Raw genomic sequence first — 249,937 nt, 5'->3', positions numbered from 1 at the left:
CTTCAACAATATCGTCACAAGTTGAGCAAGACTTCTGTCACGGTCCAATGCGACAACAAAACGGTCGTGGCATATCTCCGCAACGAAGGCGGCACGAGATCATCTCGACTGATGGACTTAACTTACCAAGTGTTTCGACTGCTAGAGCATCATCAGATACATATAAACATATTTCATATCCCAGGGAGATACAACAATCATGCAGACCATTTGTCCCGTCACAGATTACCACCAGAATGGCATCTTCTTCCCCAGAGCACAGAGATAATATTTGCAAAATACGGACAGCCAGAGATAGACCTGTTCGCTTCCAGCAGAGCGCACGTAGTCCCAGTATACGGAACGATGGATGCGACCGACAGTCAAGCACTAGTTCACGATGCATTCTCGATGACTTGGAATTTCAACCGTGCTTGGATATTCCCACCGCCATTCCTGATACCCAAGGTCCTGGCTCACCTCAACAGGGCGTCCGGAATGTACCTTCTCGTTGTTCCTCGCTGGGAGAAGGTGTTTTGGCGCTCAGACCTCAAGAGTCGAGCTCTAGCAGCTCCATTTACAGTACTCAACCTGGACCGAGTACTGATAGACGCGTCGACAGGACTGCCACCACCTCGAGTACAGGACCTCACACTCGAAGTCTGGATATGTGGGGGTGGACCCCGAGCCTAGATGAATGGGATTGTGACCAAATTAGTCTTCTAAAATCCTCATGGAGACCGTCAACGACAAAGACATACAAAGTGGCGTGGAATCGTTGGGTAAACTGGTGTAAGGCTAATAATGTGACGTCAACAGCTCCAACTGGTTCCGAATTAGCACGTTTTCTCGCAGATTTGTATTTAAAGGAGAAGTTGTCGTATAATACAGCCGGGTTCGATTCCCGGCTGGGGCAGATATTTGTTTAAAGACAGATATTTGTACTCGGGTCTTGGGTGTTGATATTTATATTTAGTATCTATCTATCTATGTATTTGTGTAGATATATCAGCTGTCCGACACCCATAACACAGGTTCTGCCTAGCTTGGGGTCGGATGGCCGTGTGTGAGATGTCCCCACATATTTATTATTATTATTTATTAATACAATTTTACTGCATAAATCGGTCGTATCAACATTGTCAAATATTGATGACTCTGGTAAATTAAGTAACAATGTTTTGGTTAAGCATGTACTCAAGTCAATTTCTTTGAAGAAACCTCCTAAAGGTAAACCACCTATTTGGAATATTGACCAATTAGCTTCATATTTAGAAAATAGAGTAATAAATCATAATAATATGTTCGACGTTTCTAGACAAACAGCTGCCATTCTAATGTTATGTTCAGGTAGACGCATTCACGACTTGTCACTGTTAAGAGTTGATAAAGATCATTGTAAGATATCCTCTAATAGCCTGATATTATGGCCTGACTTTGGATCCAAGACCGATTCCTCAGATCATAGGCAATCAGGATGGAAATTGTTATCAAACGAGAGTAACAAAAACTTGGATCCCGTATATTGGGTCCAGCAAACTATTAAGTTACTGTCAAAAAGCCGCAGTGAGTGCAATAGCTCTAGACTATTTATCACAACTAGAGGTGAAACTCGCCCTGCATCACGCGCAATCATAGCTGGGTGGATAAAGACACTCTTACAAGAAGCTGGCATCCAGGCTACTCCTGGTAGTATCCGGTCCGCAGTTGCCTCGAAAAACTGGCTGGATAACTATCCAATCGAAGATATACTAGCTAGGGGCAATTGGAGGTCTGCAAATACGTTCGCAAAATTCTATAAAAGACAAGTTATGTCTACAACTGTATCAAGTAATAGCATCACTAGATTATTTAATCCAGTCACATAGTATGATTTGTAAATAAAATAACAATATTGTGTATTAGTGTGTGTTTAATACATACAATAATCATTTATACAATGTATACATTCATCAAGCCTAAATTGTAGTTAATTAATAAATTGTTACCTACTTGACACATAATATGTGCCTAAGAAAATGTAATGTTAAGTCTTAAATAATTATATGTGATTATTGTTCACCTAATTATTGATTTCCATGTAATAATTAGCCAGATCATTAGAGAATTTCCGTAATTTCTTATATAAGTATTGCATTCCTCTGAAGAGAAGATATAAAATATTTCTTACACATTACCACATATACCTAATGGGGTTCTGTAAATTGATCACTTACTTATGTACTTATGTATAAGTTCATTTTTGTGTTGAATTATGTTTAAAATATATACTGGTCATACCAATACCATTTTTCATTTCATATACTGCTTAAATATTAATTATTCACATTGGCGTTCTCGTCCGTAATCCATCACCAGGCGATAACAGACACGTCTCAATGGTTTAAGCTTCGAATAACGGTCAAGTAATTAATAGCAGCGTTTTACCTGAAAATAAAACGCTTATTAAATACTTACCTTATTCGAAGCTTAACTATAATTCCTGCCTGGTGTACCATTGATACGCAATTGATCTAGGAATAGGCACTCGCTTGACTCGTCGCGAGCGCCCTGCCGGTGATGTCAAATATGGCTAAACCAAACGACGGAAATGACGTAGAGCTCAAGGGAAAATGCAAGGTAAACTGAAGGGCCTATCTCAATGGTTTAAGCTTCGAATAAGGTAAGTATTTAATAAGCGTTTTATTTTCAGGTAAAACGCTGCTATTAAAGAGAAAAACAAATATACCGACGTGTCATTCAGTTGTGCAAAACTTTCAATAGCCGTACTTAAATAATGTTTAATTTTACTTTAAAAACGTTCGGTCATAGAATAGCTACCTGATAATCTATCTTAACTTACCGTAAACCAACAATAGATGCATAATGGTAGTGGTCATTATCAAACACGTATGAATCACTCGTAGGCGTAAATGACGTAATTTTCAGCACGTATGTAGATACTTCAGAGCAAATAGTCCTTTAAGGCTGCCGGTCCACCAGAGTGTGCAAGGCGTGCGAGATAAAATTGCTGAACAATTCTGTTTATACAATTTCATTGGACGAGCCTCGCATACCCCTCAGCTCTGGTGTACAGGCACCCTTAGGGATACCGATTAATGGAAAAAAATAACTACCATCCCGTTGCAAAGTTAACAATATCTGGCTTCCTAACTATACATTAAACACGTCTGTGGTCTTGCTCGATAGAAACAATTGAACATGGAAAAAGAGTACTTATAAAATAGGTACGTAAATATGTGTGCTTAGGTGTGCTAAACAGGCTGATCAATCATAATAAATTCTTACTTATTGATCGTTGGAATTTGTATTATTCAACCATGTTGTTATGTGTACCTACGCTGGGCTAAGAACCAAGGTAGGTAGACTAGACACTTCATTGATTATATTTTTCTCATGGAACTAAAAAAATGCTAACAAAGCATTCTTCAAGATCCCACTTCACCAAAGAGGTTTTCTTTGCAATTCGTCGAGCAAGAAACATAAAGACGGAATATATTCATGTTGTATGATGCGATCGTATCAAACCAAGGGCTTTTACTCACTAATTTGACAGAAGGACGTAAAACAGAGGGTTGATTCTAACAACAGTCAGCAATGCTATCTTCACTCCGGTTTAGGCGTGTATTGAGGAAGATATCTAACGTAGCCCCTCTCAATATGTTTTTTTAAATCGCTCTGTACTTCTCCTAAAGAACGCCACATCACACTTAGGTTTCGTCGGCTTTTCTAACCCAGACACTGCTATCCGTCCAACTAAAGGTGTCACGCCGCATTTGCTAGTTCGAAATCGATATTTATTAGAAACTTTAAAACTAACCAACCTATCTATAAAATTACTTATGATCTATGATTTTATTTTCTAAAATGACCAATTTTCAAATATTTTCTTTCAGTTTTTCCGTAACGAATAGGATCACTGTTGAGCACATGTAACCCCCGCTTATTGCTACACAGGGCGCGTTCACCCTCACTCGAGTAAACACGCAAAATTATTGACAAAACAATGCGTTCCTTTGGATACTTTGCCTAAAGGGAAATCGCCCTTTTGGTCTGTCGGTTTTTACTGTTTCAATAGAGCCTAGACAAGTGCCACTACTAAAGAGAGTATATTTATGGGAGCATACCTAGCATGAATTTGGTGGTCTGTTCTCAATATCATTGTCAATTTATGGTAAACCTCTATAAATCTATAGCTGAACACAAAAGAGTAGAGATTAATGTTTTTGGAACTAAACAGATTTAAACCTGGCAATAAAAAAAAACTTGTGATTTGTGGTCTGTTTCTATGGTTTGAATGTCAAACTCGCCCTGTTCCTGTATAAACAAATCGAATTTTGCTTAATTTTGGAGTTTTGTGGATTGTTGAGTTTGTTCACGAAGTGAAAATGAATAAAACCATTCGCAGCGAAGCTAGACAGATGATTTACAGCGTTTACCTACGATGTTTGGCGGAGAATGAGGCTGGAGAAGTATTAGTCAATATATACGATGTTTATGAAAGAGCAGCGTTTTATACTGGTGAGTAGGTACTTAATTTCCAACCATTAACATACATTGCTTATATTTCTTGTAAAAAAGTACTATTTTGATGTAATAGAATGCCTTTCAATGTGTATTTGTTATTCTTATAGAGGTTAGAAAATACTAGTGTCAAACGTTACATGACATCAGGGTCTGGGTGCTAATGTTGTTAAAACATCAGGTCTAGATACTTTTTTACTAACCCCCGACTCAAAAAGGGTATCGATAAGTTTTACAGCTGTAGGTGTCTATGTGTGTCGGTCTCTCCGTGTTAGAGTACCTATTGTAAAAATATGTGTAAGAATATGTAAGAGTCGGTATAAATTCCCCAGACATAATAATTTGCAAGTCACTGCTTTTCTGACCAATTAAATCATTTGTTGCCGGAAAATCGGTAAACACAGTTTTAGAAGAATTGCCGGGGAACATTTGAACTTTTTCCTGAGCAAGAAAAAACTGTAATAAAATATTGATGTGTGATACTATCACTTTTCTCCTATAGTAATTACATAATGGGATAACCAACACGTGTTTCAGTGCAAAAAAACATTATGAAATACACAATGAAATAAAAGTTACAGTTGATTTTATTTAATGAAATTCATTCAAGACTGCCCCCCTCTCCCCTACTAATTTCTTCTCTTAACATAAACCTCACCAAAAAGTGGCATTTTATAATTAGTAAATATTTGAAACATTTCTCGTTTTGATTTTTTCTGCTAAAGTATCGTGATACTTTTGTCCGTTTTCTATACTATAATAGTGTGGCCACTTTCTTAGATTGCCACGCCCTCAATTATTCTCTACTCTTTTATGTTCAGCTATATATATCGATTTAATTTTTTCATTGACATAGAAAAACATCTATATATTGCATCTCTATCTATGGATTTATATTTAGTTGTTTGGTATAATTTGTATACTTACTTGATTTTAATAATGTTATTATAGGTACTTACTAGACGCTTTATAGAAATGTGCAGGTAGGTAACTTCATGAAAATTGTTACCTACCCCTATTAATATACCTACCTACTATAATGGACAGATTGCGCCAGAAGCCACAGTCTAGGCCCTCTCAATCCCAAACTCTGAATAAAACACATTTTCGTGGATGTTTTCCCTCTTTTTGTTATACGGGTTATTGCGTGCGATTCTGGTAAATGCTTTGTTCAATATTGTAAGTAATTCTGCCTTTTTACTGTTTTCTCTTTGGAACGATCTAGTCTAATCTACCTATTAAATTATATGGATTTTACATTTAGCAAGTCTAAGTTTAATCTACCTATTAAATTATATGGATTGATACATTCATCGTTTAAATTGAGGCTAGTAATCAGACAGTATAAGTAGCTACTATAGGTACTTACCTACCATAAGAGATATTAAGTATGTTGAACTTAAGTATAGTCCGTTATCAATTAAAAATCTCAAGTATCACGCCAGGTTAAGTAAGGGTGAAGTCTCGGTCAGCAATCACAATATTAAAATGTGAATACAGCTTACCTTTATGGAAGTAAAGTAGAAGTTGTCGAGAGTGCCACCGACGGATCAGTCACCCATAACTTTTGGATTCGGGCAATTAGCTTAAGTGGGCAGCTCTGTAGTTAGAGGATTTATGGGTGTTTAGGGAACCAGGATTATTTGAATAGTAGTAAAATACGGCTACAATGTGTAGGCAAATACAGTCTGGTCTAACGTTAACTTCCTACGACTTTTGGAAATACGCGAAAAAAAATATCATTTGAATTCCTTTGTAGCTAAAATACCTAGTTCCTTTACATTTAGTGCACTAGATAATAAAAAGGGGGCTCTTCTACTACACACATTTTGTAAAACTTACAAGAAAAGATCCAAAACGTATGATATACACTTTGTTAAGTTAATAAAGATTTATTTATTTATAAATCGGAAGCATACCCATGCATAATATGCCTACATATGTGCGTTAGGTAAGTTCCCCCATATACCATATATCAGCTTAATGTATGTCTGAAGGTACATGTAGGTATTCTGAACGCATTTGCATAGGTTACAGCGGCCATTAAAAGTAAATGGTGGCGCTAATGGACCTGACCACGTCGCTACAAGCGACTCTACATTGGACATTTACTTGGTGAATGTTTACTATTCGATTAAAGTAGGCTAGCGGCTAGACCAAGACATCTTATGAGATTCAATGTTTGTAGTTCTTTGATCGACTTGCCTGACATCCCGAACTCACGTTATTAACTAATTAGAAAGGTAAACAAAACATTTTATAATTTTGTGTATACCAAGGCAAGTGAAGTTTTACTAGTTATAAGAAAAGTGTTAACTTATAGATCTTTTCTAATATTCTTTCGGTTAGTATAATTAATAACCGGCGTCTTGCGTTAAAAAAAAGTATAAAATATACCTACGTAGGTGCTTTAGTAGGATAATTTTTATACTTTTTACCCCACGGCAATATTAACAATATACCTCTACCATATACCTAGTTACGTAATTATAAATTAACCATCATTCCATATTGTAGGTAGCCTCCGTTACAATGTAGAACAAAATGGTAGGCATCGCAAGTTTGCAAGTGAAGTCGTAATCTTGCTCTCGAGACACTGATTGCTGGAATCCGTAATTTGCCAGCGTCGTCGCCGAGCCAGCCGTATGTCCGTGAATTTTAAACGTCACTTAGTTATTCTCCTTGGCTGAGAACAATCAGAATGCTTAAATGGCTTGAAAGTCATCCCTGTGTGTGTAGATTTGAGCAACAATGGCGGGTAGGTTAATAGGTTCGGTTAGGTGCACGAAAGGAGCAACATAGAATGAGTAGCGTAGGTGCGTGCGTAGCTAGGTTGAGCGACACCCCCGGGTGTCCACAAAGGACTATGCTTTAGTAGTCACTATTTAGTAGTTAGCCATTTGTGACTGCGATAGCGTAGGTTGAGCCTCTACGACTCTGACTCTTCGTCAACCGACAAGTTTTTATTTTTATTTTGGAGTCAACTAAAGTTTGGATGTTATCCAAGAGTACCTCTAACAAATCTAACAAAATTTGCATGGTGCTTCTGATGCAAAAACCACCACCGCTGACACTGTTTGGAAACCCTGTAAACGTGTATACTTTACTAGCTTTTCCGCGCGGTAATGGCTCGCTGACACACTGCGGCTTTGGGAAACAAATTGTTTTTAATTTTACAACTGAAGGGAAACAGAGGGCGCATTTCTCAAACATTAAGCGTCAATTCACACGTACCACAACCACACCACGTCGCAGCGACATAATGTGGTCAAGCTGTGGTTACGTGTGAATAGTGTGGCAGCGGCTTTTTGCAGTTGCGTTGTGGCAGCGACAAAATGTCGATGTGGTTGTGTTGTCGCTGTCGGTGCGATGTGGTAACCACGTGGTCGTATGTAGTTAATAGGGAGAGGAGGTGGCCGCGGTGCCGACGCTGCGTGGCTGCGTTGCCGACGTGATGTGGTTGCGATGTGGTTGCGATGTGGTCGTATTACACAGGTGGTCGATAACAAAAAGGCAAAATGTCGCACGTGTGAATTGGATTATTCATTTTCAATACAAAATATACGCCCGACCACACGGCGTGGTTGTGGTGTGGTTGTGGCTGTGGTGTGGTTGTGGTACGTCTGAATTGACCCTTAGGTGGAATTTCACCAAACGCTAAACGTATTTAGTAGCCTGTTACACGTCTACGTCTGTCAGTTAGTACAAAATGTATTTAAAATTTGATTTAAATACAATTTTAAATACATTAACGTTTGGTAAAATATGACCCTAAGGGTGAATTCGTCCAAACTTCACTTTACACGAGAATAACTATACCGGAATAAAATTTATACGCGAGTAAATATCTGGGATAAGTACATTTGCATTCTACCAAGTTATACCATGATTAATTGAATGAACGAGGAACGAAACTGCACTACAACTAAAATAAAAATAGCTGCGTTTTCAAAGCATGCAATAGAAATGACATGCCAACTTAGTTTGGATGGATTATAATAGTATGAAATTGTTTATGTTTTAATATTTTAATCGCTGTTGTTATTCTGAGAATTTGCCTTTTAACGTACTTTTGTTTATGTTTTGACGGATGTGTTTAATTGTCATTATGACGGTTTTCTAATCAGCTGATGTGCCGCCGCCATTACAAAATTACTCTCGGATAAGCTCGTTACACGGTCAATTTTGGCAGTATAACTTTTTATTCTTGGGATAAGCTACTTATCTTGTTTTCAGGTTTGGTAGAATGCAAAATCTGCTTACTCCCGAGTAACTGGTAGTTTACTCGTGAGTAAATAGTTACTCGACGTTGGCCGAATCCGCCCTAAGTAATATATTTTCAGTCGTGAAGTATATATTTAAGTATGTTAAATTAAGCTAACAATCGCAGTTCAATGATAGATTGGTATTTGCTTCGGTGAACAGGAAAATACTAATTTTATTGAATAAGTATTTTGCATTCTTTGCATAATTGCCTGCATGTGACTATGATTGAGCTAATGGCGTAGTTGAGGGGATAAGACAGTACTTACCTACTTTGTCTTAAACAATATTTCAGGCCAGTTGGACTCTGTAAATAACTTCATAGGCATAATATACAATATACCTACTTAACTTCGTTTGCGTTACATTTGTATACTCACATTACGTAACACCCTGTATTTGAAAAAAAGACACAGGATGTCTACATACTTTTGGAGAGTGAGCCGATTCTGGGTTTGACTGTATACATTCCCAGTATACAAACAGTTCTACACCGACTGAATATGCGACTGATTTTAAGCTCAAAATGTACGCAGCCTTATATTTCCTTGACTTGAGTTATAAAATTCTTATAGGTAGGTAGATACCTATACCTATCTCGGTTTAACGGTTTATTATAACACCCATTAATCCTGTCATCAAGTAAACAGAAAAATAAAAGAAAGATAATAAATTAATTGTAAATTTATTACCATCTGCGGCGCCGCTGGAGCCATATAAATATTATTATTGCCGCTTTGATTATAAACGTAATGAATTGCGTATGATTTTTGCCATATGTTTGTGTATCCACAAGGTGTGTGGTTTCAGAGTTTGAGAATTCTATAATTTATTAAAGTAAGTAGGTACTAAATTTTCCCGCTTCACACTAAAAGGTTTACCTGTGCAAACCCCGACATAAAAACCACATTATCCTATCTTTAAACACTTTCTGCATTCTTCAAACAACAACTTCAATCCGTTGTACCTACACATCTTTAAGTTTTAAAGATCATTTCAGCATTTGCATATTGTATTTAAAGCGTAACCAAAATCAAACTAGCAACAAAAAAACCAAAACCCATTATCAGCGTGTTGATGACAAACACTAGAGCTGGACCCCTTCAGGGGGTCACTCTATCTATACCTATGACGAAAAACGCAGTAACGGAACGCTGCTGCGCGAGCCACGACTCTCTCGTTGTATTGAAAGCTCTCGATCTTTTATTTTTCGTCAGTATACCTATGTAACCCTAGTAACCCTCCAGGCTATTTTGTATTGAAGGTACCATAAAGGTACTTATACACAGTAGGTAGATGTGGAGTCGAAACGGACGTGGACCTGCTGAGGGTGTAATTATGCACCGCACGCTACTGAAAGAGTTAGCTAGTGAAGGTCGCACTCTTATTGGCATCAGCACCTCGAGATAAATACCAAGCACTTTTTTTTAGTTATAATTACTTAAGAATAGTTATGATTCTTAAGTGTTTTTATGTTTGATAATATTACTTATCTGAAAACTGATTCTTGTATAAATCGATTGTACGGTTGTACCTACTTATTTAAGTATTTATTTTAACCATGAACTATAAAGCTATATGTATTTAGATAAATTTAATCTTACTTTTTACTTTGACGAAGCTTGTTACGCTGACGATCAACTATAACTATAATCATACTTGAAAATAGATAAACTCACCCTTACGATGTAGTATAACGTAGATATCATGTGAAAAAAGCTTCTATTTCTAACGCAATAAAAGCGATCGAGGATTCAATCTGGTGACAGAAATATTTTTAATATCGCCCGACACTGTCGTAGCCTAGTCATCTACTTTTGTGGTCATCTCAGTGTCGGCGAACAAGAAAGCGAAAATCTTCCTTATTCCCTGAAGATAGAGGCCAAGTGAAGTATTTTATGAAATGGTTAACCTTGCCAGTTGACATCGCAAAGAGTAATATCTTTCTTTTCGAGGTTCTCTAGCACCTGTGATAATGGACAATGACCGTATTCTACAAAATTTACGGAATAGGGTATTATTATTAATACTATATTAGGTATAATTGTAACAGTAGAGAATAATAAGTTTAGGAAAATTATTTAATAATGTGTTTCTAGGTAACTATCTATTTAAATTATAATACTTATAATGTAGCATTTTGCGTTACTAAACTTATTTTGTTGAGATGATGATCAACATTGATATACCTAGCTAGTTTTTATTAGCAGTAGGTTGAAAGAATGTCAATTGGTTGACACATTTATCAGGTCACTCGCGGCCACAAGTTAATTGATTACAGTTAAGTAGATATAACTGTTGCTATCTGTAGATGTAGCTACATAATACATTTATTTATGTACAGTCCTACGTGAACACTGAACAGTGACAGGGGATTTTGTCTCTATCAACTCGAACGATGAATACATTGCATTAGGTAAGTAAGTATACCTCTGTACTTATACGGAGACACTGGCTATCGCACGGGGGGTTGTTATTCATATAATTGTTTTAATTGCTTGCTATACCTACATGTAAATATCGAACGAGGGCTATCGTGGAAATGGGAAGTAAATAAGTATAGAACTGCCCCCGAATCAATACTGGCCACCTAACATAAATGTATTATTAAAATTTATAACCACACAAAGGTTCTTCTGACAGCTCCATTCATATTCGTCATATTCGTACATATTTTATAGACGTTTATATTTTCGAATGTCACTCGCAGTTGGGTTGGGGAAATGGAAGTTATTTACAGGAATTCATATGACATTACGAGTATAAATTGGATTAGTAGGTAGGTATCAGGAATAATACTTGTCTAAGGGCTGATTTTTCAATGGTCAGATTTATAAGTGTTATCTGAGGAATAAAATTGTTGCTGTCACATCTTAATGTTTGTATTAGACAATGACAGCAACAATTTTATTCGTCAGATAACACTTATCTGACCATTGGAAAATCAGCCCTAAAGGCAGATTTATCAATAGTTGGTCAGATAATAGTGCCAATGTCAGAAATTACAAAGATTGCCGTAATGAACTTTTTTGACATTAAAAAGTTAGCGTTGTCGTCCGGTCCGGTTAATTACCGGTACCGGACTGATGTTATGTCTATCCAACCCGGTACCCAATAAAATAAGGTACTTACCATGACTGTGCAGTTAAATTTAATAATTGATGAAAGTAGAAACCTTCTTGAATTAGGTACTACAGTTACTCAGGTATATTTTTTCAGCTCAAGCCGTGGCTCTAAGCTACAAGAAAAGGCTTTCAAAAGTTTGAAACTAAAAGCAATCTATAGATTACTTTATTAAACATACACAAGACCTGAAACTGAGTAACTTAGATTATACTTGAAAACTGCATGAAGCGTAGCGATAGAACTGAAAAACATAACCTACAACGGAAGTTAATTATTTATACTGTTATTTTTCTTTTAATTCATGAACTTCAATAAGTACACACTTCTTCTCATTCGGAAAGGGCAGTACGTAAATATACCTACTTTTTTTTAAATTTAAAAAGGCCTGTCAAAGAATATAATGTATAGGAATTTTAGGAAAAACTTGCTAGCGTGTCCAGCTTTAGTTTTGTTAACGACAAGATTACTATAGTTTGATTGCTAAGTAGGTATTGTGATAAAATTATGAAATACAACATCCATCAAAAGTCTATATGCTATTTATTTCTTGAATATTCTCCATAATGATTGATGAAACCTAGAATTGAAAACTAAGTACATTTAACTTTATTACTCATTTAACCATTTCTTAGAACACTTGGCTCCACCTAGGGGCGCCTGCCGCGTATATCATGATATCGTCAAAGTACGCGTTGTAATCAGACAAAGAGCCACTATCCACGACACGACTGACTGTCCCACTTGTTCCAAGTTACCTAACTACTTGTGCCTACCTAAATAATACTTAGGTACATAAGTACTAATTAACGATCGTATTTATAAATAGGTAATACGTATACGTTATACATAATAGTGAGACTTTAAAATCACTCCGCGGCCTACCAAAAACTTATCTCGGAACCAAACTTTTATAGTTTTCGCCAAAATATCAAACCTGTATTAGACCCCCTGGTGACGCGTGGGGGGATAGTAATAAAGTTTCGTAGAAAGCTATGGCAGCCACAACATCCATAACGGCCACAGCCTTGACACTGTCCTACCTGTGTGAGAACAAGACAAGTGTCGATCGTCCATCTGTTCAAACTACACTGTTATTTACCTTTCTATCTATAGTATACTTCAAGGACAAGGCATATTAATCCTAGTAGTGGTCACTGCCAAGCCGCTGTACATTGATTAAATGTGATTCTCACATATTTAAATGAAATTCACGAATACTTAAATCAATTTCTTACATCGTAACCTTGCAACATGAAACCTGGCGGACGATATTGAAATGGCTATCGAGCCACACTGTGATTGATGATATTCGTCTATCCGGCTACTGTGGATCACATCACTACGCCACACAGTCAGTCTTTCAGTCAAATTTAACTCTTAACACATTTAGCTTAAGAATGATATAAATAAGTATATAATTTAGAGAGGTCCTCATTGTATACCGTCAAACTACGCAAAAAATATTGCGGCTTGTCGTTTGACCTATTCTATGCCTGACTTCGATCATTTCCAGCTTACGGTTATGTCGAATCGATATACCTACTTATTGTGATTGTACATTATTTAGGTACTACTTTTTTAAATCACCGTGGGCTATTATTTTTTACTTTTGTAACTAATAATAATAATATAATAATAATAATAATTTATTTCCATAAAATTGCACAGTTATTCACAATTATAAAGGATGTAAGTACATTAATTAAGTAAATATAATATTATGTTACAATACAATTTGTGTTTATTCTACTTCCTAATAAAGGGCAAAGCCCTGTGACTTAGGTTAAGTAGGTAGGTATGCTCTTCCCAATGGTGATCAGTTGGTGATTTACATCCAAAAATTAAATATGATTAAGTATATCAAATTTTTTCAAACGTTTTAGCGGAAAAATTAAAATTTGACATGTTTTCATGACAATTGGTTTAGCATTTCAAAGTTATTTGCGTCAGTGACTATAATTTTCAGGGGTTTTAAACTTCAGTTAAGTATTACACTTTATAACTTAATTGAAGCTTAAACCTTCGGTAATGAATGCAGCTACCTACCTAAATATGTATATTTGAACTAAGTAGGTAGGTTAGTCTTAGTCGCTATTGCCCAGGTCTGTGGTAGATTGAACTTACTGAATGAATACTTTTTACTAAATAAATTAATAGTACTGGCAAATGTAGCCTTAATAGCTTCGTAGTACGGGAAAAATGTTGGCAAAAGATAGTTGAAATGAAACCCTTGTCTAATTCTCAAAGCAAGCCGGCACGTGACTCGAATTGTCCGCATTTTTGTGCTAAAAGTGAAACCGCACGTCTGTTTTTGTGAAACTTATTTCGTTTCCACTTCTTCCTTGCGAAGAGCTAATGATACTTTGTTATACTTCTAACTCGTGCCACCATGGTGATTTATTTCAATGTACGAATTTACAATTTTTTTGTTACTATAGTATAGTATTTTTATTACTATCAGTCAGTAAGTATCTTATCCCTTACACCTGAGAACTTGTCTGATTATTATATTTTAACCTTACCACGTACTTCTAATGCTGAGAGACAAATAATGTGTTTATTAATAAATTGATACGTAGGTGTGTACAATGTTGCGTAGAACATATATTTTTCATGGAACACTTACAGGTAATTTTCCAGGCTTAAGTACTCACAATAACACTTGTGAAACAATAAATGAACCATGTTTTATGTGTTGTAACTAAAAAATAGATGAAATTGATTCTTCTACACAGAACTTAAAAGTGAATGTAATATGGTATACCTACTTATAAGCATATACCTAGGTATACATATATATATATATATATACAAAATTCTCCCACCGGTAATATTTTATTACATTTTCTGAGTAACTTTCCAAGATAAATCCTGACCGACAAACAAATTTGGTGGCTTCAAATCAAATTTATGGACCTTCAGGCTTTACTCCCAATCAAAACTTTTACATGTTAATGTGGGAATGAAGCGAAGTTGTGACTAGGCGGGACTTTCCACACCAGGGCAGCCTGGAACTGAAAAATTCTAAGGAAAAACGGTTATTATATTAATCAGCTATTATTGACATTAAGGTAATGCGTCCATATTCCGAGGTAAATCACAACATTTGAAAGTAAGTAAGAAAAATAAGCATTTGTAACCATCAATATTGATGTGAAATACTGTCTTCTGTAAGAATATACGTTAAATTTTATATTTCTTAACACAGATTCATTGTTTTTCTTTAAATTATTTTTTACCATTATGTCGTTATGATATTCATGAGGCTTTTATAAATTTCAAAACTTATCATCTTATATAATCAAGTGATACTAGCTCACATAATATATTTATTGTCAACACTTCATGTAACCTGACTGGACTAAAAACATATTTCCTCCTATAGTACAGGCTAGACCTAGTTTAGGTGGAATAAAAATTGTATCCAACATATTCTAACCATTACACGTACCTACTTTACTTAAGTTAAGTCTTAAATTGTGTACCTATTAGCGTTTAATAAAAAATTGTTAGTAGGTACCTGCCTATAGATTTCTAATTGTTTTAAATTATGTTAATAACGCAGTATTAAGGTAAATGTAAACTAACATAATTATGTGTAATATGTGTTGCATGTGTTTTTTAAATAAATAAATTTTGAATTTTGAATTTGAATTTTGAATTGATAACACATTTATTATACTTAAAAAAATATAATTTATTACACATGTCGATTTACCCTAATACCGAGGTAGGATTATGGTTTCTTCCATATACCGAGGTAGCCTGTTCCATATTCCGAGTTAGTCCTGTCAGTGGCTCCATGAGTGTGGCCATGAACATAAGGAAATTACAATCGAAAATATCGATATACTTTTTTAACCTTAAAGTACTCCAAATAAATTTAATTATTCTAAATAGTAGTTGAAAATAATGAAAAGTATTAAATACTCTCCATTTATATTGGTTTTCGTGATAATTTCTATTATTTATGTAACATTTTCATAATTCATTATTGCAACTGGTAACATTGGCTAGAAAAAATATTCATAATGCTTCTATGATGTTCTATGGACTTTTCCAAGCGATTAAAAAAAAATAGAGTAGAGATGGGGTAAATTTATGAAATAGTGACAGTAATCGAATATAATCGATTATTGAACTCGAATGATTTAAACATTTTTTACTATAGTTTTTATCTAAGTAAGGTCTAAAATTTTTCCACGATATTTTATGTTCTTACTTAAATGTTTAAAAGTTGATGATACGTAATAAAAGTAGATGTGTAAGGGATGAGGAAAAGTATCGAATACTTACAAAAGCCAAATACCTTATCAGTACTAATTTCCGATGAGTACCTAATGTATTTACCATAAACGAATATGATTATAATAAAAGTATCTACCCAGGACTCGATCCAGCATCGATTATTTTTTCATTCAAGCATAGGTCGGAAGCAAGGAACATTGCACTAGGTACATCTCTATGGCGCATGCGCGGTGGACTGGAGGCGCGCCGGCGCCATGTTCAATTTTCCGCCGAAAAGTTTGCCGCATTTTTGTTAAGTCTTTACATTAGAAAACAAACATCTTTTATTAAATTATTATGTTTGTATTTGCAATATGCAATTGGAAAATCGATAAGGTAAGCTTGTGTGCGAATTATTTTAGGAAATTACGTAAAATGGAAATATTTTTATGTTTTTATCAGTAATTTGGCATCAGTTTAGTTACTAACCTAGGTTTTTTTTCTAGCGTTTTCGTTTCTAAACTCACTAAGTTTTGTGAAAATGGGTACCAACTTATAAGGATAAGCTTAATTCTGTCAACTATCCATACAATTTACCTACTTACTTTATTTTTCAGTGACAACAACGAGAAAATGAAAAGATCAACCAGACCCCTAAACCAAACATGAAATGCAGTATACTTACAGGACATTCATTTATCTGGGAATTCTGGGATAACAATATTACAACGGCCATCAGACCACGAAGTAGAAGAATAATGGAAATAAAATACAGAAATGAAATTAGGCAATTGTGTATATAAGTGTTATAAAAACTCAACCGTCGTGTGTGTTATTTTATTCACCCAAATAAAGTTTTACGTCTACAAATTTCTTTCTTTCTTCTTTTATAAAGAGTAATAAGTAGTATCTAGTAGTAGTTTCGTAAAGTCAGGCATATCTATCCAGACCCCTTTTAAATTTAGGAAGAAAGTCGCTAATTCATCTTGATTTTATGGTTTGATGACGGCATCGGATGACACTGCGAAGGTGTGATGTAGAGTCATATTCCGATTTCCGAGGTACCTACCTATGTAAAATGTCATACTCCATATTAGGGGTTCAGCAAGTATTTTAATAATCCATATTTCGAGTTATCAAATTATCGATTTAGAAACAACATAGACATGTTACTCAAATCATACTTACATAAAATATTGGTAAAAATATGTATCACTTACGTAAATAGCGATAAAATAACACTGTTTTTTATCATTTCAAATATACATACTAAGTTAAGGTTTTCTAGGTAACCATGATTTTTGCGTCAACAATTATCGTGTCATATTAAGATTCCTAGAGGATATTTTGTACCGCCGAATTAGGTTATAAGCTTGTCACGTTCATCATTATTATTATGTAATCAAGCATATACTTCAAATGTTATTATTTGTAAAGTTATAAGCTAAAAATCATGACATAGTATATTTCCTTATACCGAGGGTACCTCGAAGTTAGGAACAACGTATAAAAATCAGGCCATTATACCGAGGTATTTTGTTTTTGAGTTTAAAGGGGTTAAATTAGTTTAAAAAGAGTTAAAATTTAAATTTAATGTAAGTATAAGAATATAATGAACCACATGGCGGCGTCGCCCTAACGGCACATTACATGAGTTTTTAGTAATTTTAGGCAATTTTAAACATATTTACTACATCAAGTAGTTTCAGTTAAAGATAATGAACGATTAAATGTAATTTTAGAGTATCCAACCAAACCCATTAAAATGAGTAATAATCATGAAAATAAATATAACTCGAAATAAGGACGCCATTTTGAATACCGCGAAATATGGACTCTCTACCTTATAAATTATAATACTTGCCTATGTGTAGCCCTATAGGCCTTAGTTTTTCCTCAAAAATGTCCTTTTGTTTGATGAAATTAACAGAAGATATTCTGTAAATTCCAATCTGCCTACTGCAACAAAATACGGCCAGGTGGCCGGTGGGTAGAGCCTTGATGAGGAAGGCTTAGGACAGAGTGTTATGGAGATTCGTGGGAAAAAACCTGAGTTCAGCGGGGTTACTTCTTCTTGTCAAAATACGAAGACTTCCACTCTGGGTGGCTACGGGTTAATGGTATTATGATGACTGTATAATACATACTCGATCTCCTTGACAAGAATACAGGATAGAACCTAGGCCATCGACATCTATCAGCTTGGCCAAATTTATCCAATCATAAATTAAACGTAAAATAGAAATTACGAATAGGTAGATTACTATAATATTTAGTTTTGAAACAGCCTGTAAAATGCAATTTGAAGTTTGAAATGAAATAGATTTGTATTTGCGGCGAACGTGGCGACGACGGCTACGAAAAGTTACAAAATGCAGCTAAATTAGAAAACCGCTCTGTGAAAAGCGTGCAATAATTGTGAATGCGGATGAAGTCAAATTATTATGAATCTAACCAACAAATATTCGACCATTATAACATATACCGCTATGATGAGCCACGTGCGAGCGCACTTAGCTTCAATAAGGAATATTTGTATCATATTGATAACTTAACAGAAATAATTGTAACTAGTAAACGCGTTCGTAACAAAAAATATGCACGTTTACTAAATTGCTGCCATTTTACCGATACGTGATGCGAAACTCGTACGGAAAAGCTATAACTAGTAAGGTATAATTTAATTTGGGTTTTTCATATTTTTGTCAACCACAGAAACCCTGAGAGGATGCTCTTTCTTCCTTCGTCACAGCTTATTAGCAGGTCAAAGAAATGTGTATAAATATAGTATTCTCCCTAAGGCATTGTTGGTCACATATGTGTTTGAGTCTTTGAGTCCATCGGTCGCACTTGCTACGAGTGTTGCTACGAGCGCGCTACGTGACTACGCCGTAGCCGCGTAGCACGCGCGGGACATTCTATTATTTTTTGCCTTTATTAACTAAAAGGTTTGAAGCTTTTACAGAAAGTATTTTCGGACAAAAAATATAGAACTATGCGAGTCAGTACAATATAAAACATGGTTCCGTTTCGAGAAAGTTATTTTCTTATCGATGATGGTTATTGTAGGTACTCTACTGATTTTAGATTTGAAATGTCCATAGGTTCAATTACGATGGGACACCAGTAAATACTCCATAAATACATAAGAGAACACCTTCTATAATAATTATTAACTATTAATAATGATAATGACTATGATAAAAAACACGCTGCCAATTACAAGTATACAATGACAGACACAAACGTAGGTACATACTTAACTACTTTAAAGGTTTATTATAACCTAGCCTTAGGGGGTTGAACTGCTCAGCTAGCAGTCTACTGCGACAAAGCATCCAAACAACTCCACCTGCGGCCATTACACGGCACAGACACAACACAACCCACTTTCATGTGAAATCGTTAAGCGCGCAAGGATGCAACCTCTTTTAACTTTCTTTTTTACTTTTTATAACTTTCTTCTAACCAGCCAGTGGAATAGTTGACGTAGGTCAGGGTGGAGACAGTCGGCGAGTTCATTGCTCCTCGTCACGACATGTTTGGGCGAGCCGTGGCCATGTCCTGATGAGATTGCCATCTTATCTGAACTTCGCTAGTATTCCCCGTTGAGCTACGGACGTACTTTACTGGCTACAAAAGCAATAGCTTCATATACTTAAATCATAAAATAAACAAAACAGAGGTAAATTACATATGATTTCGTTAAAAAACTCTTTAAATTTAAGATATATCCCCCAAATGGAAAAAAATGGCATACACTTTGTTAACAGGAATGTTTGTTGGTAAATTTGTCACTCTGTATTCACGATACACGTAAAGAGCAATTACAATAATTGATTGTGTAGAAGTAGATACACTCCTTCCCCACACATATGTAAGTGAGTAGGCGGTCCTTCTTGACTCGACAAACGGAAAATCGATAGTTTCCACTAAGCGAATCCAATAAAACACCATGGCAGTTTCATGTTTTATCTTTAAATAATGATTTCTGCACTTGAGTCCACGTTATTCTACGTGCATTCTATGTTGAGAAAATAGACAAAGAACATGAGTTATTATATTTTTAATACACGCGCCGCTCGTAGGATAAAGCAAGTAGGTAGCGTTTTTTTCTGGGCAGTGGGGTTGTCCACAAAAGGGGAAGTATAGCTGAAGTATCGTTAATGGCTAAAGATCGTGACCGTGATTCATCTGATGGTATTAGGGATTTGTAGTAAGCGGATCAACGCCTCCTACCAACTACGTACTTCCTACAATTAATGACCTACTTGATTGTACTTCTTAAGCGTGTCGATGACAAACACTAGACCTGGACTAGGCCTTGCCACAGTGCCACAGGATCGGCCAGTCAATTCTGTCAGTCAAGTCAAGTCTGGTGACAGCCCCATGGGTATGCAGGACGTATCATGCCACAAACATAGTTGTGAAACTATCATGGATCTGTAAAACAAAGTCCCAGAAGATGCCATGACAATGAATGCTGCGGCCGTATAATTAATCCAAGTGCAGTCAGCAGCATAAGTAGCTATATACTTATTTTGAAACTTTTCAAACTGCAAAACAATGATGTCGATTCTGAAGGCGGAAATTCTAATTTTAATGCTGTCAAAACCTTAAATTCTTTGTTTAAAATTCGACTCTATTACTGTTCCCTGAATTCTCATTTTATACTAGCATTTTTTTTTGTTTGACAGCGTTAAAATTAGAATTTCTGCCTTCAGAATCGATATCAATAACGTTTTGTTTAGTTGCTAGTTTGACAAGGTACAGTCAGCTGCATAAGTAGCTGTACACTTTTGAACCTTGTCAAACTCACAAACTGCCAATTCATTCATTCAAACAATGACATTTTGTTTAGTTTGTAGTTTGAAAAGGTATAAAAGTGTACTTATGCAGCTGACTGTACATTTATAGTAACGTAGAGATACCTACATTTCTATACATAACTAAATATATGTATGTAGAGCTTGACGGCGCTCTGTAACTAAGTTCGAAATTATATCATTAGTGACGACCCCATGCTTTCGACACCAACAAAGTTAGTAATACCAGTAATACCATATACTAATAACGTAATAAATTATAAGCACGTGCGTCAAAATTACCTTCAGTCGAGTGTTTTTGTGGCTTTTCCATTTTCCTGAAGTAAAAGAGAGTTGTGACGTGCATGTCAAGTAGGCAAACCACAGTAATCATAGCCATTGGTAGATACCTCATTGAAATGATTATAATTTTGACTGATTTACTTGTATTCAGGGTGTGGCGACATTGGTATTGAATGCCGAAAGAGGATAAATTGGTGAGACATTCTACAAAAATTTTGTTTTACGACTTTTGGAACTTTCGTAAAATACCACTCCCATAATAAAAAGTGAAATGACCAACACAGCATTTTATGGAAAAGCAATATGAGTTGAGCGAATTTTCCACTGTTATTGAGCAGGAGTTATTCACAGATTGACTTTTTTTTTCGGTATTCAATCGATAACCTCAATCAACCTAAGATATTTGAAATGATATACCCTTTGGTTTTGTAGTTGCACTAAAATACGTCAGCGATAAACGAATATTTTCAAGTGTTTATAGATCAAACTATTTCCAAAGTGTATAATGTACTAGTTCGATAGCTGTAGTTTCCGCAAACACAGCATCTGAATGGCTATTTCGGTCGCCGCTGGATTGTTTTATAGTTTGTTGGACACACACGTGCCACGTCTCTTGCACATGGTCATCTGAGACTATACATAAATATTGAAACATATTTTTTTAACGGGAATACTAACCAATAGCACGTAGGAAATTCTAGCGATTCTATTTAGTAAGAATGTAAGAGCTTTTTCGTCTGAAGCACCGGAAAATCTATATTTTATAGTAATAGTATTGTATGACACACATCTAAGCTATTAGATACATATCAATTTTATTGTAAGGAAAATGTAATGAAATACGAATATAGAAAGTAATTCTTTCTTGATTGATGGCAGGTAACAAAAGCGTTTATGGAGATACTTACATTTGCTATCTATTCAGATATATCTGTGGGTAGGTACAGTAATCCGATAAGGCGCTTCGTCAAAACATCGATAATGTAGGTACGTCGTCTGTACGCGGGCACGCCATCAATGATGTCAATATTTGTGTGCAAGTTTACTACTTTCAGACTGTTAGAAATGCTAAATATACGTACATCGTACATAGTGATAACATTTTAGAGTGGACCCTGGGCAGGGTGGACACGGCAACAGGGGGCGGATGCGGAAAGATATCAAAAACATGCAAGACCTAGAGTGTCTAATTTAGCAGAAAATAACGAATCTATATCCATAGTCAATTCGTTGGTAATCATGATTTCATTGTGAGCTTCATTATGTACAAAGTACTAAGAACTTTCATAATACATTTAAACTAAAAACAATAAATAAAACTATAAAGGGAACTTCCCCCGACAGTTATTAACGTCCATTGTCACGATGCTTATCGGAAGGCCTGAACACTATACAATTCTAATTTTGGCTAGAGGCCAGCAAAAGTGGTTTCGCTGAACGTTTTGCACGCAAAACTTTCGTGTTTTATGCGCTCTGTGTGTCAGTCCCACGGCCCCAGCGATCCTGAACGCACGTCGATATCGCGCCTTATCCTACAGACACGAAGTTCAGTCTTCGTTCAAAAACGAAGTGCTTGTGTTTGGTGAAAGTTTTAAACGTGTTTTCGAACGACATGTTTGGATTGGGTTCCTGAATGTTGCACTCGTAGACCGTGACTTGTTTTGAATGTGAGTTTGATATTTTTCATCTAAGTTTCCACTGAACTTTTATCTGGCTACTTTCTGCATTCCATAAACTTAATCAAGTAATTACACCAATTAATCTTCGTACGGCGGGTAGTGCTGACTGCTGTATTAAAGAATCCTAATTCTATACATTTTTCGGGAGTAGGATCTCCGAAATACGTCAAATATCCCTATAAAAACACAAATCAATAGTAAGTGCAGCAAAGCTCTGCCTTTCCCTAATATACCCGCGGATAGAGTGGGTAACCCCTTTCGGCTTACTATAATGTCCTCCTAGCCGAATTTCGACCACGACGGCCAATCTCATTTGAGATCAACCATCTACGCAGGAGTAGATTATAGTGCCCAAGTGTGTGCGCAGTACACAGGAGCACTCTCTGTTCCATCACTCTCATAGCCCAATGGGACGGATTGACCGACACGACTGGAGAGAGCTAGGCGCAGAACCGACTGCTTTACATGCCCATCCGACAGCATGGATCGTTTCACTGTTTCGGACATCAGGTGATCAGCCTTACTTAGAACCACAATTTAGAAACACAAATTGATGGTCCCACCTGGGAATCGAACCCGGGACCTCTGGGTCATGAAGCGAAGCTTCTACCACTAGACCACAGAGGCAGTTACTAGTTAGAGCCTTACTATAAAACGTTTGCAACACCCTGTATTTACAGTTCATTAAAAAAGCGGTTAAACTTGCCTGAAGAGGAAGGAAGGTGAGGTTGTCAATAAGACTATCGATGGCGGCACTCGGCGGGCGCGCGAGGGGTTTATTTGCCCACGTCCTCGGCAAGTCAAGAGTCAACACGGGGAGGGCGACGCAAGAACAACTGAAGAACTGGTTCACTGAATATTCTGGCTGCCTGTTGATAACATACATAGGATTACGAATAATTGATTACATTTAAGAATATGATTCTTGCAAGTAAACGGTACCTACTCGTATAATATATAGCATTATCGCGCAAGCTTCCTGTCGCTTCTATTGGGTTTTCCTCGCTGATTCTATGATTCAGATAAGCTGAAACACGAGGATACTGCACACAAATATTTTCTCTATAATATTATTATTTAAAACCGAGTTTTTATTAAATAATTATTTATATATATATGTTTATAAGCGAGTTCATAAGGTTCACTATTAATAGAGGCCTGATGTTATCAGTATATACCCATAAAATACGCAATCTACATAGTATCACTATCTTGTTTTATGGTGAAGTAAACATCTACAGCTAACACTAACCTTTTTGGCTCACAAACACTACCATTTCCACAGCACAGCAAGTTGTATTTCTGTAGTGTTTCCATTAATTAATGGTCAGTTTATTTACGTAGTTCGCTGTAACTGAGCAACAATTAAAATGGCCGGATGGCTGTTAAACAAAGCAATAAAAGTTTCCAGTCGCGGACACAGACAGTGCGGCCACAGGGGAGTCACTAAGGACTCCCGCACACGGGCCACCGGCCACAACCACAAAACGCCGCCACTGGCATATTTCTTGTAATTTTCGTACATTTTATATACAGGGTGTTGCAAAATTGGTATACTAAGCCGAAACCTACATGTGCAGCATGGTATATCTAAGCCCGAAACTGAAATGAGAATTTGGAAATTCGTGAAAAAAAAATAATCAAGGCGTGAGTGTATGTGTATGTGTATTCTGGTAGGTACTAGTGTAGATACAGCTACGATTGTGCTATTTTTGAATGACTTTACTATCAATTTCATATTTTTAAAGACAATATTCACGTTACATAGGTACGTGAATATTGTCTTTAAATTATTAATTAGGTATATAGGATTATCTGTGGGGATTCCGGGATAAAAAAATATCTACTTATACAGCACAAAACAGATATCTGAATTCGTACAGATACGTAAAAAAACAATATTAGGTGGTTATAACACAGAAGCCAGCAGTTAGTTCAATTCTGTCATATTATACTCGTTAGTATGTGCATATTAAATAATGAATCAGTTAAGATACCGGCGGCGTTTGTAATGTCTGTATGTATACTTACTTACCTTTTTGTTCATCATAGTGCGGTTGTTTATTGTAATATATAAGTAAATATTTCTCGTTTGTTTTATTCCACTCATTCGTATTACTCACATCTACATAATTATGTACCTGAAAAGCTCAAACAATAACTTACATTCAGATGCAAATACGATGAGGCCGAGGTAAATGTTAGCTCAATGGCATATAAAATGATGATAATACGAACTATTATTGATGAGAAATACGTGCATTGAGTATACAGGGCTCCCGATCATATGCGACCTGGAAGCGAGTTATCTAAATCATGTACATGGACACTTATGAAGACATTGATAGCAAGTCTGACGGCAGAAATGGTAATTTTAGAGCTGTCAAACTATAAATGTTGTTATAAATAAAAAAAATTACGGGAACACTCATAGGGCCACTTGCAGAAACATATTAAATTTAGATTTAGTGTCAAATCTCGATTTAAGAAACGTCATTCCATATAAAATTTGACACTAAATCGAGATTTAGCACTAAATCTACATTTAGTATGTTGGTGCAAGTGGCCCATAGAGTTGAAGTTTAATTAAATAAATTAAGGTTTTGACAGCTCTAAAATTACAATTTCTGCCTTCAGAATAGCTATCAATTTCTTCATAAGTGTCCCTACATGATTTACACAACTCGACATCACTATACCTGTAGTGAATTTTACTATATGATAGGTAGTTTATGTAAGTAGTAGTAGTAGGTAGATATGATAGGTATTGTACTTTTCCAATCATTTACAATAAGGCATAACCTAATCTTAGTTACAAACCACTGACCATGATCACAAAAGCTGCCCACACTACAGCTAAACCGGTTTTTCATCTATTCACAGATACACATGTAAATAATGTCCTGATAATGTAGAGAAATCACAAAATATAGCAAAGAATTTTATATTAGTTAAAAAGATATTTAAATTCATCAATTAAATTTGTTATGCTTAATTTTTTTAACTTACTAAAGTGAAAGTTCATACGCCACTTGGGAGTCTCCTTCCGTGCACCCCACTAATAGCTGTGTACCTATCTATATCATACGCACAGACCCCGGGAAGTGCTTTCCAATATAGCAGATATTATTATAGCATTAAGCTAATGGTTGAGTTAACGATAATGTCGCCAAGACATAGGGTTACATAACTATATTGTCTATATACGTGTGTATACCTGATGTGTCAGTTATGTTATTGTGTGCGGGTTTACTGATGCGACCATTAGGTTGCTAGTCCACTAGTGCGGAGCGAGGAAGCGGAGCGGTGTGAGACGGAAAAATTGACTCCGTTCATGCAATTTGCGCTCCGCTCATCGGATCGCTCCGCTACCCCGCTCTGCCTATCGGCCTCAGGCTGCCTGTCCCCCAGTGTGGAGCAGAGCGGTGTGTGAGGTAAAAATTGACCAATGAGATTACATAAAAACTCCGCTCATGCAATTTGCGCTCCGCTCATTGGATAAGTTTTGCCCCGCACACCGCTCCGCTACCCCGATCCGCACTGGCGGACAGGCATCCTGAAGCTATGCTAATCGAAAAATATATTATTCTTTGTAAAATATAAGTAGGTACTACCTCAACTACCTGACACTCGTTAATATAGTTTTACACATAATTATGTAGCTACGCCGCGCCGTAGCTGCTACGATGATGCTACGAAGCAGCCGTAGCACATTTGTAGCAGCTTATAAATTTCCACGCAGTACGTTGCATTTGTAGCTTTAAAATGAACATTAACTTTCATAAAATAATTGATTTGTTAACATTTTATTGTTGGTATGTAGGTATTATTGTTTTTTTTAAACTTCTTAAGTACTTACAGGAAAATTTGTTGACTTTACGAATTTGTTATAATACGTTGATAGAACAACAGTTTCAATGACAGTAATCTGTTTGTTTGCTGCTCAATATTTTACTTGGAAAATACATTCTTAGAAAAATCTCAAAAAATATTCCATTTCCACTTGACATGTCGATCAAAATCACTTGAGTGAAGAAAACAAAACACTTTGAAAATTAAGTAATTCCTTATTGTATCATTATTATGATAAAACATGAATATCGATCAGTAGGTATTAATGAATTATTATCAGGCACGTGGCTACGCATTGGGATGAGAATAGAATATAATTATAGAATAGAATAGAATACGTTTATTCACGAGAAACAAGGTATACATAAGTTATTAAATACAGTAAAGTGACAGTCATGTTTCACCGAGTAATCGGTATGTAAAATTATATTGAGTGTGTAGAACATTAAATTTGTGACCTTACTAATATTTCTGGCTCAGCTATTCTTAATTTTTACAGGTTGTGTTGTAGTGAAGTTGAAGTGTAATTTTACTCCACTGTTATTCGTACAGTCCGAGGCAAAAAAATATACTAAAAGGTGCTGCAACCTCATGTGGTTTGCTATCATTTTGCACCTTGAAAGGTAAAAATATAGGTTTTTTTAGTATCAATAATATCATTTTGACAATATATCACCGTATCACCACATGACATGTGATATTATATGCTATTGTACGTTTTCTACACACGTGTGCACAAGTACACGAATATTCTCGACAAATGTACGAAATTGTACCTTGGGTTGGGGTTTGTGTTGTTCAAACGAGATAGCCTAGTGAACCGGAAAACGCCCGTCAAATTCATGTATTTTCATGCAAATATCATTGGACACATCCTGGCAATAGCACGATTTATTAAGTAAGACTATTGACTAACTATTCTTATTTATTTTATTCTAGATAGCTGATCCCGCGCGCTTTGCTTTGCCTTAAAAAGTTTTCCCGTGGGAATTCCGGGATAAAAAGTAGCATATGTTCTTTCCCAGGGTCTAAATCGTATATTTACCAAATTTCATTCAAATCCGTTCAGTAGTTTTGGCGTGAAAGAGTAACAGACAGACATACACAGTTACTTTCGCATTTATAATATTAGTTATGATAGTACATGCACCTAGCTCACTCAAATAAAATAAATATATATATGTTCAGCGTCGTAATAACATTTTGAGATTTTAACCGGCATCCAATCAGGAAAGGGAAGCTGTCCGCTTCACGACGATTTGAAGCTAAACCGAACCAATACTCGCGCGAAAATGAATCGAACTCAACTCAATATCATTTCCGAGACCGCCATTTTCGACAGCTTCCGGCGAATTTGGACTTTCATCGGAAACGGAATTCGTTCATAAATTTTTAATAAAATTCTAGCAAACGGCTAAACTCGTAAATAGTCTACTGCAGGACATGGGCCTCCTCCAAGACTGGAGGGTTATTGTCGTATTCTACGGCCGGTGCGGTTGGAAACTAATCTAACTAATATTTTGGTTGTACTTATAATATCAGTAATTATTAACGACCGATAGGTAATACACAAGGTAAACTAGAGAACGTTGATTATGGAACTCTCACAGCAGCAGCTTTTTAAAATCTTACTACCTAATCGTATTCAATATGTTTTGATATTAATAATGTATTAAAATTATTCAAATCCTCTGTGTTCAAAGATATTAATAATTAAATTCAAATTAAGCTTAAACTGAAATCAATGTGACCACACTCTGTCGGGCGAAACCGCCGGAAATTGAACTATTAATTTAAATAATTTAGCAAATTTAAATCGTTTCATCCGGGTATTTACATTTCTATATCGAAATAGCTTTCTTGGCCTCTGATCCTTCTAGGATTGACGTCGTCTGCATAATTATGCATTTTATGCTTGTAGTTTTTACTAGCCATGGCTGCATCCACAGTAGGCAAACGGTTTGCCAGCGTATGTCGTTTTATCTTGCTGAGTGTTTGCTAGTTTTCAGCGTTAGATCTGCAGTGTAAGACGTGCCTGTTAATGAACTAACACTTTCCCTACTGGGGACGCAGCATCTATGTAAAAAAAATTACCTCTATGACCTCTAGAGACTCTATGGACCGCCTTCATCCAAGCCCTTGGTCCAATAAGTTCCGTGTTTCACTTATAAATTACACATTACAGTTTTTTCCGGCTATCCATACCACAGCTATCGCTTTAACTTGTAAGCTGCCTAAGCGCGTATTCTGCAAGCGATTAGTTATAGTATTATTAATAGGTTGGCCTAGCGTTGGCCAGTGTGTAAATAAGGTATCAGATTCAAAGCGATACTAGCAAAACGGGACAACTGCAGTCCAGGCCGCCGTCGCCGTCGCCGCCGCCGGGCTCACGCGGCGCGCCCCCGCTGCGACATTAACCCTCAAATGGATAAGCGATGGCCACCAGCGGGGCCCGGCGGGAACCAATATTGTGCTGAACGCTAATTGGCAGATAGATTTCTGGGTCATCTGTTTGCGTTAGACAATTGAAGGGTTGGAGAAGACATAAGTAATGTCGTGAAGTTTCTGTGGAGTTTTATAAATATACTAAATTACTTATACTTTTTTTTAATTTGGACTAGAAACACTTAATTGTAGGCATAGAACAACGCGGACTCGGGTGCACTACTCTACGTAGGGTGTACTGTACACTGTACCACAAAGATCACTATTAAATATCACTTTAAAAAATGCCATGCGTGTGCCAAGATACAAGGTTATTACAACTTATAGACAAAGTTATAATAGTTATCCTTTGATGAAAACCATATTACCTACTTCATTAGTGCCAACACAATACAATATAGGTATGTACGAGTATACCCAGGACTCGGAATGAGTAAATCAGTGTCGGGCGGCCCGCTGACGCTGAGCCCGCGATCCCGGATTTGCTCAACGATACAGAAACTCTCGCCAGACTGCTCACGACCGCTTTTGTTTCTCTCTTTTCATTGCTTTGCCGATTTGGTAGATCTCCAAGTAGGTAATTGTGTTTTTTTTACAATACCTACTTACTTACATTACAATGCAATATTTATTTGCATCATTAATTAATTAAAATACCTGCACGAGAACTTATGATTATAACTTACGTAAGTACACAGATCTTTTTATTCCTTTACGACATAAGTAAATATTTTAATTTAAAAACTCGAAGGGTTAGTCATAGTTGACAAGAAATGTAGTATTACAGTATTTAACCCGTTTTTTGAATGAGTACATACACATAGATTAAAGTACAAAACTAGAATCTACATTTGTAGTTTTCCTCACTATAATTGTATTTAAATTCCTCATTTCTAAAGAATTCATTGGTACATGGCAGGATTCGAACCCACGGCCTCACGAATAAGAGCAGAGACCTTATCCGTTTCACAACCAAGTGAACTACGACTCCATACTTACCTAACTATACATACGAAACTAATTAAACTGTAAATTTTGCGAAGAATATAACAAACCATCTGAGTTATCACAATAAAGTGAATGAAGCGAGGCAAAAGTATCATTGCTAGCACCCAGCGTAGGTACCTACCTACCCCTTTATAAATGGACTTTCCTTTAAACTCACTGTAGCAGCACTAATAATAAGAAAAATGAAAGCTTCACGATGAAAAATAACCCCTTTGTAGTCGCGTCACGTCGCGTATCACTGTGTCAATTTGTTGCGTCTGTCTGTCCTCACATCTGTGTATTTGTTTTATACACTGTTGTGTGGAGTGTGTATGTTATATGTGGTGAGTGCACAATCAGGGGTGCCAGGCAATGTATAGGCAGTGTCAGTGGTGCATGCTGGAAAGAGCCTTCTCGAGACTAACTAAGTAGCTAATCCTAACCACGGACGGTTCAGTCCAGCTCAACACGACACCCAACACGATATATTTTGAGAACTTCAAAAAAATAATGTTGAATAAATCCATGTTAATAATCTTAAAACTAAATACCTATAATAACTAGTTAATTTTTATTTCAGTGACAGCAGCGGGCGGCATGGCGGCCTCGGGCGGCGGGGGACCGGGTACGTTTAAGTAGTCTATATTTTTATTATTATTATTTATTAAACTACCCTATTCTCTTCAGAATTGCTTCAGCAGTTGACGAAGTTACAATATACAAGCTGGTCTTGTTATGAATCTATGAATATGCTAACAAAGCTATGTATAAATCGATACTAACGAACTGGACGATGCATTCTATGTTTCTTTTCGTTGAATAACAACTGGTTGGTGACCGGGTACAATAAGTATACCTATACTATACGTAGTACTAGATGATGGGCAAATAACAAAGATTAGAAATAGGTACTTAGTTAAATATATTTTATTATATACGAAACAAAATGGAAAGGGAAAGCAATGTTACACAGTTTATTGAAGCAAGCGGCGAAGTAATATTGTCTAAGGCAGAAGCAGTTAAGAAAAAAACCCTTTAAAATGCAGATTCACTTAGCCGTAAACTTGATACCGGGAAGCTAAGATGGTAATGTCTTTCCAAGTTGAGGCTATTAACTATTTGCTAACTTTTCAGAAACAGCTGCTGGAAACAGGTCGTTTATTAACGAATGCTTTTATTACAATTACCTGTGACGTTTTTTGTAATACGATATGAAATGAAATGAAATAGAATATTTATTTAAGTATACATATGTGACATAGGTACAGGTAACAGGTATACACTATACAGGTTGGAAATATAAGTCGCAGTTTCCACCCTGTCGGTACCTGCTTACTTAAAATACTTACGTTCTGCTCACCGTGGGCAGTACTTGGTTGACAAATCCTAAGTCCTCCTCTAGTGTTGTTACGAGAGCTAAGAAGAAGATCTACAAATATTTTTTATTATGAGTAGTGATATGGATGCGTGGATCGATGTTCCATTGCATAAAATCGTAAAGATGACGTTCGCATCTTCTGATCGTAAACCACAGAAGCCACTTAAAGACGCATATTATTACTCCATACGTGTGATATAATGGGTATGCGAGTTCTCTAGAGGAGACCACTAACAGGTAGAGAGGGACGCGCTCTAGCTTCCTGGACGGATGGCCGTCTTGACGGGTGATAGGATGCCCAAGGGTGAGGACAGAGTGTTGTGAGTTATGACGATCCTTGGTACAGGCCTATCTCCAGCAGTCACTATAGGCTGATTATAATAGAAACTGCTTTTCTTCAATAATCAGTTACGATCACTAAAGCTATCTCGATCACGGATGCTTCATAAAGAGGACAAAAATTCTCACATACTTAATTAATTCAACACCATTGCATTGTTTATAATAGTTGTTTCCGCCTTGTCCGAACTGACCTGGGTAAAAGTACGTACGTAGTAACAATGTCTAATTATAACGTTATTGGAAGTTGTATCGGTATGAATAGTAGGTAATTTAGTAGTACTATTAGATATAGGTACTAATGTGCACAAACAGCTGCGTAGATACAATAACAAGACGTGGCTTTTACGACGCGTTTAAACGTTTTCGTTGGTAAACAGAAAAGTCATAAATATAAAATAAGTTGATCTATTCTAGTAACATTCTTTATTGAACAGAGCTGTCGATATTTGTGAACTTTTGGCATAAGTATATTGGTTAGGGCGCCTTCAAATTAGTCGCTAAGTGTCGCGCGGCTGCAGCGCTGCTGCAGCGCTGCAGCCGCGCTGCTGTCAAAATCCATATAAATTTTGTAATTTAAAAGATGCGCGACTGCAGCGCCGCAGCAGCGCTGCAGTCGCGCGTTAATAATTTATATGGAATTTAGACAGCCGCGCGACACTTAGCGACTAATTTGAAGGCGCCCTTAGTTTCATAATGTCTTTCTAGACAGTGTATACCCATATTGAACACCTGTAAAAATTACTTATGGATGCAATAAAAGATTGAGTATTGAGTATTGAGTACCTATAAGTGTCCATCACTGATGGTTTCATTTATATTATCTCCAACGAGTAGAAAAAAGTATCTAAAATATATTTTGTTACCTAGTGATTGTTTACGAATAAAACTCTACCCTGTTTACTCACTTTTTTACATATACATAATAATATTCAACGTTTCAACCAGATGGAACCTTGTTCTGTTTCATGCCCCCTGATGCAGCTCAGTGGGTGAAACGTCCAGCGAGGGCGTCCCACGCTTCATAGCTCGCTGACTGGCACACGCCGCTCCATGCTTGTTGTCTCGTGGGATCACTCGAGCGAACACTGTGAGGGCTAATCAGATGTATTTAATCAACCACAAAAACAAGGCACATGTAAAACAGTGGTTTAGCGCTGTTGAATACTTTATGCATCTGTCGTACACTTATTAAAATGATTTAAAGAATTTTATATTAAATCCACAACCTGGATTAATAACTAAACCTACCCTATGTAAAGAATGTTATTTTTTTAATAAGTAGGTAGGTAGGTACAGGATGTTGAAAGCAAATTTTCAAAAGTCGTACTACCTAGACCAAAAATTGTTCAGCCAACCGACCTCTTAGTCTCCCTATTTGGCTTACAATCTATACCATTTTTAGACGGGGTATACATATATACCCATCCACATCTACAATGGCATCCAACTTTGTTTGCATGAAGAGCGCTGGCACTAATGTTCTTTTTGTGCCATATTTTACGGGAACAGAAGCTGATTTTCTATTTAGCCCACACGCTTTCCTTGGTTCAATAGAGCTTTTGATTTGTTATTTCTGCATCTAATTAACTCTACATACTTATTGAAATAATAAAAACTGGGTTTCAGAGAAGGCCCTAAACTATGTGTACATATTCATATTCCGTATAATTAATGCACTTACATAACCGTAGAACTAACCGATAACGATCAATGCTAACAATACTACCGGAGCTTCTTAAAACCTATCACGTTTGTTAACCTATCCCAGCTTACTTTTGTGTAAACTTCCATTTATTTGTAGCTGATAACTTTATTCGATGTGGTGATGTAAGTGAGATTTATACATAACATTCCATAGTTGTTGCATCAAAAGCTGCATTTCCTCAGTCAAGCAAGTTGATACGGAAACAGAAACATATTGTATAATTTCCTTTGACAATACCAAGAAGTCTCATGTCCCCTGACAATGCATCTTGTTTGATACACTCCTAGCCGTGGTTGAGAACTGTATGAGATATTATCAACATTTTATGGTATGGCAGAGATCAATTCTTCTTTCATCATCATCTTCATCATACATGCCTTCATTTATTATCTGCTGAAATATTGTAACATTCTTGCTTTGAAGTAGCTGTAACAATAACGTAACAGAATAGAGTTTCATAAAGCCGTGATTGTTTGCGTGCGGCGGCCCGTGGTTGAGGTAGCTCGATTGTACTTCGACTAACAGAATAGTTAGTAAAGGGACTTTGGATAATACATTCTGTCTTAATTAAAGTGCTTTGGATAGTAAGGTAAGTACGCGCAACAAAGCTTTTCCAAAGTTCGAACGAACCTGAAGTATCGGCATCGTTGCGTATAGCCGATAGATAGAATATTCTTTATTTGGACACACATATGAAATAAACTTACCTACATAACTTAAATACTAGTAGGTATGTTAAGTTCTGAAATTACAGGCAATCGGTTAGGTCGCTTTGCAACCAAGGCAACTATAGATGTGTTACTAATACCTACTAAGCAAGGTGGTGCTAATTTCTGGGCATAATCATACCAACTATGGTTTTAATGGCAGAAATTTTACTGATTTCAATTATTTAATTCTATGGGACTAAAAACATGATAATTTAATAAAATAAAATTTCGTTTTGTAATAGCTACATACTGTGAGGTGCGCCTAGTGACCGCTAAAGTAACCTAGCAACAGCCCTACAAAGGGTATCGTACGTTGATTGTATTTGGATGGTGGGTTGTAATTATAGAAAAAAAAACTGTATTAAGTTTGTCTTTGTAAAATTGTATATAATGTGCAATAGAGTGATGATTGTTATTTGTCGGCAGGGCGCGGCCGCCTGGAGACCATGGAGGAGCTGCCCTCGGCCGTCGGGGATGAAGACCCGCATCCTGACACTGTGAGTTGCAACATTTATATACGATTTCGACAATTTATCCAAAGATTATTTAAAGGTAGCATCCTTTAAATTTCCTATAGTATAATATAAACATACTCTATCCACCCGCAACTTTAAACAGGTATGCCATACCTAATTAGGTATTATGCAAAATATGCATAAACTTGCTTAACTCTCGCGACATGCTTACGGTGTAAATAAGCACTACTAATGATAAGTTTCAGCTTCAGTTTAGAAGTTGGTATAAACGCGTGCAACGCCAAGTTAGACTGAATTTGTAGAATTAATCCGCGCGACGTACAACAGATGTATTGAACACTTAAGGAACGACAGTTTCAAATGGGAGTGCACAAAAGATTTGCAGCAGATACTCCAACATCAGTTAAATCTAAAAGCAAAGGCGGTTTGTAAACAACGACTCGTGTTCGTGTCGCACCATGCGCCGGCATGTGGCGGTCCACCCCGCCCCCCCCTCGCTGATGTACTGCGGGCGCCGGAGGGGGGTGGCAGCAGACTGTTTACCAGTGGCTCCGGTGTTCGCTTCGCCATCTATGATCAAATGAAAAGCATTTGATTTCTTTGAAAGTTGCAGACGATCTCGATTCTCGAACAAAAGGCAGCGAGCGAGCCAAATTGACCGTCCGTAGATTTAACTCCTTTGATATTTTATACGCAGGTGTTCAATGTAGATATGGATTCTAAATTGAATCCATACTACCTACATATAGTAAATAATATATAAAACGTTTGCGTTATTACTAATGAATGACAATGGATGATGAACATTAAAGTAGTATATGCAATTGTAACTTCACAAAAAAATACAAATTTTCAAGCGTCTAATCAGGATACTTTACCTGTAAGAACCTAGCGTTATTTTTTGCAGACAGATTTCCACGGCCCAACTCAAACTTATATCGCCTCTTGTTTCACTTGGCTATCAAGAACAACAGCCAAAGTGTCGTTATCTTATTATAGCTTAGAGACTCACACGCTATTCTTGCCTAGACAAACAAAAAGGATCACTTTATTTTTGCACCATTAACTGAAAAAGTTATCTTCCCAAGCCCTATCTTAAGATTGAATCTCCAAATAGGTTTCTTTTTAAAAGGCTCCTTTAGAACCTGAATATCGAATAAATTACAAGTACTTACTAGTTGTAGGCGAAGAGAATCTCATTGATGTAAGTTTAATGCGTGATTTTTAAATGTGTCTCTCCAGATTGCAGTTATCTGCGTAAATTTTTATTTTTCAATTTTGTAGAATAAAACACAATTTTTAGATTGTATATAAAGCCGCATAGTTTCCATGTAATGTCTATGTCTACTACAAGCTTCTACTAAAATTATTGCCGACCCTTGTCAAGCTTTCACTCTGTAATTGTTTTTTCTTCCCCTATATGTACTTTAGTTAGTTTTCAGTTTATAAATTACGACACTTCACTGTTTCAGTAGGAAGAGGGAATAACAGTTATTGTCTGTATTTGAGGTACTATGGAAGTAACACTAGGTTTCCTTTACTCTCAGCGAAATACTAAAAATCGAACATAAATAAAAATCGAACATAAATAAAAATCGAAGATACATGATTTTTCGATGTGGCATGGTTAAAATGACTGCAGTACTTCTTATTCTGGCGCTTGAAATTCAATCTACGGCAATCTATGGCAATAATTTCAATCCCTGTCAGTCGTAACGACTCCCACAAACACTTTAGTGCTACTTAAAAGGTGAATCTCCGCAATTATCTCTGTTACAATGTAAGGTGAGCTCACTCCATCTGATTCTGTGGAATTAATTTTATGGAGGTCATTATTAGCAAACTTAACATAATGTATTTTACGCACAAATTCTCGTTTAGATGAGTGCACTACACCCCGCGGCATTAAGTCTCGAATCTCATTTGATGTGACTCCGGTACATCAGCATAATAAGGTTCATCGCCGTTAGTACTTTCATAAAATTCAAGTAGTGTGTATTTGTAAATTTATTTAAATAAAAAATAAAATAATTTGTACCTACTTATGTAGGAACATGGCTGGCTACAATGTTTACAGTTTTTAATTTGTTCCTGATACTTAATAGTTAAATTGAAATCAGGATAGCTAGATAGATAGATCGCAGTCAATCCTAATCAGGAATATCAGGATTGTAGTTCTTAAGGAGAAGGAAAGAGAAACAAAACATAAAATACACCTGCTTTACTATTATAAATGAATGAGGGTTTTTTATTCCGTGTCAATTTTATAGATAGTTTTAACCTACCCAACTTAATTAAAGTTATTATTACTTTAAAGAAACAAATGACACCAAAATGAAAATTCCAGAGCAGGGTACCGGGCAACAGTCGGTAATAATCGTCAGAAAGAAGAAAAACAGACGGCTGTTTAGACCTACCGAGAGACTCCGGGTTATTATTCAACGTACGCGATAAAGGGTACCGGGGTTCCCCAGGGAGCAGCGAGCCCGAGGTTCCGTAGGCCGGCCATTTATTACTGTTTTATCAGCCATTTGAACCTACCTAACGACATAAATAATAATAATTTTACGGAAGGATGTACCGTGCCTACCAATTATCATATTATCTTCATTAAAAGTAAAGGAAAAACAAAAAAAAACGTGCTGGAACTTTCTGACTCAGTGGGTCATCCTGAACGACTTTTGTTCTACGGCTTCTGTGATTTTCCGAAAAAAACATGTCCCCCAGTAAAAAGTTACGTGACCATCAAGATTTTTATGAAGAAACAACTTTTTTTTCACGAATTACCCAAGTCGTAGAACAAAAGTTGTTCAGATTATCCCTCCGGGACGCCCCCTTTTGGCTTGGTATACCACTTTTGCAAACACCCTGTATCCTAACTAATATTATAAATGCGAAAGTAACTGTGTCTGTCTGTTATACTCTTTCACGCGAAAACTACTGAACGGATTTGAATAAAATTTGGTATACACAGGGTCTAGACCCTGACAAAGAACATAGGCTACCTTTTATGGAAAAACTTTTAAGGTGAATCGAAGATCGCGGAAACAACTAGCATCAAATATTAGTCTTAGCAGTAGGCGAACCCCTTTGTTTGACTCTGAAATTAAAAAGGAATTTACAAAAGACTTATGTATATTTCTCGTGCTTTTATTCCCAAAAGAACGTTTTTTTAATACATCCTGTGCTAATAGGGTCTGAAAAGTTTCAGTTTCGCTAATGTACCTGTCTGTAATAATAATTTAAATAATTTATTTAAAGTTGGTCTCATCGGACGTGCCTCGGGCCCTCGAGTGAGAGGAATATGACTTGGATAAAATATGATTCTGGGTTAGGGAGGTACCTTAGGTTAGGTAATAGGTACCTACGGTATATCGCTGCTTATACTACTCACTCGCATATGCAATATGGTATCTCATTATTATTTTACTTGTACTTTAGTAACAAAGTAAAGTATATATATTTTTTTAATTTCCTTTATAAATTATAAGAATATGCTCTATAATCAAGTAATAGCAGCAAATTATAATTTTATGTTAGAGATCGTTCCCTATAAGTAGTTAGGTTATAATCAGTTTATGTTGCATTGATGTTTAACCCGTATCCTATTTTATGAGCCACTGAAGGCGTCCAATTGCTGATGATTTATTCTGAAGCATCTACCCAGTCGTTAACAGCGAAGATAACAACGCGAAATATTGTTAATTTAACGAGCAATTAACGCCATGTGTTTGATAAATGATGGGTTAATTTATTGCATACAGCAGTCTTGTGACCTGCCACGACACTATGTCTTGAAGGGTTCATTTCATGATTGCATTAAGTGCCGAGCTTATTAATACATATTTTTTTAATTAGCCTGTATGTAGTAAGTCTCAACTAATGGCAGTTAAAAAAGATTTAAATCACCTTTTCATATTTATTTGTCGGTAGGTATATGTGCTAATCCTAAGCTTCCTATCTTGTATTGTCCACATCTCGTTTTACATTCATACAAGTCTTGTAATACAGTGACAGCATGTCAAATACATGCTGTCGATCTGTCGTGCCGGCAAGTCATGCATGTCACTACGTCATAGTCAGCTGTCGCGGACTCGCAGTTGTATCGCATTTCGCTATCGAATTGGCAGGGTAGATACTTTATATATTATTATGCCCTGATTAATCCATATAAGTATACAATATTATGTATGATATGTAAGTAAGTATGTAACATCTTTTCTAGTACTTAGTTCAAATATAATAAACATTCGTTGAAGAAATTACCAGAAAATTATAAAAATTATACATTTATGTACCTAACTTAATTATATACCTAGATATTCTTTTTCTTTAAATTAATCTTGTGTGTAAGAGTTATCTCTACGTTAGAAGATTGGTGCTATACTTTAAAAGATTTTCCAGTCATTTACACCTAGATTAAGTATGGTATTTAAATAAAGATGTATTATTATATTATACAATCCAAACCTAATAATATATCATGTAAAAAATATACATTAACAAGGTAAGTACTACACCAGATATGAGACGTAGAATCAACAAAAACTGCCTATGTGTTTTATCCCTCCTATCTCTATCTGATGCGCGTATGTATTTCTTGTTAATTTCACGAAAGGGTTAGTTTTCAGCGGCTCAGCCTCCAATAGCTCAGTTTCAGGCATCAGTTTCCGGTCAGCGCGCTCGGCTGCTAAATTGACCGCGAAAACTAACATTAAAGGCTTTGCTTCAAAACAAGCCTAGCTCGGCCGCCCGGCTCGGTGTAATTATAGTAAACGCGTTGGTTACAGTTGTTTTTGTGTGTTATATGAAAGTTTCTTATACCTACAGAGTGTTGCAAAAGTGGTATCGTAAGCCGCGGTGGTTACTCAAGGGCTCATCTAAAGCAAATTTTGTTTCGCACAAATTCGCAAAAGAGTATACTACGGAGGAGAACTGTTTTTTGCGTTAATTTTCAAAAGTTACTTATAAATGCCTTTTTGGCTTACACACATACTATGATACTATATATATGGCTAGAGGGCGAATGTAACTTTTTGCGACAGCATGGGGAACTATAATGTGGCAAGTTACTTGGCGACCCTCCTTGCGGGGTGAAAGAAGTGGCGGGGGCGAGGTAGCACGACATGCTACACACGTAGAAAAGTGTGCCCGGATTAATCTCGCGATAGCTTGTAACTATTTCTGACGTAAGTAAAATTTTATTCTATGAGTGTTCCCGTAAATGTCATATTTAGCTTAAAATTTATAGTTTGACAGCATTAAAATTTGGATGTTTACCTTCAGAATATCTACTTACCAATTTGAATTTATTTATGTAAAAGTGTTTTATTTTATAAATCAATTTCCATGTCACTTTCATGTTCACTCTCTGTTTGAACTTGTTCATCGTCGTCGTCATCCTCATCTTCATCATCGTTTTCATTAACTTCAATTATAAATCTAAGACAAAAACCAAAAAACATTATACCTACTTTGAAGTATAATGTACTAGAGTACGCCAGTCATATTAGTTCAGTGTACACCTATAATATTTTATGTTTAATTTACATTAAATTATAAATAAACAATAACATACCTGTCTAATACATCGTCAAATGCTCTATCAGATTTATAATATTCGTCTTAATTTTTTATGACATGGTCGTCACAATTTCTCCACTTTTCAGGCGAATAATTAGAGAAAAGCAACTCAAAGTCTTTTATCTCTTTATATAAGTTAGAGTCAATCGACGTTCTTGCGAGCTCGCCCTTCACGTACCGCCACACAAGTTCAACAGGATTTAATTCCAGGTGGTATGGGGGTAGGCGAAGCACGATATGACCATTTTCTTTCAAAATTTCATCAATTTTGTAATTTTTCTCTGTGTTTTGCTCATTAATTACTTTCATTAAATCACATAAATTTTGGTTGCTTTCCTAGTTACAAGAACTGACAACTGACGCACTGTCATATGGACTCTTCGTCTTTGTTGTTTACTTTTTCGTATCTGACTGCGCAGTACCAACCTTTAGCCGCGTAGCATGACTGATCCGGTACGCTGTTCTACAAGAAGCCCCTATATTGAGACATTATACGATTTGTTGTTTTTAACGTTATTTTGTTGACGAATTATAGATACCTAATAATAATATAATGATAATATTAAAAATGCCTCAACACTCATCCTAAGACTAATGGTCTCAGGATCAATGATCTCATGTGGGTCGCACTCAAATTATGACAGACTATATAAGACATGTGGCCGCCTCGGCTGCGCGGCCGATACTGCCGTAACAATGACATGCAGTGCACGCGTTGCCCTTCACCCCTCCCCCTCCCGCTACCCGCTGTCGTCTTGGGTACCGCGTCCCCTCCGCGTCTGTCACCCCGCAAGGAGGGTCGCCAAGCAACTTGCCAATCTATAGCGGCAGGAAGGCTAACCTAACTAAGGGTGCGTTGCACCATTTAACTTTAACTATTACAAACGTCACATCGTCTGTCAAAGCATCGGTTAAGCGAAAAATTGGTTGCACCATTCAACTATGGTTAAAATGACGTCATAACTTTAACGATAACCATAACCACCCCATGTTGGCCGGTTACTGTTAAAGTTAAAGTCAGGTAGCTGTCAAACCCGTTGTATAACCTCAAAGTAACAGTATTACGTACAAATATTAATATTCAATAATTCTTATCATGTCGCTTCTACGTGAAATAGTGCTTGAAACAAGTTCCTCAGAAATTGAGATTGAGGTGGAGTAAGTACGGAACTTACGAAATATGAAGAGAAAGGTGTACTTTCAGAGAACTGATAGATTCGCAGGTTCCAGGTCTCAAAAATGTGGCTCGTGTGTTGGCTTTAAAACTAGAACCTTTCTTACTGTCTCCAAAGACGAAGTAAGTGCACCTATTATTATGTTGTAGGTGTAATGATCATCTTCACCACCAAATAAGCGTCCACTTCTAGCCATGGGCTCTTCCAAGGAGCGAAACAACACTGTGCCCTCGGCCTTCCTTATCCAGCCACTACCGGCTACCTGCCGGTTGCCGGTCCAGCGCAGCAATCTAATATCAAAGTAACCTACGTAACTCTTTAATTGAATAACCTTGTTTTCAGAAATTTTGCAATCACTCAAATACAGAAATATATCAATGAAAATAAGGACAGAACTAAGAAGAGTGCAGCCCATTATTGTGGCTACGGCATAGCTGCATAATATATTATGTAAACAAAATAGAGACCCTGTGCTGTACCACCAGCTAGGTTTTTTATGATGATTCATCATCTGATGAAGAGGAACCTGTCTATGCAGTTAACAGGAATGATGAGCATAATCGAAGGATGTCAATAAATAATTATTTTAATAGATTACATCGTTAGTTTTTATTTCAACTTGTTAAGAATTAATTAATAAGATAATTAATAATAAAGGCTTCTTTTCTATTCTATTCTCTGGGGGTGTAAGTACCTGCACCTGGCTCTCTCGAATGGAACCTTTGTGCATATCCCCAAGGTCTAAACTGCCTTCCAAAGCTTGGACCATTTCTCCACCACGTTGGTACACTGCGGGTTGGTGGGTTCACATATCTAGATGTGCTAAATCTAGATATGCAGGTTTCCTCACGATATTTTCCTCACCGTAAGAGCGATGGTATACATTGTACTTATGTTAAAAGAACTCATTGGTACATGTCAGCGCCGGGATCGAACCCGCATCTCTGGCGTGAGAAGCGGGCGCTTACCCGACTGAGCTACCACCGCTCTTAATAAAGGCTTATTAGAGTCTACTTTGTCGCGGGTTTTATTGATGATAATCTTTTGGTCAATATTTGGAGGAACAACAGACTTAGTTCCTATGACATGTTGACTTTGAGTGCTTTGACAGAGAATGACGGCTACAATGTACTCTGTGACGGCTTCAGTCCGACAGCTAGATTTGGTATTGCCTTACATAAAAACGTTTCCCACAATAACTTTGGGGATAATTATGTCTCAAACGAAAAGCAACCCTAATAACATTAACAATGACCGACGATTTGATGGTGCAACACGTTACAGTAAAATATTAACTGTAACGACTCTGTCATTGCTAAGTTTAACCTTAACTATTACGATAACCGGGATGTTGATGCAACCCACCCTAAGTATATGAAATTTTCCGTCAGTTCGCGAACCGAACGGCGACTGAATGTGTCCGACATATTTTCATCAATCAATCCACTCGTGCATTAAGCTAAGTTATAGTCAACTAGCGCGTGATTTCTGTTGAACATGGCCCCGTCTCTGAATACACGTGTCTTGTTTTCATTTAAGCAATCTATTACATTTGTAAAAATGGTCGCGTGCCTCCTGAAAGCTGGAATCGACGGAATAAATTAAATATTATTGAGAATTATTCCGCCTTCTACGTCGACGCCATATCTGATTTATCTGAACTGTGTGCCTAAAATACTTGTCAATTTATTATTTAGATATTCATTGAATGTTTTATTTCGATTTGTGTGGATGAAAATAATGACCTAGCTTATGGAATACTAATCAACCTTTACCATATTGCTTGTAACTTAGGTATGCACGAATGTGTTACAAAATCATTAGGATCCAACAGCCACCGTTGTATTAAATAGGTAAGCTAAATAAAGAGCCATTTCATATTTATGTATGTCAATGTGCCTACTTATTCAGTGTCCCAGACTGCGAGTAGGGCACACGAATCCACATACAGATAGATAATGGTATCACTAAACAAACGCATTAGTGTCGTGTCCACTGTTATCTACAGGTGTGTATCGATCTGCATCATAATGGGCTGCCCATACCACAGAATAATAACTAGTCCCATACGAAGCCCACACGGGATTACAAACACTCGAATCCGTTCCCCCGTTCTTTCTGAATAAGAATGAGGAATACAATTAGGTCAGGCTGGGAATAAATCTGGGTGATTTTGTCATAGCTTTTTGTAGTTAGAACCTAGGTATTTATGTACACAACGGGTGTAAGACTGCTGAAGCGGTCAGCTACTTTATTTTGGCAGTATAGTTTAGGTATAAGTATTATATATCATAGAAGTAATAAACTATTTAGTAACTGTGTGATATAAACCTGTAAACCTATGTTTCATACAAATAAACGATTCTATTCTATTCCGCAGAACATGCAATTATGTAACGTTTAATATATTTTGTTATTGAATTTCCCAGATAAAATGTTCCATCACTTGGTCGAACTTTTCAATAATGCATTTAGCAGGTGAAGGTAAACCCTACATAGTAAATATTAATGCTAAAGTACTATATCTATGTATCACGTGAATCTTGGTCTATCTCCCTACGTAGCGCAACTCAGCTATAGTCCAATTCATTAAGCACATGACATGACTTAGGTAGTCATGATTAATTATTAATTTAATTACCCATTAATCAGTCATGATTAGCGTCATCGTCATCATAAAGAAGGCAGCCATTCTTGTGACATAATGCTATTACCTATACTACATTCCCCAAGGACCTCCTTTCATGTTTGTTTTCAGGGAATTCATAGGATTCCAAACTACTTTCAGAGCATGAATGATGAACAAAAAATATATTTTTACAGGTACAAAATCAAGTTGTATAATAATTATTACGTCCCGACAACTTCCGCCTTTGGTTAGGAACCTAAAGTAATTTGTAGGTACTTCAATAATGCAATTAAGTTAACTATCTAAACATTTACATAGGTGGTATTAATTTAGTTACCTACTTCCATTGTGACTTAATTATATTATCTTTTCCATCCATAATTAATTACTTTTGTAATATCTGAAGGTAGGAACAAGCTACATGCTCTAAGCACATCTATATTCCAAAATATGTATACAAAGCCGACGTTATTAAGCACGTAGTACATAAGTTTCGTGGGACTTACACGCATGTTTCTAGTCTATCAAGTCAAAAAGTGTCTGTTTCGCATAAATATTTTGTACAGTACTTCGCGGTAGCTATATTATCCTAGATATTGAACATCTGACAAATCTTCCATTGCTTTCTAATTTTTCACCCAAATGTATGTTTTGACAGTGCTAGAATTTATTAAAATGTATGCCTTCAGTATCGTCCCCACTGATAAACTTTCAGCAGCATTACCGCGAGGCCCCGCTTCAGTTTCCACCACCTGGTTAGCGCACGTTGATCGACTTGGAGACGCGACGGCTCACTGCGTTCAATCACATCATCATCATTAGCATAGCTTTGATTTTGAATCAGCCGTGATCTATTTATTACACGTACAGCCACTCGGATAGTAACGTGATATAATTATGTTGTAACTTACACGCATGTTGTGTCTCCCCCTCTGCTTGCCCTTTTTACAACACCCTGTATTATATGTAAGAGCGTGCCTTCAGCCTGCCATAAACCGTATCCGTGACGATTAAGCATTCATCGGGATCAACAGGAAATATTTGATTAGTTACTTATTAGATAAAACAGATTATGATTACAATTAAGGTTTACAAGAATGTGATGATGGTTTGGAATATTATCAGCTCTTGCTCTGATGAATGAATGTGATGATAAAAGTGAGTTTTATTTAAATACTTACCTAACTATACTCGGTCCATTATATTATTGGTTTCTTGACAGTCGAAATCCCATACATATTTGATGACTGCAAAGGAAAACTAACTTTACTTACCAGACATAAGGAAACGTCAAGAATACAATAATATAGTGGAAGCTCTATAGTTACAATTTGTGACACTTACTTAAAACATTTATTTTCGTAGTAAAATAACATAATCTTTAACGAAAGGTCTAAGTTAATGTTCTACTAAGGAGCAACTTCAAAACAGCTAGGTTTTCTGAAAGTTACGTGCAACAGCTACTAATTTTCATTTCCTTCCCTAGCTCGCAGAGTCAATTCAATAAGGCAACACAATCCTCCAACTTCTCACTGCTTCACTGAAATTGAGTTTAATTAAGTACCTACTGACTTAGATAGAAACAATAACTGAATTTTCAACTTTCAGGAGATAGTAGGTACATACTTACATGATTCTGTAAGGTAGTATGATTGATAATACCTACTAATTTGTGGAGACTGGGAACTGCTCCCAAAGAGCTTTTTATTTTCTATTGTTTGCTGATACTAAGTCAAAAGCCCATAAGTATTTATTTATCCACTTACCAGCTTACATCCAGCTGTAGCTGTTCTTCTTCTTCATCTAGTGCCTCTCCACTACTGGAGTATACTCCTCTCTATTCTTCGCCAAGCGTATCAGCTGTTCTACGCTGGCCACTCCCATTCATTCTCTTATGTTACGGAGCCACGACTTTCTCCTTCCGCCCACACGTCTTTTCCCCTCTACCTTGCTCATCACAATGACCTGAAGAAGTCGGTACCGATCGTGTCTGAGCACATATCCAAGATAGCTGTTGCCGTGGTATATTTGATCCATGCTGCTTGTTCCACCCACCAGGCTGCAGTGGAGGCGTCTCCGCGGGAGGGCGACGGCGACAGCCACGCGCCGGAGGGCGAGCGTCTGCCGGGCGACGGCGCCAGCTGCACCGCGCCCGACGACCAGGTCAGAGCGGGACAGAGAGTGCATGTTGTGTGCGACAGCTGCAGGCGGGACGGCGACGGCGACAGCTGCACCGCGCCCGACGACCAGGCCCTGTAGCACAGGGCACTGTTAAGACGTGACAAGAGTTCTCCGTCGCGCTTGCTCTTGAGGCTGCGCGATGTGAGTGAGCGCGATGCAAAACTCTTGTCACGTCTTAAATGCGCCCCGTACTAGCCCTTCTAGTCATTTGCTTAGTATCTGGGTAAAGACTCCATGTAATTAGTTGTAAGTAGTGAAGGACACAGCTGCACCGCTCCGGACCAGGTTAATTGTGAAGTGTACTGAAAGCGTTGAATACTGACTTATCGAACGAAAGTAGTAACTTAAACTAATATTTCCTACAATATAGTAAAACCACAGCATAAAGAAAACAAGGCTCTTACATTGGCAAGTCCGTGGTGATAATTTCCCCCGATAGATCCATTTATTTTACACATACCTAGCGAGGCAGATTTATTTTCATCTTGTTATTATTTTATCAATATTCTCTTGGGGGTTGTCCGTGATTGTTTTTTATTTTCAATCTTTACAGCTATTATTAACTAGGTACTTTTCTAAATTATTTTGTTTATTATTTGCAGAGAGTCAGTGATGATGATGTTGATACAAGTGCAGAAGCTGGAAACATTATAGATCCTTTTAGAAGTGAAGATGAACCAGGTAGGTTTTGTAACACCTATGTAAACGTGCCTTTATAAATCAGTATCTAGTAGTACCTACGTACTTACCCAAAACTAAATTTTCCAGTTTCGTACGATGGCATGCTGAAGACCGGAAGTTATTACAAAGGCATATACTGGCCTTCCATTACTAATAGTTTTAAGGTAATACATCATTTATTCATCTTTTATATAATAATTATGTACAACAACTATTCACCTATACGCTTACTAACCGAAGTTGCTAAAAAGTTATGAATCTAGGTCCGCTGTTTATGTTCCATGTACCTAAGCACCAGAGATTGTTCTGTCCTAATGGCGCAACATTAATAGGGTATCAGATAGCTGACGATACAAATAGTTGAGGAACTTCGCGAGAGTTTTAGGATTAGGGTTCGACCACGCCCCATTTGTCACTCCGATAGCTACAATCACTACGAGTAGGTTCAGAAAGTTTATATTGTGTATTCTTAACTATCATTATCCCCTTCACCCGATGGTACTTCCATAAAACTCTTTAACTACCGGCCTCAGCATTATTGTATCTTATAAGAAACTCCAAGTTACGAAAGTTCCATACCTGCTGTAATCATTTTCAGTTACATGTATACATAAATCAGATATAACCCGAAATGCTACTCATGTTACTTGATAAAACCGTATTTGTTTGAACCCCAGCTCTTGTTACGAACTGCCTACGTCTACCATCAAAATTTATAGACGTATTTTTCACAAATTGTTGATAAAAACCCTATCCAGTAACGATAATGTATCACAGAGTTATTTCATCATAATGCTAAGAATAGATCTCTGATATGGAGGCTTTATTTTCCCGCCCCGCTCAGCACACACCACACATCTAGGCTAGGCGAGACAATGTTTTTGTGCAGACAGAAAAGTTAATTAATAAAAGTGGTATTCCCTGTAACCCATATATGCCCATAACTAGTTTTTTTATCAAGTTGTTTTACTTTGGGATATGATTAAGATTCAGATTCTAAGTGCAAATATGCAAAAAACTCAAGTGGGTCGTTAGCGACCCTCTGGGCATATATGGCATGCATAGTTCTAACTTTGTACATTGTACATTGACATCCCTTGGGGCTTGAAAACCTGAAATGAGTTCACTACCTAATTTTCCTGGATCCTTTACCTTCTTCTTCGCACATCTCTGAATGCGCAATATTAACATTCTACCTATAGTCTACTTAATTCGGCTATTAATTTCAAAGGTAAAATTAAAAGAATGTTACAATGTTAAGCCTAAAATTTTTGCAATTTTCAGGATGAAAATTTAGAATGTTCGTATCAAAGGTATTCGCAGAGACAAAGGCAGAAATCTCTAATTATGGTGAACGTTGTAGATTTATGTTTAAAGGTGAGTTATTTGCAATGATTTAATCAAGTCTATCGCATTACCAGTTTACATTGTTAAATTAGATTTCAATTGTTTTACAGATATGTTTATCAAAAATTTACGCGCTAACCATGAGAAATAGTGATGGTGAGTACATTATCCTTAGTAGCAATGGTTTTTTAAATAAAAGCGATAAATGTACTAAATTGATGTATTTTCAGAGTGATCAAGTCAAACCACATAGTAAAACTTTTAAAACATACATAACATAACAAACAAACAAACAAGCATAAAAACAAATTACTGAACTCGCAGATTTCTTGTAAGCAATAACGAACCTTATTTCAGTGTTGTTTCCTGAAACATTCTAGACGGCAGAACTTTATCATTGAACTTTCCGAAGTCTATCCAGTGCATAATTTTGGGCAGGACATTGACCTACTTCGAGAAGTTCACTGATTAATTTCCACCGTCACCTTGTGTAATTTAATGGGTTAATTCACACACACACATCATTTGTTTTAAGGATCCGTTTTATCGTATTAAGTGCACTAAAGTAGTCGCCTCGAGTAACCTATCATGTACCTGTTCCTATAACCGTTCCGTGTCGTAGGTAGCCTGCGGCTGACGATTACCTGACTGGTCTATCCTTTCACCGTGGTGGCAAACCAGTCTAGCTAGCTCGCCACTGACGTAAAATCGGATCCTGTAAAACGGATGATGCGTGAATGAACCATCCTCCCCCGTGCAGACTTCCCGATGTACCAGATCGCGTGGACGGTGACGTTCTCGTGCCTCAACGTGGCCGTGTGCCTGCTGGGCTCGTGGCGCTGCTTCGCCAACAACTACCTGCACTGGGCCGCCGCCTGCACCTGGATCCTGCTCATTGGACAAGGTATGTACTTATATTTGTTTATTTAAGTCTTCAAGTATAAGTACAAAATGTCAGTTTAATGCTAAAAGAATTTTCTACCAGCCAACCTACAGGAGGTACAGGATTTTTTATCATCAGCTCGTAATTATCTTCTGTTGGCCCCTCCCAAGAAGCGCAATAACATCTATCTTGATTTGCCGCTGGTGAACTTTTAAACTGTTTAGGTAAACAGAAGAAAAGAGTATCACTTATGTAATCATAATCATATACAGTTATTATGAAACACTTATTGTATGTAGGTATGTGCCTCTCATAGTTTAAAAGCTCCGCTTTCAGAACCGTTAAAATGCGGAGCCTCTCGGTATATCACGTGTGCTTAGACAAGAATATGTGTTAGGAAGTGTACGTGTTACCGCGAAGCCATTCCATATCGAACACATTGAACTTGGCGAAAAGTAAGCAACGTCTCATAACGACATTATTGTCCGATTCTGTGAAAACCATTGTGACGAAACGTAACAAAAGCTGGTTCAATTTAGCCACACGCATTCCACTCACAGCTAAATCGATGGATGAAATAGAAGAGTCTCTCAATTACTTAGTGGAAGATATCTAACAAGGCTTGATTGGTTAATTGAGCCCAATTATCAGTTACACACGTATCTATCTTATTGTTTGGTATAATTTAATTAGTGTCCATTACTCAGTGTTGTACACCACCGCAGGTGCTAATATATGCCCGGCTCCGCTCCGCCTCGGTGTTTGTCTACACAAGAGAGCCTCATTGGTATTTACCTTGCAGTAATGGCTTTTCCTCGTGCTCACCTAATCTCCTTGTAAATTGAAACCTTCATGAAAGAGCGTGGTTTAGCATCTCTATAGCTAACTTATAGTACCTATATCATGTTTCAGTTTCTAATCTTAGAGATAAATATCAACACACATGCACGTGCATGCACTTCAGATATCGATTAAAGTTTTTCGGATGCAAACCTATTAGTATTAGCGAATATTCACGACTCAGGTAACTGCCGAAAGGGTAGCCAGAAGCACGTGATAGGTTTAATATTACTCGATGTTTTCGGTTTAAATAAACATGCTCACGTTTGGACTATGGACTAGAGATTCTCTACATAATAAATCCATACATACAATATGTATGATCATGTTTGTAGTATTCTGTAGAAGTAGTACTCACTCACTCTCGTTCCCAACCCCACAGCGCTCAGCGGGCAAGGCATCGGGTTCCAGGCGCCCGAGCACCAGGTGTGGTACATGCTGTTCATAGTGTTCGTGCCCTACGCCATGCTGCCGCTGTCCCTCGGCTGGTGCATCGTGATTGGATGGCTGAGCTCCGTGTCGCACGTGCTGGCCACCGCCGTGGACATACGGGAGATCATGGACAGACACCCGCAAGCTGTAAGTGTTGGAGCCGGAACATGCAGCTTTTGTAGACGGCTATGAAGTAAATTAAGGCTACTTGTATACCTATGCAGAGAGAACGCTGGTAACTGACATGCGTAGATATTAGTTTCAGACTTTGGTCGAATCAGAGTTGAAAAGCGCAAGAAAAACATACATAGAAGAAGCGGTCGACGCTGGTAACCAATTTTCTCTTTGTAAGTATTCGCTCTAAGGCTGATACAAACCATTATTTTTTTATGTCCATTTGTATCCTCAATAGAATACCTTATCCCTTATCTCCTTGTAACATAGCTACTAAATGAATAACATAATGTAGGTAGGTACATCGCAGTTTATTATATTGTTCATAGCGTTATTTATTTATTTATTAAATACTTTATTGCACAATAATAAAATTATGTACATAGGCGAACTTAATGCTAACAGCATTCTCTTCCAGCTAACCTTGGGTGTTGTGGAGAAAGTTATAGGTAGTGCGAAAGACTGAGAGGAAAGATAATTTTATAAAAATACCTACAAACACTAGAATACACTTACTTGTATATAATACATGTATAATAAATATATACCTATAAGTTACATACATATACAATACATAAACCTAATACATACTATACTTAACTAAAATAATATTTTATATATATATATATATATATATATATATATATAATAATATCATCGTCACACTTACATACTACTTACAACAAAACAAGCGTTATTATAGTGAACTTCCGATTACCTCCAGCGTGCCGCCCGCTCGCGGCTGCGGTTGACTCTGGCACAAAGAAAACTGTTTAACTCAGTAATCACATGTGGTTTTACCCGATTGAACAAATATTAGAGTTTAAATTATTTACTTTAATAACTTTCAATCTGTTGTTCCCTGTTGAAAACTATATTAAGTTAATCAAGATACTTAACTAGTTAATGATCCATAGTAAAGTCACGTGACAAAGTTTATGAGGAAGCCAAATTTACAAAAACTTCTAAGTAAGTAGAACTTAGGTAAATTTAAAAGTTGTTCATAATTAACCACTCATTCAACCATTTTCCATACCTTTTCTGCAACACTGTGTAGAACCCCGAAGGTGCGTCACCTTAACGAAGCTTAGCGTCAATTCACACGTACCACAACCACACCACGTCGCAGCGACATAATGTGGTCAAGCTGTGGTTACGTGTGAATAGTGTGACAGCGGCTTTTTGCAGTTGCGTTGTGGCAGCGACAAAATGTCGATGTGGTTGTGTTGTCGCTGTCGTTGCGATGTGGTAACCACGTGGTCGTATGCATTTAATAGGGAGAGGAGGTGGCCGCTGTGCCGCCGCCGCGTGGCGGCGTTGCCGACGCGATGTGGTCGTATTACACAGGTGGTCGATGACAACGGCAAAATGTGGCACGTGTGAATTGGATTATTCATTTTCAATACAAAATATACGCCCGACCACACGGCGTGGTTGTGGTCTGGTTGTGGCTGTGGTGTGGTTGTGGTACGTCTGAATTGGCCCTTAGGGCGCCTTCAAATTAGTCGCTAAGTGTCGCGCGACTGCAGCGCCGCAGCAGCGCTGCAGCCGCGCTTCTGTCTTAATTCCATATAAATTATTAACGCGCGACTGCAGCGCTGCTGCGGCGCTGCAGTCGCGCATCTTTTAAATTACAAAATTTATATGGATTTTGACAGCAGCGCGGCTGCAGCGCTGCAGTCGCGCGACACTTAGCGACTAATTTGAAGGCGCCCTTAAACGTAGATTGTCTGTAAGAGATGGCTCTTAGCGATAGGTGGCCTAGTGTGCATTGTTTCTAGTCTATAAGTAGTTTTTGTAGATTCATGTGGTGTTCAATAAAGTCATATTCTATTCTTACCCTCACCTGTACCCCCGCAGGCATCCAGCTGCGGCGTGCGCATGCTGGTGGGCAACATGCTGCTGTACAGCGCCGTCAACTTCGCCGGCATGTACGCCAAGTACCTGGCCGACTGGGGGCAGCGCAAGGCCTTTCTCGAGACGCACCGCTCCATGGTCACCCGACAGCGGACCAAGCGCGAGAGCGACAGGCACTGGAGGCTGTTTCAGTCGGGTGAGGTTTACAACGCGTTTATGTGATAGCGAACAGAAGAATTTACGGGAATCATAAGCCATTCTGATCCATCCAATGCTATGCCTAGAAGAGATTTAGTTTGGACTGGTGGACAAGGTGGACAGGGGGCAGCGCAAGGCCTTCCTTGGAGACACACTGGTCCATGGTCACCCGACAGAGGACCAAGCGCGAGAGCGATAGGCACTGGAGGCTGTTTCAGTCGGGTGGGTATGGTTTAATAGGCGTTTAGGTGGCGCAAGGGTCTGGACGGGAATTTTAAAACTTCTGATTGTTTATCCAATGTTATGCCTAAAAGAAGTATAGTTTCGACTGGTGAGGTAAAGTTACCAGTGATTAAAGTAGTTCATGATTATGATATCAGTATAAGTAATTTAAGTGGCTCATCTTCTCGAAGTACCCTTATCCTCTACAATTCTAGACTCACTTACATAGACTTATAAATGTTGAACAAGCAACAACATACCCTCATGGGAATCTGAACGAGAAAGCTAGTCCAGACGTATATCTTCATAAATTCTGAAGATGAGAAAAAGCTCTTTCAAGCTTTTTCGTTTTTACATTAGCACCCACGGGATTATTGTCACGTTATATTAAAAATAACAGGTCTAATAGGTATATGTTGCATATTTCGAACCTACAAATAAATAAGCAACATTTCCTATTCCAACTTTCAATTTACAATATCACTAGGAAATACATAATTTATTTGATACAACGTGCGTCCTTGAAGATTTCTATTTGAGAATTGTGTTTACTTACCTACCAACATTGCACTCGTATTTCACATGCAGAAATACATTTTGCATTTCCTCGCCACATGATTCTGTATTCATACTGACACACTTTACACTCATTCATTATTTATTGCAGTGATACCAGACTTTTTGGCGAAGGAGATTTACAATCACGTGTCCAAAGTGAAGGGAGACTTCCAAGAACAACAATTCAACAATTTCTACATACAAAGACATCAAGATGTTTCAATTTTATTTGCCGATATTAAAGGATTTACAGGTAAAATGTTTACTAAAATATTGACCGACCTGTACCTACCCAGTTGTTTACTATTTTTCAGCACCCACATTTCTAAAAGCGCCTGAAACCTGAAAGTATCAATTTTACTCAACTTTAAGTAAAATTAATGGAGTTTTACTATATATTTTTCAGAACTTTCCAGTAAGTGTAGCGCACAAGAACTAGTCAAACTACTCAACGAACTTTTCGCAAGATTTGATAGATTGGCTTCGGTAAGTACAATACTTACGATATTTTTACTTAGTTATTTTCGCCTTTCTTATTGCTTAGGTACTTTACTATATAATACCGTTCCATTTTCATTTCATAACAAAACTAATTTGGAAGTTAGCCACTCGTTAGGGACTAGGGTACCCGAAATTAAGCTTTCGTTGATAAAGCGGCTAACTATGCCGAGCGACTAACTTTTTGTGTCAACTTTGTCCTAGCCTAGGCTTAGATACTCTTGTTGGACGAAAAAAATATAGTTATGAAACTTATTATGAAGTAATAACGTAAGCTAATAACACCATATTTTCTACGCAGTATTTTTGCGCAACAACTACGTTGGGCGTAATCAAAATCTTATATTACAATGTACAAAATTGATATAGGAAAACCTTTTATAAAATTCAGTTTATGCCTATAAATTAACGGTAGTCAGTTTACATGTCGGTACATAATTGCTACGGTAATAATGGGTTCTATTCAAATTTTGTATTTTTTTTGTCAAAACCTTGACCGTTGTCCCTTAGGAGAACCACTGCCTGCGCATCAAGTTGCTCGGCGACTGCTACTTCTGCGTGTCGGGGCTGCCGGAGCCGCGCGCCGACCACGCTCACTGCTGCGTCAACATGGGGTTGCACATGATCCGCGCCATCCGCGACGTGCGCTACAACGCACAGGTATCAAAAACAATCAACCTCTTTCCCAAGGAGTACCACACCTTTCTATCCTGAGCCTTCTTCTTCCAACCACTATTGATATATGTTTGTAATCTCTACCTGGCGTGTGATGGCGGCATCTATGGCGTCTCATATGAAACTCCATCTATGTAATCACTTGGCCGCACGCTAGTAGAGACACCGTCCCGTCGCCATCCATCCTGCCCCGCCCGCTGTCAGACCGAGCCTTTAGCCGGCTAAATGCCATTTCAGCTTGTCTCAAGACTTTTTTATGTGACGTTCCGTTACCGTTACCCCCAACAACACCCCTGTTCTCACCCACAGGTGGACCTAGACATGCGCATCGGTATCCACAGCGGCGCGGTGCTGTGCGGCGTGCTGGGGCTGCTCAAGTGGCAGTTCGACCTGTGGTCGCAGGACGTCACGCTCGCCAACCACATGGAGAGCGCCGGGTTGCCCGGGTGAGGATTGTAATTCAAGTGTAGCTCAATTATTTGCCAAGGATTAGAACAAATGACCGTAATCATGCTACAATTTTACAACCCAATAAACTCAAACATAACGATCAATAGTATATATAGTCCAGTCAATAAATGAGTCAAAGTGAGGTGTAGAGTGCGTGAGCAGGTAACTAAGCGATTCCTTCAGAAACTTGTTCAGGGGGCTTAGGTTGTTAACATACCAAAAGTCCTGACTCCTAGGTGATGAGCGGGGGGGAGGAGGGGGGGACAAAGGTACGAATTTCTGGTTTTTAGCTTATATCTCGAAAACGGTGCATCGGAGAGAAATATTTTCAACTAATGAAATCAAGTTCTTAAAATTATCTAAAACTTTTATAGTATATGTTTTTTTCTGATTCCTAACCGTTTTCGAGCTATTACCCTCGGAAAAAGTTGAAATTTACAAGAGAAATGTATTCATGTCAAAACATTCATAAACATTGCATCATATTGTCTAAACCTATTCATAAATGAAAAAAAAATTATAGAAAAGAAGTTGTAGATTTTTAAATTCCCTTTTAGAATATATACACATATGCTGGTTAACGTTCAACCCACCTAAAGTTACAGCTATTTTACTCACACTTAAGCTTACTAATTCGGTGAGCTATGTCAGTGACTTTACCAAAATGCAAGTTTAAAATAGCTCTAACTTTAGGCGGGTTGGACATTGACCAGCATATGTAATATATTCTAAAAGGGAATAAAAAATCTAAAACTTCTTTCCTCTTCATTTTTTTCGTTTATGAATAGGTTAAGACAATATGATGCAATGTTTATAATTTTTTTGACATGAATACATTTTTCTTATAAATTTCAACTTTTTCCGAGGGTAATAGCTCGAAAACGGTTAGGAATAAGAAAAAAACATATGATATAAAAGTTTTAGATAATTTTAAGAGCTCCATTTTATTTGTTCATAATATTTGTCTCCGATGCACCGTTTTTGAGATATAAGCAAAAAACCAAAAATTCGTACCTTTATCCCGCCCTCCTCCCCCCCGCTCATCACCTAGGAGTCAGGACTTTTGGTATGTTAACAACCTAAGCCCCCTGAACAAGTTTCTGAAGGAATCGCTTAGTTACCTGCTCACGCACTCTACACCTCATTCCTTGACTGGACTAATATAATAACAGTTTATGTACAGCATATATAAGAAAGCTATTTCTACCTTGTTAAAAAAAAACTGTGAATAAATACCGGAAGCAGAGTCATCGGAGATGGGCTCAGATGCTATGACCGTACGGGCGTATGAAACTATGCCCGTACGTGTTTCTGATTATGTGTGCTATTTTGAGTAGTTGTGGATGTGGGTCGTATCTGTGAATACTGATCATTACAACCTGCTTTAGTACCCTATCATAAAATCAACTTCAATAAAAAACATCTCCCAACTGTTCCAGTCGCGTGCACATCTCAGCTGCGACGCTGGAGTGCCTGGACAATGCGTTCGAGGTGGAACCAGGCGAGGGGGAGACTCGGAACGCGTACCTGCGCGACCAGGGCATCACCACCTACCTGGTGAAGACCACCGAGCTGCCGCGCCGGACTAGGCATAGGTCCAAGCCGAGGTAAGCTACTACGTTCTTTGACATTATGCACCAGTTTCACCATACTCTGTTAGATCATAACAAGGGATTAGTTGTTGACTTTTGACACATCTGTCAAGAATTGAATATAGAGATGACGTATAATTGATGACATTGCAATGTAACAGGGGTGTTAATGATCTAACAGACTATGGTGAAACTAGGCATAAACACACAGCCCGTAAGTAGTCCACCGCAGGATATAAGCCGACTCGACGTGGAAATCTCCATGCTCGGCAGGCGGGTTGGTAGGTATATAGGCAATACGATTGAGGCCTTAAGAAGGCCGAGGACCAATTGATTTGGAGCTTCTTGGAAGATGTCTATGTTAGAAATATCTTTAGATGGTAGATTTTGCCATACCTCTAGAAAGTAACACACATAAGTCAATAATGATATTCCAGCATCCAGCCCCCGACTCAGCCGACAGTGGACACCACCCCGCGGCGCATCAGCAACAGCATCGACGACGAAACCACCACGGACTGGACGCCGGAGCTGCCCTTCCAAAACGTAACATACCATAAACCATAATATTCCATGACTGTATACATTTAACCATTAACCATATCAGTTATAAAGCCCTAGCAAATGCCACAGGCACTTGCTCCACAACCCCAGTTGGTATAATTTGTGGATAATTGCAATAAGTGTGCAATAAAATGTTTAGATAATATGAAACGTTACATTTCAGTACTACACTAGCCACGTTATAGCTAATGGGTTCCTAAACCGTGGACGCGGATTCAGAACGAAAGCAGAAGACATAGAACAAGGTCCAGATAACGACGAAGTGCCAGCACTTGTGGAGGTAAGTCAGTTTGTTCATAGAATACTTGTAGCTGAAACAAAGATCGGAGCTTCGGCTAAAAGCCGAAACTTCTTGTTGTGTCTCGTAGTTACAGATTAATTTAAGATCCCCTAATAACTGTATCACCGCACCATCGACCCGTTACATCACACCGCTTTTCCTTGGAGTCCAATCTCGTATCGATAGTCGCCAATCATTGGCTTATTTCGTCACTCGCTTATGCCGTGCTGCTCGCAGCAAGGATGTGTGTTGATGTTGTACCAGTCTCTAAGATTCTATATTCTATTTTCAGGAAGAAGACATAATAAACCACTCCATAGAAGTGAGCAGCAACCGCGAGATGCGGTGCCGCGAGATGGCGCCGTGGTCGCTGCGGTTCCGACAGCCCTCGCTGGAGCTCAGCTTCACGTGCCTCGAGGAACGCACCTTCAAGTCCAACCTCATGTGCTGCCTCATACTGTGGCTGTTCATTGTTGCCGTGCATTATGTTATTCATTATAAGTGAGTTTTTTAAAGTCTGTACTAGGCTGTAGCCACTCATATTGTCATTCCGAAGGCCTAGCATGGTACGCAAGACGCGCACGCCAAGACGTGACAAAAGTTTTTCGTCGCGCTCACTCACATAGTCACATCGCGCGGCTTCAAGAGCGAGTGCGAAGGAAAACTTTTGCCACGTCCTGACGTGAGCGTCTTGTACCCCGTGCTAGGCCTTCTGAATAATTTTAGCGGTGAGACTTGGCATAATTTGTCGTTTTATGGTAACATGGCTGTTTACCATGAAGATTTCTAAAAAGTTTTCAAAAGTTGTTCGGCTAACAATACAACTCCTGCATCAGTTTGTAGGCAGACTGTCTAGTTGGAAGTTCAAACCGTACCTGGTTTAACAACCTATTAAGGGAATTAACGCTTTGTTAAAGCATGATGGAACACTCGCTTACCTTAACAGTCCGTCAAATAGTGTTAATTATCTAATTGAGTATCGGGAAACTGGGCATAATGCAAATTTGTCGTATTACCCAGCTGCAAGTTCCTGGTGCTGATCCTGCTGTTGATGACGATTCCCCTCGCGCTGTCATTCACCATCATCATGCTGGAGGAGTTCAACGTGAAGCTGCCCAAGCTCAAGATGGTGTCGTCGTGGATCAGCGGCTCGCGCATGCGCCGCAGCGTGCACATTTGCACCTTCATCACTGTCATGTCTATTTCTAGGTGAGTCGTGGTACTGTTACATGGCTGTGAATGGTCGAAACTTATAAGAAATGCAAATCCAGCATAATAAAATGTGTTATGTGACGACGACGACTGTAATCATTTAAGGTGGCTTGCATCAAAATGTTAATCAAAATCTCTTGCTCTGACAGTATAATGTACGAGGAAATAATATATATTTATAATTTAATTTTCAGCACCATAAAACTCTACGTCTGCCCAGACTCCTTCCCAGAAACAGAAGCAACCAGTAACAACACTACAAACAACAACACCACATCCAATGCCACTTTCAGAAAGTCCATAATTCACCTATTCAATACAGAAGAGGCAATAAACGGCGAATGCTACCGCCCTGAATATGTGGTGTTTACGTGGATAATCTGCCTGGTGGCGCTGACTTCGATCCTCAAGTTGTATTACCTGATCAAGACGCTCCTGGCATTTGTGAATGTGGCCATCTACGCTGGCCTGCTGCTTACCTACTATGACGTTTACTACTTCGACTGGCAGGGGGCTAACGCGTAAGTCTACTTATCTTTATTGCATAGGTAGGTACATACTCATATCTGACCAGCAGTTTATCCTCCGCTTTGTCCAATACCTTTATTCGCGCCTTATCAATCTCGCCACTCCATCAGTAGAAGCATTAGCTATACCCAATGTGTCGGGATCCGATTACCGAAGCACGGAAATAGCCTCAAGCAATCTACACAATGACTATAGGTAATATGTATATCCAACCAGCGCTAAGCTTGTCCGACATTTCCACATCCACCATCAACTTGTCAATAATTAATCCTTTATTCCAGAGAGCTGCCATTCTACGTGCAGATGTTAATCCTGATGATAGTATTCCTGGTGATGGTGGTGTACCACGCGCGGCTGATCGAGGTGACGTCACGGCTGGACTTCCTCTGGAAGCTGCAGGCTGAGACCGACCTGCAGGAGATGAAGGAGACGCAGCGCACTAACAGATGTCTGCTCAAGCACATATTGCCCGATCACGTGGTTAACCATTTCTTGTCGAAGGATCGATGTCCTGATGTAAGTGTTTCTCTCTTATCTATGAGGACTATCTCCATCATCTCCTTTCTATTCTATTCTCTGTGGGGGTGTAGGTACCTGCACCTGGCTCTCTTAAGGGAAACCTTTGTGCATATCTGTCCATCATCTCAATAACCTAATAATTATTTTACCACGGCGATAAAACCTAGTCCAGCAACATATATATTCTACATTACCGAACTGAAACGCTAAGAAGAATCTGAAAAGCCAGTAATTCAGTTTTAACCCCATCGAAAGAGAGGGGTAATATAAGTTTGTCAAAATTACACTCATAGCTCCGAAAAGTATTGATTCAGAATGAAAATCAGCAATTTATCTAATTTTCAAATTCGTTATGTTGCGCAGGAGTTGTACTCTCAGTGGCGCGACGAGGTGGGCGTGATGTTCGCGGGCATCCCCAACTTCCACGAGTTCTACAGCGAGCAGAAGGCCGTCGACTGCATGCGCCTTCTCAACGAGATAATTTGTATGTCTAATACATTGTTATGTTTTAATTTATTTCACATCTATAGCCATGCATATTTTTTTAACTACTATGTTTTCTGCGAGTTACTTTCATAATTGACGACTTTGGTTCTATTTATATTTATAGGAGTTTTTTTTTTAAGTTATTTATTCTGTAAAACAAACACACACACACGTAACAAAAAACAAAAACGTCAAAACTGCACAACAGTTTGTTGGCGTGACGCGCTCTAAACATTCAATCTTACAACTAATTTCTTATATAAGTACCTACTTAAATCCCTAACCATAATCTAGATAGATATAGATACAGTGAGTATGTACTCGCATCAACAATCTCCCGCGGAGAAGCCTGAGCCGGCCGAGCGCAGAGGTGAGTCACATGCGCCCGCCCGGCCCATACCTATATTACCTATCCGCAGGCGACCGGGTTAAGTACCTACTCACTGTACCTACAACTTTCACCCGCCACCAGGACCCGAGGTGTGCGGGGTTGCGCAGCCGGAATTACGAGTCCGGCTGTTTGGACCAGGGTACTACGGGCGTCCGGATCTCGAGCCCTCCACTAGCTTGCTAGTGGATCCGGACTTGGGTATGGATTCGTAGTGGCAGTTGGTTAGCTACAGGGGGGGACAACGTTCGTCTGCCCGGTATGCTTGTCACCGGGCGTCTCCCCCGTGCGCAGCTAGTGGCTCAAGTAGCGGTTTAGGACGAGGGCCGTTGATGCGAAAGAGTCACGGGGCACGTGAGTTTCCCTTATAGTTGGTCCTAGGACTGACATCTCCGGTGCTTGACTGGACATCAAGTAGTGCGTGAGGATAGCATGCGCCGGCCGACCCAGCTGAGTAGGCTCCATGGGTAGACATGTAGGTCTGCATGTCGGGAGGTGAGCGCGCATTACAGCTCCGGTACCAGAGTGGAGATCTGGCAAATGGCTTCTCCATTGTCCCTAGTGTGGATCCCAAACACGAGTGCTCCGGATGGAGTACGGGAAGTGAGCGTGCCATCAACAGCTCCGGCACCTGTCTGGACATCAGGGAGGGGGGGTCTCACCACCCCGAGGCGACTCTCCTTGTGAGTACTGTGGCTATACGCTGCAGCGGCTAGATCCACTGCTCCATGGATCCCTGATGTCAGACTGCCGTCTGACTGAAGGTATAGTGCCTGTTGTTTATGACCAAGTCGTCGGGAATGACAGGCACTATAAAATAATACGTAGTTTAGAAAACGGGTATCGTGTACCTACAACTTTAAAAATGCTTTTTTTTAATTTAGATTTTAAACAGGGCAAATTCATTTTTTCAGAGCTAAGCAAAATTGATTGAAAGTGCTTATGATTACATATTTTTGGTGTCATGTAGGTACTCTCTGGTTCTTTCACCATAATAGTTTTTAGCGGTAGGCTGCATTAGCTTTCCTTTTTTTATAGATCTTGTTAAGTATCGGGGACTGATTTTCGTTTTATTTTCGTCACTATAATATGTTTCTAAGGCTATTAAATACCTAACCTTGCTACTGGCCGGCAATATTTTACAAATACCAAATAGTTTATAATAATCCTGTTTACAGTTTTCTTTGGTTTTATTATCTACTAAATATTTAATGATCCGTATCTGTAGCTGTTGTACTAAATCTAAATAAGTTTTAAAAGTCAGCCCATAACAATTTAAGCCATAGCTTAATAATGAGTCTGCGAGCGCATGATAAACAATATACAGGGTGCGCTTATTTAGAACTTTATTTAGATAATAGAATTTACCCAGGATCGATCTTAGCTTATTGCATACTAATATTATATGTGATTTCCAATTGAAATGTTCATAGGACCGTAGATGGCAAATAAGAAAACGGCAGGATAATCATATGTATTCTATGATATAGCTAGGGCTACACGATGAACCAACAATCTTAGATAAGAGTCTAATGTTTGTCGCGTTTCAGTTGACTTTGACAAGCTGCTGAGTCAGGCGCGGTTCAAGAGCATCGAGAAGATCAAGACCATCGCGGCTACTTACATGGCTGCTTCTGGACTCAACCCAGATGACAAGGTGGGCCAAGGCTTTGTAAAAATGACGGAATTCCATTGCCCTCCTCTCGTCGTCGAATACGACGGGAAACCGCTTCAGGCAGGGCTGCTGCAGTAAAAGATGATTTACATGGACAATAATTGTAGACGTTGGCGTCGTGCTCAAATGATAAAACTAGCTGAAGTATGCTTGCCGCACCTATTTTACTACTTTTCATTGCCAGTGCAGTTTATGACCGAGTTGTCTAGAGCTACTGGTCACTATATTATATCAAGTAGTTTAGAAAACGGGTTACGTGCCAGTGCATTAATGGACAACATTTCAAAAAATTAAAGCTGCTATAAATCGAAAACCATTTCGAGATTTAGCTCCAAAGGCCACAAAAAAAATGTTTTTGTATTTTTTGGATATATAATTTTCGAGAAAATCATAAAATAGTAAAAAAGTGCTGATGACGTCATGCATCAGGTGCGATGCATTTTGATGATCAAAGCCTATATAGATTTAAAAACAAAGTAAATGTCACTTTCATTTTTGATTGACATTGACGTTTTATCGTGACGTTGTTGTTTATTTGGGTTATTTTCATTAATTCTGTTCTGACACTTTCTGACTTTTTTTTTATTTATTATTAAGAGATGACCTCTATATAATGTGTCCCAGAGCATGCCACCGCCTACACAGCTGAAAAATGCTTCTGCTTATTTTTTTACATGATAAGTACCTACTTTCCATCATCAGAAATATCAAGGTCATTTGAAAATGACCCATTTGTTGGTTGGCATGTAAACAAAGTTTAAATGTCACTTGTCAGTGTCATTTATGGTTTTTTTCGAGACTCAGGCAATAGACAAAAATAAAAATTGAGCCTAATATGTGACGTCACTTCCTGTTTTAAAATAATTAACTTTAAAGTTAAAAATAACATGCAAAAATTTATGTATATACAAAATAAAAAAATACGGGTCCACTAATTTTCTATAAACTTTCCGAATAACTAATAAAAATATAGTGTAAAGAAAATGAAATGTTGTCCATTGCAGACGCGCCGCCATGCCGCTTAAGGATGCCCATAGCAAACGGCACCAACTGACTAATTAATAATCATCATAATCTAAGGCCTGGGTCTCCTATTTGCGCCGTAGGTCGTGTCCAGCGTCACGCCGTAGGCCGCGTCACGATGCTCACTACATCTACGCGCCAACGTCGGCGTGTGAGGGAGACCGCATCAGTACATTTCTATAGTGAGCATAGTGACGCGGCCTACGGCGTGACGCTGGACGCGACCTGCGGCGTAAAACATAATCAAGATTTCTCTGTCTGCGTGTAGTCGGACGCGGAGGACTGCTCGCACCTGTGCGCGCTGGTGGACTACGCGTTTGCGCTCAGAGACGCACTCGACGACATCAACAAGCACTCCTTCAACAAGTTCCGGCTCAGAGTCGGTGAGTGTTGACAACGTAGTACATATCAGTCAAAATGGGGTACCTACTACCTACTTCCATTATGTAATTTATGAAATATACAATTATACATAACTAGCTGTTCCCGCGAGCTTCACTTCGCCTTAAAAAGTTTTCCCGTGGGAATTCCGGGATAAAAAGTAGCCTGTGTTTTTTCTCAGGCTCTTGACCATATGTAGGTATACCAAATTTCATTCAAATCCGTTCAGTTTTGGCGTGAAAGAGTTACAGACAGACAGACAAACAGACAGACACAGTTACAATTTTAGTTAGGATAAGGAAGGATTAGGATTAGGATGGGGTTCGGTGAGCTCCGGGGAAGGGTATAATAGTTCGATGCAGCTAGGCACGCTGCGTGCAGCTGACATATTAGGCGCGGCTATTTATTAGACATTAATGAAATAAAGTAATTCTCTTAATTCGCAGGCATAAGCTGCGGGCCGCTAGTCGGCGGCGTGATCGGCGCGCGCAAGCCCGTGTACGACATCTGGGGCAACACCGTGAACGAGGCGTCGCGCATGGAGAGCACCGGCGCCATGGACCGCGTGCAAGTCACCAAGTACACCAAGCAGGTGCGTGCCTAGTGCGACATCTGGGGCAACACCGTGAACGAGGCGTCGCGCATGGAGAGCACCGGCGCCATGGACCGAGTGCAAGTCACCAAGTACACCAAGCAGGTGCGTGCCTAGTGCGACATCTGGGGCAACACCGTGAACGAGGCGTCGCGCATGGAGAGCACCGGCGCCATGGACCGCGTGCAAGTCACCAAGTACACCAAGCAGGTGCGTGCCTAGTGCGACATCTGGGGCAACACCGTGAACGAGGCGTCGCGCATGGAGAGCACCGGCGCCATGGACCGAGTGCAAGTCACCAAGTACACCAAGCAGGTGCGTGCCTAGTGCGACATCTGGGGCAACACCGTGAACGAGGCGTCGCGCATGGAGAGCACCGGCGCCATGGACCGCGTGCAAGTCACCAAGTACACCAAGCAGGTGCGTGCCTAGTGCGACATCTGGGGCAACACCGTGAACGAGGCGTCGCGCATGGAGAGCACCGGCGCCATGGACCGCGTGCAAGTCACCAAGTACACCAAGCAGGTGCGTGCCTAGTGCGACATCTGGGGCAACACCGTGAACGAGGCGTCGCGCATGGAGAGCACCGGCGCCATGGACCGCGTGCAAGTCACCAAGTACACCAAGCAGGTGCGTGCCTAGTGCGACATCTGGGGCAACACCGTGAACTAGATCTCACGTCTGATATACGTGGGCATAGACAGCAACTCACTGATGACACCGCTGTACAAATACCATGTGTAATTGGATTTAGGTCATTCCAAACTAAACGCCTCACTTTTATTCTCAGCTACTAGAGCGGCGAGGCTATTCGCTGCAGCCCCGCGGCATGGTGCAAGTGAAAGGCAAGGGACGCATGGAGACATGGTGAGTTGTTTCATTTGACGTACATAGGTCTCGTCCCCACTGCACGGGTTCGGTATCAACGTCGATACCACCATAGCGCCATATTTATGACGTTTATCTACGTCGATAACCGAACGCACTGCAGCGGGGATAGTAGGTACTTTTATTATTTACTAGCTGTTCCCGCGAGCTTCGCTTCGCCTTAAAAAGTTTTCCCGTGGGAATACCGGGATAAAAAGTAGCCTATGTTCTTTCTAAGGGTCTAGACCGTGATCCGTTCAGTAGATTTGGCGTGAAAGAGTTACAGACAGACAGACACAGTTACTTTCGCATTTATAATATTAGTTAGGATTGATTAGTAATTTTCTGCGATATAATACTCAAAGATATAATAAGCAAGCGCGTAACCCTATAACATAACAACACGTCATATATCCCCAGGTGGGTGTCAGGGCGGGCCGCGGTGGCCGCCGAGCCGCCCGCGCCGCCGCTGCCCCCGCGCTCGCTCGCGGCCCTCGTCTACACCATGTTGCAGGCGAGGAAGAGGATCTACACGCATCCCGCGCATAGCACCGCCAGTCAGTACTACATTTTATAGAAAAAATAGCTGGCTCGGCAAACTTTATACCGCCACTTACCCTTCCCTGCCCTTCCCTACCCTAGCCTGCCCTACCCTTCCCTACCCTTCACTACCCTACCCTACCCTTCCCTACCCTTCCCTACCCTACTCTTCCCTACCCCACTCTTCCCTACCCTACCCTACCCTTCCCTCCTTCCCTACCCTACCATTTCCCACCTTTTCCTACCCTTCCCTACCCTTTCCTACCCTTCCCTACCCTTTCCTACCCTTCCCTACCCTTTCCAACCCATCCCTTCCTTTTCCTACCCTTCCCTCCCCTTTACTACCCTCCCCTACCCTACCCCTCTCTACCTCTCCATACCCTACCCCTCACTAATTCTCCATACCCTTCCCTTCCCTACCCTTCCTTCCCTAGCCTTTCCTACCCATCCCTACCCTTCCGTACCCTACCCTACCCTACGCTTCCCTACCCTACGCATCCCTACCCTATCCTACCCTACCTTACCCTACCCTAACCTTCCCTACCCTAGTAATGGGCATTCGGAAATTGGACCAAATGCGAATAGTCCTGGTTTGGGACAGAATGCAAATAGGTGCTTTTCTAACCCCATCCCCGACTTCTCGATTTCTAATACGTATGTAGTTATGTACCTAACTGTTCCAGGCACGGAGCTAGACCGCGGCGGGTCGGTGCGGGGACGGCTGCCTACTCGCAGCGACACCGCGCCCGCCTCCGCGCGCCGCCGCCCTGCCTCCGACAAGCTGCGGCGCGCACGCACCAGGCATCCGCACCATAGGTAATGTACCTACATTGATTGGTCTTCTGCTTCTTTTAGTTTTAGTGCTATTGTCCCCGCTGCACGGGTCCGTCATTGACGTAGATAAACATCAATCTATCGCGATTCTGACTAAATAAGGCGCTGTAGTCGGTGGAACGCGCATTAAACGAGCCTGCGGTCGCTGCACGGGTTCGTTATTAACATCAATAAACACGTTTAATGCGTGTTACACCAATCACAGCGCCGTATTTAGTCCGAATCGCGATATAGTGACGTTTATCTACAACGATAACGCACCCGTGTAGCGGCAGCTGGTCGCCATGAGGCCGTCTGCAATCTGATTACATAATATCCTCGCATGCATAGTAACTTAAATCTAGCTCGTAGCTTAAATCTAGCTCGAAATACAGTTCATAAACCCATTAGATAATAAAATTTTACTTTAATTTCCTCCCCTCAGCATATCCTACAACGAAGCGGAGCCGGGGATCAGGCCGCACGCGAGCAGCCTCGTAGTCCGGCGCGCCGACCCCGCCGTGCCCGCCCCCGGCAGCGTCTCCGCCCCCCACACCCCCACCACCCCGCACTTGCCGCCCCCACACACGCACAAACTGGGCCTAGGAGCGCGCCTCAAAGCCGCCAGCTTCTCCTACAAGACACGACCGCAGGACAAATCACCCAAATTCAAAGAAGACAAAGATAATACGATAACGAATGGCGCCCCTAGGTCTTTTAGATTCAGGTCTGTGACTACTGCGTCATTCTTCCGCAGTAGAAATAAGGAGAAAAGAAAAGAGGATGAAAAAGATGAGACGTCTATTACTACTAAAATGTAAGTTTCTTTGTATGTATCTTGTGGTGTAGATTCGTTTACGAATTGCAAATGTAAAGATCTATTCTTTTTGTAGTCATTTTCATTTACTTATCAGTAAGGGAAATTTAATTTTAAGTATGAAGGATAAAGATTTATTTATTTTTTAAATATATCGATGTGATAATATTAGCGCAAAATGTACCCTTACATAAATTATTATGATCTGACTAGATCGCGATAAATCTAGAAATAAAATGTCGACAGTTTATGACATACCTAATTACTTAGGGCCCCTTGCACCAACAAATTAAATCTAGATTTATTGTCAAATGTCGATTTAAGAAACGTCAGTCCATATAAAATTTGACACTAAATCGAGATTTAACACTAAATCTAGATTTAATATGTTGGTGCAAGTGGCCCTAAATGTATAATTATTACCTTATATGTTTACGTTAATTTAACGTTAATTTTAAGCTTCAAAGGGGGTTAAACGCTATGATGGTCTTCCAAGTGAAGGTAAATTTGCTAAGATATGAGAATCGGACGAGGTTGGGTGAGTTGTATCTTATTCTGACCTCACTGTACTGTTATTAATACCTATTCCTTTAGTATTAATACGTAATTATTTAAATGTTTAGACAATGAAAGAATTAGCTAGTAAGAATTCAATCATGTAAAATTGTTTTACATAGGCAAATTATTAAAATGAATATAATATATACGTTATTTTTACGGGTTCCTTCTAGTATTGCTAATCGATAACAAATCATTTGATTTCATTAAGCAGCCGCCACATTAACATAGAAGTATTGGTGGCGGCTGTGTATAAATATGCCAAAGATAAGTGATCTCCAAGTGCATTTTGATCTGTTAGATTATACTAAGTATTAATGTTAAGTTAGTAGAATTTTATACTAAATGTTAGTTACTAATATTTCCGTCTAAATGTTACCAAAACTAAAATAGCCAAAGAAATATAATGTATTTTTTACTAAATCGAGTTTTCATTTAGTTTTAAGACAGTGGGCCCTATAATACGTAATCAAAGACTTTGGTATTTTGAAATAAAGTATAATATTTTAATTCATTTAAAACTCAGAATTTTATAGCTTAGACAAAAAAAATATATTGCGACATATTTTTTGCAAACATTTAAAAATATTATATTAGCTTTGGAATTTTATTTCACGTCTATGACATTTGTTTTAGTTTAGTCTTAAATAATACGTAGGCACTTGCTGGAATATTACATAATACTTATGTAGCTGTCATTAATAACTAAGATGAGCTCAATCTAGTAGGCTATCTGAGCTACTAGTCAATATGGTACAATAATAAATTATATTTGAAATACATGAAATAAAAGCTGAGATTATAAATAACGTTAGAGGTGCCATGATTGCGAAAAACCACGTTACTTTACAGTCTTTGTTTAAAACAACCACGATTAATCTAATAAAAATACATTCGAATATCAGGCAAGACCCTTATTGCTTCGTTTCAATCTAATACCATTTAACTAAATGCTAGACTAACCAAATATAATTATGTTGAATCTTAAAAAAAGATTTTTCTTCCGAGTTTGTATAATATGCTATTATTATGGCACCAATTTTATTATTTTGGTTGATGCATCATTCACGCTTTTAATTAAAATTAATATCACTTTAAACTTTGCTTTGCGAATGAACCATTGCAGTCTGTAGTGCCTCTGTCCACCTGTCGAAGATAATACGAACGTCAAAAACCGAATCACGAATTAAGTCCGCTTAGCCGTATATGAATAAAAGCAACATGAGATAAGCCGTGTGCACGATTGGCGATATAAGCGATCGAAAGAAGCCGTTTAGAAACTAAGCATAGGACGTGGAATAGACACGCAACGATGCCGAACTTCACCACCGTCGCGACGTTGCCGCTTCGCTATTCACCGTGGTTAGTATTAGCCATGCAAGTGCAGTGTAACAGTAGTGTGGGTACTCACATAGCATACGTGTAGGCGGTGTCGGCGCGGAAGAAGTACACGTGGTTCTTGTACTGCAGCTTGAACACGAACTCTTTGTGCACGCCGTCCTTCTCGCTGGGCGCGCCCACTGTGTACCTGCACAATCACATATTCGTTACATAACGTGTGGCATAAAGGGAAAATTTGATAAATTATTGCTAAAAACTTCGTGGAGTATCCTTCAATTCAGTTGGTTTATGAGCTATCCGTTTGTGTCCACTAAAATATATCATCTCTTTCATCACGACCCATCACACGGCCTTGCAATGAAGAAAGGGTTTAGGCCTAGTCCACCACGCTGGCCTAGTGCGGGTTGGTGGACCGCTACACAGAACTCTTTACCAACGACTTTACCATTTTCCAATGATATTTGCATTTAACAAATACGAAAATGGGTACGCACTGATTGCTATCTCGCTATGTCTCCCTCTCATCGTAGTACTGTATTTTATATACGTACTCCTTCTTAGTGTCACTTACGTAACGTGCGCCATCTTCGTCTTCCTTCTTTATCCGAACACATTATACCTACCCAGTGAGATAACAACCGGTGACTCATTTTCATATAGCTTCTTAATTTGGGCGGCTTATACCCAGTGATATAATAACAACAGGCGACTAACCCGAGCAGCGGCAGCGAGGCGAGCGGCGCGTCGTCCTGCCAGCTCTTGTAGAAGTACAGCGAGAACACGGCGTACACCACCCACAGCTTCTGCCAGCCGTGCGAGTTCTTGAACTTGCGGAGCAGGTAGCCGGACAGTTGAGTCTGTGAGAGGGAGGGTAGCGGAATTAGTAGGAGTGGTGATTGAAATAGTTGACGGGACATTTGTTAAATATAAGGCGTAAATTTGTGTCGCATTCTGTCGTCACCTCGTGGCGAATGTTATAGTGAAATGCTTATGAATAAGTATACCACTATAATTACCTTCATGGCGAGGTGCAGGTGGTCCCTGGTGAGCGAGGCGACGCGGTGCCAGCACACGACGACGTCAACACTGTCGGGTGTGACGCAGTGTACAGTTACCTTCATGGCGAGGTGCAGGTGGTCCCTGGTGAGCGAGGTGACGCGGTGCCAGCACACGACGACGTCAACACTGTCGGGTGTGACGCAGTGTACAGTTACCTTCATGGCGAGGTGCAGGTGGTCCCTGGTGAGCGAGGTGACGCGGTGCCAGCACACGACGACGTCAACACTGTCGGGTGTGACGCAGTGTACAGTTACCTTCATGGCGAGGTGCAGGTGGTCCCTGGTGAGCGAGGTGACGCGGTGCCAGCACACGTGCAGCAGCGCGCCGCCGCTCGCCGCGCACATCGACGACGTCGACGACGATGACGCCAACACTGTTGACAGACATAACACAGGCAGACTTTATAGTCGTTATATAACAGTTATGTTAGTGTATCAATGCAATGCACTGAAGTATGATTTACGCTTCACATAATTATTGTCTAGAAGCTGTAGCATGATGCGCATTCGAGACTTGTCGCGCTTTGCGTACCTACTGCACTCCATCTTTACGCATGCTATAAGTTGGGTACGGACCACGGGCGCCAAGACCGTATCCTGTCAAACGTATTATACCTATTTGGCTGAAAATTCGTAAAGAGGTAGCTAAGAACCAGGAGAAGAACATAAGATACTTTTTATCCTGGAGTTCCCACGGGAACTTTAAACGCGAAGTGGAGCTCGCTAGCAACAGCTAGTTAATAAAAAGTAGGTATATGATACTGACCGACATCTTGCTCGTAGGGCGTGAGCTCTGTGTCCACGGGAGTGTCGGGCGCAAGCTCCACGGCTCTAGCGATGCTCTCTCGCCAACTTTCCAACTCACTCGCGTTACCCGCGCTTATTGTGAGCGACGTTTCTCCTGCAACAAACATATGGGTTATAATAATGATAAATGTCGCTGGCAAACTCATGCATAAAATTCGCAATGCAATTAAATATCCACTTACGAGTATGATGTAAAATTTACGAGAATCGACCAAAATGGCATGCGTCTCCCTCTTAAATATGTAATGAGATTCACTTATTTATTTATTTGAATTGCATTGTATCTCAAAGTAATCATATAATACATATTAAGTTACCGTCCCCAAAACTGAGAATTAGCAATGCGAGCTCGCCACATGACGTCTTCTTCACTTCAATAGACAAACGTATCACAGTTTTGTACCCTAAAATTCCCATAATCACTCACCATCAATAAGAGTGAGACAATTAGTCTCCTCCTGGCGCATAGTGAGCGAGTGTAGCGGCAGCACGAGGTGCGCACGGAACTGAGCGCCGCCCGACGCCTTCGACGCCATTAGGACCATGTCGCTGAACTGAAACAAATACATGAATGTTAAACATTTAGTTATTGGTGACCCCGATGTGATGGATGATTAGTTCAAATGTTTATCCCAGGTTTTATCAAGTAAGTATTTATCATCATCAGCCTATGTCAACCCACTGCAGGGTATAGGCCTCCTCCATGTTATGCCAAGTCCCACGGTCCTGTGCTACACTCATCCAGTTTGGTCCAGTCACTCTCCTAATGTCATCGGTCCAACGGGTCAGCGGTCTACCGACTGATCGCCGTCCCTCCCTTGGCCACCACTCCGACACTGCCTTGGTCCATCTGCCGTCTTCCCGCCTTGCCAGATGCCCTGCCCATCTCCACTTCAGCTTCGTGATCCGTCTCCCAACGTCTTCAACCTTTGTCCTGCGTCGAATTTCTACGTTCGGGATACGGTCCACTAGCGAGATGCCTAGCATGGTGCGCTCCATGGCTCGTTGTGCTACTTTAATTTTGTGCATGCATGTCTTTGTGAGCGTCCATGTTTCGGCACCATAAGTGAGGGTAGGCAGCACACACTGGTTGAAAACCTTGGTCTTCAGGCACTGTGGCAGGCTAGATTTAAAAACATCTGCTAGGTTACCAAAGTAGTGTTGCCCAAATGCAAGAACAAGACGAGACTTAGCCAGTCTTGGTCTTGGTCTTGCGCCAATACACCTGGTCTTGGTCTTGGTCTTGGTCTTGCGCCAATACACCTGGTCTTGGTCTTGGTCTTGCGCTCCCAGTCTTGGTCTTGGTCTTGGTCTTGCAGCAAGAGTCTTGCAAGTCTTGCAATTACCTATTAGTCTATTACTATTTATGAAAGTTTACTTTTTGATTTTAATAGATATTTTTTTATTCGCTATGTTTATGGTATTAGTCGTAATGCGCATAGGTCCAGTTTTTCATTTTCTTTGATACAGTTTATTGCATCTCATAGAATTCCTAAGCGTACTTACCTATACACCGAACTGTTACACCTAACTACTCAGTGAAATAGCGCTCTGCAAGACGCAAGAGTCTTGCAGGCTATGTCTTGTTCTTGCTCAAGTCTTGCACGGTCAGTCTTGGTCTTGGTCTTGCTAAAAATACGCGGTCTTGTTCTTGGTCTTGGTCTTGCAAAAACGCAAGAACAAGACCAAGACTGCAAGACCAAGACTGAATTTGGGCAACACTATACCAAAGGCAGCCCACCCTAGCTGAATTCGTCTAGCGATCTCCTTTGTCTGCGAGTCTTTGTCAAAAGATAAACATTGTCCAAGATATACGTATTTATCCACAACTTCTACTGAGCTGTTGCCTACTGTTATGTTAGGTACGGCTGTAGGACAACTGGTCATGATCTTGGTCTTGGACATGTTCATCTTCAGACCGACGCGCAGAGACGCTACATGCAATTCAAAGTAAGTATTATCAATTAATAAATGTCAAGTGTTACAAACTTGGTATTTAAGTGGTATGAATCGGAGGCATATTTTGAACAATTTATGCCTTTCAACTTTAGAAATTAGACGTCTAGCATTTATTAGATAGAAGTTGCTTGTGAAAACGAAAAATGTGATATAAATTCGCACTTACCAAAAATAGCATTCTCTGTTGAAGACCCTTTGTCGAATGTTTGAATACACAGCCAAGTTTCAGAAATTCTCTATCAGCTACAAGTAATTTGTCATAACCTGGAAATAAAATAATACATAAGTAAACTTAGAACATTGGCTACTCGACCTACTTAACATAGGACCTATACTTACACAGACATTTATGACACTAGATCCCCCAAGTGTACGTACTGTGCGTGTCAAAAGGTTGATCATAATCCTTTTGGTCCGTCCAGATGTCATTATCAGTGTCAAATATAATAATTCCTATACAAATTTCGGCATGTCCGGTTCTCATAGAAATGGGTGCATTTGTGGAATCTAGTCATATAAGTCTGTAGACCTTTACATGTACCAGGTTTACAGGTATTGGACACTGCTGCGCTACACAACGGCTAGAGCTACGGCGACTTTGATATGAACCCTATACCTATGCACACAGAGTGCAGTTCACCTAGTATATCCCTCTGCAGCTGGCACAGCGCGGCGTGGTTCTCGGCGTGGCGCAGCTGTCCGCGCGCGTCCTCCGCCAGCCGCGCCGTCAGCTCAGTAATGTGGACCCTACAGCTATGCACACAGAGTGCAGTTCACCTAGTATATCCCTCTGCAGCTGGCACAGCGCGGCGTGGTTCTCGGCGTGGCGCAGCTGTCCGCGCGCGTCCTCCGCCAGCCGCGCCGTCAGCTCGTGCAGCTGGCAGCTGAGCTTGTTGTCCGCTATTTGTGACAGCTCTGGAACAACACATATAATTTGTGCAATTCGTCTTAGAAAAACTGTACTTCAAGAAGTACAATAGAATCATCAAAACTCTTGACCTAAAAGGCGGTTATCAGCGCATGTTGCATTTATAACAACGGACATCATCGCTCACCAATGTCGTCGATTTTGGCACATCCCACCCGCACCTCACTCTCCGCATCTCCATGGAGATCTAAAAGTGTCTAAAGGCACATAGACAAATATTTTACCAGTAATAAAACTCTTAAAATTGAGCGGCAGCGAGGTTTGTCACTCACTGGCAGCGCGATTTGTCATTCACCAGTATCAAATTGTCACTTGTCACTCACCGGCAGCGCGGCGCGTGTAGAGCAGCAGCGCGTGCAGCGGGCGCAGCAGCAGGCACGCCAGCGGCAGCGGCGCGGCGCAGTCGAAGGCGGCGCACACCGCCCCGGCCGCGGCCGCGCACTCGCCGCGCCGCGCGCTCTCCAGCCGCGCGAGGAGCGCGCCCGCGCGGTGCGTGTACGACGTGTAGGCCTGCGGGAATGAGACAATATTATTTGATGTTAAACGAAGGGTAGCAATAAAACGAGTGACTGTAAATTACAGTTCTAAGTGTCAAAATTAATTAATTTGGGTTATAGAATTACTAAGTGAGCGACTGACTGCGAGTGACGAGAAATCAACAGAACAGCAACTTACAAACATTAATTTGAGTTACTTAAAATACAAAATGAGCAGCTTCATAATATTTGAGCGACCTAATATTTGTTTGAGTGTCAACGTTACGTCCTGCATTTTTTTCAATATTTGGCAAATGTATTTTTTATACTGAGCGGCATTTTATCTTAAATGAAGTGTTTCGAATACAAAAACCATTTTGAAAAATACACTAATGAGCAGAGTATAATGAGCTCACATTTAAAAAATAAAAATAATATGAAATAACTATTTGAAGAAACACTATTCTATTAGTTGAGAAATTTTATTATTGAAATATAAGGGTAATTAAATAAAACAATGTACTCCATAAAAATAAAGTAATATGCATGCATTTATTTCAATAAAATGAACAAAAATTTAAATAAGACGCTTCAGTCAACTAAAAAAAAAACTTGTTATTAATAGGTACTAAGAAACATTGATAGGTATGAGGAGCCCTACTACTCATCGTCACTGGTAAATAAGTGCGGGCTTGGACTTATTGGGCCGGCCTCGTTTTCTTTTTTGTCCAATGGGTATCATTTTGCTTCCAGTGGTGGTGTTGTTAGTTTGAGCCGAATTGATAGGCCCAAAACGTGTTTGCATACATATCTATTGAAGAATTCGGGACAGTCGCACGATCCTTTTTGCCAGTGCATTTAAAAATCTGTAGTTTTCATTAAAAAGCGTATCAAAATAAAAAACATAAGCCCTCAAATAGAATATCAGTATCCAATAATAATTAATAAAGCAGCATACAAAACTTTGCTCAAAGTGAACTTTTTAGTAGTTCGCTAAGTATAACCTCACTTAGAAAAATCGAATATATCTTAATATTGAAGTTGCCCTCTCTGTATTCCAGTCGCTCACTTAGTAATTAAGTCGCTCGGATAAAATTTTAATATCTGAAATGGATTTATCACAGTCCACTTTTTGTAAGCTCGTTCTGGATTTTATTATAAATCAATATTCGTCGTCAGTTTAGTAAATTTTTCGCTTACTCAAATTCATACCGCTCAAGTTATTAAAACAGTATGTCATCATCAGTCGCAAAGTTTTTTTTTGTTCGCTCGTTTTATAATTCCCCTTAAACGAATACATATACCATACAGATTGTATGAAAATTTACTAGAGACCATTTGATAAAACTAAAGGAGATTAGATGGTGTACGCTGTATTTTGTAGTGTATATTGTGTTGAAGCAAAACAAAAAAATAACTTTACTTACATCAGCCGATTTCGATAAATATTCATAAAGTAATTCAGCTATTCGTTTGTACTCTGGCTCTGAATCTTCGTTTTCTCGATTAACTGTAAAAAAAAATACCAATATTTAAAATGTTGCCAGGTTTAGGCGTAATCATGAATGTAACCATATAACCATTTTTTATTTTATTGGTAGGATTATGTTCTTTAGACAGGTTAATAAGCCAGCGAGGCGCGTGGCTACAGGCGCTGTCACTATGTGCACTATACGTACTGTGCGCGCGGTGGGCCTGCTCGAGCGCGGCGAGGAAGGCGCCCTGCGCGAGCGCGAGCGGCTCCAGCGCGAGGCACGGCCGCCCCAGCGCCTCGACTAGCGACGGCTGGCACGTCGCCAGACCGGACACGGATATCGACCACGTCTGTGTGACAAGACATGATGTTAGTGTCAGTGCGTGTCATAAATACAGTCATGGTTTTTTATGTTTTAATTTGTGTGCGTAAATATGCGTTCCAATATCGGATAACAACTTAGACCACGTTCAGGTGACAAGCGCTCCGTAAAACGCCCGTTACCATGTGTACACTATACGCCTGAACGAGCACGTTATTAAAAACGCGCGCTGAGCGCTTGTCATCTGAACCAGGCCTAACGATGCATGGGGCATTATTCATGTAGTTTATCCTTTGTTTGAATGTGATTGGTGATTTGTTAAAATGTGCTAAGCTACTAACCACAGTGACGAGCTGCAAATCCCGCTTGTAGGTGCGCTCGGTCATGAGCAGCTGCTTCGCGATGCAGTACGCCAGGTCGCCGCCGCCGCGCTTCTTGCGATCCACCGTCGCTATGAAGCCTGACGATATGCTGGAATAATACGCATTCTTAGTAACTAGGTACATTAAAAAACAGCCCTGCAATCTTATAATATGATTCATGTAAGCAAAGATTGTCACTGAGTTGAGCGAATATCTGTCGCGGAGCTTTTTCGTTCCGAAAACAGCTGTTCGACGGACATCTTCCCCGGATGTCGGCTAAACGCAGCAATAGCATAAGAGCTCGCAATGTAATGTGAAACGGGTAGTAGCCTTATTGTGTAAATTTGTAAAAGTAAAGTAAAAAGTAAGTAAAGTAAAATCATTTATTTGTTCTAGAATTTGGGTAATGCATTTGTAAAGGTATGTGTTTCTGTAATCACAATACAAATATAGAATATATACAAATATTTACAGTAGTACCTGTTATTATTGAGCCGCGATCTGCTGAGTGTGTCCCCCGTATCGCTCTCTCCTCCGCTGAGCACGTCGATGCTGTGCGTAGACTCCGACACCACTGGACCTTATGAAACAAACAAGCAACAAATAAATCAACAGTTTTTTGGCAGTTTTTATTTCTTCCATTTTAAAAGGGGATTTAGTCCACCCAGAGCAATAAGCGATTGAGAGCTAATGTGACTTGCTAATCTTTTCACCATAGTGACATGTCTAGCATCCAGCAATAACCGCTAACAAGAATACTACCTACGAATTGGACCAATATTACTCACCATTCCCATTATTAACCGCGCTATGATTCACAATACTATTGTCCACATTGCCGTTGAGTTTCCCGTCACAGTTATCGTTCCCTCTCCCGTGCATGGGGGTGGAGGCGCAGAGGGGGGGTGCGGCGCGGTCGGTGCGGGGGGACAGCAGCAGGCTCGCCGACGACACCGTCACGTCCTCGTCCGGAGACGTCGAGTCGCCATCTGCTGGTGAGATGCGGAAGTTATTGGAGGATTGCGGTAGTTTGAGGTTGCAAGCTTTGTGTGTCGCGGAATTCGTGGAAACATGTTGGTTTTCTTTGGACTAAAAAGTTGACTTTTAAATCATAATAAATTGTATAGTTGGTTCAACACAAGATACGTCTACTTGACAAGGGCCTTTTTCAAGAAACATTTAACAAAGGTATGGTTCCATGAGTGACACATTATAACTTTTGGATTAACATTAAGGTGTGTGTAACAGAAAGCAGTGCTTAAAGATAACATTTCCCATGCATTACGTTCTAAGGCAAAAATAAATCTGTAACAAAATATATTAAAAACATAATGTGTAAAATAATAATAATAAATTAACAACATTTAATTTATGAAACAAAACTTAACAATAAGTACAGGAACATAATTTTCACGACACGTATAATATAAAATAAAACTCCTATCATGCTTATGTTGTGGATACGACTTACATGAGATCCTTTGTTTGTTTGCTAAAGGTAAACTAATCAAAACATCAAAATAAAACATTGAATAAAAATCTCGATATAATATTTTAATCGTTTTTATTTTTATTTAACTATCCTCAATCGAACCCGAGGAAGTAAGGTGCGCTGCGGGCAACTCACACTAACATTTACATACATATTCAAAAAGGATTAACATTGAAAACAATAAAATACTGAGGTAAAACTGTGAAGTTGGGGTCAGAAGTGTGAAGCGCGTGTGGGACGCCACACGCGTTTCAGGACAAACTTGTGAGGCTCTGTCCACGATATACCGATGCAGACATAACATACTCGTACATAAGTTATATTTATAAATCACAAGTGTAAATTGTAATAGGTATGTTAGTAGTAGTTTATTCACCTCACATTTCCTTGTGTTCAACGTAAAATTTATAAATACGTTAAATATAACTTTTCATCTTTCACAAACCGTGATCAATGAATGATCTATGCCATTAGTGGCCAACACGTGCAGAGTTATAACAATAGAATTAAATTAATATCATTCAAATTGAAAACGTATCTGTTCCGTTTTTAACCACAGCCATAATATTCAACGGAAGCATCTTACTTAACTTTATGGCAGTAACATATTTGTAATTCACACCAGTGGTGTGGTCAGCTACCGTATCGCTATCTCTTACACCTCTATTTATGCAATCCAAATGCTATTCAATTTAACATACGAATTGAATTTGGTTTGCAAAAAAAACTGAGTTCCAGCTGTTTGAACTATTGGTACGCCATAAGAGACAGTAGATCCGTGTAGCCCTAGTTGGATTCGATTTGTACTTTGACGTGCTTCCGTTGAATACATTTAATCAAACTGCTAGTCAAAACTATACAAAATCCGACCACAACTTCATACAAACACAATTGAATAATCCAACAAATATTACAGTCTATAAGGATTGTAAACTTTCACTCGAAAAAGTCGAAGTACTTACAGTCTAAGTTTCAGTTAATTTATAATAGTAATGTTATTGCACTATGTACGGTTCTCTTGTTAGCTCCGCACTGTCTTTAGTTGATAGGGTCTTGATGTAAACCAAACTTGATTCTTGATAGATTTATTAACTTTCACAGTCGTAATTATATTATAATGATATATTGATATATGCGATCGCACGCTAGCGTGGTGATATGAGTACTGAGTTGAATTACAATAAAGTAAGTAAACGCTGACGCGGCAAACATGTACGGTCGGTTCCGTACATCTTCCCCGGCCAGAAATGATAAGATAAAATAACCTAAGCAAATTATGTTAAGACTTAAAAACTTGAATCTTAATAAAAGTCATGCTACTTAAGTATTTCATTAAACTGAATTTTCACTTATGAAGTCATTAAACTTTTTCAACACTGGGCTAGTAGACTTGTTCTCCCGTCGCCTCTCCAGCATTTCGAATACTGTGTGAGCGCTCTCTTGTCGCGCCACGGTCGTCCTGCTCTGACGAGCCGCCGCCGCCGCCGCCGCCGCCGCCGGGCTCCTTGTCTGAGCACCCTCTCCGTCTGCTCTGGTTGTAGGAGCTCTCTTGCGCCCGCATTGGACTCGTCTTGCCATGTAGATGAGTCCCACCATACCAGCTGCGCCAACGAGTAAGTATATCATAGCGTAGTGGTGGATGTCGTGGTTAGACACGCTGTCTGATATCAGTACTTGTTTACTTTTCAAGTCATTAATTTTGTTCTCAATAACTGATGCCTCCTTTTCCAACTCTTGTTGTGACTCATTTGCTATGTGCAAATGTGGGACAGTTATATTGATCAAATTATTGATAGGCGACATTGTAGGGCTGTGTACTTGAGGCAAAATTCGAACCTCACTTTCATGTGTCTTGTGAGGAGAAATTGTCAGCTCATCTGTTTTGATAATACAGCCATGACCTATATGTATAATGCCCGCTCCAGTCAGCTGATGCGCGGCTACTTGATACTCGCACATTGACCTTATCGCGCACGTCGTGCAACAGAAAAATAGGTATGTGTTGATGGCATGGGTGTCTCTCCACTCGTTCTTGCATATATGTATATTTGCCTTGCATTCTTGATTCTCCGTCTCACATAAGTTCTTGTCGCTCTTCATTTGATATTCTGGCTTCTGACTATGGCAATAGTAATTATTTTTCTGTGCATAACAACCTCTGACGTCATGTTCGCTCATAGGTATAAAGGTGTCTCTCTTCAAGTTCATTGAAATGAAATCTGATATTGGTATGACACTTATGACTTCATCATGTTGTATTTTAGGTATAGGAACAATCTTGAATATCTCATAGCTTTCTCTGCTTATAAGTGGTATTGTAATCTCAAAAATTAGGACTTCTTGCAGCATCCTTGTCTTGATTTTGAGAAGGCTGTAGAGTTGACGTAGATCCGAATGTATATTATCTATCGGTAGTGACACATCTTTAGGCAGTTTGCTTGATATAATGCTTAATTCGCTTGTCAGCTGTTCTGGTGTCAACAGATGCACGTTGAATCGTCCTTGATTTATATCTGTTACTGTTTCTAGTAAAGTTGTTTGTAGGTTTTTTAAGTTCTGGAGTACGTTACTTGCTAAAATAGCTCCAATTGCAAAGTCATTACTGTCTTGATTGGTTTGAACTATATTTTTCATGGAGTGTATTGTTTTTTCTAATGTTGACATGTGTTGATTCATGATTTTGTACTGCTTGTTCATTATGCTTTCTGTGCGTTTTAGAAGGTTATTTTCAGATTCGACTATAGATGTTTGATTTCTCCATAAGTTAACTATGTGTTGCTGATTAGTTTGTAGTAAGCTTATATCTTTCTGATACTGCTCGGCGAATCTCTCGTCTAATACGCCGAATAAGGTGTTAGCGAGATATCCGACCCCGTTTACGATCCCGCGCGTGCCGCGCTGTCTGGCGCTCTTTCTAGCCGCTTGCTGGCCGAATTGATGACTCATTAGGACTTGATTATAGTGCTCTAGTTCGGCGAACCCGTGGTGTAACTGGATAAGTATTGAATCACAGTGAGCTTGATCTCGCAGTGTTATACACGCCGTATCCAATTTGTTAATGTAGTTATTTAATGCCCTGTTGCCTTGCCAATACGGTTCCATTTCATAGTACACAATGAGCTTCCATTCATCTTTGATAAGGGACATGTCGGAGATTTTGTCAAAGTAAAGGCTCTGGTTATCTCTGAACTGCGTGACGTTTACGTAGCTGCTTTGAACACTTGATACGACTGTCATAAATAGCAGAAATGTGGCTATCATTGTAGTGAAGAATGACCTCGGGCTTGTGGAATTTCTTGTTGGGGGCTTCTTCTTTTCGTTTCTTTCTTTTTCTTGATTCACATTTACTGTGTGATTTTGCTCTTGACTTTGGTTGGGGTATGTGACGTCATCGTGTTCGGTAAGTACAGAGAGCTTAATGACTGGCCGCTTGAGGTACCCACTCTTGGTTTTCAAGGTAACCACGCGAACGTAGCCGTCCTTTCCAGGGTGTAGCTCTATCACTCTGCCCATGATCCACTTGCCTGGGAGCAGGTTATCATCGTGAATAAGGACCACGTCATCAATCTTGATATTGCCTTTAGGTTGTCTATTCTTAGACCTTGCTGTTAATTGTGTTAAATACTCAGAACGCCACCGCTTCCAAATATCTTGGTATATTTTTTGGGTTAGATGCCAGCGGGTTCTAAGGTCCTTTTCAGTTTCTATGATTGTCAACACTGGGCCGCTCGAGAGGAAGTGGGACGGTGTCAGGTAATCAAAGTCTTCGGGGTCCTCTGATAGGGGACAGAGGGGTCTTGTGTTCAGACATGCTTCGATCTGAGCTATTATTGTCGCGAGTTCCTCGTAGGTGAGTCGTTGCTCCCCGATGACGCGTTTTAGATGGAACTTGAAACTCTTGACAGCACTTTCCCACAGTCCTCCTGCTGAAGGCCATGATGGTGCGTTGAAGTGGAACTTGATCTCCATATCAGTGATTGCATCTACGCACTCTTGATTGAGCATCTGTTTGAGTTCTTGGTACTCTTCTTGAAGTATGCGACTGGCTCCGACGAAGTTTAAACCGCAGTCGCAGTACAGGTCAGTGGGGGCTCCTCTCTTTGAGGACATTCTGCGAAGACTGGCTATGAATGATGAAGTTGTCATGTCACCCACCAGCTCCAGGTGGACAGCCTTTGTTATCATGCACACAAAAACAGCCACGTAACCCTTTGTGGTTTTCATTCCACGGCCCTTGTTGGCTTTCATCATGATGTGACCCGTAAAGTCAACTCCTGTGTGTTGGAAGGGCCTGGAAGGGTTCACCCTGGCTTCAGGTAAATCTCCCATAATTTGTTGCAGCCTGTTAGGATTGTGCTTTTTACATGATACACATTTTTGTATGTACTTTTTCGTCGTCCTGTTTCCGCTAGGTATCCAGTACCGTTGGCGTGTGAATGCAAGTGTAACTCGAGCCCCGCCGTGATAAGTGAGCTCGTGCGCGTTGTTTATAATTAAGTCGGTAAGCCTGTGATCTTTAGGTATTAGTATTGGATTTATCATTTCGGGGCTTATATGGGCGTTCCTCAGCCTGCCGCCGACTCTTAATATCTCATCCTTGTCTAAAAATGGGTTTAGACTTAGGATCTTGCTTTTTGGTGATATGCCCTTTCCTTGTTTCAGACCCTTGATTTCGTCTTCAAATTCTTGACCTTGAACATGTTTTATGATCATTTTCTTTGCTTCACGTATTTCTAATAGCGTCAGCCATTCTTCCTTAGGCTTTTCTCGTGATAACACTCTTCGTATGCGAGACAGTACACGCACAACTTTTGTAAATGAACTATACTTGTTTAATAGCTCACTTATTAGGGTGCACTGAGTGGTGCTTTGACCTTGAGTGACGACCGAGACTTGTTTTTCTTCCTCTTTAGTCGTGTACAATTCTTGTTTTTCTTGTTTATTTTTATCATACTTTGACAGCCATGCTGGTCCTTGGAACCACAGGGGATGCTCGGCCAATTTAGTCGCTGTGAGACCCCGACTTGCGCAGTCAGCGGGATTTTCCGATGACTTCACGTAGCGCCAGCAGCTTGGTGGCATTATTTCCGTGATATTTCTCACTCTCGTCGAGACGAAGGGTTTCCATCGATCGGGACTTCCTTGTAGCCATCCCAATACAGCCGTGGAGTCGGCCCAGCCGTAAACCTCAACCTTGATGTCTGGGTTTGTTGATAGCACTTGTAAAAGTTTATTCATGAGCTTGGAGAGAAGTAGGGCTCCACTTAGCTCCAGTCTTGGCAGGGACACTTCTTTGTTGGTAGGTACTAGTCTTGATTTTCCGACCACCAATATAGGCCTGTTTTCATCTTGATTTTCAATCTTGCTATAAATAGCGCAGGCATATGCTTTCTGCGACGAGTCACAGAAGCCGTGTAATTCGATCTTACATGTGTCGTCAGTGTTTAACCATCTTGGTATTTTTATTTTATTTATGTTTGATATGTCGCCCTTAATGTTTTCCCACTCCAAACATATGTCATCGGGAAGCTTGTCATCCCAGTTGCATTTCGTTTGCCACACACGTTGAAATAAAAGTTTCAACTTAGTTGATAGTGGGGTCAACCACCCTAACGGGTCAAATAATCTTGATATATCGGACAAGAGGCTTCTCTTAGTGGTTCGTTTTTGTTCAGATTCGGGTATTTTCGATTTGAATGTGAAAACGTCTTCGTTAGGATCCCATATGAGACCGAGTGTTTTTGTTGTCTCAGCTTGTTTGAATGCGTAGGTATTCTGATCTTGTTGGTCTTGTAATTCTTGATAATTGGAGTTCCACTTTCTTAGATTGAGACCTCCTGATTTCATGAGCTTGATAAGATCGTGTTTCAATTGTAAGGCGGTTTCTGATGAATGCGTACCGTAGAGTAAGTCGTCCATGTAGAAATAGTTTTCGACAACTCTTGCTGCTTCTGGGTAGTTCTGTCGCTCATCTTCAGCCAGCTGCTGGAGGGTCATCATCGCGAGGTAGCTGGCAGCCTTCATCCCGTAACTAATGGTTCGGAGTTGGTACTCTCGCAATGATTCATGGGGGCTGTCTCTCCAGATAATCTTTTGCAAAACTTGATCTTCCTCGTGGACCCATATCTGCCTAAACATTTTCTCTATATCAGCAGTGAAGGCCACCTTGTACAGTCTCCACCCCAATATAAGTGACAAGAGGTCTTTTTGTAAGTTAGGGCCCGCGTACATACAGTCATTCAGACTTATTCCGGTTGAGGTGGTTCCAGATGCATTGAAGACCACACGGACTGCAGAAGTGGTGGACTCTTCGCGTACCACACAGTGGTGGGGTAAGTAGTAGTCTGGCTTCATCGTATGGTTACCGGAAGTGCATGGTTTCATATGACCCAAATCTTGATATTGGTGCATGAATGCCTTGTATTCCTTTTCTATGTATTTATCCTTGTTGAATTTTCTTTCCATTTGGAGAAATTGAGCTACAGCCTTGTTTTTTGACTGACCCAACTGATGTATGTTTGATTTTAGGGGTAATCTAACTTGATATTTTCCGTCTTCCAACCTTGTTGTTGTTGACTTGTATAATTCGACGCATTTAATCTCTTCCGCCGAATATGAAGAGTTCTCTGAGATATCTTCAATTTGCCAAAATGATTGAATATCGTCAATATTATTTAGAACGACATTGCATTGCAGAAATTGCACCTTCCCACATAATATCCAGCCGAGCCTTGTTTGTTGTGCAACGGGCGTCATGTTACCGACTTTATAAATACCTTCTTGTATTATGTTTGAATAGACTTCGGCGCCGAGTAAAATATCAATCGGCTTGCTTAAATTGTAATCAGGATCGGCCAATTTCATCTCTTGTGAAAATTCCCATGATGGTTTTTCAAATGAATGGTTCGGTAGGTTTCTTGTTAAACTTTTCATGATATAAACGTCGGTGTCAAACGTGAAATTCTCCGTTAATGAGCTACAGCTGATTGTTATCATTCCAGTGCAGGTGTTGTCCTTGGTGCCAACTCCTGTTATCACACCCTTACACTTGCGGCGTTTCAGACCAAGTAGTTGCGCTGCTCTTTCCGTGATAAGCGATACTTGTGAACCCTGGTCTATAAGGGCCCGTATAGTGTGGTATTGACCATTCAACCCTTGCACCTTGATAAGGGCGGTAGTAAGGAGAACCTCTGGGGTAGTTTGCTGTTGCGCCACATGAGAGGCGCCGCTTCGTTCCTTGTTTTGAGCGTGTGTTGTTGACGAGTCATTTGGTGTCATATTGTTATTCTTCGAATATGCGGCATGTAATATTGTATTATGATATCCGTTGCAATCGCGGCATCTCTTTGTTGAAGTGCAAGGTTTTCCGTGGTGATTGAATAGGCAATTGCAACATAAATTGTTTCTTGTTACGAACTGGCGTTTTTGTGTCGGTGTAAATTCTAAGAATTCCTTGCAAAAATAAATTCCATGTTCCGGGCTGTTACAGACGACACATTTCAACTTGAATATGTTTGAACTTGATGATTGCGCAGTAGCCTTGTTGCTTGAATAATAGCGCTTAAAATTGTTTGGCGGTTTTTCGTATCTGTTTGGTGCGGCCGCACTTGTACTTGGCCTCTGCTGTTCTTGTTTTCGACGAGCAGACTCCATGGTGGTGAACTTGTTCTCCATGAAACTGAGAAAATCACCGATAGATGGTAGTTCTCGGGGGTCGCTCAGGGATTCTAGGTAGTCGCTGTGCGTTTCGGAATCTAACTTCTGCACTAGAAGGTGAACGAGAATAGGGTCCCATGTATCAATGTTCACTCCAAGGTTCTTGATAGCGTTTAGACACTCGGTGGTGACGTCATGTATTCGTTTAATGTGGCTTGACGTGGCTTGCTGCATGACCGGGATATTCATCATGGTGTTCATGTGGGTGGTGAAAATTATTTTCTTGTTGTTGTATCTGTGATTTAATATTTCCCAACTTGTAAGATAATTTTCTGAGCTAATTTGGAGATGTTGGATCATGCGTTCAGCTTCTCCTTTAAGTTTGCTCTTCAGAAATTGAAGTTTTTGGGCATTTGATAAACCTGGGTTGTTGTGAATAGCCTCAGTAAATAAATCTTTAAATGGTATCCACTGTTGAAACGTACCATTAAATATAGGAATGTCGAGTTGTGGAGTGCTTTTCTCCCTGTGGGCCACTGACCATAGCTTGCTGTTAATGGTCTTCTTGATCTGTATATATGTATTTTCATGTTCTGTGAACTTGGCTTCATACTGCTGGTTGGATCCTTCAAGTTCGCTGTCTAACTCCCAGTGAAGGGCGTCTATTGCCATCCAGCGTGTTTGCAGAGTTTTGAGGGAGTCTTCGAATTCCCATTTTTCATTCATGGTTTCCACACAAATGTTCGAGACTGATCTTGTAAATGCTTTAAAATTGCTGAGCTGCTTCTTCAGCAATTCGTCTAGCTTGCTCTTGTTGCCAGAGCTCTTGAGCTCAACTGTTTGTTGGCTTGATGGTTGGCCTGAAGACTTACTTGATATAGCTCCAGGTTGAGTAGAATATTTTGTGCTTGTCTGACCTGGTCCTCCATATTCTGCTTGACTTGGTTGGACGGGCGCAGGCGTAGGCTTGTTTCCTGTAACACTTGACTGTTCTAGCAGCTCCCTGGCATGCAAGTAGAGTTTCTTTGTTTCACCGTAAAAGTCACCGCGGAAGTAATCAATTTCTTGTAGGGGGTAACTTTTTACCAGTTTGGTATGATTGGCTGTGTAATCAGACCAATACAGTTCTAAATTCTCCAGGCGTCTCTTGATATAGTCTGCTGTTTTGCGATCTTGTTTATCCTTCTTGAAATTTATGATAATTTTTCCAATTCCATCTTGTAATTGGGCTTGATTTTGCAGTACTGCTTCCATTTCTTGGTCCATGATTTTACTTGATGAATATATTATGCGATAAAATTCTTACTTCTGAATCTTCGCCTTGATAAACTTGATAGGTACCTTATTGTTTATTGATATATGTATATGCGCTGCTTGATTACGCTGTCTTGATAATTCGACGAAGGACTTGATTCCTTAGCTTGCTGGGTTCATGAAATTCAGTGCTCAATGCGTTCCGCGTGATATGTGCGCACTCTCAATCCAATCGGGGGATCCCGCTGGTGGGAAGCCGACGGAACCGATTCGCTACCACACAAAACTCACTAAGACACCAAAAGTCGCTTTCGAAGGACCATAAAGATGTACGGTTCTCTTGTTAGCTCCGCACTGTCTTTAGTTGATAGGGTCTTGATGTAAACCAAACTTGATTCTTGATAGATTTATTAACTTTCACAGTCGTAATTATATTATAATGATATATTGATATATGCGATCGCACGCTAGCGTGGTGATATGAGTACTGAGTTGAATTACAATAAAGTAAGTAAACGCTGACGCGGCAAACATGTACGGTCGGTTCCGTACACACTAACTATGAAGGAATCCTTCTTACGCTAATATTCTAAATTGCTCCGTGCACACACGACCACATTTATAAGTATATTATATTATTTTCAATTAATTGAACACTAGACAGCCAGTGGGTGCGTTGTTTGTGTAAGAATTTGTGCGTACATAAAGTATCCAAAATCCATAATTATAGTGTGAAGCTCTTTCACTAGCAAGTTTAAATATAGACATTAAATAACTTTATAATGTAGGTTTTACTGTTAAGTAATTGAATAAAATATGTAAGTGATTCATTAAATGAAGAATTTGAAAAATTCACACCACTGGACTGCATTGATAAGTAAATAAGTTAACATTTCAACAGGAGCAACATTTCAATTTAGGCGAAGACAATGGGTACATCATAGGTAACACAAAGTTTAGTACAATTGACTCTGATTCACAATTAAATTTATCAACATAATATTACATTATCGATATTGCTTTACAGTAAAAAAACACAATAATTTAATAATGAACTTGTGGTAGCTCATCATAGGTTAGAACGATAGCATGTTATTTTAGAATTCTTTGGCCTCATTCATTTGGCACGTTTACGATACTATATTATATAACGAGTATACGTATGCTAATCTACATTATGACTCTTTTGAAATACCCACTTGGTTCTGAAATACTTTCATGTTGCAGAACCAAACTTCCAAACTCGTAAATTAATTAAACTATTAAAAAGGACCTTGTCCATCAACTACTGTTTTACTTTCGTTAATTTTAAGCCAATATTTTTTTATATAACTCGATGTTAACAAAAATTTACTACTTAAATATTTAAAAAAAACAAATTAATAACGGTTAATATATTTTTTTTCTATATTAGTTTTGATTTAATCAAAATATTCCCATGTCAAAATTAATCAATAGTGTGGTCAATCACTGATCTGTGACTACAATTACGAGTATTAGAAACATTTTTGGTAACTAGTAATTTTCGATGAAAAATCGACACATCATACATAAACAGCCCAAACACACAATATATTCAAATAAGAATCCAAATATTAGAAACAGTTCCAAATTATTATACTAAAAAGTGGAAAAAATTGAGCAGCTTTGGCACGTTTAGAGATCCCATAATAATAATAGTCTTTGATTTGGATGACAATACTCGATTATTGGAAAATATATTGCAGCTTACTAACAGTATATGAGCGGGTTAATAAATTAACATGGATATAAAAAGTAAATCACAGCCATTATAAATTCAAACTCACTATTACGTGAAACAATAAAGGTTCAATATCGAAATATCAAAATCTAACGACGCGTGACAAACATTTCAAACGGATAACAGTGAATAATTAAACTATAGTAATAACTTAATAGTATCAGGCATAAATTACCCATATTATGTTAAAAAAATAATAACACATACGATATACTAAATATTGTTTATCTACTCTGATTAAAATGCGAAATTACTGTATTTTTAATACTTTGCATAGGTATGAATTGATTAATAATTTTAGTAAATTCAGTACACAGATCACTACACGTAGTACTTTCTAATAAGTCAGTATATTTAGCATACACCTCACAGACAGTCAGAAGGAGGCAAAGTGCACTACAACCTCTCGGACACTAGGGGGATTCGCACTATATTTTATAATATAATAGATTTAGCTAAATGTATTTAATGTGATGTAAATTAGCCTAGTATCGAATAAAAATGCCGATTTAATAATACGTTGCGTAATAATAGATGAAGAAATCGAAACGCAGAGCAGACGACAGAGACGCATACGAGTGCGGTGAACACGCAAAGAAACAAGACGCGAGTGAGGGCGAGCGGCGGCGGCGGCGGCGGCGCTCACTCGTCGTCGGAGCACAGCGGCGGCGGCAGCGACGACACGTCGAAGCGCTGCTCGGGGCTGTCGCTGGACGCCTGCGAGTCCACGTAGTGGCTCGAGTAGAAGCGCTCCACGTTGTTGAGGCTGAAGCGCTGGTCCAGGTCGCGCGGGTACTGCGGGAAGGCGCCGTCCGAGTACTGGTCGGGGAAGGGGCTGCGGCAGCCGGCGCACTCGTCGCGCGCCAGCTCCGAGTCCGAGTAGGCCACGGAGTCGCCGCGCGCCAGCAGGAAGCCGCGCGGCGCCGGCGGCTTGGGCGCGCGCTTGATCGTGTCCACCGGGTACGCGTAGTCGTCCGAGTCGTCGCGGTCGCTCTGTTCGTCGTAGAAGCCTCTAGATTGGCCGGAAGTCTCGCCGAGAGACTTCTGGCTGGAAGACTTTTTCTTGAGGGAGGACTGGCGGCTGCTCTTGTTGGAGTAGGAGGCGCGCGGCGGGCTGTCCTCGGTCACGTAGGCGGGCTCCTGCGAGTCCAGGTAGGGGTGGCGCAGGCGGCCGAGCCGGTCGAACCGCGGGAACCCCATCTCGTCCTCGTCAGCCGACGACCCGAACCCTTGGAACTGCGCAGGAGTTATATTGATTGGAAACTGTGGGGCCTCGTAGTTGGCACTCTTGAATTTTTCGTAATCATTTTGTTCCTCATCCTCCGAATAACTGACAGGATCCTGTAAGTCATAGTGTGGATTGGAATCTTTAGACATTTCTGAGGAGCCCGACTCCACTTCGGGCTGGTAACTATCAGAACACTCCGAGCTCTCTATTCGACGAAGAGAATCATCCACTTCTAAATAAATTGGTTGTGGCTTGTCGCTCTCTGAAGACTGCGATTTGGATGCGTCTTCTTCCAGAACGTCTTGTATTTTGTCCTGACGCCTTCGAGTGCTATTAACTTGCTTCTTTCGCCTGAAAGTTCTCATGCGCTCCCTCGGGTCGCGGATGACATCCAGCGAGCTGTCCGTGTCGTTGCCGCTGGGAGGGCTTTTCATTGATACATTCCTGACTAGTATAGACTTCTTGACAGGCACTTTGAGCGGCTGGATCGGCGGCGACTCGGAACTTAAGCTGCTCGAGTAGTATGGGGAACATCTGGACAGAGGTGTTCGTTCTAACGACCTCTTCTCAGATAACTCTCGGTGTACGGAGGGTATCTCGGGCACCGAAATCATTGGCAAATCGGAAGATGATAAATAATGCTCGTGGAAAGACCAGCTTTTAGGTTTACTGCGAAACTGCTGAGATGTCTTATATTCCTTGATTTGATGTTTCGATAAAGTTTTATCATCGTAGCTAGCATGCTTGGCTAGAGGCTTGTAGTCAGATCTTATGAAATGTGGCATATCTTCTTGGAGAATTTTTGAAAACTCCTGACTTTGGTAACGCTCGCTATGTTTTTCTTCCGCGCTGTAGAGCTGAGACGGCATGTCAATGTCTAGCTCTGGTTGAGCCACTAGATACGGCTGAAAGCCACTATCTTCGCTCTGACAGCGAATTGTAGGTGCAACGCCATATCTGTGACTTTGCTCCTCGTAGCTCATGCTCTTGGGTGGTATCTTCTGATAACGTTCATGAGTTACATCTTGAACTTGCGGAAAACCTTTTAGTCTGTCAAATCTCACCACTCCTCTATTTTGCAGGCTGCTCAGAGAACTTGAACTGGATTTATCAGACTTATCACTGTAGCTTATAGACGATGACTTATCCTGTTTACCGGGGTATCCTGCGCTGAGTCTCAGCACAGGTTCCTTGGGATCTTGTGGCGGAGACGGCACCCTGGCAGCTTCATCATCTTCTTCAATAATGGCGGGAGCCTCGTCGATGATAATAGTGTGATCTGATTTAGTATCGTCAGCCTCCTGCTGATCCTCTCTGGCAGTCGCTATGAGAGTGTGACTTGTACTCGCTGACCAATCCGATATAGATTGTGCCAAAGTTAATGTACTGTCGCTTTTAGTACCGGAGCTACTATCCACTTTCCTGGATATAGTTGTGTCTGAACTGCATAATTTATCATACTTGATGTTCTCATTGCTTTTGTCCAGGCTGCTGCTTTTGGAACTTGGATCTGCTTGTGAACCTAACTTAGGTTTGTGGTCGGATTTTTTTCCTTTGCTTCCTTGGGAAGACGAGTGAACTTTAGCGGTCATGTTGTCTGACTTGTCACTTTTAGTATGTGAGATACTTTCGGAAGCAGAAAGGTTTGCATACTGTCGTACGGTGTTGGTTCCCGTAGACCACTCAGATATGCTCAGACATACAGAAGTATCTTCTGAGTGAGAGCTATGAGTGCATTTCTTAGGCGGGATTCCAATCTTAACAGTACCGTCCAGGTCTGTGCCGAACGAGCTGGTCTCTTCCTCGGAGTGGCTGCTGTGGCTGCACTTCTTGCACGTGCCGGCGCTGCCGGTGCTCAGCTTAGTGACCGCACGCACCGTGTCGTCCGCATTAGTTTGAGACAACATGTCGTCGATAGATGTGTCAGAGTTATTAGATCCGCAAGAGCGACGTACTTTATCAAACTCGGGTGACAATGATTTGCTGTCTGTTCCAAAAACATCGTCAGAGAAAAGATGATCGTCATCAAAAATTGGACTGTGATTTGTAGGTGACTTAGTGGGTTGACTAATTATAACCTTATCTTCCAAATTACTTTTGATAACAAATGATTTGCTTTCAGATCGAGAACAACACGGCGTCATATCACCCATGAGAGCTTTACTAATAGTTCCGCTCAGACAAGACTTATCATAATTGGGTACTACGCCTTTGTTAAGACAGTTGGACTCGTCGTGTTTGTCAAATGGGTCGACCATATACTTGGATTGTTCATATGGTATAACTTTCGGACTTCTTGATGAATCACTGGTAACTTTATCAGATTTAGAATCGGGGACGTGGTCTTTTTCCAGTTCCTCATCATTGTTTAAAGTATCGCTGTCATCATCCGATCCCTGTAAGTGGCCTTTGGAGCTCTCAGATTGAAGAGTTACCTTCGTAGCCTGTTCTGGTTGACTACTCATGTAATAGATATGCACTTTTTCTACTATAGGCACCTCAAGGAGGCTCGATGGTGGTGAAGGCCATTGTTCGAAGTCACTCGACTTCCGTCTAAGTTCCGGGCGATCAGGTTTAGCGGCCGGAGGAGGAAGCTCCGGTAGCGGCCAGTCCTCCGACTCCTGGCTATCGCTTGGTGAAGAATTTTTGGATGGTCCTGACAGAGATGATTTCACTACATCTTTTTTTCTGTCTAATGTTTCATCAATAATTTTGTTTACTTTCTCCACATCTTTTTTTGATTCTGAATACATTTCGCTGATTTTTGTCTGATCTATAGGGATGTCCGGCATTTCAGCTGATGTTCTTCGATCCGTGTCTGAAATATAAGCAACATTGGCATTGCTTGGTGGGTCCGAACTTAGACTTGCTTGGTGATCGCTGGAGTTCAACGACTCTTCGTTAATACTTTCCGAACGTGATATAGCTTTGGTAGAATCTTCGTCGCCACTTGTTTTTTCCGACGCCGTACTTCTTTCAGAAATTCTCGACAATGTACGGCCAAAGTTTTGCCCATAGCCTATAACGACATCAGGAGTAGAAGACGCTGATGACGTTGCCGGATAAATAAAATTGACCGGAAAGTCATTCAGGTCATCTGTAAAATCACCTTCAGTTGAATCTTTAGAAGTATTTGTAGATGACAACGGTGGATGCTTAGAGAATGTCGGAAAGTCGTCGACTACTCTAGGACTATTAAATTCGTATGCATCCTTATTCAAACCTAAGCTTTCATAACCATCATGATCTTGTGGTATCCAAGCTTCTTCGATACTGGTACTGTTTTCACTGCCTGAAGCACCAAAGAATGGTCGCCAAGTCGGCTTCAATTCCTCTCCCCGGCGATATGCTTCCCCTAATGAGCCGGAAGTGGACTCAGTTGTCTCAAAAGAACCCCTAGACTCAACGCTGAGAGAACCTTTCGAGTCCATACTGGATTTAGAAGAACTTTTCTGCTCATCTAATTTCCCTTTCCTCCTGGACGATGAATCATCCACGCTGAGAGAACCCTTGGAAGGGGTTGTCGTAGTTGTCGTTGTGTCCACACTCGATTTCGATGAACTTGATTTCACATCTTTCAGAGTTCTTCGTTTACGTATAAAATCCTTCTCAAATGAAGATGTTATAACATTTCCATCCTCGTCAAAGTCAATAGTGGTATTCTGATCTTCTTGTGAAATTGTTATAGCTATCTTCGTTTTCTTTACAGTATTTTTAGAAATGTCCCTTACATCTGATGTTTTCGATGCATGTGATTGACTGGACTCCGATTCCTCCATAGCACATTTTCCGACTTTATCTAAACCGGTCTTTCTGCTAGTATGCTTTGAAAGTCGTTCAACAGTTTTCTCGATGCTCTCTGAACTGGAATCTGTATCACTTGGACCCTTTTGTGAATCGACTGGTCCCTGTTTTTCTAAGGTCGGTGTTGGCGACTTTCTAGTGCCATATTTCGAAGGGCTCCTCGGACTTTCAATCCTATCCGGTACTGGAGAAGGAGATTTAGAATTAGATTTTGAATGATCGCTGGATAATGTTTGTTGTGTCATTAAACGCTCTTCACCATATTCCATAGACTGTTTTAACTCTTCAAGACATTCTCTATCTTTTTTATTGAGTTTCTCTATATCCTGCGATATACCTAAAGGTCTGGCAATAGAACAACTGACGCTTGATTCGTCGTCTATTGAACTTCCTTTTATATTGGCACTAGATGGACTGGCATCTTTCTCGATACTGGTCCATGAGGTTGACTCAGAACTCCTAGAACGTTCTGCGCTTAGCTTCAGTAGTTCACTGCGTTTAGACTTAGCAGTGAGCAGCAACTTCAGCTCCGGTTTGGGGTCAGTGGGCGACACGTCGGGCGCGCTACCGGAGCTACCTGTGAGCTCTCCTTCCGACCTCTGAGATTTCGATCCACTTGAATCGATAAAAGGCATGCTTTCAACAGTAGGGCTATTCTCCTGTGGAGGTGTTACAATTATTTTATTTTTGTTCTTCCATTTCAGTGTCATGTCAGACCTTGTTGAATCTCTGGTTTTGCTATCTCGGTCTGTATCTGTCTCAGATACTTTTTCATGCTTTAGAAATTCTACTAAACTAGCGGAAGATTCGTCAAATGTACTTTGTGGGTCTAATCCACGTTTTTTGCTCTTTCTGCTAGCATCCGAATCAACATCTAAATTACATTCATCATAATCAGCTGTCCTGAATGTGGAATCTTCACTTCTACCACGTGGAAGTTTACTTTTCTGATCTTTCCTTGATTGATCTTGATCTGACGAATCATCTATGTAAGGAATGGAAATTCCTAGTTTGTTGCTCTCATCTGATAGTTTTAATTCACTTACTTCCGTAACTTCTGTAAGTGACTCTTCTTCACTAGTTAGACGTTGGATTTTGTCGGATTTATTTGAATCTGATAACAAACTATGAACGTCTGGATTACTTTTACTCTCACTGAGCTCAGAGTATTGTCTTTGTTTATTATATATATCAATTTTTCTGCGCTCCATAATAACGGTTTGCGTGTCATTTTCGATCACTGTATGTTGAGAACTAGTCATCCATTCAACCGAAGAGTCATCTTCATATTTATCTCTGTAACTATTAGAAGGTGATATATCTGGTTCTGGTTTTACTTTTTCAGTGGGTTCCTCCTCTTCGACCGTGGGATGAACGTCAACTTTAACAACTTCTTGTTTGAAGTGTTTATCGGTTTCTGACGCAAAGTCACTGGGTGGAGTAACATAGTTTCTGTCCAAGCTTTTTGATTTTATTTTGGCTTCATGATGTCCATCTATTTTACGGTCTAAACTCTTAGATTTGGTTCCAGGTCCTTTATGGTAAACCACTTTCCCTTCGATTTGTTGTTTCATTTCTTGTTTTTTAGATAAAGTTTTAGGTGACTTTTGTAAAGAGTCAATATCATCGTACTTCTCTTCCATTGATCGTGCTGTTCTTTCATCCATACTCTTATTTATTTTATTTTTATCTTCATTTGAGGTCTTCGTGTCTTCAAAGCTTCTACTAATCTTACCAGTTAGGGTGTTGTCTAACTTTTTAGGTGATTTTGCAATAAAAACATGGTCTTCAGCTTTACTAGTGATCTTTGTTTCGATAATAATTTTATCACCTTCGGTTTTAACCAAGATTTTATCCTCAGGTGGTGGGAATGGTGGCAATGTGTCTTTGACAGGACTGATCAAAGTTTTTGTCTGTTTAAGAGCGGCTTCAAATAGCATCTGTTGCTTTTCCTTACGCTTTGCTATTTCAGTGTCACTCTCCTCTGTCGATTTAGTTCTTTCTTTACTTCCAGCACGTTTTATTTCCATTTTCTCCAAAGATTTTGATTTCTCTTTCAAAGCTTTTTTAGCTGACTGTTCAAGTTCTTGACTTTTAGCCCGAGCTAACTCTAGAGGCGGAACTGTTAAGAAATCAGGCCTTTCCTTAAGCGAAGACGGTAATGATTTCTGCGTTTGTAATGCCTTAATTTTAGTGGCATTAGTATCTAATGACCCACCCTTGTTTAGCTTACTCGCAATTTTTGCTTTGTCTTCTCCTGATTTTGGTTTTAAAGTGAGCTTCTTCTTTTCTTTCCTTTTAATTCTTTCAATATCAGGAACTATCTGATCTTCGCTCAAATCAGATAGTTTTCTGATACTTCCTCTTGGAGAGTTCAAGGATGACGTTGGTGATCTCGAAGGTGATTTTGACAACGGTGAACGAGATATAGGGGACCTGTTCAGGGGGGACCTTGATGGAGACTTTGATTGTGATTTTAGTTTCGTCAAGTCATACCTTCGTTTAAAGGACCGCGGTCTGCGTTGTTCTGTTAAGCCTTCGAGTAGTTCTAACTCTTCTGTATCAATAACAACAGATTTTAACTCTTCTGGTTTCCCTTGATCTTCTTCCACTTCATCTATCTTTTCAATAATTTCTCTTTTAGAAGTCTTAGTCTTATCATCATGCAATGCCTTTTCTTCTAATAAAACTCCCTCTTCGTTAGAATCTTCTACAGTATCATCTTTAGAAGAAAACGCATTCATCGGTGGCAATCTGTGCAACTGTATAACTGGAGTATCCAAGCTTTTGGCTCTCCTACTAGCAGTAGGGGAATCTAACATGGCTTTCTGCCTCTGCAATGAGAACACCGAGCCCTCGGACAAATTCAACCTTGCATGAGCAAATAGAATGGGAGTACCACCAGCTTTACGCAAGACTGGTGATATTAAATCTTCCCGTGTTGTTTTCTTTACATCAAGTGTGTCTTTCATATCTTCTTTAGACATATCACTTTTGTCTTCTGAGGGAGCACTTGTAACTTTCAGTATTTCCATGTCGACAATATTTTCATCATCAGATTTTAAAAATTCTATACTTTCAAGTATTGGGGAAGGAATGTTTTCATTGTATTCCCAAGTTGAGCTTTCTTTACTAACTTGCTTAATAGTCTCCGGAATTTTTATAACAACATCGTCTTCAGAACTCGGTATAGAGATTGACCTTTCGGAAATTCGCCTTAGTTCTGTAGCATTTCCTGTTGAAATGTTTTGCATGTGAGCGTGTGACTCAAGAATTTGAGGATTGTACTTAGCTTCTAATTCAATGAGTTTACGGCATTGTGGAGGAGAGCCTTCTATTTCTGTGGAGCTCATTGTCTGGCCTCTGTGCCAAGCACCAGATGTTATTTTATCATACTCGACCTGCAATATAGGTTCTAGATCTTTTCTCGACTGCGGAGGAGAGAATTCTAACTTAGGGGCAGCTTCAGTTGTACCGAACACATCGTCAGAGTCTACACTTTCATCATCTGATGAAAATGAAGTTATTCGTATTTTACTCTTGCCTTTGATTTTTGGCCCGGTAGATTTCTTGCCAGTACCACGACCCTTCATACCTCTCTTCGTTGGTATTTTGTCTGATTTTGACTTGATATCAGCTCGTAACTTTTCAGCAGCCGTCATTGGCTTTTCTTTACCAATAGGCGGTTGAGTAATATTTCGCCCATTGATTGCAAATTTAATATCATGTGGATACTGAGGTTCTTGGCGTAAGCTGTCGCTAGTAGCCGAGTCGCTTTCTATTTGACTCAATTTAGAATTCAGTGTTTCAAGTAAAGCTGGGTCTAGATGAGTAATATCTCGTTTTGGGCTTGGCACATGTTGCATTTGTCCGCTTTTGTCTACCTCTAAAGTTACAGGGTCAATCTTAGATAAATCAATATTTTGCGTAAATAGGAAGTTTTGATTCTCCACATCCAAGAACTTAGAAGCATGTTCCATTTGGATACTAGATCGCGGCGATTTCGGTGATTTTGGAGATTTGGGTGATTTCGGAGACTTCGGTGATTTTGGTGATTTTGGACTTTTCGGTGATTTGGGTGACTTGGGTGAGCGTGGTGACTTCGGATGATCATGGTATTTGCATCTTGGGTGAGCACTAACGACATGACGACCATTTTGTGGAGGCAACATTATAATATCAGGCGGCTGCCTCTTGTCATCTATCGGAGAAGGTGCAGTACCATTCATCACGTGTCTCTTGTGCAAGACATAGGGAATGTCATATCCGTCATCAACAACCTTTTTGTTGTCTTTAAAGCCAGCTTTAAAGGCATCAAACTCTTTGAAATAATTCTTTGGTAAGTCGAAAGGAGGTCGATCACGGGACTGTTCAGTATGCCTCGTAGGTAGATCGAAGTGTGACCGTTTCGTGGCTATTGGTGGCGCGCTTGGTATCTGGCGGAATATGTAATCTTCATCGCTGGATTCAGCTGGAGTTAGATCGATAGACTTTTGGTGCATAAGCATATGCCTTCGTGAGCTCACACTGCTAAATCGAGGCCTATTTGCTAAGCTGTTAGGATCACTCTTGGTTCTCTCGACAGTTGGATGTACATAAGGCACAGCTGTATCTGCAAGCCTACTGCTAGAACTTGTCTCTAAAAGAAGTTTAGGATTGTATTCGTCAAAGTGTGTTTTGGCCATAAGCTCTTCTTTCAAGTTCTCCTTTCTTACAATATGAGTGTGCAATTTACCGCGCATCGATTTGTCGAAGTCTGATTGCAAAATCGAATTTCCAGGCGATAAAGCAGCTGCTTTTCTGTTTTTCGTATATTCAATGCTGTCCATAGCTGGCAATATTCTAACGTGTACATCAGATTCGTTAGAAGATTCTTTTACAAGATGCGAAGTAATGGAATCCTTATTCAGAGAACTCGTAAGTGATTCAATCTTTTCCTTATCGAAGCTGAATACAGTCTCCGAGGAGCGGCGACGTTGATAGCTGTGTATCTTCTGCGCTCTGTTATTATCAACCTCAGTATCGAGCCCAGCAATCTTTTCGGGCCAAATATGCGTCATATGAGGTTGCATCATGTCCTCTTCTTCTGTAGAAAATTCATCCAGCTTCTTTTGAGGACTAGTGTCAGAATATTCATACTGTTCAAATTCCATATTCTGCAAACTGGCAGAATGCATCGGACTGGTGTCTCGGTGGTGCTTGTTGTTGCTCGGGAACGTCGAGTACGGCGTGGGGATGTGGTAGTAGCTCGGAGACATCGCCACGTTGGCTATCAAGTCTTCATGAGACTTATCGAATACAGTTTTTTCTCTATATTCTGGCTTTTCCATACCAATGAACGATGACTGAGTGTCATAGAATTCCTTACCAGAATCTCCACTAGAGGTTGGAGATATAGGATCGAATGGATCAATGTAAGCATTCTGAATGCTAGCGTTGCTGCGCCTCCTAGCCTCCTCTGCCTCATAAATATTCTTTTTGCAGTCATAATAATCTGACTTGGAATCCTGACTGGAGGTCCTAGATCCCGATCGATCGGAACTTTTACTTTTCAAGGTTTCGCGAGACTTCTTGCTATCAGTATGATAGACACTATCACGGGATTTTTTGCTAGATTCGGCACTACTTTTAGATATTTTAGAATCGTAAATGTCACTTTTAGACTCCTGACTCGAAGTTCGAGAGCCGAGTGCTCTTTTAATTTCCTTATAGAAGCTACCGTCCGACCTAACCGACAATTTCTCACGCGGCAAAATACGCGGATCGTCTAAAAGGAAAGGATCGAGTGGAATATCATTATCGCTCTTATATTTAACCCCTACAATGTTGAGGTTGGGCTCGTCGTCGCAGTCGGAGAGTCTGTCGGAGAGCGAGTGGTCGTCGTCGGAGGGCAGGTCGTTGCCGGAGTCGAGCGAGCAGGAGCGCGCGCGCGGCGGCAGCAGCGGGGGGCGGGAGCGCGCGCGCCGCCGCCCCTCCGACTGCTCGTCGTCCGAGCGGTCCACCAGCTCGTAGCTGTCGTGCGACAGGTCGTCCTGCGAGCCGCCCCCGCCGCCGCCGCCGCCGCCGCGGCCCATGCCCGCCTCCGCGCGCACCTCGCTCAGCGCGCCGGGGAAGCTCCACGAGTAGGAGCGCAGCAGCTCGCGCTGCGCGTCCAGCGAGCCCTGCGCGCCGAGCACGAAGGCCAGCGTGCGCGCGTCGTCGTAGCGCGTGACGGGCGAGTCCACGCGCGCGCGGGCGCCGGGCAGCTCGCCCAGCAGCGAGCCGCCGCCGCGCCGCTTGCTGCCGCCCGCCTCGTCGAAGCTGAAGTCGCGCAGGTTGCGGCAGCTGGCGCTGCGCCGCCACACGGGCCGCGCCGGCGCCGCCTCCTCGTCCTCCTCCTCCACCAGCAGCGAGCCGCCCGAGCGGCTGGAGCGCGTCGACGGACACGTCGAGTATATGTTAGACTGGGAGAACTCGTACTCGAGTCGCTCCGAGGACTTCTTAAAGCTGGAAGACTGCTTGGTGAGGACAAAGTCCGGATAAATGCTAGGGGAGTCTCTGACAGCGCTCTGACCTGGGCGCGGCGCAGGCGGCGGGGCACGAGGCGGCGGAGTACGAGCGCGACCGCTGTCCGCAACGCACGTAGTACTCGCTACCTTCCATATACTCTCCGGAGAAGTCTGCAACGAAAATCAACGTCAGTCACCACATCCTCAATAAACAACAGTATATTAAGCTTGTAGAATGATCAGATACTGACCAATGGTGTCATCATCCGATGAGGCGGAGGCGAATCCTCCATACGGTGATGATTGACCTCGGCATGGGTCACTACTTCGGGACCCGGCTGCTGCAATGTGCCATGTTAATGAGTTAATAAGGTGATTTATACAAAGAAAATAAGTATGTGCACCCATTCCAGCTCATTATACACAACAGTTTACAAACGAATAGTAAATAATGTACAACACCGAGTGCGCCGTGCTTCAGGTTTTTGTGCAATAATGCTGTATTTCAGGGGTAACATTAAAGGAAAGGGGTTAATGTGCAATATTTTTTATACGATTCTGATACTGTAACTTATAAATGCAAGCAACGTGGAAATCCAACAACCCAAAACATACATAAACCTTGATGGTTGCTTACTTTCATAAACATAAAATAATGCAGTACATATTAACCAAATAAAATTTAAAGAAATAAGCAAAAGACTGCATGTATTACCACAAAAAGTTTAAACAATGTTTTGTCGGAGTTTAACACAACAGATGCATAAGCTATTTTATAGCGTTTTACATCTATTTTACGTGCCTTGTTTTTGTGGTAAGACTGTCGACAAGATAGAACCACAGAATTGATAAAATATGTTATTTACTTGTAACACAAATAATGTAAAACGAAGTGCCAATGTAAATTATAAACAAGATGCCAATTTATGTTAGAAATGAGTTTTTTAAACACATATTAGAACATTATATCCAATTGTAAATGTCCTTACGTAATGTATTTCGTTGTGGTACATTTTTGTGAGCTGAAAAGAAATTACCGTGCTTAAAAACTGCAGACGAAATAAATGCTTTTCTAATCGGTGACTATAAAAAGCTAACAAATTATTATAGAAATCAAAACGCTACTGTTTTACTGTGTATGATACATGTGACCGTCATTGTTCAAAGATGTCAATGGCCAGAAAAGAAATCTATTTTTAATTATGAAACAATTAATATCAATTTATGGATGAACCAATCACCACAGGCCACTAATAATAATATGCATAGGTTTATGCTATGAAGCATCGCAACTCTTCGTCCTTGGCCTTCCTCATTCAAAGATATATCTCCGTGAAATGTCCGTTTCAGATCCGTTTATCCAGTTTCGTCAGATATCATGTATGTGATTATTGAAAAACCTGCCCTTATCTCGTAAATATCTTAACACTGGAGATTATCTGCGTAGGAATTGAGCTCCTATACCCTGATCGCTACTGAGTGAGAGAGTATCGGAGGAGAGGATCGGCCGAGAATACTGTCTCGCCCCTCTGCTTGGTAGGTGTAACATGGGCTTATAAGGCACAATAGTGTAAAGTTCATGTTCATACCCGTTCCCTGAGCATGGTGCAGGCGGCCTGGTTCGCCTGAGAGCGAGCGGCGGTGGGCCGCGCCGCCGCCTCGCGCGCCTCCGCCCGGCTGTAGCCGCGCATCATCCACGCCGCCTCCACGTAGTGTAATATAGTACATGTTCATACCCGTTCCCTGAGCATGGTGCAGGCGGCCTGGTTCGCCTGAGAGCGAGCGGCGGTGGGCCGCGCCGCCGCCTCGCGCGCCTCCGCCCGGCTGTAGCCGCGCATCATCCACGCCGCCTCCACGTAGTGTAATATAGTACATGTTCATACCCGTTCCCTGAGCATGGTGCAGGCGGCCTGGTTCGCCTGAGAGCGAGCGGCGGTGGGCCGCGCCGCCGCCTCGCGCGCCTCCGCCCGGCTGTAGCCGCGCATCATCCACGCCGCCTCCACGTAGTGTAATATAGTACATGTTCATACCCGTTCCCTGAGCATGGTGCAGGCGGCCTGGTTCGCCTGAGAGCGAGCGGTGGTGGGCCGCGCCGCCGCCTCGCGCGCCTCCGCCCGGCTGTAGCCGCGCATCATCCACGCCGCCTCCACGTAGTGTAATATAGTACATGTTCATACCCGTTCCCTGAGCATGGTGCAGGCGGCCTGGTTCGCCTGAGAGCGAGCGGCGGTGGGCCGCGCCGCCGCCTCGCGCGCCTCCGCCCGGCTGTAGCCGCGCATCATCCACGCCGCCTCCACGTAGTGTAATATAGTACATGTTCATACCCGTTCCCTGAGCATGGTGCAGGCGGCCTGGTTCGCCTGAGAGCGAGCGGCGGTGGCCGCGCCGCCGCCTCGCGCGCCTCCGCCCGGCTGTAGCCGCGCATCATCCACGCCGCCTCCACGTAGTGTAATATAGTACATGTTCATACCCGTTCCCTGAGCATGGTGCAGGCGGCCTGGTTCGCCTGAGAGCGAGCGGCGATGGGCCGCGCCGCCGCCTCGCGCGCCTCCGCCCGGCTGTAGCCGCGCATCATCCACGCCGCCTCCACGTAGTGTGGCTGCGCTGCCCACTCCAGCGAAATCGCTGGAAGAAAGGGGAGGGAGTTAGGCTCGTGTGTTGAAAAAGAAATAACGAAATGGGTATTAAAAATAACTTGTTTATATGCAATTTTATAGCCGAATCAACCGTTATTTTTAGCAGTTCGATGTTCTCAGTTATTGATATTGTAGGGAGAATAAAATTTAACTTCGGTTAGGGAGTTTTGAAGAATATACTAACTTGGATGTGGAGAGTTGTACCACACAATGTGAATATATGGCATAAGGGGATTGCAAAAATGGGAATTAAATGTGTAAAACAGTCCAAATCGTAACGGAAAATATAGAAATTGTGCCTGGGATCCTCTTGGATGAAATATAAACATAGCAAAAGGCACTCCAAGCGTGATCATGCCAGCAAATGCGTAAGTATATCAAATAGTAAATATGATTCAGAAAATCAATAAGATATCAGAAAGAATATTAAATTAACTTGTGGGTGCGAATTAGAATAACATCCGAAGGGTAAGAAGGTATGTTTGTTATTCCAAGCACATTACAGTCACAGTGTTACAGCAGCTGAGTCACAAACCGTTGCGAGCGCCAGAAGAAGTCAAGCAGAGATAAATATTAAATTATTAATGTGCGAAATTCAGGGCAACACAGCGATTCCAAAGAGCGATGGTAAATAATTAGTAGTGCTGGACGTGGGAAACTGATTTCTACACGTAGTTAGACGCTTCGTCGTCAATGTAGCTGATCTGAAGTACATACAGTCATATTCATTACTGTATTTGTACATTATTTCTACATTGGTAATTGACTTGTATCTTTAATTTTCTTTAATCTTTAAACCACTATAGTCCAAATTAACACTGCTTTACCATCGCTCTCAATGCACTATACTTTGGCAATTGAGAGAATGCATTTTGACATTTGCCTATATCTGGTAAGAAAAGTTGGTTTTCCTTTGCAGTCGTCAAATGCTTACGGGATTCGGGATCTCAAATATCAAATACGCATTCTCTCAATGGCCATACTATATCGCTTTGGAACCTCCTCGTTACCACGCACACCAGCACACACACACACACGCACGCGTGTATCACACATACATACCGTCGGAGCCAGGCGGCAGCGGCAGCAGCGGGTGCGCCGACACGCTGGCGTTGACGGGCGCGGCCACGTCGCCGCGCGACGACCGCAGCGAGCGCGAGCCCCGGAACGACGCCGACCTGCGACAACCGGCAGAGGATGGTCACATTAACACCACGGTGGCTAGCTGGTGAGTCTAGTGGGAGGTTTGCTGGCCGTACGAGCAGTGTTAACGCGGATTAGTAAGGCGGGTACGTAGGGCAACGTGTACCAGTAGATGGCGACTCTACCGTGCCATACGAATTTGCCATAAAACTCCGCATGTTGAATGCGAGTTTTACACCCATGGAACGTTGAAAAGTCAAAGCAAAGTATGGGGCCAGACAGGCCTTCATACGTCATCGCTATGTAAATTCGTTTTCAGCTCGTATGGTAAGAAAAACTCCCACTAAGGCCCTTTGTGCTGTGATGCTAATGGAATGTGAGCTTGTGTCGCGAGTCTGTCACTGCTGTTACACGGTTCTAGATACTTCTGAATGGATTTCACGCGAGTTTTAGTTTAACCGGATGTCAGAAATAAATCTGAACTGACTCAAAATTTACCTAAAATCAAATTAATTCGAAACCACACCATCCTCCGACCGTTTGTCTCTTTTGTCAACGAAATACCTTTTGCAAATGTAATTTAGAAGATTTCTTCCGAATAAAGCGACAGTATACGAGTTTAACAGCGCATGCTCGATACTACACCAGTTAAAATCGAAGGCGACACCGAATTTCGGTCAACACAAAATGTAGGTACTGCAATGCAAAGAAATAAAGTTTACATAAAATTAAAGCCTCTTATTTAAATGTATTTTACTGGACAGATTAAAATTTATAAGGATGGACAGGTACTAAGAAGAAATTAGGGATTTTTGCAGAATTTAGTTCTTTGCAATCCAGTACACTAGATATACGACTGCAATAAGTGTCGTCATAAAATCAAAATGGTGTGTTTGACCTATCTTTGATTATACAGAACTATAAGCTGTTTCTCTCTAAAGTTTTTATTTAATTCGTTTAGAGTTCCAATTACTTCATGCACTCGTTAATTTCATATGTGGGTATTTATTTAATTAACTCTTATTTATCCACAAAACGCAACATCAAAAACCAGAAGCACCCAACCCCATGCTAACACTCGCCTTTAGAAAGTAACCATATTTTTATAAAAGTACATTTTAAAGACTTTTAAATTCAACACCTCTGATGATTTTGGATATAATCTACATAGATGTAACCATTATTAATTAGGCATTTCTTAAACTAAGCTACTAAAAGCTACTGCGACCTGCAATAATATCTATAAAGGGATAATCTGCAGTGTTTGCGCATAAAATTATCAATTCTTGTGCATGCATCAAACACCACAAGTTATCCATAGAGATATTTATCGTTTTCCGTAAAGTAAAGACGGAAAAGACAGTTACCAATCTAAAAGAGTCCTAAATCCGCAAATAATAAGCTTTTTTCAGTAAGTATAATTTCGAATGGCACTAAAGCTAAATTTAAAACATGCGACGTTGGCTACATTTGGCGAAGGTTCAGTAATAGTTTGTTTGCATTTACCTCTGGAATGTTTGTCGTTTCACGTAGTTATCTCGGACGTACTCCACTATTTGTTTCTGAGTGCGCCCACTGTATCTGTAAACGAAATAAACTTTTAGAAGAGAATTCGAAAGAAAATGAAACTCTTACCAATGATTATGATACAATCTTAAATTAAATTAATTAAATAGCTTACAGCTCGCTCAAGATTTGTCACGTTGTACGTGAGCTCACCGAATAACGTATCGACAGTATCTTATAAAATAATGGGAACTCAGCTAGCTACCTATGCTGATTGACTAATCCACACCTCACCTCTCATCCCTTTTTCTAATACCTTATAATATGTAAGGATGGGCAGTCACCTAGCTCCCAATAGTAACTGGCTAATCCATTCGTTCGACGCCCTCCTGCCCGCTGGACCGACGACCTTAGGCGGGTAGCCGGTAGTGGCTGGACGAGGACGAGTGTTGTGGACTCCTTGGAACAGGCCATGTCCAGCAGTGGATGATTATTGGCTGAAGATAATAATGAAGATGCGAGCCTCCCTGATTGACTTATCGATTGTACCTCATAAAAAGTATGGACATCCAGGTCAGCTAGCTGCCCTTTACTGATTGGCTAATCCATTCGTTGCTTTCTAAACCTTTCTGTATACAACTACTAGCTGTTCCCGCGAGCTACACGTCGCCTTAAAGTTTTCCCGTAGGAATTCCGCGATAAAAAGTAGCCTATGTTCTTTCTCAGGGTCTGACCATCTGTATACCAAATTTAATTCAAATCTTGTTTTGTTTTGGCGTGAAAGAGTAACAGACAGACAGACAAAGTTACTTCGCATTTATAATATTAGGAGAAACAACATACCTGAACGAGGATCCTCGCGTGATGACGCGGGGCTTGTGGCGGCGCGGGCGCGGCACGCTGCTGCAGCGGAAGAAGCCGTGGTTCTCGACGCACTTCTTCCAGAAGTTCTTGCACTCGTTGCGCCCGTCGAAGAAGAATTCTACCACGTCGCGGTAGTAACTCTGTGAAACAAACAGTTATTGTAATTATTGAACAGAATATCACCCCCACAGAATAGTGTCTCTATAACACATCTCTTATAGCCAAGACGCCAAATTGCTACTTTCATAAAATTAGTATAATTATGAACGGTAGAGTAGATATTATATTAGCGGATTAGCATAACAAGCAAGTATGATGCTGTGCCGTATAGTTGGGCGTGTCTCATAATTATAATTCTGAACAACTTTTCTTTTACGACGTTTGGAAATCCGAGAAAAAATTGAGAAGCAATAAGAAACTTTTTGCTTACTAGGTATATTATGTTTTTTATAACATCGTGTATACTCACATATCCCTCAGGGTGCAATTTAATCAGAAACTTCTTCCGCTTGAAGGAGATCTTGCGTATCTTGGCCCAGCTGAAGGTGTTGATCTTGGTGGTGTGCTGGAACACCACGATGCCCATGTGCGCCACCGCCAGGTTCAGAGGCACGTTCTCGTGGTCCTTGGCCGGGTGCATTTTTATACCTGCACATATTACAGTTGCGTTAACAAGAGGCACGTGTTGATTATGGCGGGGTGCGATTTTATAGCTGCACATATTACACTTAATATGTTGACTAAAGGCTCGCACTAGTGGTTCATGGTGGAGTGCGCTTTTATGCCTGCACATATTACTTATGTTAACTAGAGGCACATTCACGTGGTCTATAGCCGGGTGCATTTTTATACCTGCACATATTACACTTATTTTAACTAGAAGCACATTCTCGTGGTCTATAGCCGGGTGCGTTTTTATACTGCACATATTAAAAATATCAACTAAGTAGTTGTATACATAATATGTCTTCAACATTTGGTGATGACGAAAGTAGCCAGTTGTGGTCTAATAAGGAATACTGAGTTGCATAAAACTTACCGTATAATTCACATCTTCTGGCCGTCTCTAGTAAGTTTAAATCCGCTTCTGCTGGGCTCTGTCCACTGTAAATAAATAGGTCATGTATAAATATCATCATGAGCCATGCAGTTTCACCCCATAACAAGCTTGACATAGTAAGACAACGATAACAACACTAATATGGTTATGTGAATGCACACATCACCATAAAGATAGGCAAGTTAGGATCCTCTACTCAATTTAATATACTAGGTCCGTCCGTTTTAGAGCCATGATGGCAAAACAGATAAAAAACAATGCTGATACTTGACAAGCTTACACAGCTCTTTTCTATGGGATCTGATTCTGCATTTTATACTCAAATTATAAATGATTCATTTCGTCCAGCTGTTAAATGTGTACTATTGCATTGACGCCTATCGCCCATGCACTTTGTAGTTACCGCAACTATATCTACTGTTGTCAGTCAAAGTCATACAAGATATGCCACTTCGAAACAAAACGTTGATAACAGAGATAGTATGGCGTGCGACAGACTGTATTAAACTGTTGCCTTTTCTCTTAAACACAAACTGTATTGGCACAAAAAACTTGCAGTGTTTAACAAGTGTTTTAAACTAAATTTGAATTAAAGATGCGCTAAACATCTGTTAAACAGTGTCTAAGTTTTTGGGGTAAGGTCTAAATAATTATGTTTGTATTTATTGTGTTCCCGGTCAGACGTCACTCACATGTGTTTCTTGTGGTTCTCCATGATGCGGCGCTCGGACTCGGCGTCCTGCCCCGGGAAGAACTTGTAGCCGCTCAGGTACGAGTGGTCCGGGTAGTCTTCAGGAACGAAGTCGCCGCATTCCGCTGAAACAAATGTATTGATTATTAGTTTCGTTGTGTTTTGAAAGGTCTTCAGGAGGGTTTAAAATGTCTATGTTCTCCACCATGGTCTTATTTATTTCTATGCTGACTTTCAATCAAATAGCTTTTACCTTTTCAGTGACAAAGGGTAACTAAGTTGTGTGCTGTTTGTAAATGACAGTATATGTGGATTATGAGTCTCAAGCACGCTATATAGTGCATTTAACCAATTCCACTTCACTTTTGCCATAAACCAGGAGAATTCAAAGTACCCTCCTGAAGCGACGTATCGCCTATTTCTTATACTATACGTCGTCCGTCGGGAGAAACCTGGTCAATCAGCGACTGACAACTAATCTAACCAAAACCTCTCACAACGGTGTCACACCAACTTAAAGAGTACAGACGCAGTACTCACCCTGTATAATATAGCTGGCCATGAGCGCGGCGGTGTTCTCGTTGCACTGTATGGTGGCGTGCGCCAGGTCGCGCTTCACTTGCAGACAGAACAGGTATCTGGTGCACTCACAACTCACCCTGTATAATATAGCTGGCCATGAGCGCGGCGGTGTTCTCGTTGCACTGTATGGTGGCGTGCGCCAGGTCGCGCTTCACTTGAAGACAGAACAGGTATCTGGTGAACTCCTCTTCAAGGCGCGCCGGGTCCGGCGTGTAGAACTTCACGCAGAACCGTAGCGTCGGCTCCAGCATCGAGAGGCCCACTTGCCGGCAGATCGGTTTCTCTATGTCCAGCCAGTACTGTGAGCGGAATGGTTTGTGGTGAGCAATTTGGATTGGAGGTGAATGCTGGTATTTATTAGTGACGGTACCCTAACTGTAAGTGTGGTGCACCGTCATTGACTTCAACTTTATTAGGGCATCTACATCGATCAAGTACCTATCTGCTAGCTATAGATACTTGGCGATAGTATGTAAGTTAAATCAATCACGCAACTCTCTGAATGCAAACTGTTGGTTATAAACAACTACAAAAAACTTCATTGCCATTACAAGTGCATTAGAATTTAAATTACATGAGATCAGGTATCGGATTAAGTGATCACTATAATTTAAGAGTATCGTATAATAATGTTAATCTAATTCTATTCGCATTATTGCTAACTTTCCAAGAGAAACAATCTATTATGTATGTGTGCTGTACGAGAAACTTATCAATTTATGTCCAAGTTCGTAATTACATTAGAGTCCAATCATCCAACTTCCTAAAGTGCCCGAAAGTAATGGATGTAATTCACAACTAAAAAATGGAACCGATTCTAAAGGCTAAGGCTTGCGGAGCGGTGTGCGAGGAAATAACCGCCCAATGAAGCTCCATCCATGACTGGAGTTTTTATGCAATTTCATTGATCGATTTATACCTCACACACCGCTCCGCTACCCTGCTCCGTTCCGGTGGAGAGGCAGCCTTACTCTTGTGCAGTCAGCAATAGAGATTACATGAAGACACCCACGGATGGGTGATATACCTATGGTAGCAGCCTAACACAGTATAGGTACTGACCTTCGTCCCGTTGACGTCCTGGTACTCGAGGCCGAAGTAGTCAGCCTCCAGCAGGTGCAGCTGCTTGCACACCTGCTCGAACAGCACCTTGCCCAGCGCCTTCGACTGCGGGGGAGAATGAACGTTAGTTACTATATGGAAAGAATACAAGCAATGGATACGAAGTAGGGCAGAAGAATTAGTGTACACTTGTGGAGTTCTTCTTAATCTCATTGAGATCAGCCATCTACGCAGTATTGATTGTAGTGCCCAAGTGTGTAAACTCTGTTCCATTAGTCCCTGGGTTATGGGACTAATGGAACAATTAGATGGATTGACCGACACGACTGGAGAGAGCTACATAGTTTCTTCTTCTTAGCGTCTAGGTGATTATGTACACTAGTATGTGACAATGGTGAAAGGATAGGCCAGTCAGATAACCGTCAGTCGCTGACTGCCCAGGGTGCCAGGATCTATTCGTGGATACGCTACCAGCCATAGATAAGAGTTAGGATAGTATTATTTTACGTACACCTTCTATTCTATTCTATATGTACTCACAGTCGCATACATATATGGGAGAGCGATAAAGGGCTCAAACGTAGTTGACACAAGAAACATCCTTCCTAATATTATAAATGCGAAAGTAACTGTGTCTGTCTGTCTGTCTGTCTGTTACTCTTTCACGCCAAAACTACTGAACGGATTTGAATGAAATTTGGTATACATATGGTCTAGACCCTGGGAAAGAACATAGGCTACTTTTTATCCCGGGATTCCCACGAGAAAACTTTTTAAGGCGAAGCGAAGCGCGCGGGAACAGCTATATTTTATAATCAAACAAAATCACTGTACTATTGGAGCACCTATTGCTATTATGATAACTTATCTTATCAAAAAGCCATCGATGGTTCGGATACTTTGATTTGATTGATACAAAATGGTTTATGGTGAAATACAACCAATTCATCATTCATTACTAGTCATTATGACGAATTAGCTATAAAAATCGGTATCTACCACAGTGGCACATGGTAATTAATAACACCTCAATTTATTGATCGGGCTAAAAACAAAAAGTGACAAAATGTTAAGTAATTTAGAAATTGACGCTGATGCAAGATTCATGAGGCGCACAGCCCGTCACTCACACGATTCAGTCCGTAACTAAGCTCTCTGTAATCCTATAATGCACTGATAAATATGTATTGCTTCATCTCTTTCGTGATTAAATTTCTGTCATGCGAGATGTTTCTAATAACAAAATAGGAAGGTACTTAATTGGAATCTAGAAAACTAGAGTTTACCTTACTTTAAACATCGTCTTCGCAGACATTTTGCTCTGAATGGTTACTTTAAATAAGGACACAAACCCACTTAAGATGTAACTTATCTTAAACAATAATCCAACTATGTAGTTCTCCGTGTAAGACGAGGTAAGGCAAAGTTTTCGCATTACAAAGTTATTATGAACTAGCTTTTGCCAACGAGCTTGATATCGTTCGAGTCAATCGCCTTAAAAGTTTTCCTGTGGCGATCCCAGATACAATATAGCCGTACCAGTGTCACCCTAAAAGGTTCTATCTAATACCTACCTACGTGGCATGGCTTCGTCCGTATTCTAAAAATAAAATAAAAACCTAAATAGAAATCGGGCTGCCCCTTTCGGAATAGGTGCAATAAACAGTATTATACATTTATATGTAGAAATACTTATTTTTCACGAAGTTTACAATATTTTTAATTAATAATAGGAGTGAGAGATGACTTCAGAATATCTAATAAAATGTTGCAATGGCCCTCTTTAGATGCCAGACTCTACCCGACAAACAAATCATATAAAATAAAATAAATAAAAATTTGAATCCTGTATCCCAATCTCCTTACAAAAAAGTAGGTAACCCAGTAAGCTAAAAACGTTGTAGCTCGGTTAGCTAGCGAGACAATAAAAAGGCTTATTAAAATTCCTAGTCGCGAGTAAATAAGGAGCAAGTAACGCGCACTCCAGTACACCGTTAAGAAGCCTGTGCCACAAAAATTAGCAAAGCGGTCACGAGGCTCATTTCCATGCGCTTTGTCGACTATGCCGCTGGATGGCCTATTTTAATTTACTGCTAATAACAAATAAAGCTTATTGGTTAAAGTATTGAATAATAGCTTTAGTACCGTAATTGTATTTTTTTAAGGATAGATTCCTTGTTCTTATCGTGACAGCTAAGAAAACATTATTTATGGAAATTGCTTTATTAAATTAAAGTACTGTAAGAATCTCTGCTTCCGCCATCGCCACAAGGATAACTAGTGAAAGAAGATAGAGGCGATATACCTATTATGTAGAGTAAGGTAATAAATAAAGCCACGGCCAAAACCAAACTTGGGTTTGTCCATAGGGACCCAAGAGATCTAACGGAACTCTAAAACTAAATAAACTGTAAAGTAAGTTTGAAAACTAAACCCGTATGTTCAGGGTGAACTTTCACAAACCTACATAAAACTAAGCTTAGTAAACACTAAAGAATTAGGTCTGGGAAATAAGCTTTGAATTCAAAGAGAAGGTATTTTTATCAAAAGCTCCCGGCAAAGTCTTTAGACGAGTGCCAAGAATTTGTCGTAGTTTGGGAGGTTTTAGCGTGAAATTGCCAAGAGAAACTTTGCAAGCCTTTCAAATTCTACAACCGAAATCCTAGCGGTTTACTTTAAGTTAAATTAAAAACGGAATGAAAAAGTTAAACTAAATTCTGAAAAATACGGCTATCATTCAACTACGATCCTATTCACAACACGCATTTAACTCTACATTGTTAGCGACAAGACCCGAATTCCCGTGGCAAGCTGTTTTGTACAAGTTAAAACTGAATCAGGACTTATAACGTGGTACTTTACGACTTCCAGCTACGAGGGTCCTCGGCCGCGGGGGACTCTGCATGCTCCGAGTAGAAAGGAACTCGACGACTTTATGGCCGGGATGAAAAAAGCACGTTTCCTCGCCATTATATACGTACGGAACATACAATACATAGGTACGTTACATATAAATTCCACTGGAAGTCTGAAAGTCCGCACATAAATTTAAAAGTTTATGGCACTAGCTTTTATGATGTGTAGGACTAAATACTTAAATAGCAAATGAGTTGGTAAACATAGGTCTGTGCTCTTTAACAAGAGTAACATAATAGTATAATAAAAGAGAAATAAGACTTATGTGATGTCATCAAGACATACGAGGGCGATACCGAAATGATCGGGAATAGAAAAAAGTACAAAGATATCATAATATTATTTACTTTTATTGTTTTTCAAAGTAGTATCCGTGACATTCAATGCACTTTTTCATTCGATTAAACCAATCATTGAAACAGTAATTCCAGTCTGAAGTGGATACTGTCGAAAACAGCTGATTTGTAAGCTTCGACCGCCTCTTCTGGGCCGCTAAACCGTTGACCACGTAGCATATCTTTAATTCTTGGGAATGTAAAATAATCATTGGGGCTCAGATCAGGGCTATACGGAGGATGGTCCATCAACTCCACGTTTTCCATATTTAAAAACGTTCTTGTTTTGCGAGCGGTATGAGAGCTTGCATTATCGTGGTGAAGGATTATACGACGATTCGGGTTAGTTTTACGAAGTTCTCTTACGACTTCCGGCAAACAAACTGTTGTGTACCAATCAGCAGTAACCGTCCTTTGTTCTTGTAATGGAATCGTAGCCACATGGCCAGTTTTCGATACAAACGAAGCGACCATTTTTTTCGACACGCTGCGTGAGCGAATAACTTTTGTTGGCTTGACCTCACCTTCGAAGACCCAAACTGCCGATTGATGTTTTCTTTCGGGCTCATATGAATAAATCCACGATTCATCACCAGAGACGATATTGTAGACAGCATTTGAACTGCCTCCATTGAACCGTTGCAGAGCAGATCGACACCAATTAACACGAGCCGACTTTTGTTCCTCGGTCAAACGGTGGGGCACCCAGCGCGAAACTAACTTCTTGACACCCAGTTCTTCATGTAAAATGGTTTGAATGGCTGTCATACCAATGCTGAGAGAAGCCCGAATCTGCTCGTACAGTGAAACTATAAAGTCCTGAAATTAAATGAGGGCACTGCTATCTTTCATGTAGCAACCCTATATAGCGAAACATAACTGACTTTGATACTTGAAATTTTGCCTGTTAACTTCCTACCTATTTTTGTATTTTTAAAACAACTTACCATCCACAAAAAAGCTCTTATACAAGCTAGAAGGTGTTAATATGAAGGCTGATAGTGAAACTAATAAATATTTATTTAGATAACGTTATTACAACTGTATAAAAAAACTGGATCTGTAGACAAAGGGCACACATAGTAAAGACATCAATTTCTCTTTTTGGACGGCCAGTTCTGTTTCTTCCAGGAGTTAGAAATATTCCATATTTTGCCCTCTTTGGCACGCTGGTCTGATATAACTATAAAATAAAATAAAAAAATCTTTTTGAGTTATACAATGCTTCCCAAATTCACACAATGTGAATTTAGTAAGTAAACAAACATATATCTTCAAGTATCAAAATGTTAAGGTTTGACTCAACTGAAACCAGATGAAACCTACAATCAGTGGTATGTAAACAATGTTCGACTTGGGCTCTAAACCTATGTTTATTGATAAATGAAGCGTTGGTGTTGGTACTAATAAAAAATGAGATATTACAATTTGTACAATGCTACATACCCGTCGTACACGCTGTACGAGCGTAAACATCCTCCAAATTCGACAAAATGTGTCCAGCTTGATGTTCCGCTAAACATTGTATTAAAACTCGATAAATAACTTCACTAGCTTGACTACGAATATTTTTCTTCATCTTCCTAATTGCAACCAAGCGTAAATTATTGCTTTTATCTAGATTATCCTTATAATTAATAAGAAAATTCAAAAAAACAGCCAACCGCCTATTGACATGAACAATTGTTATGACTTTTATGTTTCTTTTCTAATGGTGCCAGGCTCCTGAAAATTTTAGTTCCTCAAACATTAATTTCAGGACTTTATAGTTTCACTGTATGTCACATGTCTATCTTCTTTTATTAAGGGGATCCCTAAAGCTAAAATGCTTAAGTCGGCTTGATATACTTGATTAGATTGGAAAAACGGTGGCTTCTATCACATTGATAAAAATATATTTTGTAGCAGAGGGTATACTGAACATGTTAGTTGCTTATAAATTGGTGCAGGATTATAATAAGTATGTTAAAAAAAATTGCAAACACACCATGTCTTTTGCCATTTTTTGACTTATTATGAAAAAACCCTCGAAATCAGAGGGCCCATTTTCATGGAATCTTATATGTATGTGTAGGTAATTAAATTCTTAACAAAGTTACCTTAAAGAGTTGGCTTTAATGGACCAGAAGTCAACTTTTTTTGCAAAAAACTAATAAATTCCGGTTTAAAAATGATGACACCGTGACAGATTTCAGATTTCTTCAGTCGTCGCCCTGGTGGCGGCCTGTTAGGAGCGATACCCACGCCATTTTATTTTTTATCAAATATTTCACAAAAACTGATTAAATCAACAAATTATGACTACAAGTATTATATAGTGTTGCCCAAATTCAGTCTTGGTCTTGCAGTCTTGGTCTTGTTCTTGCGTTTTTGCAAGACCAAGACCAAGAACAAGACCGCGTATTTTTAGCAAGACCAAGACCAAGACTGACCGTGCAAGACTTGAGCAAGAACAAGACATAGCCTGCAAGACTCTTGCGTCTTGCAGAGCGCTATTTCACTGAGTAGTTAGGTGTAACAGTTCGGTGTATAGGTAAGTACGCTTAGGAATTCTATGAGATGCAAAAAACTGTATCAAAGAAAATGAAAAACTGGACCTATGCGCATTACGACTAATACCATAAACATAGCGAATAAAAAAATATCTATTAAAATCAAAAATTAAACTTTAATAAATAGTAATAGACTAATAGGTAATTGCAAGACTTGCAAGACTCTTGCTGCAAGACCAAGACCAAGACCAAGACTGGGAGCGCAAGACCAAGACCAAGACCAAGACCAGGTGTATTGGCGCAAGACCAAGACCAAGACCAAGACCAGGTGTATTGGCGCAAGACCAAGACCAAGACTGGCTAAGTCTCGTCTTGTTCTTGCATTTGGGCAACACTAGTATTATAATACATATGCATTTGCTATGGAAAGTTAATTTTCTAATCATTTTAGATGCAGAAAAGCCGAAAATTCTTAGAAAACATTTCGCCTTTTCGATTTGTTTACATTTTTTACTATAGAGTTACAGATGCATAGATAAAGGTAAACATTGCACATAATGACACTTATTAGATTCTCCGAATAAGAACTATACGGTCAATGCAGTATGCCAAAGCGCGAGCCTGTTTATATTCTGAGGGGGAATTTATTTTATTTTAACGGTTGTGTATGGTAGGTAAGCTACACAATATACAGGGTGTTGAAAAGTAAGTTCATAATTTGTTTTATTTGAAACCAAAAACCGTAGTTAATTAAAAATATATATATTTTAAGATGTGGTAGTCTGTACACTACAGGTTGTTAAAAATAAGTAAGTATTTTTAAAAATTGAAGATCTAATATTTACATAATTTTTTAAATCTATTTAACAAGCTTTGCAAAAAAGCGGTTAAGTGCGACTGTATCTCGCCATGAAAAAAATGAAATGTTTACTGTAGCTATGAATTTTATGCGTTACAAGTGGAATAAAATACCGCATAATATTATGTACAACTATGTAAGAGCCTAGTTTTTAAAAAAAAACTCATAAGAAAATATTAAATACACAGGTTTTTTAACCCCTGAAGGAAATAGAGGGGTGTTATAAGTTTAAAGTAAGGGCTGAATTTCTTTTTTAAATTAGGGTGATAGGTAATGTATATTTTTAATGATTTTTTCAAATAGATAAATGTTATACCATTTTTAAATTGCCATAAAATTACCTATAGTTATAGTTATAGAAAAGGGCAGGGCTACCAGTGCCCATTCGCCACTGCAACCTAAAAGATCTATAAATTATGACTCCCCATGCCGAGTCTCACTCTACAGGCCCAGGTCTTTTATAAACCTGATATTACCTATACAGGATGTTGCAAAAAGGGTATACTGTGCCGAAAGGGTTTGACTCAGGGGTTATTCTGAACAACTTTTGTTCTCCAAGTTTTGGAAATTCTCGAAAAATAAATTCGGTCTCTATAGTAAAAAGTCACGTGATCGAATAAGTTTCTATGTAAAAGGTTTTGTTACGTGAATTTTCAAAATTGTAGAAGAAAAGTGGATCAGAATGGCACCTAAATCCACTTTTGGCTAAGCTTTATACCCTTTTTTCAATACCTTGTATAAAATATCGTCAGCGTCACCTTAGATCGTAATCATCGTAACTCCTCGTGACCAAATTTTAGAGGAGACAAAAATACTGTTTTATTTGTAGTTCTAGTTGGCATACTACCCACCTAAAGTTTTTTTTAACTAGCCTAAAAATGATTTGTTTAGACAGTCTATCTTCCTGTTCAACCGCAGCCTGAGTGCCAGTGACTCAATGACTGAAAGGAGGCCATTAGTGCTCCTAAATAAATAAAGCAGGCCTGTAGATTATCTTTCAGTGTACCGACACATCTGATTGCTGTAAGAGCCTGATAAGCTCTTCGAACGAGTCATACCTCTGTGGTGGTACGGTTTCGACCTTTCGGACAGTCAGTTTGGCATCCGAAATGCGGATTCGAATAGTGGGTACAATACTTTGCGTTCGTTCACTGTCGGAGCAGGATAAGAACCACGGGCGAGTTGTTGCGCTGGCTGTTTGCTTAAAAATAGTAACCGCGTTCAACTCTATCCCCTAGAGGGCGAACCTTTAGGGCGGCTCTTGTATACCATCACTTGTCTTCTTATCTGCAGAAAATTGACAGAGGTCATACGTGTCTAACAAGTACATTAAGGATGCGAAAAGAGAGGGTTTGTTTTCACTGAAGAAGTTCAGTTGCGGAGTTCCACAGCGGTAGGTCTTGGACCCCTCTGCTGTGGAACTTGGCATACAACGCGGTCCTGCAAATCAAGCTCGCAAACGGCGTTAGCACAGTGCATTTTTCTAATGTCACACAGGTCGTGAGGTAGGCTGAGAGCCTCCTTCGGGGATGACATCCCAATGATTCATTACGAAAAAATTGCTGCAGCTGTGCTCGCCATGCAGTGCATGGGCTACTTCCGAATCTGGGGGGCTGTTGCAAAGGAGTCCGTTGCCTCTATACGGTACGGGTTCCGTGCGATCTATGATCCTTCCGGGAGCACCTGTCTTGTCAAGTCGAAGAGAATGGCTCGTATTCGACGCAACCTGCAGGACTGGTGGGATTGGTTGGAGGACAGGACAGCAGGAAGCTGCAGCAGCCGTCATGCTGTGATTCGACGCATAGATGCAAAAAAAAGTTGAAAGTAACTTCATGTTAATAAAATATTAGATCTTAATTTAACAACATAACATTGCAAAAAAAAATTAACATTGTTGAGTATGTTATTGTAATTTACTAAAGTAGTAATAAAAACAAAGGCTTATTGCATAGTTTTCGTTCACGTTCGCCTACATTGCACGTTGTATATGAGAATAAAGGGTATAATTACTAAGTTTTCTTGTTTAAAAATCACGGTTTGGGGTTTAGAGGAAAACAAATGGTAAAATGCGGAATACAGTTTTTTTTTTCGAATAAAGAGGAAAACATGTGAATTCAAAAAACGTTTCTATTGACACCAAAGAGTACTTTTCGCCGAGAAAAGTGGAGTTACAATGTTTGCGATCTAAAGTGATGATAGAACTAGAACTTATTTTTTCAGTTCACCTGCTGTTGAGTGAAATCGTAATTAGGTAAATGACTCCTTGACATGAAAATAACTTTTTTTTTATAATCGTTATAACAAAACCGTTTTTTTTAATACAGCAATATTTGTAGGTGTACTTACAGTGAGCAAAAGAGCGCAGCAAGGTGTAAATTTTTTGGTTTTTAAGAAACAAAAATATTATTTCTATCATATCCCAAATACACATAAGTACTTAAAAAAAAAAATACACACTCTCGCCTTGTACTAATGTACTCCCTTGCGGGGGTACTTACATGTTATTATTTTTCTGGTGACCTCCCCATATCCCTTTGCCAGCTACGTAACCTTTTGTGACACCCTGTATATGCAGAGTTCTGCAAACTACTGTTCTGCTTTTGAAACACCAAAAAAAAACAGGTCGTCTAACTAAAAGGTCACGTGACCAAAAAAAAATTATATGAAGAAGCGTTTTTTTCATGAATATAAAAAATTACGTAGGATAAAAGTTTTTCAGAGTGACGCCTGAGTAACGCCCTTTCGGCTAACTATACTTTTTTTATTACACGGGGGCAGAGTTTAATACAACACCCTGAACTATTAAACTCTGATAATATTTTCGCGATTTTTTTACATTCTGATTTCATTTCCTGGCTTAGAAATAACATCAATAACATGCTGCACACGTAGGTTTCGGCATAGTATTAAACCCTTTTTGCAACAACCTGTATAAATATCGGCACGGGTACGACTTTATATATAATTAATTATTAAATATTAAAAATACTTTCAAATAAAAATAAATATTTTCGTATCACAAAACAATATTACTTACTTAGTATATTTTTAACAAAGTGGCATGTCTTCACTTTTATGTTTTCGAGTACTATGTTAAAATTTCATCTCATTGTCCGTAGAACGCCCCGCATACCTCAACCCCCCCTCACTAGATTTGACAGATTCTGATTTTCTTCCAGCTTTAGTGACAGCCTTAACTGGCGTACAGCATCGATGTTATCTTGTGTTACCGCTGTTTTTGGCCGACCAGTAGAAGGGACTGTGGTAGGAGAGGAACGTCCATGGTGAAACTCAGAATACCAACGATATATAGTCGTTTTACTTGGTGCTTCAAGTTTATAAATAGAAACAAGCTCGGCGAGACATTGTTCTTGAGATAAACCTCGACGAAAGTTGTGAAAAATAATTGCACGGAAATGTTCCCGCGTAAGCTCCATTTTTTACACCGACTTGTCAAATTCAAATGGTCAATACTCTTTTATTTTTTACTTTTTTTAAAATTCGAAAATGGAATTATGTTTGAAAAAACACTACATTTGATACACCAAAAAGGTTTCACTCTAATTTATTCCTAAGTATTCTATTCCCGATCTTTTCGGTGTAGCCCTCGTACGCAACCTCCCTAAAACGAGGTCTCATCTTAAAAAGATCATATCGAAACAAAAATAGCAACATAAAACTTCGACGAAAATAACTCGGCAAATCCTTTCTCCTGTCCAACATTCTTGCAAAATGAGCACCGTCATACAAAGTTAAACATTTAGACAAGGGTCCTCATTGAGGCCACATAATCCCGGTATCTCTTCTGAACAGTGCAACAGTTAGCCCGTCAAGCGTGGCGCACACGGTCCGACAGCGATGCACAATGGGGCACAACCAAATGGGGGGTCAATTGATGAGCCGTAACAGGAGGGGACCCTGCGGCCGCCGCTGGCATTGGGTTATAAATATCACGCCGCAGATTGGAAAAGAATGGAGGTGGAAAAGAATGGCGTTGGAAAAATACATCACTTGCGTACGAAATAGTCACCTTCATTTTGTCCGACGATTACGTAATACTATTGATAAATAATTATTCTCCATAACTACATACTGCATAAGTTAAACTTATTGCTAATTTATGTTATTATGAGGGATGAGTTGAGGGAAACAGCTCGTGAGTATTTAATAATAATTAGAATCCAGCAAAAGTTATTCACCATTCAGTCATCTATTCCATCGATCGATATCAAGAATATAAATGTAAAAGTGTGTCTGTTCGGCACAAATATAGAATATGGCAGTGTTATATTTCTGTTAATCGTATAAATTTGGATTTCTCCGAATCGGGAAATGTGCCAAATACTGAATGAAACAACTGCATTGATACATCAAACATGTGTCGGCCGTAAATAACGCTTGTGTCCTGATACCATAGCACACGATGTCGGAGTTAAGCATTTGAATAATGTACATATCTTCACATCATGAGAATCATAAGGAAATTATTGAACATCGCGAACATATAAGGGATTACGCGATTTACAATGCCGGAGACTTACGAGTAATCATAAAATTATGTTTTATGAAAGTATGGTTCGGTCTGTCAGATCGTGGCTTTCCCTTTAATCTTGCAGTGTCCTCACTTGTCTGCATATAGCACATACGAGTACATAAAGGTTGGCGCGTACAGTTGGGTCCATGTGAACACTTGTAGTGGCTCTCCGGCGGGGCTTCACTCGTGTAAGCGACGGCTCAAGAGCGGGATTAGCCGGCGAGAGGGCAGCCTCGGATCCGGGGATCATTGCGAAAAACGGGGTGCTGCGCTAACTACGACTCTATCTCGTTTTATTAGACGTACCGATTGAATGATTGGTATCGTTCGTTAGTTTTTTGTGGAAATAGAGTAACCCTCCAGTGCACAATGGGCGTCGCCGGGGCCGATCTGTCTGCCGCGCCACTCGTCGGATGCCACAAGCCGATAACCGATGCAAAATGATTAATAATAACGTGGTATTTGTAACTCTTTTCGATTTGCGATATTTGTAAATGCCGTTTTTTCGTTTAATAAGAATGTGTTATTTGGTTTAACTTGGTTTGCAATACGAAAGCTTTTGCAAAAGCTATTCTTCGGTTAAAAATGTAGGTATACGTCAACACGTTTCAGCAAGTATAAAAATATAAAGAGTATTATCATCGTGCCAGGATGTTTAAGAAAACTAACGAAACTTTATTGCCAACACTGGCAACTAGACAAAAAAAGTTATGCACATATAAAGTGGGCTAAAAGTTAGAATGGTCGAGACCTAGAAGTAGAATTTTTCATCATGCCATATGTATGTAGCAATGCTTTTAATGCGGAGCGAAGCTTTTACTAGAGAACATAGCAAAAAATAATCTCTTAAAATCTTTCATTATACCCTGAAAACTGTAGCATATTAATTTTGTAAGTAATGTCTTCATCTAGATCTAAATATGTATCTATTATTATGAAGAGATGATATAGGCGAAGATAATAAACGAATTAATTTATAGTAGGTAATGAATTTTCGGCTGTAAGGTTAGGAAGATGCCACACAGGATCAATAGCAGTGGATAAGAGGTAAATAGACTTCATCGTCATCACAGAGGATGCCTGTGATTGGCTGATTTAGATTCTCTGGGCAATATAGTACCCGCGGCATCCCTGAATTAATGCAAGTAGCGTCGTGTGTGGCGAATTGGGTCACAGTTCACAGCAGGAGCCTTTGTACAATCTGTCAATAATGAAACTTCAGCGAGGTTCATAATTAATTAGGCCGCTGTGTGTAACAGATACGGAGAAATAACAAAGAGGAGCTATTCCATCATACATTGTTCTCCCACTATGTAGAAATTATGTATACTGGACAAGTGTTTATAAATAGGCATAGATAACCCAGGGCAGCTTCGGCTAGTTTTCAATTTAAAACCTTTTCCATCGTTTCGAACGATTGCATCCACTGTGATTGGCAATGTGCAGACACGATTCATTGTAGTTTCATCAGATCGAGTACAATGCTCGGGTTATATTGGATTTTTATTCATCTGATGCATCTACTTAATCGCAGAGCACTTTAGATAACTAGAAGTAACAAGCTACATACTCTGTTATTTATGAAAATCGTTATAATTTTGCATATCGCAAGTATAAAGACGGCCGCGCCACACTTCAGCAATATTTACATAAAAGTTACACAATATGTGGCATCGAAAGTACAGACGAAGCTTACAAGTTTTTGGCAAGAGCGCACCGACTGATACATAACATTCCACTTGCCTTGGATATGTACACTTTCCGGTACATCATTGCGGGGCTGCGGGCTCACAGTATTTAGCAATTTCACCTTAAATTCTACTGTACATACAAAAATATTAAAAAGTTAAGTTGACATCAATGTACACTTTTTGTGATCGAGGGATGAAACGAGAGTGACCTATAGCAAGCATATTATTATGTTAGCGTCTTAATATCTAGAAATAATATTAAAACGTGTAGATGTAACTAATAATATTTTAGACTCTAATAAACAGATATATGTAGTAGTACATAACTAACGGTCTCTAAGGGTTACTGGGTTAATAGTTTTGCAGCCCCTTGCTGAAGCTATTAACAAAAACTCTCCCGCTAGATCATAAGCATGTATGCAATAAATATGGCGAGGCAGTAGAGAAGATAGCATCAAGGCAACAGCAAGCAAGTAGGTAGGTACAGGCTGTATCCTCGTTGCTTATCGAGTCGGCTGGCGCGCTGCCAGGCCCACGTGCTCCGGCCAAGCGCATAAGCCGACGGATTTCGGAAATGCCCCCGCTGTAACCTCCGCCTGTAGATGTAGCTACTTTCGTACTTTACTCGATCGCTATGAGGCGCATACCACCAAATATCACAAATTGCAAAATTGATTGTTGGAAATGCCATTATTGAATGGTAAAGTTCCGTAAATTCAGCATTGAAATTGATTTGCAACGCTTTAATAATTAGGTGAACCATGTATGATCATCTCGTCAAATCAAACGATGGCAAAATTACTGACCACTGTAATTTTGGTAAAAGCTTGTGTATTTATTTCCAAGATTCTCCCACGAAAGTTTTGGAAATAATAATACACAGGAGATGCTGCTGTCACCCGCTCATCAATCAATATACACGCCCAAAACGGGCTTCCGGGAAAAGCCACGAAGGGAAGATACCGTATAAAATAACCGTAAAAACATGTTGTTTATTTTCACTTCCTAAAGATGTGTACCGAAACTCATATAATACTTTCAAAATTTCATAATAATTATGTGCAGAATTTCTATCTGTTTAGCAGATACATTTACGTATTTGTTTAATTAAACCCTATAGAAAAACGTAGACTCGAGTGTGATCTTAAAAATAAGCCAGCCACTAATATTGCAAAACAAATGATCCCTTTTTTTTGTTTAAATTAAATACCATTGAAATGCAAATCGACAATTATTATAAATCAATTTTTAACATATAGGTATTTTCTGAAAGTTAGCGTTACAGCACTTTCTGTGTGATAAGTAGTAGAAATATAAAACGATTATATTGCATTAACCTTTTCAGTAGCCGGCGACCCTCTCCGTAGATAGAAAGCGATAAAAATAAAGCGTTTGCCCTAATTGTTTGACCCTTTTCTTCTTTACTTTATCTTTAAAGCTACGAACAAATTTACCTCGATATGGATAATTAAACGTGGCGAAAGGACGGTCCTAAGTATAGGCTTAAGAACTAAAAACATATAAATGTCTAGATAAAAATCTCAACCATCCATATACACTGTGTTCATATTATTATGAATACAAGTTTTAACCGCAGAATCAATACGCTATTTCCCAAGTGAAAACACGAAATGCAAACTTATAACCAAATTGGATTGGTCGGTATTCGGTCTGTCTAAGCAGAAATGTAATGAAACAAATGAACGGTGTGTGCTGAGAGGCGGAGCGTGACATCACCCACAGATCTAGCCGCCCACCTGCCGCTGCCTTGCCAAAATAAGGCTTCGATATTATGTAACTGGGCTGCTAATAAATCATAAAATTTTACCTTGTTTACGTTTTGATAGCAAAGCCATTTAATTTGTGCGATTACAGAGCCTCTGTTCAAAATACATAGTATTCGCTGCGTGGGCATAACGTGGCCGGATTCAATTACAAACGGCTCTTTTTGGTGAAATTCGGCTGGAAATTGGTTCTTCCCTAAGTTGCCGCACAATACATTTTCTTTGCCCTTACTCGGGTAGCCACCGCTACAGCGCGCATCGCGACACTGGGACCGAACTACAACTCTAATAAGCCCTAGGTAGGCATGCTACCAAGATTATTGATGATTATGAATAATAGTCCAAGTAGTATGAGCGCTTAGCCATATTTATAAGAAATATGATGAATTAGTTGTGCCACGAGCCGATACCGTAACCAAAACACCTCAATATATGCCTTTTCATGAATAATGAAGTGGAATACAGCCAGACAGAGTGAAGTCATAAAGTTTTTAGTGCCGACTCTATTGGACATTGAAGCTGTCCGCTCTTACGTCAGCCACTCCGTCTTGTAGGTAAGCATTTTATTAAGCAAAGTTATTCAGGACATAAAACACTATTAGTACTATTATACCTGTTTGTATAACCATGAATTATGTAGCATTAATAATAACTAACGAAGCACTAAGCTTGGTCATTGTCAGTCCTACTCTATACCTAAATCAGTGGCAGCACAGGAAAGACTAAGGATAGTTCAGATAGACACTTCAGTGCTTGGCACTTCTCAGAGTATCATACCTACTGATTGTATGTGAACGTAATATATTGGCAAAATGGACACGAAAAAAAAGTTACGTTTATTAGCTACAGTAATTAATCATACAGTGAAAATGAAATAACCATTAGTGTTATTTCATTTTCACTCCCGTTGATAAAAACTACATCTCATGTATCGTTTTGTAAATAACGTTACCTTATCCGAATTCTTTCAATGATAATGATAAGCCTATTTACACTTTCACTTCAGCCTTACGTGTTGCAAGGTATCTTTTATATTTGTACCAAATTCTATTCATTATACATAACTTGAATATTGTGTAAAACGGGTTTTGTCTATAATTATAGTTTTTATTATATACTTTTAAAAATTGAATTTAGAAAGAGACAACCAAAATTGTCGCGTACATTGACCTGCCTTCAGTTATTTTTTCAGGACAATACTCCACTGTAGTGGTATGTGAGTGCGACGTGCTTGTTTGTTTTATATGCAGCGCATGCAACGTCTGAAACTGCACGCTTATGCGCCCGGGGCCCGAGGGAGGGTGTGTCTGGAGATGGCTTAAAAATTTAATAAAACGTGCCTTCCACCTTGACACAAAAAAGAAAAACTATAAAACGGGCAAAACAGATTTTGCCACTAAGAACAAGAAGTTTAAGTTACTAGTGAATTGAAGGAACCCACCATTACTATAAATTTATAACTATGAGAAGAACAACTAAAACACATGTTAGTTTCACGAAAAGTTCTCAGAAGAAAAAAATCTCGGGACAGACTCCATTACGCTCAGTTTTGTTATCAGCTCGCGTCGGTATGGCCAGTCCTGGGATCCTAGGATTTAGCGAGGAGATGGCTAGCTTAGGGACAACAACTACATATTTTATTCGAGGGACGCTTACAAAATACTAAGTTTATATATGTTGACACAAAGCGCACGACGGGTTACCATTACTAGGGCTCAAACTTTAAGTTGGTTTCAGTTTAACCTAATTACTAGATACAGAGTTACAAACTGAGTAGAAACAACAAAAAATATGCACTCAATGGAAGCGATTTCAATATAAATTGGCAACTAGGAAACATTGTAGAGTAGTAGTAATAATTTTCCGCAAAATTTTTACGTGAACAGACAAATATGGCTGTCGAGCCGCGGCGCTATAATTAATAGTCAGCTGGACAGAACGATGACGTGGCGGTTTTAAAGGGCAGTGACGCTTTGATAATCATTGTTATATCGTAGCGCGGGTCGGATGCTATTTCTGACATTGTATTGTGAAGGGAAATTATTATTTTCACATAATTAAATTCCTGACTCTTATATTATAGCTATTTCAAAAAATATTTTGTACAAGGCCGAAAAACTACTTACTTTAATTTAAGGCTATAGCTAAGGCCTTCAGAAACATGAGCATGGAACAGTCAAGTAGGCCCTATGAGGCCGTATGATACACTACAGGGTTGTCTCTATTCCAACTGATGCCTCACTAAGGGCATCCACCACTTGCAAGGGAGAAGATCCCTTAGTTCGATTGTATGTTGAGTTTCGTATTCGCACTATCGCTCAGGAGTCGCCGACATGCCCTGCCCTTCTACCTTCACAATATAAGCACACAGTACATACCTGTATCTGGAACATGGAGATGGTGTCGTCGAGCATCTGCACGCGCAGTGCCAGCATCTTGCCGCCCTTCTTGGGGGTGGCGGGGGGGGTGCGCGCGCCGCCGCCCGCGCCGTCCACCCCCGCCGGCGTGCTCGCCGAGTGGTGCATGCGACCTGCCGAGGACATGAGGTTACTTGCTGCAGTTACTGCTATTGTCTGGTCAACAGGGTACTTGGTGGTATTGTCTGGCCACCAGGGTGGAGGAGGCAGCGGAGCGGTGCTAGGGCTAAAGGCTTTGTCAAACAGGACGCGTTACTAGCGCGCGTCAGAGCGCTGGCGATGGCGCTCTGTTTGACGTATTTTACCATAGTAGTACAACACATCGTGGTCATAGCGCGGCGTCAAGTTAGCGCTCTGACGCGCGCTTGTAAGGCTCGGGTCTCCTATTTACGCCGTAGTTCGCGTCCAGCGTCACGCCGTAGGCCGCGTCACGATGCTCACTATAGAAATGTACTGATGCGGTCTCCCTCACACGCCGACGTTGGCGCGTAGATGTAGTGAGCATCGTGACGCGGCCTACGGCGAGACGCTGGACGCGATCTACGGCGCGTAATAGGAGACCCGGGCCTAACTCGTCCTGTTTAACGAAGCCCTAATGAAATGGCAAGAAGAAAGTTTTTATGCAATTTCATTGGTCCTCTTTCATCCCCATGCTCGGGTTGACATGATGGTATGCTGTCACATGGTAAAGGCCACGGGTTCACGACATGGTATATCGCTACGCAGATAACGTGGAAAGGTGACGACACATAAGAAGATAGGTCTTATTACCTCAAGTTTACGCCCACAAACTCTGTTGCCCATTACTATGGCAGGCACACCGCAAAATGAGACTATATTAACTTTCAAAATGGGGGTAGATTTAAAATTTACGTAATTGTGAAAAATCGTGCGGTCAGGTTCCGCTTCCGCTGAAATACTTTCACATAAATAGACTCCAATAATATTTGCAACGCATTGTTGATCAATTAAACATTATCACGAAAACACATAAATTCCAAACAAAAGATCTCAGTAATACATTCCAAGCAAAATTATGAATAAAGAGACACTCATGCATTTATTACATGAAAAGTCACAGGGTTGGTGGCGGTAATTAGCGCGCCCTGATTGGCAATTCCAAAGCACTCCGCAAGCTGGGTCACCGACCTACGAACTACTGCTGCATACATATTAACTTGTGCATACTGGCACCCAGCTTCTTAACTTACTTATGTAGTATATTGTGAGGTAGATTAAAATATCTGGGTCACTGGGGCCCAGTTGGAAAATACCTTCATCAATTCTTTCTATCATTAGCTCAACATTGCAATCGAAAAAAATGAATCCCAGAGCTAGGTTTTAGTAATAATTGCAGGATATACAGGTTTATTAACTTTAAAAAATTTGGTGAACTGAAATTGGTAATAATTTCACAATTATGTAGTGCACAGAAATTTTGTAAGTCAAAATTAGTCTAATTAATAGATTCTATTCTATTCACTGAGGGGTGTAACTGCACTTGGCTCTTTCTAATTGAACCTTTATGCATATCCCCTAGATTTAAACTCTATTCCTCAGCTTGCACCATTCCCCATCATTCTGGTCCACTACGGGTTGGTGGGTTGCACATCTAGATATATGTCCTAAATCTAGATTATACAGGTTGATCATAATGTTATACTTCATAGTAAGAATGATTCTATACTAACTCTAAGCCTAGGCATATGCTGGGACACAGGTGGCACAGGGCAAAGCAGATTTTATAATGCAGGTAAGACAGACATAGTCCAGCATGAGCGTACATGCAAGAGCAGGAAAGACAATCTGTTGTGTGCTGTGTTGTGCAGCCAGTGTTGCATCAAACGCCCAGGCTAACTCATTGGTACAGAAAGGGGCACCATTTGTACATGAATCTCTACTAATGTAAGAAGCCGCACAACATTTTCTGAAAGCATAAAGGGATCTACTGAGGGCCACATGAACATACCTGGTGCAGTGTGATATCCAATAGTGGACAGGTGTCCGGTGGAGTTGCAGCTGCCCGGTGGTAACTCAGAGTCCATCATTTTAGTATTTTTTCACCACTCACTGCATTTAAATACTGCTCACTCAAGCACTGAGCCATTGTTGATCTTACACAGTTCATTTAATGTCTTTTTAAACACTTTTCACTTTGTGGGTAACTTAAAAATCTGAAACAAAAAATATGCTATTTAACCAGATACCCTACAATTTCAGTAACTGATGGTAGATGTAAGATGATATGGGTAGGTATATCAGAAGATCTAATCATCATTAGCTGCATCTAGGGGATCAGATGCATCATATTTCTTATGGTTCTTCTTAGATATCAGAGATATACACTTACTCAGCTTATCTTATTTTATGTAATTAAGGTTATAGCTTGCCAATGTACTAGAATATCAGACTAGATAACTAGTTAATAAAAACATTGAATGATTATTGATAATTGCACTTACTAAAGCATTTTCACAGTTGTATCATATTTTATGCAGCATTATCTAAATAGGTCCTATTCTAATTAGATTGGCTCTGCATGGAAATTAATCTATCACAAGAACTCACTAACAGCTTTTATGTAAATGGTTCAGTTTTCACAAGCTCTAAAATTTATAATAAGAAATTTACAATGAAGATGGGTCTAAATAATTTTACCTTCACATTATTCACAACACAGCCTAATTTCAGAACATAGCAGTTAAATTTATGCAACATAACGAAAATAACAATAATAAGAAACGATGGGCCACAGTAAGCTCACAATTGGTGTAAAACGAAGTGACTGCACATGAAATCCAGGACCGGTGCGCCCTACTTTATATCTTTGGACATAAATAGTTAGCTACGATGCAATAACCAGAAAATAGGTCAACGGGAGGTGTGCCCGGCCTCCCCGCGGGACAGCCTCCGCCGGCCGAGGCGCGCCAGAATCTAATAAGAACCCTCTGCAAATTTTATCACATCTCGCATCTAAGGGGACTCCCTTTCAACAAATAATTAAAATCTCAAACTACTCTTAATTTCATAGTTTACGTTTACAGCACATAGGTATAAATACACAAAAGCAATTTACTACGAAATTATATCTTGCCTTACTTTCTCACCCTCCTACAGGAAGGAGAGTGGCTCTGACAGTACGCGAACGAAGCCCCCAACTCCGTAATATCAACCACCACAAATTCAGTCATTGATCAAAATCAGTTTCGTAAAACACTAGCACGACAAAAACGTTCAAAATTATGTTTATTCAGGATACAGATTTAATAAAAAGTTCAAACGAAAATATCCACTGATAAGTTTAATTTACAAAATTGGTTTTATTTGATTGGGAAAAATCGGATTCACGCACCCTCCGCCATATTTATTTACCTACTAGTTTTTTTTTTATTACATCTAATCTCAGACCAACTGGTCTACTCTGTGAACGCACAATTTGCATTTTCACGTGTTCCGAACGCACGTGACTCGCGCACGAAGGGTTCCGTGCCTCCGTACAATACAGACGGACGAACGACGTACGGACAGACGATGACGACGACACGATGACACGGATGAATAACCCGTTTTTACCCTTTGAGGAACGAAACCCCAAAAAGGTCAAATTGTCAGTGACAGTTTATTCTAGCTAAATCTTAAACTTTGTTATTTTTACGTAGATAACATGCTACGCTTCATTTGAATACCTGGAATGGAACCCCACTTGGCTATTCGTATTTGCGTAAAAACGCAAATGCCAAAACGATTGCAGAATTTGCCTACATTTTTAGTATTTGGCAAATGCAGCAAACATCAAATAAGTAACAAATACAAATAGCCAAGTGGGGTTCCAGTTCCAGCATCAGACAATACTTTTATTTGCGATGTTAAAGATCTCAGAATAAAAAAGATCTCTCGCTTCCTCGTTCTATTTCTTTTTAGTACGGAACTCTTCTTGCGTCCAACTTTTTGTGTATGGATCAGAATGTTCCGAACGTAGAGCATTAACTTTTTAACCTCGGAATAATAACTGTCTTGATTTTCTCTACACGCAACACAGAGTACTTTTACAGAAATGTCAATCAATTTCATCTCAACTCAACTGTCAAATATTGTTTTGTATTGGATTTCGTTTGTTGTGATTACGTGCGACAATAAATGTTTTATTGACTGTATTAGCTCTCAGTAGTTAAATATGTGATTAGAGATTTAATACCAGAACAAAGTGTACGGCTAAACAATGGAGACTACTCCATTACTGACTAGACCCAAGAAGAAATCATTGTGGTCAAGGTAGCAAATTGATCCTGTCCTAACTTTCCTTTGTATGTACATAATATAAATATTTATGGATCTAAGATGTTCATTGATTTATTCTGTTACAGATGCAAGTTCACCAAGTTTCGCAAGAAAGAGTTATGTTCACGAGTGATTTATTTGGGTCAATTACCAGATGAAGAATATCCTCCCAATCACATTTGTAACCAAGTCAGTTTGATTATATTGACCTCATTCGATCATAATAATTATTGTCTTCTGATATGAACCAGTACTTATAATTTGTAATAAGATTTATTTTCATAATATTTTATCAGTGCATAATGTGTAATCCTAATATTTCAGAAATACAGCCTAATAACATTCCTGCCACTGGTTCTGTATGAGCAGTTCAGGTTTTTCCTGAACCTGTACTTCTTAGTGATGGCGCTGAGCCAGTTCATTCCAAGCGTTAGAATAGGGTACTTGTACACTTACTGGGGACCACTGTGCTTTGTGCTCACGGTCACACTGTTCCGAGAAGCCATTGATGATTTTAGGAGATACAGGTTACTTCATGTTTTTATCTTGAATTTACTTTATTTATGATCTAAATTACTTTTATCCAAGTAGTTTATAAAAAATACTTTTCTATTATACATTGTATTATTAGGAATAATATGTGGCAGGGACTGAAAGATTTTTTATAACTTACAGGCGTGACAAAGAAGTCAACAGACAAAAGTATGAGCGTATAGTGCTAGACAGCACTGGAAATGACTACCGGCCGTTTGTGATGGAATCTGTGCCGGCCTCGGCTCTCCGTGTTGGCGACATTGTGATGCTGCACAAGGGGCAGCGGGTCCCGGCTGACATGATCTTGCTCCGGACCAATGAGACCATGGGCACTGTCTACATTAGAACTGATCAGTTAGATGGGGAGATAGATTGGAAACTGAGGTAAGATCTTTAGTAGATTATTTTAAAATTGTTGTAACTAGAATAGCTAGTATTGTATTATCTATACATATACAGGTTGTTCATTTAATTAGATTTTTCTGTTAAAATAGCCTTAAAATTAATTAATGTGCCTTAACAAATTCTAAATAAAAGCAATGAATGAAATGCAAAAAAGGATACTACATTTTTAATACACAATGAATGCTTTATAAAGTTTTATCTCATAAACATTCCATGCTATTACAGTTATCTTTTACAGTCATTAGTTAACTATATCCATTATTAGTCATACATACAATAAACATACATAGGAATATAAGTACCAATTATGAATAGTAAAACTATCTATAAAAATATCTATAGACCCTGGAGTCCCAAATTTTAAAGTTTTTAATGCCTAGAAATGCAACATAAAATAATGATAGAATAATCGCACATGAATATTTATTTTATCACACAGATCACATATTAAGGTCACATGTCTGACATGGTAGACCTCATGTTTATAGGGTTAGAACATTGGATGACATTGGTTAAAATGGGAAATGGTATATTTTTTGCTTTTAGCATGGCTACCCAAATTTTAATTACATAAACTTTAGAACATTTTCTTACATCAAATGTTCACAGAATACCACTGCCATCAACCCAGAAGCTGCCCACAGATGCTCATCTCCTGGACATCAATGCCCAGATCTTCATTGAGAAGCCTGAGAAAGACATTCACTCCTTCATTGGTACATGTACTCGGCTTGATGAGGAGGAGACAGACTCCCTGGAAATTGAGAATACTTTGTGGAGCGGCTGTGTGGTTGCCTCGGGGCAGGCTACAGGACTGGTTATTTACACTGGTAGGTGGTTCATTCATGTGTGTAATAACATTTCAATTTTAAAAGAGCACTTTTCAAAATGGTCAAAATTGTCTTAGTCTACTACAAGTCCAACTAGATAATAATATGCGTAGCATTTACAGGGCTTTACTTTGAAATATTGTACTTCGCACCTGCATAGTTAAAGTTAGGTATTCTAACTCTTAGAAATGATTTATTACGAGGAAGGGGAGAGTTATTTTACAGTCTGAAATCTTATTCCTCCCCAGGCAGTGAAACCCGTAGCGTGATGAACAACGCGACCCCGCGCTCCAAGGTGGGCCGCCTGGACTTGCAGGTCAACGACCTCACGAAGGTTCTCTTCGTGGCCGTGATCTTCCTCTCCTTTCTCATGATTGTGCTGAAGGGGTTCAACGGACCCTGGTATGGGTTCATGTTCAGATTTGTGCTGCTGTTCTCCTACATCATTCCTATTAGGTGAGTCAGAATGTTTGTTTTTGTTTAGCTGATTAGTGCTAAGTGTGATAATGAGTGTTGTGGGATCGTTAACTTGCTGATTTAATTTGTTTTGTTTTCAAAAACATTCAAGATCTTTGTTGTTAAATGTGACCACATGGCCGTTATCTAGCAGGGTAGGTATTAATTTGCCTAAAAGATCGATATCACCCTGCCCTCTTATAAGTTCAGACTAAGATACCACCCAAAGTGGGATGAATGGCATAAATTTTCATGCTTGTTTTTCTCTATTTTCACAGTTTAAGAGTAAACCTTGACATGGGTAAAGCATTCTATTCCTGGACAATCCAAAGAGACAAGAAGATAGAAGGGACAGTGATGCGATCCACGACCATACCTGAAGAGTTAGGAAGGATACAGTACTTGCTTGCCGACAAAACTGGCACTTTGACTAAGAACGAAATGGTGTTCCAGAAACTACATTTGGGAAATGCGCTGTTCGATAGAGACAATTTTCATGAGGTAAGTGATTTTTAACCGACTGCCGAAGGAGGAGGGTAATTACTTACTTACACCATGTGTGTGTTTTTTTTACTCCTTGTGGCTTGTATTATCAAAATTTTTATTTTACGAGTATACCTATACTTTGCACAGTATCTGGACTGAATTTTTATGTTTAAGTAAAAATCATAGCAAGATATGTAGTCTATATTGTGCTATGCAGCATGCTTGCATTATGTCTCAAGCTCGTACAATTTATAACTTACATTTTAATAAACCATTCCAGATAGAGACGCTATTGACGCAGCACGTGACGAACCAATCATCGCCGCTGGCCACGCCCTCCGGCGAGCGGCCGCCGTCGTTTGTTTCCCCGCGCGCCGCCTGGCAGGTGGTGGCGGCACTGGCGCTGTGCCACAACGTCACCCCGGTGTATGAGACTAGTGACGATGTGGACGAAGCTCAGTCTGGTAGGTTACCCATTAAATAGACAATAACGCCATCTAGCGGTGACAAAATAATGATTGCCTCTAGCCACAAGTTCTAGCTCAGTCTGGTATTAACGCCATCTAGTGATGATTCGTTCATCACCGCTGGCCATGCCTATCCAGTTATAAAATAGAAGTCTTTGGTCACGCCCTGTAGCTCGTTATGATGCTTAACAAGATAATAACGCCATCTAGCGGCGACAAATCTACTAAAGCCACTGGGCAAGGTTGTGTGCTACACTTCCATGCCCATCTGCAAACCTTGCGACAGTAAACTATCAACTTACAGAGCCATCTACCTAATCAATCATTTTTTCCCAAACCGTCACATTTCACACTCATGTATTCTCCCGTAGACCTGACGTCGTCGGTGATGTCGGAGAGCTGCGGCGGCGCGGTCCCGCAGCAGCAGCTGTGCGACTACCAGGCCTCCAGCCCCGACGAGGTGGCGCTCGTCAAGTGGACTGATATGGTGAGAATTTGTGTGCTTTTGTAATTTTACATTCACAAATAGGAAAACCTCATCTAACTATTTACTGTTAATGAATGGAATGGAATGTTGATATTAAAATTATTCTATTCTACATATGGCATCCTAAATAACTACTATGAACTACTATGAATATGAAGTTCTCTTAATGAGTGAAGGAAGAAATATTGCAGGCCTACGAACAGTATACGACAGGGCGATATACTTAGGGGCGAATGATGAGGTAGTCCGCCATTTTCTTATTGTTTAATTATCTGCGCAATTCAGAATGAATTATTGGTGTCATACTTTTGTTTGCTTCAAAACAACATAGGCGTAGGAGTAGGTGATTTGGTGACAAACTACTTCAGTAGTCTCTACTTGTTACTTACCAAGTTAACTTAGGTCCAATAAAGTTTTTACAACTAAAACGGCATCTATCCACCAGATGGGCGTGTCGCTATACAGACGAGATCTCCACAACATCTCTCTCAAGCTGCGCGCGGCCAACGAGCTCGTGCAGTTCAGCATCCTGCAGCTGTTCCCCTTCACCAGCGAGACCAAGATGATGGGCATCATTGTGCAGGTGTGTACATCTACATGGTCCTAGTTTAACAGTCAAATCTATGTCAGGGAAAATAAACATTGCCTCTGCTTTCAAGTAGTTACCTAAAACTGTTTTTTTTAATACATCACATTAGAATTTAGAGCAAAGAATGAAATAATCAACGCCATCTAGTGACTTTCTTGGTAAATGAGCGAGGGGCACCCTGCAGTCTATAAAACAGCCCATTGTATCGTATCCAGCCTTTGATTTGACATCTAACTGTCGAGCATAACAATGCAGCAGACACACATACTTTTGTAATCGTGGTACCCGCTAGAACTCAATATATGACATAATTCTCACCCCCACAGGAGGAGACATCTGGCGAGATAACCTACTACGTAAAAGGCGCAGACGTGGCGCTGCGCTCGCTGGTGGCGTCGCCGTGGCTGGACGCGGAGTGCCGGCGCCTCGCGGCCGACGGGCTGCGCACCATGGCGGTGGCCGCCAGGACGCTCACCAAGCACGAGTATCTGGAGTTTGAGGTACAGTAGCTACTGTTGAAGGCTAAACTAACCGATATAGCTCTTAAAATCTGCAAGCTCAAGTGGCTGTAGGCTGGCTTACATGCAAAAGAGCCAGTGACTGATGGAGTAAACGAGTTCTCCAGTAGAGACAACGAATACGTAAGCGTAGCGTAAGATACCCGGTAGTGGCTGTAGATAGGCCTATATTCAGCAAAATGGGCCAATGACTAGTGGGGTTAACGAGTTCTCTAATAGAGACCACGAATAGGCAAGCGTAGCGTAGAATACCTCCTGGACCTTAGATAGACCGTAGAGTAGCTACTGTTGATGACTAAAATATCCGACATAGCTATTGAAATCAGCAAGCTCAAGTGTCTGTAGGTCGGATTTACATGCAAAAGGGCCAATGGCTAGTGGGGTTAACGAGTTCTCTAATACAGACCACGAATAGGCAAGCGTAGCGTAGGATACCCTCTGGACCTTTTATAGATTTTTCCGGTGGTGGCTGAGCTAGACTGCATCACAGTCAGTTCATTATAACAACATCATAGGTAGCCGGTAGCAGCTTGATAGAGCCCTATGTCCAGTAATGGACAAATACTGGCTGATGATGATGTGAAGATTGCTGGCGTGGCGCTGCGCTCGCTGGTGGCGCCGCCGTGGCTGGACGCGGAGTGCCGGCGCCTCGCGGCCGACGGGCTGCGCACCATGGCGGTGGCCGCCAGGACGCTCACCAAGCACGAGTATCTGGAGTTTGAGATATGATAGCTACTGTTGATGAAGATGCGTCTGCTATTTAGACCCATTACAGCAATTAATCTCACTTTTTAGTAGTTCAATCAATGTTTAGCTATCTAACATTGTAGACAACAGTTGGATATATGGTAATTTCCAACATTATCTTATCATACTATCATCATCATCATTATCATCAGCCATAAATCATGAGCTGTTTAACATTTGGTCCTAAAAATTTGAATGACTTATTTTTTGGTGTGTGGTGCTGGACACCGAATAATGAGTTTTTATCTTTATCTTATCTTGTTTCTCAAATCCTCAAATAATACTCGATTTATTTTCACATTCAATAAAACCGACTGTCCACTTCAACTCCCTACATTACCTCCACAGGCAGAGTACAAAGAAGCGCGTGCATCAGTAACCGCTCGCAGCGCCCGCACCGCCGCGGCGATGGCCCGCCTGCACGTGGGCCTGTCGCTGCTGGCGCTCACCGGGGTCGAGGACAGGCTGGCTGACCATGTGCCCGACACGCTGGCTATGTTGACTAAGGCTGGGATTAAGGTGAGGAAATTGATGTAATAACACTAGTTACGTAGCGCCTCTAACGGAACTGCTAAAATATGGGAAACTACAGAAAAATGACAAAACCTGTACTTATCCTTATTATTTAGTTTTTTTCAATGATATTTAGTATTGGACTATGTTTTCTTTGCCATTAACTTTTCTTCTTCTTCCTGACATTTCGGTGACAAAAATAGGAGCTAGACCAGTAAACATGGTGTAAGGGTTGGCTGGTCGGATTACAGTCAGTAAGTGGCGGACTGTCAAGGTGCGGCAGATACATACATGTATATTAGAACAGTAGATACGCCATTGGAAATATATCCAACTTCGCTGAATCACAGTAAAGTAGGTATCTAACTGCCTATAAAAACTAATGTAACCAAAACCTACCTCCACAGATCTGGATGCTAACAGGCGACAAGCTCGAGACGGCTCTGTGCATCGCTCGCTCGCTACACTTCGGCGGCGGCGGCGGCTGGCGCGTGGCGGCGGAGTGCGCGGGGCGGCGCGGCGCGCACAGACTGTTAGAAACTCTGGATGATGGAGAAAATATGGACTTGATATTAGAAGGAGACACGCTTGAGGTAAGGACCTTCATATATATCGCAGGGTATACGGATTGTATACGACGCGGGCGTAACGCGTCGTGCAACATATCGAGTCTACCTAAACGAGCCCTTGGCCTTAGATTGTCAGTCCAGGGGGGTAGAGGGGCCGTTTTATAACTCTAACTGCATTTTAGTGAGTTAATTAAAACACTGACTAATTTTATACACTCTGGAAGTCCTCTTACTCTTAGGGTGGGTTGCACCATTTAACTTTAACTATTACAAACGTCAAATCTCTTGAAGATTGATCTCTCTCGTCAAGGGATTTGACGTTTGTAATAGTTAAAGTTAAATGGTGCAACCCACCCTTAGTCCACTAACTGTAAAGATCTCATAAATTGTTTTTGTTGAAGAAAGAAGAAGAAAATACATTTATTTCACACACACAAAGAAACAACACAAAAATTAATAATAAAACAAATAATAAAGAGGATTGGATTATGTATCGTCATCAATCATGATATATATACCTACAATATGCTACCTCTCCACACCCGCAGGTGTGCCTCCGCTACTACGAAGAAGAGTTCGTGTCAGTCCTCTGCCGCTGCGCGGGCGTGGTGGTGGCGCGCTGCTCGCCCACGCAGAAGGCGCGAGTGGCGCAGCTGCTGCGCGCGCGCGGCGTCGTCGTGGCCGCCGTGGGCGACGGGGGCAACGATGTGGCCATGATACAGGAGGCTGATATGGGTGAGATGTTGAAATTTTGTAATAAAAAGGACTGTAGCTAGAGCTGAAATAGGGTTTACTTGTGGGCCACGGGGGGAACGACGTCGCTATGATACAGTAGGAGGTATGACATGGTTAAGTTGCTGAAATTCTGAAACATACAGGACTGTAATTAGTTTTTCAATGCGTTGTTGGTGTGTTTAGTATATACCTAAATACTAGAGCTGGAATAGGGTTTATTTGTTACCGTTGTGAAAGGATCACCCAGTAAGATTAGTCGTCAGTCCTACTAAGTTGGTGTCGGTGCTGTGCCGCTGCGCGGGCGTGGTGGTGGCGCGCTGCTCGCCCACGCAGAAGGCGCGAGTGGCGCAGCTGCTGCGCGCGCGCGGCGTGGTCGTCGCCGCCGTGGGCGACGGGGGCAACGATGATGTAATTTGGCTGACTTCAAGTACACTAGTGCATGGAGTTTAATTAGTAAACTGCTGAATTTAATCCTCTAGAATAATTAATCTTCTTTGTTTAGGAAGGTAAAAGCGGATGCGACCAACATTTATGATAATTTTTGGCCAACTATGTTAGCCATCTTGGCATTGTCACAATTTTTTTAATTTTCTCTAACTACTTTACTCTACATATATAACTTTAAACATATTATAGCTATAGGTATTTAACTATGTAACAAAATTCATGACAGTTTATCTGTACAAACAATCCTTTTGAATTTAGGGTACGAAGGCATTACATGATTAGCTAGACAGAACCCTTGGTCTTTGGTATTAATGCATTAATATTATTTTTATAAAAGACATGCCTTCTCTTTCCCCGCCCAGGCGTCGGCATCGAGGGCGCCGAAGGCCGAGCAGCCTCATTGGCGGGCGACGTGAGCGTGCGCCAGTTCTCGTGCCTCGCGCGCCTGCTATTGGTCCACGGCCGCCGCTCCTTCATGCGCAGCGCCGCGCTTAGCTTGTTCATTGTGCATCGCGGCCTCATTGTGTCTACTATGCAGGTTAGTTTGTGGTTTTATGCACTATATGCCTACTTCTCTACGTTTTTAAGTCAGCTCCACAACATTACGCTGGAACTATGAAGCTGCTAACGGACAGAGTGTACATTGGTACGATAAAAAACCGTACGGTAGTAAATGTAGTCGGTTACGCGTGTCCTGGAAAGCCATGTCCGTACGCAGCATGACAGATTTAAATTTATTCCACAATTAAATGTCGCGAGATAACCACACCAAAACCATAACGGATTAAAGTCTGTTTTTTACGATTGGCGATTAAGCTTCTATTGGCGGGATAATCGACTTGTGATGAACCGTTCAGAATCTGAGATAAGACAGACTTTAGCAATTTACAGGACATAATTATATCGTGACGTACTGTGCGTGTTGCAGTTATGTATTTTAGCTAGCTTTATAACATGATGTTACGCTTGATGTTGCAGGCGGTGTTCTCGGTGGTGTTCTACTTCTCGTCGGTGTCGCTGTACCCGGGCTTCCTCATGGTGGGCTACGGGACCGTCTACACGATGCTACCTGTTTTCTCCTTAGTAAGTACTAGCTTTTGTCGCTGGCCACGCCCTAAAAGGTATTCCCATGAGAATTCCGGGATAAAATTTACATATAAACGTTCTAAGCAGACATATGGTATACCTACATAGATAAACACAGACGCGGGAAGCGAATATGTAGTGTAGATTGTGATACCATACGTTTTTAAATTAAACCTAAAGTTTGTCTGTTCTAATTTTAATTGAGCTCCTATCATTTTATTTATTATCCTCCATTGTTACTCCTATCTAAAGACTACTGTATACCTAATTTCATCATCATCAGCCTTCAATCGCTCACTGTTGGGTATAGGCCTCCTTATTTGTTCGACAATTCTACCGGTCCTGTGCCTTTCTGGTCCACTACTTCCCCGCAATCCTGCAGATGTAATCTGACCATCTAGCAGGGGTCTGCCAACAGCTCTTTGTCCGTCTCTAGGCCACCATTCTGTGCGCAAGCCAAGTGCATGCCAAGTGCCCACTCCCATTTCAGTTCGTATCAGTAATTTGGACACGCATTAATAAGATTTTTATTTCAGGTTTTAGACAGAGACATTCCAAGCGCGTTGGTGATGCAATACCCGCAGTTTTACAAACAACTGACGAAAGGACGGCAACTCTCATACAAACAATTCTGTATATGGACCGGCATTTCGATTTATCAAGGTACCTATATGATGCATGCAACCTCAGTATTTTCACGTCATTGTGACGGGCCCCAGCGCAAAAGTTACTTGTATGTATTTTATATGAAAATGCGGCCCGCTGCGGGTTCTCATATAAAATGCATCAGAGCGACTGACGAGATGGTCCGGCACGAGGTGGTGGTCATCGCAGTGACGTCACGTCTTCTTTTGAGTAACCTCACTAAGGCCATACGCTGAGTTGCAGAAAAGTTTAAGCTAATGTCGACCTTAAATGTATAGCTGCCCTGCTATAAAAGCAGTAATAGTATACGAACAGAAAGAGACAGAAATAGATTTAATGCCGATATTAGATTAATGTCTTTTTCTGCAACTCAGACGTTTAACGGTTAGGTTGAATAATTTTTGGCTGTCAACAAACCATTTAATCTCCTTACTCCCCATTCCAGGCGGAGTAATAATGTACGGCGCGCTGGTCCTATTCGAAGACCAGCTGATCCACATCGTGGAGATCAGCTACACGGCGCTGATCCTGACCGAGCTGGTGATGGTGGCGCTGACGGCGGCCACGTGGCACCGCCTCATGGTGGCCGCCGAGCTCGCCTCGCTGCTCATGTACACAGCCACGCTGCTCATATTCACCTCCTTCTTCGGTCAGTATACTTCATCATCAGACGAAAGTTGTCCCACCCTGTAGCTAACCACGCGCCACTACGAATCCATACCCAAGTCCGGATCCACTAGCAAGCTAGCGTTATTTTATCAATTAAGTCCCCGTCGCCAGGCCAATTTTTATACCCGATATTACCATTCATTACGGCATCAACTCTGAAATTGATCGTTTACCTGGTCAAGACTGTCTTTTCCCTTCATGTGTTCGCAAAACTCATCTTGAAAGCATCTTGTGATCCATAACGTGACAAACTTTATTTTTTATTTTCAGATGCCGACTTTATAAAACATTGGGACTTCTGGTGGAAAGTTACAACAATCACATTGGTTTCCTGCTTGCCTCTCTACATAGTTAAATACATGCACAAGAAGTGGAGCAACCGCCAATACAAAAATATACGAAAGTCAACGTTATAAGTTAGTTGTATTTAATAGATGTCTTATGTATATTGTTTGACGTGTGGATTATTGTTTAATTAAGGCAACCCCACCTGTATTAGCAAGAAATCTTGAAAGTATTTATTATTTATCTATGTTTAGATATGTTTTTAATGTATTATGTCTTCGAAAGTTAATGCTCAGTTACGTTGAAATATTTTTCAGAATACCTAAATAACACAAAGCTTTTTAAAATTTGCTTTTTTAAATCGAATTTCAACACTAAACTTGTCTTGAAAACTCATTGCTTGCAACAAAAATATGAAATTACACTGTGATTATAAATACATAAAGTATAGTATTTTATAAGTTTAAATAGATTTAAATATAATATAGGTAGATGAGGTATTGATATTCCAAGGATAGGTAAATGATTATGATAAAGTTGAGGAACCTGCAATACATTAAATAAGGTACAAATTATATTTTTGTGATATAACTTTATGTTTATCTTTTATCTGTATATGTTTGAGAAAAGTAATGTTTATTTCACGAGATCTTTAAACGTTTAAAAGTAATTATAGTTGAAAAGTAAAATGGTATACAAGTTAAGTATAATTATTGTATGTTATATGCTTTCATTTTTATTCAAGCATCAGATCTCAGCATTAAACTGAGTTTATTTACTTATGTTTAAGTTTAAGTAAAGTTAAGTAATTGTATAAATATATTATATAATAAAGTAAATTCTTAAAAAATCATTAGCCATTTTTATTAAATAATACTCCATGCGATATGTACATATAAATTAGTTATATATTATTTCTAAGAAACTTAAACGACATACTAAACGATAACAACATTCTTATAACAAATATACTCTTTAAAAATAAATACCTATAAATGTGTGCTACCTGTGCGAGGTGAGCGAGGTGCGGCTCGTGTAGTCGTGGAGCTGCGAGGAGGCGGAGGAGGCGGGCGCGGGGCGGCGGGGGGCGGGGCGGGGCAGGCGCAGCACGCGGCCCGCCCACGACGCGCCGCGCGAGCTCGAGCTGGACGATGAGCTGCTGGACGAGCTGGAGGGCGAGCGGGGGCGGGGCGGCGGGGCGCGGGGCGGCGCGGCGCGGGGCGGCGGGCGGTGCGCCGACACGCGCGCCTGCAGCCGCGGCGGCGACGTGCCGCGCGACACCGCGCGCGCGCACTCCGCCACCTCCATCACGCGCTCCGCGTTCGCGTTCAGGTCGAACACGCGCTGCAGCGAGCTGCCCGCCCGCCCCCCGCCCCGCTCCACCCTCGCGCACGTCACCTGCCGCTGCAGCATCGACGCGGTGGAGGGCGGCGCGTCCGCCGGCCAGTGGCAGTGGCAGCCCATGGCGTCCCCGAACATGTAGTTGTAGCAGCACTGCAGGATGGCGACGGCGACGGCGGCCAGCAGGATGCAGCCGGCCAGCAGCGCGGGCCCGGCGGCGCGCGGCGCGGGGCAGGCCGCCTCCAGCGCGCGCCACGCCGGCCGCCCCGCGCTCGCCCTCTCCTCCACCTCGAACAGGTTCCCCCGCTCCCCGCGCCCCGCGTACCGCCGCGCCGCGCCCGCCACGCGCAGCGCGCCGCCGTACGCCGCGTACAGCCGCTCGTCCGCCAGCCGCGGGGCCACGGCGCGCCGCACCCAGTCCCACAGCTCCGCGTTGAAGCTAACGAAGTCGTCGTGGCGGCACGGCGCGGGCGAGCGGCGCAGCACGCAGCGCGCCGCCGACACGTAGTACTGCAGCAGCGCGCCGTCGGCCCGCGCCGCCGCCAGCCGCGCCAGCCCGCCCGCGCGCCACGGCAGCGCCAGCGCCGACGGAGCCTCCTCGTCGTCCAGCTTCGGCAGCGGCAAATGTATGCAGTTATTCTTGTCTCTCTTTATGATCAAACTTCTGCACGGATTGAAAACTGTATCGGTACCTAGCATTAACTTGGCCACTGTTAAGTTGCCCCACCGAGGCTCTGTGTCGGGTTTCTTCCACCCCAAGCCTTGAGTATTTAATCTAGATTTGATTTCATCATAGAGGTCGTGCAGCCGCCGCACGCCGCGGTAGGGCACGTAGCCCGCGTAGTAGGCGAGCCGCGCGGCCGGCAGCAGCTGCGCCCGCAGGTGCGCCCCGAGCGTGTCCGCTAGTGACTTCTGCAATATATCACGAGTTTCTATATTCTTAATTTTATCCACTTCTTTTAAAGACTTACGAAAGAACTTAAGTGTACGTTTTATGTATTTGCTATCAATCTCATCTGGTGATATCTGCTGCATCGTGAGGTTCTCAAATATTTTACGAGCTTGTAATATTGCTACTTCCTTTTCTGACCAGCAGCGTTTACTATTAATATCTTGTTTCTTGAATAAACATGTTCCAGAATTTTTTAGTGATTCTCCAGGATTACCTAATGTGAAATTTATCAGTAAATATACTAAAATAAGTAATAACATTACAGTAGGACATTACAAAAGATTCAAATATTGCGCTAAACGCTAAACTGACAGGAAATACAATTCACAGAATCGGTTGAATTTGACATTGTCAACAGTAAAGAAGTTCTATGGTTTGATCTTAAATGTTTCATGCATTCCTCGGTTTGATCCATGCACATCCATGGAAGTAATATAATAATATGTAGATACTAGTCTTTATTTACTAAACATACATAAGTATTGGAAGGTACCTTATCTACTTATACTAAACTACCTACTATATATTTTAATAAATTAAATAAATTTAATAAATTAAATAAGATACTAGTTGTACGTAGTACTTACTACTACTTCGTACTACGGTTTGATCTCAGCTTTTCGTTTGAGAAGTTAACTAACTACCTACTTATGTTCCTAGGATCTCAGGGTTTGATTGATCAAGCGAGCTCCTTATTAATTATTATCCTGATCATCCGGAGCCTCCTCAAGGAACATAAGTTGGTACTTCTCTAACGAGGAGAGCTTCCTCGTGAGTTTTACGTATTTCCCAATATTTCTTGTTCCTTGCCTTAATCCTTTTAGTTAGTTAAAGAAGTCTTACTTATCTTCCTTGCGCTAATCTGACCGCCCAATCCTTTCACAACTGTGATAAACCATAAGCTATAGCTAGGGCATTTGGGCATAACCGACTCGCAAATAATAAGATCCCACTTCCAACAAAAAGCTCTACCCGAAGCGACGTAAGCTCTCCCTTATTCCGAGGAACACAAACATGAACCACAAAATTTCTGAACGCACCTCATGCTCATAGACTACGCACCTGCCGCTGTCAAATATATGCTTGTCGCGCCAAAATGTTTTGGCTAACTCGTGCTAGTGTTGTCGATGTTATGATATTTGTCTCTTTCATATTTATTGCTGTGTGAAGAAGATAACAAAAAGTTACGATATGATGTCACAGCTGATTGATTTAGATATTTGAATCGAATCACTCCGATTAAATGTCGTTGTTGTCGGTGCAAGCGAGTAAAGTGTAAAATTATTGTTAACGAAATTTGAAAATTACTATTAAAAATCTGCAAATATTCTAAATAACGGATCTAATAACACTGTATACATTTATTCGTGATTCGCCTTCATACAATGCCGAAGGTAAGAAGTTAATAATATACGAAGATAGGTTAGAACAACAACTAATTTCAGGAGATAATTTTAGGTACTTACAACGATTTTAGTATTTGTTTACTACCAAGTTCACTTTATGTGTACCTAATTAATCCGAAAACCTAGCTTGTCGAATCGGCGATTGCATATTTAGGTTCTTTATATTTTTATTGACTACCTATTGATTTCGGATATAAAAACCTAGGCAGGTACAGTAAGTATGTTAGTGTCGAGTGGGTAGGTACTTGATAATGTTATCTTTAACAACATATTTTGCAAATCTTTCAGAAGAAACCTTGTCAAACTGCAACTCCGCAGCAGGTATTGAGATCATAACAACACTACATGCTTGTTGCTAACAGTTATCATCATCATCACTGCTTCAAAAATAATTCATTTTCAGCCTCGTAGTGCACCATTGTATATTAAGTGCCTATCAATGCTTTTAAATTCATGCTTTTAGGAAAAGAACATCAATATACTTAGAACATTATTTGAATCCTATAGCCCATGGACCTCGTGTAAAATGTGTATTTAATATTCACAATATTATTCACATACCTATACTTACTTTAATTTCAACTCATAAATTTGTACAGTTGTGTTTCATTTACATTTTATTCTTGGGCACTGGGAATAAAAATGAATATTATAACTATTAAGATGTTATATGATTTGCTATTGTGCACTTTATTCAATATTTCAATAGAGATAAGTAAGCCTTTAGAGTACAATGCATTACACTGTTTTAGAACAACATATTCATCCCATGCTGTTTCCATTGGCTGCCAAAGCTACATGCATTATTTTTATGGAGTTAAGGTATAATTTATAATGAATTAATATTTTTCCAGGATATCAGATCATTTTTCAAACAAAAGTCTGCACCAAAAGAGAAGCCTATTACTAAAGTAGATTTGAGTGATGATGATGTGATACCAGAGTCTCCAGATGTTCACATTGCAACTAAGGTAACATAATTGCACCAATATTTGTGAAATATTTAATGCCGTCCTATTTTATCTTGAAGGATTTCACCGTCTTGTATTCTAATTTCAAATATTATATTTAAAGCACCAAGAATTAGTTCATTTAACAAATTTTTATATAATGAACTTCGTGGTTTCATATTTTTTCAACATACAACATTCATAAATTATTCATAAAAACACTTACTTTAAATTTTTTTTATATAACATTTATAAATAAAGACGTAATCTTAAATTTACAGAAAAAGCAAGCAAGGAAAAGACAAGTTGTGGATGACTCTTCTGATGAAGAAATATTTACTAGTAAAAAAAAGAAAAGTTCAAATGATAAGAAAGATAAAACTGAAATTTCAAATAGCAAAACATCAGAAAAAGCTCCACTGAAAGAAGTGAAACCTTCAGATTTGTTTGGCAAAGGACCTATCAAAAGAACAGAACCTATAGTCAAAAAGGAAAAAAAGGATCTGAAAACTGAAATTGGTATTCATAATGATGAAGATTTTGAGAAAAGCCTTTTAGAAATTGATAACATTGAAAGTGAAGCGTTGAATGGTATACAAGATGCCAAAAAATGTGAAACAAAAACAAATAATGTTAAATCTAATGGAGATGTAACAAAAGTTGATGAAATTACTAAACCTAATAAGTCCTCTGAAAAGATCTCTGACAATTCTCATACAGAAAAACAATTGAAAGATAAATCTTCAAATGGTCGCAGTAATTCAGATACTGACAAAAACAAAAAAAAGAAAGACCATACATCTGGAAAAAAATCGAATGAAGAGAAATCAACTCTGTCAGATAATCCAATTCTTAAAAAAGAAAGGAATAATGTACTCACATCTCCTGAAGAACTAAGAAAAGTAAATAATGAAAAAAGTAAAGGACCAACTGATAATAAAAAAGAACCTGATAATAACACGTTAGCAAACAAAGAAAGTGAATCTAAAGAAGATGTCAATCCACCTAAACCAGAAAAGTATAAAATTCCCAAGAAACCTTCAACAGAATCAACTAAACATAATGATACAAAAGAAGAAAACAAAAACAGTTCCAAGAAAAAGCAAGATGATAAAGTGTCTAAAATGGCGAAAAGCAAAAGGGCTTTTTCTGAGTTTGTTGGTGAAGATGAAGGCACCCAAAATCATGACACTGACCACAGTGAGGAAGCACCCAAGAGTAAAAAGAATAAACTTAACTCTACATTAAATAATTCAGGTATGTATATTCTGCAAAAAATAAGTAAACTCTGAAATTCACATTCTCCACAAAACACACCCTGTCAAATTGAAGAATTTAATAATATTTTTCTTTCAGTTGTCTCTGATGAAGAAAGGTATGAGAAGAAAAGACATTCAGCAATCCTTTATCAAAACTACCTTAACAGGACAGGTCCAAAGAACCCAGGATCTAAAGAGATACCAGAGGTATGATACCTATAAAAGTCCTCTATCACTCTGTTTTGCTTTTACCACCACTTTCAGCGTTACACCACCCTGTATAGCTCACTGATAAAAAATAATAATATATCAATTGTTTTAGGGAGCTGCAAATTGTCTAAAAGACTGCGCGTTTCTGCTCACTGGAGTGTTGGAATCGTTTGAAAGGGATGAAATTGCTGAGGCTATAACCAAATATGGCGGCACTGTTAAAAGTGGAGTCAGTAGAAAGGTATGTATTTCTTCTTTAATTTGTTTATTTATTCATTCATACAATGTGTATGAGGTTCAATGCCTTCCTTCATTGGAAGGAGACCCGTGCCTCAGCAGTGCGTATGTGATAGATTGTGATATACATAATATTTTCATGTAAGTACCTAGTTTCGTACTAAAATAAAATGATCCCATTTCCAGGTAACCCATGTCTTAGCAGGCGAAGAGGCTGGTCCCGCGAAGATTGCCAAGGCAGAGGAACTAGGAATCAGAATTATTAACGAGGATGAATTCCTCAAGCTTATTGTAGACCTTTCAAACAAAGATGCTCCCAAAAAAGTTGAAAAAGGCAAGCATGAAAAGATGAATAAAAAAGATAAAACTTCTCCTGATGACGATAAAAAAACTGAATCCTCTAAGAAGAGAACAAAGGCATCGGAAGAAGCTTTGAAGAACTTTGAAGAAAAAGTTAAGAAGAACTTTTATCCTAAAGCCAAAGAAACCATTAAGATTGAGTCGTCACCCGAAAAAGAAATGGAACCTAGTACTTCTAAATCATCTCAAACTAAGCATAAAATAGATGAGGTGAAAAGGACTGACAGTAACATCAGCAGTAGCAGCAGTGTAGCAGGTACTTATATATTTTTTGTATTGCTAAGTATGTACATAAGTAGGCTTTGAGACCAACTCAACCTCAAAAACTCAGTTGTGAACTCAGTTCCATTAAAATCGAAAGTATAGAAGGATTGTAGGGTCGCAGGAACAATTAATCAATAATCATAAAACAGGTGGACTCGGGTTTCTGTACACCACACTGTTTTAGAGCATTGTACAAACACTTCTAAGTATTCACATAACAAATGAAAATGGAGAGAGATACTGGCAATTTTAATTAAATGTTGTAGCTTGCATTGTAAATGTAACTTGCATTGTAACTCACGTATCCAGCTCAAAAGTTCTTAGAGAACCATTGACATATATATTACTAGTAGTGAACTATTAAAGTACTATGTGAATTTTCAGACATGAAGTCGGAGCATTCTTCTTCTTCGATCGCGGGCAACTCGCAGATGTGGGTGGAGAAATACAAGCCACAGAACATCAAGCAGATCATCGGACAGCACGGAGACGCTAGCAATGTTAAAAAGTAAGTCCCTCAAAAAGACCTAAGATTCTGTCCTCGGCTTTCCTCTTCCAGTATACCTCGTTTCAGCTATGAGTCCTGTGACGTTATGAAGATGTTTTACGCTTTTAGAGATATCCCATAGATGTTGTCTATCGACTTATTGCATATGGGTCGTATCCAATGAAATATAATTAATTGACACAGATTACGCAATAGTAGTTGTGCCTGATTTGGAAAATTGTGGTCTGTCAGAGGAATCTTCTTAGCTGAAACGAGGTATAATGACTACCTCTCCAAGGTCGACGGTCCCACGCTACGTTTGTATATTCGTTGTGGTAAACATTTTATCATGAAAGGAGCACAAATTTTTCAAAACACACGCGCTCGCGCTACGAGTTGCGTTCAGGGTATAATTTTGAAGTCGGACCAGCATAGAATTCTCATGTATCTATTCTATAACTAGAACAACTGGAAGATAATGCTATTAAGTTCGCCTATGTACAATTTTATTATGTGCAATAAAGAATTTAATAAATAATCTATGACTGTCAACAGGTTGATGAACTGGCTGACCCGGTGGTACGTGAACCGCAAGGAGAAGCTGTCAAAGCCGAGCCCGTGGGCCAAGAACGACGACGGCGCGTTCTACAAGGCCGCGCTGCTGTCCGGACCGCCCGGTGTCGGTAAATATACATATAATAGAATATACTTGATAAACAACCACGTTAAAATTCAACGCCAGCGGTTCAGTAGGATATGTCTTCTTCTGTGCCATCAAGCAGCCAACCTCTGCTATGATACGGCACTTGAAGAAGAATAAGTATAGTTCAACTAGTTGAAGTCACGAGATTTGGACGAAAATGGTAAAAGAGTAATCACATAGGACTCATATAAGCTCCATATACACCCCACACATGAAGCAACACAACCATCTCTATTTTATTCAACCATCAGTCACCTGTCACTTATCCGCATCTCGACTCTATAACTCATGGTTTAATAATATACTCCGCCTCTATAACTTTAACTCCATCGGATATCGTTTCTCCTACAAAACTTTTATTTAATTCCAATTTCCGCCGCCAGGTAAGACCACAACAGTGTCGCTAGTGTGCAAGGAGCTCGGCTTCGACGCGGTGGAGTTCAACGCGTCGGACACGCGCAACAAGACGCTCATCAAGGGACAGATCGGCGAGCTGCTCACTACCAACTCGCTGTCCGGGTATGCTAGAGGTATGTATTTATAACTATGTATTGATTTCTTTATTTAGATTTTAATTGTAGCCTGTTGATCTTTTAGCCAATTAAATAGGTATTGTGTGAGATTTGCTGAACCTGAACCCGGCATTACACTGGCATTTTTCTGAATACTTACTGTACTTACCTATTGTTTTGTTATTAATGGCTTAAGACGATATTTTTGATATATTTACGATAGTTGTTAAAAAAGGTTCTAAGCTAAAAGGGGGTATGTGGGGTGACAAAGGGCATGCTGAGTAGTTTTTTTTATTACGAGAATTTTTCACGAGTTTCCAAAATTGATGTTCTTTTGGGCACGCTTCTTTCATCCGATTTCGGTGTCACTTATTAATTTCATTTTCCAGTTGCTGCACCTATTTCTTTTAGCGTATTTACTAGATAATCAAAAGAATCTGACTACAATGTTACAGGCGACACGGGCAAGCAAGCTGTGAGCAAGAAACACGTTTTAGTTATGGATGAAGTAGACGGCATGGCGGGGAATGAAGACAGAGGTGCGTTCAAATATTTAATTTTATCATTTTTAACTGTCGACCAAAAAAACATGTATCTTTAGCACGGTAGTTCCAAAACGCATGTATGTACTGATCTAATAGCAGTTCCTCGGCGTGGCGGTGACCTCATCTTAAAGTTTGTTATCATAAAATATTGCTACTTATATAAAATACTAATATGAATATGAACCCTCCCAGGTGGTCTCCAAGAGCTGATATCACTGATCAAGACGACGGCGGTGCCGATCATCTGCATGTGCAACGACAGGAACAGCGAGAAGATGCGCACGCTGGTGAACTACTGCTACGACCTCAAGTTCCAGAGGCCGCGGGTGCCGCAGATCATGGTCAGTTTAATAACTTACTTACTGTGATGGCTCAGCGACCTAATAGTGAGTGTTGGCCTCCGATAGTTGCAAGAGTTTTCCACTTCTGACGGTCCTGAGTGAGTCTACTGACTACTAGAGGTATGATGACGATTTTAGAACTGTGTACGCAATCGCAGAGAGAATGCAGACAATCGTACATAGCTGTAAATGCTCATGAGGGGTTCCGCTCATCTCGCATAATCTTTATTGACCAAAACTCATTTCGCATAACTCGTATGGTCTAAACTTTTTTGGCCGAACCATCACTATGCCAAGACTTATGTGGCATAAGGCTCGTTTCGTCTAAAACTCTTTAGGTACAATCTTTAAACACATAAGTTTCGTTTGCTCAAATTTGTGTTCGTCTATACCTATGTATAATCTTGTTTCTCCTAATGTTATCTTAATAAATAATATATTAAGTATGTAGTAAATGTACAAATTGTGGTATTTTTCTCCTACATCCCGAAAATCACGATATTGTATGATAAAAAAATCGAAAGTTAACGACCAATATAATTATTACAAACCCCATGAGATCGAAACCTAAAAATAGGTGCGACGAAGAGCAAAGCGAGGAGGAGCGTGTTAGGTGAACATGTTCATCAAAACCAAAGCGGAGCGCAGCGAAGCGGAGCGAAGCGGAGCGGAGCGTTTTCCAAACAGCGGAAATAATACAAGGCACCAGTTTGCGCTATGTAGGGAGACGCTCCGTCAAAGTTAAAGCCAAACGTATATTATTACTTTGTATAAACCTATGCCATAGCATTATTAGGCTATTCAAGATTTGGCCATACCATTATTAGGCTAAACAATGTTATGCGAAATAACTTTTTACTTAACGAGATTTATGCCATACGATTTTCGGCGTAACGAGACTTTGACCAAACGTTACTATGCAATACGAGATTAGGCAAATAAATCTTATGCCAAAAAAGGTAGAACCGCTCATGAGTATGCATTGAGATTATTGCCATCTCCTTATTTTACCTATAACTATCTCGTAATGCAAGTCACTGATATTAAAGAAGCACCAAAGATGACTGCAAATGAAAATAAATTAAATCATGTTTTTCAAAACCTAAGAACTCAACCTTGCTATTAAAGTTTCCAATATCTATTCCCTATTTTGTTACATTTTCTCTAACTATATTTGATCGCTACACAATAGCACTAGGAATCACTCATCAATGCTTCTATTAAAAACCCGCCTCACATTTCAGTCCGCGATGCTCTCCGTATGCTGCAAGGAAGGCATCAAGATCCCCACCGAAGCCCTGACCCAGCTGATAGTGGCGTCCAACCAGGACGTGCGACAGACGCTCAACTCGCTCTCCATGTGGGCCATCGACCCCGCGCTGCTGGATGCTGATGGGCTGAAGAAAGACGCGCAGAATAAGAAGAAGGACTTGAAAATGGTGAGAGTAGCATTGCGTAGGTACCATTTGGATCCTGAAGGACGAACATCTGCATATAATGTACGCAATAATATGTACGAATGATATGATAAAAGAGCAGTCCAATAACAATAAACGAATGACAGCCGAACAGCATAGCCCTCACCAATGGCCTCGCATACCTACACCTGTAACTCCTCTCGCTCCCCTAAAGGAACCAAAAATATGACTCTACACATTGCTCAAATTACGTTACATTATTTTGTAATAGTATATTTACAACTTTATCCCAGCTCACTATAACATTTTGAAGGAGAGAAAAACCGACACCATTACTTTACCTCTATCAACTACTCAAAACCCAACTCTACTCCCTTCCCGCAGGGTCCATGGGAGGCCATCCGCAAAGTGTTCTCAGCGGAAGACCACAAGAGCATGTCCATACACGACAAGAGCGACCTGTTCTTCGCGGACTACAGCCTGGCGCCGCTGTTCGTGCAGGAGAACTATCTGCACGTGCAGCCGCACTGCCCCAAGTATGTACATAGATGTTAGGTTATGACTTTAGCAGTAGTGTCGTATATGTAGACATCTATTTATATATTCACTTGTAACGAGCCGTTACCAAACCGTCCGCCGCACCTACCCACATACCGAAGCCACAAGAGCGCCCGCGAGTCGAGGTGGGGCACCACACAGGCGACTGCGGAGAATACAAGGGGCGCGGGGCGACCCGCCTATAAATAACCGCGAGCCGGCCGTCCGACCACCATTCGTCACCTCCTGCTCCGACGAGTGACCAGTCCGCTCCCGAGATCCTTCCCCGCACCTATATCTATCTTAAGTATCTATTCACGCATACTAAGCTCACAACACCGTCCTCCCTACGCTGTGGGTCGCCTACTAGCGGATCGAGGTTCCCCGGAATACACGGACGCCTGGGTCGCCTAGGATAAGCGGCCGTGTACCGAACTATACAATCGCTGAACACACACCGGCCCTCAGCCACACCTTCTTATCAACACAAATACACTCCACAAATCCTGGAACAAATCGACACGCACCACCAGTATTCGCCCGACCTCCTGTACCCTATATTCCTTCCCCTTATTAGGATATATAGAAACGTCCGCGTAGGCCCCTTCAGGGCCCGATCAATTTAAATTTCGATAACTGTGACAAGTATTTGTGCATTTGTGTAGTGTGTTTAATATTAAGTACATAAGCTGTAAGTACCCTAGATATATAAGTAAGGGGTTGTAAATAAAGCGGGTCCAGTGCCGCCTGAATTGTGTTACACTAATTAATCGGTATTATTAATTCTCACCCCGTACACCTACCGAGGTTATTTCCCTCCAGGGGCCTCAGGATCAAGATTAGGATAGTTAGGACCGCTTCACGGTCATTGTAGATCCCCCAGGCGACCAGGCACTCCTTCAGAGGCCGGCGTCAAGCTGAGCTAGTCCAAGACCGCTTCCCGGTAGATATCAATAGAGAGTTATTAGGTAGGTACCAGCCCTAAGCACTAAGGACGTTAGTCATAAGGGTAAGTATCACATTACAATATAGCACCCAACCCCTACTCTCGGGGGAGGCCAGGCAGGTCGATTCGCCCAGGGGTCGCTCCCCGGTGATCCAGACCAGCTCCTGCTGAGCTGCTACATTACATTTGGCGCCCAACGTAAAATCCACACTAATTCTCATCAATATCCATTATTATTTAGCCCCCCGTAATAAATCATAAATCACTAGAAATAACCAACCGACCGACTAACCGCGCAACTTAACTATCTACCCGTAATCATTCTAAAAATAGACCGACAACCGACCGACCGACCCCGTTTAACAAAAATTACAATTCAAAAGTAAAGAGCAGATAAATTTTTGTTGGTCATTTTTATTTAAATTTCCGTAACCGATTACAAACTGGACCCGTTTTATATTAGGTAAATATACAGCATCAAATGCCAACTTCTTGGATTTATAACCTTAGTAAAGAGGAATTAATAAGGGAAAGTAGGGAAAGGAAACTACCGTCCGTAAATTTAACCGTAGACAAGCTGAGGAAGCAGCTGTCCGACCACATCAGAGAAGAAGAGGAGGAGACCTTCGAGATGACATCCGAAGACCAGACCAGAACCGCGAGCCAGCTGAACCTGTCGTCCATCGTGAGGGAATGGAATATATCGTTCGACACCGCATGCGACCCGGTTGAGTTCATCGAGCGTTTGGATGAACTGACGTCGTCAGGTGACGTCCCGCAGGACCGATTACTCCAGGTACTACCCAAAGTACTAAGAGGTAAACCGCTATTATGGTACAGAAACAACTCAGACAGCTGGAAAAAGTGGGAAGACTTCCTAGAAAACTTCAAACTCTTTTTCTACCCGGCGGGATACGAGAAAAACCTGCTCGAGATGATCATCGCACGAAAACAACACCACCGTGAATCTTTCGTCAACTACCTGACCGACATACAAACCCTGATGAGAAGGTACGGAAAAATGACCAAAACAGAAAAAGAAGAAAGAGTCTACGAAAACATGAATGCCAACTACAAGTACTACATCAAGAAGCAAGACTTCACCAGCCTCGGGGAATTAATAAGACAGGCAGCCGAGTACGAGCAGATCACAGAAGAATCCTCATCTCAACAGTGGAATCACCGACCAGACCGACACCGCCAGACACCGAAAACTAATCCAGAACCGCGTAAAATTCGCGAAAAATACGACAAGACCACATGCTGTTGGAACTGCGGCAAAGCAGGCCACTCACACAAGGAATGCCGGGGCAGGCAAGTACTGTTCTGTAGCCAATGCGGAGTCCTCGGGAGACTAACGCGCAACTGCTGCAGAAGAGAAACCAAGTTCGGAGACACTAACATAACCGCCGAAGAAAACCGACCAGAACACCGAATCTTCGAAGACGTAAAAATAGGGAACATGACATACCGAGCGTTGATTGATACAGGCTCCACCAGATCCTACATCAGTAGAAACATCTATGAAGAGAACTCGACAAACGCCAACACAGAAAAAGTCGCAGGGATGCGAGTAACCGTCGCCGATGGCAGAGTCATGGACGTGAAACTCAAAATAGACCCAGAAATTGAGATACGGCAGAGAAAATTAACACAAGCACTCTTCGTACTACCAGCTTATTCACCGCCAAACTTAGTTATCATAGGGATAGACCTCCTAAGAAAGGCAGGAGCCACAATAGTCTGGGACAACAACACCGAAAATACACCGAAAGTCACCGAAGTCGTCGCACCAGAATCAACGCCCCCAGACAATAATATAATCAAAACCACAAAAAAGTCAAAATCCTGCAAGCAAAAGAAAAAACATAACCAACAACATCCACCAAGATATCCCGACACAGCTCCAATCCAGGAACGAAAAGGATGGTTCGAGAGGAAAATGACAGAAACCCGACAATCACCTGAAAATGACCCAACATTTACGATAAAAAACAGCTCACTCCATAAACGAATTGTAAATCCGAGATACGGGGTCAAGATCAATGCACAATCGCAGTGGAAATTATGCGTTCCGACATTGAAGAGAAGGTCGATTATCGAACAACACCTTAATGAACCGACAACTACAAGCCACCGAAGCACGGGAAAAATCCTAAAAAGCATTGCCGAAACATATTACTGGCCCGGGATGTACAAAGATGTTCTTCATCATATGAAAAAGTACAAAGAACGACTAAAATCATCGTCATCAAACTCGCCGCAACCAAATTCCACCGAACCGAAGCAGTAATAACCTACCGACGACGTCATCACCCATCGCCAGATGTGCCTAGCCGCGGTACTCATGCGATGCCGAACGAACCGATTATTCCAAACCTACCCTCAATCATCAACATAATGAAGATTGAAGACAAATAGCCGTAAAAAGTTAAAACATTTTATATATTTATGACTTAGTCATTCCGTACCGTACCGTATAAATCTTATTATGTATACCTTGTAATTAAATTGATATACAACCGAAAAACCGCAATCTATATTGAAAATATAGAAATAGGTAAAAATGTAAACGCAAATGCACACATTTAACACCGTCCGTCCGTAGTTTAATATACCTAATGTAAGTAAATAATAGACACACAGACATGTTAAACGTATAACATCCACCTTTTTACATCCAAGTCACAAGTAAAGATTTTGCTCAGACTTAGAATAAGGATTGTAAATTTTTGAACGCAGCCCAATACGTTACTCTGTGAACGTACACAGGTTAGAATTTTAGTTGTCAAGTGTCAAACCGACCGAGTAAATTTCAGCGCAAGGGCACATGCCGTATAAATTTTAATTTATTTGATATGTAAACAATTTAAAACCGTAAAGCTGAAACCGTATACCTAATGTAATTAACAGGAAAATGTATATCAGTACACAATAAGTTGTACATACATAGCCTACAATGTAAGTAAATCCAACCATGCATTTTATCATTGCTCATGTCTTGTAAAAACAATATATTCACATCTTTTATGTAGAAAAGAACCCCGAATATACCTTAAACCGAATGTACCGAACGTCCTGATTTACCTGCACCAAGCAAGGATGAAATACTCATGGACCATACCGTCTAATCTTGCTTTTTTTTGCCAAAATTAATAATATTATAAATGTAAATTAACCTGAAATAAATATCTTAATGTAAATAGTAAATAAAATATATCCTGAATCCAGATGAACAAGAAGAAACCTGTTGTAAACAAATGCACCAGTACATGCACCTTTCTCTTTATTTTTTCTTGTATGTATCTACATAACCTGTGAATTTTTACCAGGTAAAAATTCTCCTGCTGAGGGGGGAGAATGTAACGAGCCGTTACCAAACCGTCCGCCGCACCTACCCACATACCGAAGCCACAAGAGCGCCCGCGAGTCGAGGTGGGGCACCACACAGGCGACTGCGGAGAATACAAGGGGCGCGGGGCGACCCGCCTATAAATAACCGCGAGCCGGCCGTCCGACCACCATTCGTCACCTCCTGCTCCGACGAGTGACCAGTCCGCTCCCGAGATCCTTCCCCGCACCTATATCTATCTTAAGTATCTATTCACGCATACTAAGCTCACAACACCGTCCTCCCTACGCTGTGGGTCGCCTACTAGCGGATCGAGGTTCCCCGGAATACACGGACGCCTGGGTCGCCTAGGATAAGCGGCCGTGTACCGAACTATACAATCGCTGAACACACACCGGCCCTCAGCCACACCTTCTTATCAACACAAATACACTCCACAAATCCTGGAACAAATCGACACGCACCACCAGTATTCGCCCGACCTCCTGTACCCTATATTCCTTCCCCTTATTAGGATATATAGAAACGTCCGCGTAGGCCCCTTCAGGGCCCGATCAATTTAAATTTCGATAACTGTGACAAGTATTTGTGCATTTGTGTAGTGTGTTTAATATTAAGTACATAAGCTGTAAGTACCCTAGATATATAAGTAAGGGGTTGTAAATAAAGCGGGTCCAGTGCCGCCTGAATTGTGTTACACTAATTAATCGGTATTATTAATTCTCACCCCGTACACCTACCGAGGTTATTTCCCTCCAGGGGCCTCAGGATCAAGATTAGGATAGTTAGGACCGCTTCACGGTCATTGTAGATCCCCCAGGCGACCAGGCACTCCTTCAGAGGCCGGCGTCAAGCTGAGCTAGTCCAAGACCGCTTCCCGGTAGATATCAATAGAGAGTTATTAGGTAGGTACCAGCCCTAAGCACTAAGGACGTTAGTCATAAGGGTAAGTATCACATTACAATATAGCACCCAACCCCTACTCTCGGGGGAGGCCAGGCAGGTCGATTCGCCCAGGGGTCGCTCCCCGGTGATCCAGACCAGCTCCTGCTGAGCTGCTACATTACACACTTCAATAATAATAATGATCTTGGGGTACAGTAGGAGAGTAATTAGGACTAATGGGATGAATAACAGCGTATCAGGCTAGGCTACATCAAGGGCAGCAATTTTACTCTCAACCAATTTTACATTTCGGATACAAGCCTTCAGTATCCTAATCTGGCTATGAAACACACAGATAGCTGGTAGTGGTCAGCAGTAGAATACTACAACTTTGCCTTTCGTGAACATCATTGCCTATTTTTTTAGACTACGATGTCTAATAGCATTCTACCTTACTATAAATGTGATTTAATTATATTTTTTGTTCTTCCAGACACGAAGTGCTGGAGCGGCTGAGCCAGGCGGCGGACAGCATCAGCCTCGGGGACACGGTGGAGGCGCGCATCCGCGGCCAACAGGCCTGGAGCCTGCTGCCGCTACAGGTTAGTGCTGATACGACATACATTTGCCTAAGTATACCGTAGTAAATATATAAGAAGGAGGTTAATTGAACCGCCAAGTGATCAATAGCAGCAAACGCTGTCGCTTGCAGTTTATTCGATCATAAAAATGCATTACCGAGGAGTGTAGGTATTATATAAATCTATATAACTTTGATTACATTATGTATGTATGTATTTAAGTATTTATTATTAAACATGAATGTTTACTACACTTTGTACACCTTCCTCATTTATTCTTTAAGTCTCTCCTCCACCCAAAGGTTGCCTGGAAGAGATCGCTTTTAGCGATAAGGCCGCCTATTGCGTTATATTGTAAATTGTTATTTGTGTAAATTATTTTTAAGTCAATAAAGTAGTATTCTATTCTATTCTATTCTAGGTACAAAGTATACAATAAGGTTTTTTATTTGACAAATTGCCCAAATTGATAGAAGTAGAAAAAAAAATAGTAGAAAAACCTTTTTTTCTACTTTGCTGTTATTGTTTTTGTGTTTTATTTATATCACTCAGATATCACTATCTGTACGTCTGTCGAATCTGTATCTATTTAGGTATGTATGTATGCTTAGATCTTTACAATGGGTTTCATGCATTTTTTATTCAGGAAGAATTATTCTGTACTTCTTATCCCAGAAATCCCACGAAAAGACCATTTACTTACATAAATAACGTATTTCTTGTGGTCTTTCAAGCTAAACTATAGATATTAGCTAATAAGGTAAGTTTTAAGAAATGTATCTTTTTGGAAATAAATAAATTATTATATTATTTTAAATTACTCTTCAGGCGATGTACAGTTCAGTGATCCCGGGCGCGGCGCTGTCCGGGCACGTGGCCGCACAGGTTCAGTTCCCGGCCTGGCTCGGCAAAAACTCACGACACAACAAGATGAAGAGACTCGCGCATGAGATACACGCGCACACCAGACTCAGGTTAGACCATCACAAAAAATTATTTCCATATAGCACACTAAACGGTTACTGAAACTGGTCATAGTTGCTCATTTGAACACGCAACTATGCATAATATTTTGCTATAAGCAAGGCATCCTTGCATGTGATTGAGCTATAATTCTTATAATGTCGAAACACCGCCTAAGATCAATTCCATATCTGCTCTATTAAAATTTACGAAGGAAGGTTAAGTAATCATCAAGTCTTTCTAACTGCTACCCCATAATTCCTATCAATTAAATAATTTTATTACAGTGCAACAGCGTCCAAATCCTCAATCTTCCTCGACTACGCGCGGGCGCTCCGAGACTCCATCGTGACCCCGCTGGTACAAGACAAGGCGGAGGGCATCCCGGCGGCCATCGACCTGCTCACCTCCTACCACCTCACCCGCGAGGACCTGGACTCGCTGGCCGAGCTGGCCACGTGGCCCGGCCAGAGGGACCCTATGGTGCTCGTGGATTCTAAGGTGATTTACGCAGTTTCTTATCACAGCTCTTAGGGAGATCTTAGATTTCATCAAGCATGCGGTATGGCTAAACACTAAATCTACACCATGACACGCCAATGAGTAAAATGGCATGCAGCACACTTCCAGCAACTCGCTTTATACTGAGTGAAATACACCTCACGAAACCCTAGAAGTTAGGTAGAGGTACAGAGGCCTTACAGCCGACTCCGTCGTGACCCCGCTAGTGCAAGACAAGGCGGAGGGCATCCCGGCGGCCATCGAGCTGCTCACCTCCTACCACCTCACCCGCGAGGACCTGGACTCGCTGGCCGAGCTGGCCACGTGGCCCGGACAAAGGGATCCTATGTTGCTCGTGGATTCTAAGGTGATTATCGTGGCTCTACTGGCGTTTGTCTTATTCTTTTCATGTCGATGAAAAAGTATTAAAGTTACAAAATAATAGATATTCCAGTAGTCTTGAGCTCGTCCCGCGTGCAAGAGCAAGATGAATGGTGGCGTTATCATGCCTATGCATATAACCATTTCGTTATAAAGCATCCAATATGGAGATTTGTTGTTACACATTGACCATCTTTAAAACAGGGTTGCTAGCTAGATAAGCGCGAACAAGACGGAATGATTTAGTGCTGTGCTTATAGATTCGTTTCTATATTAGCGTGCCTAATCACGCCATGTCTTTTTATAAACCCAAACATAACCCAACAACTTTATCTCCCCAGGTGAAAGCCGCCATGACGCGCGCCTACAACAAGCAAGCGCCGGCGCTGCCGCACGCCGCGCCCTCCTTCTCCAAGAGCAAGCGAGACAGAGACGCCGATAGCCAGTACACCGAGACGGAAGATGACGTCGAGGCAGAAGAGGACAGCGAGCCAGAGAACGACGCTATGATCAAGGTGGGTATTGCTAAAGAAGTCTCACGACGATTCCACATGAAAAGAAAGTACCATAGATATAACATTATAAAAATTAAATTAAAATATGCTTTCTGTAAAATACCCATATACCCTGTCTACTGCATGACGCATCTAAGCGGTGAGTTGGAAGAGATGGACCAAGAACTTTTTCCATGTAGCTCGACCATATTATTCTCGGGCACCGCTCATTCGCCTCGCGTACCTTATAAGTACGGTCAGGTGCAAAGAAACCTGACCCCCCTCTCATACTAACAATGCTTCTGAGGGCGGTCAGGTTTATCTGCACCTTACTCTGTACGTGTACTCAATCTTATAAGTCTTTAAAATAGTTAGTAATAAAAATATTTATTTTTATAGGTCAAAAAAAAGACGGCACCGAAATCAAAAGAATCAGAGAAACCCAGCACCAGTAAAGGAGACAAAGGGAAGAAAGGAAAGGGAAAAAAGTGATATTAGGTACTATTAAAATTGCATTGTTTTTTATTTTTTCTGTCTCAGTCACACTCTATGACGTGTGAGCAAGATGCTAGTATTATGCTGTAGAATCACAATTTGAATATTATGTAAGTACTTACCCATCTCATGCAAAAATCGGAGGTCGTTATGTTTATTTTAGTTACATTTCTTAAATTGATCATGTTTTGTTTTGGATTTAAACTGTTATTTAAAAAGCCCATCGATGTTAATTAAAAGGAACCTGTATTTTTTACGAAGGCTTTTTGTTTGTGATTTCCTTTGGTTAAGATGTGTTACAAATGAGAAATGGATTCAATGTTCCATTACGGACGTACTTCCCCAGTCGAGTAGACTGGTGCAGTTAGTTATCATATTAAGGTTCAACAGCAGCTCCAGAAGCAAAATCGGCCATTTTTTGCGTTTGAGATTAGACTTCTACTTTCTAGGTACTGGGTATTGGGAGGTAGGTTATAATTTTTTTCATTAGTATGAAGAGAAACGATTTCAAGCGGAAGTTATGATTTTATTTCAATTGGTGGCACTAGCTTTCGAGTCGTTGAACCTTAATATCAATATTGACTTTACTTAAGTATTTTGTGGTTCCTTAATTCGCATTTTAATTATTCATCTATGAATATAATGTACGGCTTCTGTGACGGCAATCGGCGACAACTTACGCAGATAGAACCACAAATTATGAAAACAATTAAAATATAATAACTATCTCCAGTATAAAGACCTACCATTGGCAACAGGCTTCAATTGTTTACTCCAAAAGAGTAGAGATGTTTGCTTCTAGGTGTATTTTAATTGTTGGTGTTTCGCTAGTGTTAAGTGGACTTGCTAAATGTGAATCTTTGAGCGCCAAACAAGAAGCAGACATTGTTAAATTTATTTGTGAGTAATATTTTAATTCTCAAATGTTGGTTAGTGATAAGTACCTATAAAAAGTTATATTCAGGAACTTTCATATTATGGCCTTCATTCTGTTTCAGCTCATGAGATACTAATTTATGATGTGCATGATGAGGCCACTCTAAACAAGTGTTTGGTAAAACTTACGGCGTTGTTGAGACCGTACATGAGATATGGTGAGTTCTTTTAAGCCTCGAGTATCTCTCTCAGCCTTCTGTAGTCCACTGTTGGACATAGGCCTCTCCTAACGATCGCCACCCCAAACGGTCACCCGCCATCTGCATCCAGCGGCTTCCCGCTACCTTCCGCAGATCATCAGACCAACGGGTTGGGGGGCGACCGACACGCCGTTTGCCGACACGGGGTCTCCACTCCAGAACCTTTCTACTCCAGCGGTCGTCGGCTCTGCGGGCTACGTGGCCAGCCCATTGCCACTTCAGCGTGCTAATCCTTTTGGCTATGTCGGTAACTTTAGTTCTCCTGCGGATTTCTTCATTACGAATCCTATCTCGCAGGGACACGCCTAACATAGCCCTTTCCATAGCACGTTGAGCAACTCTGAGCTTGTGGATAAGCCCTTTGGTGAAGCACCACGTCTCGGCTCCGTAAGTCATCACTGGCAACACGCACTGATTGAAAACGTTTGTTTTCAGACACTGAGGTATGTTTTCAGTGAAGATGTGTCGTAATTTCCCGAACGCTGCCCATCCGAGTTGGATTCTACGAGCTACCTCTTTATCGAAGTTGGATTTACCTAATCGGATCACTTGTCCTAGGTAGGGATACTGATCGACAACTTCGATGGTGACACCTCCTACAGTTACGGGCGATGATGAAACATGTTCGTTCGACATGACCTTTGTCTTGTCCATGTTCATTTTCAGCCCAACTTGTTTAGAGGCATCATTGAGGTCTGTGAGCATTTCGCCTAACTCCTCCAGCGTTTCCGCCATAATAACTATGTCATCAGCAAATCGTAGATGAGAGATATATTCGCCATTGACGTTAATGCCCAGTCTTTTCCACTCTACAAGCTTAAAAACATCTTCCAGTGCACAGGTGAACAGTTTCGGAGAAATAACATCTCCCTGTCTCACGCCCCTTTGCAACTGGATCGGTTTTGTGCTATGTTCGTGTAATCGAACTGACATTGTGGCAGCATTGTACATACATCTCAACACCTCGATATAGCGATAGTCTATATGGCACCGCTGAAGGGATTGAAGCATCGCCCAGAGCTCAATAGAATCAAAGGCTTTCTCATAGTCCACAAACGCTAGACATAAAGGTAGATTATACTCCTCGGTCTTCTGTATAACCTGCCGAAGCGTGTGTATGTGATCTATGGTACTATAGCCTTTTCGGAACCCGGCTTGTTCGGGTGGCTGGAAGTCGTCGAGTCTTTGCTCGAGACGATTCGTAATAACTCTCGAAAACAGCTTGTACACATGGCTCAGAAGTGCAATGGGTCTATAATTCTTCAATAGGGCTTTGTTGCCTTTCTTGAAGAACAAAGTCACTACACTTCTGCTCCATGCCTCCGGGCTTGTGCCTTCGAGTATGACGGAATTAAACAGCCTCCGAAGTGCTATTAAAATCGGTCTACCGCCGGCTTTCAGAAGTTCTGTCGTTATTCCATCATCTCCCGGAGCTTTGTTGTTTTTTAGCTGTTTGAGAGCTATACTAATCTCGTCTAGACTGACGTCCGGAATATCTTCGGTATAGTGTCGGGTGAGTGGCGCTCGGCTGTCGTGAGCACCGCTGGTAATAGGGTTTTGTGTTGTGGTGTATAACTGTCCGTAGAATCTCTCAATTTCTCCCAGAATTTCGGGCACTGATGAAACGGTGTTGCCAGTGTCGGTCTTCAGTTGGGTCAACAGAGTCTGCCGAACAGGTCGATCTCTAGCAAAGACTTTGGAGCCCTTGTTTTGCTCTATTGCGTCTTGAATGCGCTTGCAATTGTAGCGTCTCATATCGCAACGTCTTGCTTTGGCGATCTGTCTGTTTAGACGTCTGTATTCGACCATATCAACTGAAGACTGCAACCTCATTTCTCTCCGTTCTCTTATGAGACTCAGAGTCCCATCTGAGAGTTTTTGAGGTCCTCGGTTGGTTCGGGACGAAAAATATTTCGATCCTACCTCTCGGACAGTTTCCACAAACCTATTATTTAAATCGTCAACTGTAACGCAATTCTCTAAACATATCAGGCGGTCGCAAAGCTCAGACTGAAAGCTTTCGGGATCCTGGATTTGAGCAGGAGTAGGGCGGAGCGTGGACTTCATTAGACGGGAGCGTTCTATTTTGCAGTTTATATTCAAAGTGCCTCTTACGAGTCGGTGATCGCTGCCGGTCTTAACCCTACTGATCACTGAGACATCATTGAATATGTGCTTCTTATCCGTCAATATGAAGTCGATCTCGTTTTTAGTCTTCCCATCGGGGCTAATCCACGTCCACTTCCTTTGTGGCTTCTTCTTGTAGAAGGAGTTCATCATATAGAGGCCCTCCTTCTCCAAGAAGTCAGCCAGCATTTGCCCACGATGGTTCCGGACTCCAAATCCATGTGACCCCACTTTCGTCTCGCCGCCTTCTTGTTTTCCGAGTTTCGCGTTAAAGTCTCCCATCACCACCGTGAAATGAGTAGTGAGCTTACGCAGGGCAGACGATACGTCTTCATACGCAAGTTCGACCTCATCATCGGTGTGCTTAGATGTGGGTGCGTAAACCTGTATGACCTTCATTGAGTATCGTTTAGATATTCTCAGGATGAGGTACGCAACCCGTGCCGACACACTTCCGATTTCAACGATGTTGTTGACGAGGGACTTGTTGACGATGAACCCGACACCCCCTTGGGACAGTTGGTCGCCCTCCCGGTGGTACAGCAAGTTTCCGGACTGGAGAATTTCCGTATCCTCTCCCTCTCGTCGCCTCGCCTCGCCTCCTAGCCTCGAGTATACATATAGTTTTTGTAGAAATATTTGTGTCAGTCTAAAAGACGAAATTCGTGTGTGAAACCCTTTGTAAGTACTTGGATTCAGTGCATATTATTTATTTTTCAGGCATTAAAACATGGAATGTCCCAGTTTTGGAGCCCATGTTTCTGAAGAGTGTCAGGATCCTTACACCTGAAACTCAACTGAAGGCACAATTCAAAGATGTCCTCATCTATGGGTTATCTAAGTTCAAAGTTAATTACATAAAGTATGTAACATTTTACAAATTCCTAGGTAGCTTTTTTAGACTTACATCTTACATGTCTCATTTTACAAATAAACTTCTAGTAACTTTCAGAAATAACACTAACATTTTATTGCATGAAATCAATATATTTTGTGTTCTGTGTCTATACATAATACATACTTTATTTCAGGACTTACCCGGAGAAGTACACATTTGACTTCAGCCTACAGTTTCCCGATCTCAAATTGCTGGGCTACTATGACCTCGATGGTCAGATCCTGATAATGAAGCTGAAAGACCATGGTCCTTTCACAGCTAACATAAGTAAGTTTGGCTGTTTTTTTTTATTTGTTTGCATCACATAAGTTGAACTTAGAATCAAATATGTTTCTTACAGGTCTTTAGAAGATTCTATCCATAATCCATTATTTACTATTTTAAATGTGGTTTTGTCTTTAGGTAGATCTTTATAAATAAGTATTTTATTTTTCAGCTAATGTTGAAGCAATAGTGAAGAATAAGTTTGAAGTTACCAATGGGGTACTTCTATTAAAAGAAGTAAACACTGATTTCACATTTGATAAGTTCAGATTCCATTTGGATAACTTGTTCCAAGGCTCGGAAGTTGGTAAGTTTAAGAATTCTATATAGCTTTATAATAAAACTGGTGGTAACTTTTTGCTAATTATTTATTTAAATAAATGCTAAGTATAATCTTACTTTACAGGTGAGACAGTTAACGAGTCTTTGAACCAACAAGTGGATGTGTTGTTAAAAGAGCTGAAACCTGGTTTTGTGAAAGAAATCAACAAAATTGTAATTCAGACTCTTCAAAAAGGATTACAGAACCTTCCCCTAAAAAAGTGGCAAGCGGCGATTCGTCAATAAACCTTTAAATAAAAACAAAACACTTTAACACTGATCTTTTATTAATTACATAACTTCTTGACTATCACACTTCACTCTTAACTTAAAAGGTGGTATCCTTCTTGATCTTGGCAACTTTAGGATCGTCTGGCCTCATGATGACGTAGGTCATTTTGTACCTCCTGTTGTCTCCATCGACCTGGCTGTACTTGTAGCAGCCGTAGGTGGCCATCCCGATGCCAGCAATAGCCAGAACAGTAGTGGCCATTATCTCAGGGATTTCGTTCCACCCTTGACGGAATAGTTGGCCTAATGATCTCCTTGAGGCAGGGAAAGCCATTTTATCAATTCGTTCTCTTTAAATCGGGGATAATTCTTTATTTATGTTACAAAAAGCGTGAGTACAAAGTGGTGAACAGACAGAAATTAAATTGAAAATTTCTGAGTACCTACTGTCATAATGACAGTTGACATTACCACAGAATAACAAAGTACTCTGGATTACCACAGATACAACTTTTTAGCATTCACAGACAAGCCGGTCAGCTGTTTATAGACATTTGATGTCATCCATGACATTGGTGAAGGTCAAATTATATCGCGGAATCGCGAATTTATCTTCACATCAAAGCATTTCATTTAGTTACTGCTGTTCAATATCCGACCGAGGCGGAGTAAAGTGGTTGTGAAGCAGTGATTATTATTTCGCATTTAAAAACATGTCTCGCTACGATGTGGTGGAGCAAGGACCTCCTATTGAGGTCTTCCAAATGAACAACTTGTTCCTCAACGATTCTCACCAAAATAAAGTTAATTTAACTATTGGCGGTAAGTTTTGAATGCTATAAATTATGTAACCTAATACCAAACTGCTGTTTATTTACAATTGCAACTAATAGCATTATACTGTTACATATCCTGTTCTGGCAATTTTTATTACAGTTGGTTATAATCATGTAATAATTCATTCCATATACTATTCCACTTCTTACATTTACTATAAAGTACTTGCAGACTCTGGACTATCCTCCAATAATAATAAACAAATATGCATAGGATCTAGAAAATGAATGCCTTCATGGTTAAAGTTTCATACCATACCTAAGTTTTAATGTTTCTGTCTAACCTGTATTTGTTTCATTTCACCAGCTTACAGGGATGAGAATGCAAAGCCATGGGTCCTGCCGATTGTGCGCAAGGTGGAGAAACAGATGGCTGAGGACAGCACCCTGCTTCACGAGTACTTGCCCGTCTTGGGTGAGTTTATTAATTTGACCTTCTCAATTGTTAAAGGCAGTATGCAGACATCAGTCCGTGACAGTTTTATTGTAGGATAAATAATTATTTAAAAACATCAGCAATACAGATGCATAATATAACCATTGTTTTCAATAGTTTACTCAGTAATCTCAGATTTTATGATTCATAATTTATTGGTGTTTCTTTATTTTATCTGTAGACCAGAATTACTTAATTAATGTACTTAACATAAGTTATAAGATTCCCTTTAACAAATAATATCAATTGTAATATACTGTAATACTTAAATATTACTTTATCAAATTGAGAAAAACAACCACAGGTTATCATAAAACTATGACCACAACATGTTGATAAACAGTCACATGAGAATTGGGCCAATTGTTGCTGACCACAACAACTAATTTTATCTAAAAGGCATAGTGGTTTAATCAGTTGAGTCCCATAAAATCAGACACAGTATAATACTATTTTAATATTGCAATAATATGATGTAAAATGTTAAAAGACTGTATGTAAGTACAACAATATAAAACAGGCATGCAATATTGATAAGAAATTTATAATCATATCATAGCATGGGCGTACCCAGGTAGGGGCAGGGGGGGGCAGCTGCCCCCCCCTAGAAGATAAAATAAACTGAAATTTTCCGGCCAAGTGGGAATTAAAAACGTGTTACCTACTCTGCGCAAAATGAATACAACTGTTGAAAAATCAAAATAAGTATCTTTTATTTCCAGTAAGATATTTTGATGTAATATTCCTTTATCTAAGGTAAACGCAGCGATCACCGCCACCTTCAAGAAAGATGAATTTACTGAGCTAACCAGTCGGTTTTAGTCATAGATCGGATTCAAATTACCTGCATTTGTGTGATATGCATCTAATAAGACATTTATTTATTTTATTTATTATTACACACACACACACACACACACACACATTGTAACATAATAGGAACACAAAACCCAAATCGTTACAGTAATAATTGGTATGCATAGCTTTTCTAGAAAAAGAAATATTTCAATAGTTTCCCGGGTTTACCAGGTTTTTTGACAGAGTTGAATAATCGGACCCGTAAGAACATTGGTTTGTTTCGAAAGAGTTTTTACAGGTATAAAATTGCTACCTGAGCTGCGGCGCTCCGTTAGGTGTGTTTTGAACTTTCGATAATTCTTGACAGCCTCGACGTAGAGATACGGTTTTGGTATCATTGTTTAGCTTAACTCAAATAGTTTTAAATTAATACATAAAAATATCATTAAATCGGGCTATTTTCAAAGTAAATCAGAAAGTAAGTATGTAAATGTAGATATGGTTTTTTTTTGCGTCAAAAAAATTTGATTTGGTGCTTTTAACTTATTCTATGTACCTGTTTAGCAGTTGTGGATATTTTTATTGGATAGAAATGACTATTTGCGGATAAAATCATTTTATTTCATGTCCGTAAGGCGTTTAATTAAATCTCGAGATATGATTTTTTATGACAAAGAAGAAAAAACTAAGTATTTACTTTAAATTGGCCGCCATTTCTAGAATACATATTTAGATTTGACCCCACACATGGGGGTTATTTTATCGATGAAATTACTCGTAGAATCCCCACCAGGATCCCCACCCTTAAAGTTTGTTGGGTCCGAAAAACAACACGTATAAACGTATAGAAAAATATTATATTTAATGATCAACCAAAACCCTTTCTTTTTGATCTTCAAAGTCAAAAAATGGCTTAAGGATGGCGGTAATACCTGCGTTTACATATAAATTAAATATTGTAAAATATTCGTTATAGTAGGTATACTGTTAGCTACGCACAATATATTTAAAGCTCCCGCGAAACTAAAATATTAACTCTAAAATTGTATACTATTAGCAACTAAATTACTATTAATTTTATATTTTGTTTTGAAACTTAATAAAATTCAATTTTCATGATTTTTTGTTAAAATCGACCGACCATCAGAATTAGGTATGAGCTGCCCCCCCCTAGCTGAAATCCTGGGTACGCCCTTGTATCATAGATTTCTTTGATCTTAAGTAGAACACAGATCTTCACTGAAATTATGTTTCGATCTGTATTTTAAAGTGTTCTAAAGTGAATTTCTCTCTCGTCAGGTCTGGAGGCGTTTACCAATGCCTCTGTAGCCATGCTGCTCGGACAAGACAACCCAGCCATTGCTGAGGGCAGAGTAAGCTCATTTATAACCATTATCAACACATACAATCTTTTCTCTTTGGGTTGGTTTTCTTTTTCAACCTGAAATTACCCAAACTTTTCATTTTACAAAAACATTTAAAGATACATAAAGGCGATTACCTACTAGGGGAATAAAATGTCTAGTGACTTCACAATCGCCTGATGTATTCAGGGACTCTCAAGTACTAGACTCTAGTACTCTGCTTAAACATTTCTATGTTAGTGCATAGCTAGTGATACCTACTAATGCTTGGTTTACCATAGTCTGTTAGATCATTAACACCCCTGTTACATGAATAATACATCATTTCCATCTTAAATTCTTGACAAATCCTTTTTATGATTTAACAGAGTATGCTGAAACTAGGCTTAAATGTAACTTGCATGTCTGCAGGCGTTCGGCGTGCAGACGCTGTCGGGCACGGGCGGGCTGCGCATCGGCGCCGAGTTCCTCAACAAGCAGCTGCACTACACCACCTTCTACTACTCCAACCCTACCTGGGGTAAGTACTCTTACAATCATTAGGTTGCAGAGGTTGTACCTATGACAGACATGTTGCAAATCAAAACAGACACGACGTTTTTCTTTGCATGGGATACATTCAGAATTCAGACGGGTACAAGAGTTAGATACCTATATGTAGAGTGAAGACCCCAGGCAGACAGACCTAAACCTAGAAGCCGGCTGTCTCGAAATAGGGACATTTAGTATTAAAACTGTTAAGTTTTCAAGGCGATGTTTGCAATCAAATAAAGTATGTAGTAATTGCTGGTATATTTATTGATAAATGAGATAAGAGCTATAAATATGTACCTACCTATCACAGTATAGGTAGGTATTTTAAGTTATGAAACTGATATTATAATTTTATTATGTTCTTACAATTTGTTTACCTACTGACATATTATCTGATATATCTAAACTACCGTTCTGCGTTCGCGATCACGATTGCATTAGAAATGTCTACTCAAAAGATCGAAGCTCCCAACGAAAGACTCCTCCTAGTTAACATGACTATGACAAAACATTACACACAATACAACACCGCCACCGCCCACAGAGAACCACCACCTGATCTTCATGAACTCGGGCTTCACCACCCCCCGCCAGTACCGCTACTGGGACGCCAAGAGCCGCAGCCTCGACATCGAGGGTTTCCTGGAGGACCTGCGCAACGCTCCGGAGAACGCGGTGATCATCCTGCACGCCTGCGCGCACAACCCCACCGGCATCGACCCCACCCGCGAGCAGTGGGAGCGCATCGCCGATGTTGTGCAGGTACCTATGTGTTTAATACATAAGTAGGTAAGTACATAGATAATTAGGTTCTTACCTATGTTCTGTAAAAGTTATCTTTTGGGCTTGTGAAGCCTGCTGTACATGTTGGGTTGTATGGTCTTTAATCAATTTCCCTGTTCTTATAAGTTTGTGACAATAGCAGCCTACGTAATGGAAGGGATATTGTTCTGATGGTATCGGGTTATATTCCTAGCCGGATCATTTACACATTTATTAAGTATACTAAATGTTGTTTCGCATTATTTGACAAAAAACGCTGTCTGTGAAATAATCTGCAATGTAAATATATGAATACTTTATGCTCTCTAATCATGCATTACGCCAGATTAGATAATGTTAAGAGCATCACGTAAATAGCCATTAGGTTACTGAGTAGGTGGATCTATTTTTAATGCTCTCGATATAAACATTACTACGTATGTTCTATCTCTCTACTCTCAACAACACCGATAAATGTAGCTGATTAGCAATCCAAATCTAAATGGATTTATCGGACAGTTAATAAGTAAGTGGGTGATGTTATGTTTATGTACCTAAACCTACTCAACTTACTCAACACCACAGTGTTATTAACACAAACGTTTTAAGTAATAAATAGGTACTCTAATGGTTCATTAACCAACATGAAAAAGTATTTAGATGGCCATTTCTCACATATTTTTGGCTCGGTACCTACCTAATAGAACGATAATTTTATTGGTTGATAATAATTATACAATCTTACCCCACCGCACGTTATCTATATTTGCGTCACGCGATTTTGTAACCTTGATGATTGTTGTAGCATGTTTACTGCTGGTAATCGCTAAACAGCTCAGCTCAGATCTGAATTTATACATTTCAGATAGATCCTATATCTTTATTGACATGATTGAAAGAAAGTCGCATATTGCGTTACATTATACAATGTAATGAATTGACTACCTAAGTACCTATCTTTACCTAAGTAGAACCTCCAAAGGGGGGGTAAGTAGGTGGTGCACCGTGGATTCTAATGGGGCTCCACAATCAATTACCACAGTATTTACTAATTCAATAGAATATTGTAGGCATTTAAACTATTTACACTTTTGGATTTATAAATGAACCTGATCTTTGACAGAAAATTATGAAATAATTTTGCTATGTTTAGTAAGATTTCTAAATATTATGATGATCTTTGGCATGAGAAATCATCTCGAAATGAACAGTTTACTTACAGTTTTACTGTATTGCTCCGGCGCAAATTCATAACAAACACATTTTAGTGTTAATTTGTTTAGATTATTGCAATACCTCACTCTAGATTTGGCTAATTCAATATGAGTTATTATCAGACAACCCCTCCTATATCCTATACATAATGATAAAGTTTCATCATAACGAAAACCAAATAAAAGCCAGAAGAGATTCTCACTTAAAAATGTTGATTATGTTGTGAGAAGAGTGAAGTTTAGCCATGTATGCTGAACTTATTTTTTCCCATGGAAATGATGCAGCCTTTTTATTTGCGTTCCAATTTTTTTTGTTTATGTGTAATGTATGCTAAAATAAATATACTTTTCACCATTTCTTGCTAACGACCGTATGTGAACATTTCAGGAGCGCAAGTTGTTCCCGTTCTTCGACAGCGCGTACCAGGGCTTCGCGTCGGGCGACCTGGATCGAGACGCGTGGGCCGTGCGCCGCTTCGTCGAGCGAGGGATCGAGCTGGTCTGCGCGCAGTCGTATGCCAAGAACTTTGGGCTCTACAGTGAGTTGTTGGGCTTATTGTGTGCTGATAATGCTCCTGTAAATTATAGTCTGTGTTGGTAGTCCTGTTTTTGGCCTTCCTCATCTTATGCAACCATTATCGGCTCCCTGGTTGTTAAAATAGGTACATATGAGGCCATATGAACACTAACCACCACTTAATTACTACTAAATTCATCAAAATAATTCAGATTCTATAATGGATTGTGGCTAAAATGAAGGCCAAATTGGCCATTGGGATCCATTTTCGAATTACGTGGTTCTAATTCCGATTACGAATCATTTTGATTCCCATAAGTTGTTTCCTTGGCCAGTTTGTGAAAAGGTTGGTTATATATTTTTTTGGAAATAACTATTAAAATGGATGCTATCACTCCCCAGACGAGCGCGTCGGCAACCTAACCTTCGTGCTGGCGAGCAGCAAGCAGGTGGCGCCGGTGAAGTCGCAGCTGACGTGGATCGTGCGCGGGATGTACTCCAACCCGCCCGCGCACGGCGCCCGCGTCGTCGCCACTGTGTTGAACAACCCCGCGCTGTTTGACGAGTGGTGAGTGTAGTTTAGACTGTAGTGCCCCGCAATACGAAACATGTAGCAGTGACCTACCGGCACACAACGCCAGGGTTGTAGTCACCGTGTTGATTGAATATCTACCTTAGCGCACCGCAAAATACCCAGTCAATTTTGTAATGAAATTACAGCGCACGGAGCTGTCGCCACTTTCAGCGTTAATGCATGAGTGGCGATAGTGAATGTAGAACGTGATAATCTGTAATAGAGCGCAATATGTTGCTAATTAAATGAACCCTTGTCTAGCTATTAAGCTTTACTATACGTATTAACTTAAGTAAGTTTCCTTTTCCAGGAGATCCAACATTCAGATGATGTCCACGAGAGTCATTCAGATGAGAGAAGCACTTAGAGCAGAACTGATCAAGTGAGTTGAACCTTATTGCATTTTAATCCTTACTGCGATAAGTAACTACCATCAGCTCTAGATGTAATATCCACTGGACGGATAATCTATAGGTACGGTGGCCTGCGCCTAAAAGTATACAGGCGGAGTTTTTAAAATAACGATCCCTGATGATGAAGGGACCAGCTACATCTGTTATAAATCCGGGGACGTGTTGTGTGTGATGTGTGTAGCTGTGGTGTTTATTTGGATGTGCTTAAGCAGCATGTGAGCTTGAGATCGCTATTTTAAAAACTCCGCCTGTATACTTTTAGGCGCAGGCCACCGTACATACCTATAAATTAACCGTCCGGTGGATATTTACAATGCAAGTATGTAGGTTGTGTCTTACAGGTTTCAGCTCTTTTGGGTGCAGTGAGACTTTTATAACTTTCGAGACAAAAATTACGTATTTATAAGTTCAAGTGTCCGCCGCACCCTGAAAGAAAATCCCACTTTACCCAAATCCATTCACGCACGTTTAACACTCATATCTTCACAGACTGGGCACGCCCGGCTCGTGGGACCACATCGTGGCGCAGATCGGGCTGTTCTCCTACACGGGGCTGACCCCCGCGCAGGCTGAGCGCCTGGTCCAGCACTACCACGTGTACTTGCTGCGCTCCGGGAGAATCAACATCTGCGGGCTCAACCCCGGGAACATACAATATGTGGCCGCGGCCATACACGACGCCGTGACGACTCTGCCCGCTGAGTAAGATGTTTGATTTTTTGGTTGTTTGCTGTTGACTGTGCAAAATATGTTGGCGGGATTCAGGATAAATAACGATATAAAACTGCGCTCGCTGACATGTTTTGTAGTCAACAGTTTGGCGAATAGTTTCTAAAATTGCATTGCCTTTTTGGAAACTATGGCCATTAAAATTTGGGTGTTGGATAGTGGTATTGGGAAATAACAATAATTATTTACTTTTTTGTGGCATTATTGTTCTTTTGTAGTACCAATATCCCTTTTTCAACACCCGTGGAAGCGCATTCTACGCCACTTTTTGTGACTCCTACCGATCGAGAACCCTAACTCTTTCCCCAATAAATGTTTAATGATACATATTAGTATGTTACAAAAAATGGTGTTGGTGCCTCGTGCCAAAACAATCTGGTAGCACTATATCTGTTATTGTAGCGTCTGGTACACACTAAGGTATGGCTTTCAAACAGTTGCAATCAAATACTGCCCTAGACTGGCATTTAGAAACACCAATTATGGATAAATATTTATAGTTTGTAGACATCTTTTTTTATTATACATAGTGTAGGAGTATGTTTTAAGCTAAGCGAGACATGCTTGATGAGATTATATTACTATTGCAATTAATGAAAAACATCAAAATGACCTCGCAGTCTAAATTGTAAACATATTTTTTTCCGTTTTTGAAATGGCTTTTACAATCAATTCAATCACGCATTTTAGAGATTAGTTTTAAACTAATTTATGTTTTTTTTATTTGTATTTAATACACTATTTACGTCGAGTAGTTTGTATACTTACGTTTACCCGGTGTGAACTCGGAACATTTACAGGTGTAGCTGTTTCGAAGACACAAGTTGAACGAAGCTGCTGTTTTGAAATATTTATACATAATATAATGTGCTAAGTATATGCAATATTTACGTGAGTGTTCATTGTAACTTAGCCTAGACTTTTTGGTCGAATCATTTAAAAAGTAAGTTAGATACAACAATGAAATAGTTTATTTATCACTCGTATCTACGTAGAAATGTATTGATATGATCAATTAATTTTAGTGAAAATATTTTAGGCTGTGGAGCTAAATTTACTATAAAATTATTTAGTTTAAATATTTGCCTGACACAATGCGATTACAATTTTTAAAGTAAGTGAGCTTATTAATATGTAAATAAAATATAACATTAAAATAGTTGCTCATCAGTATTACATGACCAATAATCATGGTTCATATTTGTTACTACATATAAAGACTACTTAGAAATCATTTTATTAACCATTTTTGCTTGATCTGTATCAACAATAAATTGCTCACGTTGAAGACTAGATTTTCGACCTACATTTAGAAACATTCTTTGAAATTATTGTTATTCATAATCATTATACACAATTTTATTGCACTGTAAGAAAGTTATGGCAAATATATGTCTATATTTAATAAATATTCTTTGATTTTCTCTAACAGCAAATTTTGTTTGCAGGGATGTATCTTCTAAGTTGTGATTTGGAGTGACGTTGGAGGCGAAGTAGGAACGCCCGAGATATGAACAGAATGGTATGTGCTGGTATTGTGAAGGTGGTGGATAATACATAGCTACATAATTATGATTATATTGTACATAAAATAAACACCGACTACCTAGTCATTATCAACACATACTATTTTATTCCAATCCTAAGATAACGCTTACTAAGACTTTCCATAACGTTTAACGGTACCTTATTACGAGGGGAAAATAAGACAAGTGTTAAGTTTAACGTCATAAAATATATTTTAGTTTACACTTATGTAAGTAGGCATAGTAACTAAGACTCCATTTGCTCGCTCGGCGGAGTCGGTAGCGGCACCAGCGGTCGCGAGCCGAAGCGGTTGCACACTGGAAATAAAGTATTGGTTATTTACAAAAGTTACTGTCGCGGGGTCAGTGTCACCGGAGCTGCTCGAGAGAGAGAGTCTTAACAGCCTGCGCAGACGACGAGATACTTTTGTCCGCCGATATAGACCTCTTATAAATTACGAGGTACTTTTTGTCCATCGTAACCTTACTCTAAATGTGTACAATTTATTATCACCGGGTACGATATAATTTATAAATATCTTGTACCTCATCTGCGCATGACATTATATATGATACAAGCTGTAGCTGAGTGTACATACCCTCCTCGTTAATGTCCACGTGGTACATCTCGATGACGCTCTGCTTGTTGTCGCCGCCCACCGCCGCCGTGCGCTCCTATGCTTGTAGTGGGGGTAATGGGGTGGATAGACGTCCCTCCTTATTGGTATCTCCGATACATGCAGTGGGATCCCCCACTTACGGATTGAGGCCGTAGTTGAGTGTACTGTATGTACATACCTTCTTCGTTGGTTCGCGTGCGCTTAGCGGGTACTGGGGGGAGATACAAGCTGGCTGTGGCTGAGTGTACAACTGAACATACCTTCTTCGTTAATATCCACGTGGTACATCTCGATGACGCTCTGCTTGTTGTCGCCGCCCACCGCCACGCTATAGGGCGCGTCGGGGCACGCGCACGCGCACAGCGCCGCGCCCACCGCCGTCGTGCGCTCGGATACTTGCAGTGGGGGGGTGCTGGGGGTGGGAGGGTATTGATTTATATACACTTTATTGCATACAAAACATACATAGACAAAAATACAAAGTAATAAAAAGTTAATACACAAAGGCGGGCTTATTGCCAAAAAGCAATTTCTAGCCTAGTTAGTGCTATGCATTGGTAAAACTACAAAACTCAGCAGGCTTGCGCGTCTAGAGGAAATACCATAACAGAGAGTTTATGTAATGTACCAGTTAGTTGAGGTTACAACGAACGACCGGTGCATTGCCTAAAATGTTCCCGGGTACAATTTCCAGCCATCGCAGATAATATTGCATGCCACTGGCGAATAGTGGATTACAGCAGATACACCTCTGCTTTGTTTAACAGTGAGTATAATTAATTCAATTCAATTGAAATGATGCAAGAGTAATATTATGACAATCGATAAATAAGTTGTAAAATACGTCCAATAAACCGATATTCTATTCAGATAGTTTAATTTTTACCCGACTGCCGAAGGAGGAGGGTAATGTTTTTTAAAGAAGTTATCAACAATGCAGCGGTAGTTACCACGTGGTGTCCCACGTCTTCATCTTGCCGTCCGTGCTCACGGTGATCATGAGGCCGGGCACGCGCTCGCTCAGGATCAGACCTGCAAATAACGTATTGGGGATTTAAAAACCGACCATAACATTCGTAGCTGTCGTCATCCCTCTTGCCGCTGCAACAATAATGTTTAAATATGCTGTGACCAATGATGATGATGAAGGCTGCCTTTGGCTGTTAACAGCATGCGGATTTGATCACGCACACGGGCTTGCCCCCCACGCGTCCATACACGTATTGTAACGCGTTGAATATGTACGCGAGACGCGGGTAAATGGCGTGCCATCCCGCATGCGTGACAAAATCGGCATGTTGTTAAAATCAGCCTTTCCCAGCAGTAAGGATGTGAGATGTGTAGTTACCTGTGACCTCCTTCTCGTGCGCCTGTATGACCCACAGCGGCTCGTCCTGCCGGCAGTCCACGTACGCCACCTTGCCCTCGTTGTTACTCATCTGAAACATTCAAAATAACAATAACAATAACGATTCATTTAAAGATGAATAGTTAAAGCATCGCAATAGTTTAGTCTATAGGTATAAGTGTACTTATAGGTATTCTGAATGTCATTTATTGAACTAGCTATAACTACCTATTCTAAAGCGAAATTAAGTTGTTGTCTTAGCAGCGGCAACGGCAGTTTGAGAGAAGGCTGAAGATACAATAATGATAATGGTGGCTGTAGAAGTAGAACGATAAGAGTGGCATAGCAATAGCATGAGACGGTCCACCATACTATTTATAGATATCTTACTTCATAGATTATGTTATCTATATATAATGAATTGCTGCATGCTATAAATTATATTAAAAATATTCACTATATTATTATTTAATAATATTCAAAAGTAGTGCATAAGATGAAAATCCATTTCGGCAAATAAACGGCTTCTTATCTCTATACTATACACCTACCGCGAAACAGAACGGGTTCAGCGTGTCCCACACGGCGCGCTCGATCTCCGGCGGCAGCGCCCAGGCGCGGTGCGCGGCGGCGCTGCGGCAGTCCGTCACGCGCGCGCGCCCGTCGCACGCGCCCGTCCGCCATTTGTATATAGGGTGTTGCAAAAAGGGTATACTAAGCCGGAACCGACGTGTGCAGCATGTTATATCTAAGCTCGTAAATGAAATCAGAATGTTTTTATACACTGACCGCAAAACAGAACGGGTTCAGCGTGTCCCACACGGCGCGCTCGATCTCCGGCGGCAGGGCCCAGGCGCGGTGCGCCGCGGGGCTGCGGCAGTCCGTCACGCGCGCGCGCCCGTCGCACGCGCCGCTCAGCAGCGTCTGCGCCTCGCGAGGGTGGAACGACAGGCTTTGCACCTGGAATGGACGTGTGGGTTAGTTGCTTAGGTATACAGGGTATTGCAAAAAGGGTATGCTAAGCCGAAACCACGGATTCAGATTCGGGCTTAGATATAACATGCTGCACATGCTGTTTTCGGCTTAGTATAACCTTTTTGCAACACCCTGTATAATTATGGAATAACTCGATTATCTTGAGGTGTACATAGAATTTTAAAAATTGAATTGAAGAATGTATAATTCGTAAAGCAGCAGCGTCTGCGCTTCCAGCAGCGGGTGGGACGACAGGCTTTGCAGCTGGAATGGACGTGTGGTCTTAGCAAGGTATTGTAGAGAACTCAAGATATATTTTAACTTGAGGTGGTTGTACATTTGAACAGAGTTGAATTTAAGAATGTGTAATTGGTAAAAATGAATTTGCTGCCACACAGATAGATTTTAACTGGATAGATAAAGCCCCAACTACGATATTTAAATCACTAATCTATTGAGGTCTGGCTTTCCTTAATTACGTTCTGTTCTATTTAGATAATGTGAAACCTAAATACCTTAGTATAGGTATACCTTATCTTCGAAGTAGTCTAGCTTGGTGTGCGGCGTTCCTTGGTCCAGATCCCAAAGCAGGACTGTCTTGTCAGCTGAGCCCGAAGCCAGGACATGTCTGTAAAGCAATAAGTAACCGTTTATAATAATATTTCTTAAATATTCTATTTATAAAACAAAAATACCTTTAAAGCGGCTAGTTTAATAGGTTCCTAGATAAGCGAGGCCAAGGCCCTAAGGATAAGTGGTGTGACACTGCTTAAGAGAGGTGTATCCACTCACGTAAAGTTGGAGTTCCAGGACAAGTCGAGCACGGCGTCCTTGTGTCCTACTCGCTTCGTCTTCTTCTTCTTGCTGGGCTTGACGCCGAGCTTGAAGGCGGGCTCCAGGCAGTTCTCGATGTCCAGGTCCCACACCTGGATCACCGGGTCCATGCCGCCCAGCGCGCACAGGTTGCCTAGGGGAAAGTCATATGAGTCATATGAGGTTGGTAAATGGGGAATCGATTGGAGAAATAACGCCTTCTTTGGAAAAACTTTGAAAATCTACAACCAACAGTTACAAAAGTTGACTTAGGTAATGGTAGGTAGGTATAAGGATTTTAGTTATATGTAGAATGACTAGTTGGGTGTGCCAATTTTTTTCAACATGCAGTAGAACTCCCTTTTTATCTTTATAATCTTTAGATGGTGCTGCTAATGTTATTGCCATTTCTGACTGTTGTAGTGATGCCTGATAGCAGTAGACGATTATTGACTGATGATATGTTACCAGGTTTGGGGTCACTGGGGTCGTGGCTGAGCCACTCGATGCACAGCGGGAACCACGGGAGCAGGATGTCATGATGCACGTAGAATGAATCCTCTTCCTTGTTGAATACTAAAAATAATATATGAATATTTATAGTGTTCAATTTGAAGCTCGGGGCAACAGCTAGTTTACTATAAATGAGTAAGGAACATTCAGAGAGTGCTCTTATGTTTTCATATCATTTTATATTTGGACATTATATGTATATTCAGTCACTTTAGGATGCCATTCATAGTTGTTTTAAGTCAAATGGGTATATTGTGTTCAAAAAGCAATAGGTATGTACCTTATACCTTTAATTTAAATTTTCATTTTATAGGTTCAGGGCATCAGGGTACTCACCATAGACTTCTAAAACACTAGCGTCTGTCTCAACATGGCCGACCAGCAATAGATTGTCATCCGGTTTGATGATGTCATCTTCTTCATCACTGTCAGGGCCTTCTGTCTAGAATGTGCAAAATCATCAGTTAACAAATGAGATGGAAGAGGTTCTGTTTCTCACTATGCGTCAAGCCTCTTGTTACTATGGCAATTAAATTTGTCCCATTATTTAGGAGTTGGAGTATATTTTCATTTTAAATAATTATAGAAGTTACAACTCAGTACATAAACCTAAATATAATTACTTACATTGATTTGCACATTTTCACTGAGATCTCCTAAGTTTGGTACTGTTGCCACTGAACCAAGTCCAATAGTGTTAGCTGAAACATAATTATGATAACATGTTACTTAGAAAAAACACATGGTAGGTATGTAGCAATATTTAATTTTTTACTGTATAAAGGACAATTTCAAAAGGATTTCAAGATCATTTACATGACATAGATACCTGTGTCATCAGCATCATAATTCTCAAAGTCGAACTCATCATCAGGGTTGACCGGTCGAGCGGGGGCTTCTGGAGCATCTTCATCATCACTCTGGTCATCACCTTGTTCTGTTATTCTAGAAATAAACCATGTCCCATAATAGCTTAAATTACTCTTACTAACACTAACATGACTAACATTATAGTATAGTAATTCATATTTTTTAAATGCAATTGAAACACAAGTTTCAAAACTAGATTAGCAAACTATGTGCATAAAATAGTGTGTAATAAAGTTGATATCTATACCTTAAATCATTAGCAGTCTGTTTAATTATATTTTCCAGTTCTTTTTCTGTTAGCTCAATCTGTAAAGAAAGCATTGATTATAATAATAATCAAGTAATCGTTTATAAAATGTGTGGTTAGATTAAATTTGTTTTTTCCTTTCTATCATACCTTTTCAGGAACTGCTTTTGCCACTCCTCTTCTTACAAAGTGCATGCATGATATTAAACTAACTGTTGGGGTATTTTCTTCCATGATAAACTTATTATTTTAAGATTTACGATTAAAAATGCTGCAGAAAAATACACACATGCTTCACGCTTCACGTAAATTTCAAACATGTGTTAATGACAGTTGACAGTGACAGTTAGACACACAGATACACAAAATAGAATATTTGCCCCAGATTATTAAATAAAAGCATGGGCTTTACAGTCTGTTATAGGCCAATAGGCGTTCCTGTGGCGGGTTTTGTTTAAATGTGGCGGTAATAATGCAAAAAACAACACAAAACCAAGTTAGTTCAGGCTCACTTGTCGCTCCGAACGAATTCGAATACTCATTCTAAGGTCCCATAATCCTGTCTGTGATCTTTAAAACAAAAACCAAAACGTCAAATTTATGTTTATGTCAAACAGACGTCAATATTCTACCTTACCGACCGAATTTACTTTTCCAATTTCTACATAATAAACCGAAATAATTAAAGTAATTATGCTAGCATGCTACATTAGAGAGTGCACGTTTGTTTTCTAAGTTAACGGTTTCCTCTGTATTATAACAAGGTATCACATAGAACTAACCTTCACATAATAATCCTGCATACACTTATCTAATGAATCATCTTGTTTGATCAAGTGTCTTTAGAATATCTTGCAGTAGAACTACTTGACAATGGACTTGGTAAGGCAACTAAAAATGGCTGGTAAGCCATGTATCTACTATTAATTGCTTACATATTATTATTTTTGTGCAGTATGTAATAAGTACATATATTTTTCTGTTTCAGTTTGAAGAGAAGCGTAAGGTCCCACCAATGCTGCAAACACTTCTGAGATACGATGTTCAAGTTACAAAGAGATTTGTTGAAAATGCACTTAAAACAACTGCCTTTAGGTCTCTTCGTAATCATGCTAAATTTCTGGAGGTAACAGACACTTTTGTAATGAATATAAATAGTTTTAACTGAAAGCTCCAATCAAAATGTGTTTTCCCAATATCTCACTACTGTAGTACTTACAAATACATACAGATTTATAATTCTTAAAATTATTACAATAGTAGAGTTTATAATAATTTAAAGTAAACATTAAAATGTTGTTGAATTTTCAGGTATCCTGTCACGGCATTGTGTGGCTGGCCGGCTGGCTGACATTTGTGTGGCTCTTCAACAACAAGGACCTCTACCAGCTCCAAGTTAACATGCTCATTGGTAAGTGTGCCATCTGCGTCTCATTTATGTATGCAATAGTTAACCACCCCCTTAAAACTCTTGAGAAGCCTCATAAAATAAAACCTAAAATTGAGTAATTTCTGAAGTTGTTACATTAAACTACAAATTCTAATATTTCTTATTTCAGCATTAATACTGGATATCATAGTAATAGCTGTGCTGAAAGCAGTAGTGCGAAGGCGCAGGCCAGTACCGATGAACAAGTTATCTGAGCTGGGCCCAGACAAGTTCTCGTTCCCCTCAGGCCATGCAAGCCGGGCTGTGCTGATCACATTTGTTCTCATGGTCCTGGACCCAGTAGCTGTCATATTCTACCCTCCATTGCTTGCGTGGGTGACGGCTGTCTGCATATCTCGAGTGCTGCTAGAAAGGCACTACATCCTGGATGTCCTCGCTGGATGTGGCATCGGCGTCCTGGAAGGTCTAGTCATGTGCATACTGTGGTTCTCTCAGAGCACTTCCGCTTGGATCCTGTCATCACTATCTGATGAGAAGTTGGATGGTGGAGAATACCATGTTTAAAGTTCAAACATATTTTATTGTTCAGTAACTAATCTACCAAATAATTAATTCTATCGAGTAGTTGTAACTTATCTCGCACTGGCAAGATAATTTATAGCACAGTAGAAAAATGTGTTAAAGAGTGTGCTTAGTTATTTGTGATTTAATGTAATTATAATATGAAATAATCTTATTTGAAAAGTATAAGTGAAGTTAAATTAGTGGAACATATATATTTTATACTACAATAATTTATTTAACACAGTTTAATTGTAACAGTGTGAGAAATTTTAAAATATATTGTTGCATTTAATATCTAGACTTTTTTATTACAAGGTATCTCAGCATAAAGGCAATGCCGCCTTATTCATGCCAGGTTCATGCCGAGCGTCTATGCATTGCATTGAGTATGAATGGTCATCCGAGTCCGCGTTGTTCTATGATGCATTTTATGCCGCCGGGTTCACGGCGGCACACAATGCAGCCCTTCTGGCACTGTGACTGTGTAGCATCCGACCTCCTTCCTACACAAACAATATGAAATCCCAGTACCGCCACGCCACACGCCATTGACATCGCTTTTCTTGCCCGGACCACCCCGGACGGAAGTAAGTAGTAAGTGAGAGACGGAAGTAGTAGGGGTACTTACTTCCTTTTCTTCTATATCGAGAAAACTATAATACATTTGCTCAGTGTGGGCAAGTTTAAGCTATTTTTTAAACTGGCAGCCCTTCGATCATATTGCCCTATACTGACGCCCCCTTCAGAATAATAAACTGTAGATTATTTATTTGTACTTAACTATTTTGTCAAACAAAACATAACAAAATCATCAAATCAGAAATGGAGTTTTTTGGAATTACTTATTTTGGTCCCCAAAATTATGTTAGGGATATAATGCGTGATGATTATAAAGAACCAATGTCTCCAAACGATGTCAACCATGTATTGGATACTGTAAAAAATAATACAACGTGTCCTTCGGAAGTGAGCTTATCATTATTTAAATAGTGTGGAAAATTGTAGGTACCTAGGTATCATGCCATGCGCCAGCTAACTTGGGTTTCTCAACATTTTTTTTTATTTGAATCCATGGAAGTAGAAAAAAAGAGAATCTTTACTGTTCTAGAAGGTAGTTACTAGAGTCCGACCCAGGCAACCTAACTATTACCTAACCAAGTACAACATGCCTAACTAGTATTTATTTAAGTAATTACTTAACTAGTTAGTACTTACCATCTTTTATTGAAATACGGGCTTATCAATCACATACATAAATAATTTTATATTTAGTTACAGAGACCGGACGTCGATACTTACAGGGTCATAGATTGCTATATAGGCAGAGTTAACGGCTTTGCTTATGGTTCCTCGGTAAGATTTAGAAAAATGAAGATCAAGGGTGTTATGCATCCAACTGGCCCTATAGATATGTACAGACTGCCTCCAACTAGTTCTATAGATGTAAGTGTATTATTTGGCTTTACAGACGGTAAGTACCAAGTTAGTACCTACCGATTTGTATTTTATTTCCATTTCCGTTTTTCTAAACTTATTTGCCAGTGGGACAGTACCTACTTATCTTACGCTATTTGTTTCAGTATGGATGGTGGCTGTGCGATCCTGCCCTACAGGGGGCCACTTGGCAACATACATTTCCACGCTATCCCCAGCCAAGGTCACCTAACACTCTTGTTTTGGACAAAGAGCGACAAAATAATAAATATGCAACTTTCTTTTAAGCATCCTTCTTATTTACACATACGTTATTTGTAGCATTTGCACGAAAACAACTGCAAGCAAGCACATTCACACGAATCGCGATAGTAACAATAGTTAAAATATCAAATATGATCCTATATATAGACTATAGAGCGTTTCATCAAATAACATGACTTAAAAAGACAAAATCCAACCTTATTCCAATGTAATAAGGGTTTATACATATTAATTATCCGGTGAAACGGTCTATAGTCGGTTCTAGGTGGGTGATGATGGGAAACCTCATGCTTAGAATAAGTATTTTGTGACACTTTTTATTCTGTGAATTTTTGTTACCAATGTGTAGTCTGTACTTGAACTGACCACAGAGTCACAGAGTTGGTAGAACTGACATTGACAGTTGTTCTTTTTTTATTCTTGTTCTTTTTATTGGTTGACGTTCTTGAGTAAGGAGGTTTTCCTCGTAAAATGTCGTAAGTAATCCTTATAAATCTCTTACTGTATGAATATTTATTCATCAATTCTGTATTTAATTTATATTTTAGCTCTGTATCTACGTAATCGCTTTCATATTTTTTGGTTGTTGACTTTTATTTGAATAGTTGTACGAAACATAACCTCTTAACCCATGTTCAAACATTTCTATTTTCAGGTCTAAAGTATCTCGTGATACATTGTACGAGTGCGTCAATGCCGTACTCCAAAATTCAAAGGACAAGAAACGTAATTTCTTGGAGACTGTCGAATTGCAAATCGGCCTGAAGAACTATGATCCCCAGAAGGACAAGCGTTTCTCCGGCACCGTCAAGTACGTTTACCTGGAAAGAGCATTTTCGTGGAATATAATGTGAACACCTGAACTGTTAAACTTTATAGTTGAAATTTCACTAAAATGTGTCTGGACAGGGAGTCAGGCTCTCCTGACGGGACTCCACCCAGAGTCTTTAAATAACGGGTAGGTTAGCTTTAGCTCACCGCAATTATCATGTAAACTGGTGTTGTGGTAAGAAATACGTATGTTATTAAGTTCTTTCAAGGTATACATTCATCATGTCTATTAAAATAGGCACATGGTCAATTTTAATCTATCCTATTTACAGAATGGGGTATTGCCCTATGTATGTATACCTAAATGATGCTATAAATTGCATGTATTATCTGTTGATATTGATGACAAACCTCAACTGATTCCATATTTTCTAAATACACAAAGTTGGAATTAACCTACATAAATAATTAAATACCACAATAATTCCTTCCAGGCTGAAGTACATCCCTAGGCCTAAGATGCAGGTGTGTGTCCTGGGAGACCAGCAGCACTGTGATGAAGCCAAGGCGGCTGATGTACCATGCATGGATGCTGAAGCCCTGAAAAAACTTAACAAGAACAAGAAGCTTGTTAAGAAACTAGCCAAGAAGTAAGTCATGTTTATTTGTAACAGTTACTGAGCTGAAAAGGATCCACCAACCTATGATTCTTTGTGAAATAGTCAAGCCAAAGAAAACCTTTAGTTTACATGCACTGGATTGTAGTTCTTTAAAATTAAGACTTCATAAATCAGTATCCTTTGAAAATAGCAGCAAGCTATTTAGTTTTAATTGAATCTTGGCAGAGAACAATGCTAATTATAATGTTGTTAATTGCCAGGTATGATGCATTCCTTGCTTCCGAGTCCCTCATCAAGCAGATTCCCCGTCTGCTGGGTCCTGGTCTGAACAAGGCCGGCAAGTTCCCTGGTCTGCTCTCCCACCAGGAGTCCATGTCCATGAAGATTGATGAGGTCAAGGCCACCATCAAGTTCCAGATGAAGAAGGTAATTAAATTGTAGAACTTGTGTAAATTGTTCTTTGAATTTGTCATGCAGACTATGCAGAGCTCTATCTTTGCACTTACTTTACTGAAGTCTATTGAACTGCAAAGCCCCTAATTAGGTGTATTTTGTGATCATTATTTATGGAACATGATAAGTGAGTTCAAAACCGATTTATATTAAATGAGACTTTTGTTGTTTCCAGGTTCTCTGCTTGTCTGTAGCTGTTGGCCACGTGGACATGACCCCCGATGAGCTGGCACAGAACGTGCATCTCTCCATCAACTTCCTGGTGTCCCTGCTGAAGAAGCACTGGCAGAACGTCAGGTCTCTTCACATGAAGTCTACCATGGGACCCCCCCAGAGATTGTACTAAGCTGACGTAATAAATTTATTGATAAAAGTTTTTCTTTTATTCCTTGACTCCATTGTTAAACACACGTTAGGGCCTTAGTAGTGTTTACTAATATTACCTACTATATTAGTTCAACGACCGAATGGCGTAGTGGTTAGTGACCCTGACTACTGAGCCAAAGGTCCTGGGTTCGATTCCCGGCTGGGGCAGATATTTGTTCTCTGGTCTTGGTGCCCGTAAAATGGCAATAGGCCAGCCCCCTATTACATTGGGACTAAAATAACACTGGCGAAAAGTGCTAAGTACAATGTTTGAGTGTTATATTAGTTCATTGGTGAATTCGCCTTTTCGGAACCACCTACCTTCCACAACCACATCCTTACTAATATTATAAATGTGAAAGTAACTGTGTCTGTCTGTCTGTTACTCTTTCACGCCAAAACTACTGAATGGATTTGAATGAAATTTGGTATACATACGGTCTAGACCCCGGGAAAGAACATAGGCTACTTTTTATCCCGGAATTCCCACGGGAAAACTTTTTAAGGCGAAGCGAAGCGCGCGGGAACAGCTAGTTACCTATATCTACTACTCTACAACAGGGAACTGGGGATTTATATATCCGTAATAATGGGCGATCCACACTACCGTAATAAGTATGTCGTTATACCGCGGTAATGGACGTTAATCATAGGTGGAATTTGATCACTAAACAAGGTTTATATTTCATTGTATGTTTCTGAAGCTAAAATTAAGTTAAAAGAGTCCTTACTTAAATTAGATTATGCCTCTACTGAGGTTATTATAGAATAAGATGTGCAATTTGCAGTTAGTCCATTACAATAATTTATTATTTTCTGTTCTGTTCTATTTTTATAATGTGTTACAGTTAAAAGACTGATTAAATATATATATATTTTTAGAATAATTACATTTTATGTTATATTACTGATGTTACTTTCAATAAGATTTTGATTTTAATGGTACCCCGAGATACGGGCAAAGCCTAGTTCGGGGGCCCCTGTTCATTTTGTGATTTTAAATGTAAGATGTGCGCAAGAATACTTTTTGTTTTGTAAAATAAGATTTAAATTTTACTTAGGTACCTATTATGTGTTTTATGTGCAAATAAACAATTTTTACTTTACTTTACTTACTTTTACTGTATAATATCACGGTAGTGTGGCCCCAGCATAGTGAATCACTTTAATTATGCTGGGGCCATTTGATTGCTGAAAAGGGTACTCAAAGTGAAATTCGAGCCTTGCGGTACCTGCTAGTTATTATTTTGTGGCCTTGCTTCGTTCGTTTATTTCAAACTTAGCTAGCGACCTGAGTGGAGGGGGCGCTCGCTCTCCAGCATTTACCTATGATGCCTAAGCATGGACATACATATTAGTGATGTAACGAATGTGTGTTTTTGGACATTCGCGAATGCGAATGCGAATGCGAATATCTGAAATCGACATTCGCGAATGCGAATGCGAATGCGAATATTCAGTTTGTGTTCAAATTTGGCGTTATTTGTATGATTTGGTAACAGTTTCGTACTGAACGTGGTACGTTCCGTTCAAGGTGCATTCCGAATCAGAGTAAACAATACTAGACGCATTTTTTTAAAAACTTTATTTAGCTCCTTAACAGTTACGACACATTGCGACTGTGTGCAGTTTCTGAGGGCTATTTACACGAAGAATTTAAACATATTTAAATGTATGGCTGTCTTGCTCTGACACTATAGGTATACTGTCAAAATACGCTTTTTGTTTGTTTATTTACACTCATGGGCAATGAAAAAGATCCATTAAGAGGCGAGTATACCTTCGCGATTCTAGCGAAATAGGTATTTAGGAAAAGATTTGTTATCGTTCGCGAAAACCTATCTGTGTAAACGCCATGACAGCTCGTCAATGTTCGCTTGCGCTCTCATGCCCCGGGCACGGGTGCGATAGAGATGCACTGCAGCACGCGACTGAAAATAGCTACTTTTCTTAATAAAATTCTGGTTTCGGGAGAAAACGTTTTACACTAACTAAATATCAAACAATCTCTTAGATTTTGGTGTCAATCGCTTCAGCATAATATACTCTAGGTTTATAGGTTTCGCTTTTTAAAAAAAAAAACTTTGTCATTGTTCAACCAATGGTTTGATTCAACATACAAAAAATACGTTATTTGAGGTGCCTATAAGTTTAAATCTATAAAAAAAATCGAAAAAAGAAAAAGCTATAAACCTAGTTATTCCTTGTGTCAATAATATACTAAAAAATCATGGAGATTGGATAATATTTAGAGGTAGTAAAACGTTTTCTCTTTTTGTATGGACGAGCAAGTGCTATACTCTCCTCTTAAGAAAAACGCCAAATTACTCCTAAGCGCAAAAAAATACTAAATAACGGCTTCTGCAACTTTTAAGTGCATTTAACGACGCATCAGAATATTAGCAACTAAAAACGTTAATATTGAATAAAAAAATTCTATCTGATACCTGTATTTTTTAAGTGGAACTGTTTCTTTGCACGTGAGTGTATGTTTAGGTCTTATGAAACTACAAGGTGGACCAATAGAAGTCATCCGATGTTGTTTGGCTCTCATTGTTTTTCTAAATGAAATAGTTGGATTTTGTTTTTTGATTATGTTTATTTGAACCTTTACAATTTTATTGGTAAAGTCTAAAAGATGATATCGGCCAAATGGGCACCGTCACAATTGATTGCCATACGGGCTCCTTTTATGGCATTTCTCATCACTCCAGCGAGAACTTCGGGCGACAGATTCTCGCACTCGTGTCGAATGTTGTCCTTGAGGGCTTCCAGAGACACGGGCTTAAACACGGGTCTTCAAAAAACCCCTCAAAAACCGTGTCAAACGGCAAAATCGGGTGAATTTGCAGGGAAAAATGACAGATAAAACGAAAAAAAGCGTCCCGAAAACAGAATAAGTATACACAATTATTCCGCGATCTTGAGGAGTACTTATATCACTCCATGGCTTCTGAACTTGAATTCTGCATTTGTCTAGTCCACCAATATCAAAACAAATTTGAAATTGGCGGCCATTTGTACAAATGAGATCAACTTCTAATAGGGCGATTACTTTTGGCCCACCTTGTATTAACTACATATTTCTAAAGTTTCAATACCGATGTTTTAAAAAAAAGCCAAATGATAAAGACTCGAAATGTGATAAAGGGGGTAACTTGTAATAAAAGGTTATAGACGAATGGATTTTGATTTTGTTCAGTTACCATTATTTTAAAATACTTTTTTCTAACTGATATTCGCAAAACATTCGCACAAAATTTTGCGAATGCGAATATTCGCGAATGCGAATATTCGTTACATCACTAATACATATATTATTATGTCAATGCAATAATATATGGTATTATGCTCTATAATATGATGATTTCTGGGCCGCGGCATCCGGCATCTTACCATGGTATATTTAGTAGGAGAATCGACGACCATAGCCAACCAGCGTGGACAACTACGTTAAGCATCGGCAAGAGGATGCCGCGGTCTAGAAGTCACCTGTGTGTTGTGTCATACAAATCCTTATCGCAGCAGCCTCTTGCCTAACGAATTATCTGGTTTAATCAGGTTTAATTAATTAATTATTTAAATTTCATGAAAGCCTATTATAAAATTCAATATACTTACATACTTAGTTAACTAGGCTAAGTAAAAAGCTACAGCTCAAAAAATTAATTTAATTACATGGAAGTTTTAATTTTACTTACTTATACTAAATGGGACTTAACAAAAAATGCGAGTTGGATTTAACGTTACGTTTATTATGATAAAGATAATATAATTTCTTACTCAAAGAACCTCTATTCAACCAGTACGTAGAGCTACGTACAGGTACCAGCTCTGGTACCCCGTTGTAAATATCCTTAAAGTACATCACTGATACTTTTCGAGTCAGGATTAAGCATATCCTCATCAGAATCATCGCTGTCGACGGGGAGCTGGTCATCGCAATCTTCTACTGATTCTCCATCCTCTATGCTCTGCTGTGTTGCGATAATCTCCCCATGAATGTCTTTATTCTTGAGATTCCCCATCCAAAATGCTTCAGAACAGTTGTTAGCAGCTAAAGCAGCTTTTACTTTGTAAATAAGAGTTTCTAAAAGCTGTCTCATCAATGGAACTTTCGACAAAAGCGCAGAGTCTTTCTTCAGGCGTGAGTGGCAACACAGAGACTGCAGAAATCGTGTAGACCGTTGCAGTATTTTTAAAATTTCTAGTACCTCCTGAGTATTATCTTTAAATTGTATTTCTATTATTGGTACACCCTGTGTCAAAAATAGTCTCAGTATGGGTAGGGATTTCTTAAAAAAGGCTGACAAATTATTTCTGCTGTCTAGAGCTTTCGAAATATCGGTCATGTATTGGAGCACTGTAAATACATCTTTCCACAAATCTAAATGTTCCGCATTTGTTAGACCTTTATTTATTTTAAACTTGGTCGCTTCAAAAACTGCAGTTCCCAAACTTCTGAATAATATCGGAAAGTTACTTTTGCTGATGCATTTAAGAGTATTCAGCGTATCATTTTTAGTCTTTAAATATTGAATATCGCTGGTTAATTGTAAAGTAAGATTTTTCAAAGCCACAATTTCTTTATTAAGCATGTAAATTGATGTCAATTTATCAATGCACTGGTTAAAAAGTAAACCTTTCTCGAGAGCACCGTCAGAATTTCTCCATAATCGACACAAAAATATATTGGACAAATCCCTCAATATATTTAAAACGGTTGAATTATCAGAGTACTCCCTTATCGCCAATAACAATTCAATAAGAGACGATGCAGTTGACAACTGTAGACAAAATGGTTCATGTTTTTGGAAATATTTAGCAACAGCTACAGTCAAATCCTTGAGTGAAACAATAGCAGACGTTTCATTGTTGTTTGCCATAATTCTTAATGAACTTTTTAACACAGCAGTATGATTATTTTTGAAACCAAGCCATTTAACATAGATGGACAGCATTTTATAGATACTTTCCAAGCATTCAACATAATCCAGAATATCAGAAGTTATTGTGCCATTTTCATTTTGCAAAGATTCAGGTGGTGTACTTTCAATAAAAGTTGTTACAATTTTCAAATGTTCCATTATTTTTGGCAGAACTTCGTGGAAGTTCTTAACACACTCTTCGGCTTTTTTAGGTTCATAAATAGTTTCTTGCTTTGTAAGAAATGTCGTCTTTTTTATTTTCGACATTAGAATTGTGTCCAAGTTGTTATTAACGCATTTTAGCAAGAATTTCAATGTTCTAATATTTAATTCACTTTCAGGATCGCTTTGTGGCGATAAATCATTTTTGAAAAGGTAAAGTAATTTCAAACTCAAGGTCCTAAGAGGAATGTTTTGAATATATTCAATGTTGCTTTTACTTGAATTTTTGTTAGTTTGAGTGGCTTGTGTGCGATCAACTTCAAGTAAAACTGATTCTTCTTGTATAGTTTTTTTGGATTTCGCTTGACTAGGTTGAGGAGCTTTAGCTGCTTTTTTATCAAGATTTTCACCTGTATATTTATGCATATCAAAAGTACAAGCTGGTGCTTTGTACGAAATTTTGCTTCTCAAAAGGACTTGTCCTATCAAAGTCTCTAATTCTTCAAGATTAAGTATTCTTAATAGAATTTTCGATTTTAGAGCTTCGTCATTTTGTGTTGCAAAGGCATTGAGTAATTCTCTAAACCAATTAGCGCAATGAACTAAACAGTCTAAGGTGTCAGATATATTTTTTTTGTCCATGTCCTCAATATAATATATATCCAATTTAGGCATCACAACAGGACAACCAAGTAGTGCATCTATACTTGAGAGATTGCCATTATGTTGTTTGTAATGCAATGTCTGTATCAGTTGGAAGAGTGGTGATAGTATACTAACATTAATTTCTGAATTGGAATCTGTGGCTAGTCCTCCAATATTAATAGCTATTAGTTCATCTGTTTCACTGTCACTGTTAAGACAATATTGCATTGATAGTTTTAAGCTATTGTTGTGTTCCGTTGGTATAGAGTCTACTATAAAGTTTTGTTGTAAATCATTCGTTACTGCATCTGTCAACCACAACATGAAATGTTTGTTGATATGGGTTGCAGTTGACACAACTTCTGAAAGCTCATCATAGAAGAAAGCAGACATATCTGGAAACTGTTTTGTGCTTCTGCTTATGAGTTCTATAATTTGGGCAGCTTCTTTTAGAGGTCCTTCAGACAGATAATTAACTGAACTATAACTTACATCATCAGGAAAATCCACGGTATTATCTTCATGGTCCGTGCTAGCCATTAGGTATTTGATAGCATAAATACCTGCCAGAATGCCTTGAACTTTAATTGTGGGACTGGAGCTGCTTAGTTCTTTTCGTATTATCATATGAATATCATCTCTAATAATTGAGTTTTCAAATGTGTATGCTAAACCACAGACTAAATTCATAACAGCTCTTATCTCAGTAATTGACATACCATCCATTCTATCTAATAGTGTAAGCATTTGAAGGCTCTGGGGTTTCAGTAAGGACATATCTTTGTTGGCAACATTTGTCAAAATGAGCAATATATTCATTACATTCTGCTTACAGTCTAGGCCAAGCTGTAGTAGTTCAGCAATCACTGTAGGACGACATTCATCCAACTCAGATAACATTAGGGCATAGATGTGTGAAGCAAATGATTGCAGTAATGGATCAGACTTCATTTTTAAAAGTGAGTTAGCTAACTCAATTATATAGTGTAAATGCTCCCTTAAAATTGGTTTGTATTTTTCAAATGCATCATCAAGTAAGTTTTCTTTCAAAATGTTCATTTTTATTTGCTTCTTTATTAAATTCTCCACTTGTTTTTGTCTTTCCTCATTAGCAGAGTACAATAAAATAAGTATGATTATATCAATTGGTCTGTGGTCTGTAGCAGTTTTACATAGTGATATTGCTTTTATCCATGAATTTCCTACAGCTTTGGATCCTACAGCCGATGCTCTAATTGCTTGAGCAGTGAGCACCTGACTTGTAGCTATCTCCTGGGCAGTGGCTACTGTAGTTGGCCATCCAAGGGAATTACGCAGTCCTTGTATAGCTTCCAAGCAGCTAGTATCTGTCATGCGACCAGACATTAACAAGAAGTTTATGAAATTTGGAAAATAATTGCACTTTGGCAAATTTGTAAGCAAATCTAATGTTTTCTTCTGAAGTTGTTCACACTGCTCATCAGACAGGCACAGGTAAGTTAAACAGTCTAAAATAGCTGGGATAAGCTCATGATGTTCGCTTAAAAATCGGCTCATTTCATTTGCTATATTCTGATGCTCTTGGTCTCCAATAATGTCTGGTATAGCAGTTATAATTTCTAGACGCACTATATTTTCATTTGCAACATCAAGCAAATCAATTAGGTTTGTAGACATTTTTTCAGTATTAACTATGGTGTCCAAGCTAGAAATGCACTTCAGAATCATTTGAATCCACGGGCCACACTTGTTTTCAACAGCTAAATCCATAGCTTTTTCAAACATCAATTCAATAATTTTGTCTTGCATTATGGGAACACTAAGCAATATTTTTATTACACTATCACTTACAGGATATTCTTCATGCGTGTCTTCAGATTGCTTTACGATGTTAGGAAAGAGATATTGTTTAAATACATCCAAATCTTGACATTCTTTGGAAAAGCAATTAAATACTTCTGATACATTCCTGGGATAATCAAACTGATTCTGTAGATTTTTCTTTATGTTGCGAACTATGTGAATAGTTTCTTCTGAAGCCAGGCATTTGTCAGGCGAATATTTTATAGTCAAGCCACTTTCTTTCAGTAACTTTTGGAATGCGCTATTGGTGGTATCAATGGTTTTAATCCTTTTCGATTGACTGCCATCATCACCATTAGTTCTTTTCGAACTCATTTCTAGTATTATTCAGATTATTCGTCTTTTTATCTTTCTGATACTTTTACATAAAGAAACTCTAAATAAAATTTGCTATACAAACAAACAGCGCGAAAACGGCCAAAACAAAACAAAGTGACACTGACAGATGAAACTTTTAGACACAGAACGATTTAGTAGGCTGGAGGTCTGACATCTCAGAATAATAACAGCCTCGCTTTCAGGGAGTCATCGGCACAAAACACATTCCAAAGTCCAACAACCCTGTTACTTTATACCTTCCTACAGTTTCAGCCAGCGTAGCGTTGTTAACATACTTCTGTGTGAACCTCTCACTACACTATTGTGATGTAATGCGTTTGAGATGCGTACAGACAGATGCGTACGGTACGCAGGTATTTACAGTCGTCGAAATATAATAGCCCCGTTTGGACAGCTCCAAAATGTATGGGATAACAGCTGGTGTCCAACCTAAATTATGAAAAATCTAAACAATAAGCAATTTCGTGCTTTAAAAGTTCTTTCTTCTTTCGGGCGTTAAATAATAAGCCAGATTATGTGTCTTTTTATGTATTTCATTTGTGTAGCTGTCCTAACGGGCATATTATATTTTGACCATATTTTGACGACTGTAGTCTGTTTGCCGTACTTTTAAGTCTTGCGACCATAGAGAAAACAGTGTCGGTGCCAAGTTGGTGCCAAGTCGGTGCTTCGTGCTGACAGGTGCTGACCAAGTGCTGACACCAAGCTGACACTGACAGCGTGACAGCTGAGCTGAGTACCTAAAGTACCTATTTGATAAAATTTGATTTCGATTCGACATTCTTTAAAGAAATACAATACACAGGTACAGGTTATTTGATTCATTATTTATATTATTATTTAAAGTGGGTACACCGCTTGTGACTGTAGGTATTCCCAAATTATATTGGAAAATTTTGGTTACAAATGTATAAAAATCTACTAATATGTTTATTGGTTGATGGACTTATATAAACTTCTTTTCCTTTATTTAATTACTACCTTTCAATTTCAGCGTTGGCACGAAATCAACAATATGAATATATCATCCTTGAGTAAATTCATCTGGAAGACACAAAATGTTCCTGGATATGGGGTAAAAAATACTTCTTACTCAGGTAATAACACATAACCTATTTCACCAATGATTTAAGTTCATCTTTTTCAGTTTCAACAAGTACGAAATAAATGGTCTAACTGGATGATGGTGAGAGATGTCAAGCGACGCCGAATGAGTGCTGAACACTTCCTTGAAAGAACAAGAATTAATGCACTTAGGAAGAATGATGTCCTGCCAATTGAGATCAGAGAAATGGCTGACAAAGAAATAAATAAATTCGAATTGAATGCTACTCCACTCAGGATTAACAACAGATGTGTTGTAACATCAAGGTAACTTAATTTGAATATTTTATGGATCAAACAGATTGCAAACATCCTATAACATAGGGGTGATACAGTGACACCTTGGGCATATTTTCATTGTAACACTCCACTGCACTTAAGGGTGTACAGTTTGTCTCTATTCCTATATAAAGGTTTGGTGCAAAGTTTTTAAAATCATTAAAAAACATGGATGGAGTTGCTGATTCAGTTATAAACATTACTCCATTACTACCTTAATCTGTTTGTTTTTGTTTCATTCAGGGAAACTAGACATGATATATACCTTAACAGATCTACACTTACCTCATAGGTATCATAAACAAAGGTTGGCACTAGGCATAACTATGGCACAGAGCTGAGTACCATTTGTCCTTTTCTAGAGTATATTTTAAATTCCCTCCTATTATGTTTTTTACAGACCACGTGGAATTGTAAAGGAATGGCGAATGAGCAGAATTGTATGGAGATCTCTTGCAGATTACAATAAACTTTCTGGAGTTCAAAGAGCTATGTGGGGTTAATTTTATTGTTGTATAGTAATAAATTAGTTTAGTGTATATTTTGTTTTATTTATCAACAAAGCTAGGAAGGTATACTGTATAAGAAACCCATAAAAATTATATGTATGTATTTGGACTAACCTGTTACAAAAAACAATAAATTAATAGGTATCTTTAACTAGATTCTATTGAACTGCACACGCTATATGTACAATATAACTATTTTACCTAATACAAAAAAAACTTTTATAAGGTGCCTTTCTACCATTATCGGTACCTATGTGGAACAATGAATGGTCAAATGCATGCCATAGCATAGCACATGTGGTGGAAAAGTTAACTGGCATTACCAATAGCACCTGTTAGTATTTATTTTGTGAAGATATAATATGAAAAATTAGGACAAAAACAGACATAAGTAGTTTTAATATTTTTTTATTAAGTCATATTTTTCTTACAACTAAAAGTTTCTTAAGCAGATACTGGAACGTAAAAGCTTTTCCTTTAGTCGAAGAGACCTGAAACAAAAAACACAATCAGAATATGTTGATTTCAACATTGATAGGGAAATGGACTGATTGCACTTTCTCAGGAGTAAATTTATCAATCATAAATATGATTCAGAAGCTAATACATGCTAAACATCATGGAATGGCACTATTGCAGGTGAGCTTTAGAAATTGCAACAATACAAAAACAAATTATTCTTCCAACAACAGTTCTAGTGTGAGGAATTGCTTTATCTAAGAATAGTGATGTAAAGTTGAAGAGACTAACCGAAGCCGAGGTCGTCGTCAGACTCCTCTGGTTCCTCCTCCTTCTTCTTCTCTTCCTTGACCTCGGCGGCCGCGGGGGCACCGGCGGGCGCGGCGGCGGCGCCGGCAGCCGGGGCGGCTCCCACTCCTGATCCGATGTTGGTGATCAGGTCGCGGACGTTCACGCCTTCCAGGGCCTTGGCGAACAAGCCGGGCCAGTAGGGCTCGACGTCCACGTTAGCGGCCTTGAGGATTGTCGAGATCTTCTCACCCTGGTAAACATAAACAAAGCTTAGCTTGAGGTAAAATACATTAACAATCAAAATACTTGGCTGGGCAGATCGAAAACCTTATAACTTCTTGGTTTGACGTTGAATAATTAACAAATTCGAGACCTAAAATCGGATTAACATGGATTTACAATGTGTACGAATAACCTAGAAGAGAAGAATCAACATTATAATAACAATCGAATAACTTTTTACTTACGGTAACGGCGACATCATCATCGACAAGGATGAGAGCGGAGTACACACAAGCTAATTCAGCCTTGGATGCCATTTTATTTAATATTTGTGCAAGTCGCCGAAAGGCCTTAGCTGCAAGAGAACAAGCACGTTTGACTTCAAAAAGTGAAGAGAAAAAGAAAGATTTTATTGCGTTCTGACAGATGACATTAAAACGTCAAACCGTCCAGAAATGACACCGATTCACAGACAATATATTTTAAAAACAATATTTAAACGCCGACACACTAGCGGACGCGGCTGTCAGCCGCGACTGATCTCTCTCGGACGCTCGGACGTCTGAAAGCTGAACGACAAAGACGTCCGAGAGCGATCTGGCACGAACTGCCTCAACAGACCGTGTACACTATCAGTCGCGGCTGACAGCAGCGTCCGCTAGTGTGTCGGCGTCTTTATTCTGCGATTATATTATATCGTTATTTGCCAAGCTGTAAATTGAAATAAAAACGGAAATATATAAATTAAATTTAATTCAGGCGTTTGCACGACGCCAGCGGGCGGTTTAGGCTACGTTCACGGCAACGACAGATTGCGCCGGGAGGAGCGCTACTATTATTGCTGGCGGAGTGGATGGTGCGGGCAGATAGCGCGGTTTACATAAAAAAAACTCCACTTTTTGGTCTCGTGGATGCGGCCTTACATACAAATTCTCCGCCGCCCGCATCGCTGTGTCTTCGTGAACTCTTAAGCTGCGTACAGACCGGCCCAACGAAGGCCAACGAACGGATTTCGTTGGCCTTCGTTGCTGGAATCTGCCCTGTATTATGTGAAAGAAGCTCAAAGTAAAACATCCAAATTCACTTCACGTTCCTTTATTTTCACAGTTGTGTTGTCTGCTTAACGGTTACAGCCAGAATGAAAATCCGATACTGATAAAATATCGCTCTTCCACTACTCGTTAAAAAAAATATAACTGACAGTTCAGTGTGGCCGTTCGAATAAAATACAAAAAGTATCGATATCAATATCAGTTACAAAATAATAGTTATAATACTCGATTATAGTTAAAATATTCCATATTGGTTAAGATATTCTTAAATTTTAACATAAACTTAAACAAAATAGTAATTTTAACAATAATAGCTAACAGATTCGTCCATCCTGACTTCATAGTCACGTCCTCGTGAATGTTTAAGTAAACAAATTAATAATCTGCAATAAGTAGGTAGCTGAACACAAAATATGAAAATTATATAATCATTAGTTTCATACTATACAATAAAATTTAAATAACTACTCAACAGCCATTATCCTGCCATTGAACTAACCATATTTTCGATGACCATTATCCTGCCATCAAAAATAACTAAAACTTTATTTGCGTGACCTTTATCCTGTCACTAAAAACAAAATTAACCAATGGCCATTATCCTGCCATTGATCTAACCATATTTTTGATGACCATTATCCTGCCATCGAAAGTTACTGATACTTTATTTCAGTGACCTTTATCCTGTCACTGAAAACAAAATCAACCAGAGGCCATTATCCTGCCATTACTCCCATTAAACTTTTCAGTGACCAATTATCCTGTCACAGAAATTAATCATCATAATGATTCAGTTGCTTAATTATCCAATTATTATCCAGCTACAAAAAATTATAGGTAACATGACCATTATCCTGTCATGAAAACAAACTATCAACTTTACTACATAAACAACCAATAGTCCTCATCATACCATTGAAACAAGCCAATACTATTGTATAACAATTGTGTAGCACAACATTTCTCATATTATCTTAACATTAAGGCGTGGCCAGAGGTGCGATGTTTTCAACACGGCACAAAATCATCCAACAAGATCTACATCGTTATTTTAGCAATTATTGCTACTTCTAAGCACAACCTTAATTAGTTTACAAACAAATCACATACATTAATCCATATTACTAAACAAATATGTTATTTTTGATTCGATCCTTCACTTAACAACTCCTACTCATATGTCTTCTACACACTCATCTTCATCCTTTTCCTCTCTATTCTGTCCCATACTATCAGTAGTGTCTACAATTTTATTGGTAATTTCAATATCGCTTCCGCTATCATCACTGACACTTTCACTTTCACTTTCCTCGCTTTCATCCGACCTTTTAAAATTTAACCAAGGATGAACTTTATCAACTGGATGCACTCCTCTATATACAGCTTTTCCTTTATTTCTAGTGATTGCTGTGTCTTCGACCATATACCTATCATTACTTAAAACTTTAATGATTTTATAGGGTCCCAAACATTTTGAGATCAATTTCCTACTCTTCCCAGGACATAAAAGTGACCTCTCGACGCGAACCAAATCGCCCAACTGAAACTTACGTGCTTCGCACCTACTTTTGTCAAACCTATTTTTTTGTTCGCTTTGATTGCGTTGTATATGTTCACTAACAGTTTTTCGAATTTCTTCTAAACTTTCATTACTGTTTTCGCTACTAATTTCAATGCCTGCCTTAATTTTTCCTTCTGTCATACTCGTTAACCGTAAACCGAATAATACTTCAGCAGGCGTGCGACCGATACCTTTGTTTATGGTGTTATTTAAACCCCATTGCACGTCAAGCACCTTTTCGTCCCAGATTCGCTCTTCTTGGCCATGGTTCATGGCTGTCAATGCATCAAGGATAGTTCGGTTATACCTCTCCACTTGCCCATTGGCTCGTGGAGTGGCAACCGCGTTCATTATGTGCTTAACACCTATACCCTCTAGAAATTCTTTTAATCTCTTTCCTGTAAACGAAGAATATCTATCTGTAATCAACCTGACCGGGCGCCCGAAAGTTGCAAAATATTCTTTAAAAATTCGAATGGTCGTAAGAGCTTTCGTATTTTTGACTGCTTTTAATACGATGAATTTACTAAAAGAATCTATAATGACCAATAAATACTTGTTCTTCCTTTTACTTTCATTAAAAGGACCCAGGTGGTCAGCGTGGAGGGTGTGAAATGGTGTAGTAATTTTAGGGATAGGGTGTAGGAAACCAGACTTTTTCCCTGATGGAGTTTTACTGTGCGCACATTCCAGACATGACTGTACATATTTTTTAACAAATTTCTTCATTTTCGGGAACCAATATATTTCTTTAATTTTATCCAAAGTTTTATCAACCGAAAAGTGACCAATGTCATCATGACAAGCTTTCAAAATCTGCCATCGCACACCCTTCGGCACCACCCACCTTGGTCCATTTTCCGTCTTCCTATAAACGTTATTATTCTTAATGCAATAGTTCTCTTGAATATCAACAATGCTTTTACTACTTGTATCCTGTAATATAGTTTTGATCCTATTAACTTCACTATCTGCAGACTGAACTGTTTTTAACCAATCATTAGTTATATTTAATACCGTCGGAATTTCTTTTTCAGTTACGTTTTCTTCAACAAGTGGATTCCTACTCAATGCATCTACGTGACACATTAATTTACCAGAGTTATATTTTATATTACAATCGAACTCTTGTATCAGGCTCCACCAGCGTGCAACTCTCGGAATCATAAACGTAGCTCGTAAAGAATTACAGTCTGTGACTATGGTAAAGGGCATTCCAAGTAAATAGGACCTAAATTTAATTAATGAAGACACTACGGCTAGTGTTTCTAATTCATACGACGAGAAATGTTGCTCAACTGGTGAAGTCTGACGACTAAAGTAGGCTACTGGTTTTAATTCACCCGATTCCTGTTTTTGAAAAAGTATACCCCCCACTCCCAATTTACTTGCGTCTGTGTGTAATTCCGATTCAAGATTTGGATTATACAAAGCCAATACTGGTCTAGTAATAAGCTTTTGCTTAAGCTCGTCAAAAGCTTTTTGCTGATGTGTTCCCCAACTCCACGGACAATTCTTCTTCAGTAAACCCGTTAAAGGTTTGGCAATTTCTGCAAACCCCTTTATAAACTTCCTGAAAAAGCTTGCCAATCCTAGAAACTGTCTTACATTATGAACGCTATTTGGTGTTGGAAAAGATTGAACAGCTTGAATTTTTTTTTCACCAGGTCTTATGCCTGCAGAACAAATCTCAAACCCTAAAAAGTCAACAGACGTTTGAAAGAAATAACATTTGCTCGGTTTAAGCGTAAGGCTAAATTCCCTTAACCTTTTAAATATCATTTCAAGTCTATCCAACCCCTCCTCCACTGTCTTTGAGGGAACCAAGACATCATCCATGTAAGCCACGGCTGTACTAAATCTCAATGTACCTAATGCCTTATTTATTGTCCGTTGGAACACTGCTGGAGCGTTCGATAGGCCAAAGGGCATTCTATTGAATTCCCATTGGCCATCAGGCGTGACAAACGCAGTCTTTGGTTTGGAGTCTTCATGTAACTCAACCTGATAGTACCCACTTGCTAGGTCTAATGTGCTATAATAACTACAGCCAGACAATCTATTCATCTGATCCTCCATACAAGGCAGGGGATAATGTTGTTTTATTGTTTTTCGATTTAATGCTCTGTAATCGACACACAGCCGTTTATCCCCTGTCTTTTTCCTAACCAAAATAATTGGGCTCGCAAAAGGTGAATTTGACTCGCGAACTATCCCGTTGCTACTTAATTCATCGACCATACTTTGAACTTCTTCTCGTTCCTTTTGCGACAACCTGTACGGCCTGTAGACAACTGGCTGGTCGTCACTAAGGTCAATGCTCATTTTCTCAATACTTGTACATCCTAATTCACCAAGCGAGGTTGCAAGACAGTCCCTATATTTATTTACCAGATCAAGAAGTTTACTCTTTTGTTCCTTAGAAACGCTCCCTATGTTTAATTGATCCGAAGTAAATGGCTCTAAAGAAGATGTATTTACTATTCTGTTAATCTCACAAACGCCAAGAGACTCCAAGACAATTTCTGCTCGGGCAATTAATTCACCTTTTTTAAACTGTATTGGTGCAAGACCCAACGGCGTGATACAAATTAAACCTAAGCCTTTTTTAATTTGATATACTCCTTCTTGTACCTGATACTCTTTAGATGGTTGTGATCTGTGACTGCCCTTTATATAAATACTACCACTAAAATCAGAACTGCATGTGATATCAACAAAGTTAGGTCCCGTTACTGCCAGCAAAATATCTTTCGCTACCTTAAGCTCCAAAAAGCGCGTGTCATTCCTAACCATTTCATAGCGGCTCGTTACTTTCAATCCTTGGTAATTTCTCACTATCTCAACATGAGACTGATCAGTGTACGTTTGTCCTACAAGCAAAGGATACTTTAGAAGATGGTCATCCACAATTACACACAATACATTAGCAACTACTCCTTGTATAGACAGCTCAGCATAATTGGAGCCAATTGAATTTACTAAACTTCCACCAAAACCAGCCATGGGATAAACCACTGAAGAATCCCATCCTCCGAAAATGTCCTTTGCATCGGATTTTCTTATTAACGTTAATTCGCTTCCCATATCTATTAAACAACATCTTTCTATTCCGTTCACAAGTACCTTTTGCACGTAATCATTCTGCGCCTCATTTGTTAACCGTTTAACAAGCAATATGGCCTTTTCCTTACTTTCCTCTGAAACACCTTCTTTTTTTCGTGGCCGGTAACACTCAGACTCCAAATGTCCCATCATCGAACAATTATTACACTTTTTGACGGGCTTTGGACATTTGGACAATGGATGCCCTTCTTGCTTACAATTGTAACACCTGATACTATTGTTACCAAATGATTTATTTAACGTCATTTTAGAATCACGATAGTATTTCTTATTGCCTACTGACGTAATGGTATTATTCCTATTACCAGATTTGACATTTCGCAAATAAGCTAGTAATTTGTCAGGGTCACTAAACTGCACCGCTTCAGCCCCTAGTCTAACGGATCTATCATCTATACCGTGGAGTATACACTCCACTGCGTGTTTTCCCGAAATCCCGCATCGATTTAGTAAAGCGACTTTCTCATAGAAGTAATCTTCAAGTGACTCACCAAACTTAGCTCTCTTAGCCAACATATCTGACAGCATCTGTCCATAATTTTCTTGTGAGGGAAAAGCGGATATAAGTTTGGTCTGCCACTCAGGCCATGTAAATAAAACTGTTGACAAACCCTCGTACCATTTTTTTGCTACCCCCACTAGTTTAGGGATTGCATAATGTATAACTTGCCTTTCACTCCATCCATACAAAATCGCACATTCGTTCACCTTCGTCAACCAATTGTCTATACTTTGATTTTTTAACGAAGGATCGAATTCAGGTACAACGTTAGTGTTCGAAAAACTTTCCTTACTACTAGATTTATTAAACAATTTTGACAACTGTGACATTAAGTCTCTAGTACTGTGCCTATCAGTAGATCTAGACCTTGATCTTCGGCTACGAGATCTATACGAGTTACGCCGGGATCGACGAGCTTCTACCCTCTCCCTACTCCTCGGTCTACTCTCTCTTTTGGTGCCACTAACACGCGTAGGAGACAAATCGCGTCTGAAACGACTACGTCCTAGGCTCATATCTTCACGACGCGAGATTGGGGAGCGACTTCGTGATGCCCGGTTACTACAGTTCGTTCTGACCTGCGATCGTTCTGGAGTGTGCAGCTCCCGTCGACGAAATCCATGCGGGGTGCGCTCTCTCCTCCTGGACCGGCGACGTGAAGAACGCTCTCTGCTGCGGCCTCGGCGTCTGATGTCTTCGGACGATCGATGCGGTGGTTGGGCTTCCTCGGCGTAGGCGTCCAGCAGCTGCTGAAATCCACCATTTTCACTCGCCATTCTCAACTGAAAATATAAACGAACGATTACTATTCTTCGTTTTAACATTCATTAGTCACCCATGTAACGACTGAAAGGTAAAACTAAAATACTTTTTGAATCGCATAAATATGAAAGGGTAGAAAATAAATAAATAAAATAAATGGTTAACATGAAGAGGCAATAGGTATTAACATGTGCTAATTATAAATCAAGTAGCTGTAGGAATATAAGCAATTCTAGGTTATTACTTTATATTATGTGTGGTATTTATTCTAGTAAAATCATTTAAAGCACTCAAGAACAATAAAGCAACTGTTACCCAACGTCATTTGAAAGAGATAAACCATTATAACCTGAAAATATCGGCATGTCCTGGCTAGCGGCATAAAATAAAAACATTTATTATTATAATCCTCGATATTATTATTGTACCTTTAATTTTCATTCGGAGGTACAAGGAACGTTACCGGAGACTGAAACCATGTGCTAATAATTACAATTAAAATTGTGTAGACACACACGTGTCACGGTAATAAAATAACCTCGATCGTCACTAGGTATGGGTGTTATTTCACGTCACTATTTACAATAACTGGCTACGGGCATGTAACCGATTAACCAGTTTTGAGATATACAACAAACTAGTGATTTTTGCAAACCAGTGATTATTGTAAACACGACAAAACATTTGTAGACTGAATAAAAGAGTGACAGGAAATATCACTTATCACTGATCTAAGTTTATTTATACAGTTTAGTTATTACACTAATTTAACTAACAAAATTTTTATTTTTTTACAAAAATATACCTCTGCCCTCATATAAAAACATACCTAAAACAACTTCCCCTAAACAACTCCCCAAAACACCTTAGGATTGCCGAGATATTTACAGATTTAAAACGTCATAACATTTTAGAAATATCACTTCAACTGAACAAATATAGGTAATTATTTAAAACTGCACATTGAATAAAGAATTCTGACGTGTAACGAACTTTTTCTTCCTCAAAGAAACAAAAATGACTCCCGTAGAAAAATAAAATAAAATTGTAGGTAGGTTACCTACAATTATTTGTATCTCTGATTATGTGCCGTTAAAACCACTATCTTTTCGTATAATTAACCTTAACATAGAGGTAGGTACATACCTGGGCGTTGCTGTTCCACTTCTGAATTTGAAAGAAGCTCAAAGTAAAACATCCAAATTCACTTCACGTTCCTTTATTTTCACAGTTGTGTTGTCTGCTTAACGGTTACAGCCAGAATGAAAATCCGATACTGATATCGCTCTTCCACTACTCGTTAAAAAAAATATAACTGACAGTTCAGTGTGGCCGTTCGAATAAAATACAAAAAGTATCGATATCAATATCAGTTACAAAATAATAGTTATAATACTCGATTATAGTTAAAATATTCCATATTGGTTAAGATATTCTTAAATTTTAACATAAACTTAAACAAAATAGTAATTTTAACAATAATAGCTAACATATGTATGATAAATATTCATCGTTGGGATAACCGTTGGCGTTCGTTGGCCCGGTGTGTACGCAGCTTTAAACAAAACTATGAACTTGATGAAGACGCGCACTTATATTCTATTACGAAACATCTGCTGACATCTAGTGGGGAATAGCCAAACTCGGAACCGGAAACAGTTTTGTTTATCTTCCCGGTTATAAACGTAAATGGTAAAGTATCAGCACACGATACGTTATTAACAACGAGGCCGTTATTATTCTGAGATTATTAGTCAGTTCCTCACGATCAATTTTTTTGCCATCTAGTGGTGAATAGCCGAACATTTTATTTCATTTACAACACTTGTTTAGTTCTAAAATAGTTTATGATGATGATGGAAAATGTTCCGTGTGGTGAGAGTGAGTTTTACACTGTGCGAGTATAATGTCGCTTAGGTTTTACTGCTGGGTGGATAATGAAAAACCTTCACCCTCCATACCTAATCCCTCTGCATGCGAATGCAAGTTTTTACATCGTTCAAGAATTTGTATGCCGAGGGAGAGTCGCCAGTGTCGCCACCTAGCAGAACTCGCGCTGCAATGTATGAGTAGTTGGGGGGTAGTATATTAATAAAAAAAACAGTTAAGATAATAAGCATCAATATTTAATAGCTTTTAAAGTACGGTATAATTACTTAGGTACATCACTTTATGTGCATCTCGTAATGGCTAGGAAGATAGTATATTAAGTGCACAAGTTATCATACGTTTTCTATAACATAACTAATTAAATTACATCTCCTAATAATTATTTATGCTGCAGCGTACTGCTAAATAATTAAATTTTATTATAACTAATATTATAGCAGGTACAAGAGATCATTTACAGATTGACTGTATACATATATTATGAAATTGACAAAACACTTATGAGAAAGCTACAGTTACATACAACATACAGTTTTATGAGGTAAGGAAGAGCGTACATACATACAATAATACATTATATTTATATCCCAGTAACCAAATATGATAACTATACACTTATGGCCCCTGCTGAGTTGATTGGACAGTTGGAGCAGTCAAATAAGAGGCATTTTATAGGGGAAAAACGGTTGAAAATAGCTCTGCGATCGGCATTTGATGTCGCATAACACAGCAGAGGCTATACAGAAAAACAGGTTTTTTCTGTAAATATACAGTTCATATTATTAGAAGAAAATTATAAATCCCATGAAAATAAATGGTGTTTTACAAGCATGTCCCTGACACCTTCTTTTAGGGGCTGATTTTGTGTATCTTTCTTTAAGGGCAATTCCCAATCAGGGTTCAGATTGAATCCAAATTGTGATAGAATCCTCAATTCACATTTGATTTGAACCCAACCAGGGGAATTTATGAAGGACCATGGATGATACCATTTCTGAACAACATCGACACATGAACAGAGCACCTCCAGCCACAAGTGCAGGGCTTCTTCATTCAACCCCATACAGATCAAGGTTCGTAGTTTTACATCCATTTGTGCATGTGCATTATCATGAGACAGATTAATTGCTTGGACACACCTATAGAGTAACTCTTCTGGAGTCAGCACTTTCCCATCCTCATCAAGACGATATGTCTTACACAGGACTAGACGGCTGTACACAGAGTTAAAGTCTTTCTCGACTTCCCTAGAAGATGCCTCTTCTATAAACAACCATGGGTGACATGGTCCGTCTAGAAAGCTTGGGCGCTTAATCCCATGAAGCAAAACTCTTTTAAATGCTGGCGCTAACACACCTCTCACCAAGTGGGCAATTTTTTCAGTTACAGAATCATCTCCTGCTCTGCTGTATTTAACTCCTTTTTCATCTAACAATTTAACAAAGCGAGCAGGAAACCACCCTCTCAAGCCATTCAGCTCACCGATCCAGCAGTGCTCATCTCTAGAGCTGATCACTTCAATCACATCATTCTTTCTAAATCCTAACTCATCTCCATCTCTTCTTTCAAAATCCAATAGTGCTTTGGCTCTGCGTCGTTTACTCCTCGAGACTGTCACATACCTCTCTCTGTCAGCAGCATGACTCTGCATTGTGTAATCTGCCGTCAGTAAGATCTCTGACTGCAGCTGCGGCTCCAGGGCAAGGAAATGGCGGGCAACTTGTAAAATTGCTTCCCTGAGATCAACAAGAATTTCAGTTTGTTTCACATTTTTGGAAATTGCATCTTCATTATTACTATCATCTCCAAATAATATTGTTTGTATTACAGATTTACTTTTCTTTATTTGTCTTCTCTGTAGCTGTTGTTTTGGCAGGTTTGGGATAGCACTTGGATTACCCACCAGTGCTCCTTGGTCGGCCATAAGATAAGCCAGGTGCCTTCTTCTATGCGTTTCTATCAGAGCGGGACTAAGAGTTTCCCCACAAACTTCATCAATTGTTTTAATTAAAACTTCTACATCATCTATTTCACCTGGTATGTCAGATAAGGCATTAAAAATCTGTGCTGAATTTGATATCTCTGTAAACCTGTTCTCTTTTATTTTCAGCATTGCTAAAGTCACTTTGAAAAGAACAATGGAACCATCTAAGAAGAATAGGTCCCAAACTCTTAGTAAAATCTTCATATGAACAACATTTGCATACAAGGTCAGGAACCAGTGCATGGTGATGAGTGACAGTTCTATGTCATGTGCATTCAGCACTTGGTCTATACCAGGTAAATATGAAGATATTAAACTTCTAAGAACTTTTTGATCAGCTTGTATACCAATGAGAGTAGAAGAATAGTAGGAGGCAGGAAGTAAGTCCTCAACAGTAGTGCACATGATCCAAAATGCTTCTTCTTCTTCCATGAGAAGTAATAATGATGCAGCGATCATGCCGGTGCCCTGGCAGTACCCAATGTCTGGGTAGAGCCAGGCCAGGGCCCGCAGGATCCTGCGCAGCCGTGGCACCCCTGTGCTTGTTGGATGTGAGAAACATACATTGTTGGGCAAAATTTGAACTAAATCTTTCTCAATTTGTTTACTGGTGACCAATCCATCATCACTAGAAGCTCTGACAATTTCATGATATGTAATATCTGTAGATAATCTCTTTTTGTTGGCCCCACAAAGATTCATCCAAATTTGAGGGCGCAGAGAATGTGGTACACCATCTTTAACCATTTTTTGCAATTTGTCAGTTTTTTCAAATTTACCACTATTTTCAGAAAAGTTTAGTTCTTTGCTTAAAAATTCCCACTGTAGGCGATGTTGGTCATCTTCTACAAACGCGCTGGCTAGTAGTTTGTTGGAGCTTTGCTCAGGTCCGTCTTCGTCGTCGATACAAAATCCGAACTCGTCAAAGCTGTAGTCCGGGAGCCCTCCGCCGTGGCCGTCAGCCTCCGGCTGCGCCAGACGAGCCATTATATCCTGGGGCACCATGCTCGGAGTCAACGCGGAGAACGGCCCTCCTGGACTCGGCATCATTTCATCAGCAACGTTCAACCCTCTTATTCTATCGATCATATCTTCTGGGTCATCGTCTGCCAGCGCAGCGCTTATTTTACGTTCGTGATCTTCACGTCCAACGTATCCTTCATGATCGCGGGAACTAAACAATGACTTTGCCAAATCCATTGTAGATTTAATTGCACCAGTTTACATTAAGTTACTTTGTTTTAGTAAGATAACTTCAACAAAACACTTTCTCTTCACGTATTTTCCTTGAAGAAAATCAAGGAAATTGATTAGTTGGAAAAAAAATGTAACGAAATGTCAAAAACTAAATGTTATCTGTGAAATAAGTTGCGTGCCATGAAAATATGGATTTCCTTCCTCAAAATAATAACGGCCTCTCTTTGCATTAAGCCCAGAGAAGTATTATGTTCCTTGATTTAAGCCACATTTAAGCCCATTTTTGATTGGACAGCGCTTACGATTTACGTATATGAAACTGAAACTCATGAATGTTCGTCGTTTGTTCCTTTATGTTTATGACGCAGTGTATACCCAGAATAATAACAACCTTCATATTTCATTTTCATCAACAATATTCCATTTTCTGCTCTGTCTCTCACGTCACTGTCGCAGTGTCGCGTCAGTCACACAGATTATTATCCAACCCAAAAATTCCCGTATTTCCTCATGTTTATTTACGTTTTTACTTAAAATTTACGCATTTTTGTCGTAGAATCTAACATAAAACAATAAACAAAACTGTAAAGCATTAAAATTTTCAGTCTATTCTATTAAATTGAGTGATATAATGAAGTAATAACAGTTATACATCCCGCATTTCTCAGGTATGTTCTTAGTTGCATCATAATAAAATCATAAACCACTACGTTTTTTACCTCCTGAATGGGTAGTCCGTACACTTCTATCTGTTTGTTAGATGGCAATCATTAGTACTAAGTAATATTAGTTGGCGGGTACTTAAGAACCAAACACCAACACTACTTAGAACGTTCTATAAAATCACAATGTAAACTAATTGACATTATAGCTGAAGATCATGTGAAAATTTGTGTGCTATCTGAGAGAACTTGCAAGAAAACTTGTATTTGTGTGGCAACCAAATAAATGTATTTGTTTCCATTTGCTTAGTACTCATTAAACCATAATTATATTGTTTTATGTTATTGACACAGTTCCCTATTGCTAGGATGGTGACTAAACAATGTTGTGTTGAAAATTGTTATTCATGTTCAACAAGAGAGGAAGATGTTGGTGTTACATTCCACAAGTTTCCCAAAGATGAGGGTTTGAGAGAGCTGTGGGTGGAAGTGACGAGGGTCACTGGTGGCACAGACTGCGGTGTCTATGTCTGCTCCAGACATTTTTGTAAAAGTGACTTTCAGTCATACAAGGATAGCAAATATATTCTTCAGTCAGGTATCTCCAATATTTGGATGAAGTTTGCTCATAAAATTTGCATTAAAAAACATTAATTTTGCAATTTTTGTTTCTTTTGTTCATACATGCAAATTCATAATTTATCAGCTTTATTTAGTTATTTTGTATAGTTGTCATGTACAGTGTGGTACAACTGAAGAATTATTGTTCAAAAGGTCTGCTTGGAACAAGAAATCTCAGTAATTGAATATTAATTTATATTTTGTGGTTGCTTTGTAGATTTGTTCTTGAAATAAATGTTGTATTTGTGGTATTTTTCAATGGGTATTTGTGGTAGATAGGCAGGTTGTCTTCATGCTTATTTGTGTGTAGGTAGAAACTGCATGTTATGTATTAAGACACAGTTAATAATAAAGTCATAGACAGAGCACAGTAAGACTATAATATGGGTGCCAGACCGCTGATGTATTATTTACAGACCTGATCTCCTACTGATAGAGCTATGGAGTCATAGTTAGTAAACTATGTACATAAGTTTATGTGGATTTATGACTTGTTGAGCAACATGTTGCTGTGTGATTTTCACATAAGTACACAGACCCTTTATTTGGTTGTGGTGTTGTGGTGCTGTAATCTTGATTAATGTTAGAACTAGCAATAGATAATTTGTGCCTCCCTAGGGATAAGTGAATGATGAAGATTTAAATATATATATATGTATATATATATATTTACTTAACAAACTAACTCATACTTATGATGTTAAAAGAGTGTTATAGGATTCATTGTAGTCCTACATTCCAAAAAACTTAGAAATTATTATCTTGAAAGATTTTCCAGATTTTTTTTAACAAAATTCATTAGTGATATAAAATGGAAATAATTTTATTTAATTGACTGACAACTCCTGTTCCAGGTGCGGTACCTTCAATATTTCCTTGGGCATTACATTTGCCTGTAGTCAGCTCTAACATGGAAGTTGATGAGGAGGTTGGAGGAGGCAATCCTCCCCCTCCTCAAGATATCCCTGATGCTGATGAAGGCAAGGACATCTATTTGGACAACTCCAAACCAACTGAAGGAGAAAACATTGAGGCAATTAAAAAATTCATTGAAGAGCAAGAGAAAGAAATACTCGAGCTGCAAGCAGAAGTTAAACCTAGCACATCTAAAATGTCTGAACAGGAATCAGAATTAAATGAAAGCTTTGATCTTGATGCAAGTAAATATAATGAAAAAGAAGCAGTGCTTAGCCTAAACAAAGACATGACTATGGACAGTGTTGAAGAAACAGCTATGGTGGCATCTGACGTTATGAACATTATACTCAGTGAATCTGAGGCAAAGTTGGCTAAAAAGAATCTTGGTCAAAAGTCTCCCAAGGCAGGAAATAGCTCCAGTGAAAAAGGTATGTTCACAAAAATTATTAAACCTGAAATAAAATTGCACATAAGTACATTTTCTTTACTCATTGCACAGTTCCAAAGTGCATTTAACTGATTCCAAAAAGCGGTTTAAGTTATACATCACAACAGTGAGGAAGGTTAAATTACGACTGAATGGTGCACTGTATGTATCTGGAAAAAAATTGAGATATTTATGTTCACACCTCAAAATACTCAATATAAACGTTACGTACGTTAAATACGTTAATAATGTTTTACCTAAAGGTGGAAACTTGTTAAACCTATGTTATCTTTAGTTTATTTTTATTATATTTACTTAGTTAAGTTTTCCTAAAAAAATAAAATAAAATAAAAATAAAAAAATAAAATAAGTACCTAACCTGTAAAAACTAGCCCATCATCCACAAACAAAACTTACCTAACTTAAATAAGCCAATGCATATTCCAGTAAACAGTGGCAGCATGGCGTTGTCAGTGGGGTCTCGAGTGGAGGCGAAGGACTTCAGTGAGCTGTGGTACCCCGCGCACATTGCTGAAGTAGACTATGACGAGATGGAAGTGCTGGTCCATTATGACAATATCGCCAATAAGTAAGTTTTTGAGACCTTAATTCTATGAGTGTCTTTTTTGGTGACGTGTATTTTAAAACCCGGTGTTTTAAAATCCACGTCGCCAGCCGGCCGGTACGAGATATCACACATCACAACACATCAAATATTTTGAACCCTGGTCCTTCGGCACAGCAGTTGGTAACGAAATAGATATGTGTAGATGATATACCTATCACTTTTGAATACCTACTATACATCATATAATTTGGTTTATTAGGTTTCGATTTACCATAAGTTTCCCATAACCTAGGGGTTCCCGTGGTACATCCTATAACCATAGCCTTTGTTGCTCTGGGATCAGCATCGGCCCGTAACATTAAAGGAAGAAAGGTACTAGTCTATGATGTACTTTGGTCCGTAACAGTAGTAATGTAATGTACATTGTATAGGTACTGCTCAGCAATATGTAGCAAGTAATACCCATAACATTACGTATATTGAAATATGTATTTTTCGGGTTTGTTCAAGTGTTTATACATCTCAAAAAATAACAACCTTTTTACTCATACTTAATGTAGTTATTGTTCCGAGATATTTGTTCCCAGATTAGCAACCCGCATTTTGTTTATTATCTTTTACACATTGTTTGTTGGTTGCCATGGTTACCGCGTGATGCCATTATAGTTTTCATTTGTTTGTAAACGAAATCACAAATTGTGAAGACAGCATAAGTACCTATATTTTCATTAAAAATAATTTATCCGAAACTACTAGAATGAGTAGAATATCCATGGATAGGAAATGTAAAAAGAAGTAAGTACCGTCATTTCTCCTATATACACTAACTTTTAGTGCACTCATAATTTGGAACTCGCATAATAATTATGGCGTCGATAATTTCCAGGCACGACGAATGGATAAACGTGAGCAGTCCCCGGCTGCGTCCGTTCGAGAGCGGCAGGGTTGCTCCGGCGCCGGCGGCGGGCGCTGCGGGGAACCCTGTCACAGTGAAAGAGGAGCCCAAAGTGGAGGAGAGAGCTAAAGCGACGACATTTGCTGTGGGCGACCGCTGCCTCGCGCGCTGGCGGGATAACAGGCGATTCATGGCCACTGTTCATGCTGAGCTGGAGAATGGTATGTTAGCCGTTTGTATGTATTTAGTTCTAAGATTTATAACACTCGTAGATAAATAAGCCATATGATGAACGGCATTGTATAACTGAGAATAGGAAAGAGTATTGACAGGGCTATGATTAATGTAAGATAGCGGTAATAGGCTGGCTGAGGAACGCCAAGGGCAGATTGTTGCGGCGCTCCTTGGGATAGCCCTAAAACCAGCAGTAGGCTAATACATGCCAATAAATATCAGCCTATAACCTTATAACAAAATGTTTATTCTAACCTACAGGCAAATACGAAGTAGTATTCGACGACGGTGTCCACTGGACGTGCGGCATCTCCCGGCTGTCCAAGATGCGGGAAGCCCCGGGCACCCTGCACGTGGACACAGGCGGGGCCGCGTCCCCCGCCGCCCCTTCCCCCGACCCCGCCGCCGCCCCCACCCCGCCCTACCACACGCATCTCTTCGACCCCGCCCGAGATTACCTAGGCTCTAAAAGCGAGCGTCGTGAAAGGAAACGGAAGTTGAATATTAAAGAGATATTCAATATTGGACAGAAGAAGAAGAAGGTGGAAGGGCAGGAGAAACCGCAGAGGAAGAGGGCGGTTGTTAAGAAGAAGGTTGCGGCGGTGGCCGTGCCGCTGGTGGTCAAGACTGAAGTGAAGACTGAGTTGCCTGGTGAGTACAAATACATATAGTTCATGACGTATAGGTACATGCTTCATGCTCTTGTTAAAATCTATCCAGTGTACCTACCTATGTTCTTATTGTTAAAATAGGTATGAGAAGAAAGCATCCTAGCGATAGTATTTATTTTGGATGGCTGTACTTTGGGCTCATTTATTTAACCTTAACCTTACGATTTTTACGATTATTTTTTAATTAATTTTATTCACAGATGCAGTGGCAGCAATCATTGGCACAGTCCAACCGGAAGCTGAGCCACTCGATGCTGTGAAACCTAAAGCAGAGAAGCCGGAAGTAGCGGCGCCGGAAGCTGTGGCGCCCGGACCGGAAGTGAGCGAGCACACGCTGGAGGTGACGGTCGTTGACCCCAACGCCGTGGATGATAACACTGAAGATGACGACACAATGGAGGGTGTGAAATTAGAAATTAAAGTAAGTTTATTACCAGTAGGATTAGCAGTGGTCGAAATAGTTTTGTAGTTATTTAAACGAAGGTCCTCAACAAAGAAACCTCTGAATATTAATAAATAACAGAAAGTTAAGTGCAGAATTTATTACGATAAAGTTAGTCATGGCTGCCAGGTTAACAACCACTATTTTATATATTCAATTTCCTTCTTAATCATTTCATTTCCGCTTACACAGGAAGAATTGATAGAAGCCATTAAAACCGAAGAATTTGAAGAAGAACCAGGACCCAGCATATCCGATGACGTGATGGAGAACATCAGCAGGACCATCACCAAGCTAGAGGACGACCTCGTGAAGGTGTCCAGTCCCAAGCGGGAGAGGAGCGAGGGAGGCGGAGAGAGAGAGAAGAAGAAGAGTGCGAAGAAGTCGAAGCTGCGACTCAAACATGAGATTAAGGTGAAGGAGGAGGTGCAAAAGGTAACGTACTTGTAAATTGTGATATGAAAGTTTGATAAGCTCAGAATGATATTCAAGTTTGATAAGTTAAGAACAAATCATTTATTTACATTTACATGACACCGCTACCACAAAAAGATCGTGCAACCGTCGTAAGAACTACAAACCTTTGTAAATAAAGCATGTATTTTTTTTTATGAATAAGTTTAAATAACCGAAAGTAAACACAAAATTTATCCAGCCCGTTTCACAAAAAGAAACAGAATGAATAGAAAAGAACAATACACACTTTTTTTATTTTCACACATCTTTTTTCAAGGCTACTTTCAACGATTTCATGTTTTTTTAAACTTTAAAGGTGAAGTCCGAACTCGAAACAATGAAGTCCGAACTAGAACAGATCAAGAAGCGAGCCAGCCTCTCCTTACTCAAGGGAGACAAGAAGAGGGCCCCGGAGGAGCTCGCGGCGCCGGCGCCGGGCGAGTGGTGCTGCAAGTGGGTCAACGGGCAGCCGGTGGGGGCTGTCAGCGAGCTGGACGGTGATGACGGGAAGGGGGGATTGCCGAGGCGGTCTGTGCAGGTGAGTAGGTCGAATAGTCGGATTATTACTCTATGGCCCTTAAGCAGCAGGGTATTGTGTGGCAAATGTGCCAGTGAATGTTCATTAGCCAACGTTAGTTATAAACGGCGCGGCGAAATTGTGCCCTGGGCATTCTGCGCACTTAGCATATAGTAAATATAAAACTGTGATGCCGCGCACGTCTGGTGAACTACTGTTCTAAAACTTGTAGATTCGGAAAAATCTACTTCTGACAGTTCAACAATGCCAATGGTATGAAATAAACGAAATTGTTTGTTTTGTTTTTAAAACATTTATTCATCTAAAACTTATTCTATTACAAGAAATATAATTCTGTTATATAAATATTAGAAGTATCATTATAAATATGTGATAAATCCATTTATAAACTTACAGGTGGAGGACACCAGGCTGCCGGAGGGCTGGACGAAGCACATGGTGCGCCGCAGCCTCGGCAGCTCCGCCGGCAAGTGGGACGTCGTGCTCGTCAAGTAAGGAAATATATTTGAACTCTTGTGGTAAAAGTAAATTATTATTTACATGCTTTGGGTCATCTTTTCTCGTTCGACAAATATTCTTAACCGAATGGCCCACTTAAAAAAACAAAAATATTAAATACCTTCTATGGTGTATTATCAGCCATCCATCATCGTTATTCTTCCAGCCCAGACAACAAGCGCCTCCACACCAAAACGGACATGGTGAAATACCTGGAGACTATAAACGACCCTAATCTGAAGCCATACGAGGCCGCTCTGTTGGACTTCGGCATGCACCGCAAGCTGGCCAAACGCCTCGGCTGGGACACCACGGAGCCCGAGCCCACGTCATCGCCCCCCCACGCGACTGTTAGTCACTCCTCCCCGATTATACCCAGCAGGAAAATGAGTCTCAAGAGGAAGGTGGAAAAGATGCAGAAGTTTGCCAAGAAGAAGAAGCGCGCGCAGGCTATTGCGTATAGGGTGAGTTGATTAACATGTTTGATGCATTGTTATAAGGTTTTAGGGTACTTACAGATATCTGCGATGCATGCGTTGCAGTTTACCCTTAGCTATCAGATGTTGTGGCGGCCACATACACTCCGGTCTATCGCAGATGTCTGCCTGTGCAGGAATACCGGACCGAGTGTGGGGATATAACTGTGCTTTTTTTAGACCTGCTCAGGCGAGCGGAGTAAAATTGAAAATAAATTCTCTCTGGTTAACCCTTCCGGCGTCCGAAGTCCCCCACACACATTGCCACAAACGGCGGCATACCTTTCTTACCGTATTTATGTAAGTTACGTACTTACATTTACATTTTTTATTTTAGCAAACGCTAGCGGCGATGGCGGCCAATGTCTGCAAGACGGCAGAAGCTTACGAAGTGCCGCCTTTGGAGGACGGATACGGTGAGTTTAATATACATACAATACAATAAATAATACAATACATATCGCTAAAACAAATACACTTTATTAAACTTAAAATTTTCTCTCTGGTTCCCAGTATATGTTGGCTCGCTAAAAGTGCAGATTATTGAGAATCTGCTCCGATGCCCCGCCGAAGGTTGCTTCAAGAACTTCCGTAACAACACGCTGATCAAAATGCACATCAAACACTACCACCGAGAGCTGCGTAAAGAACTGGGGGCCACGCCCAAGGTGTCCGACCTAGCGTCGTCCAGGGCTGAAGTGGAAGTCGAACCTCCTAGGATGAGATTCGAACCGGAACTCAAAGTACCAAAGCTAAAGATAAGCAAGAAACGTTTGGAGGAAGTGCACGTAGAACCTGTAGAGACAGTCGCTGAACTACCGCCAGAGGAGATTGTGACCACCCCGCCCGTCAGCCTCGAGCCAGAAACGCCGAAAATATTAGACTCGCCCAAACTAAGAAACGCACTCGTATCCAAAGTCATCAAGCGGCCCCGAGTCTTATTACCAGTTAAAAAGAGCGAAGACCTCTTCCCTGACATGGAAAGCGTTGAGCCAATCAAAGAGCCGGAACGTGATTTGAAATTGGAGCTGGATCCTGTAGTCGCAATACAGACGGAGCCAGTCGAGGGGTTAGACTTTGAATCTGAAATCTCGTCGTACACAGTTTCCAAAGTCCCTGGGGCTGGTGGTACAGACCGCCGCAAGAAGGGTGAGAAGAAGAAGAAGACTTTCGCCTCTATAGCCAAGGCTAAGTCTAGCGAGGAGGAAGAATGGTGCGCTAATTCTGACGTGGAGACGCGGCTGAGCTTCCCTCGCTCTGGGTCGCCAGACTCCAAGTTCTTCGACAAGTCGCTAGGCACGCCGCAGCCGCAGTCGTCAGAGTCTACTGAGGATAAGGGGCAGCACTTGTACATGTATAATGAAGGTATGTAGGGGTATGGATTTTTATATTGATTATTGATAATAATATGAGGTGATGGTGTGGTCGCGCTAATTGAGCGCTCATCACAGCAGTATATGAATGTTTGCTGCTGACGATGATGATCATAATATGTCCAGCACTAGCAAAGTTTTGTACCATTTTTGAAGTATTTAACCTCTTCTTTATATGACCCACAATCTGGCTACAACGACGACGGCAGTCCATAGACCACTGCTTACATATTTCAACATTTCTTCTACGACAACACTGATAATTGATTTCCTGTTCCTATTCCAGCGGGCGAGAGGATCCGCATCGTGCACATGAAGCGCGAGGAGATCATCAACTGCCACTGCGGGTTCCGCGAGGAGGACGGGCTCATGATCCAGTGCGAGCTGTGTCTGTGCTGGCAGCACGCGCTCTGCCATAATATACAGAAGGAGGCCGAGGTATATACTCCTGATACGACATATATGTGACGGCCGCCATTTTTATTTTTGTGTCTGCTCGTGTTATGGATAAAATATTTCAAAATTATGCGTGACGTGTGCAAACTGTGCACGCTTTTCCAACGTCACGTCACGATACGGCATGCTGTCTTTATGTAAAAAATACAGCATTTATGACTCATTATCACAGACAGGGTGGTCGCGTCCCCTAGCTAATGACCTGCTTCTATTTATCTCCATATCTGTTGTATTATTGTGTCATTATAACACAGTGTACCTAATCAGCCAGGGTCCTTCATCTACCAACCTCAGGTCACCAATTTACCCTTCTACCACCCGCAGGTGCCAGAGAAGTACACCTGCAGCATCTGCCTGAACCCGCGGCGCGGGCGGCGCTCGCAGCGCTTCCTGCACGATCAGGACCGCCTGTATGAAGGCCTGCTGCCCGGCGCCCGGCCCTGTGAGACGCTGAAGAGGTCCCACGAGCTGTCCGGGAATCTACTGAGGATTGAAGACGCTCTGCACGCGCTTAAAGTCAAATATCATGTGGCTACGTGAGTATGAGTTGACGACTTTTTCATAGTGTCGGTCATATACACTAGAGCTGGGCAGAAAGGATTGGTCGACTCTTATCTGAGTTAGTCAGTGACTTCCCGGAGTGCGACATATAGGACCTGCAGAAGGATTTGTTAATCGAGGAAGCTTAGTTAGTTATGGCGTAAGCTGATGAGGTCAAAAAGATTTTGCCACTGTCTGGTTATATTTACTGCCCTGCCATTTAAAAGATTTCAGTTACAAGTTTATGCTAATATATAATTTTTTAATCATTTCTAACCAGTCACCTCTCTTAACCCACAGCAAAAAAGACCACCCAAAGCTGTACCTCTGGGCAAAAGACTGGGAGAACGAGCTGAACGTGTCTGCGGACCGGCTGACCACGGAGTACGTGGACCTCGGCATGATGATCAGCGCGCTCGGCAAGGAGAACCTGCCCGTGAAGAGCGATGATGTCGCCGCGTTGCCGCTCGGAGCCATGGCCACGCCGTCTAGCGAGGATCCTGATAGTGAGAGGTAAGGGGTGTTGGCGCTGTAACATGGCCAAAATTTGGGCCAGCATCGGTGCTTATTGCATTTATGTAATAATGATTATGGGTAGATTCGGAACGCGTGTTTGCGATAATGAATAGCAGCCGAGTGGCGATGTAATGCATGTGGTTTTGACACATTCCAGCCGCATCTCACCACCCCTCCAAGAGGACCTAAAAAGTCTTCTATGCTATTTTTCAAGCTATGTTGATGCAGTGTTCCAAGCATAACATTTTTAATGTATCTCATTATAGCATATTTTTTTGATTCTATTAAATCATCCGATTTTATGTAGTAAAATTTCTTACACCTTCCAGATACACTCCGCGCGACGCGTGCCACCTGGGCTCGGCGCTGCTGGGCGCGCTGCTGGGCTCGCCCGGCGCCGCGCTCGACCTGCCCGCCGCCGCCGAGCCACGACCCAGCTCCGGTAATAGACATAGACACATCGATTAGTTACTAACAAAATATAAAATACAAAACAACATCATGTACAGTGACATGGAGAATTACAATAATTGTGGTGTGTATTATGTCAGTAAAATGGCTCTGACTCAAAATTTATACAGCGCTGGTAATTTTGCCAGAACCAGCGAGTTGAGGTAATACACCCCTGCACCATACAATACTGCCGCAAGCACCAGGTACACTCCCCGCGACGCGTGTCATCTGGGGCGCGATTCATATCTCAACCGAAATATTTGTAAAACGATACGAACGTAACAGGGATCACATTTTCTGATTCTGAAAGGCGCCAAGCGGTATATTAAAAGTGTCTTCGCCACATCAAGGCATATTATTTCTACTGTAAGAAAAACCTCCTCATTCCTAACATCTCTCTCTCTTTCTCTTCCAGAAGCGGAGGTCCGCACGAGCGTGGCGGCGCCGCAGCCCGAGGCCGCCATCGAGAACAGCGCGTGCCGCGAGCGCCTGCTGCGCCACATCCAGCGCTGCCAGGCGCTCATCGACGCCCGCCTCGACTCCATAGAGGCGCAGGTCGCAGGTATTAAAGACTGCTAGTATGATGAGTGCTTAGAGTAGCGTTGACAATACAACGTGTTGACACCAGTGGCCGCTACACGGGTTCATTATCGACGTCGATAAACTAGTTTAATGCCCGTTACATTAACCACAGCGCCGTATTTATGGCAAATCGTGATAAAGTGACGTTTATTTCAGTAGATAACGAACCCGTGAAGCGGGGAGACTGCTGCATGGCATCTTTATCTGATCTACGCAAATAAATCGCGATTTGCGTTAAATACAGCTATTTGTTTGGTGGGAAGTGCATTCTACAAGTTTATCTACATAAAAAGAGGCCGTGCAGCGGGGACGAGGCCATAAGGCTTCAGCCGGCCTGTTTCAGATCCCCACCGCCCAGAAAACCTTGAAGACCAGACGCACTATACTCATGATCAGTTTCCGTGCAGAATGGTTGAGGAAACTGCATCTCCTTAAGCTCTTCCCTCCCCTATCCCCTCTTTACATAGTAAACCTGTTGTCCGCAGAGTTGGAATCGCAAGACCCGTCGTTCGAGGACGACGAGACGGCGGACTACTTCCCGCGCACCAAGCAGACCATACAGATGATGCTGCGCGACCTTGACTCCATGGAGGAGCTCGGCGTCATCACGTAGACATGGATATCGGAATGTGGAGAACCTTAATAAGGTGTTGAACAGGGTTATCAGGAGATTGACAAGCCAAGTCTGCATTGTTCTATGGCATGCTTTTTGACATCAACCTAGTAAAACCGCCTGTGTTTAACTATAGAGGATTGTATAATTAGCATTTGGTTCTCGATAGCATTTAGAATAAGCACATACAGTGGTTGGGTCCCGGACCAGTGGAGCCATCATCTTGCATCTACTTTTAACGAATGTTTAGGATTGTACAGTGTACATTGATGGTGGTTAATTTTGATCACATTAGTCCTGTGTTTTATACTACTCCAGTGATGTTTATGTATTTATTTACAAGGGATATGTATTTTGATTTATAGCTGAACACAAAAGAGTAGAGATTAATGTTTTGGAACTAAACAGATTTAAACCTGGCAATAAAAAAAAACTTGTGATTTGTGGTCTGTTTCTATGGTTTGAATGTCAAACTCGCCCAGTTCCTGTATAAACAAATCGAATTTTGCTTAATTTTGGAGTTTTGTGGATTGTTGAGTTTGTTCACGAGGTGAAAATGAATAAAACCATTCGCAGCGAAGCTAGACAGATGATTTACACCGTTTACCTACGATGTTTGGCGGAGAATGAGGCTGGAGAAGTATAAGTCAATATATACGATGTTTATGAAAGAGCAGCGTTTTATATTGGTGAGTAGTTACTTAATTTCTAACCATTAACATACATTGCTTATATTTCTTGTAAAAAAGTACTATTTTGATGTAATAGAATACCTTTCAATGTGTATTTGTTATTCTTATAGAGGTTAGAAAATACTAGTGTCAAACGTTACATGACATCAGGGTCTGGATGCTAATGTTGTTAAAACATCAGGTCTAGATACTTTTTTACTTACCCCCGACTTTGTTGCAGGAAAATCGGTAAACAAACACAGTTTTAGAAGAATTGCCGGGGCACATTTGAACTTTTTCCTGAGCATGAAAAACTGTAATAAAATATCGCTGTGTGATACTATCACTTTTCTCCTATAGTAATTACATAATGGGATAACCAACACGTGTTTCAGTGCAAAAAAACATGATGAAATACACAATGAAATAAAAGTTACAGTTGATTTGATTTAATGAAATTCATTCAAGACTGCCCCCCTCTCCCCTTCTAATTTCTTCTCTTAACATAAACCTCCCCAAAAAGTGGCATTTTATAATTAGTAAATATTTGAAACATTTCTCCTTTTGATTTTTTCTGCTAAAGTATCGTGATACTTTTGTCCGTTTTCTATACTATAATAGTGTGGCCACTTTCTTAGATTGCCACGCCCTCAATTATTCTCTACTCTTTTATGTTCAGCTATACCTATTTTATAAGTGTCAGTTATGAAAGAATGCAAGTCATTGGAAAAGTATTAGTAAGTACCTAATAATAAAATTGAAATAACACCAAATACTTTTTTAGAGTTTTATTTATTACCTTAAAATACCAATGGAAATAGAAATACAAAAGACACTTTTTCAATCTTCATAGAACTTGGGCAGTTGATCACCGAGGATCACGGATCTCTCCACACCAGCCTCGGTGATGACTCCGAGACGGACCACTCCTCCTGAAGAACCATCTCGGAGCATGGCCAGCGTCAGGGTGTTGGTCACAAACTTCATGGCCTCGGCCTTGCTCATCTTGGGCTTGAAGTTAGCATCAACGTAACCATAGACATATGAGGACCCTGAACCTCCAATAGAGACTTGTTGGCGTTGCACCATGCCTCCAATAGGGACTGAGTAGATTTGACCTGAAATGTTGAATTAGAACATTAATTTGTGTAAAATAGGATAGGGAAACTGTTTAGAACAAGAGTAAGAGCCTTATATGTTAGTAGCAGGTTGCTAGGATTATTATGTAGGCAACATAACATAACAAATAATACTATGTTTAGTTTAACCCAGAACTAACTTTGTTACTCATTGTGCATGTAATTAGTTATTTGTTGTATCACTTCTTTCACGAGTACACATTTATTATTATTAAAATCTTTATTGCACAAAGTAAATTTGTACAAAGGCAAACTTAATGCTAGCAGCATTTTCTACCAGTTAACCTTTGGTGATGTTGAAAAAGTGATTGGTAGTGCTTACGATATATTTCTAAAAGGTGTCCATCATTACCTCCTTTGTGCTTGTCCCAGCCGGCGACCAGGATGCCGGCCATGAGGGAGTCACGGTAGTTGTAGCAGAGCTCTCGGAAGATGGCCGCCGCGGACTCCACTAGTGGGGCCTCTCCAAGCTCCATCTTGTGGAAGTCTGGAATTATCAAATATTGTTCTTATTTCTTAGAATAAAATAATAATGAAATAAATATTACAAAAATCAAGAAAAGCATGGGATTCTTCATGGGAGCGTTTCTTTCCTTGTTGACCATTCCCACATTTGTGAATCTGCATTAATGATAAGTATCATCACATAGTAAGATTTACATAAACAAAAGATTTTACTCACTCAAATGGTAAGTAACAATATCGGCGATAGCCTGTGTGTCGGCGGCCGAGCCGGAGCGGCAGCAGTAGATGTGTTCTGTGATCCGGGTGAGTTTGTCGGTGACCCGGTTAGCGATGTACACGCCGGTGGTGGTCCGGGAGTCGGCCCCGATCACGACGCCGCCGTCGAACTCGCACGCCATGATCGACGTGCCGGTGCTGTGCGGCGCGTTCATCCACGACGTCGACGGGTCGGAGTACGCGTTCACCACTGATGCGGCCATGGTATTGCTGCAAAAGACGACGATGATTGGGTAAAATTACTGAGGCTAGGTTAGATTTCGTAGTTTACTGTTATGTGAATTGAATATGCGGAAGAGGGAGGGCGGCGTTGAAAGTTCTAGATTATTATTAGAGGTTTATAACAAGTCGGTACTTACATTTTAATGAATAAAACTGAAATAAACTTGCAAGTTGCAACAAACAATTTCTGAAAGTCACTCTGATCAACTGTCACTTTTTGACACTTCGTTTGACTTATGCTGTCATCTGTCAGTTTCTGTAATAGTCTGTGTTATTCGTTACAATTTATTTTTACTCTGTGTTGATAATTATAAAAGTGCGCTTAATTGCCGCTAGATGGCATTATTTATGAGACATATATTAGGTATGGGTTTAGCGTATATTGCTATAGAATTTGTAACTATTCAGACTGGATCATGGTAATGGCTCGTTGACACAGTGCGAGCTGCTGCCTGGCCAGTAGACAGCTACTCGGTTTGTGTACTCGTACGCCAGTAGCTCGGCTCGCCTTTGCTGTCTACACGACACCCAGTGCGAGTCGAGTCGCGGCGTAGTACACAAAAAAGCACGGGTTCTACTCATAACTGTCCAGCTGGCACTGGCGAGCTACTGCCGAACGCGTCCAAACGATGCGAGCGACGGCCGAGCCTCTGTCATGGCGAGTTGCTGCCGGGCGAGCAGGCGAGTGAAAACAAAAAATGTTGAAGTAACTCGGATGCGAGCTACTGACCAACTCGCACGTACGAGTTACTCGTAAGTTACGTCCAAACAGTGCGAGTTACTGCAGTGCAGCTACTTGGAAGGCTGACTCGTACGCTAGCTCGCACTGTGTAAACTAGCCATAAGAATGTATTTCCACGGGAAATCCTTTTCTAACAAGGCGAAGAACGGTCGTAAGTCTGTACAATAAATTGGTTTGTAGGCTGCATGATAGTATTAAACATTCAATAATCTCACAAACGGGACGAACGGTTAGGCAGTTTAGGCAAATAGGCACTGATAGAATGATCATCATCCTTATTTTAGACACCGATCTCACAAAGCGACACATCACAATACTTTCGAATATCACCCAATCTCTACTGATCATGGCCAACCACTAACCGGCGTTCTTCTTCTTTTTATGTACTTAGGTGAAAAAGAGAAGAGGTAGGTACTTACTTACAGTAAAACTATAAAGTCCTGAAAACGGAAGTGGATTCTAACTACTAATTGTTAAAGACCGTATTTAATCTTTTTATTACATGGTATTTTATTTTTTAAAATGTAGGTATGTAAAATGTTAGCAAATAACTGACAATGATAAAAAATCGAACTCTTTATTGTCAGGACTTTATAGTTCGGCTGTACCTACTACTAACGCTATGGTTTGCCACCGTGGCGAAAATATTTTCCAGAGAAATTTAATATGCGTTATTCGCCCCCCTTTCGAGAAGAAGGGATTTTAAACTTAAGTAATTTTATCTGAAAAGTAAAAACGTAACCATAAGAACAAACACCTAAAAGATAAATAGAAACTGCGATGTCACTCTGGTATCGCGTGGGTGTCCTCCACTCATTAGCACCCTTTGTCCGTCGTAGAAAAAAAGAACAGATTCGCCCGTTCGCTACCCGCCGTTTTACCAAAATTTTGTTTATTCAAAAGTTATAAAAGGTATCCGCGTGAACTGGAATAGTTTTTTTGATAAATCACTTTTTTATTTGACACAAAGTCTATTGAAAAGGAATATCGAATTTGTATTTATTCATGAACTTTGCGATTCGCCACTGTGCTTCAGACGGAACTGCACGCGTCTTTGTGAAAAATACGCAGATTCAATGATCTTGATAGTAGATCAAATCAGAGTTTATGGATTAGAGTCATAGGCTCTCCGTTTGGTGGTTAGGTAAGACTTTAGGATTAATTTAGGCCATAACATGAACCTAGCGATTGATTTCATCAATGTGTAGTGTAGAGCATACGTAAACAGGCTTATCCATTAAAATTTCGACTAAGTTGTATTTCAACCATTCTTCAAGAATCTATATTAAGAATCTGAATATTAAGGATGAAGAAAATAATGATGTGAATCGTGATAGAGGTGGGTGGTGCTGTTTATTCAGCAAGACATGAGCCGCTTTAACAACTCAAATTTCCCAACTAACCACGTTCCAATCCAACTACATACAAGTACCAACACTGCTTGAATCACTACACAAGCATGATAAGTAGGCGTATTATTACTGGCTACGAACTGCGAGCTATGGAAGTGGCTGTCAATCCAGCTTGAATAATGACGCGTGCGGTGGCGACATTTTGTTGTTATTTATTTTATTCGCGACTCCCCCGCGACCTAGACAATAGCCAGATGTTGGCATTTTTTTCCGATTACAATGTATTTTAAGTTTGATAGCTCGATGGATCTCTTTTGTGAACGAGATGGCGATTTCCGTTAAACTGGTCATAGGTTGGGAAGCCCTGGCTTTTGTTGCCACGTCGGGCGAAACAGTTGAAAATTATAACTAGGTACCTACTTAAAAGTAACTCATAAAATATTGAAATTTGAAAATTTTAAAGCGTGTGTAGCGTAGAAATTAGTTTATCAGGTAAATTTCATTGGACCTAAATATATTATTAACTTTCTAGATGACAGAAACTGAAGAAACGTGAGTAGTACTTAAGTTAATTACTACTTACCCTAAATCTTGGCGTATTACCACAAAAAAGTATAAATACTTATCGTTTAACGAATGGCATGTGACAGCGCGCAACATAAGTTGAACACTGTAAGCTTTTGTGGTAAGGCCTTGGTAGCTATCTCGCCGATAAAAGTCCGACGAGCTAATCTATAAAATCTATCTTGCCTTCTAGTGGCAGTCAGCATGTACTTGCTCATGCATAAGGTATATTTGTAGGTCTAATGGCTTCGGGAAGGTCCCTGATCAAATTCGACCATCGCTATACTTACGTCACAGACTAATATACTTAAATAGTTTATGCTTAGGTACGTCCAGCGCACCCTGGGCAGTGACTGGCTTTCACTCGGTGAGTGGTGACGGTGACAATCCCTAATCCAGCTTTGAAGTGTTTGTCACCCAAGAAGGAGCAAGAAACAGCATCTATGTAAATTGGTACCACAAGCTGTTTTTACCCGACTGCCAAAGGAGGAGGGTAATGTTTTTCGATTGTATGTTTTTAAGAAATCATAATCTGATCTAACTAGTCAAACGCACTTATTACTTACCATCTCTACACTTGTATACCTACATAGTTAGGTACGTACTGCTGAAACGAACATTCAAAGGCTATTAGTCCCCGTCACCCTCTCAAAGCCGCACACAAGACGACGTCGAATCAAAAGATTTTTTCTTCCTTCCTCAAAGCAAAAAGTACTTCCTATTATAAATATAAATTTGATACGATATTTTATAGAGCGGCTTTGTAAGCACGCGACGGCCGACCCTTGGCGCGTGCAAGAAATATATTTTTATATTCTTTTCATATATTATTTAGGTGTGTAGGTTTTTTCCCCCTGCGGGTCGCCGGTGGGGTGGGGACGCGTGGGGGAAGTCGGTCGGCCCCTAAAAAGTTATGTATTTTTTCTCCTCTTTTTTCCCATCGAAGTGGACGTGATGAAATGGCGCTAGTATTGATCCGGAGCCTGGTGGGTGCTCGCTACATGCTACTTGGGCCTCTTAGACTTCCGACAAAACTGATTTTCTTTTTGTGTCGCTCGGCGAGTTGGATTGGAGTTTCGTGTCTTTGAATGAGGTTCCGTTTTGGATGGTTAGCCGTTGGTAGGGAAGGTTAATCGACGCTAAAATGTAGCACTTTGAATCATCATCACTTTAAGAGATATATGTAGAATAAAGTTCATTTATTTACAAATAAATTTCTGTACAAGTAGGTAGGATAAGGTACCTAACTATAGAGTTATACATACCTACATACATATTCCTTACAACTCTATCTTATGTTTTTGGATTTAGTGCTATAGTGCTTTGTTTACTATTCTCCAATTAAGTACTTAGGGCTTACTAACTTCGCTAAGTACCTAGGTATAATATAAATAACATAAACTGTATAATTATGCATAAGTATACATATAATTTACTACCATATGCGAAAACTATTAAATGACTCTTAGATGCATCATATAAATGTAAACTAGTTTAAGATAGCTGTAAATTTTTAGAATAGGTACCTACAATAAAATAAAATAAAAATAATAAAATAAAATAAATCTAAAACTTAGTTAAATACATACTAATTCAAAAATATGAAAATCACGAACTGCAGTGACAAAAATATTTCTACCTATATTTAAAAAAAAAGCAAGCAGGTGTTGGACACAGACAGAGCGGCCGAGCCCTTTACGCGGACAAGCTGCGCCGCGCGGAGTGGGCACCGCATGCACAGGATGCTCCCGTTTCATTCACAAACTGACTAGTCAGATTTAGGCGGAATCGGGAAGAATCGCGTTCTTTAATGTTACATCCAGTTCTGGACGCCGCTGAGCCAGCTTACTGAGAAGTATAAGTAAGTAGTTGGTTGAATGAAAACACACACACAGGCGTTTTTTGAGTGAATATCAATATGTTAATTTGATTAATTATGAAATCTCTCTTTAAATACCCAAAATGACGTATATGTGCGTCACTTGCGTCATCGACTCCTACGTCATATTAACTGTGCACGTGTGTTATGTTTAGTCAATCATGGATATGCCCAAATCAAAATCAATAGGTATGAGAGGGACTTTTTAGTTGTTCAAAAATATGTTTATTTACTTCTCGCCTACAAACATTTTCTTCGTTATTTAAACGGTAGGAACTACGAGGGCGGGTCAATAAGTCCGTGACTTTTATAACTTCCCGCCACTTAACTGAAAGAACAACATTGCTCCTGGGGCGCGATTCACATCTCAACCGAAATATTTGTAAAGCGATACGAACGAGTTACGAGATGAAATCCGCAATGTTCAAAAACGCGATTCATAACACACATACTTTGATCTCGTTTTCATATCGCTAGTTCGTATTTGGATGGCTTGAGTGAAATGAATGAAACTATATTTTTTTAATTGCCATGCAAAAATAATAAATACTACCACTAATTGTTTTAAATAATTTTGTTCCTACAATATATTTTGTTGGAATTAGTGTCGATAGCAAGTATCAAGAAACGGCTTTTTAATTCAACGTTGAAGAAATTCATAACCTGTGGCACTTTTGACAGCCGCCATGTTTTCTCCATAAAAACATTGATTTTCTTTGCTCATTTTCGTGTCAACGTAGTTTTTTTGGAAAATAAAGGAAGGAAATAAAGAAAGGAAAGGAAAGGAAGTTTGACTTACTTAGAGAAATACGACTGAGACATGTAAGTATCAATGTATTATCCTATTTTTTTTGAAATATAAATGTTACCGGTTGTAGTCAAGAAGGTATTGTAATTTACGATGTATCCAATTTCTGTTTTGAATTGTTTTAGAAACACAAGCAGCAGCCGATGTGCTTGAGTTGCAGAAGGAGCAACTGCGTTGTGAGAGCGCCACGGCTTCAGCCCTCACAATGATAGCTGATTAGCTAAAGCAATGAACAGACAGGCTGCAGTCAACGAGAGGTTTCTTGAGGAGGGGTTCCTCATATGGAAAAGGTAGGTTATTCCTAAATGTTTGCCTAAATAATAGAATAGAATTTAACTTCATTGTTACCCCAATAATGTCTTTGGAAAACTGGTGTTGAATATTTATGTTACAGTGTAGTTTTGTTAGTGTCTGTCTGTATTTTTTTAGAACAATATCATACTGAACTTTTCATCTTGTCTTTTCTAGGCTAATGAAAGGAACAATCAAGACTGGCGGTGCGTGGGAGGATCCCGTCCCTACGCATGCGCCTGGCCTTCAATGGCCTCACGCCTCTCTTCTTCCTCTTCTTCATGCGTCAATTCAAACAGAGGAGCACCTGTGATTACTGATTACCTAAGTTCCTTTATACAATAATAGTTTAATAATTGTTAACAAAATATTGTATTATATAAGTATTAATAATTATACACAAGGCTAAAAGCATTTTGTAACAGTCAACCTATAGGAGAGAATACGATAAAAAATAAGACTTATCTTTGATTGCCATTATCTGTAGCTTTATTAAGTGGTAAAGGGACCTAATTACTACCTATATTTTTTAGTATTTGTGATAATTCATAGAATTTATATATATAAGGAAAATTACGAATTCGGTAAAGATGAAAACGTATCTCGTAGGGACGGCTGTCCGGCTGAAAAATGGCTTGAAGATCTTGGAGAGATGCGTACAAGGTCAATTTCACTTTTAGCAGTATTTTCTGAAAACGATCTAACAATTTCACCCTTTCCTTCGAAAGTTTAAAATCGCTAAAACGTCAAAATATGACAGATAAGCGATATCAAAAAGGTCAACAAAAATGACATGAATCGCGTCATTCTCCATTCCGTTCATTCATTTTGCGATCTCGAAACGATCTTACTATGTAGCTTGTTTTTAGTGCCATGTGAATCGCAATTTCATAGCTCGTTCGTAAAAATCTGAAAACGAGATGAAAACGAAGTTGTTTTTTGTGACACGAATCACCCTCCTGTCAACAGGCAACTGTCAGTTGACATCTGTCAAAATTTGGACAAGTTACGTCACTTGGTTTGTGCTTTACACCCGTTCTTAGGAACTACCGCGTGATTTAAAAACACAATGGAAAAAACTGAATTTCGTGTGCTCACTAAGCATGATTTTTTGCGGAAAAAAACAATCACTGAAACCAAGACTAAGCTTGATAAAGATTATGGGGACTCTGCACCATCAATATCTGTGGTAAAAAGTGGTTTACTGAATTCCGTTGTGGCCGTACAAGTACGGAAGATGCCGGACGTTCATGGTACCCAGTTGAGGTCTCTACACCTGAAATGATTGAAAAAATTCACGACATGGTGTTGGCCGATCGGAGATTGAAAGTGAGAGGGATAGTGGAAGCCACAGGGATCTCACGTGGCTCAGTGGTTTCAATTTTGAATGATCACTTGGGTATGAAAAAGCTTTTCGCAAGATGGGTGCCGCGTTTGCTCACAAACGCAATCGAATGACAACTTCGCACAGGAGTGTTTGGCGTTGTTTAACCGAAATTCGGACGAGTTTTTGCGCCGTTTTGTAACCGTGGACGAAACGTGGATCCACCACAACACACCAGAGACCAAACAGCAGTCTAAACAGTGGGTTTCTCGGGGTGAATCGGCGCCAAAGAAGGCCAAGGTGGGTATTTTGATGACCTCGAGAAATCTTATTTTTTGGAAGGGATAAAAAAATTGCTGAAACTTTGGACAAAGTGTATAGAGCTCAAAGGAGACTACGTTGAAAAATAAAAAATAAAATTATCCAAAAACCAGTATTTTCTTCAAAAAGTCACGGACTTATTGACCCGCCCTCGTAAGTAGAAAACTAAAGTAAGTACAATATTATAATAAACAATTAAATACATTTTTCAGAAATCCTATACACATTTCTATATTTAGTAACTGAAAGTTTATTCAGATGGCATCGTCATGGGTGTAATGTAACAGCCATTGTACTAATTCACGAAATAATCGAATTGAAGGTAAATTATTTTTAATAAGCAGCTCTTTTGTAAGCAAATCGCCTCTAATTGTTAGGTGTTTCTTTATATTAACATTCATTTATATAATTCTCAAATATTACAAAATTAAGAGTACAAACGGTGGACTTAATTCTAAAAGCATTTTCTGCCAGTCAACCCCAGCCCCCACAGGGGGTGCAGCAAAACATTTCTTAAGTATTCAGAGTAGAAACTTTAAATTTATTTAGAAAATTGCAATTTTTACATCATTCTGTATATGAAATCCGACACAAAACACACTCAGCCAACACGCACGATTATAGGGATTTTTTGCGGACATCGCCACTATTCCGCTATTCAATAGAGCATATACCATAGTCCACATTCACCGGTACAATTCTGAGTATGCTCTTAGGGGTCACTTTTTGGAGATTATAGGCCATTGTGAAGTCAAAAAAGCTGGACAAAAGATGAAGGGGACTCTTCTGACGAACGTATTTCGCTGACCATACGTTCGAAGTTTGAATGTATCGTTTTAAACCTAGAAGGAGGTTGCATAATAGTTTAACGGCATATGGGGCCTTGCTAGAGGAGATCGGTTACACATCTTGATTGCAGTTTTTGGCTCGTGGCAGGCACGGGTGTGGGCAGTTGCATAGAAAATGGTTTTAACTTTGATAAGCATCGCCTCTCATGATCAAGATGTCTAACGTCTATTCTAACGTGAAATTGCAAATTATTCGCTAGTTTAAAAAGTAGGTATTTGTTCGTTCATACGCATATCAGGTATAAGTAAGTATGTGAAAAATATTGTTATAATTGTTATGGCTAAGTACTCACATAGTATTTTTTTCCAACTTGTATTTATTTATTTAAGGTGTAAGGGGTAAGGAAGTCTCTACCCTCTCATATCATATACATGCATGTCACGTGCAACCTGACTGGCTAAATGAGACAAACCCTTTAATAAATAAGATAAGGTGACAAACCCTATACATACAGTGTAACTCGAGTATTTGTCACCGACACGCTGAGGAAGACTGAGTGAAAAATACACTCACGGGCAATGAAAAAGTTCCACTCACAAAAAGTCGACACCAAACAACCCCAATTTTTTCAAACATTTAATATAAAATATGATCGATTTTAGTTGGTAATATCTTGATGCTTTGTTAAATGTACTTCAATGTTTCAGAAGGCGTCATTAACCAACCCTTTTCCGTTTATGAATAATTAGCTGTTTTTCTCAGTGGAACCTTTTCATTGCCCGTGAGTGTACATATTTTTTAGGATGACGGCGCGGCGCGGCGGTCTCTTGGCGGTGTAGACGGTGTGGTTTTAGCACCGACCTTCATAAAACGCATAAAAAGGTTCCTTTTTAGTGTTATTTTTTAGCCATCCATAATAATCACTTGTGTTTGTCTTGTTTATTACGACACAATAACCATAAAATGTACTATAAAGCTTTACATCCGCTGAGGTAAGCCGCAAGTATTTTGAAGGTTTTGTGTTAAATACTACTTAAATTTTAGATGTGCGTAATAGTTGATTTTGTCTTATATTTAACTAATTTAATGTTTCCTACATTATTAAATTGCCATGCCTGTAGCAGGGAAGGCACAGACTATTGTCGACCTGCACAATAATATGCACAACTCCGCGTTCTTGTCTTGTTATAGCTTCTATATTTCATTTCACACTTTTTACCAAAATATGTTTAGAAACCATACCCTAATTAACCTTTAGCTCAATTTAACTAGCACTGCACTGGTTGGTGATTTATGAATTAAAAATGGTCGGTTAATTAGCCCATGACTAAAGACACCAAATAACAATGCGCAATGTAATCAGTTCCTAAGAAATTCGAAAATATGGGCTGACCATTGACCATTTATATCAAATAAATCAATAATAATTATGTTACCAATTACCGTCAAATTAACTTGGACATGCACGAAAACCACCACAAGTGCCACCTCACCTGTTAAACCACAAGTTACGTGCTAAAAAGCACAAAAAAACATAAACATTCAAAAAACGAACACACAAGGGCGTGCTTCCGTGGGGGAACTTTGAACTAAAAAGGTGAATGTAAAAAGGTGTAATACAATAATTAGGTGGAAGTTTTTTCGACGTCGCGTGTCGCTTTTTAACAGGGGAGGAAGTCGAGGGGATCTTTTTATCCGCTATTATAATGTCAAGTGACTCGATAATTGTTGAGTTGGGCATTAGGATACGTCAAAATAAGTGCGCGCTACCGCTAGGCCTGTCTACTTTGCGACCTAGTTTTCTTTAATCGAAAAACAGTACGTTACTGTTGTTAATTCATCAGGAGTATCTACGCCAGTTAGTCGTTTCCAAAGTAAGTTGGATCATGTGCCCTAGCTCACCATACAATAGGCGGACGACGCGTCTAAAAGTCAATATATCTGTATAGTAGCCACTCGTATGTTTTACAATTAATTTAGGTAGCTTAGGGTAACTACGCACACTTTATTGAATCTAAGCAATGTACCTACCTAGACTATCACTCGTCAAAGCGGCGACGTGTTGGTTCCGATTTGTTGTTTACACAAATATAAAGATATAACAAGTATTGTAATAAGCGTTTATTTTAATTAAAATGTTCCACTGTTTGCAGTTCACATGATTTGGGAAATAATCGTGTTGTTTCACTTTATCAGCGCCAATAACAACGACCCAGTTAGTTAGTATTTTGTTTATTTTTGTATGCATGTAGTTTTACTGTAACTAATTACTATTACATTCATCTTTTACAATAGTCTATCTCATCTCGGCGCAGCTATTAACTAAGCACGTAGTAAAAATATTTATCTAATGTTTTTCTAAACAAACTTCGGTATCATTAAAGGGCGAAAAATACCGTTTCTCATCTTCATATTGGCGGCCTAAATAAATAGTTTACTAAAATTAATGCCATTGTTCATTAATCAACTTAAAAGGATTTCTTATGATAAAAACCCATGGAAAAAATGGTCTCTTTGATGGTCAACCCTTTTTTACCGCCGTGGTCCTGCAAGACCGTTACTCTTAGAAATATTTGGAACAATTTCTTTGTTTCTTTTCTAAGCTTTTTACGATGGGCCCGGCCGCGACGCGGAGGCTTTGTCGCTCTCCGGCTGGTAATAAATTTGCATATACAAACTGGGAGATTTGCATTTTGTTTCCCGTCCGTATTGACGGGTTAAAATCTTCTATGTCATTTTGACGTCTTTACAATGAGTAAAATAATAAAATGTAAATCGCAGTACTTTTCCATGTTTTTTTGAGTCGGCTTTGTTTTAGCAACTGTTAATTTATTTGAGACGACAGCCGTAACAAATTTTATGCTTTAACTACTAGTGAAAGAAAATAAAACGCTAGGCAGACACTTTGAGTTAGTTACACTGGGCTCATTAATATGCATTTCGGACATCCTTGAGTTTCCGCATTGTTACAGGAAAATTCAAAGTCAGCACGTGCAATAGAATTAAAATAGAAATTTTAAATTTAGATTTGCCATAAAAAAAGTTGAATTCTTATGTATATGTATGTATGAATGTATTAAATTGTTAAGAATTAACGTAAGTTTTTGAGGTAACCATCTTTAGAATTCCATTTGAAATGTTGAAATTGGAATGTGCATGTGGCGGCGAGGACAGTGCAGGTACTAACAGTTTTTGCATTTCCTTTCCTTGCTTTTTTGAATAAAAACTTTCTTTTAAATAAATACACCCGACGTGGCTTGACAGGGATTAATTTTAAAAATAATAATTGTGCTTGGGTTGTTTTTTTTGGCCATCCTTTACAATATTGTGCATGGCCGAGTGGTCTGCATGTATCAGCTCTACGGAGTGTATCTCTTTTGTATAGAAAAAGTTTTTTAATGTATCAACCACCCAATAACAGCATTTTACTGAAGGAAGAAGTATGCATGTCCTTTTATCATATCAAAAAATAAGTAGATAGGGTATGTATGCAGCATATTGAGGTTGGATACCTAGTAGTTTTTAATGGATAAATATCTACGAATTCCCAAAATACCCTACTATGCAGCTCCTCCGGCCAAGATAAAACACAATGTGATAAATAGCACCCCGTGTCCACATCTACCACGGAGGGGGGAGGGGGTTGGGAGGGGTAAGAAGCACATAAATTTGGGCCAGCTCATTTGAATTTCCAATCAGTACATTTATTGCGATTCAGCAGCACCCGTAGAGGGGCGGCCCCACCACGACAGGGGGCTGAATCTAGCTCAGAAAAACACTAAATTTCGAAGCGCTCGTAGCTGATTATTATGACAGCTCTCGTTAGTTTGTGTTTTATCAAGGTAGAGTAAACCTCTGGAGCCCTTGGTCCGAAGGCGTCTGGGAGGTAACTCTAGGTAGAAAACGAAGTTTCGGAATGCTCTCCTGTGGTAACCACAACTCTATCTCGTTGCATTTAGCGTACCGATTGCATAACAGGTCTCATTCGTAACTCTTTCGCAAAGGTATAGAATGACCCTCCTGTACTGTCTACAAAAGTGTTGATTAAGATTGGCTATGAACCTTGGGAAGATATTGTAGGAGGACTTTACTCTGAAGGGTATTAATAGATTGGTATGTTGGTTCTCGAATTAGGTAGAAAACTGAGTTTAGTAGTAGTCAAGTATTTTTTCTATTGTTAAAATTGAAATTCAGATTTTATTATCAAGGTGCATTAATTTCAACGACATTTAAACATATGACTATCACGACTCATGACCATCACTTCCAACTGCTGGCGCACGGGTCTCCTTTAAATGAAGGAAGGGGCCTAGTCCACCACGCTGGCCCTGGTTGGTTGACGATATATATGAGGATAATTATTCTAAGGACGTGACAGAGGCTCTCTTTAAAGGTTTTTAAAAAGTTTGTGGTTTAGTAAATTTCGATTCAGGAGATTACATACAAAACTCATACAATCCGGAGTTTGTGTCGAGGTGTCGATTGCCGAGCGATATGCGCAGCGGCACTACTGCTACTCGCAGGAATCTCTCATGTATGAACCGACTACGAAAAAACAAGGAGGTTCTCAAATCGTCAGTATGTTTTTTAATATGGTGATAGAGGTATCCACATAATTGTTACGTTTCTGAAACCTCGTTCTGTGCTTCCCTTAATCTAAGCTAGACTTGAGTTGTTTTGAACCACATAGGGCACATCCCATAAGCGATGTCGACAAATAAATTGTGAATATACCACTGAAAATATGACCATATCAAATTGATCATAATATATTTTTTTAAATATTTTTAAAAGACATGCGTTTCAAACTTCATGGTTGTGCATGGATTTTAATTTATTTCAAAAAAAGTCTACACAAATAATGTCCAACACGTGAAAGATTTGAAATAATAACGTGGCATGTGACACGATGGCAGATTAAGCAAGTGTTCTTTTTTTTAAAAAAAAAAACCTTTTTTGGTGCACTCTTCCTAGAACCGTTGCAGGCGCTTTATTCTAATAATATCCTTCGTTTTGCTTGTTTTCTGGATTAGGAAGGTATTAGTTTTTTTGTTATACTTTTTAAAACACAAAGAGCATGTGCAAATTTTGTTTAGGGATTAGTTGTGTGGTGAATATGGATAGACATTTTATAACAGTATGCTATGCATGAAGTTATAGTCCTCATATTGTAGAGTAAACTAAAGTGAGTTATAACTCATGGGTAGGCACAGTCAGTATCAATTGAAGATTCCTGAGCGAATACTAGCATCTTTTAAGGGATATTTTTTTGTCAATGGATTTAAGCCGCTTTTTTAAATCGCGAAGTACCTCTATATCGATGACGATGCCCACAAAGAACTACTTATTGAAGAGATCCAAGCGTGAACGAACCATCTCAATCATAGTATCATCTGACAACGGACCCGTATCGTATGGGTGGACTTTAAAAAAACCCGCACAATATGAGTGGTCAAACAACAGCTGGCTGTAGAGAAAAAGGAAAAAATCCGCACATTTGAGGTTGCGGAGCGTGCCGCCCACCGCCTCTTGCATTTTTAAATATCGAATTTTACTTTTTTCCCGCCTTCACGGCAAATAAGGTACGTTACAAACCACATGTGGTCACTAGACATAATAAAAAAAGTAAACTATAATAAAAAGCAAAACTATGCTTGATTTTCGAATATTAGAAGTAAGTAGTTCTTCCTCTATAATTAAATAATAATAATAAATAAATATGTGGGGAGATCTCACACACGGCCATCCGACCCCAAGCTAGGCAGAACCTGTGTTATGGGTGTTGGACAGCTGATATATCTACACAGATACCTATGTATATGTGTAGATACATATTAAATAGATAAACGACAACCAGACACAAGGAAAATACAAGTGCTCATCACACGAATGTTTGCCCTGGGCGGGATTCGAACCCGCGACCCCCAGCTTCGGAAGCAGCTTCACTACCACCTAAGCTACGGTGCCGTCTGTATTATCAGCCACTGATCGAGATAGATTTCATTTAAAGAGCGCCATGAAGGTTAATGAAGCTTTTGACGCGGTACACCTAAATACTGAACATAATCTATTCCTATTGTAATAGATTAAAAACTAATATCACAAAATATTAAAATTACTTATTTTAGGAGAAGTGAAGAACCTACACAGAAATATTTAAGTATAGAATCCTACTCTGTATTGGGTATACTGTGGGTGATTCATCACTCGGAATACCTTTTTTAGATAATTTATATTTGTTGCGCTCGTTCAGTGGGTGTTTGTGTGAAAAATCACAAATTACAGCCTAATGGATATAAAACTGATGCGTTAAAAAAACTTATAGTTGCAAATTATAGTTTTTTAAAAGGCGCCGCTTTGGGTGTGTGATTAAATAATAATATATGTCTATTCCTTTCACTACTACTTGATTTATTATGTTCAGTTATAGGTAGCTCTGGAAATTATTCTTTTAGTAGATAGATAAAATGTATCTCTTACAGTCAAAAACTTATACGAATTGAATAATTCAGGTAGATTATTAATTACTATCATCATCATACGCCCGCATCCGCAATCATCCACCTCTTTACATGTGCTGCACCTAAAGATAACGACTTCAGCATATCTACTACATTTCAGATAATATTTACCTTTCTAAGATGATAAGAACACAACTTCAAGTATTTCTGCGCATAAAAATTGCAGTTTAAAATATATAATAACAATATCAGTATACAGTAACTTATGAATCGACCATTTATCTAGTGCAAAGCAAAAAGGTTTGCAGGTTTGGCCGAAGTATTTCTTTTTAAAACTGCCACAGACACCTGCGTGGCACGAACCTTGCAAAAAGGTGCACATTCGATTGAGGTACCGATTCATAGATTTACTTATTCAAAACTTTTGGAATAGCAAATGTTTAGAGACGATGTTGGTATGAAGATTATTTTAGTGTCACATAAAATTTCAGGAGTAGTCAAGTGATCGTTTTATTACTTTTTCATGAGTTATGAAGTTTTGAAATATCGATAACAAATTAACAACAAACGACGATTCGCATGAAGACTCAATATTATTCACTAGAACCATTGAATGTGCAATGTGCAATTGTGCATGCTTATTGGCTAACCTTGTTAGTAAAGTCATTGCTACGACGGCGTAGGCTTTTTGCTACGCCGTGCTACGACGTGACGTAGGCATTTCGTAGCAATTTTGAAACACTCGTGGTCATCGCACACATTTTCATTTAGATTATCAGCATATTAAACCTTAAATTATTCATGACAATACTTTTATCTGGTAGGTAGTAAATGCTAGAAGGAATGACTTTTTACTTATATACAATTTTTACGTACAAAATATAAATCAAATAATTTATACTACTCTACGATTTTCTGTGCATCCTTTTATATCATTTATAAGTATCGACGTTAACAAACTTCTTTTTACACCTTTTTTTGTACAAAAATGCAACATCCGCATGGATTTGGGTCAAACAACAATTGAATAGTCGCGGCGCACTGAATGGCTCTCTATAGTATAGTCGAGTCGCTATAAACTGCCTGCGACTAATACTTGGAAGACGTGTAGCGGGTGACATATCGATTTTGGTCGTTTTTTGCAATGCTCGTTTTGTGAATTTACTTGGTCTCTCATAACATAACATATTATGTTCCAGTTTCGTAGGTCTACGAGTTAGTACATACGTAATTGATACCATTGCCAGTCCCTATATCTACATACTGCGAAGCACGTTTCAAATACAATTAAATTAGTAGGAGCCCATATACAGTATACACAAGTCAACCACTGCTAGACAGTGGATATGATAGAAAGCGTCTCCCAAGGAGCGGCAAAAAACTCTGTTCTCAGCCTTCCTCATCTGGCCACCTGTCTAAGGTCCTGCAGCAGGCTAGAAGGCCCTTTGTTTGCCTTAAACTCAGGATACCTTCCAACCTTTCCTTTTTCCGATAGTGTATTTAAAGTACTAGGTAGCAAAAGTAAAGTAGGTACACAATCGTAATACAAAACATACAATAGAGAAACAGCCTTCCCTTGATTACATACGCGCTTGGCACGTGTAAATCATATTAGGTACCTACCGAAATCTCTTTAAGCATATGTACATACTTATACTTAGGAATATATTATTTACTTACCTCTATATTACATGATAATAGCATTCAGTTTAATGTGGTTTTTTTCCAGCGACTAGTTTCATGGTCAAAGTAATAGAAATACTGGGCTAAAAAAATACGTAATTTTAAATTACAAACAAAACAACTGTTGAAAATTTGGAAAAAATACTAAAAACACAAAAAATATAGTATGAAATTACACATTGTTCATGTAAGTATTTCAAAGTTTCATACGGCTGAAGTTATTCAGAATTACGACTTTCAGCTTACATCCCTTTCCCTTAGTACTTCTGCAACAGCTAGTATGAAGAAAAGAGGAATTTAAAAGTGTAGTACCACGTATTTTTGCAGCACAGTGTACTACTTAAGTATATGGAGACATCATGTTGCTGGTGTAACAAGTTAATTTGGTCGTGGTTATGCATAGTTATTCGTTGTGCGTAATTCGTTAATTTTTTCGTAGGTTATTTTAGGTAATGTTAAAAAACAATTGACATTGAGAGTTTTACACGAGTAAAGGTGGAACAGCCGCCTCGAACTTAATTATATGAGCGCAATTAATGTAATGTATGGGCAAATAAAATATGGCATTTTATTAAACTTTAGAAAATGGTTGTCATAACATGATTTATTGACGCAACTGCCTGCTGTGGTTCTATTTTATATGTTAGCGCTAGGGCATGCAATACCGCAATACCGGTATTCGTAATACCGGTATTAGGGACAAAATTCACGCTTTTTTCAATACCGGTATTGAAAGTTAATACCGGTATTGAAGTAATACCGGAATTGAACTTTTTTAGGCTATAATAAAGCGATTAAGATATAGTATTCCTATGTACTGTGAAAGCGCACTTGTTTCCAACCGTTTGATGCAGTTTTCGGCCGTTTGATACTACTGTTTCCCATGCGTAAACGGACACTGGTTGTAAAAATAATAATTTATTGTAAAATTTAAACTCTAATACTCAGTTCTCGTAAAAATCTATTATAAAATACTGAATTTCATTGCTTTTTCTCGTTTTATTTTGATCTATACGACCTTTAATCACAATATATGCCATTTTTTACAAGGAAATCTAATACCGGTATTAATACCGGGATCCCGGTATTGAGTTGCAATACCGGAACTCAGTACCGGTATTGAAAATAGTTCCGGTATTGCATGCCCTAGTTAGCGCTGCTATTACCTAATAAGAAGTCGTCTACCTACACCAAAGCTCAGGAACCACGGCTCAGCGTCAGATTTATTAATATTATTTTCATGTAAGTAGGTACTTATGCTTTCTTAAGGTCTGATTTTTCATGGGTCAGATGAACATTATGCAAGGAATAATTCTGATGCTATCAATGAATTTATAAGTCTGACTATTGAGAAAACATTCGTATAATAACCACGCTAGTAAGTAAATACCTATATGTAAAATGCTATGAATACTCTATCTATGAAATAACTCAATTACCATGTGAAGGTAACACATCCTAAAACACTAAATAACAACTCTTTTCAGTGGAGTTGTACTTGAACTCGAAATGTATACTGAGTAGGTATTCAATATTGATGTTTGACAAATATCTTAATTTTGTATTGAACTGGTTGAGGTTGAGTTAAACTTAGCTACACTTACACGTGTCTGTATGTCGAACACCTTTTTGTTTTGTTTCGAATGTATCCTTGATTATGTGCTACCTGTCACATAAGTGACGTACAAAAAACGAACTTCTTGTTTACAAGTTAAAATAGCAATGAACACGTCTCATTAGTTGAAAGATTAACAATGTCTATTGTATTGTAATGGAAAAAATAGACACATACAGGGATTTATAAATATTCATTTACTTACGTGAATTTGGCAATGACAGAAAAAAAGCGTTTCTCTATTTCGTGTGTAAAATTATAAATCATAAATATAAATTGTACTGAATGAAACAAAAGAGTTTGTTATATGGCGGCTGCAGGTACCGCGCTACTGGCTGGTTACAAATGAGTTAAGGGCCCGCTTCTGCCGCCACTTTCCTTTGTTTTTAAAAACCATTGTTTTCAAATTTAGAACTCCTAATTAAAGTCACAGGTAGCGGTCCATTTCAACAGGATTAAGTTCAGCTAAATTGTATTACTTTGGAAGTAATGTTTTCTTGTTTTAACCGTTAACGGGTGCCATTGAAATAATATACGATAGTTTAGATAAAACACATTTATTGTTTTGTTTTCAGCACACACATTTGCGGAACCCAGGCTCCATTACCGTAACTTGTTTATCTAAAAATACAATTGAACACAAGTGAATAAATAAATTAAATAAAAGTTTGTATTCTTATTCTAAATAAATATCTACATACATTCTGACTCACATGTAATATAGTGATTAGGCAATGAGTGTTTTTACTTTAATATGTAAAATTATTTAATCACATTTTTTACGCTATGACTAATAGGTAACTTCACCGTTGCTTATAAAATGTACAGTTTTTTTTTAACTAAACATAATTAGATTTTTATATAAAAAGAGGCAAGTAAGTTTTTATACAAATTGAAATTGCTTTTCTTTGTACTTAACATCAAGTAACAGTCTTGATTTACATATTGGTCTCTCTAATATTTTTCATATATCCTATAAACATATTTACTGACTAAAATCTTTAATACACACAAGATATTTATGCTACATACATAGAATTATTAAAAAAGATTTCTTCACTTTAAATTACAAATCTACTTTAGGTATCGATTTATTAACCTAGTGATTAAATTCAAGACGCTACCCTAAATATGTACACGTTTAATTTAATTACAATGTATGAAACTCTTTGGCCTACGATGCTACTCTTAAATTTTAATTTCTCGATGCGCCTACTACCTAAACTTTCACATTTATATATCAAAGGCTCCCTAAAAGACTAGTACTACAATTTTCGTATTTACAATCTGTGCCATTAAACATGTCACACCATTCTCGAGTACGCCTGACTAACAAAACAGATCGCAACTTCAGCAAATGCCATGACTAGGGTAGTGTGATCTCGGCGCGTGGTCCACTGTGCGACGTGTGGTCCACAGGTCGACGTGTGGTCCACCGTGCGACGTGTGGTCCACAGGTCGACGCGTGGTTCAACATGCGCCGGGTCTAGTTGTGTTGCGCGCGGCCCAGGTGGATGAAGAAGGCGACGCGGTCGGCGCTGCGCTCGCCGCACTTGTTGCACATGAAGGGGTCGTTGTAGCCGTGGAAGCCCATGTGGATGGTGTGCATGGTGAGGTCCCCGAACGAGATGTCGCAGTACTGGCACGCGTAGTGGCTGGGCGGCGGCGGCGCGTCGGCGGAGGCGTCGGACTCCGTGCCGGACGCGGGCCGCGACTCCTCGTCGTGCTGCAGGCGCAGCGCCGCCGGCTGCAGCTTGTACGCGCGCCCTTTCCGCCGGTTCTTCAGCGACGTCGTCGGCGTCAGCGGCATCGGCCGCTCCGAGTCCCTCTGCGGCGGCGGAGAACCAGCTTCGCTAGTTTTGGCGTTAGTGAGGTCAAGGGCGTCGTCGGGCTGCTGGGCCGGCGGGCTGGCGCGGGGCGGGGAGGCGCGGGGCGGCGGGGAGCGCGGCAGGCTGGCCGGGGACTTGCTGGGGGACACGGAGCGCGCGTCGCTGAGCCGCTCGCGGTACGCCAGGCGCTGCTGCAGCAGGGACGGCGGCGGGCTGCCCGCGACCTGCTTTTCAGCTTCAGGCTTCGGTGAAGTTTTAGGCTCGTAATTGTTGTTTGGGGGGAACAGGAATGAGTGTTGTAGAAGAGGAGGCAGGTAGGGGAGGTTTATGGGGAATTGGTTTCTAAATAATGGGTGTGTCGGCTGCGGCGGTGGCACTTTATTGTTGTTCATGCTGTGCTGCGGCTGGTCGTAGGACTTCGAGTGCATCGACTTCTGCTTCGGCCCGCGGCGGGTCCCGTACACGTCAATGATCGGGAGCGGGTTGGGCGTGCCGTCCATGTTCAGCACCATGGCGGGGTTGTGTTGGTACTTGCGCAGATGCAGCTTCAACGAGTGGCAGTACTTGGTGGCGTAGTTGCAGTCCGCACAGCGGTACTGGTACACGTTGGAGTGTGACTTCAGGTGAGAGTTGAGCATCGACTTGTTGACGCACGAGTACGAGCACTGAGTGCATTGGAACGGTTTAGACCCGAAGTGGTTGCGCATGTGGTACTCGAGGTGATGCTTGTATTCGGTCACGAAGGGACACTTCGGACAGGTGAGCATCTTTTCAGGTTTGATGTGTTCCTTGCTGTGTTCCCAGAAGCTGAGCTTAGTAACGGCGACAAACTCGCACTGCTTGCATTTGAACGTCTTGACTTTGCCGTGTGAGTTGACGGCGGGCACGCGCAGGCCCGGCTCGTCCTCGAAGTCCTCGTCCATGCCGGAGCCATCGTTGCCGTCCTCGGAATCCTTCCGTTGCGAGACGCCATCGAATCCCGAATCGTGGAAAGCGCGTCTATCGTTGTTGTCGCCATCAGTGGAGGTGGGTGTTCTCGGGGGAGACTTGGGCGGCGTGGCGTCGGCGCGGGGCAGCGGCGTGGAGAGGTTGTTGGGCAGGAGGTGCGCGCGCGCGGGCGAGTAGGCGCCGTCGTAGGGCGGGGAGGGTCCGCGGGGGTCGGTGGCGCGCGGCTCGAAGCCCGGCGGGGTCAGCATGTAGGGCAGGCCGCCGCGGTAGGCGTCCAGGTGCAGGCCCAGGTTGGCCTTGGCGTGCAGCGAGAGCGAGTCAAAGTACGGCGCGGGCTCGCCGGCGCTGCCCACGCTGCGCGGGGAGTGCCCTGTGGAGTCCTTGCTGGAGCCCGACGGCGACGCGCTGTGGAACCCCTCCGAGTAGAAACCGCTTCCTTGCTCCTTAGAAAAGGACGACTCGTCCATATTTTCCGTCGGCTCCGTTTTCTAAACAAAAAACCGAAAATTTAGTCACGGCTATGAGTAGGCGACTTATGATGAATCTAATGTGGGTGTCCCTATTATAAACGCATTAATCAATTTAGTTCTTTTGCGTTTTGAAAATAGCAACTATGCCCTTATGTTTTGGAACGCTTCTAGATTGTTAATTAATATGGAACAAAGGCTGTATTGTTATCAGAACATTTTGAACAGATGCCTAAAATCTAATGTCAGAAGGAGGGGCTAGTTATTTTCCTAAATCCCGATCGTAATAAAGAAGACGGGTGATATCTAGGTATTTACGGGTTAGATATGCGCAATATAAAATTCAACCTTTAGAACATTTTCTATTCTTTACAATGTAAGTACATTATTCATTCACATACAACAACTTTTTAAAGTCATCAAAAATATAAACCGCAAGAGATAACTCATCAAAAAGTTATCATCAGCTTTTCCCTACACCTGTAAATAAGCAAATATAAAAATACTAACCACAGGCTGTGGATGCAGGAAGGAGGCCCAGGGCTGCGCGGCGGCGTGCGCGGGCGGCATGGCGGCGGCAGGCGCGCAGCTCAGCATGGTGCGAGCTGTGGACACGGCACGGTTAGTCAAGCGGCGGGTGAGCGGCGCGGCTGCACCGAAGGTAGGTATGGCAATGTGTAAAGTTTTTTATTGGATTTAGTGATTTTAAAATTCTAATTTTAAATATTGAGTGTCGGAGGTTTATTTTATACTTACTGCTGAAAATCCATTAAGTATCATATCAATGAATAAAAAAAAATGGGGGAATCTAATTTATTGGCGGAAATGTTGAATTTCCTAAGTCAATTTAAAACTATGTATTTAAGAAAAAGTAAACTAACTTTGTGCTTCCTTCACGATAATCTCGATAAATGTTAATAATTATAAAAACCATTGATAATTTCATATTATCTAATGTGAAAGACATACACAATAGCAGATATAAGAGTTAAAAGGTATAAACGTTAAATTACTCATAAAAAGATAGTTAGGTACATAAAGTACCTAACTATAGTAATTTAACATAAGTAAAAACAAACAATTTATTTTAAAAAGCTCCTATCTAAAACTTAACGTACCGTTTTAACTTAATTCTCCTGACAGCAACAACGCACTAATGTTCTGAAACTTCACTTTGGTCTATAATAGTCCACAAAACAACAACAAAACTTTAATCAACAGTAGTCACGAGAATGCAAATGGCATTTTTAGCTGCACAACCCTTCAGCGCGACAGTCGGGGGCACACTACTGCACCGAGCTACGTCTCACAATACACTGAAAAAAACTGTCAATTTTTATGCCCCAAACATCGATGTCTTCTATTCTACATTTGAACGCGAGTTTTCTGTAAAGAAAGAGACAAAAATATTGATAGATATGTCTGTCACGCTCCCACACCCTCAGCCTATTTTTATGTCAGCCAATAAGCTGCTTGCGTTTTCTGGGTGGGGATCGACTTATTAAGTTATTGTTTATGTGATATTAATAATAAAAAAATAAGCATCTCCAAGCACAGTGGGAGCTGTTATTGTAATAAAGCATAGGCGTTATTATATCAAAATAATATTACGCCATTAATATGCGGAGAAGCGATAATGTTTTTCTATTGTTATTGAGATTCTAATGCGATTTTTGTGTTTATGTTGTTTTCGATACGCAGTGATCTCAGATATAAGTAAGTAGGTATAAAAGTTAATGCAGCCAGGTTAGGTATAATTATATTAAAACTTTCATCATGTGAATTTAAGAAAAAATCGCATCTTTTATTACATAAAAACAAAAGCTACTAAATATATTTATTATAAGTAAGCTTTTAAATAGATATTTTAAAATAAAAAAACAGAAAAGGCAATAAAAAGGGTCCTCGTGTGAAGGGGCGGGCATCCATTTTTTACGTCCGCGATTCAGCCAATCACAGCGCTTCGATTAAAAATAAGACGCGTGCTTTAGCTTTTTTGCTTTCACAGCTCCTCCAATAAAAAATAGTTTCTAAAAACTACCGCTACCCTCTTTTTATGAGCTTCTTATGTAACGTATCATGAGTGTTTGGCTTTTGACTATGGCTCGGATGTTGTATATAAATAAAAATATTGTAGTAAGTAACATGCCGTAATAATAGTTACATACGGGCCATAGAGAAAATAAAAAACGATATACGGACATTAATAACCCTGCCAGCTACTATCTACATTATGTATCGGAATGTAGATATAGAAAAGGTGGTAATTATTAAATGAATATGGTACGGATAATGATTACTAGCATTGATCTAAATTTGAGATTAAGCAGCTGATCTTAGCTTTTGTTGTGAGAGAAAGCTTATAAATGTTATTAAAGATACTTAAAAATTTTATGTCATACCTTTATAAGTTCTCATATATTATATAATTAAATAGTATTTTTATTGTAAAATTATCCACGAATCTCACAGAAAGCTTATCTGTATAAAATCACGCGGAGTGATAAGAATGTTTTCTTTTATTAAATATTATTTTATTTGTAGGTTTATTTTACAATACAGTAAGTACATTTCATAATAATAGCTAACAATAAATCCTAAGCCTTGGGTTTTTTCCATTCGACCGTGAAACCAATATTATACCCACTTGTAATACGTACTTCTAACTTGGTTCTTCTAGAAAACTTCCTATAGTTATTCCAGTTGAAACAATACAATTACTACATTATATCCAATGTTCCTATGGCTATTGAATAGTTTGGAGTAAGTATTTCCAAATTACCTAAGTAATATATTCATAATTATTTATGTTTTTTACTCAATACCTAACATTTTGTTTGTTTTATGTCTGCCTTAAATATTCCGAAGTTGTCAATGACACACAATACAAAAGATATTTTCTGACAGAATAAATACACGTATAACACACTTTTTTTGTCTGAACATGTTATTTTTAATTATACAATTGTTTTAGGAAGCTGTTTAAACAGGCAAAGACGTCAATAATGAACAAACAAGTTAATATTAACTCATGACGGGCTCACCACGTGTAAAAAAACTCTTTCTTTAAGGGTAAGTTCTACTAAACGAAATGTAACTGTTTTAAAAGAGCTCTTCTGAAGTTACGGGTACGGTACCTTTGATGAAGTATTTTACATTTACAGGATAACAGTATTTTCAGAAAGTAGGAACCTATCTACCTTCTTTAAATAGTTAGGTACAGAGTACCTATATTACCTACCTACTGAGGTCTGAGTGCTGAATACTTTACCTTAACTTAATAACGGAAAGATTCGTGAACAATATTAAAATTATGCTTGTTTAACATACTACAAATGTATTTTCCTTACTCAATGGATGTTTAACATAATTAAAATTTGTTGAGGGTCATCACGTAATGACAGTGTGTGAGCGTTTCGTTTAGGTTATTTAGCTAAAAAACACGTATGAAGAAGTAAAAAATCAATTGTGTGTTCAATAAGTTGTTACTATGTTTGTAAAT

The 249,937-nt window shown here is 39.8% G+C and overlaps 18 protein-coding genes across 32 annotated transcripts; 9 read left to right on the top strand and 9 right to left on the bottom strand.

Annotated features, from left to right (window-relative positions):
• Nucleotides 1-22,506: 22,506 nt before the first annotated feature.
• LOC105382561 (adenylyl cyclase 78C) lies at nucleotides 22,507-68,442 on the top strand. Of its 2 annotated transcripts, XM_048626005.1 has the most exons (30): nucleotides 22,507-22,894; nucleotides 30,771-30,815; nucleotides 34,752-34,822; nucleotides 46,247-46,351; nucleotides 46,972-47,050; nucleotides 47,138-47,214; nucleotides 48,335-48,427; nucleotides 48,490-48,553; nucleotides 49,158-49,301; nucleotides 50,503-50,699; nucleotides 52,587-52,779; nucleotides 53,671-53,814; nucleotides 53,968-54,047; nucleotides 54,570-54,719; nucleotides 55,044-55,180; nucleotides 56,624-56,791; nucleotides 57,214-57,322; nucleotides 57,504-57,620; nucleotides 57,913-58,121; nucleotides 58,641-58,829; nucleotides 59,027-59,353; nucleotides 59,642-59,876; nucleotides 60,243-60,363; nucleotides 62,304-62,410; nucleotides 63,720-63,834; nucleotides 64,279-64,424; nucleotides 65,215-65,291; nucleotides 65,712-65,848; nucleotides 66,515-66,647; nucleotides 67,090-68,442. In XM_048626005.1, the coding sequence occupies exons 2-30, from the start codon at nucleotides 30,788-30,790 to the stop codon at nucleotides 67,463-67,465; spliced, it is 4,128 nt and encodes a 1,375-aa protein (XP_048481962.1). In that variant the 5' UTR covers nucleotides 22,507-22,894; nucleotides 30,771-30,787; the 3' UTR covers nucleotides 67,466-68,442. The 2 variants fall into 2 exon arrangements, with proteins under 2 accessions (XP_048481962.1, XP_048481961.1); XM_048626004.1 differs by lacking the exons at nucleotides 65,215-65,291; nucleotides 65,712-65,848; nucleotides 66,515-66,647; nucleotides 67,090-68,442 and having other exon boundaries at nucleotides 48,508-48,553; nucleotides 64,279-64,990.
• On the bottom strand, nucleotides 68,428-130,366 carry LOC105397316 (FERM, ARHGEF and pleckstrin domain-containing protein 1). 8 transcript variants are annotated; one of them, XM_048625999.1, is made up of 30 exons: nucleotides 130,102-130,366; nucleotides 128,972-129,176; nucleotides 126,964-127,115; nucleotides 109,975-110,079; nucleotides 108,989-109,211; nucleotides 108,332-108,455; nucleotides 107,619-107,683; nucleotides 107,049-107,227; nucleotides 106,559-106,719; nucleotides 105,716-105,790; nucleotides 104,129-104,244; nucleotides 102,901-103,055; nucleotides 101,420-101,452; nucleotides 100,682-100,771; nucleotides 100,496-100,601; nucleotides 77,535-77,735; nucleotides 77,227-77,326; nucleotides 76,726-76,855; nucleotides 76,268-76,412; nucleotides 76,016-76,098; nucleotides 74,436-74,622; nucleotides 74,032-74,099; nucleotides 73,825-73,894; nucleotides 73,351-73,448; nucleotides 71,653-71,779; nucleotides 71,185-71,319; nucleotides 70,674-70,792; nucleotides 70,075-70,217; nucleotides 69,431-69,547; nucleotides 68,428-69,165 (listed from the first exon to the last, which is right to left on the bottom strand). In XM_048625999.1, the coding sequence occupies exons 2-30, from the start codon at nucleotides 129,048-129,050 to the stop codon at nucleotides 69,114-69,116; spliced, it is 3,438 nt and encodes a 1,145-aa protein (XP_048481956.1). In that variant the 5' UTR covers nucleotides 129,051-129,176; nucleotides 130,102-130,366; the 3' UTR covers nucleotides 68,428-69,113. The 8 variants fall into 8 exon arrangements, 5 of the variants coding, with proteins under 5 accessions (XP_048481956.1, XP_048481958.1, XP_048481957.1 ...); XM_048626001.1 differs by lacking the exon at nucleotides 130,102-130,366 and adding an exon at nucleotides 129,661-130,066; XM_048626000.1 differs by lacking the exon at nucleotides 73,825-73,894 and having other exon boundaries at nucleotides 73,962-74,099.
• Nucleotides 78,294-101,245, bottom strand: LOC119691517. The gene is made up of 2 exons (XM_048625998.1): nucleotides 101,229-101,245; nucleotides 78,294-87,703 (listed from the first exon to the last, which is right to left on the bottom strand). The coding sequence occupies exon 2, from the start codon at nucleotides 87,158-87,160 to the stop codon at nucleotides 79,571-79,573; it is 7,590 nt and encodes a 2,529-aa protein (XP_048481955.1). The 5' UTR covers nucleotides 87,161-87,703; nucleotides 101,229-101,245; the 3' UTR covers nucleotides 78,294-79,570.
• A 720-nt stretch (nucleotides 130,367-131,086) lies between the features above and the next one.
• LOC105397317 (probable phospholipid-transporting ATPase IIB) lies at nucleotides 131,087-142,601 on the top strand. The gene is made up of 19 exons (XM_048625942.1): nucleotides 131,087-131,274; nucleotides 131,367-131,469; nucleotides 131,605-131,807; nucleotides 131,956-132,198; nucleotides 132,829-133,049; nucleotides 133,298-133,505; nucleotides 133,784-134,006; nucleotides 134,272-134,455; nucleotides 134,830-134,945; nucleotides 135,391-135,528; nucleotides 135,861-136,034; nucleotides 137,148-137,318; nucleotides 137,720-137,905; nucleotides 138,430-138,616; nucleotides 139,426-139,601; nucleotides 140,042-140,146; nucleotides 140,686-140,812; nucleotides 141,240-141,443; nucleotides 141,734-142,601. The coding sequence occupies exons 1-19, from the start codon at nucleotides 131,222-131,224 to the stop codon at nucleotides 141,877-141,879; spliced, it is 3,168 nt and encodes a 1,055-aa protein (XP_048481899.1). The 5' UTR covers nucleotides 131,087-131,221; the 3' UTR covers nucleotides 141,880-142,601.
• Nucleotides 142,597-144,330, bottom strand: LOC125489618. Its single transcript, XM_048625943.1, has one exon. The coding sequence runs from the start codon at nucleotides 144,299-144,301 to the stop codon at nucleotides 142,751-142,753; it is 1,551 nt and encodes a 516-aa protein (XP_048481900.1). The 5' UTR covers nucleotides 144,302-144,330; the 3' UTR covers nucleotides 142,597-142,750.
• Nucleotides 144,331-145,198: 868 nt separating this feature from the next.
• Nucleotides 145,199-162,124, top strand: LOC105385143 (replication factor C subunit 1). Of its 3 annotated transcripts, none has more exons than XM_038108566.2 (19): nucleotides 145,199-145,435; nucleotides 145,739-145,768; nucleotides 146,302-146,418; nucleotides 146,679-147,654; nucleotides 147,754-147,863; nucleotides 147,979-148,107; nucleotides 148,290-148,719; nucleotides 149,112-149,235; nucleotides 149,770-149,897; nucleotides 150,301-150,447; nucleotides 150,885-150,968; nucleotides 151,167-151,315; nucleotides 152,560-152,754; nucleotides 153,118-153,269; nucleotides 158,947-159,055; nucleotides 159,863-160,008; nucleotides 160,285-160,498; nucleotides 161,221-161,394; nucleotides 161,773-162,124. In XM_038108566.2, exons 1-19 carry the CDS (start codon nucleotides 145,427-145,429, stop codon nucleotides 161,863-161,865), a joined length of 3,516 nt encoding a protein of 1,171 aa, XP_037964494.2. In that variant the 5' UTR covers nucleotides 145,199-145,426; the 3' UTR covers nucleotides 161,866-162,124. The 3 variants fall into 3 exon arrangements, with proteins under 3 accessions (XP_037964494.2, XP_037964495.2, XP_037964493.2); XM_038108565.2 differs by having other exon boundaries at nucleotides 145,201-145,435; nucleotides 145,736-145,768; XM_038108567.2 differs by lacking the exon at nucleotides 145,739-145,768 and having other exon boundaries at nucleotides 145,200-145,435.
• A 327-nt stretch (nucleotides 162,125-162,451) lies between these two features.
• Nucleotides 162,452-167,006, top strand: LOC105385142 (protein takeout). Its single transcript, XM_011555465.3, has 6 exons — nucleotides 162,452-162,768; nucleotides 162,867-162,962; nucleotides 165,852-165,993; nucleotides 166,163-166,296; nucleotides 166,466-166,600; nucleotides 166,700-167,006. The coding sequence occupies exons 1-6, from the start codon at nucleotides 162,657-162,659 to the stop codon at nucleotides 166,858-166,860; spliced, it is 780 nt and encodes a 259-aa protein (XP_011553767.3). The 5' UTR covers nucleotides 162,452-162,656; the 3' UTR covers nucleotides 166,861-167,006.
• A 432-nt stretch (nucleotides 167,007-167,438) lies between these two features.
• LOC105385171 (aspartate aminotransferase, cytoplasmic) lies at nucleotides 167,439-176,644 on the top strand. 2 transcript variants are annotated; one of them, XM_038108571.2, is made up of 10 exons: nucleotides 167,439-167,667; nucleotides 167,989-168,096; nucleotides 170,215-170,288; nucleotides 170,691-170,799; nucleotides 171,358-171,575; nucleotides 173,178-173,328; nucleotides 173,709-173,874; nucleotides 174,191-174,262; nucleotides 174,783-174,995; nucleotides 176,471-176,644. In XM_038108571.2, the coding sequence occupies exons 1-10, from the start codon at nucleotides 167,559-167,561 to the stop codon at nucleotides 176,490-176,492; spliced, it is 1,242 nt and encodes a 413-aa protein (XP_037964499.1). In that variant the 5' UTR covers nucleotides 167,439-167,558; the 3' UTR covers nucleotides 176,493-176,644. The 2 variants fall into 2 exon arrangements, with proteins under 2 accessions (XP_037964499.1, XP_037964498.1); XM_038108570.2 differs by lacking the exon at nucleotides 176,471-176,644 and adding an exon at nucleotides 175,823-176,431.
• Nucleotides 175,698-185,188, bottom strand: LOC105385140 (periodic tryptophan protein 1 homolog). 2 transcript variants are annotated; one of them, XM_048626031.1, is made up of 13 exons: nucleotides 185,104-185,188; nucleotides 181,935-181,993; nucleotides 181,647-181,762; nucleotides 181,445-181,518; nucleotides 181,154-181,259; nucleotides 180,773-180,880; nucleotides 180,284-180,458; nucleotides 180,023-180,119; nucleotides 179,306-179,476; nucleotides 178,517-178,607; nucleotides 178,119-178,200; nucleotides 177,429-177,580; nucleotides 175,698-176,866 (listed from the first exon to the last, which is right to left on the bottom strand). In XM_048626031.1, the coding sequence occupies exons 1-13, from the start codon at nucleotides 185,104-185,106 to the stop codon at nucleotides 176,796-176,798; spliced, it is 1,305 nt and encodes a 434-aa protein (XP_048481988.1). In that variant the 5' UTR covers nucleotides 185,107-185,188; the 3' UTR covers nucleotides 175,698-176,795. The 2 variants fall into 2 exon arrangements, with proteins under 2 accessions (XP_048481988.1, XP_048481987.1); XM_048626030.1 differs by lacking the exon at nucleotides 185,104-185,188 and adding an exon at nucleotides 182,085-182,262.
• Nucleotides 182,531-184,180, top strand: LOC105385139 (polyisoprenoid diphosphate/phosphate phosphohydrolase PLPP6). Its single transcript, XM_011555461.3, has 4 exons — nucleotides 182,531-182,816; nucleotides 182,923-183,060; nucleotides 183,246-183,345; nucleotides 183,494-184,180. Exons 1-4 carry the CDS (start codon nucleotides 182,808-182,810, stop codon nucleotides 183,886-183,888), a joined length of 642 nt encoding a protein of 213 aa, XP_011553763.1. The 5' UTR covers nucleotides 182,531-182,807; the 3' UTR covers nucleotides 183,889-184,180.
• Nucleotides 185,189-186,006: 818 nt separating the features above from the next.
• LOC105390433 (60S ribosomal protein L10a) lies at nucleotides 186,007-187,803 on the top strand. The gene is given in 5 exon segments (NM_001305501.1): nucleotides 186,007-186,062; nucleotides 186,242-186,397; nucleotides 186,852-187,007; nucleotides 187,238-187,403; nucleotides 187,606-187,803. Coding segments are annotated over 5 exon segments (654 nt in total). The 5' UTR covers nucleotides 186,007-186,057; the 3' UTR covers nucleotides 187,777-187,803.
• Nucleotides 187,804-191,530: 3,727 nt separating this feature from the next.
• On the bottom strand, nucleotides 191,531-195,813 carry LOC105390434 (Fanconi anemia group D2 protein). Its single transcript, XM_011561737.3, has one exon. It carries the CDS (start codon nucleotides 195,686-195,688, stop codon nucleotides 191,654-191,656), a length of 4,035 nt encoding a protein of 1,344 aa, XP_011560039.3. The 5' UTR covers nucleotides 195,689-195,813; the 3' UTR covers nucleotides 191,531-191,653.
• Nucleotides 195,814-196,360: 547 nt separating this feature from the next.
• LOC105390435 (28S ribosomal protein S14, mitochondrial) lies at nucleotides 196,361-197,634 on the top strand. 2 transcript variants are annotated; one of them, XM_038107883.2, is made up of 4 exons: nucleotides 196,361-196,517; nucleotides 196,707-196,787; nucleotides 196,860-197,083; nucleotides 197,496-197,634. In XM_038107883.2, the coding sequence occupies exons 2-4, from the start codon at nucleotides 196,728-196,730 to the stop codon at nucleotides 197,596-197,598; spliced, it is 387 nt and encodes a 128-aa protein (XP_037963811.1). In that variant the 5' UTR covers nucleotides 196,361-196,517; nucleotides 196,707-196,727; the 3' UTR covers nucleotides 197,599-197,634. The 2 variants fall into 2 exon arrangements, with proteins under 2 accessions (XP_037963811.1, XP_037963812.1); XM_038107884.2 differs by lacking the exon at nucleotides 196,361-196,517 and adding an exon at nucleotides 196,554-196,578.
• Nucleotides 197,635-198,016: 382 nt separating this feature from the next.
• Nucleotides 198,017-198,965, bottom strand: LOC105390436 (60S acidic ribosomal protein P1). The gene is given in 3 exon segments (NM_001305504.1): nucleotides 198,017-198,095; nucleotides 198,355-198,604; nucleotides 198,822-198,965. Coding segments are annotated over 3 exon segments (336 nt in total). The 5' UTR covers nucleotides 198,894-198,965; the 3' UTR covers nucleotides 198,017-198,081.
• Nucleotides 198,966-207,683: 8,718 nt separating this feature from the next.
• On the bottom strand, nucleotides 207,684-210,786 carry LOC105390437 (small G protein signaling modulator 3 homolog). The gene has a single exon (XM_011561742.3). It carries the CDS (start codon nucleotides 210,651-210,653, stop codon nucleotides 208,263-208,265), a length of 2,391 nt encoding a protein of 796 aa, XP_011560044.3. The 5' UTR covers nucleotides 210,654-210,786; the 3' UTR covers nucleotides 207,684-208,262.
• A 322-nt stretch (nucleotides 210,787-211,108) lies between these two features.
• LOC105390449 (PHD finger protein 20) lies at nucleotides 211,109-223,029 on the top strand. Of its 2 annotated transcripts, XM_048625871.1 has the most exons (19): nucleotides 211,109-211,318; nucleotides 211,681-211,910; nucleotides 212,788-213,279; nucleotides 213,726-213,867; nucleotides 214,733-214,962; nucleotides 215,237-215,626; nucleotides 215,847-216,067; nucleotides 216,281-216,523; nucleotides 216,861-217,082; nucleotides 217,479-217,573; nucleotides 217,747-218,044; nucleotides 218,394-218,472; nucleotides 218,570-219,421; nucleotides 219,716-219,867; nucleotides 220,210-220,421; nucleotides 220,726-220,938; nucleotides 221,271-221,383; nucleotides 221,810-221,956; nucleotides 222,462-223,029. In XM_048625871.1, exons 2-19 carry the CDS (start codon nucleotides 211,682-211,684, stop codon nucleotides 222,587-222,589), a joined length of 4,458 nt encoding a protein of 1,485 aa, XP_048481828.1. In that variant the 5' UTR covers nucleotides 211,109-211,318; nucleotide 211,681; the 3' UTR covers nucleotides 222,590-223,029. The 2 variants fall into 2 exon arrangements, with proteins under 2 accessions (XP_048481828.1, XP_048481829.1); XM_048625872.1 differs by lacking the exon at nucleotides 211,681-211,910.
• A 1,004-nt stretch (nucleotides 223,030-224,033) lies between these two features.
• On the bottom strand, nucleotides 224,034-225,614 carry LOC105390438 (proteasome subunit beta type-6). Its single transcript, XM_011561743.3, has 4 exons — nucleotides 225,500-225,614; nucleotides 225,082-225,350; nucleotides 224,752-224,886; nucleotides 224,034-224,378 (listed from the first exon to the last, which is right to left on the bottom strand). The coding sequence occupies exons 2-4, from the start codon at nucleotides 225,341-225,343 to the stop codon at nucleotides 224,101-224,103; spliced, it is 675 nt and encodes a 224-aa protein (XP_011560045.1). The 5' UTR covers nucleotides 225,344-225,350; nucleotides 225,500-225,614; the 3' UTR covers nucleotides 224,034-224,100.
• Nucleotides 225,615-243,738: 18,124 nt separating this feature from the next.
• Nucleotides 243,739-247,747, bottom strand: LOC105390452 (protein hunchback). Its single transcript, XM_038108533.2, has 3 exons — nucleotides 247,554-247,747; nucleotides 246,946-247,040; nucleotides 243,739-246,456 (listed from the first exon to the last, which is right to left on the bottom strand). Exons 2-3 carry the CDS (start codon nucleotides 247,030-247,032, stop codon nucleotides 244,678-244,680), a joined length of 1,866 nt encoding a protein of 621 aa, XP_037964461.2. The 5' UTR covers nucleotides 247,033-247,040; nucleotides 247,554-247,747; the 3' UTR covers nucleotides 243,739-244,677.
• Between the last annotated feature and the right edge of the window lie 2,190 nt (nucleotides 247,748-249,937).

This window comes from Plutella xylostella, chromosome 15, assembly GCF_932276165.1.
Source record: "Plutella xylostella chromosome 15, ilPluXylo3.1, whole genome shotgun sequence".
NCBI lineage: Eukaryota > Metazoa > Arthropoda > Insecta > Lepidoptera > Plutellidae > Plutella > Plutella xylostella.
The sequence above is the reverse complement of the archived record's forward strand: the minus strand, read 5'-3'. Positions and strand labels throughout refer to the sequence as shown.

Bases quoted from the DNA above. Each gene is read 5' to 3' on its own strand.
- LOC125489618 (XM_048625943.1), bottom strand. From the start codon at position 144,301: ATGTTATTACTTATTTTAGTATATTTACTGATAAATTTCACATTAGGT.
- LOC105382561 (XM_048626005.1), top strand. From the start codon at position 30,788: ATGGCGGCCTCGGGCGGCGGGGGACCGG. The intron at 47,051-47,137 runs GTAGGTTTTGTA...TAAATTTTCCAG, and splicing joins TAGAAGTGAAGATGAACCAG to TTTCGTACGATGGCATGCTG. The intron at 64,425-65,214 runs GTGCGTGCCTAG...TTTTATTCTCAG, and splicing joins TCACCAAGTACACCAAGCAG to CTACTAGAGCGGCGAGGCTA.
- LOC105385140 (XM_048626030.1), bottom strand. From the start codon at position 182,168: ATGGAAGAAAATACCCCAACAGTTAGTTTAATATCATGCATGCACTTT. The intron at 181,519-181,646 runs GTATCTATGTCA...ATTATGTTTCAG, and splicing joins TTATGATGCTGATGACACAG to CTAACACTATTGGACTTGGT. The intron at 178,201-178,516 runs GTAACTACACAT...CGTTATTTGCAG, and splicing joins GCACGAGAAGGAGGTCACAG to GTCTGATCCTGAGCGAGCGC.
- LOC105385142 (XM_011555465.3), top strand. From the start codon at position 162,657: ATGTTTGCTTCTAGGTGTATTTTAATTGTTGGTGTTTCGCTAGTGTTA. The intron at 162,769-162,866 runs GTGAGTAATATT...ATTCTGTTTCAG, and splicing joins AGACATTGTTAAATTTATTT to CTCATGAGATACTAATTTAT. The intron at 166,601-166,699 runs GTAAGTTTAAGA...CTTACTTTACAG, and splicing joins GTTCCAAGGCTCGGAAGTTG to GTGAGACAGTTAACGAGTCT.
- LOC105397317 (XM_048625942.1), top strand. From the start codon at position 131,222: ATGGAGACTACTCCATTACTGACTAGACCCAAGAAGAAATCATTGTGG. The intron at 134,946-135,390 runs GTGAGAATTTGT...TCTATCCACCAG, and splicing joins TCGTCAAGTGGACTGATATG to ATGGGCGTGTCGCTATACAG. The intron at 136,035-137,147 runs GTACAGTAGCTA...TTACCTCCACAG, and splicing joins ACGAGTATCTGGAGTTTGAG to GCAGAGTACAAAGAAGCGCG.
- LOC105390437 (XM_011561742.3), bottom strand. From the start codon at position 210,653: ATGGATTTGGCAAAGTCATTGTTTAGTTCCCGCGATCATGAAGGATAC.
- LOC105385143 (XM_038108565.2), top strand. The intron at 150,448-150,884 runs GTATGTATTTAT...ACAATGTTACAG, and splicing joins GCTGTCCGGGTATGCTAGAG to GCGACACGGGCAAGCAAGCT. The intron at 152,755-153,117 runs GTGAGAGTAGCA...CCCTTCCCGCAG, and splicing joins AGAAGAAGGACTTGAAAATG to GGTCCATGGGAGGCCATCCG.
- LOC105397316 (XM_048626000.1), bottom strand. From the start codon at position 129,050: ATGATGGACTCTGAGTTACCACCGGGCAGCTGCAACTCCACCGGACAC. The intron at 105,791-106,558 runs GTATGTTGTTTC...TTTCGTTTACAG, and splicing joins ACGCGAGGATCCTCGTTCAG to ATACAGTGGGCGCACTCAGA. The intron at 76,856-77,226 runs GTACTACTGTAA...GTATTATTCCAG, and splicing joins TCGCGGCTCAATAATAACAG to CATATCGTCAGGCTTCATAG.
- LOC105390438 (XM_011561743.3), bottom strand. From the start codon at position 225,343: ATGGCCGCATCAGTGGTGAACGCGTACTCCGACCCGTCGACGTCGTGG. The intron at 224,887-225,081 runs GTGAGTAAAATC...TGATAATTCCAG, and splicing joins TATTGTTACTTACCATTTGA to ACTTCCACAAGATGGAGCTT. The intron at 224,379-224,751 runs GTAATGATGGAC...TCAACATTTCAG, and splicing joins CTGGGACAAGCACAAAGGAG to GTCAAATCTACTCAGTCCCT.
- LOC105390452 (XM_038108533.2), bottom strand. From the start codon at position 247,032: ATGCTGAGCTGCGCGCCTGCCGCCGCCATGCCGCCCGCGCACGCCGCC. The intron at 246,457-246,945 runs GTTAGTATTTTT...TTTTTTGTTTAG, and splicing joins TCCTGCATCCACAGCCTGTG to AAAACGGAGCCGACGGAAAA.
- LOC105385171 (XM_038108570.2), top strand. From the start codon at position 167,559: ATGTCTCGCTACGATGTGGTGGAGCAAGGACCTCCTATTGAGGTCTTC. The intron at 170,800-171,357 runs GTAAGTACTCTT...CACCGCCCACAG, and splicing joins CTACTCCAACCCTACCTGGG to AGAACCACCACCTGATCTTC. The intron at 174,263-174,782 runs GTGAGTTGAACC...ATATCTTCACAG, and splicing joins CTTAGAGCAGAACTGATCAA to ACTGGGCACGCCCGGCTCGT.
- LOC105390449 (XM_048625871.1), top strand. From the start codon at position 211,682: ATGGTGACTAAACAATGTTGTGTTGAAAATTGTTATTCATGTTCAACA. The intron at 215,627-215,846 runs GTGAGTACAAAT...TTTTATTCACAG, and splicing joins AGTGAAGACTGAGTTGCCTG to ATGCAGTGGCAGCAATCATT. The intron at 221,957-222,461 runs GTATTAAAGACT...TGTTGTCCGCAG, and splicing joins CATAGAGGCGCAGGTCGCAG to AGTTGGAATCGCAAGACCCG.
- LOC105385139 (XM_011555461.3), top strand. The intron at 183,061-183,245 runs GTAACAGACACT...TTGAATTTTCAG, and splicing joins ATCATGCTAAATTTCTGGAG to GTATCCTGTCACGGCATTGT. The intron at 183,346-183,493 runs GTAAGTGTGCCA...TTCTTATTTCAG, and splicing joins CCAAGTTAACATGCTCATTG to CATTAATACTGGATATCATA.
- LOC105390435 (XM_038107883.2), top strand. From the start codon at position 196,728: ATGAATATATCATCCTTGAGTAAATTCATCTGGAAGACACAAAATGTT. The intron at 196,788-196,859 runs GTAAAAAATACT...CATCTTTTTCAG, and splicing joins AAAATGTTCCTGGATATGGG to TTTCAACAAGTACGAAATAA. The intron at 197,084-197,495 runs GTAACTTAATTT...TGTTTTTTACAG, and splicing joins AGATGTGTTGTAACATCAAG to ACCACGTGGAATTGTAAAGG.
- LOC105390434 (XM_011561737.3), bottom strand. From the start codon at position 195,688: ATGAGTTCGAAAAGAACTAATGGTGATGATGGCAGTCAATCGAAAAGG.
- LOC119691517 (XM_048625998.1), bottom strand. From the start codon at position 87,160: ATGGACCAAGAAATGGAAGCAGTACTGCAAAATCAAGCCCAATTACAA.